This window comes from Dendrobates tinctorius, unplaced genomic scaffold, assembly GCF_039654945.1.
Source record: "Dendrobates tinctorius isolate UK_male_01 unplaced genomic scaffold, ASM3965494v1 ptg000070l, whole genome shotgun sequence".
In the NCBI taxonomy this organism is placed as follows: domain Eukaryota; kingdom Metazoa; phylum Chordata; class Amphibia; order Anura; family Dendrobatidae; genus Dendrobates; species Dendrobates tinctorius.
Window position 1 is genome coordinate 41,156,764 of NW_027361738.1, and position 269,361 is coordinate 41,426,124.

The 269,361-nt window shown below is 44.3% G+C and overlaps 2 protein-coding genes across 4 annotated transcripts; one reads left to right on the forward strand and one right to left on the reverse strand.

The window, feature by feature from the left end:
• The first annotated feature begins 2,287 nt into the window (after window positions 1-2,287).
• On the forward strand, window positions 2,288-72,198 carry RNF32 (ring finger protein 32). Its single transcript, XM_073581595.1, has 9 exons — window positions 2,288-2,405; window positions 11,943-12,041; window positions 18,995-19,265; window positions 26,501-26,643; window positions 29,519-29,551; window positions 33,879-34,003; window positions 37,471-37,579; window positions 66,465-66,632; window positions 71,856-72,198. The coding sequence occupies exons 2-9, from the start codon at window positions 11,970-11,972 to the stop codon at window positions 72,075-72,077; spliced, it is 1,143 nt and encodes a 380-aa protein (XP_073437696.1). The 5' UTR covers window positions 2,288-2,405; window positions 11,943-11,969; the 3' UTR covers window positions 72,078-72,198.
• Window positions 72,199-79,779: 7,581 nt separating this feature from the next.
• On the reverse strand, window positions 79,780-240,844 carry LMBR1 (limb development membrane protein 1). 3 transcript variants are annotated; one of them, XM_073581597.1, is made up of 17 exons: window positions 240,559-240,842; window positions 216,526-216,598; window positions 199,092-199,131; window positions 198,517-198,656; window positions 174,975-175,078; window positions 139,187-139,313; window positions 133,356-133,424; window positions 133,115-133,179; window positions 129,205-129,277; window positions 107,851-107,931; window positions 107,104-107,180; window positions 106,819-106,896; window positions 102,443-102,516; window positions 97,269-97,359; window positions 95,824-95,890; window positions 87,745-87,906; window positions 79,780-86,363 (listed from the first exon to the last, which is right to left on the reverse strand). In XM_073581597.1, exons 1-17 carry the CDS (start codon window positions 240,619-240,621, stop codon window positions 86,290-86,292), a joined length of 1,458 nt encoding a protein of 485 aa, XP_073437698.1. In that variant the 5' UTR covers window positions 240,622-240,842; the 3' UTR covers window positions 79,780-86,289. The 3 variants fall into 3 exon arrangements, with proteins under 3 accessions (XP_073437698.1, XP_073437699.1, XP_073437700.1); XM_073581598.1 differs by lacking the exon at window positions 240,559-240,842 and adding an exon at window positions 236,169-236,285; XM_073581599.1 differs by lacking the exon at window positions 79,780-86,363 and having other exon boundaries at window positions 87,764-87,906; window positions 97,269-97,363; window positions 240,559-240,844.
• Window positions 240,845-269,361: the final 28,517 nt, after the last annotated feature.

The window sequence follows — 269,361 nt, forward strand, 5'->3', positions numbered from 1 at the left end:
TTCACTGAACAACTCATTTAAAGACTGGTTGAGAAGAAGCAGAGAAGCAGGGCAACCCGGCCAAATTTCACTTGCGTGTATGCTGCTTAACGCATGTTTCGTATTTCCCACCTGCCGTGTGTCAGCATAAGGCTGGAGTCACACACAACGTAGAAAAATACGGACCGTACGCATAAATGGTCTCTAAATAGTGCTCCATATGTCATCCGTTGTCAGGGTGTAGCCGCGTATTTTTCTCATGTAAGCATCCGTATGTAATCCGTATGGCATCCGTATACGGTTTTTTTTCTCGCAGGCTTGCGAAACGGACATATAATGGAGCCCAATGACAGGTTTTCAAATCCAAACGAAAGAATAGATCTAGACACATAGAATACATATATATATACACATGTCATTGAGACACATATATATCTATATTTCATAGAGTTCTTCATAGTAGAATAGCCGCTAATTCAATTGCCGGCTTCTGTCAAATCATTCCCCAACCCGACATGAAATGACACATGGTTTACATACAGTAAACCATTTCATTTCATGTTTTTTTTTAATATGTCCCTGACTAATAATTAGATGAGGGTTTGTGTGCAAAATTTGGGAGGTGTAGGTGTTAATTTAAGGGGTTAATTCGTTGTAAAAAAAACCGCGTGGTGGGCACCCGCTGTAATTTGTTAACCAGAGAGGTAAAGCAGGTGAGTGAGGGCAGATTTTAATAGCCATGAGCGGGACCATTGTTTTTGCCCCCCCGGCTGCCCCAGACACCCAAGAAATGGCGCATCTATAAGATGTCCCATGTGCCAATTCTGGCACTTATCCTCTCTATTCCCATTGCCCTGTAGCGGTGGCGAATGGGTTAATATAACAAAGGGTTAATGGATGAGGTGTAAAACTGCAGCGTTTCTGCACCAAACAATTGACATGCTGTGTTTGCAAAACCGCGCAGAAAAAAACGCAGCATGTGCACAGCTTTTTTTTTATTTCCATAGGAAATAAAGGTACTGTACAACGCAGCAAAATCTGCAAAGTGTGCACATACCCTTAGGGCAGAGACACACTGCCGTGTATCTCCTGCAAGAATCGCATGTAAGGCCGGGGTCACACTGGCGAGGAATACGGACGAGTGCGAGGCGCTAAAAGCACGCATTACACACGGACCAATGATTCTCTATGGGGTCCCTCGCACCAGCCGTATATTTCTCCTCAGTATCCTACGCTCCGTGCCAATCGCAGCATGCTGGGACTGTCAGCGTACTACGCCCGTAATACGCCAATGCAAGTCTATGGGTGCGCAAAAAATACGGATTACACACGGAACACACGTGTGACCTGCGAGAAATACGCACCAGGTGTCTTTTAGAAAAGCCGGCAATTCAGTGCGAGATACAGTAAACTCACACTGACAGGTTTAATAAAGAAACGAAAGAATAGATATAGACACATAGAATACATACATATATATATATATATATATATATATATATATATATATATGCATTCTAAGTGTCTATATCTATTCTTTGGTTTCTGTTAGAAACCCTGTCATAGGGCTCCATTATATGTCCATTTTGCAAGCCTGCGAGAAAATCTCGCCATACGGATTACATACGGATTACATACGGATGCTTACATGCGCAAAATACGCGACCACACCTTGCTTACGGATGACATACGGAGCACTGTTTAGGGGTCATTCATCCGTATTACGCATGTAAAATACTGACCGTACTGTGCGTCAGTTAGTGTGACCCCGGCCTAAACCTCGTACTGGCTAACGGCTCTCCTGACCGGAGCTTGACAGCTGCACAGTTTAATCCATCACGGTCAGATGTGCCGGCCAGTCCGTGCAGTGCGATGCGATTATCGCACGAGTTATACGGCCGTCAAACTCTGCCCTTACTCCACACTCCCATCGCAACCAATCACAGCGCGGCTTTCATTTCTTATAGGGCTCTTGATTAAAGAAAGCTGTGCTGCGATTGGTTGCTACAGATAAGAGAGCTGTAATCTGCCCTAAAGTCTAATCATTAGTGAAAAGAATCAATTTTCATTAACCCCATCCCTCCCACAACGTTAAATATCAGTGGAAGAATAACTAAGACCTCCAAATTATTACTACAAGAATGAAAAGCGCTGATTTATTAATGCTTTTAACAGTATTTATAAATGTGGCTTAAGGTCCCAACTCCAGATTTATGGAGAGCAAGCGCCATTTTATCCGACATGTACGAGTGTCCATACAATGCAGCAGCGCGGACTCAGACGCGGTGTGCCATGCCACACGGCACGACTGTGCCCGCCCGGCTATAATGAGCCCGGCGGCCGGGACACGTGACTGATCGGGCCGCCTCTTCCTGCGGACCTCGGTTGCCTGGCAACGTAGACGCTGCGCGTCCTCCCGCACACAGGTGGGTTCCGCGTCCCTGTAGTTGTCAGCAGCGGCGGTCTCCGTGCACCGTGCGGTCTCAGCCTGATCTCCCCGGTGTATGCCGGCCGCTCAGGAAGTATACAAGGCGCATGTCCGGCAAACAGCTAGAACGGCGCCTGCTGACACACAAATGTGCATGTAGCCAGCGGGGCTGCGGCCGGCCCGGCGGGTCAGAGGCCGCTAACCACAGCACAGACTTGCTGGCGTCCAAGTCTTAAGGCCCCGTTACACATAGCGATATCGCTAGCAATATCGCTGTAACGTCACTGGTTTTGTGACGTAGCAGCGATATTGCTAGCGATATCGCTGCATGTGATACTTACCTCCGACCGGCTCCCCCGCTGTCTGTCGCTGATCGCGCGGGAACGGCCTGGACCATTTCTCGTCGGCCGATTCCTGCTGGGCTTCTTGTGACGCGGGCGTGAGGACGTCAGGATCGCCTCGTCTGACAGGTAAGTAGCGACCCCCGACCCCTGCGATGTCGATGGAGAGATCTGCCTGTGTGGCAGCTCACTAGCGACCACTTAGCGATGTACCAGCGATCCTGACAGCGTCATATCGTTGGCAGGATCGCTGGTGCATCGCTACGTGTAACGGTAGCCTTAATCCGGGTCTCATCAGACTAGTTACACCCCTACAAGGAGCCGCAACCTAAAGGTACTGTCACATTTAGTGATGCACCAGCGATCCCGACAACGATATGACGCGGTCAGGATCGCTGGTGCATCGCTAAGTGGTCGCTAGTGAGCTGCCACACAGGCAGATCTCACCAGCGACATCGCAGCGGTCGGCGGTTGTTACTTACCTGTCAGACGCGGCAATGAAGACGTCCTCCCGCCCGCGTCCACGCGTCGTATCACACATAGCGATATCGCTAGCATATATCGCTGCTACGTCACAAAATCGGTGACGCTTTAGCAAGATCGCTAGCGATCTCGCTTAGTGTGACGGGGCCTTTGAAGGGCATGTCCATGTGTGAACGTCGATTGCCAATCGACGATTGGGATAGAATGAATCTATGTAAAAAGGTTACAAGTGGTATAATCCAATATTCATAATCCCGCCGCCCTCACAGCTGTGTTCATAATCCCGCCGCCCTCACAGCTGTGTTCATAATCCCGCCGTCCTCACAGCTGTGTTCATAATCCCGCCGCCCTCACAGCTGTGTTCATAATCCCGCCGCCCTCACAGCTGTGTTCATAATCCCGCCGCCCTCACAGCTGTGTTCATAATCCCGCCGTCCTCACAGCTGTGTTCATAATCCCGCCGCCCTCACAGCTGTGTTCATAATCCCGCCGACCTCACAGCTGTGTTCATAATCCCGCCGACCTCACAGCTGTGTTCATAATCCCGCCGCCCTCACAGCTGTGTTCATAATCCCGCCGCCCTCACAGCTGTGTTCATAATCCCGCCGCCCTCACAGCTGTGTTCATAATCCCGCCGCCCTCACAGCTGTGTTCATAATCCCGCCGCCCTCACAGCTGTGTTCATAATCCTGCCGGCCTCACAGCTGACCACTTTCTTTAGCTTGACTGACAGATTATTGACTACGTTACAAATATTGGCTCCGGCAAGAAATAGACACAATGAGGCCGGAGTCACACTAGAGAAAAATACGGTCAAGTGCTATTATTATTATTATTATTTATTTATTGTTATAGCGCCATTTATTCCATGGCGCTTTACATGTGAGGGGGGTATACATAAAAACAAGTACAATAATCTTAAACAATACAAGTCATAACTGGTACAGGAGGAGAGAGGACCCTGCCCGCGAGGGCTCACAATCTTCAAGGGATGGGTGATAATACAGTAGGCGAGGGTAGAGCTGGTCGTGCAGCGGTTTGGTCGATCGGTGGTTACTGCAGGTTATAGGCTTGTCGGAAGAGGTGGGTCTTCAGGCTCTTTTTGAAGGTTTCGATGGTAGGTGAGAGTCTGATATGTTGTGGTAGAGAGTTCCAGAGTAGGGGTGATGCGCGAGAGAAATCTTGTATGCGATTGTGGGAAGAGGAGATAAGAGGGGAGTAGAGAAGGAGATCTTGTGAGGATCGGAGGTTGCGTGCAGGAAAGTACCGGGAGACGAGGTCACAGATGTATGGAGGAGACAAGTTGTGGATGGCTTTGTATGTCATGGTTAGGGTTTTGTAATGGAGTCTCTGGGCAATTGGGAGCCAGTGAAGGGATTGACAGAGGGGAGAAGCTGGGGAATAGCGGGGGGACAGGTGGATTAGTCGGGCAGCAGAGTTTAGAATAGATTGGAGGGGTGCGAGAGTGTTTGAGGGGAGGCCGCAGAGCATGAGGTTGCAGTAGTCAAGGCGAGAGATGATGAGGGCATGGACTAGGGTTTTTGCAGATTCTTGGGTGAGGAATGAACGGATGCGTGAAATATTTTTGAGTTGAAGTCGGCAGGAAGTGGAAAGGGTTTGGATATGTGGTTTGAAGGAGAGATCAGCATCAAGGATTACTCCGAGGCAGCGAGCTTGTGGGACTGGGGAGAGTGGGCAGTCATTTACTGTAATTGATAGGTTCGTAGGGGGGGTCACGTGAGATGGGGGAAAGATGATGAATTCTGTTTTCTCCATGTTGAGTTTCAGATATCTAGTGGAGAAGAAGGATGAAATAGTGGACAGACATTGAGGGATTCTGGTTAGTAGGGAGGTGATATCTGGTCCAGAGATGTAGATCTGTGTGTCATCAGCATAAAGATGATACTGAAAGCCATGAGATTCTATGAGCTGTCCCAGGCCAAAGGTGTAAATAGAGAACAGCAGGGGCCCTAGGACTGAACCTTGTGGGACTCCGACAGATAGGGGGCGAGGTGAGGAGGTGGTGTGTGAGTGGGAGACGCTGAATGTCCGGTCTGTTAGGTATGATGAGATCCAGGAGAGGGCCAAGTCTGTGATGCCGAGGGATGAGAGGGTCTGTAATAATAGGGAATGGTCCACTGTGTCAAAGGCAGCCGACAGGTCCAGGAGGAGGAGGACAGAGTAGTGTCGCTTGCTCTTGGCAGTTAAGAGGTCATTGGTGACCTTAGTAAGGGCAGTTTCAGTGGAGTGGTGTGACCGGAAGCCAGATTGTAAGCGGTCGAAGAGGGAGCAAGAAGAGAGATGGGAGGACAGTTCAAGGTAGACGTGTTGTTCCAGTAGCTTGGAGGCGTATGGGAGAAGTGATATAGGGCGATAGCTAGATACAGAGGATGGGTCAAGAGAGGGCTTTTTGAGGATAGGTGTGATGGAGGCATGTTTAAAGCTTGAGGGGAAAACACCAGTTGTTAGTGATAGGTTGAAGAGATGGGTTAGGGTTGGGATGAAGACTGTGGTGAGGTTTGGGATGAAGTGGGATGGGATCGGGTCGAGTGCACAGGTGGTGAGATGTGATCTTGAGAGTAGAGTGGAGAGTCGATCTTCTGTAATGGTGGAGAAGTTGGTTTTGAAGGTGGAGGGCTGGGAAGTCGGGAGGAAGGGCTCTGGGGGTTGTTGACCAAAACTGTCCCTGATGTTATCAATTTTCTGCTTGAAAAATGAAATGAAAAATGCTATGCGAGAAAAAAATCGAATAGCACTCGGACCAATGTTAATCTATGGGGTAGCTCCCATCATCCGTTTTTTTTCTCATCTGTTTTATACATGCAGGTGAAATCGAAGCATGCTGCAATTTGCACCATGTTATGCCCGAGACTCGCCAATGCAAGTCTACGGGTGCGAGAAAAAAAAAGGAATACACACGGACCATGCGTGTGACTTGTGAGAAATACGCATAGGTGTTCTTTAGAAAAGCCGGCAATTCAGTGCGCGATACAGTAAAGTCACACTGACATGTTAAAATAGAATACATGTATACACATAGTATAGGTATGTATATATATATATATATTTATTTATATTTCAGAGATATAGATAGCAGAATAGGTAAATTCAATTGTCGGCATCTGTAAAATTATTACAGAACACGACAGGATATGAGACATGGTTTACACACAGTAAACCATTGCATATCCGTGTTATTTTTATACTAGATGGAGGCCCGATGCTTCGTGACATTACTGCCCTCCCGATGGGGGCAGGCTTTGCACCAATGTGCTCGTCCACCTATCCACTCTCTTTCCCCATGTGCTGACTTCTCCCGTCTGTGCTCTCTTCTTTGACCTGTCCACCCCATGTGCTATCCCCCTTGTCTGCTGTCTCTCTCCTTCCTGTGCTGTGTTCTACCCTCATGTGCTGTCCCGTTTGAGTTGTCTCCCCCCTGTGCTCTGTCTCTCTCACCGTTCTGACCGTGTACAGCACATACCACAACTCCTGGGCAGGGGAGGAAGCAAAAGACAGTACTGACATTACAGCAGGAGATCGCAGAGGATGCGTTTTGTGAGGTAAAATATTGTTTAAAAACAGTCAGTGGTGTCCCAATATGGCGGTCTGTGAACTTTCTCCGCTTGGAATTCTGGGATACGGTGACATCTGGACAGAACTGAAAATGAAAACATTACAAGGCAATTATATAAATATACTAGCTGAAGAGCCCAGCGCTGCCCGGTCATAGTAACTAACTGTGGTTAGTTACAACAAATTATAATTATCCTCCATCCCATAGTCCCGTGCCCATATACCCATCATACATATCTGCATCCCATAGGCCCGTGCCCATATACCCATCATACATATCCTCCATCCCATAGTCCAGTTCCCATATACCCATCACACATCCTCCATCCCATAGGCCCGTGCCCATATACCCATCATACATATCCACCATCCCATAGTCGAGTGCCCATATACCCATCATACATATCCTCCATCCCATAGTCCCGTGCCCAAATACCCATCATACATATCTTCCATCCCATAGTCCCGTGCCCATATACCCATCACACATCCTCCATCCCATAGTCAACCATTATGACATCATAATGAGCGGCGGGGCTTGCAACCTATGATGAATCAGCGTCGCCATGGAAACCATTAAGACATCATAATGAGGGGTGGGGCTTGACGCGCACACACTTTTTCCCCATTATGTAGATAGGGGCAACTTTTTTTGATGAATTGGAATGCGCGGGGTTAAAATTTCGCCTCACAACATAGCCTATGACGCTCTTTGGGTCCAGACGTGTGACTGTGCCAAATTTTGTGGCTGTAGCTGCAAATATATGTCCCTCGCCTGACCGGAGAGGAAAAGTGTTTTTTTTTAACCCTTTCAGACTAGTGGATTAATAATGGATAGGTGTTTTATTGACACCTCTCTATTATTAACCAGGCTTAATGTCGGACGACTCTTGCATCTTAATACTCGGCACTGCCGCCGGCACTCGGGAGTGGAGCGTGCGGCTGCATAGAAATACATGGAGCCGCACGCTCCGCTCCTGAGTGCCGGCGGCTGTGCTGGGTATTAAGATGCGAGACTTGTCTGAGTTTCTCGCATGTGTGATTCCGGCCTAACCATGAGATGCGCGGTATATCAGGTGAGACACAGGAAAAAAGCCATGACGGCGAGTAAATAAAGACCATGGTCTCTGAAGGTTATATAAAGAAAACAGCTTCTGTGTCCTAGAATCGGAGCAAAGGGGCTGCAGAGAGTCCCTGCCTAATAATAAAGCAGTGGAGGCAATATTCGGAACCAATAAATGCAAGGTTCTACAGATATCCCACCAAGAGAGTGCCTGACTACATGGTTACCAGACCAGGGGAAGGGAACACATCCCTCGCGTATCGCTGCTCACGCAGCTTCGTCAGGGAAAAGAATGAGATGTGTGGAGTCAGAAGGTGCAACAAAAATTCCTTTTTTTCCCCAACACCATTTACCACAGCTCTATGGTGAGTCTTTATGTACTTGAACCATCATGGGTAAGACTTGGAGTCCAGGTTTTCATACATGGATATGCTCCTTCCTATACCTTATCCAACAATGTTTTTGTATAACCGGGGGGGACTAGCATGCGTCTCAACATATCCAGTCTTGTTTGACATTCCACCTGAGTCTCTCTTCCTCTATGTTCTATCAATAAACCTAATAATTCAGGCCTCTTCCGAGACCATGGTCTTTATTTCCTCCCTATCATACAGTTAGGTCCATATATATTTGGACAGACAACATTTTTCTAATTTTGGTTCTAGACATTACCACAATGAATTTTAAACAAAATCATTCAGATGCAGTTGAAGTTCAGACTTTCAGCTTTCATCTGAGGGTATCCACATTAAAATTGGATGAAGGGTTAGGAGTTTCAGCTCCTTAACATGTGCCACCCTGTTTTTAAAGGGACCAAAAGTAATCGGACAGATTAAATAATTGTAAATAAAATGTTCATTTCTAGTACTTGGTTGAAAACCCTTTGTTGGCAATGACTGCCTGAAGTCTTGAACTCATGGACATCACCAGACGCTGTGTTTCCTCCTTTTTGATGCTCTGCCAGGCCTTCACTGCGGTGGTTTTCAGTTGTTGTTTGTTTGTGGGCCTTTGAAGTTTAGTCTTTAACAAGTGAAATGCATGCTCAATTGGGTTGAGAAAGGGGTGACTGAGTTGGCCATTCAATAAAATTCCACTTCTTTGCTTTAATAAACTCCTGGGTTGCTTTGGCTTTATGTTTTGGGTCATTGGTCGTCGTTTCATACTACAGATGGACAATCAGTTTGTCTGGATCTGAGCACATAGTATGGCTCTGAATACCTCAGAATTCATTCGGCTGCTTCTGTCCTGTGTCACATCATCAATAAACACTAGTGACCCAGTGCCACTGGCAGCCATGCATGCCGCATGCCCAAGCCATCACACTGCCTCCGCCGTGTGTTACAGATGATGTGGTATGCTTTGGATCATGAGCTGTACCACGCCTTCACCATACTTTTCTCTTTCCATCATTCTGGCAGAGGTTGATCTTGGTTTAATCTGTTCAAAGAATGTTCTTCCAGAACTGTGCTGGCTTTTTTTAGAATTTTTTTTTTTTTTTTTTTAGCAAAGTCCAGTCTAGCCTTTTTATTCTTGATGCTTATGAGTGGCTTGCACCGTGCAGTGAACCCTCTGTATTTACTTTCATGCAGTCTTCTCTTTATGGTAGATTTGGATATTGATACGCCTACCTCCTGGAGAGTGTTGTTCACTTGGTTGGCTGTTGTGAAGGGGTTTCTCTTCACCATGGAGATTATTCTGCGATCATCCACCACTGTTGTCTTCCGTGGGCGCCCAGGTCTTTTTGCATTGATGAGTTCACCAGTGCTTTCTTTCTTTCTCAGGATGTACCAAACTGTAGATTTTGCTACTCCTAATGTAGCAATTTCTCGTATGGGTTTTTCTGTTTTTGCAGCTTAAGGATGGCTTGTTTCACCTGCATGGAGAGCTCCTTTGACGGCATGTTTCCTTCACAGCAAAACCTTCCAAATGCAAGCACCACACCTCAAATCAACTCCAGGCCTTTTATCTGCTTCATTGAGAATGACATAACGAAGGGATTGCCCTCACCTGTCCATGAAATAGCCTTGGAGTCAATTGTCCAATTACTTTTGGTCCCTTTAAAAACAGGGTAGCACATGTTAAGGAGCTGAAACTCCTAAACCCTTCATCCAATTTTAATGTGGATACCCTCAGATGAAAGCTGAAAGTCTGAACTTCAACTGCATCTGAATTGTTTTGTTTAAAATTCATTGTGGTAATGTCTAGAAACAAAATTAGAAAAATGTTGTCTCTGTCCAAATATATATGGACCTAACTGTAGCTGTGTTCATGATATAGTCATTTAGATTTTATTTCAATGGTTACAGGGGTGATTTTTGTGGTACCGCTCCATTCTTGATGTGGGGACGCCCACTACTGTATTTTATGTATTTGTACACTTTTTGAAGTTTATTCATATGTTCACTACCATTTATACTCGCCCACATTAGCGTTCAAAGCTCTTGTGATCTCTTGCAGCTAGCCACGTGCCAGTGGTTTCCGTTCATTGTAATTGCACCAGGGGAATACATGTACGGTATATCACTCTCCTTTTGTGATATCATTTTTATGTGGTTTTAATTGTCTGTTTTTTGGTGTAATAAAGTTGTTCATTTTTTATATACGTCATACTCCAGGTGTGCACATCATACTGCATGGTTTTTCTCCTCCTTTGATTTATTTGCTTCATGCAGGACACAGCACCCTCTCTTCAACTTCTTGTCTGAATAGTGGTGCACCCAGTACTCTTTATATGGTCCGTCAGACATGTCAATAGTCCTTTGCAGCCAGACTGGATGGCTCCTATCTGCTGGAATCCCTGCTGTCTAATCGGATTTGTATGCCCAATGTAATCTTTATAGCAAGGCATCGCGTCTGGCCTAATAATTTAGAAGAAGCTCCAGGAGATTCACGTTGCTCTGTTCTGGCAGCCACGAACTATTGTCATGGATGCCAGTCCAGGGTCCTGCAAATTGATTTGCCCATCTCTAATACCCATTAGACCTCTCCCACCCCACCGCCGTCTACCATATGTCACCTTTCCAATCAGTGCAACTATCCTGAGAGTCAGAGCCTCACCGACTGCTGGCCACTTACTTCCTCTTGACTACTTATACATCCGAAAGCGGGAACAGTGACGCCATCGCTGATTGGGAGCAGGACTCGCACGATCTAACAAACTCATGTGAGCCCCAGGAACATAAGTGCTGGCACCGTTGGTGAGTATATGTGTTTTTATTTTAATGAGGGCAGGCATTCAGAATGAAAAAGAGTTGTCCAAGTAGTGGACAACCCCTTTAAAGGGCTACTCTGGTGAGATAAAAAGTTATCCTAATGCTCATACCTTCATAAACTATTAGGATAACATGAACAGTGCTGTTTTCCATCCTCTCAGTAGTTGTAATTCTGTGACATTGGAGCTGCTCCTTAGTGCTCCCCCTCCCTTATGGGATAGGGGATGTGGCCTTCTCCTGGCTGTTGGCAGCAGCCAGCCCCCTGATAATATCTCCTTCCCTGCAGTCCTAGATCATGGAGCAGGCCTCTAGTACTGAATTTAAGCAGATATTATCAGGGAACTGGCAGCTGCTAGCAGGCACCACCTCCAACATGCCCCCTGAAATTGGACTAAAGAGCAGGAAATGGTATCGGGGGGCTGGCAGCCGCTAGGAGCAGGCCATGCCCCCTTGGTGACATAACGTCCCATATGGTAGGGACTGTGAGGATGGAAAGCAGTGCTATTCATGTTATCCTAAAAGCTAATGAAAGTATGAGTATTAGGATAATTTTTATTTCCCCGGAGTACCCCTTTAAGTTCAGTACTACCTGTATAAATCCATATGTAGCTAGCTCCCTCTAGTGGTGCTTGCGTGCAGCTGGAATTCTGTGATTTATATTAGCAGAACTCTGAGAAGAGAGTGGAATCTGTTTTGATTTCTGGAGACCCTGTGATTTTTGCATCAGCCTCCTGTTATCTTGTATCATGTATTTTCGCGCTATACTTATCACTCAGGTAACAGGTTTATAGCATGTGAGCATATTGTTAATCATTGACTGTAGTACAAAGTAAGTTTGCATTGTGCCATGTTTTCTTTTGCAGGTCCTCTCTCTCTCATTTGGACACGGCATGGCTCATCCTTTAAGTTCAAGGCCGAGCAGAGCATCTGTTTCAGGTTCTAATGTAACAAAAGCTTCAAAGGTATATTTCACAATAAAATCACTCCCACACATGTCAATATTCCTTTACAATGATGACACTTTGTGCCTCTTTATGTCTGCTGTTTTTTTTTTTTTTTTTTTTTTTACAAGAGTTGAAGAGTTTCTTACTTTTCTCTGCCCTTGCTCCTTTAGAGATAATAACCAGGATAGTGATGTTTGCCTCCTTGTCTATAGTCTGGTGGAACGCTCCAGATCTCTGCGCCCCTGAACTCGTCATCTCTTAAAGGAATGATTCGCCTATAGTTTGTTTTTCTTTTGTTAGACATTTTGTATCAGCATATGAAATGGAAACAAATTAAACAATTGAGATTTAGAGAACTCTCTACACTATGGGTGTAAAGTGCCGGAGGGCGGTACCAATGGACAAGCTGCCGCTCCATAACGGCATGGCACTTTACAGAAAAATCGTGTCCCAGTCCCAATGTGCTGTCAGGTGTGATGTGCATCACACTTATAGGCCGCAGGCCTCTTCTGCCTCAAGGCCTCCATACCACAGCTTCTGGGCAGGGGAGGACACGGGAGAATATACAGACATTACAGCATTAGATCACAAATAATTGTTTCTTTGAAGATAAACATTTTTTAAAACCATGCAGGGAAATCCTTTATCTCACAAAAAGAATCAGCAGCGATCTCATGCTGTCCTGTCTGTATACTCTTTTCCTTCCTCCCCTGCCAAGGAGATGTGGTATGATCAGACCATATTCCTGTACAGTCAGACACGGCCATTACACAGTACACAGCAGGGGCACATGTATAAGATTATGTCATGCACAGGAAAATTATTTTTAAACACATCCAATTGTGGAAATTATTATTCTAAGACCTATTGATTAAAATCAACTTTAAAATTAACTTTGTTCGAGGAAAAATCCATTTAATATATAACAATTTGGGTACTGATTTATTATTTGCAGGTTTTTTTAAGCTAGTTTTTTTGTGGTATTCATTGCTGTTTTTTGCTCCAAATTCTTCAAAATGGTGCATAGAAATGATGAACTTTGCAGCTTCTTCAAAAATGGCGCACACATACTGATGCATTTTTTTGCAAAGTAAAGATGCTTTTTAGCCTTATCTTTTACCATTTTTGCAGGGGTTTTTTAAACAAAAAGTTGTACATTTCCTTAAAATGTCAGACATTAGTCTTCACCTGCGCAAAAATAAAATTAGACTGAAATGATTCCTCCTTCACTGGAGTATAATTGCACAAAAAAATAAATTAATGAATTCTTGAAAAGTTGGAAATGATTTAGGCTAAAACATCCTGTTAAGGAAAACCTGAGCCATGTTGTTGAGGAGAGAAAACAAAACAGACAAAACTAAGCGAAGTAATTGAAAAAAGCAAAGGCACAAAAAATGCATAAGGTGCAAACAAAAAAGTCGCTAGCAAAACCATTTCAAACAAAAGGGCATAAAGACTAATGAGCCTTTGCAAAGTCTATAAACACGAAGGCCCCGATTCATTAAGACTGGTGTTTTATATTCCAGTCTTAATGAAGGAAGCGCTGGAGAAAGATGCGTCAATTTTATTTTGAGGCGTGCTCCTCTTTAACTCCTTCCCTCAGCAGTCAATTTTCATTTAGTAATTTTGAATGATTCAATATACTGAAGAACTGAAAAAAAAATCAAAATGTGGTGAAATTGTGAAGAAAAAAAAAAAAAAATGCAATTCTATCAAAAATTTGATTTGTGTGGCCATATTCCGAGACCCAAAAAATTTGTTTTTCGATCGATTGAGTTTGGTGACGGCTTTTTTTTGCATGACTAGCAAACGGTTTTAATGTTGCTATTTTTGGCTATATATACACTACCGTTCAAAAGTTTAGGGTCACATTTTTTAAACAAAAGCACAGTTTTTTTTCTAGTGAAGCTAACATTAAATGATTCTGAAATACACTCTATACATTGTTAATGTGGTAAATGACTATTCTAGCTGCAAACGTCTGGTTTGTAATGCAATATCTTCATAGGTGTATAGATGCCCATTTCCAACAACAATCACTTCAGTGTCCTTATGGTACTTTGTGTTTGCTGTGTAAGAAGCCTGATGGATGGTTAGAATACCCTTGAAAACCCTTGTGCAAGTATGTTAGCACAGCTGAAAAGTTTGGCTGATTAGAGAAGCTATAAACCTGACCTTCCTTGAGTCTGTAGTTTGAGAAATCGACGCCTCACAGGTCCTCAACTGGCAGCTTCATTAAATAGTACACACAAAACGCCAGTGTCAACGTCTACAGTGAGGAGGCGACTCCGGGATGCTGGCCTTCAGGGCAGAGTGGCAAAGAAAAAGCCATATCTGAGACTGGCTAATAAAAGGGAAAGATTAATATGGGCAAAAGAACACAGAGTTGCCCAGCGGAAGATTGGAAAAAAGTGTTATGGACAGACGAATCCAAGTTTGAGGTGTTTGGATCACACAGAAGAGCATTTGTGAGATGCAGAACAACTGAAAAGATGCTGGAAACGTGCCTGACGCAATCTGTTAAGCATGGTGGAGGTAATGTGATGATCTGGGGTTGCTTTGGTGCTGGTAAAGTGGGAGATTTGTACAAGGTAAAAGGGATTTTGAATAAGGAAGGCTATCACTGCATTTTGCAGTGCCATGCCATACCCTGTGGACAGCGACTGATTGGAGCCTACAACAGGACAATCACCCAAAGCACACCTCCAAATTATGCAAGAACTATTTAGAATACCAGCTTCCTGCTTCTTCCCTATCTGTAATGGAGTGGCCAGCGCAGTCACCAGATCTCAATCCCATTGAGCTGTTGTGGGAGCAGCTTGACCGTATGGTACGCAAAAAGTGCCCATCAAGCCAAACCAACTTGTGGGAGGGGCTTCTGGAAGCATGGAGTGAAATTTCTCCAGATTACCTTAGCAAATTAACTGCTAGAATGCCAAAGGTCTGCCATGCTGAAATTGCTGCAAAGGCAGCATTCTTTGACGAAGCAAAGTTTGAAGGAGAAAATTATTTCAAATAAAAATATTTTTTTTCGAACCTTGTCAATGTCTGGACTAGATTTTTTATTACTTTGGCAACTCATTTGATTAATAAAAGTTTTCGTGGAAAACACAATTGCCTGGGTGACCCCAAACTTTTGAACGGTAGTGTAGAACATTTTGATTTGCTTTTTTTTACATTTTTTTTTTTTTGGGAGGAGTAGTGACAAAAAAAATATACATTCCTGCCGGTTAGGTTGGTTTTTTTTTTTTCATTACAGCGTTTACCGATCGGGATAATAAATTTTATATTTAATAGATTAGACTTTTATGAATGTGGCAATGCCAAATACATTTTTATTTTATATTTTTAAAACTTTTTTATTTTTTCTACTATTTTTTTTAGTCCCCAAGAGGGACTTGAACCAGTTTTACTCCAGAATTCTGTAAAAAAAAAAAAAAAACTGCTTGATTAATCACCACCATGTTCACAGCTACCCCAATATCCGGGTTTCTACTCACATGTTCATAAAAAAGAAAAAAAAATCTGGTGGTTTGACAACTTCTTTCTTTAATAAAATCGTGTTATCACTTATAATCAGTGGCGTAACTAGAGTCCCATGGACCTGTGTGCAAAATTTGGATTTGGCCCAAACCAGTACGTTGGTCAGATATATGGGCCCTTTAAATAGTGTGTTCTGTCCGGGCCCCTATCCTGTAATAATTATTCCTATGCTGTAGTAATGTCCCCTGTAGTAATGGATTTAATTTTGATATTCTATCTCTCGACGTTAAAATTAAACTACTCTTAAAATTATAGACTGTTCATGTCTTTGTCAGTGGGCAAACTTACAAACTCAGCAAGGGATCAAATTTCCTTCACTGTATATCAGAGGACACACATTCAGCTGAAAACTGGGCTGGTGTCAGCAGGCCCCCTCCTGCCCAGGCCAGCTTGTCACGACCCTGCTTGTAATGTCATTTTCTTCTATTTGCTTCTGTGTATTTCTTACAGGCCACATTTTTTCCCTTAATAGATATTAATGCTTTCTACTGCATTTTTGGGTGGTGGTGGTGCAGCGTCCATAACAAATTCTGGTGTTTTTTACGTTTACCATATGGGTCCATTAAGTTAATATTTTCATAGATGGGAAATTTATGAATTTGGTGATGCCAAATGTGTTTTTGTTTTATTTATGCTTAAACTTGTTGTTAGATGTTAGCGATGGGGGGGCCTTCAGTTGGCCCAGTGAAGCCATGGCAAGTCATTGGCACCACATGATTAAGGGGTTGCCTGGGCAAAATGAAGATTTTTCTGGTTGTTTTGTATGTTAAAAATCAATAAAGAAAGCTCTCCTCGTCTTCCAGTGCTGACAAGGATCCATAACAGGCCACTTTATGGTTTGCGTTTACACCGGCATGAAGTTGTCGTTATTCAAAGCTGCGATTGACTTCCTTGAATGACGTGCTGCAGAAATCCCCTGACAGTAGTGGTAATCATGGGTCCCAGAAGTCCCCTGACAGTATCATAGAATCATAGAATCGTAGAGTTGGAAGGGACCTCCTGGGCCATCTGGTCCAACCCCCTGCTCAAAGCAGGATTCGCTAAATCATCCCAGACAGATGTCTGTCCAGCCTCTGCTTGAAGACTTCCATTGAAGGAGAACTCACCACTTCTCGTGGCAGCCTGTTCCACTCATTGATCACTCTAACTGTCAAAAAGTTTTTTCTAATATCTAATCTGTGTCTCCTCCCATTCAGTTTCATCCCATTGCTTCTAGTCTTTCCTTGTGCAAATGAGAATAAAGTTGATGCTTCTACAATGTGACAGCCCTTTAGATATTTGTAGACAGCTATTAAGTCTCCTCTCAGTCTTCTCTTTTGCAAACTAAACATTCCCAAATCCTGCAACCTTTCCTCATAAGACAGGGTTTGCAGACCGGTCACCATTCTGGTCGCTCTTTTCTGAACTTGCTCCAGTTTGTTGATGTCTTCTTTAAAATGCGGTGCCCAAAACGACACAATATTCCAGATGAGGTCTGACCAAAGAGGAGTAGAATGAAATAATGACTTCACGTGATCTAGACTGTATGCTTCTGTTAATACATCCTAGAATTGCATTTGCCTTTTTTGCTGCTGCATCACACTGTTGACTCATATTCAGTCTGTGATCTATTAGTATACCCAAGTCTTTTTCACATGTGCTGTCACTTAGCCCTATTCCTCCCATTATGTATATGCTTTTTTCATTTTTATTGCCCAGATGTAGTACTTTGCATTTCTCCCTGTTAAAAACAATTCTGTTAGTTGCTGCCCACTTCTCCAGTTTATTTAGATCTTTTTGAATCCTCTCTCTTCTCTAGTATTAGCTATCCCTCCTAGCTTTGTGTCATCAGCAAATTTAATCAGTTTACCCTCAATTCCTTCATCTAAAGCGTTGATAAAGATGTTGAACAATACAGGGCCCAGGACAGTAGTGGTAATCACGGGTCCCAGAAGTCCTTTTGCCACTCTGAATGGTGATGAATTCTTGCCGGTGTAAACAGTGCAACCTGCACTAGCTAATGGTAAGTGCCGGGAAGTGAGTATCGCTTTTTTTTTTTTGTTATTTTTTTTAACATATTAAGCCACCTGGGGTAATTTTAATTTTTCCTGAACAACCACTTTAAATACTGCTGGCAGAAATTGACAGAAGCAATCAGAGCTAACTCAGATGTCGGCTGTTTAACACAACTGGCACCTGCAGTATATAGGGTGGGCTCAGGGACTGCTCCCTTTATATACACCAGCACTCGACATGTGATGTAATTGTACGGTATTAACACTTGTTATCATGGAACTACTGGGCCATGATGGACTACAGAAACACTACTGATTTACTCCAGAGACATTGCCACACGTGGCTGTTTTTGGTACTGAATTCATTGAACTGAATGGTGCTGCAACTCCATACAGAACTCATGTTGTGTGTGTGATTGTCACTGTTTTTGGAAGATATCATTTATGGGTTTTTTTTTTTTAAGGTTTTTACAACTTCTTTAAAGGACAGCCATCATCTGAAAATGACCTAGTGTTTAAATAAGGTTTTTCTTTTAAATGCATTTTTTACAATTTTGGCGAAATGGTTGTTTTTTTTTTTAACATCTCACAATCTGTATTAAAGATTAAAATCATATAGAAATCTTGCAATTTTCAGACTCTCAACTTCCTGTTGTTTCAGGAAATAACACATGTACATAGTCACAATGAACTGGACAGACTCTGTCCCTCTCTATTGAAGTGTTTAACAGGTGTCATTGGAAAGGGGAGCAGGGTCAGCTTTGACATTGCCTATTGTGATTGGTGGATCTGATGCTAATTGCTATGTTTAGAGATGTTACCTGTCATTGTAATCCTGCCTCTGATGTTAATGATATTGTTGAAAAAACCCTACCTGAAAAGACACGAAATGTATGAATCTAAAAAAATCCCTAGTGGCCAGAATGAGAATTGTAAGATTACTAATTTTTATTTTTTTAATAAAGAATGTGGTATGAAGAAAAAATTGCAATTAAAATAAATAAATTAAACTATGTAATTTTCTTCTGATAACCCAGCAGTGGCCTAGATTAGGGCAGCCAAAGGAAAAATTTACCATGACTAAGTCACCAAATGTGACCACAGACCACCATTCACTCAGCAGGGACCAAATCTGTGTACTTTGGGCCTCCACCCAAGGTATTTGGAGGAAGGTATGTCTTTTTTCTGTTATATAGAATAGTACAATCTGCAAAAATCTTAACATCTTGAGGAAAAAAAACTAATCGTATATTTTGTCCACCTGGGAGCCGATGAGTGACGTGCATGGCACAAATGGAAAGTAAACGTCATAAAACGCCTTAATGTACTTTATATCTCCAATGTAAACTGCAGTGTGAACAAACCACAAGAAAATTAAGGTGGTCATTTTTCATGTTTTATATATTTATCATTAACTCAACTTTTATGTTTTAGAATCAAGACAGAAGTCGACAACCAGACATTTTGACCGCCGTAGCTTTACAGGATCATATATCACAAAATCTCCAACTTCAGCATCTCTCATTAGCTGATCCTTGTAAAGGAATCAGGAGTGTGAAGAAGTCTGCAGGCCGAGGTGTGGACAGAAAAATCGTGAAACCTGTTGTTGATACTGGGATAAGGAGAAAATGTACAGAAAAAGCTTCTATCGATCCTACAGACGAGGAATACGTTCTTGATGCATGTGGTCCAAAACTAACATTGGGTAAGTCACTGTAAACTTTACTATATGTATGGAATATTACACTAGGTCATTGCAAAATTGTACCTCTCCCAAAGGACTCCATAAAACCTAAAGGTTTTTTTCTCTGACATTTATGGCACTTTACAAAAAACTGCAATAATTATCTGAAATACACATTCAGAAGAATGGGGGTCCCATGCTGCCTCCATCAGCACTCCAAAGAGGAGAAGAGATGGCCACGCATACATGTGACTTTCTTCCTTGTAGTTTAAAGAGAATTTGTACGGTCAACCATCCTAAGTCATGTAGGTCATAGAAAAATTGAATAAAATAGTCCCTTGGTATCTATCATCTGACATTCCTGAGAAATTTGGATTTTTCTTAATACTTAAATGAGCTGCTAATTTCTGTGGTCCGGATATAGATCTCCCTGAGATTCTGCCTCCAGTGCTCATTATAAAAGAAATGGGGCGTTACCAGTGTTAGACATGTAATATCACTGACAGTTTGCTCTCCTGATCTACATGTCTCACACTGGTAATGCCCCCCTTCATTTCATTTAAAATAAGCTCTGGAGTCAGATTCTCAGTGAGATCTATGTACAGCTCATAGATCTTAACAGCTCATTTACATATTAAGAAAAACACGGTTATCTCTGGAATTAGGCTTCGGATCACAGATATTAAGATATTATTTTATTGTTCCTATCACCTGCGTGCCATGTAGACGGCTTAGGAGGGTTTATCCTACTGACCGATTCCTTTAAGGGAGTTGCATAAACTACAGTGTGATGGGCATGTATGGTGTGTTAGGTCACCTAAACTCCTACTCTCTGGAGTGTTAAACAGGAGATCGTGGACCCTCTTCCCTTAATGTATTGGGGTCTCAGAGATGAAATCCCCATCTTTTAAACTTCTTTTAGTCTCTTATAGAAATACCTATTTAAAGAGAACTCTGGCTAAAACTTTGATGTTGTGTTATTCTTAGGGCTCCCCCATAACTGTGCATGGAACAAAGTGTTGGCCACATAGTGCTCCCTTATATCTGTGCCGTCCCATTATAGCTGACCCTGCTCCCAGTTTGCGTGCCATTCCTTTTCTCTCTGCCATAGACGAAGCCAGTGAGCAGCTAACAAATGGAAGAGATAGAGAGAGAGATATGTGATAGATAAATAGATACTATAGATATTGTAGATACAGTTGTGGCCAAAAGTATTGACACCCCAGCAATTCTGTCAGATAATACTCAGTTTCTTCCTGAAAATGATTGCAAACACAAATTCTTTGGTATTATTATCTTCATTTAATTTGTCTTAAATGAAAAAGCACAAAAAGAATTGTCCTAAAGCCAAACTGGATATAATTCCACACCAAACATAAAAAAGAGGGTGGACAAAAGTATTGGCACTGTTCGAAAAATCATGTGATGCTTCTCTAATTTGTGTAATTAACAGCACCTGTAACTTACCTGTGGCACCTAACAGGTGTTGGCAATAACTAAATCACACTTGCAGCCAGTTGACATGCATTAAAGTTGACTCAACCTCTGTCCTGTGTCCTTGTGTGTACCACATTGAGCATGGAGAAAAGAAAGAAGACCAAAGAACTGTCTGAGGACTTGAGGAAGCATGAGCAATCTCAAGGCTACAAGTCCATCTCCAAAGACCTGAATGTTCCTGTGTCTACCGTGCGCAGTGTCATCAAGAAGTTTAAAGCCCATGGCACTGTGGCTAACCTCCCTAGATGTGGATGGAAAAGAAAAATTGACAAGAGATTTCAACGTAAGATTGTGCGGATGTTGGATTAAGAACCTCGACTAACATCCAAACAAGTTCAAGCTGCCCTGCAGTCCGAGGATACAACAGTGTCAACCCGTACTATCCGTCGGCGTCTGAATGAAAAGGGACTGTATGGTAGGAGACCCAGGAAGACCCCACTTCTTACCCCGAGACCTAAAAAAGCCAGGCTGGAGTTTGCCAAAACTTACCTGAAAAAGCCTAAAATGTTTTGGAAGAATGTTCTCTGGTCAGATGAGACAAAAGTAGAGCTTTTTGGGCAAAGGCATCAACATAGAGTTTACAGGAGAAAAAAAGAGGCATTCAAAGAAAAGAACACGGTCCCTACAGTCAAACATGGCGGAGCTTCCCTGATGTTTTGGAGTTGCTTTGCTGCCTCTGGCACTGGACTGCTTGACCGTGTGCATGGCATATGAAGTCAGAAGACTACCAACAAATTTTGCAGCATAATGTAGGGCCCAGTGTGAGAAAGCTGGGTCTCCTTCAGAGGTCATGGGTCTTCCAGCAGGACAATGACCAAAAACACACTTCAAAAAGCACTAGAAAATGGTTTGAGAGAAAGCACTGGAGACTATTAAGGTGGCCAGCAATGAGTCCAGACCTGAATCCCATAGAACACCTGTGGAAAGATCTAAAAATTGCAGTTTGGAGAGGGCACCCTTCAAATATCAGGGAGCTGGAGCAGTTTGCCAAAGAAGAATGGTCTAAAATTCCAGCAGAGCATTGTAAGACACTCATTGATGGTTACCGGAAGCGGTTGGTCGCAGTTATTTTGGCTAAAGGTTGTGCAACCAAGTATTAGGCTGAGGGTGCCAATCCTTTTGTCTGGCCCATTTTTGGAGTTTTGTGTGAAATGATCAATTTTTTACTTCATTCTCTTTTGTGTTTTTTTCATTTAAGACAAATTAAATGAAGATAATACCAAAGAATGTGTTTCCAATCATTTTCAGGAAGAAACTGAGTATTATCTGACAGAATTGCAGGGGTGTCAATACTTTTAGCCACTACTATAGATCTGTCACCTACTAGTTAATATCATGTATGCACGGTATGTGACATACGTTCCATAGTCGGCTCATCTTTCACCACAATAGACAAGCTTCTACGGCTGCCAATTATATCTGTATTATTATTGCTATTACCACCGGTAAATCCCCATAGAGAACAAGGAAAACTGTTCCTTAATAACGTGTTAATGTCACCAAATTACTTAGCGAGATCTAATCAACCTGAACATAAACGTTTCACTTCTTCCTCATTGAAATACTTTTGTTAGTAAAGTTCCAGTGTTTCAGATTTTTCTTGTAACTTTCTGAATAATACTGACAACATAATTACTTTTGACAAAATGACAAAAGGAAATCAAGCATTAAAGCCGAACCTGCCAGGGCAAATGTGTGCGGGGCATAACAGAAGCTGCAGATGTTTCTATCTATTGTAAACTACATAAGCCCAGCAGATCCTTGAAGGTAGAAACATTTAAAGGGTCTTTATTTTTTTTTATTTTTTTTTACATACAGTTAGTATAAAGGATCCAGAAGTCGCATAAAGGTCATATGTATGGTTAAAGTTGCACTTTCTTCCCAGAGGAATGTCCTGGTATGACTAGTGCCAGCTGCTCTTCTATTCTCGCTGGCCCGTCTGGGACCTGAGTAGAGACGAGCAAACCTGAACTGTAAAGTTTGGGGTTCGTAACGGACACCTAGTGTCCAGTGCTGAACTCTGAACACAAACTTCTCCCCAATCTAAGTTTTATTATTCAGAGTTCCGGGAAGAGAGAGAGCTTATGGCAAAATTGGCAATTGAAGGGGAACTTGAAGGAGTTCTCCACCACTTTTTCAAAATTGACTAGATGGAAGGGATGAAATAAGTGTTACTTACCACTACAGTCCTCTGCTAGTACACCACCGCCACACAATAAAAATTACGGACATCTCCATTCTTTGTAGGTGGGAAAACTATCAAAATCGTCAGTGTATCAAATACTTATTTTCCCCACTGTACATTATATAGAGAATATGATGACATTCGAGTGGCGTTGTAAGAAAACACACCTGCCAGACGACTTCACTGCTCTCAAACAAGCTACACTTGTCTTCAAATCAGCCCTCACCTCTGCTAAATGGGCCTATTTCACAAACCTTGTATCTTCATTATCCCACAACCCAAAACAACTGTTCAGCACATTTAACGCTGTCCTCCGCCCACCACTGCCACCTCCAACTCCCCTCATCTCTACCGAGGACTTTGCCACCTACTTCAAAAACAAGATCGACCAAGCAAGGCAAACCTTTACTGTTCCACCACCCCAACCATTCCACATACCAGACCTCTGCCCTTACCCTAATAACCTCCCTCTCCCAACATTACTAAAGGTCCTCACCTTTCCAAATCACACCTCACTACCTGTGCACTTGACCCCATCCCCCACCTGCTCCCCAACCTCACTAACACGCTCATCCCACCCCTAACCCATCTCTTCAACCTATCACTATCTTCTGGTACCTTCCCATCTGCCTTCAAGCATGCCACCATCACACCCATCCTCAAAAAACAAACCTTGACCCAACTGCTATGCCCAGCTATCGCCCCATATCACTGCTCCCGTTTGCTTCCAAACTCCTTGAACAGCATGTCCATGCTCAACTTTCCTCCCACCTCTCATCTAACTCACTCCTTGACATCCTGCTTCCGCCCCCCACCACTCCACTGAAACTGCTCTGACCAAAATTACTAATGACTTACAGCCAAAGCTAAGACAGTTCTCCATCCTCCTCCTTCTCGACCTGTCCTCTGCCTTCGTCACAGTTGACCACTGCCTACTGCTACAGATTCTTTCTTCCCTTGGCATCAAAGACCTTGCCCTGTCCTGGATTGCCTCATAACTTTCTACCCGCACATTTAGCGTTTCCCACTCCCACACTACCTCCTCATCCTGCCGTCTCTCTGTTGGGGTCCCCCAATGCTTTATCCTGGGGCCCCTACTTTTTTCCATCTATACCCTTGGCCTAGGACAACTCAAAGTCCCATGGCTTCCAGTACCACCTGTATGCAGACGACACTCAGATCTACATCTCTGGCCCAGATGTCACCTCTCTGCTGCTGTCCAGAATCCAGGAGTGTCTATCAGCCATATGCTCATATGCTCCTTTTTCACCTCTCGCTTTCTAAAACTTAATGTAGACAAAACTGAACTCATTATCTTTCCTCCATCTCACATATCTTCCCTACCCGATCTATCTATTATGGTAATTGGCATCACGCTCTCTCTCTCTCTTGTCTCTTCCCCACTATCCCGTAGAATGTAAGTCCGCAAGGACAGGCTCCTTTACCCTCTGTACCAGTCTGTCATTGAAAATTTGTTTACTGTTAACGATATCTCTAATTTTGTATGTAACCCCCTTCTCATGTACAGCACCATGGAATTAATGGTGCTGTATAAATAAATAATAATAATTCTATAAAGTCAAGTGCCAGAAGGACTATGATGGCAGCCATGGGATTGCATTGCTGGGAGACCTATAGGAGCCTGTTCATCAGTACATTTAAATCCTGCTGTCACAGATTGACAGCGAATTTAAAAGGTTAAACGGCTGCAATCAGAGCTAGCTCCAGTAACTGTTGTTACAGGCAGATGCCGACTGTATAACACAGCTGGAATATCCCAGGTTTGGTGCAGGCTTGGCTCCTGAGACCCATTCTTACATGGGAACCCAAAGTAGGACGTATTGTTACAACCTTCATCGTGAAGGGGGTTAAAGGTTTATAGCCTATTCACAAGATAGTCACCTCTGGAATAAGACTTGTTCCACGCTTCCATCAATTACGGTTTCCTGTGGTCTGCAGTGTCTTGCCACCCAAACCAGTGTCCGTAGTGTCCAGAGGTTTGGGTTGGAAGACCTGTGGTCAGTTTGGACATCACTGTCTGTACTTAGCCCATGATTGTCAGACTTGTGAAACTGGTGCTTACTTGAATGGATGTTCCCAGCTTATAAAGTTATTACACATGGCTAAGATATGTCCTCACGTTGAGATTAGTGGTGGTCCAACCCCTGGAACCTCCACTGATCCTGGTTTTCCCTGTACTGTGGCCCATACAGCTCCACAGGGAACTGCAGCTGGCTCCAGCAACTTTCCAGGAAGTGAACAGTAAAGGAGGCACAACACTAAATCACTGTTGTCACACTTTATTTTCATGATCAGGGGGGTTCCAGAGACTACATCCCCCACTAATCATCATGTGATGGCATATTCTAGAATATGCTATGACTTTACAAGATGGGAATATTTACTTTTATCTAATCTATGTTTGCACCTTTAGACTAAGTTCAGATGTCCAGTAATCATTTATCTGAAATGGGTTCATAACATTGACAAGGATGTGTTACTATAAAAGAGTGTTACTTTGTTTTTGAAAGTAAATTTAGATGGTAAGAGATTTTCCACTAATTGATGATAAAACCACTACTATGTGGCTGTAGAATGTCTGATATTATGGATGTTCTCCATATTAGATCCTTCTAATCCTTTAACATGGCAGTCACTTGTCAAGGAGTAAAATAGAGTCTGCCGGTCTTCATGTATCTCCAGTTCTGCATCACTTTCATGGGCAGCACGGTGGCTCAGTGGTTAGCGCTGCAGCCTTGCAGCGCTGGAGTCCTGGGTTCGAATCCCACCAAGGACAACATCTGCATGGAGTTTGTATGTTCTCCCCGTGTTTGCATGGGTTTCCTCCGGGCACTCCGGTTTCCTCCCACACTCCAAAGACAATAGGGAATTTAGATTGTGAGCCCCATGAGGCACAGTGACGAAAATATGTGCAAAAACTGTAAAGCGCTGCGTAATATGTTAGCGCTATATAAAAATAAAGATTATTATTATTATGTATATCATTCGGCACAGCCTTTGACATTGATTAATGTCATACAGTGGCTTAAGTTAGTCCTCAGATTTGTTCTGAGCTCAAGGAGAAATGGTTTCTTTCCCTGAATGACTCAATTCATAGTGCTCTCCATGTGACTGATTGATTACAGGTATGATGTCTTCCCCTATTGTAATGACTGACAGGACAAAAGAAGACTCCGGAGAATTGCCCTCCAGACGTATTCTCTACACCATGTAGCTGTCATTACTAGTCAGTCACTACAGGTGTCAGTGGTAAAGGCATAAAAATAATTAGTGCAGCGACGGCTCCACACACAAGGTTAGCCAAGACAAACAACATACAGTTGGCAATCCAATCATCAATTAGGCGTCATGGCAGGGATCCACCATATCTGAACATATTAGGAGTAATGTAAGGCAGAGGAACAAACAGCCAATTGCTCTTCACACTTATTACAGGTCTTATGTTATGCAGATGGTATTAACAAGAACATATATTTTAGTAATGATAAATATGACCCCCGAAAAGTATCCTTTTTATACCAGTGACTATGAGAACTTGTATGTTTGGTTGCAGCTCAGAAACTTGGAATTGTTGAGGCTCCTGCGAGGCCATTAACCAGCGAAGAGTGGTTTACAGTGAAACAGCGGTCTGTGGAGCAAGGCGACTCTGTACAGCCATGTGTTATATGTAAGGAGGAGTTCAAACTCCACCCCCAGGTACAGTAGTGACACTATGCCCTATCCTCCCCAGGTACAGTAGTGACTATGTCCTATCCTCCCCAGGTACAGTAGTGACACTATGTTCTATCCTCCCCAGGTACAGTAGTGACACTATGCCCTATTCAAATTCCAAGAAGCTTTATTGGCAGGACTAAATACACATTAGTTTTGCCAAAGCAAGTGTACAAAAGGGAATAGGGATAGGGACTGTAGGGATGTTGTGTAGGGGCTGTAGGAAAGGTGGATGGGGGCAGATCCAGGATGGGGCTATAGAAGTCCATGGCATAGGGAAGGTGGATGGGGGGGGATGGTGGCAGATCCAGGGTGGGGACTATAGAAGTTCATGGCATAGGGAAGGTGGATGGGGGGATGGTGGCAGATCCAGGGTGGGGCTATAGAAGTCCATGGCATAGGGAGGGGGGATGGGGGAAGATCTAGGGTGGGGGCTATAGAAGTCTATGGCATAGGGAAGGTGGATGGGGGCAGATCCAGGGTGGGGGCTATAGAAGTCCATGGCATATCACAGTTCTCTTTTTCGCAGTCTATGACATTCGCTCACATACCGCACCGCTATCTCCACTGCTCTCTCTTCTTCCCCCAGCAGGATATATGTTTTCTCTTCCTCCTTCATGGTGATGAAATTTTGGGAAGAGATGTGAGGGTCTCCTGAAGTGAGTGTCCCTCACTGCTGAGTATTTGGAGCAATGTAGCAGGAAGTGGGTTTTGTCCTCCACGGCCTCCTGGTCACAGTGTTGGCACAGTCTTTCCTCCCTGGGCTTGTAGCTCTGCCGGATTCGATGGCCAGACTGTGGGCACTGAGTCTATATCGGCTCAGGATCTTGCGGTCTCTGGGGTCTGGGAGTTTCTCCAGGTATGGGGCCAGTCTGTAGTCTCTCTGTAGACTCCGGTACATGGTCAGTTTCTGTGAGTTAATGATGTTGTTCTTCCAGTCACTGACATACCTCTCCTGGCCTTCGTCTACCATCTTCCTGATTCCAGCTTTTGTCAGGTTGTGATTGGTGTTCTGGTCAGGTTGGGTTTGGGTGGGCTGTTCCGAGGGTCCTGGTTTTTCTGTTTCACCTACATGTGCTTTATGGTGATGGGAGCTTGGATTGCTCCTATGTAGGTGAGCCTGGAATGACAGTGCCCTCTTTAGAACCATTAGGTGTAGAGGGAATCTGCCCAGCTCGACCCGGCAAGCACTGTTGGAGGTGCTCCGATGGACTTGGAGAAGGTTCTTGCAGAATTCCAGGTGGAATATTTCTGTTGGGCTGGAATCCCACCTTGACCAGTCTGGGTAGGTGTGAGGACCCTAGACTTCGCTGCCATACAGGAGGATTGGGGCGATAATGGAGTCGAAGATTTTTAACCAGACCCTAACTGGCGGCTTCAGATAGTAGAGTTTTCTTTCGGATGGCATAGAAGGTTTTGCAGGCCTTGTCTTTCAGGGTCTCCATAGCTTGTTTGAAGCTCCCTGACCGGTGAATCTCTAGGCCCAGATGGGTATATTTGTCCATTCCTGTAAGGGCGCAGTTGTTGAGGACAAATGAAGGGTGCTGGTCTGATTTTCTTTCTCCTCTGGAACACCATGATGTTGGTTTTCTTTAGGTTGACCAGTAGTACCCAGGTGGAGCTGAATTTCTCTAAGATTTTCAAGTTGTCTTGGAGGCCTTTCTCGGTTGGTGACAGAAGCAACAGGTCATCTGCAGGTATCCTCCCCAGGTACAGTAGTGACACTATGCCCTATCCTCCCCCAGGTACAGTAGTGACACTATGCCCTATCCTCCCCCAGGTACAGTAGTGACACTATGCCCTATCCTCCCCCAGGTACAGTAGTGACACTATGCCCTATCCTCCCTCAGGTACAGTAGTGACACTATGCCCTATCCTCCCCCAGGTACAGTAGTGACACTATGCCCTATCCTCCCCCAGGTACAGTAGTGACACTATGCCCTATCCTCCCCCAGGTACAGTAGTGACACTACAGTATGTCCTATCCTCCCCTAGTTACTGTGTCCTTTCCTCCCCAGGTACAGTACTGTATTTTGCATCCTCTGAGATACAGTTGGTGTTTTAAAGTTTGTTAACCCTTCAGAATATTCTGCCTACTTCTTCATGCGTCCTGCGTACCTATCTTTAACATTGGGTACGCAGGAAAAGAAGTCATTTTTTCTCAAATTAATCAAATCAAATTAAGGTTTTTGTATACATGTAGATGAGGTGGAAGTGTTCTATTGGACATCTGAAGATCTTCTTGTAGAGGTGTGAACTGGAAGTGGTCTGTCAGACATCAGGAGACCTTCTTGTGGAGGTGTGAACTGTGTCATATGTATGAATTTGAACTCCCATATCTTTCTCTGTCACTATTGAAATTTCAATAGTGACAGAGAAAGAAAATATGGGAGTTCAAATTCATACATATGTTTCAATCTCTAACAATAGGACTGAATTTGACACCTGGATTCATGACTCATTACATGGACACATTTCACACCTCCACAAGAAGGTCTCCTGATGTCTGACAGACCATTTCCAGTTCACACCTCTACAAGAAGATCTTCAGATGCCTAATAGAACACTTCTACCTCATCTACATGTATACGAAAACCTTAACTTGATTTCCTTGGCCTATCTTTCAAGCATCTCTCATGTCCTTGTATAATTCCTATATAAATGTTGCCATCTCTTCTCAGTAAAGGTCTGATGAAGGGGCCTTCTGAGCCTTGAAAGCTTGCAAATATAATTTCTCTGGTTAGCCAATAAAGGTATCACTCCTTGAAAACTTTTCTCAATTTTTGGGGGGACATAAGTATTTACATCTATTTTCCATGTCATGTTACATTGATTTGTGTCTGCGCTGCTTGTTTTACAGGTTCTGCTTTCATGTTCTCACGTATTTCACAGGGTAAGTGGAATATTTTATATTTATGATATTTCTGACTGTACGGCTTAAAGGACAAACAAAGGTTTATACGTTACATAAATATTTTATGAAATGTGAAAACGCATCGTATGAAGACTGCTGTCCCCACACAAGGGGCTGTTATCACATATACATAAAAAAAGAATGATAAATGACCACTCTTAGGAGCCAGAAAACTAGCGTAAAAGCTTCAAAAAGTTGCAAAAATTTTGTACAGCAGGGAGTGGTGCAATTTTTTTTGCGACTTCAGATCATTTTTATCTGGATCCACCAAAATGGGCAGGACTGGGGCATGGCCATGCCCGTATGTCAGATTTATAAAAATTGCAGACGCGTTGTGGATTAGCATTTCTGGTGCAGCGCGCAGATGAATGCTGGTTTCATTACGTGGCTCGCGCCTCTTAATGAATTTGGCGCCTTCTTTTTAAGCTACGCCAGACTTGATGAATTGGCTCCTTAGTGTTCTGTCATTTTTTAAATCTGTATTTTACCCATAAATAGGAACACAAGAGTGATGACTTATCTGGTGAGGTAGATTTGCTAAGCCATAGGTCAGAATGAACAGCGGAGGCGTTGATGTGTGAAGGGGTGAGATATAATGTCTTTCATGCTCCCTTCCCTCTGATTGACTTTCAGTACTTAATGTTTACAGATGTGTTTTATGATTACTGCCTGCGGTACTGCTACATGTATACAGTAACTATGTATTACTGCGCATTGCTTATGGTATTGCCACTTGAATGTGTTACCATTATATAGGAGGCTGTATATATTACCTTGTATTGCTGTATTATAATATTGCATCTATATTATGTGTTCTTTGTGTATGTACAGTCAGGGAAAGTTAGTGCATCCTTCTTGGGACAGGAGAGGAGGGCACTCTTGGGCTGGTTTCACATTAGCGTTTTTTTGCACAGCTCATCATGCGCGTCCATGCGCATGCGTCATGCGCACCTATGTTTAACATGGGGGGCGCATGGTCTTGCGTTTGCACGCATTCATATGCGTTTTCATGCGCATGCATTTTTTTAAGGTGTGCGCCTAGGCGCACCAGACGCAACCTGTTGCATTTTTGGGTCAGACCAACAGCTTCAAAAAAACGCTTGCGCACGGAATGCGACAAAACGCATTACAGTCTATGGGAACGCAGGCGTGTGCATGGACATGCGCACGCCTGCGTTAAAAAACATGCGTTTTAAGAGTTAACTTGGCTAGAAACTGTTTAAAATGCATGCGCCTAAAAAAACGCAAACGCATGATGCATTTTTTGCATGAGTTTCAATTGCGCATGAAGCGCTGCGCTAAAAAACGCTAATGTGAAAGTAGCCTTAGTGCATAGTTCCCCCATAGACTGGGTAACTGTAATTATGTTGTAGGCCACTAGATGGGGGTACACTAGAGGGACCGGATAGGAGGTTCATAGAGGGTTAAATGTAGGAGGGGCTGCTGAGAGTAAGGTTAGTGATGAAGAGTGGTTTAGACAGATGGGGGCCAGGGCACCCAAGTGTCCACATGGGCTATAGGCCCGGACAGCTTGGCAGTCACATAACGTTAAGTCGTTATTGCCCACGTTACCCACGGCCACTGCAGATCTTAGCAGTGGGTTAAAACAGGAAAAGGAAGATGTGGCGTCTTATCACCTGGGCCAATGCTTTTAGGGCAGAAGTTGGCAGGACTAAGGAGATGAAAGGAGTTGGATGCTTCACCGGGGGTCACCAAACCTAATGATTCATGTCTGGGGTGAAACAGGCTGAAGGAAATGTCATTATAGTGAGGTCAGGCCTGGAAGGAACTGGGAAGCAGTCTAGTACAGTCCAGTCCGGGCGTGTACTGCACGGAAGTGACAACAAGCAAGTACAGTAAATGTTATGATGTAATAACTGTGGATGTAACATGCAAAATCCTAAGTAAAGAAAGTGTTAAAGTTGTCTCGGAATGTGTCTCCATTGATGGAGGTCGCCTAGAAGAGGGACTGTTATGGCCTGGGAAGTCCCGGGTGAAGATGAATCTGGAGATGCATGTATGCCGAGGAGCATAGTATTGGTTCATGAAGGGGAAGGACTGTACACAGCTGCCACCGGAATAGATGTCACGACTACAGTCCTGTCCCTCCCTTACAGATGCAGCGGGGTTGGATAAACCTGACAGTATGTGGAACAGCGAGGAATAGTAAAAGTGTATATCTTGTATGATACATGGATCAGAAAAGATATGTATGCTCGACAAAACATGGATCAGCAGAACTGTGTATGCTATGGCACGTGGTCCGATGGAACAGGAGATATGGACAGATATCCTGGAATAGCTGAGCCGAGTGTGCTGACGTCAGCTTTGAGTGACCGGGCAATGTACGTAGTTGGGCACCTTGATGTAGCATAGCCTCCAGCACCTTGAAGTAGTATATCTGAGTTTGAAGTTAGGCACATTGATACCTGAACCAAGTGTGTGGACAACACCTGGCAACACCAGGGTTTAGGGGAGCAGATAGACACCTTGATGCAGCACAGAACCAAGAGTGCAAACAGCACCTTAAAACCACAGAGATGAGTCGGTTGTCAGGAACCTTGATGCATCAGAGATGTGTGCAGAAAGCATCTTGGAATAGAAGAGTTGCGTCAGCAGTCAGGTACATTGATGTAGTAAAGCCGAGTGAGCAGACAGCACCTTAAAACATCAGAGAAGTGTTTGTCAGGAGGCACACTATGTGTAGTTGCAATACATCCCAGCAATGTTAGTTCTGGACTAGTGAAGTGGTTACCTCATAGAACGTGCGTAGTATCAGCGTACACTATTACCTGAATATTTATAGAAAATCTGTCATCAGGTTTTGATACCCCATCTGAGAGCAGCTTAAGGCAGAGACCCTGATTCCAGCAATGAGTCACTTATTGGGCTGCTTGGTACAGTTTTATTAACATTTATTCATATATTTATTTCACTTATCTAACTTCATACATTTCCACAGCACCTTACAGACATTGTCATCACTGTCCCCATTGGGGCTCAAAATCTAAATTCCCTATCAATATGTCCTTGGAGTGTGGGAGGAAACCAGATTAGCTGGATGAAACCCACGCAAACTTCTTACAGATGTTGTTCTTGGTGGCATTGGAATCCGGGACCCCAGTGCTGCAAGGCTGCAGTGCTAGCCACTGAGCCACTGTTTTATCTGCTGCAGATGAATACTGAGCTCTGTATTTCCCCGCCTACACTACTGATTGGCAGCTTTCTATGTACACTGTGCAGAGGCAGAAAGCTGCCAATCACTGGTGGGAGGCGGGGTTATACAGACCCTTTGAACATGGAGGGCTAAATTGCTGCATATTTACTCGTCCACTATAGATAATCTCCTGCTGATAAAATAGTGATTTTATTACAACTACACCGAGTAGCTCAGTACACATAGCTGGAATCAGAGTCTCTGTTTCGACATTATGTTGCTCTCTGATTAGGTGGGAAAGATCAGGTGACGGATTCCATTTAAGGGGTAAAAAGGAGATATCAGAAGTTCACGCCAGGTTATCACGATAAGCCAACATGCATGAGAGCAGAGAAAGCCGGGTAGAGGGGGATTCGGGGACCGGCGCTAAAGCAAGGACAGGTGAGGAACAACAAGTTGGTGTAGTAAGATGTTTCCTTATTGCGAAATCCAGTTATAATGATCTTGATGGGTATTTTGGTTTAGCTATAACAAGTATAGGGAAAGGCGTAATCAAGCGGGAAGGGATCTTTAGACTTCATGTGATTCTAAGTAACCCGCCAAGGTGACAATTATTTTGTAGTCCGTCAGCTGATGCCTATTATTTGTAACTGAGTTTGCGATGACCCAGCTACATTTATTGGCTATGAGATCCTTGTGTAGTATCTAGTGGTAATGAGAGTAAAGCCAGCAATAGACATTACACAACTGTCGGCCACACTATTGTTTGGCTGACCTCTACAGTGTCTCACCTGACTCCCCCATACACCGGAATGCTCAGGTCAGGCCGAGTGTTCCTGTGTTCTCTAAGAGATCTGTTGCCAGAATCTTGTGGCAGCGACTTACTTCCACACCAAAATAAAAGGATCAGGTGATTACATTCCAACCTCCCGATCCTTATGTCCCCCAATGTTATCTATTGGGGGCAGTCAAGAGGTCCCCATACAAATTAGATGGTAGGCTGACTTTTATCAAACGTGTGAAATGGGGCTTTCAGTTGTATTTTGAAGCCTCCTTAGATAGTGCGTGATGAAGTAACTCTCTGTAGGAATTCATTGTAGTAATAATAAATGTGAAAAAAGTAATAAAAAAATGAATATTTCTCTACAGTTATGTTTGGAAGCATATGAGAAACTCACCGGAAGGAAAACCTGCCCGATGTGTAGAAGGAACCAGTATCAGACCAGAGTAATACATGATGCGGCTCGGCTGTTCACAGCGAAATGTGCCACCCGGTAATGCTGCATAGTCTCTTTTATTTTGTATAAATGCAGTCATCAGATCACTCACTGGATCCCTTCATTTCTTTGGGCTGAAGATTGATCTTTAATTATCAAATTTTTGAATATACATCAAAGGGATCTGTTTTTCATCATATCCATCAGGCTGTAGCAGGCTGTGTTAATAAACTCACCTTGCTAAAGAAAGGTTTCCAATTTGGACAACTCCTTCTCAAATTAAGAACCTGCTGACCAACTGATTGCCTGAGATCCAACCAAGAAAATCTGCCGGTGGCCACAGCAGCCTCTATAGGAGACAGGCGGTATTACATGGTGCCCATTCAGATTAATAGATGTTGCTTTTCCCTATTCTTTCCACTGTGAGGTCCTAAGTAGAGGAGCCCCCTCTATGACCTGCAGTTGTAGTAATAGGCATTATGGACAGGGATTGTCCTAATGGGAGCCCATTCTTCTTTCTTTTTTAATTCCTTTAAATTGGCATGAATTGTATAGCAGAAGAAAAAGTTTGTGATGGCTCCATTTTTTTCCCCACATTTATTGGATTTTTTCCCTTTGGTTTGGTTGGATCTCAGTACCTACAGAGAGGTTTTTATAGGTTCTCTTTTATCAAGGTATGACATAGACATATTATAGCTATCTCAATTTTGTGCAAGAATAACACAGTAAGGCCGGTTTCACACTAGCGCATTTTCAGCGCGCGCACGGCCGGGGGTAGCTCCGCCCCCGATCCGGCTCTCTGCCCGGCGTGCCCGCCCCTTCCTTGTAGCGCCGCCTCCTAGCGGACAGTGGCGCCTGCGATCGGCGCACCCTATCTTTAGCATAGGGTGCGCCGATCGTGCGCAGGCCGTGCGCTAGTTGCGCTTTGACCTGCGCTGCGCACTTTTGACGGTGCGCCGTGCGCGCCAAAATCAAACTTTTCGGATTTTGGCGCGCACGGCGCACTGTCAAAAGTGCGCAGCGCAGGTCAAAGCGCAACTAGCGCACGGCCTGCGCACGATCGGCGCACCCTATGCTAAAGATAGGGTGCGCCGATCGCAGGCGCCGCTGTCCGCTAGGAGGCGGCGCTACAAGGAAGGGGCGGGCACGCCGGGCAGAGAGCCGGCTCGGGGGCGGAGCTACCCCCGGCCGTGCGCGCGCTGAAAAAGCGCTAGTGTGAAACCGGCCTAACATTCCTATAATCCAGCATTAACGAGGCTAGCTGCATGGCTGATATTAGAAATTCTCACTTTACTATAGAGAAGTCTTATTTTCTAAATCTCTGTGTAGAACAAGTATCCTAGAATGTTCTATATTTCTGTTCTGGGCGGCGCTCACAGCAATCCGGCACTGACAAGTAAAAGTCAGGGTTGGGTTCTAAAAAAAAAAAAAAAAAAGAAAATATCCCAATCTCTGATGATTTTCTGAGCACCATCAAATCCATTATCATAAGATGGAAAGAACATGGTACCACAACAAACCTGCTAAGAGAGGGCCGCCCACCAAAACTCTCAGCCCATGCAAGGAGGGCATTAATCAGGGAAGCAGCACAGAGACCAACAGTAACCATGAAGGAGTTGCAGAGTTCCCAAGCAGAGACTGGAGTATCTGTACATACGATCACAATAAGCCATTCAATCCATAGAGGTGGCATTTACGGAAGAGTTGGCAGAAAAAAGCCTTTGGTTACACACACAAATTGTAAGGCTCGTTTTCAGTTTGCCAAAAGGCCTTGTGGGGACTCTCCAAATATATGGACGAAGGTGCTATGGTCAGATGAGACCAAAATTTTACTTTTTGGCAATCAAGGTAAACGTTATGTCTGGCGCCAAACCAACACAGCTCATCACCCCCAAGAACACCATCCCCACAGTTAAACATGGTGGTGGCATCACCGTGCTTTGGGAATGTTTTTCAGCAGCAGGGACAGGGAAAATGACTCGAGTCGAGGGGAAGGTGGATGGTGCAAAATGCAGGGATATTCTTGAGCAAAACTTGTTTGTCTGTCAGTGATTTGAGATTATTGCAAAAAAAAGGGGGGAGACAAAAGCGCAATAGGGTCTTATCCACGTTACAAGGGACAGTATATCTTGAAATATGCTCACCTGGTTAGGATGAGATAAGAGCATGTAGTTAGCGGCTGCAGCAGATCCACAGGTCTTCAGTGACCAGAAGAAATTATAAATCCAAAGGGAGTTCGTAGCTATATTCCGCGCTGCCGCTTTAGACAAATTCCAGGAGAATGCTGTATGATTGCAGTGGTGGTATTTCCTGATGAAGGGGGCATGAGACCCCTGAAACGCGTAGAATAAAACCACTGCAATCATACAGCATTCTCCTGGAATTTGTCTAAAGCGGCAGCGCGGAATATAGCTACGAACTCCCTTTGGATTTAGTGATTTGAGATTGGTACAGAGGTTCACCTTCCAACAAGACAATGACCCAAAGCATACTGCTATAACAACACTTTAGTGGTTTAAGAGGAAACGTAAATGTTTTGGAGTGGCCTAGTCAAAGCCCAGACCTTAATCCAATTGAGAATCTGTGGTCAGACTTGAAGATTGCTTTTCACCAAAGGAAACTGTCTAACTTGAAGAAACAGAAACACTTTTGCCTTAAGCAATGGGCAAAAATCTAAGTGGCAATATGTGGAAAGCTCATAAAGACTTATCCAAAGTGACTTGCAGTTGAGCTAGCCACAAGAGGAGGCTCTACAAAGTACTGACTTTAGGGGGTGAATAGTTATGCACATTGAAGTTTTCAGTTATTTTGTCCTATTTGTTGTTTGCTTCACAATAAAGAGAAAAACAAATTTTTACAGTTATTCTGTACATCAGGGGTGGGGAACCTCAGGCCCCAGGGCCATTTACGGCCCTCGATGACCTTTTATCCGGCCCCCGGGCAGATTCTCAGGGGCTGCAGTGCTTTGGCAGGTATTTTGATTGCCACCAGCTCATTAATTTCTCCTTGCTCTGTGAGCACACACACGCAGTATTCACTACAGAACACTGAAGGGCATGCAATAAAAGATTACATCCTGACACCAGAGTCAGGATGTACTTTGTGAGCGGAGTTTGTATGGCCCCCGAAGGATGGTACAAAAATCCAAATGGCCCTTGGCAGAAAAAAGATTCCCCCCCCCCCCCCTGCTGTACATGAAGTGGTGATACAAACCCTGGAAAAAAATCATTGAAATTCCAGGTTGTGAGGGAGCAAAACACGAAAAATTCCAAAGGGATGAATACTTTTGCAAACAACTGTATAATGCTGTTATTGTGAGTCATAAGACCAGTCGGGTTGAGAATTGCAAGCACAATACCGCAATGTGTTTCTGTAAACATTTCCTAAAGGAGCAGGGTAGGAGCTTTTTTGGGATTATCCTTGTTTTTCAGAATCTCAGGATACAAAGATGCACATAAAATGATAGAAATATAAATGTAAAGTTTCATCTTATCACAACAACTTTTTTTTATTGTATTTCTCAGGATCCAGGCTTGTTGGAGGGGATACATAGTGCGGAAATGGTACAAACACTTGCAACAAACAAAGCCACCCAAAGACCCCAAGTTGCGGAAAAAGTTCTTTGAAGAGAAGGTATGTAAGAAAGTATTACACCGTAGGGTCGCATCAGTAATTCTGGAGCAGTGGATTATAAGAGTTAATTTAATTGCTTTTCAGTAAATCAACAGCAAATCTTCAGTCTCCCGATTTTCCTCATAAAATGTCTGTCAGGCTAATAGGGAGATTATGTTCCAAGAGGGAAGGAATGAATCCTCCGACTTTACGCTGGATATTCTCTTGTGTCCATGTGTTGTATGTAGTACATTGAACAATGATGCTAATTAGACATTATTATAGCACTTTTGTGTTTTCTACTGACAAGTATTTTGATAATCCAGATAGACCTCTGTCACGGATCCTAATTTATGTCACAGATCCCTGATGGGACATTTGCAGATCATTTCTAAAAACAAAATTTCAAATATATATCGGGAGGAGGGGGATATAATTCTCAGTTGAAAGCTATGTACCATTGTTCATTTACTTCCTAAATGCAAAGATAAGCAAATTTCTAAATTGACTTCATTAAAAATTTGATAGTATTTTGCTTCTACAGAGTGTCTGTAAGTCTTATCGAGCTGAGTGGCCTGCAAAAAAAAACATATAAATCAATCAAATTTCTGGTCTCTCCCTCTTTTCACTCAGTAATAAAAAATAGCAACAGGGAGTGGGTTGTAAAGAGATCTCAAAACAGGAGAGAGGGGAAAGTATCTAATGTCTCTGGGAGGGCAGAGCAGAAGGTTGCAGATTAGGAGGAAAGCACTTGTAGAGCAAATAAGTAAGGTTTTGGAGCTGTGCTGATATAAGAGCAGTGAAGACAGCGGTAGTCTTGATATACACAGAGCGCACTTTCCAGCCTATATTACTGTACACTCCTACAAAAGAACAATCTGAATTTTGGATCACACAAACTGCACCACTGGACTGAAAATGACTGACTGATTATAAGAATATAATTTTCTGACTGAAATTTACGTGGAATTTTATAAACTAAAGGTAACCACTAATGTGTAAAAATAATTTTTGCGATAGCCCTACCATGTACCATATGCTTTATATTTTGGGAACATGCCAACACACATTTTTAAGTGTAAAGCTATTTGGTTATTGAGGGAGCTCTGCTGCCGTTGGGGCAATTTTATGGCAGCCTGTGTTATCTGAATGGGCTACTCTGAGAGGCTGCCACAATGTGATCTTCAATACGAGCCAAAATAACCAGTGATTGTGATCTGCTGACAGTACTAGAGAGTTAGGGGTGGGGAATTACAATTTTCTGTTATTTATTTATTTTTTTTACAACTGTTCATGTTCAAAATTATTTTTTCCTATGAAGCTCAGAGGCTTGGCTTCACAGGAAGCTGTGATGGTAGCCAGGAGCTTGCTGAAACGATCATCTTAGTCATCCTGTGAAGCCTAGTCTCTGGCTGGGCTTCATGGGAGAATATAGTTTTGACTATACACTGCAAGTCAGTGGTAGTAGTATCAAATGAGTGCAGGTTCAAGTTCGTCTAAAGAGTCTAAAAAAATATACAAATTGCAATCACTCGTCTGTACCCTTTTAAAAAATAAAGAAATACTGTAGTTAAAAAAAACGTATTTAGTTTTGCCATGTCTGTAAAAGTTTGACCTTTCAAAATATAACAGTACGGTAAATGCTGTAAAGAGAAAAAAAAAATCGGTCTCCACACCTCCCTCGGAAATATGTAATAAAATGCGATCAAAACATTGCATTTGCCCCCAAAGTGATATCAATAAAAACATCAGCTTGTCATACAAAAATCCATCCTTCACACAGCTCCATTGACTGAAAAATAAAAAAAGTGACAAGTCTCAGAAAGCGATGACACACAGCTCCTTTTTTCCCGTCTCCCATGACCGCACACATGAGAGAGGGGATCCGCCCAGTCAGGACAGGAACCCTACTGAAGATAAAAGGGCGGTACCTCTCCCTCGCTTCAGTTGTGTTTCCTGTACTGACAGGGACCCATGCACTGAAGATCACGTACCTGCCCCTCTCTCGTGCCGGTGTGGAAGATCAGGCTGGTTCCTGAGCGCTGTGTCGGGAGGGGGAAGCGCCGTCCGCGGGTCCCCCGGGGGCTCAGCGGGCGCAGAATCAGCACGGCCTAGGGTCCTCGGGCTCTGCCGTGGCTGCCATGCCGCCTTCTCCCCCTCTGCCGCATCCAGGAAGCACAGCGCAGCGTCAGGGAGCGGCCGCTTCCGGGTCGCGCCCCTCTGACGTCACACGCAGGGCACGCTGGGAAGGGGCGTGCCCGCATGAAGTCGGGAGGCGGCGCCAGGATCCGAGATGGCGGCGCCCATAGGAAAAAACGCCGGCAAGAGAAGATCCCGGCGGCGTGGCGGGGGGGAGGGGCTATGGGGGTAACTGGAGGAGGCGGAGAGTGCAGTGGATCTCCCTTACATAAGGGAGATGACCACATAAGACGCACTCATGCCAAAGCTTCATGATGGAAGTGGGGCAAGACGAGCAGCAGCAGCGTAAGCAGCAGCGACAACAGCGTCAGCAGCAGCAAGAGCTCTCGCCAGATGCCGAGCCGCCAGCATACCAGGAGCAGCCGCTCGAGTGGTGGGAGCGACAGTCATAAACGCGACCGGCATGACTCTGAGATGTCCAGAAGAAACGTCACGAGTGCATCTGAGGAACATCTGAGATCGGTACCCCCGATTGACAGCGGTGGTGAGAGATCTACGTGAATGTCACCCTTATGGTAACGGGGTTCCATTTTTCTCTGTTTGATCACTAGGGGTCGAGGAAGGCCAGCAGCAAAACCAAAAATAGAGAATGCGCCCTATGTAAACACCCGCTGGCAGATCAGTGGCGGAAAGACCTCTGCGCTGACTGTATAAATAAAACTATACAGGAGGAAACCCCTGATTTGGTAACTACCCTTAAGGTGCTAATACAACATGAGGTGAAAGGTTCCTTAAAAGCAGCCCTTAAAAAGAAAGATAAAAGAGGTCATAGAAGTTATTCTGATTCAGAGGCCTCGCCAGGGCAGAAGGGACGGGAAAGATCCTTGTCCCCATCCACCTCCTCTTCCTCTACTCAGTCCTCAGAATCCTCCTCGGACAGCGATATAGGTGGCCGTCCATGTTTCCCAGCAGAGGATGTGGAAAAGCTGGTCAAAGCTATTAGGGCTACGATGGGCCTGAAGGAGGAAAAGACTCCTAAATCGTTAGAGGATATGATGTTTGGAGGACTGGAGGAAAGGATAAAACACACCTTCCCTGTAAATGAGAAAATAAAGGCCCTAATTGACAGGGAATGGAAAAAAACGGAGCAGTCAGGGAGCTTGCCTTCTACATCAAAAAGGAGGTACCCTTTTGAACAAAAGGATCCAGAGACCTGGGAAAGTCCCAAAAATTGATGGGGTTGTAGCCAAATCCTCAAAAAAGGTATCTCTACCATTAGAGGACTCTGGCATGTTGAAAGACCCGTTTGATAAAAAAAAGCAGATGGTTTCCTAAAGCACATCTGGGAAGCTTCGGCAGGTGGATTAAAGCCAGCGATAGCTGGTACCTGTACCGCTCGTGCCCTCATGGTCTGGCTACAATAGAAGACCAGATCAGGGATAGAGTTCCTAGGGATGAAATTCTGTCTAATCTCACACTGGTACACGGAGCAGCGGCTTTCCTAGCGGATTCCACTGCAGACTCCGCAAGATTGACAGCTAGAGCAGCAAGCCTGTCAAATGCGGCAAGACGAGCCCTGTGGCTTAAAGGGTGCCCCGGAGATTTACCATCAAAACATAGGTTATGTTCCATTCCATGTGATGGCCAATTCCTCTTCGGAAAAAAACTAGAAGAGATTTTGGAACATGCAGGAGATAGGAAGAAAATCTTTCCCCGATTTTCGGGAGAACCTAAAAAGCAGCCCTTTCGGAGGAGATTTAACAGGGTTCGTCCCACGGGAGATAGAAAAAAAAAAACGGGACTCTAAAGAAAGAAGAGGATCGGGCTATATGTTTAAAGGGCCCTCCACTTTCTCCAAAAAATCTCCCCAATGACATCAGGCCGGAGGTAGGGGGAAGGCTTTCTCTCTTCCTTTCCGCCTGGGCGACTATCTCCCCCAGTACATGGGTCCTAAACATAATAAAGAACGGGTTAAAAATAAAATTCATCCATCCGCCCAGGGGTACCTTCATAATGACACCCCGAAGGAAAGCCCAAGAGCAACAGCTGGCCCTGGAGATGGAAGTCTTGGGACTAGTGGAAAAACAAGTCCTACAGGAAGTCCCAGTACAAGAAGAAGGAAGGGGGTTCTACTCCCCCCTCTTCTTAATACAAAAACCAGACGGCTCTTGGAGAACCATAGTCAACCTGAGGAGTCTCAATCAGTGGGTAGACAATTGCTCCTTCAAAATGGAGTCAATCAACACGGCCACAAAGATCCTGTTCCAGCATTGCCTCATGGCAGTGATAGACTTAAAAGATGCCTACTATCACATCCCAATTCATCGGGAGTATCAAAAATATTTAAGAGTAGCGCTCTATGTCCAGGGGCAGGTGAAACACTACCAATATGCAGCCCTTCCATTTGGCCTGTCTACAGCCCCCAGAGTATTGACCAAAGTGATGGCGGAAGTAATGTCTTTTCTTCGTTCCAGGGACATAGTGATCGTCCCATACCTAGACGACTTTCTTGTAATAGGGAGATCGGAGTCCCACTGCGCATATCAAGTGAAAGAAGTAATAGCAACTCTAGTAGGACTAGGATGGATAGTAAACATCCCCAAGTCAAGGTTAACCCCAGTAAAAGAGCAATCCTTCCTAGGGTTGATATTGGACTCCGAGCGACAACGCTGCCTCCTGCCAGAGAACAAACTGACCAAGATAAGGGGCCTAGCTCGCACAGCAATACAAAAATAGAATTAGACTTACCGGTAATTCGGTTTCTAGGAACCTTCCACGACGGCTACATCGGAGGATGTCTACCCCCGCCCTAATAGGGGACAGGAAGAGATTAAATATCCCTCCCCTTCCTGCAACCACCAGTGTTTTCCTGGACACCAGAATGAATAGTTATCACCAAAGTGCAGGAATCATCCAATAAGAATATCAGATAGGGAGGGAAATTAGTGCTGTCGTGGAAGGTTCCTAGAAACCGAATTACCGGTAAGTCTAATTCTATTTTTTCTCTAGTCACCTTCCACGACAGCTACATCGGAGTAATACCAACAGCCAATTTCTTTAGGGGGAGAATCACGGCCTGCAGCACTCGTCTGCCAAATGTTAAATCCTCATTGAAATTTAGCCTGTAACGCCTGGTGAACGTGTGGATGGACGACCAGGGGCGGCTCTGCATATCCATTCTGACAAATCATTCCCCTTTTTTTCTTTTTTTTTTTCTCATGACGTTGCTATCGCATGGGTAGAATGTGCCTCAGTGAGGCGGGTGGAGCCAGCTTCTGTGATGCGTAAGTCAGGCAGATAGATTGTGTGATCCAGTTCACGATCGTGTTCTTTGACTCCTTCTTGCCTTATTTCGTCCTGAGAACTGGATGAATAGATTCTGGTGAATCCGCTAGGCTTCACTCTCTATTGTTGGTAGACAGGACCACTCTGCAAATGTCGAGAGTGTGGAAGGTCTCTTCCTTAGGGTTGGAAGAGCTTGGGCCGAATGAGGACAGTACAATGTCCTGATTCCTATGAAATTTTGAGAGGACAGACATGATCTAATCTCAAGATAATATCTGTAATGATTGCAAGGTAAGCTTCTTGAATTGACAGGGCCTGCAATTCTCCCATACGTCTAGCCTCAGTAATTGCAACTAAGAGGACGGTTAAAGGGTTAGGTTTCCATGGTCAAGGAATCTAGAGGCTCAAATGGATCTTATGTTTGAGCACGGTGTTGAGATCCCAAGGAGGCCCCTGACTGCAGAGTATAGGACGAATCCCGGCTGCCGAAGCCATAAACGTAGGATCCAGCGGTGGCTGGCCAGGTCAAGATCAAAAAAGGTGCTAAGAGCTGATATTTATACCTTTTAGTGCTGGGGATAAGGCTCTGTTCCAGACCTTTTGTAAACATCTAGGGTCTGTGCTGCACTGAGATGGAAGGGATCAGGGGTGCCTGGAGAGCACCAGGGCGTAAACCTTTCCCAGACCTTGGCATAGATGGCCTTGGTTATTGGTTTTTGGCTTTCCTCAAGGGTTTGGATTACCCTATCCGAGAGCTATTTGGCTCTTAGGAATTTGGCCTCAATAACCATGCTGCCAGGTTCCCTTTGCCTACGTCTGGGTGTAGCAGAGGACCTTGGTGAAGGAGGTCGCCCTTTTTTGGGGCAGAAGCCAGGACCTTCCTGGGCCATGGCAGGTAGGGCACTGTACCACTTCTTCCGGGTCACCGCGGGGCGATTAGTTTTGTGGGAACTCGGTCCGTCTGGATTTCCTGAGATGTTTCTTGCCCGCATCGGTGTGGGTGGGCAGGTATATGCGCGGTTGGAATCCCACCATTGGGTGAAGGACACCTATTCCTTGCACTCCGTCCATGTGGTTGAGGGAGACGAATAACCCTGTCTTCGCATTTTGCCTGTTGGCGACTAGGTCCACCTCTACCCATCTGGAGGCTAGGAACACGAATACCGCATGGTCCAGGCGCCACTCCTCCGGATGAACGTCGTCTCGACTGAGGAAATCTGCCTGGGTGTTGTCTGATCCTTTCAGACGCACTGACCAGGAGAAGATCCTTGTTGCAATTGCTTTCAGGCCGGCGTACTTCGTACCCCCTTGGCTGGAGATAGGCCACTGTGGTCATGTTGTCCGAGTAGGTGCAGACGTGGTGATTTTGGATTAGCGATGATGTCTTTTAGCGCTTTTCCTACCGCCTTCAGTTCTCTCAGATTTGAGGAACTGGTGCTGATGCTCGGCAGCCATCACCCCTGAAATTAGGATCTCTCTACTACTGCGCCCCCGCCTCGTTGGCTGGCATCTGAGTGGAGTGTTTTCAGGGGAAGCTGAATCCGGCTGACTCCCTTCTGAAGATTTCGGTAGTTCAACCACCACCCCAGGGCCGGTTTAACCTAACCAGGGAGGGGGAATCCTTCAGGACAATGGAATTTGTAGCCGCGTAGGCCAGGCGGATCCTGGAATGTAAAAGCACGTGGCTTTGTGGGCCTGAGCCCAAGAAACCGCCTGGGTGCATGTGGTCTGAGATCCTAGAGCATACATTGACTCTGAGGGTCAGTGCCCGCTAGTCCTGAACCAGGTCGACCTGACAAACCATAGGTAGGAAGGATGTCTTTCCCCTTGAGTCAGAGAGAACTCCCAGAAGCTTCCCTCTCGTGGAGGGATAGACCAGGTTCGGTATCCAACCCAGGGATCTTAATATCCCCGGGTCTTTCCTACGTCCATCTTCTGACACGAGATAGATGGTATAAAGAAGAGGAAGTCGTCCAGATATGGGATAATGCCTATCCCCTGGCGCTGGATGAAAATCACTGCTTCCGCCATGATCTTGGAGAGATACGTGGTCGGATGGATTGGTACATGGTAATATGCACCCTTTAGCTCTACCGTTGCCATTACCGAGCTCAGTCTGATGAGCGGGACTGCCCCTGATTGACTCCATTTTGAATTGCCTGTACCGGACCGATTCGTTTAATGGCTTCAGGTTTATGATGATTCGGTTCTTCTCTGATGGCTTCCTCACCAGGAAGAGACGTGCATAATGGCCGTGTCCTTCTCCCGCTTTGGCACCCTCGCGTTCTACCGGAGCAGATCTTTGGTAAGGAGCCCTGAAGGATTGGACGCTGTAGGGAGGTTACCCCTAAGCATTACGGGGAAGGACTCTCGAACCCAATTTTTTCTTTTAGTCCATCTCATATGGTACGATGGACCCACTGATTTGTGGAGATGGACTGCCAGCGGGTAAAAAAAAGAGCGAGAGATGACCCCCCCAACCGGGCGTCCTTGCTTATCTGGGGTCTGTTGGTGGTTAGGGACAAGGATGTTCCTGCCCTTGTCTCCCTATACTCTTCCTGAGTATGTCAACAGGACCAGGGAATCTCCGCCAGTCTCTCATGCCGGTACTGGCCCAGCCTCAAGCTGCTTAGCGGCTGTGATCTGATGAGGGCATGCAAATTCAGCTTAGATTAGCTGTTGACAGAGGTTTGGTCACGGGAGGGACGAAAAATCCGTCTCCTAGGATTTCTATGTTTCGGAAGAGATGCTTTTGTCCGAAGCTGTGTCCAGGACAGGCTTGAACCCATAGTGGCCCTGGAAGGGGATGGCGCACCATTTGGAGATAAGTCGCCTCCCTTAGGATTTTAACCAGGGCACTCCTCTAGAGGAGTTAGAAAGGACAGCCGCTTTTACGGCTACCTGGACCTGGTGAGAGCAGTCATGCTCAGCCTAGAAGAGCCGGTGCATTAAAGAATTACCCGAGACCTGCGACTTACAGGCTGGTCTTCCTGGTCCCGGCCTGGTCCCAAGTTGTTAGCGACTGCCAGCGGAAGCATCGGCTAGGAACCTCGTTGCTTTCTGCAGTACGGGTAGGGCGTCGGGTATCTTTCCCCCTAAGGTGTCCTGAGCCAGTGCGTAATCACAGAGACATGGCATGTGAAAGCCATATTAGCTTTCTAGCAGATTTGTAGAGGTGTCCCAGGACTTCCTTGATAAGCTCTCAAATAAATATATATATTTTTCCCCCGATCCATTGGATCTTTGAGCTGGGCGGAGCCCTCATTTTTATATATAGAGGCCTCCTTTTATGGAGGATCAGATTCTGTACGTTCTCGTGTACAGGACACCTCCTTTTGGGCTTCAGCCCAACATCTCGTCCTGTACCGTGTATTTAACTTCTTCCTCCTCCACCCCTATGGTGCTCTTAACCATACTGATTAGCTCACCCACATTCCCAGAACCAAGTGATATTTCTTGTTCTCTGGTTTTAGGGGTGGACGTGGATGAGGAACCCTCAATCTCCCGAGCGTCCTCTGAATCCGAGGACTGAATTTCGTCTGATTCTATCAGAGCTTTCTTCCTCCTCTTAGAGGGATGCGGTCTGGGAGAAGGGAGCCATAGAGGAGTGAACCTCCTTTATTATGAGGGATTTGATGCTATCCAGGAGAGAGGGCTGCTCAGCGCGAAGGACCTCTCTGTACAGGACGGGCAGAGTTTCCCCCATATGTCGAGGGAGTCTGGCAGCACACATTTTACACTTGTGGCTGGTCCTCATAGGGTCAGAGACCTTTTCTCCCCATATTAGAAAGAGAGAGGTATGCTACGCCATTTTAGTAAATAATGCTGGATAGCCAGGGCCGACGCCTGCTACATACAGTAGGAGGGGGTATGCTGGGCTCTGCAGACGCAGAGAGAGAGGGCTTGTCACCGTCCATGCCGTCTACAGTCAGTGTCAGACAGGTCTTACCTGGTGATCTCCTCACCCGGACCTTGAAAGATCGAGGGTCCAGTGTTGTTTGTGCACCTCCTCCTCCCTTTGGCCCAATGGGGGGAACCACATGGACGCCCCAGAATGTGACCGCCGGTCCCAGGAGTAACGCGCCCCCCGGCGCGCACGTGCGCTCCACCGTGGAACACATAGGGACAGACCGGAAGTGACGCGCGCCCCAGTGGAAAGCCCAGTTACGCCCGAAGTGGAGGAACGCCACCCCCGGCCAGTGTGAACCCCCGGGAACTGGCAGCATGGAGGAGGAAGCCGGGGAGCTATCTGGAGGACCCCCGGCGTGCACATCACCGCCTCGCTTTACCCCCAAAGGAGGCGCAGGAGAGGCGGGAGAGTCCCGAGTCCCACCATGCAGGCGGAGACGGGAGCAGCCATCGAAGGAGGAGAGCAAGGCCCCTGACCTCGGCTGCCCGGCATCTGATAGGTATCCCAGCTGATGCTGGGCGTGGGGTGCTCCCGATCGCCGGCAACGGCAGCACCATCGTAGACCTCTTCATGCCCCATAGGGGACAGGAAAACACTGGTGGTTGCAGGAAAGGGAGGGATATTTAACCTCTTCCTGTTCCTGTCCCCTATTGGGGCGGGGTAGACATCTCCGATATAGCTGTCGTGGACGGTGACTAGAGAAAACCAAATATGACACTGAGTAACGCAATGTCCCTTTTAGGCTCGTTGACATCATGCATACCCGCGTAGCATGGGCGCAGTACCACTTAAGACAACTACAGTGGGAAGTTCTGTCAGCACAGAAACAATTAAAAGGGCATTTAGAAGGCAAACTATGTCTCTCAGTGGCTGTAAGAGATTCCCTGCTCTGGTGGACTGTAGAAAAGAATCTAACAGCCGGTGTCCCATAGCAAAAACTAGTCGAGGACATCATTACAACAGACGCGAGTGCCACAGGATGGGGAGCACACCTGAGATCCCACTCAATACAGGGGACCTGGTCCTCACTGGAAAACGATCAGAGTTCAAATGTAAAAGAACTATGGGCAGTGGAAAAAGCCGTGAAACCTTTCCTTCCCTTACTTCGGGGCCGCCACACCCGAGTCATGACGGACAATCAGACAGTAGTAGCCTACATCAATCACCAAGGGGGAACGAGATCTCGGGGCCTCATGCAAATATCGGATCTACTCTTCCAGCTAGCAGAACAACATCTGTTATCCATCACAGCACTGCATATAAAGGGGGTAGAAAATATACAGGCAGACTTCCTGCGTCGCAGGCACCTAAGACAAGGGGAATGGTCCCTAAACCCCCAAGTCTTCCAACAAATAGTTCAGGCCTGGGGCAAACCAGATAGACTTGTTCGCTACCGCACACAACCGGAAGGTCAGGAAGTTCTGCTCATTAAATCCAAGGGAAAACCCCTTCGCAGTAGATGCCTTACAAATACCCTGGAAGTTCATCCTGGCCTATGCATTTCCCCCGATAACAATGATCCCAGTAGTGGTCAGGAAAATCAGGGAGGATCGAGCGAGAATAATTCTTATAGCTCCCTTCTGGTTCTCCCTTCTGAGACTCATGTCGGTGACAGATCCATGGATATTACCGGAGATTCCAGACCTGCTTTCCCAGGGACCAGTGGTCCACTCTCAGGTGAAGGGCTTCCATCTAGCAGCCTGGAATTTGAGAGGGTGCTACTGAGTCGCCAGGGATTCTCTCCAGGGTTAATCTCCACCCTGTTGAAAAGTAGGAAACCTATAACATCCCAAATCTACGGTAGAACGTGGAAAAAGTTCCTACACTTCCTGGGGGAACCTTTTAGGGGATGTAGCGCCAGTGGGACCTATCCTAGAATTCTTACAGGTAGGGCTGCAACTGGGGTTAGCCACTAACACACTCAAAGTCCAAGTCTCAGCTTTGGGGGCCCTATATAACTGCAACTTAGCAGCCAATAGGTGGGTGTCCCGATTTCATAAAATCCTGTGGCAGGTCAAGGCCGGTAATTATTCCAAAGATACCACCCTGGGACCTCAACCTAGTCTTAGAGGCCTTAACCAAAGATCCCTTTGAACCACTACTAGAGCTGTCACTAAAGCTACTTACACTTAAAACTGTCTTACTGGTAGCCTTAACATCAGCCCAAAGAGTGAGCGACCTACAAGTTCTATCTATGTCCTCCATATACGCAGATCTTGGATGACCGAGTGGTTCTAAGACTGGACCCGGCCTATCTCCCCAAGGTAGTCCAAAAGTTTCATAGGACTCAGGAGATCTCCTTGCCATCTTTCTGTAACAATCCTAGAAACCCGGGGGAGAAAAAATTCCATACATTAGATGTAAGAAGAGCTATAGTACAATATATCTCAATGACTAGTCAGTGGAGGAAAGATCAGTCCCTTTTTGTAGCCTTTCAGGGTAGTAGAAAAGGGCACGGGGTAGCTAAGAGTACCATTGCCAGATGGATCAGGGAGGCCATTATGTTATCCTACTCCGCAAGTGGCGCTCCAGTTCCAGAAGGCATCAAGGCTCACTCCACCAGAGCCGTGGCTACCTCCTGGGCAGAGAAGGCTGAGGTATCGATTGAGCAGATTTGTAAAGCCGCTACCTGGTCCTCACCTTCAACCTTTTTTAAGCAATACCGACTTGATCTATCTTCCTCTACTGACCTAACCTTTGGTAGAAGGGTGCTGCAAGCGGTGGTCCCTCCCTAAGGTGTCTTATTCTACAAAAGTCTCTCATGGGAGACGGGAAAACACCAAGGTTACTAACCGGTAGCCTTTTTCCGGAGCCCATGACGGCACCTGTATATTCCCCCCCCCTTTTCACTCCTTTTGGTGTGCACTATAGCTTGGGTGTTTTTTTAGTTAGATATAATGTGGTGATAGTTTTACCATGTGTACTAACCCGAGGGGGCCTCTCATGCTCTGTAAACCAACTGAAGCGAGGGAGACGTACCGCCCCTTTTATCTTCAGTAGGGTTCCTGTCCTGACTGGGCGGATCCCCTCTCTCATGTGTGCCGTCATGGGCTCCGGAAAAACCGGCTACCGGTAAGTAACCTTGGTGTTTCATCACAATAATAATAATGAGCTATACCGGTGTGGTATCTCCATAATCGTACTAACCTGAAGAACTCTGTTGCAAACCCATTTTTACATTCTTACAGCACAATGAACATAGTGAAAACAAAACCCAAAAAAACAATTGCATGATGGTGGCTTTTTTTCCCACCATTTCATTGTACTTAGATTTTGTTTCCTTTTCCCAGTACGTTATACGGTAGAATAGATGGTGTCATCCAAAACTACCACATGTCCTGCGAAAAAATAAGTAATTTTATAGCTATGTGCATGGGAAAAAAAAAAAAAAGTAGTTACTCTTGGAAGGAGGAAGAGGAAAAATACCAAAGAGCAAAAACAACAGTTGGAACATAGTAAAATGCGTTTTTCCTGCATCAACAAACACATACTGTACAACCACAACAAAACACAAAAAAACAGTGTAAAACTGCAGTCTATGGCCTTGATTTGATACTAGAACCCCTATAATTAAGTAAGAGGTAAGAATTAGACAGGAGAGAGGGGAAAAGTATCTACAGTCTCAGGGAGGGCAGAGAAGAAGGTGGTAGATAAGGAGGAAATCACTTGTAGAGTATATAAGTAAGGTTTTGGTGCTGTGAAGATATCAGTAAGTCTGGATATAGAGCGCACTTTCCAGCCTATACTACTATATAAAAAAAAAAAATCTTGTTCTTGAATTTTACTTCCAATTTGTCAAACCCTGTAACATTTAGATAAGCTTCTTGTTCTTGAGTCAGGAATACGGGAGGTGAATCATAGTCCTACTAGTTTCTTGGTTCCCGTGATTGTGTCCAGGACATGAACTGAGAATGATGTGTTTATTACACGTCTGACAGAGCCACAGTAGTTTTACTAAGATCTAAGAGTCCCTAAAAGGTCGCAGCAACTATCTCATTTATGTCAATATCCACATTCTGTGTGTACAGAAAGCAAACTGTTCCCCAGAATGTAGCCGGTGCAGTTGCTCGCCGCTTTGATCCTTACCTATAAACCGAGCTTGCATAAGCCATTTAATTGAAGCGGCTCATTTTACGGGGGCTCGTAAATCTTTTACATATGCATTACATTATCTGGAGCAGGATTTAATGCCAGCCCTGCTCTTTATAAGGAGCTAGTTTGGCTGTGAAATAAGGTGGAAGGCTGTAGGATTTGTCTCTCCTGCTATGAGATTTCCCCCAAATGTTTTAATTTTACTCTCACCAAACATTGGGCCGCTTACTTATTAGTTTGACCAGGACAGGGCAAACATTTCTGCTGTCCTGTAGCCCCGGCTCCCAGCAGGGCGATATTAACCCCGTATGTGCAGTAAATTCCAGGCCTTTTCATTTTCCTTTCCCCCCCCCAAGATTGCAATAAGTCAACACATTAGTAAGCAATTTGCTGACATTAAGATGGATTACTTGAAAAAAAAAAATTAAAAAAAATGACTCCTCCGGAGTGCAGAAAGTTCACCTGGGCATTCTCCCGAGCCTTTTTTTTTTTTTTTTTTTTTTTTTTTTTTTTTTATCTTTGTATATACTTTTTCCAGACAGTTGTATTCTGCTCGCTCTACATTAGCTAATTTCGGCATTGTGGATCTGTTAACACGTCTTTGTTACCTTGTAGGCTGCATGGAGAATAAAAACCAGTTACAGGTGATTACTTCTTTGTTGCATTTTTGTGTATTTTGTGCTTTTTAATGGTGGAGATTTAAGCATTGGCACGGGAGCATTTAACCTTTCTTGTGCCTTATGCACTTTTAATCACTTCAAATGGAAGGGTCAAGTGTAAAAATTACTTTTAAGCTTATTTTCCCATTACAGTGTATAGAGCTATGTTACACATTAAAGGGTTGTCCAAGCTTGGAGCTCAAGTCTGCAGTCACTCTATGTGACTGCAGACTTGTGAATCCTCACAGGACGCACAGTGCGCATTTTCAGAATTCTCCGACGCCTGGAGTGGGCAGTCATATGACCACTAGTTTTCGATTTTCATACTTCTGGCCACATTCCAACTAGCAGTGTCCAGCTTCACTCAATTCACTTGTTTGGGCAAGGTCAGGCACGTCTAGTCGGAACGAGACTGCATGTATGGAAATCACCTGGAAGAAATAGTGGAAAATACATAAGAAAAAGTCATTCCTATTACACCCGCAGAAATAATTTACCAACATGCCGGTCAAGAATCGTTGGATTCTTTCACGGTCATTTATCTGTCAGCAAATATTATATCATCAGACCAGTTTGATGTACTTTCCCAAAGACTTAAAGGGAATCTGTCACCTAATTTTTCATATATAAGATGCAGCCACCACCATCAGGGGCTTATCTACAGTATTCTGTAATGCTGTAGATAAGCCCCCGATGTAACCTGAAAGATAAGAAAAACGAGTTAGATTATACTCACCCAGGGGTGGTCCTGGTCCGGTCCGGGTCCGATGGGTGTCGCAGTCAGGTCCGGCACCTCCCATCTTCTAGCGATGACGTCCCCTTTCTTTGCTTCCCATCACTGCTCCAGCGCAGGCGCACTGCTCTCTGCCATGTTGAGGGCAGAGCAGAGTAATGCAGTGCGCGGGGGCTGGACCTCTCTGACCTTTCCCGGCGCCTGTGCACTACAGTACTCTGCTCTGCCCTCAACAGGACAGAGCAGTACGCCTGCGCCGGAGCCACGACAGGAAGCAAAGAAGAGGACGTCACTGATAGAAGATGGGAGGTGCCGGACCGGACTGCGACACCCATCGAACCAAAACTGGACCCGGACCGACCCCTGGATGAGTATAATATAACTTGTTTTTCTTCTCTTTCAGGTTCCATCGGGGGCTTATCTACAGCATTCTGTAATGCTATAGATAAGCCCCTGATGGCGGTGGCAGCATCTTATAGGGCAAAAAATAGGTGAGAGATTCCCTTTAATTTTGTTCCTTCAACTGATGCTAATCTTTTTAACACTTTGATGGATTTAAATAAATTTGTGAGGTTGTTGACCGTAAGACGACACTTTTTTTGTGATCATACATCTAATAACGATATTATTTTCAATCAATCCAATAGTGAATCTGTTTCTGCAGTGCATTCTAATGTTCAGGAACAATGCTCGCTCAGCCTTGTGACTGATCTGAATGGAGGCACTGATGTTAATATCCAGAATAAACCGCCTTCCTTTAATATTCCTAACCCTAGTTTCTATCCTATTCATACAAGGTTACCTTCTATGGATAATGTCCATCATATAATGGAAAGAAATCTTAAGGAATATTTTTCTTTCTGGAATCAGTCTGAATCATATATCAGCGATAAGCAGAAAATAGCTATTAAACAACTACGAGATAATCCCAATATAATAGTGCGACCTGCTGATAAAGGAGACTTGATTGTCATTGTCGATAAATTTTTATCATAAATTGGTCACAGATTTACGGTTGGATTTGTCAGCACATCGCAAATTAACCTGCGACCCCGCCAAACGTATTATAGTCAATATGACCAAATTAGTTGATAGAGGTTTTGCTCAGGGACTTTTTAAGAAAAAAGAACAAGAACATTTTTTTTGAATGAACATCCATTATGCCCGATTTTTCATGAAGGTACACAAGATATTTTCCCTCCACCACCCTATTGTAGCGGGTATAAAGTCCCTCACTGAAAACTTATTTACATGGTTGGACAATCTTTTACAACCCTTTGTTCTGCAAACTATCAGTCATATCAGAGACACTAAGCAGCTATGCCAATTATGGACAATATAACTTGGTAAGAACATTACAGCTGGGTTACTAGAGATGTCTCCTCACTATATTCATGCATTCCTCATGATCTAGCTCTACGAGCTCTGTCATTTCATGTGCATAAATACGGTAGTTATTTTTCTGATGGTTTAATTGCATATACTCTGTTAATTTCTACTAAATAACCTTTTTTTTTTTTTTAAATTTAATAACTATTATTTACAGATTAAAGTTTGTCCTATGGGCTCTAGGCTTTCACCATCTCTTTCAAACCTCTACATGGCGTCTTGGAAGAAAATTGTTTTATTTTTACCAACCAATCATTTTTACAATAATATTATCTGGTATGGTAGATATATTGACGACTTGTTTATTTTTTTTCTACTGACCATATTTCTTGTTTGCAGTCTGGTTTTGTCCAATTTTTTGAATGACAATAATATCAATTTAAAATTTATTGCTGCGAGTCATACACACTCCACACCCTTTTTGAATGTTATTCTCAGGGGGATCATCTCACTAAGGGCTGAGTCAGACGGCTGTATAACTCGTGAGAAAATCGCATGGCACTGCGCGGACTGGCCCGGCACCTCTACTGACCTGAGCAAGACAGCGTGATGGATTACTATGCAGCTGTCAAGCTCAGGTCAGGAGAGCCGACAGCCAGGATGAGTTTTACCATGCGATTCTCTCACGAGAAATATGGCAGTCTGTCTCTGCCCTAAGAAAGTTGAAACTGAAAGATATAGAAAACCTATTAGTGGCAATTCCATTTTACATGCCACTAGTCACCATCCTTTGCATGTTAGCAACACTCTCCCAGTCGGTGAATTTGAAGGGCTTGTCGAACATATTCTAGTGACAATAGTTTTAATAAGGAATTTAACATCATCCAAAATAGACTAACTGCGCAGGATTACAAAAAACCATTGACGAGAGCACGAGCTATTGCCACGTCTAAAACTAGACAGTTATCATAGTAACAACAGTAATTATAAACCTGAGTGTTCTAATTCAGCCACTTTTACAACTACCTACAGTTCTTGTTGTTATAACATACAAAGAATTATACAAAAAAAAATTACCTGTCATGTATCAGGATGAGACCCATTCACGGATCTTGTCTTCAGGGGTTAATTTTTCTGCTCGTCACACAGTTTTCATGGGAAATATTCTTTCATCAAGCCTTTTCAATAGTGACAATAACAAAATAAAAGATACTTGGTTATCCGGTAAAGGAAATTTTTGTTGTGGATACCCAAAAGGTGGTTTATGAAAATATATGACCAAGACTTCGGTTTTTACGTCACAAAGACTTAAACTCACATATGTTGTCAAAAGATGTTATTAACTGCAACACTACAAAAGCAGTATATCTGGCAATATGCAGCGTTTGCCGGATCAGACATTCAGAACCTATGCACGATGCGGTTCCCGACCCCACTAAGTTGCGCCATCTTATGTCAAGTTTGTCTGTACACTTTCACAATGTACATCAGGGAGATTGCTGTTCTTTATCAGTTATAGGCATTGAGATTGCCCTATCAGGGGAGGAAATTGAGCTTACTTCCTTCACAAACGAGAGGGTTTCTGGACTTTGAATAATATGTGTTTATATATGAAATGTGAATAATTAGAATGGGTTTGCATTTGTATATACTGTACATCTATGCCATCACTCACACACTCAGTGTGATCCATATGTTTTTTTACAAGAGAATATATATATATATATGTGTGTATATATGTGTGTGTGTGTGTGTGTGTGTGTGTGTATATATATATATATATATATGTGTGTATATAGAGCTCACTGTGTTGGGGGACACTCACTTGACTGCAATATTGAGGCACACAGGAATACTTTCCACTTAAACAGTCCAGTGCAGTTTATTATGCCATCATAAACTGCACCGTAGGTCATGTTGCACATCACAGACCTAACTCATGGTCCAGAGCATTTACAGGGTATGGCTTTAATTCGCAGTCCCTAAACACACTGGACCTCTCTGTCCAATGACTGTGGGTGATCGTCCGCCAAACAGTTCATTAACGTTCATAGAACTATACAAGCACCAACAGTCTGTGGAGGTACCTTACAGGAGCTCCTGCTCCAGATGCCAACTTTTGTTAGTCCTCTCTCCCGGTTAAGCTGCCTTGCTGGGATCACCGTCCTTGTGATCAGGGCACTCCAGATAGTCCAGACCCGCAGAAGGGCGGTAGCTCCCCCAATGCAGGCTGTCACAGACTCTGCTCACACATGGCTACTCCAGGTGCTATTCAGGACATCGTCCCCTCCTGGGACCATCCAACACACAGGTCCCACCGGGTGCTATTCAGGAATCCAATCCTACTCCCAGGATCTCCCAACACATAGGCCTCGCCGGGTGCTATTCAGGGATCCGATCCTACTCCCAGGATCTCCCAACACACCGGCCTCCAGGTCCACAGCCTACCACGTGCACTTCAGGAAGGTAGCACACCTTCCAACACCTAGGCCTTCCAGGACCTTCCACAAGAACCAATCAGGTCCATGCACTCTTCCCCCCCCCCCCCAATGTGACCAGACCTCAGTCACAATATATGGTATGTGACCACACCCACAAGTGAGGTATGGATCACATGGTCATGACCTCACTGCAGGTCCTTTTACACAGCCGCACACATACAGGCTTTATCTTGGGCGTTCAGACACATCCATCTCTCCAAGTCACCTGGAAGCCTCCCCAATGTAAAACAAAAAACCATCAACAGGAGATCTGCTGATCACAACACGTTCTGGCTTCCATCACAGGGCACCCACCCCTGTGATACATATCGGCCATTTACAACCCTGCCGCTCACCATTTCCCCATCACAATAAAGGAAACGCCTGTATCCATGTCCTGGGAAGCCCATACAGCGCCCCCTAGCTGTAGCAGGGGTCACTGCATCACATTATTATATATACTATACACACACAAACCTAGTGTTTCCCTACAGGGTTTAAGGGAATCTTTCACCCCTTGGATGTTTTTTTTTCTCTATTACTATTGGCACATGTGCATACAAGTAATAGAATGGTTAAACCAGTCTTACCTGTATGCCTCATAGCTGCTATGTAGATCTTGAGAACGTCATTTATAATGTTATATGCTAATGATTTCATCCAGGCTCTGGGGCGTGTAGTGCCTGGAAGAAATACTGCCTCCTGATTTCATTATAATGGGACCTCCCCTCCCATCAGCGTCACACTGACCTGTTTGGCTCTGTAATTTCACGCACGCACTATATGCGAGTGCGATTATGCGAACCGGGTCCTCCCTCCTATGGCCAGTGTCTGCAGTGATCTTCACATTACACAGCTGACATCAACCCTGCACCAGGGCAGTTGGGAAGCGATGAGGCTAAGCGCCGAAATTGGTGTACCTAATGGATGTGCATTTCTGGGGCAGCTGAGGGCTGGCCTTATTAGACCTATTAATACCAGCCCCCATGTGTCTACTTTGCCTTAGCTGGTTATTAAAATTATGGGGGGCCCAACATAATTTTCTTTGTGTCACCCCATTTTTAATAACCAGCAAAGGCAAAGTAGACAACTGGGGGCTGATATTAATTGGCAGTTTTGTAGAATTGCGTTGTCATTCCTCTGTGGTTCTTCCCGGAAATGGACTACTGTATTTTACCATTCTGCTTTTAGTAGGGTGCATCACGACAAAATCAAACACTGATCAGTGTGAACAGCATCAGACTCCATAAAGACACATTGTATTGATAAAGAAGATGGTCACCCACAGTTGTCAAGCTGTTCATACATTTCCAGGAGAAATAACAGAGGAACAGCGCAATGCAGAATTCTGAGAAAAGGTTATTTCATAAGGGCTCTGAGTATTTATTAAAACAGAAATGTCAGGAAAATGACAGGTCCACTATTGTTAATGATTTATATTATTACACCTACCCACACTGATACACTGTAACATACTCTGAATGAAAACCATGAACGTTTCTATTTGCTGGCAGCAAGCACAGCTTGGGAAAATGGCAGCAGATTAAAAAAATAGTATTTGATCCGGATATTGCAGCCTGTGTGAAAGCAGCCTAAATGAGCTGTTAAGATCTATGGGCCGGACATAGATCTCCCTGACAATCTGCCTCCAGAGCTTATTATAAATGAAATGGGGCATTACCAGTGTGAGACATGTGATGGCTGACAATATGCTCTCGATCTACATGTCTGACACTGATAACGCCACCTTTCATATAAAATAAGCTCTGGAGGCAGATGCTCAGGGAGATCTATATCCTGGCCATAGATCTTAACAGCTAATTTACATGTTAAGAAAAACATGGATTTCTCTGTAATCCCGTCATCAGATCGCAGATATTAAAGTATTTTATTCAGCTTCCCATGACCTACATGCCCATAGAGACAGCTTACGAGGGTTGATCCTACTGACGGATTCCCTTTAAAAATCCTCGCACCCCTCAAATGAGCTTTTTACGCATTTTTTGTAGGATTGTTTAGATAGGGCTGCTGGTCAGGAGCGTGCGTTCTTCCTATGAAAGTGGTTTATTGAACTATTTATAGGGACCATCATGTTCCCTATTTTTATATGACCCATTAATTGACCGGCTCTGTTCTGCATTGATATCTTTATGATTGACAATGGCATAAAACTGAATCTTGCATGTAAATGTTTCATCACCAGCTATATTTCTAGCCCGATAGAAAGAGCCCCGCGTTGCCCCCGTACTTGTGTGTTGTGGTTAATCAGTGAGCAGACACACCTTTCTCCCCATTCTTCTGGATGACATACACGACAAGTGTAGGGTTGTGGATATGTTTAGCTTCAGTCACAAAGGGACTTTTAGCAGAGATAAATTAGAGGCTGGATATGAAAGGCGTACGTGACCGCTTTGCTTTACCTTACTACGTCAATTTATAAAAGCTGTCCAGATCTGTCTCCTTTCTTCATAGGGAGACAATACTAGAGTTCTGGGCAGCTAGCCGTAATGAGCGCTGCAATTCTCTGCTAAGCAAACACTCCTCTGAGCGCTATGACTGCTCGTTGCAGCTAATGGAAAGTTTCTATCATTCCTATCTTGACTTAGCTGAAGTTTCGCCTCTTTTTAAGCTGAAATATTTTGTGAAGTTCCTACCAGGATGTCAGGTTAATTAATTTCTTATAAGGAAATGTTTTCTAAGTGATGAAAAATGCATATTCAGAAAAAGTAATAATTGACGTTGCTTTCAAAGGATGTGGGAATGATTTATGTGATGTCTGCTCGGATTATATTGTCCGCCCTTTGTAGTAGAAGGAGTCTGAAGAGCAGTTAGGCCTTTGTGTTGATCAGAAGACATAATGTATGGTGGTCTGTAGAGTTGAGCGACTTTGGTCGGATCGGGTTTCGTTAAACCCGAATGAAACAAAATAAGTTTCAGATGAAACTCGTCCGACTAGAGCAAAACAAAGTCCGACTTTTATTTCCCATTGACTTGCATTGGGGTCGGGTTTCGGACGAAACTCCGACTTTGTTTTGCTCTAGTCGGACGAGTTTCATCTGAAACTTATTTTGTTTCATTCGGGTTTCACGAAACCCGATCCGACCAAAGTCGCTCAACTCTAGTGGTCGGCATGTCAATGCTTTCTGCGCGTCACTTTCACTTTTGCACAAGTTCAGACCCTTTCTTTGAAAGCTTATTCCCTAATGGAAAACTAAAGCCACAGTGTGTGCCATGTGGGCACATGGACTCTCGAAGATCCTGGCATCCTACGGAGCCGTGCTCCTAGAGTGCCAGCCACAGTGATGCTCCCATACAGTGCCATACATGGCCACATTCGAGCCACAGTTGTGACCCATTGCCCAGCCTGTACCTCATTCATGCAGCAGCCGGCCATGGTGTAAAGAGTTTGGAATCGAAGAAAATGAGGGTTCCATATGGCGCTAACCTCAACATCATCTATCACTCTTGGAATGAATGATAAAGATGATTACAAGCCAGATCTTGCTGTCCAACATCAGTTCCTGTTGCCACAAATGCTATTATTGCTTAAAGCATCACTCCAGCCGCAGTCTTCTTCTGTTCTCGGCACCGCTCAGGTCGCCATCTGCTGGTTGTCACCTGCCGGATCGCTTCACTTTCTTGGTGGGCGAAACGGAAGTCACTTCTCAATGTAAGTCTGAGAGCCAGAACGATGAGCTCAAAAACTCACTGTCATGATCCAGGACGGGGTTTCGCTTTGGCCCATCCTGGTCAGACTGGGGGTTAATTGTTCTGTCTCTATTTGGCAGAGGGCGGCTATTTAATGCTCACTGGACCTAGGTCCGGTGTCAGTTATACTCCTGCCCTCGGCTGAGTTAGTTGACCTCTTGTATACATGTGCCTGATTACTTGCTGTTTGGTTGTGATCCGGTTCTGTCCCTGTTTCCAGTTCTGCCTGCCCTTCTTGTACCGCACCGCTCTCTCGTGTATGACTCTCTGCTTGTGACTCGACTGCTCTCTGCTCGTCCCTTTGGTACCGCACCACCCTCTTGTGTATGACCTTTGGCTTTGTCTGACCTCCCGTCTGTTTATCCCTCCTGTACCTCGTTTGCCTGTACTGTGTATGACCTCCGTTTTGCCCGACTGAGTTTTTTACCTTCTCTGAAAGCAGGACGTTAAGCCCCACCCCTTGCAGTCACATGACCATAGGTCCTGTGCCGGCTTGCTAAACTTCATTGTTCAGGTCCTGTGCATCTGTGCTTTCTGGCTGTTCTTGTCCTCAGAGGTCCCTAAAGTGCGGGTGAGTCCCTGCTTAGCGGAGGCTGTACGCCGGCACTGTCAGGATCCTGATATTATAACTGACCGTTACCATTTTTTTTTATCTCTGCTCCCTTTCTCCTGTGTGTGTGATGGATCCTATGCACGCTCTTTCTGAGCAGGTAAAGCACCTGACTCAGATGTCTCAGAAACTCCTTTGAGAACGAGTTCTGGCTCAGTCTCAGCAGCTGATCGCTGACACTGTGCAGGGGGTTTTTTCATCAGGGGCTCGGGAGATTACATTAATTTCCCCTGAGTCTCAGCTTAAGTTACCAGATACCTTTTCTGGAGACAAAAAAGAATTCAGAGTTTTTAAGGAGCACTGTAAGCTTTTTTTTTTTTTTCCTTAAGACCACACTCTTCTGGGGATGAAAGTCAGAGAGTGGGGGTCATTATGTCTCTGTTAAGGGGAGCCCCCCCAAGCTTGGGCTTTCTCCCTTCCGACCACGGCCCCTGAGCGTAGGACTGTGGATGCATTTTTTTGAGGCCCTGGGGCATATTTATGATGAGCCTGATCGGATGCGTATGGCTGAGGACATGGTGATGAGTGTGTGCCAGGGGAAGCACTCAGACGAGTGGTTTTGCTCAGAGTTCAAACGATGGGCTGCTGAGGTCTGCTGGAATGATGCCGCCCTCTGGGGTTTGTTCCATAGAGGTCTGTCTGAACATCTGAAAGATGCCTTGGCTCTCCACCCGCCGCCTGATTCCCTGGAGGAGGCTATGACACAGGCCGTCCAAATGGATCGCAGACTACGGGCGAGGGGAGTGATGCAAATTGAGACACAGTTATTCTCCCAAGGAAGGGGGAGCCAATCCTACATTGGAAATCACGGAGATGGGGACCATCGACCTCAAAGAGAATGAAAGGAGACAACGGCGCGTGGGTAAAGGCTGTTTTCACTGTAGCGATTCTGGACATTGGAAAAAGGATTGCCCCTCCCGTCCACTAATCAACAAGCGACTGAGCCCGGGTGATTGTCGTGGAGGTCACCCAGGCTCTCAGGTACCCTTTTCTGCCTTCTCTAAAATTTTGTTGCAAGTGGAACTTGGGAATGTCTCCACATCCACTTCTGCCTTCGTGGATTGCGGATCATCTTTGAACTTTATTGACTTTGACTTGGTGTCCAGGTGTAAGTTAGGGACAGTTAGGTTGGAGACTCCTATTCACATTATTGCCATTGACAAAACACCACTGGTTAAGAATGACGTTATGTTTCGTACTGAAGAGTTTCTCCTTAAAGTGAGTTCCTTGCACCAGGAACATATTTCATGTTTTGTGATGGACAACCTGCCTGCGGGACTGGTGTTGGGGTTCCCCTGGTTACAATTGCATAATCCTGTAATTAATTGGGAATATCGGGACATTGTTAAATGGGGTCCCTATTGTTCTGAAAAATGTCTGGTTACTGTGTCTGTGTCGTCCGTGGGTCTGTAAGGTATTCCGGAGTGCCTGAAAGACTATACAGATGTTTTCTCCGAAAAGGAGGCTGAGGTTTTACCACCACACTGCCCATTTAATTGTGCCATTGACCTAGTTCCCGATGCTAAATTGCCCAAAGCCTGCTTGTATAACCTTTCGGGTCCAGAACGGGCTGCGATGAAGGAATATATTTCCGAGAGTCTCCGTAAGGGACACATTCGTCCTTCTGTTTTGACCGTGGCGGCGGGGTTCTTTTTTGTAAAGAAAAAAGACGGTGGTTTACGCCCATGCCTCGATTTTCGTGAGTTAAATAAGATAACTGTGAGGAATACGTATCCCCTTCCACTTATTCCTGATTTATACAACCAGTTATCCGGGGCTAAGTGGTATTCGAAATTAGATCTACGGGGAGCGTATAACCTTATCCGAGTCCGGGACGGAGATGAGTGGAAAACCGCTTTTCTCACTACTGAAGGGTTGTTTGAAAATTTGGTCATGCCTTTCGGCCTGACCAATGCTCCAGCGGTCTTCCAAAATTTCATAAATCACGTGTTTTCTGATTTTATTGGACGTTTTATGGTGGTATATTTGGATGACATCTACTCTCCTGATAAACAAGCTCACATTGGTCATGCTCGGGCAGTTCTCCAAAGACTCCGGGAGAACTGTCTCTTTGCCAAACAAGAAAAATGTTTATTTTTTGTTCAGGAACTGTCTTTCCTGGGGTTCATCGTGTCTGCTGAAGGGTATCACATGGATCCTAATAAGGTGCAGGCCATTGTCGAGTGGGTTCACCCTTGTGATTTAAAGGCTCTGCAGCGTTTCCTAGGATTCGCCAATTATTATCGTAAATTTATAAGGGGGTTCTCGCAGGTGGTTAAACCCCTCACAGACATAACTCAAAATGGGGCCGATATCAAGAATTGGTCAACCGCAGCGGTAGCGGCATTTCAGTTTTTGAAAAAATGTTTCATGTCTGCCCCGGTTCTTATTCAACCGGACCCGTCTGAACCATTTATTGTTGAGGTAGACGCCTCAGAGGTGGGGGTGGGGGCGGTATTGTCCCAGGGATCCGCCACTTTGACCAACTTGAGACCCTGCGCCTTTTTCTCAAAGAAATTCTCACCTGCGGAGAGAAACTATGATGTGAGGAATCGAGAACTTCTGGCTGTAAAGTTGGCCTTTGAAGGATGGAGGCATTTTTTGGAGGGGGCTGTCCATCCTATAACCGTAATTACGGACCACAAAAACCTAGCTTACATTGAGTCAGCTAAAAGGTTGACTCCCAGGCAGGCTAGATGGTCACTTTTTTCTTTTCCCGATTCAACTTCTCGATCACTTTTTGGCCAAGATCCAAAAATGTCAGAGCTGATGCCTTGTCACGCAGTCTAGATCCGGTCCCCCCCGGAACCTCCATCCTTCAGCCTGGGGTGGTGGTGGCAGGTATTTCTAATATGTTGGAACGGGAGATTCGGGAAGCCCAGTCTCTTGCACCTCCGGCTAAGCCGGTGGATAAACTTTTTGTGCCAGCTCGGTTTCGTCTCAAGGTCCTCCGGGAGTTCCATGACTCAGTTCTGGGTGGACATCCAGGGATCTCGGCTACCCGGAAGGCCATTGCTAGAGTATTCTGGTGGTCTTCTTTAGCCTCTGATGTTGGGGAATGTGTCTGCATGTGATGTTTGTGCCCGTGCAAAAACCCCCCCATAACCGGCCGGGGAATTGGTACCACTGCCAATTCCTGAGAGACCATGGACTCATCTGTCCATGGATTTCATCACCAACCTTCCCCCCTCCAAGGGTAATACCGTCGTCTGGGTGGTGGTGGACAGGTTTAGTAAGCAGGCTTATTTTGTACCTTTGCCAGCTCTACCTAATGCGGAAACATTGTCCAGATTGTTTGTTGAGCATGTGGTGCGGTTGCATGGGGTACCCTTGAATATGGCGTCTGATAGGGGAGTGCAATTAGTTTCCAGATTTTGGAGAGCTTTTTGTAAAAGGTTAGGTATTGGTCTGTCCTTTTCATCCGCTTATCATCCAGAGACTAATGGGCAGACCGAGCAGACCAATCAGTCTCTGGAACAAATTCTGCGTTGCTTGACCTCAGCCCGACAAGATGATTGGTGTTCTGTGTTACCGTTGGCCGATTTTGCATTTAACAACCGCATTAACCAGTCTACGGGTACATCTCCCTTTTTCTGCAATTATGGGTTTCATCCTCATTTTGGAGAATTTTCCCGTTTGAATTCTGGGTGTCCTGGAGCGGATGAGACTATCCAGCGGTTGGGGGAGGCATGGCGGGAGGTCCAGAGTAACATTACGAAGGCCCAGGACAAATTTTAAGTTTTTTGCGGACAAAAAAACGATACGCGGGACCGGTGTTTCAGATTGGGGATAAGGTATGGTTGTACACCAAGAATATGAGGCTCAAGGTCCCCTCTGCGAAGCTTGGACCCAAGTTTATAGGTCCCTATGAAACTACCGAAGCAGTTAACCCGGTGGCTTTTCGGTTGCGTCTCCTGCCATCTCTGCGGATCCCAAATGTTTTCCATAAGGCCCTTTTGAAACCGGTGAGGTCCGGTGGGGAGGGATCATCAGCTTCCCCGCCACCGGTTTTGGTAGACTGGCAGTCTGAGTACGAGGTGGAATGAATCGTCGACTCCAGGTTGGTCCGTCGTACCCTTCAATATCTGGTACATTGGAAAGGCTACGGTCCTGAAGAACGCTCAATCTGTTCATGCGGATCGGTTGGTCCGGGCCTTTCACGCCAAGTATCCTGGGAGACCTGGGGGTCTGCTGGCCCCCATTGAGAGGAGGGTACTGTCATGATCCAGGACGGGGTTTCGCTTTGGCCCGTCCTGGTCAGACTGCGGGTTAATTGTTCTGCCTCTATCTGGCAGAGGGCGGCTATTTAATGCTCACTGGACCTAGGTCCGGTGTCAGTTCTAGTCCTGCCCTCGGCTGAGTTAGTTGACCTCTTGTATACGTGTGCCTTATGCCTGATTACTTGTTGTTTGGTTGTGATCAGGTTCTGTCCCTGTTTCGAGTTCTGCCTGCCCCTCTTATACCGCACCATTCTCTCGTGTATGACTCTGCTTGTGACTCGACTGCTCTCTGCTTGTCCCTTTGGACCACACCGCCCTCTTGTGTATGACCTTTGGCTTTGTCTGACCTCCCGTCTGTTTATCCCTCCTGTACCTCGTTTGCCTGTACTGTGTATGACCTCCGTTTTGCCTGACTGAGTTTTCTACCTTCTCTGAAAGCAGGACGTTAAGCCCCGCCCCCTTGCAGTCACATGACCATAGGTCCCGTGCCGGCTTGCTAAACTTCAGCATTCAGGTCCGGTGCATCTGTGCTTTCCGGCTGTTCTTGTCCTCAGGGGTCCCTACAGTGCGGGTGAGTCCCTGCTTAGTGGAGGCTGTACGCCGGCGCTGTCAGGATCCTGATACTCACATAGAGAATTTGTGATCATTAGCTGTGACTTTTGGTCAGTTAGGAGCTGCGGTCACAAGATAGTTGAACGCGAACGGATCGATGCCGGGAAGAGCAGAAGATGGCGGCTGGTTAGTATTTTACTAAGGCAGGGAACGTGGATTAGTGATATCACTCCAGTGCTGAAATAAAGTAAATACACGCTGTAGTGGTGCTTTAAGGGATCATTCAGATGTCAGTTTTTCTTATGAGTTCTATCAAGGTTTTTGACTGGTGGAACTCGTGCTACTACAGTCTATGGAGCTGCTAACATGTCCATGTATATTTGAAGCCCGAATGGTCTGTAAAAAATCAGTCTTATCTGATTTTAAATCCATGTCTCAGATCAAACTCACCAATACAAAACTATGGATCCGTGAAAAAAAAAAAAACGGACTTCAATCAATTTTTCACAATCTGTTTGATATGAGAAACTTCTATATCAGTTCATTTTTTAACCCTAGAAAAACTGATAAAATTGTGACCAAACTCGGATGATAAAAACTGATAAACTGACCAAACTGAGAAAAATTACTGACATCTGAAAGAGCCTTAAAGTCGCATTCCAAGATTTTATGAAAAGATTATCTTCTTACTATCCCTTACGCCTTACCACATACAAAATGGCCAAGCTTCGTTAAGACAGGCCCTTTGTATGCCAGCCTTAATGAAGGAAACACTAGTGTAAGATGCCCCAAATTCGTTAAGAGGCGTGCATCTCTTAATATAGTTGTCACATCTTACAACTGTTGTGCACCTCCGCCAAAAAGGTTACTCCAGCCGTGTGCTGGCGACCACTGCTGGCAGGATTTATGCAACTATTGCGTTAAGTATGAATTTATTGGGTGGTCTTGGACAAGCCCAACGTATTTTTTTCAAAAGGCTGGTGGAAATGGCCAGGACTGGTGTAAAGACGACATTTCAAAAAGTTTTACATCAAGTTTCTGTTGAATCGGGGCCAGTGTTTTCAAAAGAACTGTAGACCCAAAACAGGACAAAATTTATAATTAGTGGTTTTTAAGTATCTTGTGTTTTATTTTAGGTGTTTAATAAAATATTATTTTAGTTTTAGAACTATTTCTTTTTACATCTTAGTTCTCAGAAATTTCGGATCGACTAATAAGATGCTGCAACCCAGATATTGAGGGACTCTTCCGTGAGATCGATCAGGCTGTTGCCTTCAGTCACAATATTTTTCAGCAGTTAGAACAAAAGTGTCAACCAGAAATCGATGAAGCATACTGGGAAAAAATACAGCTACAGGTGATGAGACCTATATACTTGTGTGTGTGTGTGTGTGTGTGTGTGTGTGTATATAAAATTATATATATATATATATATATATAATATATCCTGCTTTGCTTCACACTCACAGTTATGACTTAAGTCATGTACAATGTAACATACAAGAATGATATAGAATAACCAACTCCCCCTTAATGAAGTTACTGCACTCTTTGGCACAGAGTAAGCCAGTCCTGCTCGATGTGGCCCAGCAAACATCAAGAAAAAAAGTCCTCCAGCCGTGTTCCGGATGAAATACAGTTGTGGCCAAAAGTATTGACACTCCTGCAATTCTGTCAGATAATACTCAGTTTCTTCCTGAAAATTATTGCAAACACATTCTTTGGTATTATTATCTTCATTTAATTTGTCTTAAATGAAAAAACACAAAAAGAATTGTCCTAAAGCCAAATTGGATATAATTCCACACCAAACATAAAAAAGAGGCTGGACAAAAGTATTGGCACTGTTCGAAAAATCATGTAATGCTTCTCTAATTTGTGTAACTAACAGCACCTGTAACACCTAACAGGTGTTGGCAATAACTAAATCACACTTGCAGCCAGTTGACATGGATTAAAGTTGACTCAACCTCTGTCCTGTGTCCTTGTGTGTACCACATTGAGCATGGAGAAAAGAAAGAAGACCAAAGAACTGTCTGAGGACTTGAGAAACCAAATTGTGAGGAAGCATGAGCAATCTCAAGGCTACAAGTCCATCTCCAAAGACCTAAATGTTCCTGTGTCTACCGTGCGTAGTGTCATCAAGAAGTTTAAAGCCCATGGCACTGTGGCTAACCTCCCTAGATGTGGACGGAAAAGAAAAATTGACAAGAGATTTCAACGCAAGATTGTGTGGATGTTGGATAAAGAACCTCGACTAACATCCAAACAAGTTCAAGCTGCCCTGCAGTCTGAGGGTACAACAGTGTCAACCCGTACTATCCGTCGGCGTCTGAATGAAAAGGGATTGTATGGTAGGAGACCCAGGAAGACCCCACTTCTTACCCCGAGACATAAAAAAAGCCAGGCTGGAGTTTGCCAAAACTTACCTGAAAAAGCCTAAAGCGTTTTGGAAGAATGTTCTCTGGTCAGATGAGACAAAAGTAGATCTTTTTGGGCAAAGGCATCAACATAGAGTTTACAGAAGAAAAAAATAGGCATTAAAAGAAAAGAGCACGGTCCCTACAGTCAAACATGGCGGAGGTTCCCTGATGTTTTGGAGTTGCTTTGCTGCCTCTGGCACTGGACTGCTTGACCGTTTGCATAGCATTATGAAGTCTGAAGACTACCAACAAATTTTGCAGCATAATGTAGGGCCCAGTGTGAGAAAGCTGGGTCTCCCTCAGAGGTCATGGGTCAGCAGGACAATGACCCAAAACACACTTCAAAAAGCACTAGAAAATGGTTTGAGAGAAAGCACTGGAGACTTCTAATGTGGCCAGCAATGAGTCTAGACCTGAATCCCATAGCACACCTGTGGAGAGATCTAAAAATGGCAGTTTGGAGAAGGCACCCTTCAAATATCAGGGACCTGGAGCAGTTTGCCAAATAAGAAAGGTCTAAAATTCCAGCAGAGCATTGTAAGAAACTCATTGATGGTTACCGGAAACGGTTGGAAGCAGTTATTTTGGCTAAAGGTTGTGCAACCAAGTATTAGGCTGAGGGTGGCAATACTTTTTGTCTGGCCCATTTTTGGCGTTTTGTGTGAAATGATCAATGTTTTGCTTCATTCTCTTTTGTGTTTTTTCATTTAAGACAAATTAAATGAAGATCATAATACCAAAGAATTTGTGATTGCAATCATTTTCAGGAAGAAACTGAGTATTATCTGACAGAATTGCAGGGGTGTCAATACTTTTGGCCACAACTGTAGCTATCTTTATTCCAACAATTTGAAAAGGTAGACCTATATCCAAAATTGTATATTCTTTTTCTATGCATTTCAGACTGCAGCTCAGTTCTTATTCACAGATAGTGATGAGCGGGCATGCTCAGGTGCTAACCAAGTGTCTCCGGCGTGCTTGAATAATGCGTCCGAGTCCCCGCAGCTGCATGTCTCACAGCTGTTTGACAAAAGCAACACATAGTAGGAATGACTAACAAACAGGAAATCTCTGCATGTGTTGCTGCTGTCGAACAGCCATGAGACATGCAGCCACGGTGTTGGCAGCGGATTATTCAGGATACTCTCCAAGCATGTGACAACAGAGCTTCTTTATTCAGGAACAATATATGATATGCTTAATAGATCAGGAATAAATCATTTATGTGTCTCTATCTGTGCAGAATCTAGAGCAGGCTGCTTCTATCATACACAGGAAAACAGTCACATGCTCTCCCTGTGTGAGCATTGTAAGGTAGCGCCTATTGTTTGTGTTGGGGGACACTCACTTGGCAGCCAATTAATAGGGTCCAGCACGGGGTTTTCCATATATATATATATATATATATATATATATATATATATATATATATATATATATATATATATAGTCCATACGGTTAATTGTTACACAGCATAAATCACAGAAGCATGAAGAAAAGGTCACAGTCTTACATCAGACCAAACGAATGTTCATAACAGAGCTCCGCTCTCTTAGCCCTGTGGTCACACAGGCTGTGCTTTGTCCAGCAAACAGGCTCTACAGCCTCAGTTATTTCCCCCTGTCCGGGGTTACCTCTTAGTTGCTTCTCATTCAGGACGTCCGTTCCCTCCTGGGGACTGTCCAACACACACAGGCCAATATACACAGGCCTCACCAGGTCCGCGGCCTCAGCATGTGCTCTTCAGGGAGGCAGCAGACCTTCCAGCACCTAGTTCTTCCGGGACCTTCCACATGGCCCAATCAGATCCATTCACTTTCTCATGTGACCTACCCTGGTCACCTTATATGGTCCGTAGCCACACCCACAGGTGAGATATGGATCACATGGCTATGACCTCATTGCAGGTCCTTTCCAGACACCCAGCCATACACACACATATACAGGTTTTACTATGGGCGTTCAGACACACGTCCCTGGGTGGGATTGTAGGTGACTGTTTCCACCCATCTCACCAAGGCACCTGGAAGCTTCCTATTGTAAGCAGAAACCATCAGCAGAATATCTGCTGATTAATACCGGATCCAGCTTCCATCCCAGGGCCACCCACCCTGAGATACATATCGGTCAATTAACATCCTGCCGTTCATCCTTTCTCCATTACAATAATGGAGATGCCTGTATGCATGTCCTTGGACGCCCACACAGCGCCCCCTAACTGTCACAGGGGTCACTGCACCACAGCCTCTAGGAATTTTTTTTTTTTTGTTCTAACTTTATAAACCGCATACAAATCTAGCAACTAAACACTCATAGACAGGAATGGAGTTGTTGCACCAAACATATTCCAACACGCAGAAAATCAAACATATTATTCAAGCACGTCGAAGACTCGATTAGCACCCGACCATGCCCAGATAACTCCTTGTCCGAGCACGTTCGCTCATCTCTAATAATGAACTATTATGTTATCTGTGAATAAGGACTGAGCTGCAGTCTGAAACGCATAGGAAAGAATATGCAATTTGGATATGCATGAGCAGGTCTACCTTTTAAACTTGTTGGAATAGAGTCCTATTTTATCCGGAGCACTGCTGGAGGACTCTTTTTTTTTTTTTTTTTTTTTTTTTTAACAATGTGACATACACTTTAAAAGTAATAAGGACACTTGGACATGTGCTCACTCATTACAGGGGTTGAATGAGGTTAGAAAAGGTTAAGCTTTTTTTTTTTCCTTCAGATATGCGCCACCCTTGTTTATTGGCTGTGTCTGGTATTGCAGCTCAGCCCTATTTAAGTTAGAGGGCGTGGGCTGCATTACCAGACATTGTCCTTTGGAAGAGTGCCACTTTTTAAAGACACATTTTTCTAATATAAGGCTAAGTGCACACGTACTTTTTTGCCCTGCGGATTTTTCCACGCAGAATTAAAAAAATCCATAGGTCAAATAACCTGCATTTTTCCTGCGGATTTCTTCCTTTTTTCTTGCGGTTTTCCCCTGCGGATTTGGAGAATGGAGCAGGTGGAAAACCGCACAAAAGAAGTGACATGCTGCATATTTTGAACCACAAGAAAACCGTGCGGAAAAATCTGCAGCGTCTGCACAGCGTTTTTTTTTTTTCTATAGATTAACATGCTACTGTAAATCACAACGCGGATATGCAGCGTTTCTGCGCGGTAAAATCCGCTGCGGATCCGCTGGAAATCTGCATCGTGTGCACACGGTGCAGATTCTGTGCAGTTCTGCAGCAGATTTGGCCCTGCAGAACTGCAAGTGATGTACAGTACCATTTAAAGCTATGTAAAACAAAAAACGCTGTGCACATGCTGCAGATTTTTCCGCCCAGATTTGGTGCAGATTTAAAACTGCAGCATGTCACTTCTTTTGTGCAGTTCTGCAGCAGTTTTTCATCTGCTCCATTATAGAAATCTGCAGGTGAAAACTGCAGGGGAAATCCAAACAAAAACTGCACTAAACCTGCAGGTAAAACGCAGGTCATTTTACCTGCAGATTTAGCAAAATCTGCACGGAAAATTCCACAGCAGAATCCGCACCGTGTGCACATAGCCTAATACTGTTAAATGCCACCTTGTTTGAACTGTACTTTTTTTTTTTTTTTTTTTTTTTTTTTTCCATAAACGGAGGTCTTATGTTAAAGGTAACTTTTCACCAAGAAAACACAGTCCATTCTGCAGGCAGCATCTTATAGAGCAGGGAGGAGCTGAGTGGATTGATATATAATTTTGTGAGAAAAAGACTCACTCATTTCATCATTTAATCCTCATCTTTCTGGGATTTTCAGTCCCGTGTGCTGCCCTGTCAGTGATTGATAGCTATTTTTGTCAACATACATAGGAAGCTGTCATTCTCTAATAGGACCGCACACTGGACTGAAAATCCCAGAAAGAGCAGAGGATTAAATGATAAAATACCATGTTACACTGAATCTATTCTCACAAAATTATATATTAGCCTGCTCCGCTCTCCCTGCTCTATAACATTGTGCCTGCAGAATGGACTGCCGTTTCATGGTGATAGGTTCCCTTTAAGGCATGCTGACATTTAGGACCCAAAGTAAGAAAAGAAAAAGGACATTATTGCTGTACAATGATTGGGGAAGAGAGTATGTTATACCCTGTGTATGTTTTCATCTAGGCTGTTCGGCAGGAAATATTGGACTGTCCCATATGTATTATGCCGCTGTCTCCAAATAACGAAGAGTACCGAAGCCTGTCTAACCGCCCGACTGTCCTTCTGTCTTGCTCCCATGTGTTTCATAATACTTGTCTTCAGGCATTTGAAGAGTTTTCCTTGGGGGAACGTCTTGTTTGCCCTTTGTGTCGTTCTCCATACCAAAAGAAAATTTTCTCCTGTTGATACTTTGCATGACAGTGACACAACGATGTTTTATATGTTGGTGAAATGAAGACTGACAGTTTTGTTGATCAATTTAAAATTGGGAAAAACCCATGTAGCAGAAACTAGAGAATCTGTTTTACACTTTTTACCAGTGAATAGGAACATCGGAACGCCCCACATACGCCTTAAAAGGGTTGTTCAGGATGAGACATTTCCCCCCTTCATGAAGATACTATCAAATACTGCTGCTGGATAGCGGTAACTCATCTCTGATCCCCCTTTTCTTACCCTGGACAGGCCCGGTAAGATCTCATTCAGACATCCGTGTGCACAAACGTCTTTGTGTTTTTCTCGGCTAGAACCCATTACACTCTATGGGGCTGTTCATGTAAGGTTTTTTTATTGCTGACATTGTGTCGTGAAAAACATCTTGGAGACATTTGAATTTTTTACCAGCAGCATACGGTAAATGAAAACTACCACCTCAAGCCTATAGGTCCGCAATTAACATTGCAATGGATTGGAGAAGCTCTGTAATATATTTATCCTTATGTGGAAAACTGCACCGATTGTGAAAACTGACCAAACACTGATGACGCGTACTACTATTTTGCATACATGGAAAAATACAAACATCTGATTGAGGCCTAATGGACACTTCTTAAAGGGAATCTGTCACCCCTTTTTTGAGATAACATATAATGATATCATTCAACTGTGTGTCACATAAGGATTCTCTTAGCATTTTTGCTTCCCCCTGACCCCGCACCTTTCGTGCATAAATGCCTTTTTTTTTTATATCGGTTCAGATGTATGTAACTGCCCCTGTCCGGTCTGCTGGGCGGGGCTTATTCACCTGCTCCCCCCCCCGTCTTGCTCTACGCATTTCTTCTTGTGTAGAGCAAAAAAGGGAGGGGGGAGCAGGTGAATAAGCCCCGCCCATTGGACCGGACAGCGGCAGTTTACATACGTCTGAACCGATATAAAAAAGGTATTTATGCATGAAAGGTGCTTCTTTATTTTCCACACTTTTTTCCTGACCATAATAACTCTGGAACGCTTCAACATATCCCACAGAGACTGTTTTTCATGACATATTGTACTTCATGATAGTGGTAAAATTTCTTTGGTATGGCTTGTGTTTATTTGTAAAAAAAAATTTGCTAAATTTTCACCAAGCTTTTAATTGGTATGCCCTTAAATCAGAGTTATATTACACAAAATAGTTAATAAAGAACATTTCCCACATGTCTACTTTACATCTGCACAATTTTTGGAAAGATTTTTTTTTTTGTTGGGAAGTTACAAGGGGGCAATTTTTCCTGATCATTGAGATACCCCATACAGTATGTGGGGGAAAACCACTGTTTTGGCGCACGGCAGGGCTTGGAAGGGAAGGAGCACCATTTGACTTTCTGAATATAACATTTGCTGGAATAATTAGCGGAAGCCATGTCGCGTTTGGAGAGCCCCTGTATGCCCTAAACAGTGGAAACTCCCCACAAGTGACACCATTTTGGAAACTAGACCACTCAGGGAACTTATCTAGATGTGTGGTGAGCACCTTGAAGCCCCACGTGCTTAACAGAAACGTACAACATTGGAGCCATAAAAATAAAAATTTTCCCCACTGTTTTTTTTTTTTTTTTAGCTCCAAATTTTGCATTTTAAGAAGGGTAACAGGAGAAATTTCACCAACTTGTTCAATTTCTTCCAAGAATATATGGGGGGGAACAACTGTTCAACCACATGGCAGGGCTTGGAAAGGAAGGAGCGCCATTTGACTTTTTGTAAGCAAAATTTGCTGAAATTAGCAAAAGTCATGTTGCGTTTGGAGAGGCCCTGATGTGCGTAAACAGTGGAAACTCCACAAAAGTGACACCATTTTGGATGCTAAATCACACTGAGGCTCAGAAGGGAGGGAGGTATTTAGATTTGGGAGGGCAGAATTCGCTGGATTTCTTTTGGGGGTGAGGAGCCATTTTGCTTTTTCAGAGCCTTTGTACTACCAGTAACGTGGAAGCCCCCTATATATCCATTGACAGGTGATCTGATTGGAGACTTGTTTTTGTGGATTGATTTGAAGCTTTTGTTAGGAATATTTTACCTAGCGTGTTTGATCACATTTATCCAGCGCTCTATGCTGAGCACTTACTTTGGGGTTTCCATCTAAATCTCCGAGTGACGTGATTCAGATGAAATTGAGGGATCCACTCGCTATAACGAGGCAGCAGAGTTACTCTGGACTCCGCCTGGCATCTTTTCAGCATTATATTTCTTTTCAGAGGTGCACAAAACTGTGGGCCGACAGCACTTTTATGCACGCCTAAAAAGACAGACACCGCCGGATCACAGGTCAGATGGCATCCTCCTCCATCTGCCTCATTATAGTGAATTTTCCGCCAGAGGTTCCATCTGAATCACGTATGTGTTCAGCACAGGATAAGTGTGAGGCGAGCCATACTGGGATCTTTGGGAGGCAGATTGGACAAATCAACAGTAAGTGAAGAATTGGTTTTATTTATTTTTTGATGTCGTTCTTCGTGCAGTATACATGATTAGACTACTTTATGCTTCGGACAAGTGCGATTACAGCGATACCAGATTAACCCCTTCCTGACATCAGACGTACTATCTCGTCCATGGGACCCAGGCCCCTATGCCCATGGACGGGATAGTACGTCTTGCGCGATCAGCGGCACCCACGTGGTGAGCACCGCTGATCGCGGCCGGGTGTCAGTTATCACAGCTGACACCCGGCACAATGTGTCAGGGGCGGTCACGGACAGCCCCCGACACGTTAACCCCTTGCACACCGCGATCAAACATGATCGCGGTGTACCAGGGGTTAAAGGGAAGCATCGGCAGGGAGGGGGCTCCCTCCATGCTTCCCTGAGCCCCCCACGGCAGCGCAATGTGCAGCGCTGCTGCGGAGGGCTCCTTTCCTGCAGGCCCCCGAATCCAAGATGGCTACGGGGGCCTGCAGGGAGCTGGCTTCCTCAGTGCCTGCAAAGCGCAGGCATGAGGAAGTCTGCAGTAGTGCCTGTGACAGATCGCTGATCTGTCACAGTGATCTGTGATGTGACAGATCAGCAATCTGTCACAGGACAGTGATGTCCCACCTGGGACTATGTAATAAAGTTAAAAAAATAATAAAAGTGTTAAAATAATTTTAAATAAATCGCCAAATAAATTAGAAAAAAAAAATATTCCCCCAATAAATCCATTTTTTGGAAATAAAAAAAAAATACACATATTGGGTATCGCCGCGTCCGTAACGACCCGCCCTATAAAACTGTCCCATTAGTTAACCCCTTTAGCGAACCCCTTAAATAAAAATAAAAAACGAAGCAAAAAATGATTTATCATACCGCCAAACAAAAAGTGTAATAATGCGCGATCAAAAAGACGCATATAAATATCCATGGTACCGCTGAAAACGTCATCTTGTCCCGCAAAAAAGAGGCGCCATACAGCATCATGAGCGAAAAAATAAAAAAGTTATAGCTCGCAGAATAAAGCGATGCAAAAATAATTATTTTTTATATAAAATAGTTTTCATTGCATAAAAGCGCCAAAACATAAAAAAGACCTAAATGAGGTATCGCTGTAACCGTACTGACCTGAAGAATAAAACCGCTTTATCAATTTTACCGCACGCGGAACGGTGTAAACGCACCCCCCCCAAAAGAAATTCATGAAACGCTGGTTTTTGTTCATTCTGCGTCCCAAAAATCGGAATAAAAAGCGATCAAAAAATGTCACGTGCCCGAAAATGGTACCAATAAAAATGTCAACTCGTCCCGCAAAAAATAAGACCTCACATGACACGGTGGGTCAAAATACAGAAAAATTATAGCTCTCAATATGTGGTGATGCAAAAACTATTTTTACAATAAAAAGCGTCTTTTAGCGTGCGACAGCTGCCAAAAATAAAAACCCACTATAAATAGTAAATCAAACCCCCCGTTATCACCCCCTTAGTTAGGGAAAAATAATAAAATAAAAAAAATGTATTTCCATTTTCCCATTAGGGCTAGGGCTGACATTAGGGTTAGGGGTGTGTTGGGGTTTGGGTTGGAGTTAGAATTGGGGGTTTCCACTGTTTGGGCACATCAGGGGCTCTCCAAATGCAACATGGCGTCTGATCTCAATTCCAGCCAATTCTGAGTTGAAAAAGTCAAATGGTGCTCCTTCCCTTCCAACCAAGCTCTGCCATGTGCCCAAACAGTGTTTTGCCCCCGCATGTAGGGTATCGGCCTACTCAGGACAAATTGCAAAACAATTTTTGTGGTCCAATTTCTCCTGTTACCCTTAGGAAAATAAAAAATTGGGGGCAAAAATATCATTTTTGTGGAAAAAAATGATTTTTATTTTCACGTCCGAGCGTTATAAACTTCTGTGAAGCACTTGGGGGTTCAAAGTGCTCACCACACATCTAGATAAGTTCCGTGGGGGGTCTAGTGTCCAAAATGGGGTCATTTGTGGGGGGTTTCAATAGTTTAGGTACATCAGGGGATCTCCAAACGCACATGACACCCGCAGACCATTCCATCAAAGTCTGCATTCCAAAACGTCACTACTTCCCATCCGAGCCCCGACGTGTGTCCATACAGTAGTTTTCTCCCACATATGGGGTATCAACATACTCAGGACAAATTGGACAACTTTTGGGGTCCAATTTCTCCTGGTACCCTTGGGAAAATAAAAAAAAATGGTGACTAAAAGATCATGTTTGTGGAAAAAATAAAAAATTTTTATTTTCACGCCCGGGCGTTATAAACTTCTGTGAAGCACTGGGGGGTTCAAAGTGCTCACCACACATCTAGATAAGTTCCTTGGGGGGTCTAGTTTACAAAATGGTGTCATTTGTGGGGGGTTTCCACTGTTTTGGTACATCAGGGGTTTTCCAATCGCGACATGGTGTCCGATGTCAATTCCAGCCAAAAACGTCAAATGGCGCTGCTTCCCTTCCGAGCTCTGCCATGCGCCCAAATAGTGGTTTACCCTCACATGTGGGGTATCAGCGTACTCAGGTCAAATTTCACTAACTTTTAGGGTCCTGTTACCCTTGGAAAAATAAGAATTGATGGTGAAAAGATCATTTTTGTGGAAAAAATATTTTTTAATTGTACGGCTGTATGTTATAAACTTCTGTGAAGCCCTTGTGGGTTCAAAGTTCTCACCACACATCTAGATAAGTTCCTTAGGGGGTCTAGTTTCCAAAATGGTGTCATTTGTGGGGGGTTTCCACTGTTTTGGTACATCAGGGGTTTTCCAATCGCGACATGGTGTCCGATCTCAATTCCAGCCAAAAACGTCAAATGGCGCTGCTTCCCTTCCGAGCTCTGCCATGCGCCCAAATAGTGGCGTATTCAGGACAAATTGCACATTAACTTTTAGCGTCCTGTTACCCTTGGGAAAATTTATATTGGGGTGAAAAGCTCATTTTTGTGGAAAAAATGATTTTTTAATTGTACCGCTGTACATTATAAACTTCTGTGAAGCTCTTGTGGGTTCAAAGTTCTCACCACATATCTAGATAAGTTCCTTGGGGGGTCTAGTTTCCAAAATGGGGTCACTTGTAGGGGGTTTCCACTGTTTAGGTACATCAGGGACTCTCCAAACGTGACATGGCGTCCGATCTGAATTCCAGCCAATTTTGCATTGAAAAAGTCAAACGGCGCTCCTTCCATTCTGAACTCTGCCATGCGCCGAAACAGTCGTTCCCCCCCCCCCCCCCACATATCAGGTATCAGCGTACTCAGGACAAATTGCACAATAACTTTTGCAGTCCAATTTCTCCTGTTACCCTTGGTAAAATAAAAAAAATTGAACGTGAAGTATTTTTTTTGTGAAAATAAGTTAGATATTCATTTTTTTTTAAATATTCAAAAAAATTCCTGTGATGCACCTAAAGGGTTAATAAACTTCTTGAATGTGGTTTTGAGCACCTTAAGGGGTGCAGTTTTTAGAGTGGTGTCACTTTTGGGTATTTTCTATCATATAGACCCCTCAAAGTGGCTTCAAATGTGATGTGGTCCGTAAAAATATAATGGTGTTGCAAAAATGAGAAATCGCTGGTCAATTTTTAACCCTTAACTTCCTAACAAAAAAAAATTTTGGTTCCAAAATTGTACTGATGTAAAGTAAACATGTGGGAAATGTTAGTTATCAAGTTTTTTGTGTGCCATATCTCTGTGATTTAAGGGCATAAAAATTCAAAGTTGGAAAATTGCGACATTTTTGCCAAATTTCCGTTTTTCTCACAAATAAATGCAAGTTATTTGAATGAAATTTTACCACTAACATGAAGTACAATATATCACGAGAAAACAATGTCAGAATAACCGGGATCCATGGAAGAGTTTGAGTTATGACCTCATAAATGGACAGTGGTCAGAATTGAAAAATTGGCCCGGTCATGAACGTGCAAACCACCCTTGGGGGTGAAGGGGTTAATGTTTTTATGTGTGACTGCTGTTACACAGTAAGGCCTCTTTCACACTTCAGTTTTTTGCATCAGTCACAATCCGCCAAAAGGACAGATGGCGGATCCGTTTTAGTACTGATGACAACGGATGGCACCCGTCCGTTTTTTTGACGGATCCGACAAAAGAAGAATTTTAAAGGAATTGCAGACTAGAGAGATTATTTTTGTCTGGCACCCAGAAAGAATTTCGGGTTAAATGAGTGTCTGGAGGATCCGCCACAGAAAAAAAAAACCTTGCAAGCTCCGTTTTCAAATCTTTGAGGATGGTAACGGGCAGGAACTTTTGGCGGATCCGCAAAAAAAACGGATGCAACGGACGGCAATCCGCCAATAATGGAAGTCAATGGGGAAAAAAACGGATCTCAAAAGAAAATTGCGGATCCGTTTTTTTCAAAACCTGGCGGATTGTGACTGATTGTAAAAAAAAAAAAAAGTGTGAAAGAGGCCTAAGACTTTTATTTTTTCTTCAAAAACAAGTTTTTGCATCGCCAGATTTTGACAGCTATAATTTTTCCACATTTCAGCCAAGAGTCATGTGAGAGTCTGTTTTTTTGAAGGATGAGTCCATGTTTTTATTGGTACCTTTTTTTGGGCACGACATTTTTTGATCGCTTTCTATTCCAATTTTTGGTAGGCAGAATGAACAAAAAATGATTCAGGAATTGTTTTTTTTGGATTTTTTTATGCCGTTTCACGTGTGGTATAATTGATAAGGTACCTTTATTTTTTTGGATCAGTACAATTACAGCGATAGCACATTTATATAGTTTTGTATTTTGGTGCTTTTACACAATAAAAACTTAAAGAAAATTTTTTTTTGCATCGCTTTATTGTGAGAGCTATAACTTTATTTTTCTGGTGATGGATGTGTATGGTGGCTTGGTTTTTGTGGGTCAAGATGACGTTTTCAGCGGTACTTTTTTTTTATATATATTAGTCTTTAATGCATTTTATTCCACTTTTTGTTGGGAGGTATGATGAAAATACATAATTTTTTGTGGTGTTCACTAAACGGGTTAACTGGTGGGACAGTCTTATAAGTCGGATCATTCCGGATATACCAAATGTGTACTTTTGTTTAGCTTTTTTTTCATATACATATGTGTGTGTAATCATAATCTTCCGTCATAATTAGAAAATCCTAACTTCTCTTTAAGCCAGAGATCGTTCAGATTTAACCTTCCTTTTGGAGGGACAGAAAGAAAAAAACCCTCATAAACCAGAGAATTAGGAAACACAGAAAAGTTTATTGAACATATAAACACTTACAAAAAATCCAGTAAAATACATACAGAACGCAAATAAGAAAAAGCACAGACCACAACTAAAAAACGTTCTGAAGTGATCCTGTTCACATTTCATACTTCGTGTATTCTCCATTAACTATAAAGGAGAAGAGAAGTTGGGTAAACACGAGATTTGGACTTGAAACTTATAAGGTAAAACATAAGTGAGGTGGTGAAGGCGGATGTTAGGCGCATGTAAACATACAGGACATTAGGTGCAAGCTTCTACATAAAGGGAGGGGAAACATTCTAAAATCAACATGAAATGACGCTAGGGTGGAAAATCTGCTATAAAAAAATCTTAAAATGTAACAGGCGGATAGGGAACGGCTGATTGACTTTAAATGGATTTATATAGTTGACCACGTTATGAAGATGTGCTGCTTCCACTATAGATTGAACTGATCCATCGGGATTAGTAGCAGTATACGGCATCACCATTTATGGCTCACGTACTAGTCTATGTGCACGGACCTGTGTATCTGCACAAAGGACATAGACTAGTTGTCCACAAGATGTGGCTCTTCAGCTTTTGTGAAATTGTAATGCCTTTGGTTCCGGTGGCCGGAAAGTTGTTTCACAACAGCTGGAACGCCGCAGGCGAGAGTACAGAGGTATGATCACAAGAGGCTGCATCATTATACATTGGTATATCTCTGTAGTAATGGATCGGAGTATTTCTGACACTATAATTACCAACAATGCTCCATCTTGGATCTACAGCAGGATGGTACCACGGACCACTGGTTACTCTTAAGCTGCCACAGTAGCCCACTGTCGCCAACCTACAGTACCTTGTAGATAGAAGCCTACTGACGATTGTCTTGTAGTGGAAGGGTGACGGTCAATGCAGAAAATCTAAAATGGAGGTCAGCATTGGGATTCTGCCATGGAGTGAAAAATGGAAACGCTACAGTCTTGGTTTATACAAGGCAGAAAACTTTTCGATGAATTCAGCTAGAATGATTACTGATGCTCATGGTAGCGAATTCACATACTGTATATCAGATTCTTCGGCCCCTATTATGGCCGATGTTTTGGACGCCAATCTATGTGATGAACAGCAAAATGCATCAAATTCATTAAGCATTTTTCGCCTCTCTCAGCTTCCGTGTGCCGCCACAAGAAATGTACGACGTTCCCGGTCTTCATCATTTATGCCACTCTGCTGCCTGTGCTAGGCTACACTGCCATGAAGCGCCGCCAACTTTCAAAAAAACCTAGCTGGCTTAAAAACCATCAAAAGTTACAGGACTGTCGCACAATTAGGAGTGACACACATAGAGACACGTCAACTACTTGTGCACAAGAAATCTGGTGAAAATTGATGATTTGGAGCCCTAGTTTTTTGCCAGCGTTTATAGAGAGACCATTATAATGGAGTGTACTTTAAATTAGAGAGGACATTTTTCAAGTTGACAAATGCGGACATGATGAGGGCTCTTTCAGACGTCCGCCATCACTGGTCTGCTATTGGATCGCAATGCACGGACTGACGGCACATCTCCCGGAGTGAGTGTGACAGCCTCAGAGATATATGAAGCTGTCAAGCTCCAATCAGGAGACACTGCCAGTCCGTGCATTGTGATCAGAGATCAGACTGACCATTGTACAGGAGATGTGAGCGTTTCAATTACCACCAAGGTGGATCTTGACCGTGCGCACAGACTCTCCACATTTCGCAATAACTCCCTTTGCATTAATAAATGCACGCATGCACTAGGAAGTTCCTAGAGAGAATCCAGCAGCAAGTTTACACTTTCAGATCTGTGGTCAGCGTAAAATGGAACTGGGACAATGACTTCTTGCTGTAGTTTTCATACCAATACTGTTTTATCTGCTGCAGGTGTTCTAGTCTTCTCAATGATGAGTGCTAACCCGTACACTAGTGACTTACAGCGTTAGGCTTGCACAGTATATATACAGAAAAATGCCAATCAGTACTGCAGGGTGGAGATAGCCGGAGCCCCTGGATACTGAGGACTGTCAATCAGAAAAACAGCAAATCTGCAACAGACAAAAAGGTCATAACATTAAAAATAAATGCTACTCAGAAAAAAAAAAAAAAAAGTGGTGACAGATTCTCTGTAACAGAACTGACGGTAACAGGATGACTGAAGAGAGCGCTGTATACATCTAGCAATTCAGTCCCTGAAGGGTTCAGATAAGACAGTACGCTTTACATCTATGAATGAGGAATGTGTACAGAGCAGATTGGTGTGCGCAATCCGCATCCAGGATGGGCTCTTTAGCTGTGCACCTTTTTCAATGGCCAACATACGCTACAGTACAGCGTGAGATGAATACTCCCACAATATACCTGCATGGGTGTAAAGACGTGATGTGACCGGAGCATTATCAGCTATTCAAATTAAACTTGCATGTATAAAGCTGGTGGCCGAGGCCTCTCTGCTCATGAAATACATATCTGCCCCGGTGGGACACATCTAGGGGCGCTAAGATACTTGGGTGCGGTCTGAGAAGTGACATGTATATAGTATGTACAAAGAATGAGAGATTCACATATGAGGAAGCCTAGAACAACAGAATTCTTGAATGTTACTGTGACATATATATATATATATATATATATACATACACACATCTAACAGTGCAGCAGTCACTGTGGGCGCCAAGAGTTATGCAAACATTGAATATATGAACTGCATTACTGCTATATACGGAAGATTATACTTGGCACACAAGTTGTCCTACCCGTGTGTACCCCACAAGCCACACTAGGGTGCCCCATTTGACGGGACCCTGACCTTTTCTATCAGACATACTCTCTCCCCCCCCCCCTCCCTAGAAATTTAAAGTGTAGGTAGGAATGCTGAGCCGACTATGGTGGTAGTCACCACCTTCAATGGTATATTGCAAGAAAAAAAAAAACAGCTCTGCCTCCATAATCCATGAAGCACTCCCCCTCAATCAATCTGCGGCCTCATTCAGATGTACATGTGCTGTCCAGTTTTTGCACAGATAGAACACGTGACCATTATAGTCTATGGTGCATTTCATATGTAGGTGGTTTTTTGGACCATGTGTATGGGGGGAGCAGAAGAATATCGAGGAGACATTTTTTTTTTTTAACTTTGTCACGGATCAAAATTACCCCCACAATGGAGCCATGAAATAATTTGTGAGAGTTTGGCCTGGGAGAGGCATTTCTGATAGAAATGGTCAGAGAAAAGTGTGCCTTGTAGTGGCTGGTGGGCACACACCAATTGGCCAATTTGTACGCTAAGCACCTCATTATTATAAGTATAGTCTACATGGCAGTAATGCAGTTTACATTTGATTCCTTCAATGTTTGTACAACTCTCGGTGCACACAGCGGCTGCCGTTACACGCTATGTGTTGATGAGAATGAGGGTAAAAGAAACAAAACTGCATCTGCCACGCCGTGGATTGTGATCTGACCCCCTGTAACCTCAGTATTATTCTGTATGTAGCTCAGGACGACCTGAGAAGTTTACAGTTCTGTCCCCTTTAAGACACGGGGACTCCAGAAAGTGAGCCATTCTTTGTGCTTACAAACCTACTACACTTAGTGAGGTCAGCATTGTGCTTTCCGAGAAACGGAAGTGCAGTACTTTATTAATTGGTGGAAGGCCTCTGCATACACGGAGGAAGCTTTATGTTGCTGTATGTCTTCGGTGCTAGCTGCATGTTCATTATTAACACTACACATCCTTGTCATTTAACTGCCCGCCATCACAGCACTACCCCAAAATGTAGCCATAAGGCACCGCATTGTGTTTGTATTAACAGGTTATATATGACCTGCAGTTGCTACTGATCAATTTCTTAGCTTTTCTATAGTGCTCCATTTTTCTGATAGAAAGCACAAAACCCCCTTGGACAAACATAAAATACTGCCAGCAATGTTGTCCTCAATGTTCAAACAGTATGCAGTGAGCTCCCCCTAGTGGCTGTTGTGGGTATCCAGCTTCTAAAGCTACGTCTACGGGAGCTCTGTATAATACAGAGCCACGACCACTAAACATAACATGAAGTTTTAATGGGTACAGAATTATTTACCCATTTAGATAGTGAATGCTCTCCCTTGGATAAGGTTCTATCAACTCAACATGTTGAAGTGCCAAAAAAGTTAAATCTGTATTTACAGAAACTGTATTATTGCATCAAAGGCCTCAAATCCATATTTACTGCAGATTCAGCGCTCTTTCGACGTATACACAGATGCGGCTGTGAACAAACACCTCTGCTGTAGGAGCCAAAAATCTGGTCTCGGGGACAGAGCCCAAAATACACACGTTACAGTGAGTGCACCAAGGCTGCAGTCTGACCTATAAAGGCGCATTTCCCTTATGGCAATGTAACCAGATGGAGGAATATCGCACTCAGACGTACATGTATGTAGCACCAATAGGAACACTACATATAGGAACATTAATATCTCGTATGGGATTGTGAGAATTGCTTTTCTGATCACTTACATAAGTGCAGGCCTTCTGGCTTATAATCCAGGGACTCCGATGTGAGACATCCCGTATCCAATCTTCAAGTCATTGTCTGCTCTTAATGTGGAGGCCTAAAACTACTACTAATGGTAACGCTGAAGGCTGACACTTCCAATATTATTCTACATAAATGGTTATCTGGTCTGGGAATAGAAAACCTAGCATCTTATACTAACAGTTTTTGATAAGGGGAAAATGCTGGAAGATGTTAGACCCCGGGTACACAGACATTTTATGGATCAGTGTTGCACTATATAGGATAAAGATAGGGATTAGGGCGTGCCACAATAAACAAAAAAAAAAAATGAATGAACACAATACCTATGTAAGGGAGGTGCTACATCTTTTGTTTTTATTATTCTTGTGCTTGTTTCTGTCTTGTGTCCAATAAAACTGCATATTTTTTATCTACTTTTGTGAGTGTGCACACGATTACAGGTAGCCTTTTTCTTTTTCTTCTCTCATTACCCTATATGGTATATACAGCACCTAGGCCCACAGAAGCCCCACAGGATGAAGGCCGTACTGCACCTAGGCTCATAGAAGCCCCAAAGGACGAGGGCCGTACTGCACCTAGGCTCACAGAAGCCCCATGTGACTCGGGCCATGAGGCACATAGGCCCACAGAAACTTCACAGGACGAGGATCGTACAGCACCTAGGTTCACAGAAACCCCATGGTATGAGGGCCGTACTGCACCTAGGCTCACAGAAGCCCCATGTGACTCGGGCCATGAGGCACATAGGCCCACAGAAACTTCACAGGACGAGGATCGTACAGCACCTATGTTCACGGAAACCCTAATGGGATGAGGGCCGTAGGCCCACAGAAGCCCCATGGGACAAAGGCCGTACTACACCTAGGTTCACAAAAACCCCATAGGACAACACATGCAGTTCCTTCTGGTGATGTAATGCTGTGTGCACAAACCCCAAATGCCCTTTTTACACAGATGACTGGCAAGTCCTAGCCAAGTACGCAGTTTCATCAAACAATCTATGTGAGGAGGGCTCCAGACTCTCCCCCCAACAGAAGAGGATGGTCCTGCATTCTGAATTACAACACCAAATCCTTTTTTTCCCCGCTTTATATATTTTTCTTGAAGGAAGGGATCAGCACCAAATTCCTCAACTCCCACTATTACAACAAATGTACTGAGCGTGCATGTGTCTAGGGGGGAGGGAGAGGTAGTGGTCGTCCGAGCTATACGCTATATGAGCACTATGTGGTGAAACGTAAGTAGCATTAGAAGAAAAGGAGATTGAAAGGGACACGTTACAGCTTGATTAGGCCTGGCCCAGTCAATCCCTGTGTAAACCCATAGGCGGTTCAGCTACTGTGGGTCACATAATATCAGTGCTATTCAGGGGTCACAGTATGTAGCGGTTGTAGTATCAGCCTCCATCACACACTGACTCTACTGACATGATTCCCCTGCAACCTCCTTGAGGCTTTTAAGCCAATGCCTTTATATCATTTCTATAAGTTGGGCCTGTGGTTTTTTGGATGTTACACATTTCTCAAAAGTAGTATTTAATGACAACCTGAGGAGCGGGTGAACAAATAATCCAGTAAGACAGAAATACTGAAACCAGCAAGGTTGACCCCAATTTCTACTATACGATGGCCACGTGGCACAATGAACTTCATACATGGCAAGTCTCAGAAGATGCAGCCGAGTTGTCTCAGGAAACCAGAGTCGGCACACACCGTTTCTTTGAAGGACATTTAATGCATGAGGCTCAATCTGCCAAGTTGGGTGTTCTTTCTAGGTAGAAGTTCAGAAAGTTACATTCTGCAAAAAAAAAAAAGGAAAGATTATCAAAGTCCCCTTCACAAAAGTAAAGAAAGTGGCCACAACGACCTCTACTTCTAGATTTGGGTGAACAAGAACAGTGATGTATTGAGCCACCGGCCATGTCCTGAGCTCTGAGGAGTGTCACTCGCAGCAGGATTGGGGGAATTCACAGTGTTTTCTGATGCCCATTTGGGGACGGTGGATTGCTGGAATCATTGGACAGCTGAAGTTTATCTAAACCTGAAAAAAAAAAAAAATAGAATGTTAGTAGAAGACATAAGAGATCACCATTTTATCAGCAATTTTATAGGCAAAACCTGACCACACAAAAGGAAAAGAAAAAAAAAAAAAAGGGACACTGCACAAAAAAGGAGGTCAACCAAGTACGGTCTGATTTCTCCCATGGACCCATACACTTGATTTGCCGAGCGCGATCTGATAATTGGATGCGGCTCGTGCATGCTGAGAATTTTTCCTCGGATCAATTAGGTCCGAAGAAAAATATCGGATATGTGCAGGTCCACATAGAATAATATGGAGATGAGTGCTACCCATCACAACGACCGTCCCCGATCCAGCATTGTCGGGACTCGCGGTCCTGGGGCTCTCGTGCAGTTACAAGACACGTCCGGCGGCCTATCAGCGTTGGAGTAGCTGTCTCTGCCTTCGTACAAATTGAACATGAATGGGATGTCAGGACTGTAGCTGATCCCTGACTTCCACTTCATGTTCAATTCGCATGTAGACTGAGACAGTTTCATATAACCACACAAGAGCCCCGGGAATGAGAGTGCCGATGACGCTGAAACGGCGCCGGCACGTGAGGGGAGTATAGGCTTTTTTATTTCATTGGAGCTAAACGTTTAGATCGAGAAAGGGTTGCTCTAGTAGTGGACAACACCTTTAACGTTGTGTGCACGTCCCCAAATACTCATTCATCTCGTCAGGACATGACCTCATCGCCCTCTGCCAACAGAATCAACTGCCAAGAACAGACTTTATGAGAAGAAAACTATATTATTAGCAATCATTCTGATCCAATAGTTTATTGTTGGCCCATGTAAACAGTCCGGTGAATGACTTGCTACACAGTCGGTCTGGGCTCAATAAGATGCACTGACGGACCCAAAATTGTAATGTCCATCCATATGCACCTACAATAGGACTTCTACGCTGTAATCCGATAGTCAAGGAGGTTTAGGACATGGGACCATTTTGCCCACAACAGAAAATTCTAGCTCTTCGATCATTTATAAAGTTCCAAAGACCATTTTGCTGCACAGTATCCTACATCTACTACATTGGATTGAGCATGCATCTGTTCAGTGCAAATACTGACCAAGCAAAAGGCAGCAGGAACATGGGCAGCCTGAGAGCTAACAGGAAGGCAGCAGAACTGGATGCGAGCCGTGAGGGACACATGAAGCAGCCTAGAATCAGTGCAATTAAAAGCAGGTATTTGTAGACAGCCCTTTTACCTGCAGTGGTATGGTTTGGACTCTCGAGCTATGACTTTACTGGTTCTGGTCTTTATTAGGATCTACTGTACATATGTGGCTCTAGAGCTACTGTTTGGAGAACACCGCCATAATCTATTAATGAAATGAAAATTATACATTACCTATTGCTTTTAACAGCTCTTCCCGGACAGCGGAGGTGAATTTGCGCACTAAGCACAGCGTCGTCACAATGGCAAATATGAAATTGTATGTAAGAACAATGTAGAGGTTGCCCAGCCAGTTAAATCTCCCGAAGTCACCCAATAGATCGAATCTAGTGATTCCTGCATGCACAGAACAGAAAATAAGAGGTTATAGCACTAGTCTGGTCTATTTTCTTACAAGGCTCCAGTGCTGGCGTATGCAGTCGGGCATCTCCTGCATCTCCATCATGTTCTATACTGTGCTCCTGCCTGTCCATCATATTCTATTCTGTGCTCCTGCCTCTCCATAATGTTCTACACTGTGCTCCTATATGTCCATCATGTTCTATTCTGTGCTCCTGCCTCGCCATCATGTTCTATACTGTGCTCCTGCCTCTCCATAATGTTCTACACTGTGCTCCTACATGTCCATCATGTTCTATACTGTGCTCCTGCCTGTCCATCATGTTCTATACTGTGCTCCTGCCTGTCCACCATATTCTATTCTGTGCTCCTGCCTCTCCATCATGTTCTATACTGTGCTCCTGCCTGTACATCATATTCTATTCTGTGTTCCTGCCTCTCCATCATGTTCTACACTGTGCTCCTGCCTATCCATCATGTTCTATACTGTGCTCCTGCCTCTCCATCATGCTCTATACTGTGCTCCTGCCTCTCCATCATGCTCTATACTGGGCTTCTGCCTGTCCATCATGTTCTACACTGTGCTCCTACATGTCCCATCATGTTCTATACTGTGCTCCTGCCTGTCCATCATGTTCTATTCTGTGCTCCTGCCTGTCCATCATGTTCTACACTGTGCTCCTACATGTCCCATCATGTTCTATACTGTGCTCCTGCCTGTCCATCATGTTCTATTCTGTGCTCCTGCCTGTCCATCATGTTCTATACTGTGCTCCTGCCTGTCCATCATGTTATATTCTGTGCTCCTGCCTCTCCATCATATTCTATTCTGTGCTCCTGCCTGTCCATCATATTCTATTCTGTGCTCCTGCCTGTCCATCATGTTCTATTCTGTGCTCCTGCCTGTCCATCATGTTCTATTCTGTGCTCCTGCCTGTCCATCATATTCTACATTGTGCTCCTGCCTGTCCATCATATTCTATTCTGTGCTCCTGCCTCTCCATCATGTTCTACACTGTGCTCCTGCCTCTCCATCATGTTCTACACTGTGCTCCTGCCTCTCCATCATGTTCTACACTGTGCTCCTGCCTCTCCATCATGTTCTACACTGTGCTCCTGCCTCTCCATCATGTTCTACACTGTGCTCCTGCCTCTCCATCATGTTCTACACTGTGCTCCTGCCTCTCCATCATGTTCTATACTGTGCTCCTGCCTCGCCATCATGTTCTACACTGTGCTCCTGCCTCGCCATCATGTTCTACACTGTGCTCCTTCCTGTCCATGTTCTATACTGTGCTCCTGCCACTAGACATTCACACATCTCCTGCCTCTCCATTGTATTTTATACTACCGCTGAGAATCCTACGTTGACATAGGTATATATATAAAATAAATTAAAACCGCTCCAAAACAAAAAGTTAATTTCTGGAGACCTTGTTAAAAGCCACAGCTTATTCACTTTCCAAACAAACCTATTGCTGATCCCAAAAAAGGGATAATTTTTAAATGTCTTGTTAAAAGCCATTATTTCTTCATAGGTCACACAGTCTGTGCGCCATAGGCAAGACATTTTACCAGTTATGTGAACTTGCAAAATAAGAATTGTTCTCTTACAGAATTTTTAAAACAAAAGTGGATTTTTTTTCTTGTGCAAAAAGAACTATGCAAAAATAAGCACTCATAAAAGTTATAGATCTTGGAAAGAGACAAAATAAAAAATCCCTAGTCCTTAAGTCCTAAACAGGCATGATTGTTAAGAGGCTAATGAGATTTTGGTCCTCAAGAGGTGATAAGAAGAAAACAACACTGACACCGGCGGCGTAACTATGGCTGTCACAGAGGTCGTGACTGGATCCGTATGTGTGAGGGCCCAACTGACGCAATCTTCAACTGGACGTGCATCCCCTGACGCATATTCAGCTGAAGTGTATTGCTTATAGCGTTGCAATACATCCTGGTGGCCAATCACAGGCCACCAGCTAATGTCGGGGTGCATGGCAGTGATGTTATTAGCTTCCGCCGCTTGTACGCTAAAGTCAGCTGCCTCCCACAGGAGAGGACGCCGAGTGGTGAGGGAGTGGAGGGAAGGTGAGTAGGATCATTTTTTTCCTATGCATTAAAAGAACAGTGGCAGAATGGGGAATATATACCAGGATGGGATCCAAGATAAGGGACATATATACCAGAATGGGGGATATGCATACCAGGATGGGGGATATATACCAGGATGGGAACCAAGAGAAGGGACATACAGTGGCTTGTGATGTTTTTTAGGATTTAGAACACTGCAAGAGCCCAAATATCTGACCAACAAGGAGCAGAAGGAGGGATGACGTCTAAACCTTGCACTGGGGCCCGTCGGACTCTTTTTACGCCAATGACTGACACATTGGTGCATTTTCTGATACTATGGTTTATTATTATGCTTCTTTAACACAGAAGTTGTAAGGATATGAGAGTCATAAAAGGAAATTAAAAAGATAACCACCTGCAATTGAACGCTCTTAAAAATGCTCTTCATTTATTTATTTTTTTTTTTAAGAAAGCCTATGTATGTACAGGCGAGCTGCAGAGGATTCACCACTGACTGTACAGACGTTACTCACTAAAGTGTCTTTATTTAATGCTGAATTACTTTATGACCTGTCCTTCTTTCAGTTTGCCTTTCCCATCATGGTCAGTCCTGTTACTTCTTTAAATTGAAAAAGAAAAAAAAAAAAAAAAAGGTATCCATATATAGCACTGTGAGAAGGCCGTGAATCTGTGCAGCGTATTCCTTCCCTTTCATCTATAGGGAAGCAGCAGGCAGAACATGTAGCGCAATGCAGGTTGATATTTTGCAAAGCACCACATGACTCACTGTACCCTAATGCAGTCTATTAATCCTGTTTGGACAGCTGTGTCTGTGCATTTGTTAGCCGTCTTCTAATTGTACCATCCTTCTATCTTATTCTTTTATTTATCTCTATGGCAAACTCTTCAGGAATGTGGTTTGTGAGGCAGGAAAAAAAAAAAAAAGTGGCTTTCGCTATTAATTTGTTTTCTTTGTAACAACAATTGTGCCCAGCAAGCGCCCTTCCTCTCAATGACCGGTGTACATTACTACCGACTGTTACCGACAATCTTGGATTACTCTGCACGCAAAATCAGCTTTAGAATCACGCAAAGAAGGAACGGCCACACAAAGGCCATTTGTTAGTTCCCACAGTATTTTTATATCTGTTTACTCACACAGATTAATACTTTTTTTTCCCTCTAGTTTAAGACAGAAGAATTAATCCTATCTGGTCAAAGAAAACAAAAAGGAAATGGCACGTCAAAAAAGTGACAAGGGTAAAAACGCAACCTTCTCCTTCAGTGCTGCCCCAATATTTCTGTAATAAATACTACATATATGCAGTCACGAGAAAAACTACACCCTCTTTGAACTGTATTGTTTTATGCAGAAACGACATGATAGTAAAAGACAAAACATGGTCCTTAGACGGTTTTAAAATTAGTTAAGTGAAACCTTAGATTAACAAAAAACACAAATAAAATGGCACAGTAATTTTCTGTTTACAAAAACTTGGTCAAAAAGCAGAGTGTGAAAAACTAACTTGTAGAACGGCCTTCGGCAGCAATAACAAGAATGAATCATCTTATGTAGGACCATCAGTGTCTCACATCGCTGTGGAGGAATTTTGGCCCATTTCTTTAGGACGTTGCCGACGTTCATTGAGGTCTGGGGGCATTCATCTATTCACAGCTCTATTAAAGTCTCGCCACAACAGTTCACTTGGGTTGAGGGCTGGAGAAGTTTTTTGGACTTCTTTTCTTTTTATACCATTCTGATGTAGATTTATTGGTGCACTTGGGATCTTTGTCTTTTGCATAAATCCGTTTCGGTCAAGCTTTAGCTTTTTGGACACATGGCCTCACATTTGACTCTAAAATACCGTATATTACGGACCATAAGACGCACCCCAAAATTTGGGTGGAAAATAGGAAAAACAATTTTGGAATAAAATGGGGATGCGTCTTATAGTCCGCTATTATGGAAGCTTATGGGGGAGGGGGTTGACCGCAGTGGAGCAGGGTCCCAAGAGGCAGGGTCGCTGCTGCAGGAAGCTCACGGTGGCAGGTGTGTGGCGATGCAGCGGGTCCCAGGCTGGGAGGAGGGCGTGTTAGGCGGTGAAAGGCTACGATGATCCCCAGCCTTTCAAATGTCTGTGGAATCCGCCGCACTTCCCATCCTCTTCACTGCGATGGACTTCAAGAAAATGACTCCCGGAGGCAGCACATACAGTGGGGAAAAAAATTATTTAGTCAGTCAGCAATAGTGCAAGTTCCACCACTTAAAAAGATGAGAGGCGTCTATAATTTACATCATAGGTAGACCTCAACTATGGGAGACAAACTGAGAAAAAAAAATCCAGAAAATCACATTGTCTGTTTTTTTTTTCATTTTATTTGCATATTATGGTGGAAAATAAGTATTTGGTCAGAAACAAAATTTCATCTCAATACTTTGTGATATATCCTTTTTTGTTGGCAATGACAGAGGTCAAACGTTTTCTGTAAGTCTTCACAAGGTTGCCACACACTGTTGTTGGTATGTTAGCCCATTCCTCCATGCAGATCTCCTCTAGAGCAGTGATGTTTTTGGCTTTTCGCTTGGCAACACGGACTTTCAACTCCATCCAAAGGTTTTCTATAGGGTTGAGATCTGGAGACTGGCTAGGCCACTCCAGGACCTTGAAATGCTTCTTACGAAGCCACTCCTTCGTTGCCCTGGCGGTGTGCTTTGGATCATTGTCATGTTGAAAGACCCAGCCACGTTTCATCTTCAATGCCCTTGCTGATGGAAGGAGGTTTGCACTCAAAATCTCACGATACATGGCCCCATTCATTCTTTCATGTACCCGGATCAGTCGTCCTGGCCCCTTTGCAGAGAAACAGCCCCAAAGCATGATGTTTCCACCACCATGCTTTACAGTAGGTATGGTGTTTGATGGATGCAACTCAGTATTCTTTTTCCTCCAAACACGACAAGTTATGTTTCTACCAAACAGTTCCAGTTTGGTTTCATCAGACCATAGGACATTCTCCCAAAACTCCTCTGGATCATCCAAATGCTCTCTAGCAAACTTCAGACGGGCCCGGACATGTACAGGCTTAAGCAGTGGGACACGTCTGGCACTGCAGGATCTGAGTCCATGGTGGCGTAGTGTGTTACTTATGGTAGGCCTTGTTACATTGGTCCCAGCTCTCTGCAGTTCATTCACTAGGTCCCCCCGCGTGGTTCTGGGATTTTTGCTCACCGTTCTTGTGATCATTCTGACCCCACGGGGTGGGATTTTGCGTGGAGCACCAGATCGAGGGAGATTATCAGTGGTCTTGTATGTCTTCCATTTTCTAATTATTGCTCCCACAGTTGATTTCTTCACTCCAAGCTGGTTGGCTATTGCAGATTCAGTCTTCCCAGCCTGGTGCAGGGCTACAATTTTGTTTCTGGTGTCCTTTGACAGCTCTTTGGTCTTCACCATAGTGGAGTTTGGAGTCAGACTGTTTGAGGGTGTGCACAGGTGTCTTTTTATACTGATAACAAGTTTAAACAGGTGCCATTACTACAGGTAATGAGTGGAGGAAAGAGGAGACTCTTAAAGAAGAAGTTACATGTCTGTGAGAGCCAGAAATCTTGATTGCTTGTTTCTGACCAAATACTTATTTTCCACCATAATATGCAAAAAAAATGAAAAAAAACAGACAATGTGATTTTCTGGATTTTTTTTTCTCAGTTTGTCTCCCATAGTTGAGGTCTACCTATGATGTAAATTACAGACGCCTCTCATCTTTTTAAGTGGTGGAACTTGCACTATTGCTGACTGACTAAATACTTTTTTTCCCCACTGTACCCACATTGGGATCTCAGGAGCCAAAACCTCAACCTACACATGCGCCACCTCCTCCGGCAGCCATTTTACCCGAAGCTGACCGCAGTGAAAAGGATGGGAAGTGCGGGGGACTCCACAGACATTTTGTGGAAGCCTGTGGCCCGCCACAGCCTTGCACCACCAAACACACAGCTAATATTTATGAGTGATCCTGTGGATAGGTCAATATGTTGTGATCAGACAAGCCGTTTAAACATGCTAACTTTAGAGTCTGAGCTATACCTATTGGTGAGTTTTTTTTTGCAATTTCTGTGAGCATTGCACAGTCTATCCATGGGATTAATTTTTAAGGACGTCCCTGAGTGGAAAAATTATTTACAATTGGAAAACATTCAAGAATGTTGAAAATGTTTATCACCGTAGAATGAATGACTAGCAGTAAGGGTGGACTTAATTTTTCACACACAGCTTCTGCATTTTGGCAAAAAAAAAAATGACACTGTAATTTGTCATGTGTTGTGGCTTATCAGAGATCGTATTTACCTAATAACAAAGGCAATCTGTTGTTCCAGCCACGCTGCCTATTTTAGAGTGCTTTTTTTCTTCTGGTGACTTACCTGGAGGTCTCCCCCAGCCACAAGGCAGCCGATGGACCATTTAAACCAGGGGTTACCATGCTATCCCCCTGGGTGAGCCTTATCGTAATTTTTCCTTTTTAGCCTTCTCTAATAGGATCACCCTATTTTGTGCGCTCTTTCGCTGCACAACTTTTATCACAAATGTAGATCAGGAAAGCAGACTGTCAGTCATTACATGTCTCTCACTGGCAATGTCCCCTTTCATTTATAATAGATCTCACTGAGAATCTGCGCCAGAGTTCATTTCTGGCCCATAGATCTTAACAACTCATTTACATATTAAGAAAACCATTGGATTTTTCTGTAATAAAATATTGGATCGCAGATGTCGAGGTATCATTTTTGTTCAGCTTCCTATGACCTACATGCCCATATACACTGTTTAGATGGGTTGAACCTAGTAACAGATTCCCTTTAAGAGCTCCTAAGGATCAGATGTTTTTTATGCCATGATACGTAAACAGAATTCTAGCTTAGTTTCTCACATAACTGTATATAGCGAGACTACTGGAAAATATCAATAAAAGGGGTTATCCAATTAAAAAATTCATAGGATAAGTGATCATTGTATATTTGCTGGAGGCTACACTGATCATTACAACGGTCCTAAGCCCTCATCTTGGAGAAGTTTCACTGGCGCAGTGATCACACATTTGCGTTAACTCTCCATTCAATGTTTATGAGACTGACTTAGATAGCCACGTGCTGTACTTGGCCATCTCCACCAGTCCATCATGTGCATGTGTGTCCATCATGCCATTCAAATTCATCCAAAACAAAGGCTTGGAGCTCTGAACTAGTTGTTGTGGGGCACCACTGATCACAATCTATCACCAATTGTGTTGATAGACGACTAATATTTTTAAATGGGGTAACCAATTTTGGCAATCCTTGATCATTTATAACAGGCTCAAGCATCTCTAATCAGAAAAACTGTAAATGGATTTGCAAATATCTTCATTTATAGGAACTAAAATTCAATAGACAATTACTGAAATATAGTTAAAACGCAAAACATTAATTTGTCTTTTGTTGTTTGGCCAGATGCAAAATTTTCTTACATATTGGTATAAAGTAATTTTATTGTAATAATCATCAGCTAGATAAAGTGATTGAGCCAAAAGACCCACCACTTCTGTAAGTTCACCTGTCAATAAGGCAATATGGATGGCCATTATAGGGACATCCCTCCATGTCTCTGGCAAGACAAGTCTTTTGAATTGTTGGTTTTTACATTATGCGTTAGTACAGGTCTGAAAGCTCGAACAAGCAGGTAGCGGGCCATAATCAACAGCCGGAGCAGAAGAATTAAAATATGTAATGTTTCAGACCACAATTCACAGAAATCTACCAAAACTGATAACAGAATTAAAATAATAAAAAAAAAAACCCAGACCTACCTAATGTTCTGGACATGACAGGTAGAGCTGAACTTAGCACCAGGATAGAAACACAGTTGCCAATAATCTGCGACGGAAGAAACACACATTACAATTTCCTACTGAGTGGACTTGATGGTATCCAATCAATCATATTACAAACAGGCCATGGCTAACATTATTAGGATTTTAAGACCCAATTATGGTAACGCCTCTCCTTGTGAAGAATGAGATGCCTGACATGTCAGTGTAAGGAGACTTATTGGCCATGCAGTGCTCTTCTGGGAAATTAAATATGCAAGTAAGTGAGTTAGAGGAATTAAACTCTAGCGCCACCTATTGAAATAGGCAGTCTTAAAAGTCCATTTAACGAGCCTTGCCACATGACTTGGGATAAAAGCCAAACCAGAATATCAATTTGCAGACATGTGTTTTGGAGTGTTGCCCCTCCTCAGTGAAAAGCATGAGACCTGATTCGGCTATACGGGAGACCTCTGGGGTCTACAGGGTAACATCTCTTCTTGTGGACATGCCAGTTTAAGGAGACTTATTGGCCAAACAATGCTTCAATGGGAAATATATATATTTGGTTAGGAATAGGTCTTGAAATCACATCTGGATCAGAACTCAATCTCTATTCTGTAAATTTGATAAATTTTGAATCAGAATCTGAACTTTTTTAAGCAAGTCCATGTATCAGTTTAAAGGGGTACTACTTCATATAAAATGGACTCTCCAAATCATTAACTTTCAAGGAGTAAATTGGAGTACTGTAACTATAGTGCAGCCGAGAGCAGAAGCGACACCAGAAAAAGGAAAAGCGAGAAGGGAGGGGGAAATAAAAAAAAAAAAGTCATATGGGCAATTAAACAGGACAATGCTTGCTCCTTAGTTACTGACCTCCTCTGCCAGCTTGTGGGAATATCCAACAAAAATAAATGTATACATCTGTGTCAAAGCGTTACTTAACAGTTTCATTCTTCTCAGCCTGGTGTCAGATTGTCCTGTCAAATTAGCCTTAACTTGGAAGACGTAATTGAATGGGCCCCTCCAGTCTTATTTTAATGATTTAAATGTGAATGGCGGCCTGTATTCCTCGCAGTAGCCGAGGTTCTTCAGACTTCAAGCCGGCTGAGAAGTACAGCTCGCACAAAGTTACTCATTAGCAATACGGTCCCTTTGGGAAGAAAGAAAACTCCCTTTCACCGTTTCTATGGCTAGTTAACAAGCCCAGTAATTGCAGTCTCTCTCCTTTTTATCGAATGAATGGATGGCGTCCAAATTAAACAGAGCGCACATCCCCTTTTCCCACTCACTCCGCATTTTGAAAATCTTTCATTTTGTTCTGTTTACGGAGGTAACAAACAAATGACGATCGCTGCCAGGAGCTTGGCCGGTGGATTTTGAATAGGTGCGAAAAGTATGATGGGGATGACCATTATCTATCACACAGCTTCTTCTCTTACCTTGGTCATTGTTGTGTCGTCTTTCCTTGGTGTAAAACTTCCAAAAAAACGCAGGCTGTAGAAGCCGACCACAGAGGAAACCATCAGATAGCTGCGTGACAGTTAAGAATAATGGAAGAGCCACTCGGGAAGAATACAGCACATTTGCTCAAGCACTCTAACGCCTGATGGATGCACAAAAAAACCTTAAGTGCCTGTAGTGGGGCAAACCTGATGGATTCACGCCCTCCCATTAGTCCAGGAGACGAATGTGAATCAGACAGAAGATATCGCCTCTTCAAATTGCAAATAACATAAGAAGAGTGCAGCTGTAATCTGTCAGCAAGACAGTATCATCTGTCATGGAGACTTCTGTACACCTAAATTTAAAAAGAAAAAAAAAATCCCAAAATGTCTGAAAAAAAGGCGCCCTACCTACCTAGCTGTGGAGGCAGCCGGAAATATCATAGACATTGGCGTCCCCACTCCTTCATGGTCTACCATAAACCGTTTCTAACCATAGATGCACTTAATCCAGCTGTCTATCTCCAACAGGAGCCCACCACAAACAACCATGAAAAAAGGCCAGACAAATCATCCATTGGCCGGGAGATCAATCCCTCAAAAATAGTGAGGCGTAAAGAAGAAAGTTAAAAATGGAAATGGACGACTTACAATGTATGAAATGTCTGGTCCCTTGCAAAGTATGTAATAGAAAAGTTATACTTATCTTCCCGACGCGTTTTACCCCCTATAGTCCAAGATTCTTTCCCCATTAAAATTGCATCAAATTTGTTCTTACTTGCCAAAGTGACTTCTGATTTAGGTTTTCCTTCTTATTTTTCTTGAGCAAGACAAACGTTAATTTTATTTCTTTCTTATGAGTTACAAAAAAATTTAAAAGGAAATGCATACCGTATATACTTGAGTATAAGCCGAGATTTTCACCACATTTTTTTGTGCCAAAAACGACCCCCTCAGCTTTTACTCAAGTCATTGTCCCAGAAGATGGAGAGGGAGCGGCGGAGCAGCGGGTCACATGAGGCAAGAGCCGGCTGTTGTGGCTAACTCCTGTGCCTGCTAAAGAGAAATGAATATTCACTGCACTGGCAGTGAATATTCATTTCTCTGTAATAACAGCGCACAGTGTCAGCCTCAGCCGCTGGCTTCCTGCAGCTGCCGGCGGTCACATGTGCCCACTACTTAAGAGAAATGAATATTCATTCATGGGAGTGGAGAGAGGTGAATATTGGCTGAGACTTACACTGTGCTTGCTACTAAGAGCAATGAATACTCACGGCTCTCCACGCACAAAGTCCTGATGTGGAGCGCAGCGAGTATTCCGGCATCCGTGCTCTGCTTGTAAGCAGCGCATGATGTCCCTGCCATGCACTGTTTACAAGTATAAAGCAGCTGTTGGCACTGGAACAGGACACTGCAAGGGAGCGAAGTGAAGGTAAGTAGGATGGTTTATTTTTTAAAGTTTTTTGATGGGGAGCCTTGCATACAAGGATGGGGATGAGGAGCTATGCATACAAGGATGGGGATGAGGACCCATGCATACAAGGATGGGGATGAGGAGCCATGCATACAGGGACAGAGATGAGGAGCCATGCATACAGGGACAGAGATGAGGGGACAATGCATACACAGCTTATACTCGAGTCAATACGTTTTCCCAGTTTTTTGTAGTAAAATTAGGGGCCTAGGCTTATACACGGGTCAGCTTTTACTCGAGTATATACAGTAAATATATTTTTTTTTAACCAGGCTAATTTTATTGCACAGTAAACTATAACTTGCAATTTAACAGTGTCAATGGATGGTGACATTACAGGATTTGATCAATGGTGTATCTCCCTATGAAATAATGTATTCCATTGTCCAATAGTGCTTAAAAGGGTTTGCAGATTCTAAGAATGAAGGCGATCCATCCCATTCACTTTTTTCACTGGGCCAGGGTGCCGCCAGTGGGGGTCTAGCAATATCCTAACACTGCAGAGCTTCTACTAATCTCCCCTGTTACAATGGTTGGGTATATATAAAATGTACGCCCCATTACAGTACTTAAACACAAAATCGGACCCATATACACATTTATATACGTATAAAACACAAACATTGATGATTAGCAGAGGGGTTGTCGTCCCAAAAAATGTAAAAGATTTAAACTTCCTAATATACTTTCTAAACATTTAGTTAATTAAACTGTGTTCCAAATTATTATGCAAAAGAGTTTAGGAGTGATAAGGTTAGAATTTTTTTGTTTGTCATTTAAACTCATTGATGGTGACGTGTCAGGGCTCTTTATATCACTGAAAGCAATTGCAGATACCTGTGCACATTAGTTTGGCAGGTGTGTCCAAATAAAGGCAAGACTACTTAAGAAGGCTGTTCACATTATTAAGCAGCCTACATTTTTTGCCAAAATGGGAAAGAACAAGGATGTGTCGGCTGCTGAGAAGCAACAAATTGTGGAGTATTTAGGTCAAGGCATGACTACAATCAACATTGCCAAGACACTTCATCGTGATCATCGCACAATCAAGAAGTATGTAGCTGATTCCCAGCACACACGTGTGCATGCTGATAAGGAAGAATTGAGGACTCTTTCCAACAGGCAATTGCGTCAGGTTAAAAGAGCAGCTGCAAAAATGCCTTGTCATAGCAGCAGACAAGTTTTTGAAGCTGCTGGTGCCTCCAACGTCCCCCGAACAACAAGATGCAGGGACCTTCAGAGGTTTGCAGCTGTGCGTAAGCCATCCTGTCGACCACCTCGATCCACTGCACACAAGCAGAAACGGCTCCAGTGGGCCAAACGATACATGAAGACTGACTTCCAAACTGTTCTGTTCCCCGATGAGTGCCGTGCAATGCTCGATGGTCCAGATGGATGGAGTGGAGGAAGGCTGGTTGATGGACACCCCATGAAAACACGGCTAAGGCGCCAACAAGGAGGAGGTGGAGTAATGTTTTGGGCTGGAATCATGGGGAGAGAGATTGTCGGCCCCTTTAGGATCCCTGAAGGGGTAAAGATGAACTCCATAATCTATGTGGAGTTTCTAAAACAGCACTTCCTGCCATGGTTCAAGAGGAAGAACCGTGCTTTCCGCAGCAAGATCATTTTCTTGCATGATAATGCACCGTCTCATGCTGCAAATAACACATCTGCATCTCTGGCTGCTATGGGCATAAAAGAGGAAAAACTTATGGTGTGGCCACCATCTTCCCCTGACCTCAACCCCATTGAGAACCTCTAAAGCATCATCAAAAGGAGTGTCTATGATGGCGGGAGGCAGTTCACATCTAAGCAACAGCTCTGGGAGGGTATTCTGTCCACATGCCAAACAATTGAAGCACAAACCATCCAAAAACTGACAAACTCATCGGACGAGAGAGTTCAGAAGCTTCTTTCGAACAAGGGGTCCTATGTGCAAATGTAACATCACCTAGAATAAAGTTTTGACTTGAAAACTGTTTGATTTCATTTTGTAATAAGCTGATAATGCTTATAATTTCACAATTGACCATTTTTTTGTTCAAAATAAAAAGGTTGAAAACTCTGCTGTGCATAATAATTTGGAGTGCATTTTGAGTGTTTCTTATTTTAAAAAAATATACTGTTTTCATAGGCAGTTTGTTCAAAAACATTGCAATTATACTAGAATATTAGATGACTGGAAAATAACAATGACTGCTATTCATATAGGTAATTTAGAGAAAATATGAGGAAATATTTTTTGCATAATAATTTGGAACCCAGTGTAAGGCAGCCCCCTTCATCATGGCTGATGCCGAACCAGAAACAGAGCTGGTTTACCTAGTGAACGTTGCCAACAGACAGCCCCCTCCTAGTTCCATACTCGTGTGAGAACGACGTGGAGGACGATAAATGCGGATTTCAAATACAAAAGTATATTAGAAAGTTTATTTATTTTACCTTTCGCACACAGAATTTTCTGCCCTTTTGTTGGGCTTGTAGAAGAAGCTGTATTTAGTGATGCACTGAAGGCAGAGACACCTGCAGGGTTACATACGGTACTTAGGCTTTATAACCCAACTTGTCCTCCAAACTAGCACATTGGACAAGTAGTTTTTTTCCCCCTTAGAAAAGATCACTTGGTGCAGAGGTAATACGTACAAAAGAGGAATAGAACTAATTTACAATATTCAAGTATCTTGGGGTTTTTTTTTTTACAAACAAAAAAAGATGGAAGCTGCAATGTACAGCCAATGTGAACCAGGCCATACTCTACTACTTTCTGCCTAAAGAATGATACTGCCAAACGGATTCCAGAAGGAATATAAATCGATTTGCTCTGCCTCATTATTCAGCGTTTCAGACAGAACCTCAGGCATAGCCGCAAGTGTGTGCCAGAAAGGGAATGTGAACAGCGTCTAACTGTGATGGTTGTACATTAGATCTCTAGTCTAAGATTAGAGTGAATCATTCAAGCCCATGTACAAGCTAGGCCACACATTTTTAACTTGTCCAACCCTAAGAGACTTGCAAAATAACCATCTGCGCATTTGGAAAAGACTTTCATTGACCACGCACATAGGGATGTAAACCGTTATAGTGATGCTTTCCTTGACCGGATGTAAACCGCTATAATGATTCCTTTCCTTAACTGGAGCAAGTTCAGATATGAGCTACCAGGATGGTGATAGAACTGTAAAGTATGTCCTATGAGAAACGGTTAAAGGATCTGGGAATGTTTAGCTTGCAAAAAAGGCTAAGAGGTGACTTAACAGCTGTCTACAAATATCGGAAGGGATGTCACCATGTAGAGGGATTATCATTATTCTCCTCATTTCCACATGGAAACACGAGAAACAATGGAATGAAACTGAAATGGAGAAGATACAGTTTAGATTAAAAAAAAAAAAAAAAGTATTTTTTTAATAACAGTGAGGGTGATCAATGAGTGGAACAGGCTGCCACGAGAGGTGGTGAGTTCTCTTTCAAAGGAAGTCTTCAAACAGAGGCTGGACAGACATCTGTCTGGGATGGTTTAGTGACTCCTGCATTGAGCAGGGGGGGGGGGGGTTGGACACGAAGACTCTGGGGCTGCCTTCCAACTCTACCACTCTACGATTCTATGACAGCATGAGGTTACAATTTATTGATATGATTGAATACAACAGACTAAAAAAAGCTACACATGTATAAGTGATCAGTATAGAAAGGATATAAAATTAAAATGATTTCCAAAGTAGCGCCAGCAAATCCAAATCTGAATAGCGATGCATTTCCAATACCTGGGCCCTAGGGAAAAAATATACAAAATGTCATCACAAGATATATTACAATATATCAACTTCTTTTCTATAGGAAACTACGCCAACAAAAATGCAACAGATGAGTCAAATACGCAACACATTTTCAGGTCAAATTCCCCTCAATATCGTAGTACCAGTGTTGCAAAAAAAAAAGAAAGATCTGCAGCAAAGTTATGTGAATTTTACACCTGCAGCATGTCAATTTACGCAGCAGATTTCCTTTTTTGCAAAGCAATGCTCCTTGAAGACACCGGTGGATGGAGTACAATGCTTACTGTGCAATTACTGAGTTCAATGTATAATAGCATGTGAGAGCAGGACTTAAGGTTAATTTTACATTTACACAGAAATTGCTAAACGGCAAGAAATAGGTCTTTGTTAGAATGCAAGAAAAGGGTGAAAGCACAGACATGCTGGTGATTTCGGGGGGTTGGGGTAGATGACTGGTTACTCAGAATTTTCCTGCTCCACCTCTTCTGTCCGCAGTATTGTAGGAACATACTCCTACACTAAAGAAGAAATGCTCAAAAAGACAGTGCGCATGCAACATCAAGAAGTACGAGTCGTAAGTTTATGTAGATGGCAGAAGTGGCAAGTATCCCTAAGATCTGCAAATTATCAAATTTTCAAGCTCCTGGTGCTAATCCTCCTGTGGCATGTTAGAGGGGCATAAGCGCCAGATTGAAAACAAATTTCTTTAGCCTACGGAATTCTCAAATTGGATCAAGTATTGTGTGATGCTTCCTGTTCTTCAACGTGCTACTGATCACCAATGGAGAGGAATGGAATTCTTGAACTGAGATACAATTCGTTTGTCACTCCGGCATAGGCTGAAATGTCAGCATGGTCAACGTTGTTTATCCCAGTAGTTGGAAAACAGCGATAAACTGGAATGACAGCAAAAGGTGTACAGAAGTGAACGTCTGCAAAGACGGATCATCAGAAGAACGGCTCATAGTGACCCATTGTGGTTGTGAAATTAGTCCTCAATTACTATGCCTGAGGCATCAATCATACTGTGGCTAAGGCATCAAACAATGTCTACACAAACTATCATCAATCGTTTTCCCGACAATGGGCTATGAGCTAGATGTCCGGCTACAGGTGTTCCAATGACCTCATGCCACCATTCTAAAAAAGGGATCACGGTGCAGAGCAAGTCGGCAATGGAGGCTGGAATGGAGGTAGCAATGATAGCTGGAGATTGGACTGCACATCACTTGTACAACGCCAAGAAGACGCCTTCATGAGGGAACACCACACTAGTCCTACACAAGGTAGGGGAGACATACTGTGCAGTAGCTGTACCCATCGGGTGGAACTTGTGATAGAGACATTTTTCTAAAGTGTCCCAGAAGCTATTTTTCAATATGACAACACTAAGCCACATGTTGCTTGTGTTACTGTGAGCAGCCTGCATGGCCTAAATCTGCTACCATGGCCTGCAACGTCTCTGGACTCGTCTCCTGTCGAGCATATCAGGGACGTCATTGGTCAGCAATTGCAAAGGGAGCTGCAAGCAGCGGATCTTGATGATTTGCAAGTGCATTCAGTGCTGCAGAATATTCCACAGACAACCATTAATATCCTTAATGACAGCAGCCAAGACATGCAAGCGCAGGAATGTGTGTGTGCGGCACTCATACTCAATACTGAATAAATCGAGATCTTTCGAGAATTTTCTTTCCAATAGTCCGCCGTTTGAATTCCATCAACATGTCTATCCATCCAATGATTTCCATAATCCCACAACTTTTTCTTCTTGGTGTTGAAATTCCAGTGTTGACGAGTGAGTATGTGCATATCTACGTAGATGGATACACACACCCCCAATAGTAGAACCAATTAAACATTATCTGAAAGTATGAAGTGTAACTACTAAAGGAAGATAATTTCTTTAAGAATGTCTTAATGATTCTTGCAGAACATGAATTAATTCCTCCATACGATGAGATCAGAGAACTGGCCGGAATCCAGCTTTCTGCGACTCGCAGACATCCACCAAAGCTGTCTTGCAGGTATCATGAGAAAATCTAGGGCAGGTACTAAAGGAGAATGTGCCACCGATGCCAAAAATGTAAAACACAGACAGCTTGTTTCATGAAATTGTTCTTACACCTGTGCAGGTTTCTACACAAATACAAAGCCGACAAGCAAAAGCTCACTGCTAAATGTAGGTAGACACAAAAAAGCTTACAGATTAATTTACAAAGGGAAGAAATCTAATTCCTTCCGTGTGGGAAGTGTAGAAAAAGAAAAAGAAAAAAAAAACAAAAAAACATACGGTGTCTCTAAGGTTAAAAGAAATATAACATATATTATTAAAAGCCAGATCAGTATATTTATAATAGCTCTTCCTTAAAAAGGAGTAACCCTCGTTTTAATTTTTATTTCATAAATCTATAATAGTGCACATGAAAATAAGCAACTTTGTCTACAACGCTGTAAAAAAAAAAAAAAAATTATATACTGTATATTTTTATTTATTTATTTTTTTACAGTGTTGTAGAAGACAAAGTTGCTTGTTTTCATGTGCACTATTGTCCAGAAGTTTACTGATGCTTTAATCCAGGTCTGGTAGAGAATCTCTCAGGAGACCATTGACGGCCTCATCAGGATCATGCCCAGACACTGTAGGTAGGTCATACAGGCACGTGGAGGCCACACACACCACTGAGCATCATTTCCTTGCTGTATATCTATCTCAAGTCTTAGGCCATGTACCCACGTATGCAGAAAAAATAACTGACTCCTTCCCAGGAAAAACGTGTTTTTTTATGCATTTTTTACAGGAGCATCCTCCTGCTCATAGAATATAGTTAGAAATGTGGGTTTTTCCGTGTAATTAATGAGCATGCTGCATTTTTTACCGAGATGCGTTTTTTTTGCGGAAAAAACGCATCAATGTGCACAAAAAGTGCGGAATTCATTAAAATGAATGGGATGCTTCTTGTAAGCGTTTTTTTAAGCGTTTTTGCTGGTAAAAACTATTAAAAAAACACGAAAAAACGCTTACGTGGGTACACAGCCTTAAAATTTGATGTTTTTTTTGCGCAATTTACACCGGAATTTTGACACCTTTCGCTTTAGAAATATACCCGATTGAGTCCTGTAGTTAAAATATGATAGACTGACATTTTTGAGTAAGTTGTATTTAGGCCATATTTTAAAACCACTGTAAAAAAAAACAAAACAAACACAACATGAATTGGGAAACGCATTGTGTGAGCATGATCTTATGAAAAAAAAGTTACAGTTTTCCTTTAGCAAATTGTCAAAAGTCAGTTTGTAAATTCTCCCTGTGCTAAGTGAAGAGCAGGATGACAGTCATCTCTGCACAATAAAGAGGTTGTCCACTATTTTCTCATTGATGACCTATCACCTATCCTTAGGATAGGACATCAATATCTAAGGGGCCCCGCCAATCAGCTGTTATCAGTGGTGGCGACCAGAAGTACAGAGTTGCGAACCTGGCTGTCTACTTGTAGTGGCCGGGGCTTGTTACTCCATACCTGCCTACTATTGGCTTGTATAGGAGGCGGATGTGCAGCACTCTGCCGCGGTCACTTCAAATAATCAGGGGTGCTGGACCCCTGCCGATTAGACATTGATTACCTATCCTAAAGGGGGTTTTACACATAGCGATATCGCTAGAAATATCGCTAAAGCATCACCGATTTGGTGACGCAGCAGCAATATCGCTATGTGTGATACTTACCTCCGACCGGCTCCCCCGCTGTCTGTCGCTGATCGCACGAGATCGCGCAGCTCCATTTCTCGTCAGGCGCTTCCTGCTGGCGCCGACGAGCGACGCGTGGACGCGGACGGGAGGACGCCAGGATCGCTGCATGTGAAAGGTAAGTAACGACCGCTGTATCGCTGCTGCATCGCTGTGAGATCTGCCTGTGTGGCAGCTCACTAGAGACCATTTAGCGATGCACCAGCGATCCTGACCGGGTCGTATCGTGGTCGGGATCACTGGTACATCGCTAAATGTAAAGGGGCCTTAAGGAATAGCCAGCAATGTATGAGCATTGGACAACCTCTAAGTCGACACTCTTAGGCATGAAGATTCACATAATGCCACTGTATTTCACCTATCAGCAGTAAAAAACTCACTAACAAGAGTGCTTCACTCAACCACTACAGCTCCCTGATGAGTATATGGGGGCAAAATAGGTCGTGTTTACTTTAAAGGAGAACTTACATGGTTCTTCACATACATAAGAATAAAAAAAAAAAAAAGTGATAGAGTTAGCCCATAGACACACACACAAATTCTCTGTACCTTTGAACCCTTTGGCATTGCAGTCTCATCAACCAGTAGGCGAAGTATGTTCAAGGACACCAAAATCACAGAGAAAGACTAAAAAGTAAAATACAAAAGCAGTGAATACACATTACAAATTGTTAAACTGACCGCTGACCCTTTAATGGTCAAGGGAGTATGTAATATGCCATAACTTTAAACCATTGCTGGAAACAGAAGCCAAAGCCTAGACCCTGGAATTATTTGTGTTTGGGCAGTGATGAGGTTAATGCGCCGAAGTACTTATCGATGAAGTATAATTACCGTTGCAATGAGGAGCAGAATCATTACAGCCGGATAGACCAAATTCCTCTCCCAGGCTGAAGCTTTCTTACGTCTTTCTACATAAAAACAGAACAAGCAAAAACTAAACTGTATAAATCCTAGTAATAATGAATAGACGTGAACCAATATCTCAGGGGCCCCAAACTCACAAACATCATTCATAATTATAGAGAGAAATTATCTCTAGGATAAATTGACTTTTGTGTTAAAAATTTGTGAAAACTAAATAATGGAAATTGAAATCTACATCAGGCCACCATTTCAGCCTTCATTCTGTTAGATTCTCTAGATCTGAAGTTCCACACGTTCACTCATCCCTAGTAGGGTTACTCCTTCAGGAAAGTTGTTGTTACTGTGAACTCACTGTAAAGCCATGAAAGCTGCGAAGCACACCATAGACACAAGATGGACCCCGGTACGGAAAGGTTGTGTGGTCAACTGGGTCCACTCATGATTTGATGGCATATCGATATAACAGGGGTGCGACCGCCGCAACTTCCACCGATCCTGAGAGTAAAGGGGGGATGCAGTACTGGTGTAGCGCTGCACTGGTTCTGCACAGCTGCATCCACCACCACCAAGTTCCCGGCACAGCTGGGTGGTCAAGAACCTCAGGGGACATTCACTTTATTCTCAGGATGGATAAAGTCATCACTCTATAAAATGAAAAATCGCCAAAAGTCATTACCAAGCGCACAAGCAGCTATCAATCCTATAGTTACTAACCAAGCTTGGATTTCATAGCCTTGGCATTGATTAGGTCATGCTCTATCCTCTTTGTATTGTTGTCTACTGCAGAATTTCCTCCTAAAAAATAAAAATTAATAAAGACAACATTAAAAACCTATAGTTTCAAGTGCATGTACCTACAATAACTAATGAGAACATGAATCATTTATACATGTGTGGTCACTTGCCCTACAGGACAAGACTCCAGTCATCCATGCCAGAAAACCTCTGTGGGAATTTTCGAGCACGATGTAGCCTTACAGATCAGCAGCGTTGGCATCAGAATTTGCAGCGGATTTCATTCAATTCAACTTCAAGATTAGATTGATGGGGAGTTTAAGATCTCTTATTCAGTATTTTTAATAGCTGTAATATCACTAAAGGGTATGCTATACTCCTCATGATATATTTTGAAACCCCCGACAAAAAGCAAATAACCGCCGTCACTGCTGGCCGATAATTCCTTTAAGAACCAAATTCAACATGGCCGCAGGAACTGGCTGCTCTTTACTGAAAATGGCCACCATACAAAAAAAAAAAAAAAATAGAAAATTCTTCAAGAAAAAAAAAAAAAAAAAAAAAAAGACCAACTTCTGGCTACATTGCTTGCTAATATGAGAAAAAATGTAAATTTTGGAAGGAAATCCTTTTCAAAAAGGGGTTTTACTTTATAAAGAGTTCTCAGCATATGCAAAAGATATGTCAAAATTGTTGGCTACTTGTTGGATCCGCAACGTAACTATACAAGTTTATGGGCGTTTTGGTAAGTGAGTTGGGCTTGGCTCTTTCTACAAACATCATAAACAATACATGATAGATATACAAAATTCTTGCGGTGTAACAGCTGGTATCCCCATAAAAAAAATAAAAATCAGAGCTCCCAAAATCCCTTATGTGTTACGAGCGGTAGTAAGCATGCGAGACTCTCTCAATGGCCAACTTCCAATTACATAGAAATCAATGCAAGGTCTTACATACGCACCACTTTCCCTTTCACAAAGGGAAGTATGGGATCACTTTCTTGGGATCGTGCAATTCGGATCCTCGGGGACCAAACATTCATCACCTATATAAACGTTGTTCATGGGACAACCCCTTTAAGTCAAATGCATAAATCAAGGCACCAGAACGTTTCAGAGAGGTGCCCATTATATTGTGTCATAACAGTCTAGCCAATAGATCAAATTAGTAGACGCGGCTTGCATGGACTAGTTCATAAATATGATGGATTCTCCATACAAAACCACAAAGCAGCTCATTTAAGGTCAATTTAACTGTATTATTTTATTTTTCTTCCAGCCCCAACATCGGGTTTTCGCACCTCAAAGGAAGCCGTAAGAGTATCTATTTGCGTTCCCTTCGGGTGATTGGCATCTCTACACCAATTAGTTTGAAATTACACTGTTACTAGCGTGCAATAAAAACAGCGCCTTTCATCTTTCTTAACTTAGCAAAGATACCGTCTAACCCAATAACTTTGATCAAATACAGATTTTTGATCCTGCCACACCCGTCTCTGTGGATTTTGGAAAACCAATAGCCGCAGGCATTTTTTTTTTTTTTTAATTTAATATACAAGAAAAAAAAAAATCTTTTCTTGCTTTATTCTTCTCAATAAAAACCTGATGCTATATGTGTAACTTAAGATGTTGGAAAGTCACCTTCCCCAATCTTGTTTTTTTGGGGGAGAAGTTGCATTAACAAATCACAACTCTCGATTGTGTTAGCAAATTGAAAGCCAAGCCCTGGGTGCGGAGCGAGATGGCACATAATTATACATTTTGCTACAGCGCTCTTCTGAAACTTCCTATGTATAATTTGAGTGTAATTAGATATTAAGGAATTCGCTGGGGTTAATCGAAAGGCAAAGTGTCAGGGATTTGTTTGTGTACAGGATGAGCGCCGACATTCCTGATGTTTTACAGCATTGCGTTCTAATGGTTCTCAGAACACGGAGTCAGTGTAATGTTCTATTCAAGACTTCGGCGTTCACCTTCACTTTGTCCATCCCAGATTTGCCATAGTTTAAGGTTTACACAAAGACATTTCCCATAAAATAAAAAAAAAAATTATGCATTTTTGTATCATTTATTCATATAGTCGCTTCTCTATATCCAATATTCAATAATGGATTCACATAGAATTGTGCTGGACACAGAATTCCCCTGCTTAGAAACCGATACTCATAACTTGTATTCTGAGAACTGCATTATCTGACATTTTTAGGCAGTGTGCACACGTTGCCTTTTTTTTTTTTTTTTTTGCATTTTCCCGCTGCGGAATTGCCGCGAAAACGCAAAGAAAACGCATCCCATGCAATCCTATGGGATTCCGCAATGCTGTGCTAATCCGCAGCATGCTCATTCTTTTTGCGGAATCGCAGCGATTCTGCACCCATAGGATTACATTGATCCGCTCACTTTCCGCATGTGGCTATGACCACCATGCGCAAAGTAAGCAGATCATGTGCGGATGGTACCCAGGGTCCGGAGGAGAGGAGATTCTCCCCCCAGGCCCTGGGTACCATAATCCTGTAAAAAATAGAATTAAAATAAAAAATAGTGATATACTCACTCTCCGGCAGCCCCCGGAGTCCTTCCTGCCTCTCACCACGCTCCCAGCATCTTCCAGGCCCAGTAATGCTTTGCGCGAATGACGTCGCACTATCTTGAGCATGACGTCATCTCAGGTCCTTCATGCAAAGCATTACTGGGACTGGAAGATGCTGGGAGCGCAGCAGAGTAGATCGGGGGCCGTCGGAAAGTGAGAATAACAATATTTATTTTTTTAATTCTTTTAACATCCTATTTCCAAGCGATCCTAATCGCTTGGAATGGGCAAGCATTCCGCAAGCGAAAAACGCTTGCAAAATTTCCGCAGCATTTTAACAACGTAGGTACATGGCCTAAGGCTATGTGCCCACATTGCAGAAATGCTGCGGAACTGTCTGCAGCATTTCCGCAACTCCCCGCCGTGGGTAAAACGCATGAGAATTCACATGCATTTTCACCGCAAAACACAAGCGTTTTTAGCTTGCAGAATGCTTGCGCTTTTCCAAGAGATTTGAAGCATCGCTTGGAAAAGTGATTGACAGGTTGGTCACACTTGTCAAGCATAGTGCTTGACAAGTGTGACCAACTTTTACTATTGATGCTGCCTATGCAGCATCAATAGTAAAAGATAGAATGTTAAAAATAATTAAAAAAATAAAAAAATAGAGATATACTTACCCTCTGTCGGCTCCCGGAGTCCTCCCGGTCCTGCCGGCAACTTCTGTTCCTAGTGATGCATTGCGCGAATGACCTCTGATGACGTAGCAGTCACGTGAGACCACTATGTCATTAGAGGTCATTCGCGCAATGAATCCCTGGGCACGGAAGTTGCTGGCAGCGCCGCTAAGGACCGGGAGGACTCCGGGGGCCGACAGAGGGTAAGTATATCTCTACTTTTTATTATATTTATATTTTTTACAGGAATATGGTACCCAGGGCTTGAAGGGGAGTCTCCTCTCCTCCAGACTCTGGGTACCATCCGCACATGAAGCACTCACTTTACGCATGGTGGGCATAGCCACAAGCGTAAAGTGAGCGTTTCAATGCAATCCTATGGCGGCGGAATTGCCATGATTCCGCAGAATTAATAGACATGCTGCAGATTTTACAGCTATGCGATTTTGCAGCTGAAAAATCCGCAGCATTGGCACAGCTACTACGGAATTCCATATGATTGCATGGGAATGCGTTTTGTTAGCGTTTTTTAAATGTTTCCGCAGCGGCAAAAACGCATCGGAGATGCTTAACAAACGCAACGTGGGCACACAGCCTAAGGCTGTGTGTACACATTGCTTTTTTGCTGCGCTTTTTTTTTTCCAGTACAGATTTGTTACAAAACCTGTAGGATTTCCTCCTACCAGCAAAGTGAATGAGAATTCTCAAGTCTCATGAACACGTTTGTTAGTTGTGACTTGCAGATTTAAACCTGCTGCATGTCAATGCTTTTAGACTGTGTGCACACATTGCGGAGTTTGATGCGTTTCCGCAGCGTTTTTGAACGCGCGGAATTGCATCAAATCCACAGTGTAGTACAGTACCAATGATAGTCAATGGGAATTTGAGAATTGCTGTGCACATGCTGCGGAAAAATCCGCACGGATTCGCAACATTTTATTTTCTGCAGCATATCAATTCTGCACCTATTGAAAATTCCCCAGACAGATCCGCAACGTGAGCACATAGCTTAGTGTTTTTGCTGCAGATTTCACCCATACTAATGAGTTGGAAAAAATATGCACCAAAAAACGAAAGTTTAAAAAAAATAAATGCATTTTTGCCGCTGCATTTTTCCTGCCAAAAGATGCAGAAATTTCTGAGCGAAATTCTGAACTTGTGCACATACTCTAATACTGTTCCAGTTGCATTCAATTCCCCAGTGTATGTTGGGGCAGCCCGGTTTGCTTTGGTTAAAAAATTTTCAATATAGGGATTGGAGGGGTTGTCCAGGTATATAATATTGATGATCTATGCTTAACTGTGTGGCCCGAAAGGAAGACATTTTAGGATTAAAATAAACGGCTTAATGTCAAACTAATCTAATCTGTTTCTAATATACTTTAATTAAAAAGTCCCATAAACCCCTTACTACTCCAATTGCTTTATTTTTTGACTTCCTGTTTGATGATGCTTCATTTGAGAGCCCCCAGTGCATGCTGGGATATTCCATCGCATCATCAGGAGACAGAGGCTGCGGTCACTGCCACAGCCTCTACCCCATCTTGAAATGAAGAGTCATCAGTAATGTCCGTTTTAGAGGCTGGGATAGAGCCAAATCTACTGAGCATGCGTCAGTTGTCAATTCAGACGTATGCTCATTAGAATCTTGTCACTCTGCAATATTTTGTTAAATGCCGAGTGACAGTGCACTCGCCAGAAGTGACGAGCTGGTAAAGCGCACTGTCACTGAGCATTAAAAAGAAAATCGTACAGTGACAAGATCCTACTGAGCATACGTCAGAATTGATAACCAATGCATGTTCAGTAGAGCAGGGACTGCCTCAGCCCCTGAAATGGACGTCACTAATGATGCTTCGATTCAGTGTGGGAGCAGAAGCTGTGGCAGCGAACACAGCCTCTGCCCTCTTGATGACGGCTTGTTCGAGTAGCCCAACTTGCACTGAGGCTCTCACATGAAGCAAACAAAGTAGGTTAACAAAATAAAAGTAGATTAGTGAGGGAAAGATAGGTATTTTTAATTAAAGTATATTAGAAAAGAGATTACATTATGACATTAAATATCAGATATTTAAGATTAAAGGGGTTGTCCACTACTTTAAATTAACCCCCCAATGTATCCCCCCGGGGCCCCTAATAAATTTTGTAAATACCTCATGTTGCCTATACTGCCCGTGAGCGGCACTATCGCTGGCTGCTCACTGGCAGCACGTGACCCCCAGCTGCAGACGGCTCTTGCTTTCGCTGATGTCCCGTCAAGTGCTGGCAGCAGCCGGGGGTCCCTCTTCCTCCTTCCGCGCTGGCTGCCAGGCTGTGGGCGTAGTTATCCCCCCGCGTCACACCAGGCATCCAACGCGCGCCCATTCATTGAAAAAGCGTGCGGTGGATGCTGGGTGTGATGCAGGGGGTAACCCCACCCACAACCTAGCCGCCACCGTGGGGACCCAGCGCTGAGTCAGCCTCACTTGTCGTGACGTCAGTGCTGGGTCATGTGCTGCCTGTGAGTGGCCACAAATAGCGTCGCTCACAGGCAGTATAGGCAACATAAGGTATTCACAAAATTCATTAGGGGCCCCGGGGCGATACATTGGGGGGTGGTTAATTTAAAGTAGTGGACAACCTCTTTAAAACAAATGTTAGTGTCGGACCAACCCTTCAAGCTGCACGTACATTGAAAGACAATCATGAACAAGCATTTTTAAATAATGTTTGTTTCACAATTATCTTTCAGTGTAAGCAGGCTACTGATCACCCGGTGAACGAGCAAAACACTCATTTATGGGGTGAAATTTGCACAGTGCAAAAGATCATTTTCGGCGATGCATCACTGTGTAAACAGGACTCACACTGCCAAGAACTATCCCAGCCTACTAATACTAAGCAATTACATGCACTCAGCGCGCATCACTTTAGACTGCCTGTGTAAAGGTTATTAAATATTTGTTTTAGTGTTGCTGGTCATGGCTATGCCATTAATATCAAATTAGTAGGAGTCCAAATCCATTCATTTTTACACACCAAAGATGAAAACAGAGACCTCTAGGGACGAGGTAACACCTAAAAAGGAGCATCTTTTCATGAGAAAGGTTGAAAAACAATCGACAAAAGTTCACTGCAGTTATCAAAAGAAGTAGAAAGCCAAATCAGTATGAGTGTTTCCCGTGAAGACATACGGTGTACACTGCAGAGGAATGGCATTCATGGGTGATGTACATGACGGAAGCCTCTCCTAAAGCCCATGCACAAAAAAGCCTGTCAATTTGCTAGTGCCTATGCTGAAAAATATGAAGACTACTGGGACTCTATCTTTGTCTCATCACTCCGGAGAATAAAGGTTTTTGGAACAGATGGCTTCAAAAGAACATGGCATGGCAAAGGTGAGGAGTACAAACATGGTGGATGCAGTCCTTATGTGGGGCTGCATGAGAACTGTTGGCATCGGGGATCTACATTTCATCGATGGCATCATGAAGTCACAGATGTGCTGCTCTACACTGACAGAAGACACTACCATTACTCCTTGCACTTGATAGACGTGCACTTTTTCAACTTGACAATGATCCAAAACACACATCTAAGGCCTCTAATACATCTCTGAAGAAGAGGGTGAAAAAGATTCAGTGGCCAAGCATGTCTCCTGATCTGAACCCAACCAAACACCTATGGGGACCTCTGAAGAGACAAGCTGAGTATCAGTCTTCATCCGGCATAAAGGCTCTAAAAAGAGGTCATTCATGAAGAATGGAAAAATATAAGATATTGCAATATGTTTCCAACTTGTTCATTCCATGCCTATAAGGTTTGGTGCTGTTCTTAAAAAAAAAAAAAAAAAAAAAAAAAAAAGAAAAACTATGGAAGCACAAAATGCTGGATGTAGTCAATTTTCACGTGGTGTATTCATTTTCCCATCAACCAATTTGAGTAAAACTGAAGATTTTGTAATTATAGTTATATTATAAAGCTTTATTTTATGCTAAGGGTTAAAAACATGTTTTATGAAACTCAAGTCTTGTAAAAAAATTTGAAATTTTTCTTGCATTCAGTGAGTTATTGATTAAAATCTTACTTTCAAAATGGGGGGTACTTATCTATGCTGAACACTGTATGAACCTCAACTTTATCCTTAACTAAGGGTCCTTATAGACCCTAAGTAACGAGTGCCGACTGACTATACGAGATGTTCGATGTGCGTTTAATGGATCCTTACAAAGACCCTTCAAGTGTCTAAGGGGACGAACAATCGTTAATACGAACACGCAGACCCCATAAGGCTGCACATCCAGTAGCACATCCTCGGTTTACATGGTGGTACATGCATCCGACCCTTGGGCTGCAGGATGCTTGTGCGTAAATTGATCACTGACCTTATTATATAGGTTGATGACCTAACAAAGCTCATGTAATGCAATCAGCCCATGCAAACAGGGGCTTAACTTGCCATCATTCCTTCCTTGGCGTTTACCTTACTTTTGCCTTAATTACTCTAGGAACAAGCCATGTTACCAATTGTACTTCTGTGTAGATGTTCTTAAAAAGATTAACACCCAAAAAATATATGAGGACTTTTAGCATGTCATACAAATTTGTAAACCTGCTATTAACATTAATGTTGAGATTTGATTACTTGAAGTTTCATTTCTAAAGCCTGAGGCTGCACTACTGAAAGCCTCCGATATCACATCCCCTTTGTCAAATACAAGTTCTGCAGGAATAAAAATGTTACTGTACATTAGCCAGATGAATGACCCAAGATATGTAATCCTATAGTAGATGACATTTAGCATTGTGTACTGGTCTCTCTTCAATACTCGCATTATCACAAGCACAACGCAAAGTGTAAAAGCTTCTTCACATTAGCATGCAAGTGCCAGAGTCATATCAGAATGTTCCGCTGATTAATACGTCTGCTGATAAAGACACTTTGGGCTTTGCTGAGCGCTAAGTAAGAGAAAAACACTAATCCTTCAGTGAATTCAGAACAAAGTACCACTGTGCAGACGTTCACAACTTACAGCTTTGCCGTGACACCATCAGATTAGCAGTTTCTTGTCCTACTGGAATAGTAGAAGCGGATTTCTTCTAACGTTAACATTCAGACGTGGTACAAGGAGGAACATCTGAAGCTCTACTGCTCCTCAAAGTGTCACGTGTAAGCATGACCTGAGAAGACCGGCACACCACAGGTCACTTTTACATTGAGTGATAAGTGGTGCGGAGGACATCCTGTCGACAGGTATCTGGCAGGACATTTGCATGGCCAGCAGGTATCATACACCTATCGGAAACAGTAAGCCCTGCTACCTGGGAGGCACCTTTTTTAGTTTCCAAAAACCCTTGTCCCCCGAGCTGCAGGTTGTTTTAAAAAAGCAACTTTGCTTTACTCACTCTCACTGGATCCAGCGCCGAGTCAGCACCACTGCTCTTGCTGTTATTGTCTGCAGCACCGACGTCACATTGACAGCACTGTAGTTGGTAACAGAGGTCAGCAGATCTGGCTTTGCTGAAGACACAAACCACTCAACACCACAGATCCAGTGCTTTCCTTGTGACCATCAGCGCTGCAGACAATCACATATACCAGGAGCATCGGCAGAGACTCAGTGCTGGACCCCAGAAAGGTGAGTAAAGCAGAATTTGATTGTTTTTTCCCCTCTCCCCCAAACAGTTCTCCATATTAATGGATCATGTGTCACTTATTGGGTGTGGTTCTTCAAATTCATGAGCTCAGTATAACCACACCCCACCATGGATTGGTCCAGTAAGTGATATATCGGAACAAGCGATACATCAGGCTGCTCTTAAGTACCAAAAATCTTGTGAAAGATTCCCTTTCACAACGGGAATTATTTCCTGTTGTTTTGGATACTGTTTTGGAACAGTCTTGCTTTTAATTTATTTAGGAGGCCGTAATGGCACAGCGGATATTAAAATCGTAGAGTAGGACTGCCCCATATGGGAATGCCGTGATGTGGGGGGGTGGCTCAAATAACTGATCAATTATTTGCTAAGTGTCTCATTTTAAAGTACAGTTATAAATTAATATGTGCATATGCACTTTATGTATTGCGTTCTGACCACAAGCAGCGCTGGCTTCTCCCTCTTTTTTTATTTATTACTGACAAGACTCCATATTCAAATTGTTTTTTTTAACTCATTCACCCTAAAGCCTGTTGTTTTCATCTTCCTGACCAGGCCACTTTTTTTTTTCAATTCTGACCCCTGTCAATTTAGGAGTATAACTCTGGAATGCTTCAATGGATCCCAGTGATTGAGAATGTTTTTTGTGACATGTTGGGATTCATGTTAGTGGTAAATTTTCGTAGATAGGATTTGCATTTATTTATGAAAATATCAAAATTCACACAAAAATTGGAAATGTGAAACTTTTAGTATTTATGCCCTTAAAACCAGATCGTTCTATCCGCCAAAATAGTTAATAAATAATACAGTTGTGCTCAGAAGTTTACATACCCGGCAGAATTTTTGCTTTCTTGGCCTTTTCTCAGAGAATATGAATAATAACACCAAAACTTTTTCTCCACTCATGGTTAGTGGTTGGGTGAAGCCATTTAATGTCATACTACTGTGTTTTCTCCTTTTAAATCATAATGACAACCCAAATGAAAAGTTTACATACCCCATTTCTTAATACCGTGTATTGCCCCTCTAACATCAATGACAGCTTGAAGTCTTTTGTGGTAGTTGTGCATGACGTTCTTTATTTTCTCAGATGGTAAAGCTGCCCACTCTTCTTGGCAAAAAGCCTCCAGTTCCTGGAAATTCCTGGGCTGTCTAGCATGAACTGTGCGCTTGAGATCTCCCCAGAGTGGCTCAATGACATTGAGGTCAGGATACTGAGATGGTCACTCCAGAACCTTCACTTTGTTCTGCTGTATCCAATGACAGGTCAACTTGGCCTTGTGTTTTGTATCGTTGTCATGTTGGAACGACGAATGCGCAGCTTCCTGGCTGATGATTGTAAATTTGTCTCCAGTATTTGCTGATAATGTGCTGCATTCATCTTTCCTTCAACTTTGACCAATTTCCTGTGCCTTTGTAGCTCACACATCCCCAAAACATCAGCGATCCACCTCCGTGCTTTACAGTAGGAATTGTGTTCCTTTGTTAACCTCTCTCCAAATGTAATGTTTATGGTTGTGACCAAAAAGTTCAATTTTGGTCTCACCACTCCAAATTACCTTGTTCCAGAAGTTTTGAGGCTTGTCTCTGTGCTGTTTTCCATATTGTAGGTGAGATACTTTGTGGCATTTGCGCAGTAACGGCTTTCTTCTAGCGACTCGACCATGCAGCCCATTTTTCTTCAAGTGCCTCCTTATTGTGCATCTTGAAACAGCCACACCACTAGTTTTCAGAGTCCTGATTTCAGCTGTTGTTACTTTTGGGTTTTTCTTTGCATCCCGAACAATTTTCCTGGCCGTTGTGGACAACATTTTTGTTAGTCTACCTGACCGTGGTTTTGTTTTTACAGAGCCCCCGATTTTCCATTTGTTAATCACAGTGTTAACGCTGCTGACTGGCATTATCAATTCCTTGGATATCTTTTTGTATCACTTTCCTGGTTTATACAGTTCAACTCCCTTTTTTCGTAGATCCATTGACAATTCTTTTGCTTTCCCCATGAATCACAATTCAGAAACGTCAGTGACTGGATGAAAGATGCCAGAGTCTGTCTTGGTTTGTCATTATGATTTAAAAAAAAAAAAAAAAAGAAAAACATAGTAATTTGACAATAAATGGCTTCTCCCAACCACTAACCATGAGTGGAGAAAAAGTTTTGGTGTTATCATTCATATTCTCTGAAAAAAGGCCAAGAAAGCAAAAATTCTGCCGAGGTATGTAAACTTTTGAGCACAACTGTTTTGTGATAAAAATGATCATGCAATATGATTCTCCTTATCAATACAGTCACCAAACATGTCCGTTTTTTTTATATTATTTTAGTGGTGAAAAAAAATCTGAAGTTTGCAACAAAAAAAAAAAAATTGGGGGAGTTGTGTCACCATTTTCCGAGACCCATAACATTTTTACTGTATTTTTAGCTTTGTAAGACAAACTTTTTTCCCCCAAATTAGGGGGGAAAATGGGGGTGTGTCTTGCAAAGCGGACCTGACTTACCATATGCCGTGTTCAGAGGGTGTCCGGCGGTTGCTGGCCGGTGCTGCGGGTGCCTCCGGTGCCCAGCAGTGCTGCGTGTGTGCCCGGCGCTGCCCGAGGCTCTGCCGACATTGTGATATTGTGCGACAGGCCAGAGCCTCGGCATTTCCACAGTTCCCCTCTGTGTGCGGTGGTTCCGATAAGAAATGTAGGCCAGTGCTTGCGCAGATGGGATCTCGGGACCCAGCTCTCTGAAATCTCATCTCTCGAGAGCTGGGTCCCGAGATCTCATCTGCGCAAGAAACGGCGGCCATTTTTTACCGGAACCACCACACACACACAGGAGAACCGTGGAAATGCCAGGGCTCTGGCCTGTCGCACAATGTCGACAGAGCCTCGGGCAGCACCGGACACACGCAGCACCGCTGGGCACCCGCAGCAGCGGCCAGCAACTGCCGGGCACCGGAGAAACCCGGCAGCAGTACAAGACCCTTCAGCAGCACAAGACCCCCGCAGCAACGGCACACATCGGAGCCCCCCTCATCCCTAAATGCGGCCTACAGCATAACTCCACTCCTGCTTCCTCCAGCAGCGAGCCTGGGACCCAGCTACACCGCAGCCACCAACCCCGGTAAGCAATAAGATGCAAGGATTATAAGCACCACCATTTTATTAAAAAAAAATTTAGAATTTTTCTCCTCAAAATTTGTGGTGCGTCTTATAATCCGGAGTGTCTTATAAAGCGAAAAATACGGTACTTTTCATCCAATGGAGCTGTATGATAGCTTATTTTTTGCGGGGTGAGGCAACATTTTTATTAGTACCATTTACATTTTGGAATAGATGTGACTTTTCGATCGCTTTTTACAACATTTTTTGTGGAACTGTGGAGGTCAAAAAAAAATTTGGCATGCTTGACTTTTTTTTCAGTTTATTGTGTTTATTGATTGGGTTAATTGTATTTATATTTTGATAGATTAGACTTTTCTGAACGCGACAATACCAAATATATATTTTTTTATATCTATTTTCAAGGAGGGGTGGGGGGAGGAAGAGGTGTGATCTGAACATTTTTTAAATTATTTTTTCATATTTTTTTAACCCCTTTATGACGAGAGGTATTTTTGTTTTTGCGTTTTCGTTTTTTGCTCCCCTTCTTCCCAGAGCCATGACTTTTTTAATTTTAGGTCAAAATGGCCTTGTGAGGGCTTGATTTTTGCAGCACGAGTTGTACATTTGAACAACAGCATTGGTTTTAACATATCATGTACTGGAAAACGAGAAAAAAATTCCAAGTGCGGTGAAATTGCAAAAAAAAAGTGCAATTCCACAATTGTTTTTGTTTTGCTTTTTTACTATGTTCACTAAATGCTAAAAGTGACCGGCCATTATGATTCTCCAGGTCATTATGAGTTCATAGACACTAAAAATGTCTAGGTTCATTTTTATCTAAGTGGTGAAAAAAAAATTCCAAAGTTTAAAAAAAAAAAAAAAAAAAAAATTGTGCCATTTTCCGATACCCATAGTGTCTCCATTTTTGATGATCTCGGGGTTGGGTGAGGGCTTCTTTTTTGTGCGCTGAGCAGACTTTTTAAATATACCATTTTGGTGCAGATACGATCTTTTGATTGCCTGTTATTGCATTTTAATGCAATGTTGTGGCGACCAAAAAACGTAATTCTGAGGTTTTGACTTTTCTTTCTCGTTACGTCATTTAGCCATAAGTTTAATTCTATTGTCATATTGAACTGAACGCGGTGATACCAAATGTGTGTAAGTTTGATTTATTCTTGTTTTATTTTGAATGGGGCAAAAGGGGGGTGATTGGAACTTTTAATTTTTTATTTTTTTTTTATTTAAAAAAAAAAAAAAAATTTTTTTTTTTACTTTTGGCATGCTTCAATAGTCTCCATGGGAGACAAGAAGCTGCCATAACCCGATCGCCTCTGCTACATACAAGAGATAATCAGATCACCTATATGTAGCAGAATTGCTGACTTACTATTAGCGCCGACCACCGGGCTACCTGTTGTCTACCCGATGTATCTGATCTAAAGGTACCGTTGCATTGAGCGATGTACCAGCGGTCCCAACAACGATACAACCCGGTCAGGATCGCTGGTGCATCGCTAAATGGTCGCTAGTGAGCTGCCATACAGGCAGATCTCACCAGCGATGCAGCAGCGGTCGGGGGTCGTCACTTACCTGTCACACGCAGCGAGGGTGACGTCTTCCGTCCGCGTCCATGGAGTTGCTCGTCGGCGCCAGCAGGAAGCCGACGACGAGAAATGGACCAGGTCGATCTCGCGCGATCAGTGATATCCAGCGGGGAGCCAGGTCGGAGGTAAGTGTCACATGTTGCGATATCGCTACCGATATCGCTATTGATCTCACTATGTGTGAAGGGGGCTTAATACTGGCGATACAAGGATGCTGAGGTAAGAGGAGGTTCCTCACATGGCTCTCTACCCAGTGTATGTGATCCAATACTGGAGATATCAGGGTGCGGAGGTAAGACGAGGCTGCTCACACTGCTGACCACCAGGTCTACCTAATCTAATACTCGACATACCAGTGTTTTTTCTATAAATTGTCTCTCTATAAAGGACAATGAATGGCATAGAATATGTCCAGGTCACATCAGTGGTTCTTATTACATTCCAGGACAGCTTTCCATCAATGCAACAGGACGGTGCTGCCATTTTAATTCTTTATTGATCACCTCCCCAAAAGAAAACTATTGTAATTTGCCAATTAAGCATATTTAAGAATATACTCATGACATATTCTTCAGATATCTATTTTTCCTATTCCCGAAGAATCTTTTTAAGAAAGGAAAGAGCCAAACAGGCGCAGGGAGACTTCTGGGCCAAGCAATGCTCCCCTGGGAAACAAAATATACGAGTGCTACCTCCTATAGCTGATTCTGGAGACCATTCTACTATTAGGAGGATATTTCAAGCTCTACTGCACAACTTTCCAACTCCAGAAGGATTTACATCTTTTCATTTACTCGCTTCTTAATGTCGAATACCTTTATGACTTTGACACAATTTGGCATTCTGCAGGTCCATTATTACTGGCTGCACCGGGCATTGTTCTCTCGAGAGACAATCCATCGTGCATGTCTGCAGGATACGAAAACAAGTGTGTGATGACAACAGGTGCTCTGCTCAGATCGTCTAAGTAACTTGTCCTTTCACCAACTAAAAATATTTAGTGCGTAAGGTTAAAGTCAAGGAACTAATGGTGATCTACTCGGAAGAGCTTTCATCACCGGGAAACAGGTGAACTGAAGTAGAAAGTGGAAGCCGCAAATCTGTTCATTCATACAATAATCAGGGCCAAACTAGTTTCTGCCTCCGTCCTGTGCAGTTTCACAGTCGCAGGCTCGGCAGGATTCATTTCTGCTGAGCAATCCTCTATTGACAGAGTATTAAATCCTGCCTGTGCGCTGATGTAATTGATGTTTTAGCTTCTTGTTAATTAGTTAGATGGTGTAAGTCATAATTTGTTATCCTCATTAACCACAAATTCCACTTTGGACTTCTTTTTTCCCCACTTATTAGATTTAATTCACGTATTGAAACTCAACCAAGGTTTTTTGTTTTTTTTCCTCCTATAATTATTAACTTACACTGTGATGGAGGTTTTAGTCCTAAAATAGTCCAACACCATTAACCCTTTTATCCCACCTTTGTTATTTTCCGATCGCTTTAACTAGGCACAATTTTGGGCTACACAATGTATTTAGAATATATTAGTTTTTTTGTGTTTTTTTTTTTTCATTTTTCTTAATGGAGAAACAAAATGCTTTTATTTTTTCATGGCTAAAAAATAATAGGCTCACTTGATACTATGGGCTGATAGGATTACAGAGAATTTAAAGGGTGTTTTTTCCTTTCAACGTTTCACCACCTTTGGACAATGAAAGAACATTTTAGTAAAAAAAAAGAATTTTTGCGTCACCTTATATTGAGTGACATGCTTTTTTTATTCTTTGATGGACAACCAACAAAACAAGCTGTGGGTTTTTGGCTACGTTTGCATGGATTTCTTTCCCCTATACAATCCTTCTCAAAGTCTGCTGGAAAAAAAAACCTCTTTCCATACTTTTCTATGGGAAATCCACTTTGCTGTCCACATAAGGAGGTTTTTTCAGCATGTTTTTTTCCTGAAGAGGTTTTGAAAAACACATGGTGGAATGAATTAGAAATCATCATATCAAAATGCTGAGATCTCGACCAGAATCCGTCTGAAAAAGTAAAATGTACATGATCACAACAACATTGCTGTGCACATGCTCCATCTTCCAAATCTTGAAGAAGTGACATAAGGGCTATGCTCATACTTTGGGGGGGCTTCTGCTCAGGAGCTGCCCGCCATTTATACTTAACAGTGTAAAGTCAGAGATACCAGAGAATAATGGCAAAGTTGCCTCAGGACAGCGATGCCCCAAGGATTTTTCCGGAAAACTCAAACAACGGGAAAAACAAACAAAAAAAAAGATAAAACAACCTCGAGAAAAAAAAAACTCTTTTAAAACTGCTTCAGGAAAAAGAAAAACTCAAAAGTTACTAAAAAAAAAAAATTAGTGACTGAATTGCTTGAAAAACTTATCTTTTTTTGTGACATTCAAAAAAATATGTGAACATAGGCTTTACGGGTAGAAAAGCCAATCTGATCACTATTCTGGGAAGAGGGATTTCTGGAATCTTTCAAATAGGTTATCAAGATCAGATCAGATGGGATCTGATAACAGTCGCTCCCCCATCAGCCTTCATCACATGTACACAGTGTATTAGGGGAACAGCCCAGCGCCGTACATTACGTGATCATTCTCAGGTACTAAAGCTTAGATCCCCTTCACTTCAATGGAAGCAGAGATGCAGATCCTGGGCACAGCTACTTCATAGTGTAAGTATGCTGGCCACATACCTGGTGTTGCAGCATCTTGATGTACACCGTGTACCAGCTAATTAGTGGGGGTGGCAGACCACCAGTGATATGATATTGATGTCCCATTGTATTACTAGATCCTGACAACCCCTTGAGGGGGGGGGGCGGTGTCTTCTATTCTGGAGGCACGATTTTTTTCTGGATTTTTGGGATAGTGGGTTTTTTTTTTACAATAGGTTTACAAGCTTGAAGTATGCTTACAAATTTTTATATCATGAAAAGTATATAAATAAATGCTGTAAAAATGCAGTGAAGTAGGCAAGGAAAACAAAACGGTGGTGAACGGTGGCCATGATCGCGGCTGTTGAATAATAATAGTAAATAATATTAGCAAATACCTCCAATTAGAAATATAGTATCATTTTTCTGATTCGCCATGTCGCTTACCCCATGTGCAGGGCACTGCAGTAGCTTAGGTATCCATGGTTACGACCACTAGCAACTAGCCAACTGTCAGTATATGAGTGGTCGTAACCATGGATACCTAAGCTACTGCAATGCCTGCACATGGGGTAAGTGACATACTTTATCTGAAGTACTACACTACATTTGTAATTGGAGCCATTTGCTAATATTATTATTACACCTACTACATACTGGGATAGGATCTTGGAGACGGGAACACAACTTTACTGAACTATGATGGTTGCCATCTCCAGTAGCAGAATTTAATCTCTGATCAGTGTGAGGTGATGACTAAGGGTCATAATACTAAGGACTGTTTTTTTTAAATGCAGCCCAAAAAACGATTATCTATTGCACAAGTTAATTCAAAAGCTAAGAAAGCATACACGCCCACACACAATGCTTGACAGAACGCTCCACTGTGCGCCGCGTGGTCCGAGCATGGTCTTTTTCATAGACTTAGGGTCCCGTTACATTTAGCGATGCACCAGCGATCCCGACAACGATATGACGCGGTCAGGATCGCTGGTGCATCGCTACATGGTCGCTAGTGAGCTGCCACACAGGCAGATCTCACCAGCGACATAGCAGCTATAAACGATCCGTCAGCGGTCGCTCTTACCTGTCACACCGCAGCGACGATGACGACTTTCGCCTGTGTCCATGCGTCGCTAGTCGGCGCCAGCGGGATGCCAACGAGGAAAAAATGGCCCAGGACATTCGAGCACGATCAGCGATATCCAGCTGTGGGGCCGGTCACAGGTACGTGTCACACAAAGCGAGATCGCTAGCGATAACGCTGTTGCGTCAAAAAATTGGTGTCGCTTTAGCGATCTCGCTATGTGTAAAGGGCGCTTTAGTGAATAGACTACCATGTACTCATGATTATCGTACAGAGAAATGGGATCTTGTGAAATTGAGCTTGCAGTGCAGTGCCAAAAACAAAACGGTCATTGGAAAAAAATACATATTCCAGATGACAAAACACAAGGTAATCCCTTACATTTTTTTTCCCCATTTTTCCAGTGCATTTTATGATAAAATTAATGGCATTCTCCTAAAATGAAACTCGTGCTGCAAAAGAAAAAAAAAAACAAGTGTTCCTATGGGTATATAAATGGAAAAAGAAAAACTTATGATTCTTGATAGAAGAGGAAAGAGCAAAACGAGTTTTAGTGTAGAGGATCGAGCACACTGAATGGAGAGGCGGGGCGGATACTCGCTCCTATCAAAGTTCTCCCCAATTACACCAGGCAAAATGGAGGAATGGGATACTGGACACCCCCAGAGGAGTGATTGCTTGGGTCCGTGCCATGGGTCCTGATGGAGGATAAATGTCCATTGAATCTACCCACCTTTGAGAGCTGCCCTCCATGTCTGGGAAACCCCTCAACACAGGAGGTCCTTTGGCTGTTTTGAGGCTATTTGAACTGCAGTCTTCTCAGCGTTAGTGTTATTAACATACTGAAGACATATTGATGAAAATGTAGTTTATTCCTTCACCTTGGCTTCATCCACATGTTCAAAGAATAGTTTAATCCGTAAAAAGCCGTCTGTATTATGAATCTGACAGGTGCACTTCAATCACTAATGAGCTGTTCCGGTGAAGGCTAGAGGTGACCTTAGCGCAAGAGCCATGAAAAAGACAACTTAATGGTGTATATAGAGGCACTGGAAATTGGAGAACAAGTGTGTATAATAATGCTCATTCCCGATTATCAGACTGTGCAGTAGACGTGATAGTAGTCACGCTCTACTCATTCGTGGGATGATTAGATCACTTTTGACCGGCATAAAAATCATTATCGGTAGCACATCACCCTGTGAAAACAGGACATGAGCTGCCGAGAACAAGATACTGTATGGGGGCAGAACAAATGTGCTGTTTACATCAGTATTCGCTGGCTAAATTTGGAAATTTGCTAGTTTCTGCTACCAGAAAATGGTTCCTAGTAGCTGCCTGCACCTTGGTTCTGCACCTGACTACATAGTGAAGATGTGAAGATGATGGAAAAGTGATGTGGCCTAAAACTGTGTTAGAGACTGAATGTAGTTTTCACATAAGCCAACATACTTTGACAGTGTATTTTTTGACTGAATGTTATTCATGGGATTCCTTCTTTATAAAATTGGACTATTAAAATTGTGTTCGACCAGTCAAAAAGGCTCTGTCAAACCAGTAATCCGCACACAATTTTTGGCTATGTCATGACTGAGCTATCTGAACTAAAGCTTACACCGAATTATTTCTAGTTGTAAAGATTACGATGTAGTATTGCTGACATCTCTTCTGATCGGCGGAACAAAGTGATATCACCGTATGGAGGAGTCTGGCTGTGTCTGGTTCTGCACTGCCACCCATTCAGGTGAAAAGGCTGAGCAGTACCGGATACAGACATGTAAGGATCAGTTACTGCAATGAGGGGCTCACCACCTCTTTCTGCTGATGAACCAGTCCCAATGGTCACCCCCTCGACCAATTATACAACTAGAACAGGAAATTATTCTAAAGCCCAGAATACCAGTTTAAGTTTCTCAGAAGACATCACAGGAAGCTCATTATTGAAGACTATGGTTGAGACAAATTTTGAGAAGTACATAAAGGTGGTATTTAACCATACATACCCAAATGCTTTTTAATCCTGGCCACATAAAACTTTTGCTTACACTATTCTTACACATGTCATCATTTTTCACTCTCGGGTATCTTCTGTGAATTAGGGATCACACTAGACAGCTCTGGACACTTTGCATCACACAATGTGAGTGTGCACAGTAATATGGGACCCTATCTCACCAGGGCTGCCAACCATCCAGAAATTCCAGGACAGTCTGTAAAAATAAGGCACTTTTTTTGCCCAGTCACTAAAAAACAGTTTAACAGTCCGTGATTTTTTTTAATTTATTTTTTTAAGCTGAAGAAAATTATACAGATTATTTTGACTGCAATTTTCCTTTTAGACTTTCCAGTGAATGCAGTGCATGTCTTCATATCTGACTTATGGGCTGCAGACATACATCACATGATTTCTTATGGTTTTCCAATGTGTCTGTAAAAAAAAAAATTGTCTGTCCGTGAATTTCAGATAAGTAATCCAAAAAAAAATAAAAGTTGAAGTTGGCAACCCTGCATCTCACATGCACCACCCTTTTATATCATGCTCTGTTCTAGCAAGGTATATATACATACAGACAAGGCTTAGACGGACTACGCAGTCACAGCCGGCCATTGTCCATCAATCATCATTAGTCCATTCCTAAATGTAGCACTTTCAGCTACACAAATGGAGTCAAAATATGTGAACTATGTGCCCAAAAACATCAGCGACACACACTACAACAACAGAGATTAGTGGATGGGAGCGTGCCTTTCCACGTCATTCAATCACTAGTCTCCAAGATGCCAGCAAACAATCCCGATGATCGCTCAGCAGATAGGGTTATGAACTTGGGGACTACCATTACATGTGAAATGATTCTACCTGCAGAAAAACATTACACAACATTGAGTATCCCAAGATTGTAAAGTTACCATGAACCTGACAGTGGATACAAGTTGCCCGTCCCTCAGACAGCATGCATCAGACACTGGCTGCATGATATAAGCCATGTCGGTTGGACTCTGAAACGCTGAGAAAAACATACTTTAAAGGCCGCCAGTGACAGTGAAGGTCACCAGTCAGAAAGGCAGGTCCCTGGCGGCTTCTCTCCACCCACTCCCCTGGAGTGACAAGTCTCTCCCTGCGTGCTTGTGTAGGAAGAGACCTACGAGTCACTGGCAGCTGGTGGGGAGAAGCTTTTCAATTGGTCACCCTGTGCGGCTTGGTCCCCGGCGGCTTTTAGAGCAGGTTTTTCACTGAAATGTGGCAGCGTTTCAGAGTCAAACATACATGGCTGAGATCATAGAGCAGAGGCTGATACATGCGGTGCGTGGATTTTATCAAGTGTCATGTTCCCTTTAAAAGGGAACCTGTCACCAGAAAAGACACCTAACATGCAGGTATGTGTTAAACTGCAGGTTAATACAGAGCAGTGGCAGTAACAGTGTCCCCGGCAGTGACCGACAGCCGGCCCCAATGCAGAGCGAGTGTCAGTCAGGGCCGGGGGCGCAATTACAGTAGCCGGCTGCTCTGTATTCTCAGAGCAATGACAGAACCAGCACCGGCGCCGCCCCCATGACTGCAACCAGAATGCTGTGGGAGGGGGGGAAGGAATAAACTTCCATTTTCTCCCTGCAGCTTTCGGCTACCTATTGCTGAGGGCTAACACCTTTAGGACCCCCATCTGTCCAGAGAATGGAGGTCTACATAGGTCCAACTTTATAGAGTAGTGGCCAATCCCGCACACCACCTCTATGGGATTGCTGGAAGTAATCAACAATAGTGTTTGATTATTTGTGGTACTGTCAGAAATAACCAATGCTCCTGCTCTTGCCAACCTTGCTCATGGTCCTTGAAAACTGTTTTGGGGACAACAGGACTAAAAAGAACATAGATCCTAAAACTCTGAACACAACTAGTAATTATTCCTATAAACGTTATTTGTACGACCCCAGAAAAGTAAACCCCACTAATTGCAAAAAAAAAGCTATTTAGAAATTAAAAGAATCCATACAAAGAAAAAGGTAAGTGACGTAGAGGAATACCATTGAGTTTCCTTTGTAGAGTCTCTTCCTGTAGACTTATGATGTACATCTGCTCATCGAGGTCTTCAAGGATCTAAAACAGGCAGATAAATCCATTATTAAGGCACAGCTTTCTCTGAATGGAATATCCAAGAATTTACAAACTTAAATTACTGTAGGTCTTTGTGCACATCAGTGACTTCGTAGGCTAGAGTAAAGGCCCATCTAGACAGGTCTACAAAGACTGGTAAATCTGGCAGGAACAGAGACAATATGATCATTCTGTTCCCATACATGTAGTCGGCAGAAAATTCGCCATTTACATGGAGTGGACGAGAATGACGATTTTTATACCGGCATAAAATTCACTGGGTAATTGCCGGGCATTCATATGTTAACCAATTATCTACTTGTCTATGTGGGCTTGAAGAGGCTGAAACTTGGCATCATGGAGACACCAGAGTTGTGCTGGTATACATGGCTTCCATAGAGTGAATTCACATGTGGTGGATCCGTGTCCGATTTGCACGTTTAAAATTCATAGCAAATTACATTGTCAAATTTTACAAATCTCGTCCACAAGCTTCGGATATTTTCTGTATAGGAAAAAAGAAAAATGCTTCCTTCATCCTGTTGTGAAAATGTTGCAGATGTTTGGTGCGGTTTTCACCATTTTTAATAAAAGCGAAGCTAAAATGTGAATCCACAGAAAAATCCACAGCAAAATGTGGACCCTTACTGCTTTCACTTCTGACATTTGCCGATGGTCACTGATCTTTTGAGGTGTTCTCCAACCCTATAATTTGCAAAGAAAGTTAAAATCGGCCTCCTGGAGAACACACACTGTCCATTACTGAGCCATAACTTAATTCATTGAAACAGTTTATATACAAGTTATATGAAGCCATTTACTGGAGATGGCTCGTGGATTCAAAAATGTATTCAAATCACCATTTTTTTTTTATTTTTTTTAAAATCATACATAAATTTTCCTACAATGAAGAGAACTGGCAGCAGTAGAGGAAAAGCACAACAATATATCAACAGCATGAATAGGAATTAAACAGTACGAGTAATGTAAAATATATAAAGCCTATCATGATTACCAATTAGCAATAGATCTGGAAAATCTTAGCTATGACTGTCAGTTTTTGTAGGAGTTTTTTTACGCAAATTTTCAGATCCATTTTACAGTACTAGCAAAGTCTGAGATTTCAGAAATCTCATGCACACAGCTTGGTTTTTTTGCCATCAGTATTTTGTGCTTTGCATGAGTTTTTGCACAACAGATCATGTCACTTCTTTCAGCGTTTTTCACCCACTGAAAGTAATGGGTGGTGGAAAAACGCTGAAAATCCACATTGAAAAAAATTGAAGCATTAGGTTTTGCAGTGGTTTTTTGTGTCAAAACCTGATTAAATAGAATCAGATTTTTATTTTTCATTTTTGCGCCAAACTTTATCAGCATGCACAAGAGAAATGTAGAATGACAAAATGAGCAGCAAAAAAGCACCAAAAACACAGCAAAACCTGCATTTTTGTTGCAGCTTCTTTCCTGCCAAGAGATCAGGTTCTGCCGCAGAAAAAAAAAGCGCAGCAAAAAATGCCCAGTGTGAACATAGCCTAATATTACAATAAAAAAAATAATTATATATATATATATTATATCCACATGGCATAGAAACGTACACACATAAAAACGCTTTTCAATGCATGGGTATAAAGGAGAAAGTAAAAAAAAGCAAAAGTCAAGAAACATGTCTGGAGAGTCAGGAAAATAAGTTAGAAAGTCTTCAACAGTTGAATGCCAGGAAAGGAATGACTGTGACAAATAAAAGTAAAGTTGTGGACTGGGGTCACAGGTTCATGGGACTAAGGGCTTGGGATTGAGGCAAGAGAGGTATAAAGAGCTCAGGAGGAATGTCGGAGGAATTCGGTGTCTGTCCACCAGAACAAGGGAAGCCTCAGAGTGAGGAGTGAATTAGGAGAACGGTGCGCTCCTACTTGACTTAAGAGTGTTGAAAAATGACAAGCAAAAACTTTTTTGGGCAGCTTAGGAAAACAAAGCAAAAAAAAAAAATTTTTACTTTTGTCAATTAATTGAACGTGTCATTCTCAGTGTTTTAGCCTTCATGACAGTAATTAACTCAAAAGGAGTACGGCACCCATAGTTTAAAAAATACCCCAAATTAAAAAGGATTTAATTACAGCAAAAAAATAATTTAAATAAAGATATGTATAAAGTAGTCTAAATGCCAGAGCTTGTAATCATCAAGAACAAGAAATGGTTAGAACGGAACACGTATCAATAGAAATAACAGACCGGTCACTGCCAAGAGCACCATAAACCAGGGCTATGGAGTCGGTCAGCCAAACCTCCGACTCCTCAATTTCCATGACTCCAACACCACCAAAATGGGCTCCAACTCTACAGCCCTGCCTTAAACCCATCACCTCCCACCATTCCCTCTCCCTTTATTTCTTATTTCCAGTAAAACCTCTTTGCTTGTCATCAAGCAACTAAAATATTCGCTAACTAGTCCTTTCTATATTCATTTATTTACTTTTTAAGGATATTCTTGCAAGGAATGGAAAGTAAACTCTTTGAGGAATGGTGCGGGCGTAGTTTGCGGGTCGTCTCCCAGCGGTTCCTTAGCACTAAACCGAGAAGGTTAAGAAGAGACGAAAAGACTTTGTTGTATCGCCCAACCACAAGTCAGTTTATCCAATATGAACAGGTGAAACACCATACTGGAGCAGCTGGAGGATATTTTATAGGAGCCTTCCCAAAATGCTTTTGATTTAGTTACTGGATTGTCCTCAGCTGCAATCTTGTGTCTAGGTGATCGAATGAAAGATTATCTGATGAAAATACCAGACACCTACTGTAAAAACCACAGAAAAGGTTGAATCATCCAGATAAGCTTGGGCTAAGGTCCCTAAATGTTACACCGAACTAAACAAGTAAGGAGACATGACTCAAACCTTAAATGCGTAGAATGCCGGGTGTGCGCTCCCCACCTTTATCGGTGCATTGCCCATTCCCAGGAAGGCAGCGGTGATGTAAGACACAGCCAGACGTGAGATTTTCAGAGCCAAACGTAATGACTTGCTGAGTTGTGTGTCACCCCTGGGCATTCGCAGGGCGCCGATAAAGCCTGGGTGAGTACCGCATTTACAACAAGTTAATAAAAATAGTCCCTGTGCTGGAGTATCTGCCAGAGCAGAAAGTTATAAAAAGTTCCTCTTGAATACTTGCCATACAATGCTTCATTTTCCCTCCTGTAAAGCGAAGGTTATTCAGCAGTTTGTAACAATTTAGATGAACATGAGAGGCGAGGGGCCACATGACCAAGTTTCCATTACAGGCTCCAAAAGAGATTAGGAAATATTCTACAAAAGTGTAATCAGTAAGTAATGGGTTAATGGAAACCTGTCAGCAGGTTTTTGCAATTTAATCTGAGAGTAGCATGATCTCGGGACAGAGACCCTGATTCCCGTGATGTGTCACTTACTGGGCTGCTTATTGTACTTCAATAAAATCACTTTTATCAGCAGGAGATTATCACTAGAGGACTACTTGGCATGCTGCCATGTAGTCCATCACTGCCCCCCACTAATGACATGCATAGGCAGAAAGCTACCAATCAGTGGTGTGGACGGGGTTATACAGAGTTCAGAATTCTGACCACTTTTATATCTGCAGCAGAGAAAACGGATTTTATCAAAACTAAAACAAGCAGCTCAGTAAGTGACACAGCGCTGGAATCCGGGTCTGTGACCCTACATTATGTTACGCTCGGATTACATAGCGAAAACCTGCTGACAGATTCCCTTTAATAGGTATTAAAAGACAGGTGTCCTACGTAATAAGCTATTAATCCATTTACAAGAATGAAACAAATAACACTTGTAAATTCACAACACTTACTGTCGGTCTCACCAAAAGTTGACCCATTACTGCAAACATTCGAGAAAGGCCAACGGGCGTACACACTGTGAAGCGAAATAACCGAGCAATAGTTAGAAAGTAAGACAAATATTACATTTATATTGATAACATCAGAAATCATCAGGTTTTAAGAAAGTTACACATATCTTCCAAGAAACACACTTGTTAAAAATTGCAGATGTTATTTAGAAATATTTAAAAAATCAAGAGCATTACTTACAGAGCAAGAGGAGGCATCCCATGAGTGAGATACAGGAATATAAGTAGGGGAGATAAAATTCCCAGAGATCTAAATGGATTAAAAATAATAGTTCTAGTAAATGGAGTTGGAACTTACTTTTCAATAATTATCGATCATCAGGACATTAGTACCCGCCTAGTCTAAACTGGTAGAAGAATGGATAGTTCCCCTGCCAATCTGGTACTGAGAACAGCAGATCTGTATCTGGTTCAGAATATATTCCAGATATACAGGTAATAGGAAATAAATCACTCCGACATGATTGACTGTAAGGCTAAGTGCCCACGTCGCAAAAATGCTGCGGAAATGTCGGCAGCATTTCCGCAACTCCCCGCCGCGGGTAAAACGCATGTGGAATTTTTAGCTTGCAGAATGCTAGCGCTTTTCCAAGCGATTTGTAGCATCGCTTGGAAAAGTGATTGACAGGTTGGTCTATGCAGCATCAATAGTAAATGATAGAATGTTAAAAATAATTTTAAAAAAATTAAAAATATGGTTATTCTCACCTTCTGACGGCCCCCGATCTCCTCCGCGACGCCTCCGGTACATTCCGTTCCCAGGGATGCATTGCGCGAATGACCTCTGATGACGTAGCGGAGACCGCTACGTCATCAGAGGTCATTCGCGCAATGCATCCCTGGGAGCGGGAGTTGCCGCCAGCGCCAATGAGGACCCGGAGGACTCCGGGGGCCGCCAGAAGGTGAGCATCTCTCTATTTTTTATTTTAATTCTATTTTTTTTTTTTACAGGAATATGGTACCCAGGGCATGGAGGACAGTCTCCTCTCCTCCAGACCCTGGGTACCATCCGCACATGAGACGCTCACTTTACGCATGGTGGACATAGCCACACGCGTAAAGTGAGTGTTTCAATGCAATCCTATGGCGGTGGAATCACCACGATTCCACAGAAATAATGAAAATGCTGCGGATTTTACCGCTATGCGATACCGCAGCATTGGCACAGCAACTGCGGAATCCCATAGGATTGCATGGGGGTACGTTTTTTAAAGCTTTTTTTTAGCGTTCCCGCGGCCACAAAAAACACAGCGGAAACGCTAAACAAATGCAACGTAGGCACATAGCCTAAATCCCTCAGAATCTAGACTGTGCAGTGAAATCAAACACTGGGGAGGAGGCTTATGGCATTATACCATCTGCCACCTCAAAGTGCTAGCAAATAACCGACTGACCTGAGAAAAATGCAGCATTTGGGCCACATCCAGCCCCTTCACCGTCCCCTTAGCTGCAGGTAACACCACACAGCTGTCCACCCATCACACCACCTCAATTTCACCGGTATTCACTCCTATGCGACCGACTACGCGCAGCAGGTGCAACGATTGCACCAAATCACGCCTGATGCACAGAGCTTCAGTCTGCACACAGGAAAGACTGGAATAGCAAGCCGGGGAAAACAGGGCCAAGCAACATTTTTTGTTTTTAGGTCATACACTTCTGGAGGATGAGGGGAAATGTGGGGCAATCCTACTGTGTTGTGGCATTACATTATCTCTAAAAGAATTGTGGGTATCATCATAATGCGTGTGGGAGGGTTGTGGGGCTTCCTACTGCGTGTGTGGGAGGATTGAAGGGGCATCCTACTGCGTGTGTGGGAGGATTGAAGGGGCATCCTACTGCGTGTGTGGGAGGATTGAAGGGGCATCCTACTGCGTGTGTGGGAGGATTGAAGGGGCATCCTACTGCGCGTGTGGGAGGATTGAAGGGGCATCCTACTGCGCGTGTGGGAGGATTGAAGGGGCATCCTACTGCGCGTGTGGGAGGATTGAAGGGGCATCCTACTGCGCGTGTGGGAGGATTGAAGGGGCATCCTACTGCGTGTGTGGGAGGATTGTAGAAGCATCCCACTGCGTGTGTGGGAGGATTGTAGGGGCAACCTACTGCGTGTGGGAGGATTCTAGGGGCCTGGTACTGTATTTGTGGGAGGACTGTCGGGGCATCCTACTGCGTGTGTGGGAGGACTGTCGGGGCATCCTACTGCGTGTGTGGGAGGATTGTCGGGGCATCCTACTGCGTGTGTGGGAGGATTGTCGGGGCATCCTACTGCGTGTGTGGGAGGATTGAAGGGGCATCCTACTGCGTGTGTGGGAGGATTGAAGGGGCATCCTACTGCGTGTGTGGGAGGATTGAAGGGGCATCCTACTGCGTGTGTGGGAGGATTGAAGGGGCATCCTACTGCGTGTGTGGGAGGATTGAAGGGGCATCCTACTGCGTGTGTGGGAGGATTGAAGGGGCATCCTACTGCGTGTGTGGGAGGATTGAAGGGGCATCCTACTGCGTGTGTGGGAGGATTGAAGGGGCATCCTACTGCGTGTGTGGGAGGATTGAAGGGGCATCCTACTGCGTGTGTGGGAGGATTGAAGGGGCATCCTACTGCATGTGTGGTAGGATTGTAGGGGCATCCCACTGAGGGTGTGGGAGGATTGTAGGGGCAACCTACTGCGTGTGGGAGGATTCTAGGGGCCTGGTACTGTGTTTGTGGGAGGACTGTCGGGGCATCCTACTGCGTGTGTGGGAGGATTGTAGGGGCATCCCGCTGAGTGTGTGGGAGGATTGTAGGGGCATCCCGCTGCGTGTGTGGGAGGATTGTAGGGGCATCCCACTGCATGTGTGGTAGGATTGTAGGGGCATCCCACTGAGGGTGTGGGAGGATTGTAGGGGCAACCTACTGCGTGTGGGAGGATTCTAGGGGCCTGGTACTGTGTTTGTGGGAGGACTGTCGGGGCATCCTACTGCGTGTGTGGGAGGATTGTAGGGGCATCCCGCTGAGTGTGTGGGAGGATTGTAGGGGCATCCCGCTGCGTGTGTGGTAGGATTGTAGGGGCATCCCACTGCATGTGTGGTAGGATTGTAGGGGCATCCCACTGCGTGTGTGGGAGGATTGTAGGGGCAACCTACTGCGTGTGGGAGGATTCTAGGGGCCTGGTACTGCGTTTGTGGGAGGACTGTCGGGGCATCCTACTGCGTGTGTGGGAGGACTGTCGGGGCATCCTACTGCGTGTGTGGGAGGACTGTCGGGGCATCCTACTGCGTGTGTGGGAGGACTGTCGGGGCATCCTACTGCGTGTGTGGGAGGACTGTCGGGGCATCCTACTGCGTGTGTGGGAGGACTGTCGGGGCATCCTACTGCGTGTGTGGGAGGACTGTCGGGGCATCCTACTGCGTGTGTGGGAGGACTGTCGGGGCATCCTACTGCGTGTGTGGGAGGACTGTCGGGGCATCCTACTGCGTGTGTGGGAGGACTGTCGGGGCATCCTACTGCGTGTGTGGGAGGATTCTAGGGGCCTGGTACTGTGTTTGTGGGAGGACTGTTGGGGCATCCTACTGCGTGTGTGGGAGGACTGTCGGGACATCCTACTGCGTGTGTGGGAGGACTGTCGGGGCATCCTACTGCGTGTGTGGGAGGACTGTCGGGGCATCCTACTGCGTGTGTGGGAGGACTGTCGGGGCATCCTACTGCGTGTGTGGGAGGACTGTCGGGGCATCCTACTGCGTGTGTGGGAGGATTGTAGGGGCATCCTACTGCGTGTGGGAGGATTCTAGGGGCCTGGTACTGTGTTTGTGGGAGGACTGTCGGGGCATCCTACTGCGTGTGTGGGAGGACTGTCGGGGCATCCTACTGCGTGTGTGGGAGGACTGTCGGGGCATCCTACTGCGTGTGTGGGAGGACTGTCGGGGCATCCTACTGCGTGTGTGGGAGGACTGTCGGGGCATCCTACTGCGTGTGTGGGAGGACTGTCGGGGCATCCTACTGCGTGTGTGGGAGGACTGTCGGGGCATCCTACTGCGTGTGGGAGGATTGTAGGGGCAACCTACTGCGTGTGGGAGGATTCTAGGGGCCTGGTACTGTGTTTGTGGGAGGACTGTCGGGGCATCCTACTGCGTGTGTGGGAGGATTGTTGGGGCATCCTACTGCGTGTGTGGGAGGATTGTCGGGGCATCCTACTGCGTGTGTGGGAGGATTGTCGGGGCATCCTACTGCGTGTGTGGGAGGATTGTCGGGGCATCCTACTGCGTGTGTGGGAGGATTGTCGGGGCATCCTACTGCGTGTGTGGGAGGATTGTCGGGGCATCCTACTGCGTGTGTGGGAGGATTGTCGGGGCATCCTACTGCGTGTGTGGGAGGATTGTCGGGGCATCCTGCTGCGTGTGGGAGGATTGTCGGGGCATCCTGCTGCGTGTGTGGGAGGATTCTAGGGGCCTGGTACTGTGTTTGTGGGAGGATTGTCGGAGCATCCTACTGCGTGCGTGGGAGGATTGTCAGGGCATCCTACTGCGTGTGTGAGAGGATTCTAGGGGCCTGGTACTGTGTTTGTGGGAGGATTGTCGGAGCATCCTACTGCATGTGTGGGAGGATTGTCGGGGCATCCTGCTGCGTGTGTGGGAGGATTGTCGGGGCATCCTACTGCGTGTGTGGGAGGATTTTAGGGGCATCCTGCTGCGTGTGTGGGAGGATTTTCGGGGCAAACTGCTGCGTGTGTGGGAGGATTGTCGGGGCATCCTGCTGCGTGTGTGGGAGGATTGTCGGGGCATCCTGCTGCGTGTGTGGGAGGATTGTCGGGGCATCCTGCTGCGTGTGTGGGAGGATTCTAGGGGCCTGGTACTGTGTTTGTGGGAGGATTGTCGGGGCATCCTACTGCATGTGTGGGAGGATTGTCGGGGCATCCTGCTGCGTGTGTGGGAGGATTGTCGGGGCATCCTGCTGCGTGTGTGGGAGGATTGTCGGGGCATCCTGCTGCGTGTGTGGGAGGATTGTCGGGGCATCCTACTGTGTGTGTGGGAGGATTTTAGGGGCATCCTGCTGCGTGTGTGGGAGGATTTTCGGGGCATCCTGCTGCGTGTGGGGGAGGATTTTCGGGGCATCCTGCTGCGTGTGTGGGAGGATTGTAGTAGCATCACGCTCTTTGGGGAGCTCTGGGGACATCATACTGTATATGGGGAGCGGTTGATCAAGCTACAAGGTCTGAATAGCAGGAGCAGTAGGAGTTATTGCTTTTTTTACAAACAGCAGTAAATTATATGGTTTTGATTAACTACTACTGATAAGAATACAAATTACCGTATAATAAGGTTTAGTGTAACACGTACTAGCATTAGCAGCTAATCAATATTTAATTCTGATCAATATTAAGAAATTAAATTATTTAGATAACTTTTGTACTTTAATATTTATATGGAGCAGGATTGGCCTATTGGTTTGTCCCGCCACATCAGTCATGGTCTCTCGTGTCCCCTTGGCAACATTAATTGCACACCCCTGATCTAGAAGGTGTCAGGATATGCCATCACTTTATTATTAGTAGCAATTCGTCCTCTTGTGCTGCCTGATCCAACCATTCACTCCCCCCAAAAAAGCCACTTCACTCTCCATCTTCTGTTAAAATCACATACGGCTTTAGTGGGGACCAAACTTGAATGTCAGGGATGCCGGCTGAGTGAAAGGCATCTACTGTATGAAGCCGCAATAAAGGGGATGTCAGCTTTCCTGACATGGTTGTTTAGAAACTAACTGCATCCCTAAAGAACAATTCTAGAGAACTGAGCATGGTAACGTTTCTCCATCATTCTTCCCGGAAACCCAAAAAGATAGAATTAACAACATGGCATTGCAACTCCTCCGCCAGTAATGTGCGCCCATTTGAAAAAGTGACTTAACAGCTGTCAACATATTCGTACGCTTCCAGGAGGATTGACAGAGGAACGGCACAACACAGAGTTCTAAGAAAAGAAGAGAATGTGTTAGAAGATCCAACAGGTCCTGCTTCATATATACACTGGGAAGAAACTTACCATATAATGACTCCATGCTTGCAGAGCTATTATCAATCAGGGCAGATGCCACCCATACAATGCCAAAAATAAGGAGGGCCAGAAGAATGAGCATGACGACTGTCTCCAGTATCCGAGCTTTGATGCCCTTTGGGGAAAAAAACAAAATTGACACTGAGTAATAGGCGTAGCTATTAGGCTTAAAGGGGAACTTGTCAGTAACATTTACTACTGAAACCAATGGTATAGGTCCTAGAGCAAAACTAAAAAGGACTCCAGATTCCTACAAGACATATGTGCCAAGGTTGAGAAATCAAGTTTTGAAGTTAAAGACAAATAAGCCTGGAAGTGCATTGGGGGAGTGCTGGCGAACTTTGAGTGCACTGACACCCCCCAATGCACTTTGAAGCTAATTTGCATTTGGCTTCAAAGCACGATTTCTCAGCTCTGGCACCTCAGACTACTACAAGAAAGGAGTCATTTTTTGTTATTGCATTAGCAGCTGAACATCCATAAGATTCAGTAAAAACATGGATTTTTGTGAGTACTCACCGTAAAATCCTTTTCTCCGAGACGCTCATTGGGGGACACAGAGACTGTGGGTGTGTGCTTCTGCCGTCTGTAGGCCGACACTAAGTATACAAAAAAAGAGTTAGCTCCTCCTCCGCCGCATACACCCTCGCCCCCAGACCGGGCGTAACTCAGTTTAGTGCATAAGCAGTAGGAGAACGCGCCTTAAACTCAGGCAAGAAACTATATGTCTGAAAAAGGGGGCCACCCTAAACCTTGTACAAGGATTTGTATAACTCAAAATAAGTAAATGCCAACTGGCTGATAGGGTGGGTGCTGTGTCCCCCAATGAGCGTCTCGGAGAAAAGGATTTTACGGTGAGTACTCACAAAAATCCATGTTTCTCCTTCGTCTCATTGGGGGACACAGAGACTGTGGGACGTTCTAAAGCAGTCCTCTGGGCGGGAACTTAGCTCACCCAATCCATGCTAATTTGCGCCCCTGATTAGAGGTGCGCAACTGCTGCCTGGAGAATCTTTCTTCCCAGGCTTGCATCCGAGGATGCCTGGGTATGTACGTTATAATGTTTGACAAACGTATGCAAACTGGACCAGGTAGCTGCTTTGCACACCTGCTCCGCTGAAGCCTGGTGTCGCAGTGCCCATGAGGCACCCACTGCTCGTGCCGAGTGAGCCTTGATCCCTGCCGGAACCGGCGTGCCACTGATTTGATAAGATTCTTGGACCATCAGGCGAACCCATCTGGCCAAAGTCGCTCTGGACGCAGCGAGCCCCTTCCGCCGCCCTTCTGGAACCACGAATAGAGAGTCTGTCTGGCGGAATGGCGCTGTCCTTGTCACATACCTCCTAAGAGCTCTTACCAGATCCAGGGTGTGCAAAGCCTTTTCTACCCTGTGCACCGGTGCCGGGCAAAACGAGGGTAAGACAATGTCTTCGTTGATATGGAATGCAGACACAACCTTCGGCAAGAAGGGAGGAGCTGGCCTTAAAACTACCTTATCTTTATAAAAGGTCAGGAACGGCGGTTTACAAGATAAGGCCGCCAATTCCGAAATCCGCCTAATAGACGTTATAGCTACTAGAAAAACGACCTTTCTGGACAGGTAAGGTAAGGAGACCTCTTGCAATGGTTCGAAAGGAGCCTCCTGAAGGGCCCTGAGCACCAAGTTCAGGTCCCATGATTCCGTCGGCGCCTTATAGGGGGGTACTAAATGTGCGACCCCCTGCATAAACGTCCTAACCTGCCAGACGGAAGCGACTTTTCGTTGGAAAAGCACCGACAGGGCCGAGATTTGCGTTCTGAGCGAACTCGGAGCCAATCCCGCGTCCAGCCCTGCCTGTAGAAAAGCCAGTACGTTGGGGATCGAAAAAGCCAGAGGAGCCACTTCACGATCCCTACACCAACGGAAAAAAACTTCCCAAGTTCGATGATATACTCTCGCCGAGGAAGGCTTTCGGGCACTCACCATCGTGGCCGCCACATCGCGCCTGAATCCTGCCTGTGTTAACAGCCAAGATTCAATGGCCACGCCGTCAAACACAGGGCCCCTAAGTTCGGATGGCAGATCGGCCCCTGGGACAGTAAGTCCGGCCGATCTGGGAGACGCCAGGGTACGTCCACCACTAGTTGAACCAGATCTGCATACCAGGCCCGCCGGGGCCAGTCTGGGGCCAGCAGAATTGCTGGAACCTTCTCTCTTCTTATTTTCCTGATAACTCTTGGAAGCAGCGGCAGCGGGGGGAACAAGTACGGGAGACGAAACTGGCTCCACGGGAGCACCAGAGCGTCTGCTGCGATTGCCTGCGGATCGAGGGATCGAGCGACAAACCTTTGTACTTTGGCATTCTCTCTGGATGCCATAAGGTCCACGTCTGGTGTACCCCACCGTTGGCAGATCTGCTGAAAGATCTCGGGGTGCAGGGACCATTCCCCTGCCGCGACCCCGTCGGCTGAGAAAATCTGCCGCCCAGTTTTCGACTCCCGGAATGTGCACCGCTGAAATTACCACGCGGTTCTTCTCTGCCCAACGCAGTACCAGCCCGACCTCGCGCATGGCTGCCTGGCTGCGCGTGCCCCCTTGATGGTTGACATATGCTACTGCTGTAGCATTGTCCGACTGAATGCGCACCGGCCGGTGTCTCAGGAAACACTGAAAATGTTGCAGGGCCAATCGTATTGCCCGTATCTCCAGAATGTTGATCGGGAGAATTATCTCCTGAATGGACCACCGCCCCTGTGCTGTGTGACTCTGGAAAACTGCTCCCCAACCATGCAGGCTTGCATCGGTCGTCACCACCAACCACTGCTCCGGGGGAAAAGGTTTCCCCTGGACCAGAGACGAGTCGCGAGTCCACCACCGGAGTGAACGTCGGACCAGCGGAGACAACTTGCACCGATGACTGAGAGACAGCAGCCTCCGGTCCCATGCTGACAAGAGCGCATGCTGAAGCGGACGGAGATGGAACTGGGCAAACGGGATTGCCTCCATCGCCGCCACCATTCTGCCCAACACACTCATGCCGTACCGGATGGATCTGGTGCCCGGCTGTAGAAGGTTCCGTACCCCTTGCTTGATTTTTCGCGCCTTGTCCTGAGGGAGGATCACCAGCCCCCGGGAGGTGTCGAAAATCATGCCTAGGAACACGATTCTTTGGGCTGGAACCAAGGACGACTTGCTCCGATTGATCAACCAGCCTAGACGGGCCAGGGTATCCAGAGTGATACTGACATTGTCCTGGCACTCCTGAAACGACGGCCCCTTTACCAAAAGGTCGTCCAGGTAAGGTAACACCGTTATGCCCCGTGCATGCAGGATGGCCATAACCACCGCCATTATCTTTGTAAAGACTCTGGGGGCAGTGGCTAAACCGAAGGGCAGAGCCACAAATTGGAAATGTCGTCCTCCGATCGCAAATCGCAGGAACCTCTGGTGTGGGGGAAATATCGGAATATGTAGATATGCATCCTGCACATCGATCGAGGCCAGGAATTCCCCTGGATCCATGGCTGCAATGACCGAGCAGAGGGACTCCATCCGGAATCGCCTGACCCTGATGAATCTGTTCAGGATCTTTAGATCCAGTACTGGCCTCACAGTCCCGTCTTTTTTGGGGACCGAAAACAGGTTGGAGTAAAACCCCTGCGACTCTTCGCCCTGCGGCACTGGGGCGATGACCCCTTTGCGCTGTAGCGTCATTATAGCCTGTAACAAACTTTCCGCCTGCGAATCTGTCTTGGAAAGTCGGGAACGGAAGAATCGCTGTGGCGGGCGTCCGACAAACTCTATCTTGTACCCGGACGATATTAGTTCTGCCACCCAAGTGTCGCGTGCCACTGCGACCCAAACGTGCCTGAACCCTAGTAGGCGTCCGCCCACTCTGTCGTCCGTAGGTACGGAGCGCCTCCAGTCATTTAGCTGGAGGCTTTTGGGATCTGGCCCCCCTCGCTCTGGGCAAACGGCCTCGGCCTCTACCCAGCGGATTGGCCCTGTAAGAGGTTTGCTTTTCCCTACTCTGGCCATCGTTTGCGGAGGAGTATGCCCTGGCCGAAGTCCCCCCCAGGGGCTACGAAAGGGCCGAAAACGCCTCTGCGTTTGCCTGAATGCCGGGCAACTTCTCTGCTGCGGGAGGAAACTACTTCTCCCCCCTGTGGCCTCTGAGATAAGCCTATCAAGCTTCTCACCGAACAGCCGATTGCCCTGAAAAGGCAATGAGGTTAAGGATTTCTTAGAGATAGAATCCGCTTTCCACAACCTCAGCCATAATGCACGCCTAATGGCGATCGCATTTGCTGCCGCCACAGCCGAACACTCGGCCGCGTCCAGTGAGGCGCTGACAAGATAATCACTCGCTCCTGATATCTGATTTGCCACCTCCAAGACCTCCGCGGGCAGATCCCTGTCTTGGAGGGCCTTATACAGAGCGTCCCCCCATGAAACCATGGCTTTAGCCACCCAAGTTGCCGCAAAGGAGGGGGCCAGAGCCGACCCTGCTGCCTCATATACCGAGCGGGCAAGCCCGTCCATGAGGCGATCAGTTGGGTCCTTTATAGAAGAAACACTGGGTATCGACAATAGCGATCTTGATGCTAAACGTGATACCGGTGGGTCCACTACTGGCGACTCTACCCATCCCTTATGGAGCTCAGGAGGAAACGGATACTTTGCTTGCAGCGCTTTTTGCATTGCAAAACGCTTATCCGGGTGTTCTCTATGTTTCTGGACTAGCTCCTCAAACTCCGGATGCGTGGCAAACCTTCTATGTGGTCGCCTGGATTTCTTGAAAGAGACCTTGTGACCTGAGGCTGTGGGCACATCGTCCTCGATCTCTAATGTCTGGTTGACTGCCTCAATGAGACTGTCCACCGAGTCCTGGTACCCCAGGCTTTCTAGATTCCAGGCCTCCTCCTCCTCGCCCTCATCCTGATTGCTCCCTGAGCTCAGCGACGGGGAACGAGATGCCCTAATACCCGCCGCCGAAGCCCCGGAGGGCCCGGCCGACGGGGAACGAGCCCTTTTGATATGAGCTTGCCTGGTACTGGAGCGGCCTCTAACGTTTGGAGGGTCCTGAGACGAGGACGAGCTATCTTCCGCTGGCAGACCACCATCCTTGTCCCTGCCCGGGCCTCGAAGGGATTCAATTGCCCTTGTAAGGGACAGCATAGAATGCGATAAAGACACCGCCCATTCCGGGGGGTCCTGACCCCTGGGTTCTGAAACAGTGGGGGGCTCCTGGGCGCGCTCCGACTCGCAGGCTTCACAAAATTTACCCGCCTGTGCCTTTGGCAGCCTGACCCCACAAGACACGCAAACCGCGTATAGGAAAGAGTGAGCTTTCCCTTTGGCAGACATATTTGCACAAGCTGAAGGCAGGGTAGAAGGAGGAGGAGGGTAACCCCTTCCCTGACAACCAGTGCGGTTCTCCAAACGGAGTTGCACTCACCCACCGGCAGCGTCCCACTCCTGTTTGAAGTACCCCGGGAAACTCCGGATGCGTGGACGCGAGGTGGTAGGGCGGAAGCCTCCGCTCCGGGACTTGTGCGCCCGCCGCTCTCCACCCCCTGACCTGCCAGACGTCAGTGGGCGGGACTTCCGGCTACCACCGGAAGTCGGCGGGCGGGGCCTCGCGCGATACTCACGGGCCTCCTCCTGCAGCGAGGGCCGCGGCCGCCGGCGGGCTTCCGGCCGCACTCCGGTACACACGGCGTGCGGCGTCCGGGTGCAGCGCCACTCTGGGCAAACGGCCTCGGCCTCTACCATTACTCACCGGGGGCAAACTTGCGGTGCGCTCCGGGAGAGAGGCGACGGGCGAGCGAGAGAGACGGATCTCCCTAATATTAAAGGTGAGCAGGGCCCTCCGCCGTGGGCTCCATCCCCGGCAGGGAGGGGGAGGCTTCTGGTACCGGCTTCTTCCCCCTGTACTCGGCCACGTCAAGTGACTAGATTCCTTGGCTCACCTGCGCCTCCAACTCAACCCCTGGACTCACTACCTAGGGGTGGAAGGGGCCTCTATAAATTGTGTTGTAGGAGAGGAACAACGTGGAGGCTGACCCCTGGGTTCTGCTCACACGTGCTCGCCTGTTGAAGTTATGGGGAAACCGAATCCTCTTATCAGGATGCGTTGCCCCTCTTTACAAAATAAAAAAGAAAAATGGTTGTCTGGGAAAAAGTCCCAGATGTGTCCCTCGGTGCGGGAGAGGACACGTGGAGGGTTACTCACACTTGGTCGCCCGTTGATGATTTGGGGAGATCGGACCCTCTCTATAGGATCCGTCGCCCCTGTCTTATCTTCATAGAAAAGGGAGAAAAAAAAAAAAAAATCTAGTCTGGAGCTCCAGACTGCGTGTGCCTCCATCAGACACTAAGCAAAAAACTGAGTTACGCCCGGTCTGGGGGCGAGGGTGTATGCGGCGGAGGAGGAGCTAACTCTTTTTTTGTATACTTAGTGTCGGCCTCCAGACGGCAGAAGCACACACCCACAGTCTCTGTGTCCCCCAATGAGACGAAGGAGAAAGATCACACACAGGATCAGCCATAGGGGCTTGTCAATAAGACTGAAATATATGAGCAAACGTGAATACAGATAATGGAAGGAATGAACAATATAAATGATGATCATTCCCGAGCCGGGGTCCCAAAGTCAATGAACACGTGACCTTCCTGCTCTCGGGTCACATGTAGATACTGTTACTTGGAAGTCCCATGGATAATAATAAACTTGGCGTTCTATAAAAGCAAACTCGTGCATCCGATACAACGTCTTCACTTTCGCAGTCTTCACACCTTTAGGTGACGAATATGAAAATAAGATACCAGACTTTACTGACCAATATTCTCAAACATGGGAAAAAAATGAAGTTCTCCCGATAACGTCATCATTGTGCAAAGCCATTTTTAAAAAGATGGATTGTACTTCTGATTCTCGTACCCGAGAAAGTAGATTAGCAAATTGTATCTGTGATTCCAATCAAGCGAATGGACGACACTGGCAAAGTGCCAACCAAGCAGTGGCATCGGGCCAGAAATCAGGCACGGCGCAGGTACGGTGAGGTAATGCCTGAAAAACGCCGCTATAAGCAAATGGACTGGTGCATCAGGCCCTGAAGACCGCAGGGCCCTCATGTGGACAGAAACAACACTGCAAGTCCTCTGCAAATTTTCCTTTTTTATGTAGAATGTGCAATATGTCGTTGAGATGAATGGTCTGGCTCAGCTGTCACAATCCATGTGGGGTTACACTCCGCAGCCGGACCCCTACTGATCAGAAAATGATCACTCATGGATAGGTGGTAACTTTAAAATATGTGAATGGCCCTTATCCCTTTTAGTCTATGTGCACACGGTGCGGATTCTGCGACAGATCTGCAGCGTTTCAGGCTCTGCGGGTCCGCAGCAGATTTAGGTGCATTGTACAGTACCATTGTTTTCAATGGTAAACTGAAAACCGCTGTGCACATGCTGCAGATTTTTCCGCGCGGATTTGCTGCAGGTTCAAATCCGCAGCATGTCAATTTTTTGTGCAGATTCCGCTGCGGTTTCACTCCTTCTCCACTGTAGAGGTGTGAAACCGCAGGGCTAAACTGCAGGCTAATCCGCAGGTCTTATGACCTGAGATTTTACCTGCGGATTTTTACAAATCTGCGCCGAAAAATCCGCAGGATCAAAATCTACGTGTGCACATAGCCTAAAAGCTAGGCGTTACTGTATCACTGCCGCATCAGTATGTTTGTTAGTCTGGTTGTTATTTTTCTAATTAATTGTAGGAATTTCTGTATTTTTCCTTAGATGAGATCTGTGAATAGTAACTTGCTGGTGGGTCTGTAATGATTTTTTTTTTCTATTATGAAATTACATAAGTGAATACCATGTTTTACTTCTATTCCAAAGACATACTGATAGGGAATCTAGATTGTGAGCCCCAATGGGGACAGGGATGATGATGTCTGTAAAAGCGCTGTGGAATTAATGGCACTATATAAAAGACTAAAATAAAAAAATAAATATATGAAAATAAACGTATCTGCACCCCCTCAAAGTAAGAATTGTTTCCCCATCAGATATTTAACCACCTCCCACCCCCCAGTGGAAATTGTTGATGAAATGAGGTGGAGGATAAGTCACCTGTTTTGCCATTTCCGCTCAGTGGGAACGTACCCTTAAAAGGGAATCAGTCACCAGATTTTAGCTACCCCATCTGAGAGCAGCTTGATGGGGCAGAGACCCCAATTACAGCAATTTATTACTCACACTGCAGTTTGCTAATATTCTCATTAAAACTGTTTTATTAGCAACGGATTTAGCAGATCTCTGAATGCTGAGCTCTGTATAACCCCGCCCACACCACTGATTGGCCAGTTTCTGTGGACGCTGCATAGGCAGAAAGTGGTCAATCAGTGATGGGGCGGAGTTATGCAGACCTCATGAATATGGAGAACTCCATGGTGGCATGTTTAAAGGTACTGTCACACTTAGCGATGTACCAGCGATCCCGACCAGCGATATGACGCGGTCAGGATCGCTTGGTACATCGCTAAGTGGTCGCTAGTGAGCTGCCACACAGGCAGATCTCATTAGCGACATCGCTGGGGACGGGGGTCGCTACTTACCTGTCACACCAGGTGATCCTGCGTCCTCCCGCCTGGCTCCACGCGTCGCTCGTCGTCACAGCAGGAAGCGCCGCAGGAAGCTGACGACGAGAAACAGTCCAGCCTGTTCTCTCGTGATCAGCGATAACCAGTGGGGGAGCCGGTTGTAGGTAAGTATCACACACAGCGATATCGCTAGCAATATCGCTATAACGTCACAAGTTATAGCGATATTGCTAGCGATATCGCTTAGTGTGACAGGCCCTTAAGAGTCATCCAGTGATAATTTGCTGATAAAACAGTGATGTTATCAAAACAACAACAAACAGCCCAGTAAGTGATACATTGCTGGAATCAGGGTCTATGCCCCTACATTATGCTGCTCTTGGATTAGGCAGCGAAAACCTGGTGACAGATTTTCTATAAGAATGCATCAAACGTTACAAGCCTAATCATTTGTAGAATCTTGGATACATATGGAAAAGACATGGATCCTATTCTTACAACCAAAGACGAGACAAATTTTGGAAAGACTAGCCCCGAAGGTGCCCACCTCTGCCCATCATAAAAGACGCCTGCAGAAAACCATACGTAAAAGACTGGAAACTCGTTGAATTTGGTGTCATAACAAATCCTTAACAAAGCCTGTGTGTGTGACATCGCTCATCTCCAAACAGGAATATGGTAGAAGCAGAACTGAGTGAGGAATAGAATAAAGCCTTCCGTCTCAGCCGTACAGAGGTGTGCAGACAAAAGGTGGCCATCACGTGGACGCAGGTCTGAGTGGCATCAGAAGCAAAAGAGTAAGAGCAAATTAAACCCGGACAGGCTTCCATAAATTAGACTGTTAGCACGCTCTTCAGTTACATATTGAAGCGCTCGACCTTCAGACGGGAAGTTTTGAAGTCAGCGGAAATCCTTGATGAGGTTAACAACCCTATTATAGACACCTGCCTGCAATTGATTTTACTTACTGCGGCTTCAAGATGTATGTGGTATGTAAGTACACATGCCGGGATGATCACACAACACTGCTAAACATCGCCTGCATCACACAGCAAAAAGAAAGGCAACCCTACAAGAGGGACTCGAATGTGTGTCAGAAGATATTAGTGTAAAACGCACAGTATGCTAGAATGAATATAAATAAGGCAAAATACAAAATAAATAGAAACAAAGATGGCGGTACACTCACAAGGGGTAACGTCTCTGGCATTATGCTGCAAGTCTACTATTCTACCACCTCGCAGTGGGGCTGGATTACAGAGAAGGCTCACTCCTGTGCTAGGAGGACGCGGAGCTGAATGATGCTGGCCAGGACGGACAGGTGTCACACACCTGTCCTAGTCAGAATAGGATGTATGCCCGATACCTTACAAGTATCCTGGAAGGCACCCATTGATGGAAAATGCCAGTAGGAGTAAGACATCAAGGAAACCAACAATTCAAAGAAATTCAATGTCATGTTCAAAACCAAGTTTGAGATCACATGCTTTGCAGAAGAAGCTTAGATTGTAAGCATATAGCCAGCAACAGTAATGTCATTTTATTCTAGTATTGTGAAGAGACCCACACCATATACCCCTCTGACATCAACAGACTTGAATGGTTTGTGCCAAGCTTTAAAGTAATCTGCTATCCACTCATTCTCTATAGGACTGTTGGAAACAGAGGAGCGCTGCACTCTGCTTTTTCCGGCAGTCCCATAGAGAAGGATTTTTCGGTGGCGCACATGATCGATCTCTGCTCCATTCATACAGGGCACTTCATAGCCCTGATCTCATGATTGGTGGGATTCCCAGTGGTTGAACCTTTAGAGATTGTGACGATACCCCGATCCACTTAAAAAGGTATTCTATCAACATAGAGCGACTGTTCAAACCACGGACTGGCGCTCGGTGCATTACGGTGGGGCCAATCCTTTACATACACGTCCCACCTGCTTGTTTTCCCTCAATCTCCACATCCTTCATCTTTGATTAACAGCTCTGGCTTCATAGAGCCAGAAAAGCGCATAGGTAGGTGGAAACCAAGCAGGTGGGAAGGTGTAGTTAAAGGATTGGCCTCGCCATGATGAAACGAGCGCCTATGCTTGGTTTGAACAGTCCTCCTGTGATGACAAGTCACTTTGACCACAACACGTTCAATGTTCGCATAGGTAGAGTGGTGCGTCCATGTTGCCCCTTACGCCATCAGGACATGGTAGCAGGTACAGGTGCCTGTATGGACAACCAACTGTGCAACCAATAAAAAGGAACATGGCTCCTTCGTTGTGTTGATCAGTGGAGCGGGTCCAGACATCAGACCCCACTGAGCAAACGATTATCCTATAGAAAAGTCAATGCTCAGATTCCTGCAGCATGAACTACTGTGACAGGTTCCTTTTACGTTTTAGGCTGAGTGCAGACGGAGTTTTTTAGACCTGCGGATTTTTACGTGCAGAACGGAAGAAATCCGCAGGTCAAATGACCTGCATTTTTCCTGCGGATTTCTTCCATTTTTCCTGCGGTTTTCTTGCGGTTTTTGTGCGGTTTTCCACTGCGGACTCCCACCTGCGGATTTGGAGACAGGGGAGGTGGAAAACCGCACAAAACAAGTGACATGCTGCGGATTTAGTACCGCAGGAAAACCGTGCGGAAAAATCTGCAGCGTCTGCACAGCGGGTTTTTTTTTCATTGATTTTAAGGCTACTGTACATCACAATGCGGATATGCAACGTTTCTGCGCGGTAGGATCCGCTGCAAATCTGCATCGTGTGCACACAGCCTTAAGCTTTGGGTGCAGATCGGCTCTAAAACGGTGCACAGTAAAGACCATCATGCATTACCCAAGTTCTGGCACTATAGTCTGCGGATAAGCGTGAACCAAAAAAGTGCGAATGAAAAAGTGCACACACCAAAAAAAAAAAAAAAAAAAAAGCTTTTAAAATAGCATCACAGAGCCGAATCCAAGTGTAACAAAACTTCAAATCATGAAAAATACCAATTTCTCTCCATTAACGCCATGTGTTTCCATGGTGATAAAGCAAAGGGATACTACAAAGCTGAAACATCTTGACCCATTGTAAGGTAAGTAAACAGCACTTTATACATGATACCTCCGGCCATATAGAAAGCCTGGGAAAAAGCTCGGAATTCATAGCGCACTGAAGAATAAATATCTCGGCCATTGTTCCCTTCCTACAAAAAAAAAAAAAAAAAATAAAGAGGAGGTCTCTTAGTAACATTAGGGTAAGGTTTGCTCAGCGAGCCATTTGGACTGTTAGACATTTTCCGTCATCCAGAGAAGATAAATGCAAGCCTTGAATGGGAATATGAAAATAAAGGGCAGGTGCTGGTTATTCTAAGGCAAGAACTGAGAGCAAACAGACATGTTCATCACCTGTCTCTGTTGCTTTAGCTGGCGATTAAATGATCGCTCCGAGGACGGGGCAATATTAGTCTGCATGTTCAGCTGTCAGGTCAAAAGGACTCGCGTCACATTGATGCCATCGTCCTGCCACGTAGGATTACTCTCCACAAAGAGACACGACGTTAGAGAGTTGTCGCTGCCTTTTTAACCAGCGGATCTACATTCGTGCGTTCTTCAGAATTCTTATCAATCCGAACTAACACAATGATGGGAAATAATTGAACAAGCGACAGAAGAGAGTTTAACAGTCAATACACAGCTTGGAATGAATATATATATATATATATATATATATATATATATATATATATATATATATATATATATATATATATATATATATATATATATATACACACATACACACCATTGAAATTGGTCCAGAAAATAGCATATTCCTCCCAGAAAATTATTTTAATTGATTAAACACGTTTTGTCATTCACATTTAATTTCCTTTACGTGTATTGGAACAACACAAAAAAAAAAAAAAAGCAAATTGGGCATCAGTTCACACAAACTCCAAAAGTGGATCCCAAAAAATTGTTGGCACCCTCGCACACACTTTGGAATTTAAAACTGCGATCAATCGCTTCCTATAACCATTAACAAGCTTCTTACACCACTCAACTGGAATTTTGGACCATTCGTCTTCTGCAAACTGCTCCAGGTCTCATATCTGAGAGCACCTTCTCCAAAAGCAATTTTAAGATCTCTCCACTGGTGGTGGTCAACGGGATTTCGATCCGGACTCACTACTGCCACTTCAGACCTCTCCAGCGCTTTGTTTCTATCCATTTCAGGGTGCTTCTTGAAGTATGTTTGAGGTCATTGTCCTGCTGGAAGACCCACGACCTAGGACGCAAACTCAGCTTTCTAACACTCGGCACTACAGTGCAGCTCAAAATCCGCTGGTAATCTTCAGATTTCATGATGCCTTGCACATAGTCAAGGCACCCCGTGCCAAAGGAAGCAAAACAACCCGGCCAAGACATCTTTGAACCTCCACCATATTTGACTGTAGGTATGGTGGTCTTTTCTTGTAGAACGATGTGCTTTACCAAAAAGCTCTATCTAGGTCTCATCTATCCACAAGATGCTTTCCCAGCAGGATTTGGCTTACATACGTGGCTTATCAACATGGCTTAAGCACATTTTGGCAAACTGCAGTCTAGCTTTTGTCAGTCTAATTTTTGTATGTCTCTGTGTCAAAAGTAAGGTCATCCTGGGTATTCTGCCATTGCATTTAATTTCTTTCAAATGTTGTCAGCTTGTGCTGACATTGATGCACCCTGAGCCTGCAGGACACCTTGAATTTCTTTGGAACTTGATTGGGGTTGCTTATCCACCATTTGAATTTGGACTATCCTGTGTTGCAACCTTTCATCAATTTTTCTCTTTGCTACAGTGACATGGGTTATAAAGTACTTGATTATATTGCGCACCATGAACAAAGAAACATCAAGATCTCTGGAGAAGGACTTGAGAACCAAAATTGTTGAACAATATCAACAATCTCAATGTTGCAAGAGCTCAGACAGTTCTCTTCTCTTTCTGACCTCCATGCTTAGTGTGGCACACACAAACACAAGATGCAAAGATTGAGTCCACCTCTCCACTATATATCAGGTATCAGGTGTGATCATATTGCCCACACCTGTTACTTGCCACATGGGTGAGTTTGAAATAGCATCACATGCTTGAAACAAAGTTATTTACTCACAATTTTGGAAAGGGGCCATCAATATTGTCAGAACCATTTTTGAGGTTCTGTCCAATGTCTAGTTGGGGTTTTGTTCAATGTGCCTTTTTTTCTCAGATTTGTTTTTTTTCCTTTTGTTCCAATACACACAAAAGAAATAAAACGTGTATAACAAAACGTGAGTAATTGCATTAATTTTCTGGGAGAAATACTGTATTTTCTGTAACAATTTCAAGGGGGTTTGGATAACATTTGTGACAAGTTTTGACACTTTTCAAAAAGTCAAATTATTAAATCAGGTGAAAACATTTGGAAACCCTGAACTCAAGCACCAGTTGCAACCCAAAAGGCACAAATAAAAAAAGGTCAGTTTGATGGAAAAACAAAAAAAAAAGGTGCTAAACATCAAAAACATAAAACCAGAGCAAATTAGAAAATTAAAATTGTGCTTTTTGTACTCAATTTTGAGAAACCGCTTACCGTATTTTAGTGGTGTTGAGAAAGATAAAATTGTTCATTTTTTATTATACAATAAAACAAAGCTTGTAAATTTGGATAGTAAGGCTAAGTGCACACGTACCGGAACTCTCGCGGAAATTACCGCGAGAATTCCGGAATTCCAGTCCGCGGGAAAATCGCATTTTAGATTCCCGCGATTTTCCCGCGGAAAAACTAGCATTTTGCAAGCGTAATTAGCTTGCAGAATGCTAGCGTTTTCCAAGCGATCTGTAGCATCGCTTGGAGAACTGATTGACAGGTTGGTCACACTCGTCAAACATAGTGTTTGACAAGTGTGACCAACTTTTTACTACTGAGGCCGCCTATGCACTATGTTTGACACTATGTTTAACACTATGTTTGACGAGTGTGACCAACCTGTCAATCAGTTCTCCAAGCGATGCTACAGATCGCTTGGAAAACGCTAGCATTTTGCAAGCTAAATACGCTTGCAAAATGCTAGTTTTTCCGCGGGAAAATCGCGGGAATTTAAAATGCGATTTTCCTGCGGACTGGAATTCCGGAATTCTCGCGGTAATTTCCGCGAGAGTTCCGGTACGTGTGCACTTAGGCTTGTCCACGCTTTTTTCCTGCAGGCAGAATGCAAAAAAGCATTTTTTGTCACGCTGCAGCACTGCAGGTACAGTAGTTGCAGAGTAGTGCAAACTAAATAGCAGCAGAGTAGAGAATGAACAAAAGTCCTGCACAGAGCAGAAATACAGAACTGCAGCGAGGCTACCACCAGGTGGCAGCAGAATAGTCAGCAAGCCGGGTCGATACCAGAGAGCAGCGAAGTACAAAGGGGAATGACAAACGCAGAGTCAGAGGAGTGCAAATAGGTCAGTAGCACAGGTATCAGATGGAAGAGACAGAATCAGGTCAGAGACAAAGCCGAGTCGAGTACCGGGGAATCCAAACACACAAGAACACACAGAGATGAGACGGGCAGGGACAGAGAACACAGACACAAAGTCAGCTAAACGCAGCAGGACAAACCAGGAGTTCTCCGGAGTCAGCTACACACGCCGTAGGCAGGAAATATAACTCTCACTGCGTGCAGGAAGCAGTGCAGAAAAATAGCCGACCTGACACCAGAAAGAGGCAGAGAAAAGTTATCACCTGAATGACCAGACCGGGAAAAGGAGAGACAGGAAAAACCGGGTCTGAATCATGACAATTTTACAACACCTTCAAAGCATTTTCTATTTTTTTTTTAATCTGTAGTATAGTATATCAGTTCTTTCAGCAATTTTGCAGTGTTTAAAAATGAAAAAAAAAAAAAAAGTAGGAGAACATCTTGGCTATAAAAGGACTCCATACCAAGACGAACTATAAATCCACCGTGCTCATTATAAGTTGGTTCGCAAATAAATAAGACAAAATCTGCAATGTGGTCATGTTACCTTCGTTGGGCAGCTAGTAACCAGCACATATGAATATCAAATGAGAACACTGGTTTTATGTTCTGGGACTCTAGACACCAGAGGTCACAAGATGCTGCCTGTGATATAGACCATAAAAACCATAGGAAATATCTTTTCTGCAGACAAACTCCAATTCCTAAATATACAGCACAGACCCCATGTGCCCTCTAGTGGTTAGCATACTGCATAACAGGTTGTTACAGTGGTTGTATGAGAGGTTAAACATTGCTGGATTATCTGTACAATAGACCATAGAGAGACCTGAACATGGATAACTTAGCTAGTTATAGGAAAGTTATTCCGGGGGATTCTTGAACTTTTCTGGGTAAATCTTTGCTGGGTTAGAGGGCCTTTGATAGAGCTCTATGGGGTACTGTTTTTTTGGAGACAGAGACCACCGCAGGTAAGACTTCGTTAGGAAAAAGGTAAATTTGCTCTACTCTAGGAGAAAGAGGACTTCAGTCAGGGCAAGCAAAAAAGTTTCAATGCCATCATATGGACAACATTAATGGCAACGGGACCAGTATATCAGAAGATTAGTTTAGGAGTGCAAAAAGATCGGAGCTCAATAAAGAACGCACCATGTGTGATTTACACAGGAAGGCTCGCTGGTTACAAAAAATGAGGTCATAGCTTGAAAAATTGGATTCTCCCAGCTTGACTTGATTTTCAGGCGTCTGCCTAAACGTAAAAATTGGATTCTCCCAGCTTGACTTGATTTTCAGGCGTCTGCCTAAACGTAAAAAAGGGAGAAAATAATCGATTAAGACTAAGAGCATAGGGCGAAGGTGGAGGGAACCACACAGTGGACTTGTCACTGTCCTTGTCTTGTTCTCTGCAGCGTTTCAGAGTAAAACCCAGATATTTATAACTAGGGAACCCGTTTATATTTCTTGTGTGGCTCAGGCAGCATGACTTTCAAGAGCTTCCCTTCAAACCTTTTTTCAAGCTTAGGAGTCCAGTGGGCGGTCCTAATCATGACCGACCGATATCTGCATGCATACTGATACAGGGAAGACTGTCAATCATCTAGTGAGACTGCAACCTGGACTCCAAAGCATGGAAAGAGTCAAGTTAACAAAAACTATACATTAACCCGGCAAGCTCTTGCTCTGTAAGGCTAAGTGCACACGGACTTTTTTGCCCTGCGGATTTTTCCGCGCAGAATTGAAGATATCCGCAGGTCAAATGACCTGCATTTTTCCTGCGGATTTCTTCCGTTTTTTTTCTGTTTTCTTGCAGTTTTTGTGCGGTTTTCTCCCTGCTGACATGCTGCATATTTTGAACCACAAGAAAACCGCGCGGAAAAATCCGCAGCGTCTGCACAGCGGTTTTTTTTTTCTATAGATTAACATGCTACTGTACATCACAATGCGGATATGCAGCATTTCTGTGCGGTAAAATCCGCTGCGGATCCGCTGGAAATCTGCATCGTGTGCACATAGCCTAACAGCGATTTAAAAAAAAAAAAAAAAGTGATTATATAGATCCCTTCTTTTATTTTTAAGTCCTAGAAAATTCCTGGGATTAAGTGAGACCATGATAAATTAACCTGTTTTTTTTTTTAGTCCGTATGTTTTTGTGTGCGTTTACTTGTATGGCCAGGGCTGTGGAGTCGGAGTCGGAGTCGTGGAGTCGGTGCTCATTTTGGTGGAGTCTGAGTCGGAGTTGGAGTCGGTATAAAATGGACCGACTCCGACTCCTAAAATATATAATAAATTGGGTACAGTAATTCAATGCAGGATGTGCTGAATATTTTTTCATAGGAGTTTGGGAAAGTTATGAAATGTCCTATAAATGGCTGTTATATTCCTGATCTAAGGCTACATTCACACACAGCGTTTTTCCTGTGTTTTTTGAGGATACGTTTTTCAGCTGCAAAAGCTGATCATCTTTTTAAAAAACTGCATCACCTGAAAGGTTTTTGAGCTCATAGATAATGTTTTCAATAGCAAAAGCAGATTAGAAATCTGCTCTATCTATCCATTTATCCATATCTGTCTATCCATATCGTATCTGTACCAAAAAGAATGAAAACCGGGTAGTACACCAATATATATTCTGTTCTATCTAAATATCTTGATTATTGGATCATAAAAATGATTAAATGTCTGAGATTCACATTGTACTACAATAAATTTTTCACTTAAATATAAGCAATATGTGTGGGAGTCGGAGTCGGAGTCGGTGTAAGGGAAATTGAGGAGTCGGAGTCGGAGTCGCAGGTTTGGCTTACCGACTCCACAGCAGTATGGCAACTGTTTCTTTACATCAACAACTTAAAATACATTAATGGACCTAATACAAATCTCCTATGTTGCTGTCTACAATGGATCGGTGAAAAACGTATGACTCGTATGTGATCTGCTTTTTTGAGCCCCCATGGGTCAGAAATGGGGGAAAAAACAAAAAACAAAAGTAGTGCGTGCTGTGATTTTTTTTTTTTTTTTTTTTTTAAACGTGTATCAACAAGCAGTTTGTAAAAACAATAATGTGAACTGCCATGTTGGCTTGTATTGGAATGGGTGCTGTCCAAATGCTACAGTAACTGTTCAGTAAATGGACATTATACAGTCATATGTTAAAGTTTGGGCACCCCTATTAATGTTAACCTTTTTTCTTTATAACAATTTTGGTTTTTGCAACAGCTATTTCAGTTTCATATATCTAATAACTGATGGACTCAGTTATATTTCTGGATTCAAATGAGGTTTATTGTACTAACAGAAAATATGCAATCTGCATTTAAACAAATGCAGATTGCACATTTTCTGGGGATGGATATTTCAGCAAGACAATGATCCAAAACACCGCTCCAAATCTACTCAGGCATTCATGCAGAGGAACAATTACAATGTTCTGGAATGGCCATCCCAGTCCCCAGACCTGAATATCATTGAACATCTGTGGGATGATTTGAAGCGGGCTGTCCATGCTCGGCGACCATCAAACTTAACTGAACTGGAATTGTTTTGTAAACAGGAATGGTCACAAATACCTTCATCCAGGATCCAGGAACTCATTAATAGCTACAGGAAGCGACTAGAGGCTGTTATTTTTGCAAAAGGAGGATCTACGAAATATTAATGTCACTTTTATGTTGAGGTGCCCATACTTTTGCACCGGTCAAATTTTGTTTAAATGCAGATTGCACATTTTCTGTTAGTACAATAAACCTCATTTGAATCCAGAAATATAACTGAGTCCATCAGTTATTAGATATATGAAACTGAAATAGCTGTTGCAAAAACCAAAATTGTTATAAAGAAAAAAGGTTAACATTAATAGGGGTGCACAAACTTTAACATATGACTGTATATATTTGTCTGAACGAGCCTGGAGAAGACCTATAAGAAATACAACATGTCTTAGGCCTCGTTCAGACGTCAGTGTGTGTGACCGTACAGAAAAAAAAAAGTACAGCACAGATGTCTGAATGAGCCCTAAGAACGCTGCAGCCCGGAAAGTCCAAAGTCTAGGAATGAAATGTTCATTAACAGCTGGGGTTAAAAGTATTGTCTGAAATTGGCCTCATGTTAAAAAATTCCAATAAAAATTGTCTATAGTAACTGCTGCCTGTGATGGCTTTTAACTATTAAAAAAAAAATAAATAAATAAATAATTGCTGTATGACCTGACTCACTGTAGATGGCCCCCTGAATGCTCAGAAGCTCAATGTGAAAACTAATAAAAATGTTTAAGTGATGGTGATTGTTTAATGATGGAAGTTCTGGAGGAGAAAAAAAAAAATGACCTTACTCCTGAAATGTTAGTTCATGTCAAAAATACGAAGGAACAAAAACTATCGCCTTTGAGGTCACTGATTAAACATCTTTTGTCAGTAAAAGAAAAAAAAAAAATAGTAATACTTGCTAGAACGAGTACCGGGGCTGCAATATAATGTAAAAGAAATCAAAACAGACCTGGCAAATAGGTCTCTAAACCCCCAGAATGAAGGACGTTTCACAATGAATTCCCAGAAGGTATTACGGATGACGCCTACAGGTAAGAAACATTTACCTAGGAGCGTCACCCGCTGTAAGATCACCTGGACGAGTCTCCACGTGAGCTTATCCACCTTTTCAGATCGGAATAGCAAACTTACAGCAAAGGCAGATAAGCTCCCTATACAAATGAGGATGATTAGGCTGAACCCGCCATTATCGACAGGGACAGCCAACTATCTATCGTGTATGGAAATCCGGCCGTCTGATCATTGAGATGTCAATTGGACATGTGTTATGATTGAGTCACCGTAGGAGGCAAAAATAGAAATGCTAGCTAAGTCCAGAAAACCAGAGAAGTTGGCAGCTATCGGATTGCAGACCCCTGAACCTATCAACACAACTAGCAGTAGCCGTGGGGGGCTCCTACGATGCCCTAGGCCCCTCGATCACAGCCGGAGGACTACATAGCCTAAAGACAGAAAGGGAAATCTAAACTGCCCCAGAGCAGACCCCAAAGCAAAAGGCAGCCCCCCACATATAATGACGGTGAAGCAAGAAGAAAGAACAAAACACAGACAGAAGGATAGACTGAGCAAAGATGGGGCCAACGCTAGCTTAGATAGCAGCCTTCCTGTCCTTTCCTGTCTGCAATCCGTGAAAAACCCTATGAAAATAAGAGCCAACAAACTGACAGTAAAAAAGGCCCTGAAGATGCTAGGCTTCAAAAAAGCTATGTCAGTACTCAGGAATATTCTGAAGACAGAGCAACAGGCAAAAGGAGATTCAGCTCACCCCAGCAGGGAATGGCAGAATCCAGAAAAGCAAGGAAAACAAAACACTAATGCAAAAAGGCAAAGCAGAAATCTTAGCTTTAGATGAGCAGGAATCAGACTGGTTTCCTAGAAGTCCACAGAGAAATCACCCGCAGGCCAGAAGGGCGTCGGCAGCCTTATATCCAGTCATTAACTCCACTCAGCCAGTCATCATCATCAGCCCCAGGTGTTTGACAATCAGGCTCACTACCTTTCTTCACCAGAAGAGGGAGTTCCTCGGGCCTCAGTAGTGAAGGGGAAAATGAACTCACAACAGAGAGACATGTCCCAATTGGAGCTGCCGATAACATGGTTCTCCTGGAGATCAGCCGCTGACTGATGTGTGTAGGCAGCTGTGAGGACATGGCCACTTACTGAAGACTATAGGACGAATGGACGCAGAGCGGAGTCCATAGCTCTAAGAGATAGAGACTTTTAACAGCATGCAGCACCGGCTACATCAATATTATTGTAATGTAATAGATATTTGCTTGCTGTGCTTTATTAGTGATTTGCTTGCTCGTCTGTTCATCCTCAGGAATCAATGTTTCTATTCAGTGACAGCAAGCAGAGGAGGACGCACTGGATGGAACTTCTGTATACCCAAGGCCAAACTCTATCAATCTAATTTATACCAGGGGAGTCGTCACCACAGGGGGTCTCATGTGCAGTCCCAGGTGAGGGAATAGGCTTCATTCCATTCTGTGAGCTAAAGGAACATGTTTAAAGGGGGAGGAAGAGAACGACACAATAGGTGACATCAGGCAGTTGTTGGAGTGACTTCGTAGGGAGAGGATCCAAGCTTGGGTGGATGGATGGTCTATGGAGTTTTGGAGATCGGTTGCCGGCTGGGTTGGATCCTCCTGCTAAGGTTGAGGGATCTAACATCTGGATTTAACAAATTTTAACGATTGGACTAAGATAACCAAATTTTTTTTCATGCCTTTATTATGGGGGCATTATTTCTTTCCCATCACAGAATCTTGTACATACACACAATACAATTTTTGATGTATGGGCTTTTTTTTTTAAAAAAAAAAAAGAAAAAAAAAACAGCTGCCTACAAAAATGTTTCTACCAAGTCACAACCCCCCCACGGAGTATAACATCCAGTACCTAACAATGTCGTCAGTCTTAAGTAACGTGTCAGAGAATGGCTCACAGTAAAGAGCTCAGTGATGCCGGCATAGTTGTGTAATAGGACGTCACAGGTATAAGAAGTGACCACATAAAGTTACAGAGAGGGGTCTGTTGACCTTCGGCACTGCAAATTCTAAACCCCTGGTGCCATTAACACCAGCACATACACTGGGCCTCTGCCGGGGCTTTACACCACCAAGCACAATGCCATGCATAGGATGGAGTGATGTAAAGCAGTCACTACTGGATTCTGGAGCAGTGAAAACATTTTTTGAAGAGACAAATCCTCCACAGATCCTCAACTGAACAGCTTTGGAATGACCCAAAACAAGGAATCGCAAACAGGCCCTCTTATCCAACATCAGCAGCTGATCTCACAAATGCTCTTCTGCGTAAATGGGCAAAAGTTCCCACATGCCAATATCTTGGATAAAGCGTTCATAGAGAAGAAAGGATTCTGTTGGCAATGAGGAACCAACTCCATAGTAAGGTCTATCAATATAAAATTGGAGGTCATTAAAGTTCCAACATTACAGAACGACCTGTACCGCACTTCCAAAAACTGATAGATTGATCAACTGTGGATAAGCAAAAAAAAAAAAAAAACTTCTAAAACGGAACAGACTGTATAAAGCCCACTGCCACATCACAGCGAACCTCTCAGAGTTGTAAAGTGTAGATGTCGCTATACTTTTGTTCAAAGAGCGCACCTTGAAGGCCTTTTCATATAGTGTTGACCATACACAGTAATCATCCCATTAGGACATATACAGCTCTGGCAAAAATTAAGAGATCACTGCAAAATATTCAGTTTGTCTGATTTTTGTCTTTATAGGTATATTTGAGTAAAATGTAAATTGTTCTTTTATTCTATAAACTACTGACAACAATATTTTGTGGAAAATCCATGATTTTTATTCATAGCTTTCATGCATCTTGGCTGCTTTCCACCAGTCTTTCACACTGCTTTTGGGTGACCTTATACCACTCCTGGTATAAAAATGTAAGCAGTTCTTCTTTGTTTGATGGCTTGTGACTATCCATCTTCCTCTTGATTACATTCCAGAGGTTTTCAATGAGGTTCAATTCTGGAGATTGGGCTGCCCATGACAGGGATTTGATGTGGTTTTCCTTCATCCACACAATGACTGACCTAGCTGTGTGGCATGGCGCATTGTCCTGCTGGAAATACCAGTCCTCAGAGTTGGGGAACATTGCCTGAGCAGAAGGAAACAACTGTTTTTCCAGGATAACCTTGAATGCGGCTTGATTCATACGTCCTTCGCAAAGATTAACCGGCCCAATTCCAGCCTTGGAGAAGCATACCGAGATCATCCTCGATCCTCCACCAAATTTAACAGTGAGTGCAAGACACTGTGGCTTGTACACCTCTCCAGGACTACATGGCTGAAAATTAGACTCAGAGAAGATTACTTTACTCCAGTCCTCTATGGTCCATTCCTTATGGTCTTTGGCAAACTTCAGCCTGGCTCTCCTCTGCTTCTCATTGATGAAAGGCTTTTTTCTTGCTTTACATGACTTGAGCCTTGCCTCTAGGAGCCTGTTAAGAACTGTTCTTGCCGTGCACTTCACTCCAGCTGCCATTAGCCATTTCTTTTGCAGGTGACTTGATGTCATCCTGTGGTTGCTGAGTGACATTTAAATAAGATGATGGTCATCCCGGTCAGTGGAGAGTCATTTTCACCCTCTGCCAGTCTGCAGCTTTGTTGTCCCCAATGTCTGCTGCTTGACCTTGTTGTAATGGACTGCCGTCTTAGAAATTTTAAGAATGGAGGCAAAATGACGCTCACTGTAGCCCTCTGCTATATGTAAATTAGTTGTGTCCGGTCCGATGGGCGGTGTTTTTGCTCCTTCCCTCCACCCCTCCTTGGCCGCTGTACGCAATAGTTCAGGTAATTTCCGTAGTGCTCGTCCATATTTCGTGCGTGCGCATTGCAATCTCCACTCGCGCGTGCGCAGTATGCTTTGCCCAACTGCAGGCAAAGCCGAAAAGCACCGGTGTCACCATTGTTTTCAGTGTGCCGTCCATGTGCTATCCGTGTTTTTCCAGTATGGATACTGGAAATGAAATTACAAAGCCTCTCATATACTTTCCATGTTAAACACAGACTGCACACAGACGACTCACGGATGACATGTTTACACGGGCCCATAGACTTGTATTGGCCCTTGTCATCTGTGCTGTTGGGAAAACATGGACATGAGTGCAGCACCGTAGGTTAAATAGGGGACACGTGGCATCCGTGGAAAACATGATACACGGTTGTGTGAAGGGGGCTGTACATTCACATAATAGAAAACATTAGCAGAATTGCCGTCTTTTTCTACATCCTACCTCACAAACAGCAGTATAAAAAGAAATTAAAAAAAAAAAAAAGTCCTACATATCCCCCAATCTACTCTGCTAAATCCCCTTTGGCTCCATGGCTGATGATTCGAGGTCCCTGATGGTTATTAGTCACTTTGCCGCTATAAGGTGCAGCCACAAGATGACTGCAGCCCAGTGCTATGACTGACGGAGACCCCCGGAGCCACAAGACCATTGCAGCTCAGTGCCGAGACTGGCATAGACCCCCAGAGCCACAAAATGACTGCAGCCCAGTGAGGAGACTGGTAGAGACCCCCAGAGCCACAAGAGCCCTACAGCCCAGTGCTGAGACTGGCAGAAACCCCCAGAACCACAAAACCACTGCAGCCCAGTGCGGAGACTGGTAGAGACCCCCGGAGCCACAAGACCCCTACTGCCCAGTGCAGAGACTGGCAGAAACCCCCGGAGCCACAAGACCACTGCAGCCCAGTGCTTAGACTGGCAGAGATCCCCGGGGCATAAGTGCTGGAGCCGCAGGGGCTTTATCATTTCATGCTAATTATTTTTACATTCTCAGAAAACCCCTGTAGGGTCTGTTCAGACGCACCATTTTTGCTGGGGACGGATGTACAGTGTTAGCAGGAAATATTCTACTTTTTTTTTGCAGTCTTTTCACTTGCATTTTTGTGTCCCATTCATTTGGATAGGAAAAAAAAACGCTGCAGAAATGTTGAAAGACGACAGCAACAGATTTATAGAAAAAAAGGGTCTTCTGGCCGCTGTCTGGCTGCTGCACTGGGACAGCGCGGAATAGTATAGATTGCACTATTCCACACAATAGTATATTAAGCCCTGTTCACACTGCGCTTCTGCAGTGCCTCCATGGGCTCTGCCCGAATATCCCCTAAAATAGGATTCACATAAATCCCGGACGGGGCCACAGACTGCACTGACACAAGCAGAGGTCAAATTAATTGGTGTGGTTTTTTTCTGAAATTGACTGATTTATTTTCTTAGGTTATGTGCACACGGTCAAGAAATGGCAGCGCTTTGGATGCAGCACCTGTGACCTGTTTGCTTGTAATCAGTGTGCATAAAAGTGGAGTAAGTTTCTGGGATCCAGACAGACGCTTGCATGTTTCATCCAGCCACTGACGTTTCTGGATTGTGAGTCATAGGGAAAGCAGAAGAATTGTCAACGGATCTACAAGAAAAGAAAAATGGGCTGCATGGTCGAGTCGCCAGAAGAAGGCCATTACTGCGCAAGTGCCACAAAAGTATCTTGCCTACAATAAGCAAAACAGCACAGAACCAAGCCTCAAAACATCTGGAACAATGTAATTTGGAGTGATGAGACCAAAATTGAACTTTTTGGCCACAACCATAAACGTTATATTTGGAGAGAGGTCAACAAGGCCGATGATGAAAGGAACACAATTCCTACTGTAAAGCACAGGGGTGGATCACTGATGTTTTGGGGATCCATGAGCTACAAAAGGCACAAGAAACTTGGTCAAAGTTGAAGGAAAGATGAATGCAGCACGTTATCAGCAAATACTGGAGGCAAATTTGCACTCATCAGCCCGGAAGCTGGGACGTACTTGGGCGTTCCAACATGACAACTTTCCAAAACACAAGGCCAAGTTGACCAGTCATAGTGAAGGTTCTGGAGTGGCCATCTCAGTCTCCTGACCTCAATATCATTGAGCCACTCCGGGGAGATCTCAAGCATGCAGTTTAAGCTAGACAGCACAGGAATTGTCTGCAACTGGAGGCTTTTTGCCAAGAAGAGTGGGCAGCTTTACCATCTGAGAAAATAAAGAACCTCATCCACCACTACCACAAAAGACTTCAAGCTGTCATTGATGTTAGAGGAGTAATACATCGTATTAAAAAATGGGGTATGTGAACTTTTGATCAGGGTCATTTGGATGTTTTGGGTTGTCATTATGAAAAAGAGAAAACACAGTAATTTAACAATAAATGGCTACACCAACCACTAAACATGAGAGTGGAGAAAAAGTTTTGGTGTTATCATTCATCTTCTCTGAAAAAAGGCAAAGAAAGCACATTTTTGAACAAAACTGTACTCTTTATTTCTATTCCTAGATAACCTCTTTAAAATCGATGGCTATCCGCAAACATGTGTAACAGCAGGATAGAGCACATCATTCTGTTTATCTCTCCAGTGTAAACACTGTGGCTACTAATTCCAGTGACCAAGTCATTTTGAAATTTGGGAGCAAAAAAAAAATTTAAATTAAGAGATGATTCCAATAAAGGTTACTTTTCCAGTTGTGGTGTAGTAACCACTATGTCCACTAGGGGGCACTGTGTGGAGGTTCCAAGAGAAAGCATGAGTGGCAGAATCCTGAAGGATGGTTGTGCATCTCAAAGGGGGTGGCTTTGAGATGGAGACTTAGTTATGCGTATTGATCAGCAATGGTATTGCTGAGGTGTTATTTCAAGGTATAAGGGAGAAGTCTCTAGGTAACTTGGGAGTTGGGCGGGCCAGTTACCTTCAAACCCACCCAGGGGTGTGTCTGAAAACGCCTGTATTAAAAAGCTATGTGAGTGTGTGAAGGACCTGTGATGAGGTCATAGTCACGTGACCCGGTGGGCGGGGCTATAGACCATATAATGTGGCCAGGGTAGGCCACATGTGAGGAATGCTGGGACCTGGTTGGTCCAGTGTGGAAGGTCCTACAGAGATGGAGCTTCCTCCCAGACAGCACGTGTGAAGTAGCTGGGAGCAATGGCAATGTGTGCCTGAGAGTTCCCTGGGGGGAACGAACGTGTGCGGAATGCTGCAGCCGCATGAGGAACCCTGACGTGGGTGAGATAATTGTGAGGCTAAGTGAGCCTGCGTACTGGACATTGATAATAAGAGTGAAGCATTATAATGGACGCTATGCTGGTAATGCTATTAAGTGAACTTTCTTTTGCTGCTGTGGTTTATGAGGTGTGAATAAACCGCAGGGACTGTATGATTTGATGGAAAATCCGTGCCGGAACTGGTTTTTGTTCGCTGCAAGCGAGAATCCCCTAAGTAAATGACAGCGCTACCTCACACAGTACAGATTTGACCACAGCAAATACGAGGCAAAATCTCAAAATGTAGATGGGGATTTTTTTTGTGGACTTGTTGTAGATTTAACTTAAAGGGTGAATTCCTATCCTGGGCATTTATGGCACATCTGTCATATTTGTAAAACCATGTGGCCTCCGGCCGGCATCTATTAGGAGATCGGGGCCCCACTGGATGTTGCAGTGGAGACGTTGTCAGAATCCCCTTACAAATGAATGTTGAGCTCCAATCTCATAAGAGATACAGGTCGCATTGGTAGATTTGCATCGGCTATACATTTATGGCATGGTCGCAGAAAATCCACAAGGTGATGAAGGTGCCCGATGAAAACATGCACTATCTACATTGTTGGACACATTCAGAAAAATTAAAAATTGTGCAACATCGAAAGCTAGGTATAATTTTTGACTAAATCATCGTGAAAAATATAGAATGTCACAAAAAAAAAAAATATTAAAGGATTAAAAGGTAAACCATTAAAGGGAATTTGTCACCACATTTTCGGCCTATAAGATGGGGCCACAGCCATCAGGGACTTATCTACAGCATTCTGACAGGCGCAAAGAAAATACGCCTGTGAAGCCACGACAGAAGTAAGAAGGAGGACGTCATCGCTAGAAGATGGGAGGCACCGGACCAGACCACAACACCCACCACACCCGACCCCTGGTGAGTATAACCTAGGGGTACCGTTACACTTAAAGATGCACCAGCATTCCCGACAATGATAAGACCTTGTCAGGATCGCTGGTGCATCGCTATATGATCGCTGGTGAGCTGCCAAACAGGCAGCTTCACCAGCGATCAGCACCAGCGAGAATGCTGGTATCTAAAGTAAATATTGGGTTACTAAGCGGCGCATCACTTAGTTACCCGATGTGTACCTTAGAAACCTGCGTGCTCGCGCCAGGAGCTGCGAACACGCAGGTTTCTAAGGTACACATCGGGTAACTAAGTGACGCGCGCCGCTTAGTAACCTGATATTTACCTTAGATACCAGCTCCCAGCGCCTTCTTAGAGCGCAGGGAGCCTCGCTGATCGTTGGCTCCCGCTGCCACACGCAGTGATGCGCGCTGGCCAGTGGGAGAGCAAAGATCAAAAAATGGCCCAGGACTATAGTGCACGATCAGCGATACCCGGCAGGGGGGGCCGGTCACTGATCCCAGTCACACACAGCGATCTTGCTGGCGAGATCGCTGTGGCGTCACAAAATCAGCGATCTCGCTAGCGAGATCGCTGTGTGTGACGGGGCCTTATTTTTCTTATCTTTCAGGTTACATCGGGGGCTTATCTACAGCATTACAGAATGCTGCAGATAAGCCCCTGATGGCGGTGGCCTCATCTCATAGGCCAAAAATGGGGTGACAGATTCCCTTTAATCTTCTTGAATTCCTGTGCTGATAAGGCGGCAGCTACTATCCTGAATCAAAACAAAATTCTCCTGGGAAATTGCAATAATTTAATATTTCATATTCAATGCGAATTATTAGTAAATAAATAGAAAAAAAATATTTCCAAATATGAGGAATTACACTTTGAAAGGTGACTGGTTTATATCAGCAGCCGTGAAAAAAAACAAAACACCCAATTCTGTATAATAAGAAAACACAATGATCAAAACAGTATGCAAGACAAATTTTCCTGAAAGGTCCCCAGCGGGGGTCTTCCTTATTGTTAGGGCAATGTACGATTTCCTCTCACCCACAAAAAGTCATAGAGGGAACCTGCATGGTGTTGGTAACATTTAGCAGCACTTCCTTAATCACTCATTTCCAACAATTTATGGATGATCAGCGGCAAAAAAAAAAAAAAAATAATGAAAGAATTCAGTGCAAATCAGTTGAGAGAAACAGGCTTTGCTTCGAAACCCAAAGCTGCGACTCTTTAAAGCGGAGGCCTGACACGAATTAAAGCGCTGGAAAATAAAGGCTCGTCTGGCCATAAAATACAGTACCGGGTCACTTTTATGTAAGTTTGCCAAAAGGGACAAAAACCAGGACAATTTCAAACTGTGACACAGGATAGAAGCATATTAAAAAAAATCTTGCTTTCTTCTCCATTGCGCTGTCATGTTACTTAGCTTTATAGACCTTGCAAACTGGAGACCCGACCTCTTCGATTTCCACCTGGCCCACCTAATTAATTAAGCAAGGAAGTTACCTTACATTTTTTTTTAATCCTATTTGCTTTTTATTATCAGTCCGTTTGTTTGATGTTTTAGACGTTAACCTCTTAATCCCGCTGAACATTTTGGGAATGTCTGGATCATTTAGGTAATTGGTCAGGATGTTTCTGTCGCTCATGTTCAATTTTATATAACAAGTTGTGGTATGATGTGCAGCATTAAAGGGAGAAAAAAAAAATAATAATAATAAATGACACAAGACTGAGGCACCTTACCGGATCGGTAGGGTATAGAGACCATGTAATGTATAAATCATACAAGACGAGGTGGAATCTTTATTGGAAGCACATGAATCTGAGCTCTCCGCAATCAGCAATCATTTTTCAGTAAGGAAACAAAACATGCAAAATAAAGAACATATTTTTTTTAAAATAAAACTATAGTTAAAAATACATACGGTAAGTAAACATTTTCATCTGGCATTAATAGGATCCGATGTCAAATTGTTAAGTATTCTGAATCATTGAATGATCACATTTGACAAAAATGTAAATATTGGCGCATTTCTAAGCCGTATTAAGGCCGCAAAATGAACCTGAACAAACAACATCATGGGTCCTTAAAATACTTTTAGTTTGGGGGCTAAGACTCATGGTCCGACTGGTATTTGAGGCTGTAGTTTGGGCCGGATGATGCATGTAGCATTGTTAATATGAGGGTTGCCCGGTCACAAGATACTGATGACTTATAAAGTTAGGTCATCAATATCAGTTTATAGGGGTCCGATACCTGGTACCCCCCACCGATCAACTGTTATGATCAGCCAGATGTTAACACATTGGAAGAAACTTAACAATAAGCAACTCCATTCATTGCCGCCCGGTACTGCTGAACATTGGTCAGATCTAATTACAGCTAATTGGGAAGGTATCGGACCCCTATTAATCTGATACAGATTACCCATCGTCTACCTAGGCCATTAATATCTTATGATTGGAATAACCCTTTGAAATTCACTTAAACGGATAGAAGAGATACAGGAAAACTGCTAAAGTTAAAACTCTCACAATATGCAACCATCCCTTAACTGTCTAAATAAAGTCTCCTGTAGATCTAAAGAAAATGGTCTTGCAAGTACCTAAGTGACAAAAAAAATGTATAGGGTATCTTGGCAAGATCATTTTCTTTTGTTCTGTTAGAAGAAAATTATACAAATTAACTTTTTTTTTATCAAATTGCCAATAAGACTCCATAAATTCTTCTGACCGCTACGTTTATTCAAAATCATCCCTTTCATTAATAGATAACATTTCGGAGATCAAGTTTTTACTTACAGAAAATATTTATCCTCATACTAACATGGATAGATCACGATCTGCTCATATCTATGCACAGAAAACCTAAGATAAAAACAAAATGAAAAAATACCCTGCAGTAAAAAAAAATTGCAATAGTGCATGAAACAACATATGGTACTTAGATAACATAATTTTGATTTAAAAAAATAAATAAATAAATAAATGCCGTCCCACCACATCACGGTGACTATATTCAGGACAATCCTAACCTTTAGTTTTAAAACCTTTCCATTTGTCAAATTAAGTAAATGTGAATAAGAGCCGAGCAGAGATGAACTGAAATATAACTTGGCCATTATTCACATTTATGTCATTTGACGCATAGAAGGGTTTTAATACTAGAGGCAATGACAAGCGCGAATTAGGGTCACCGTGACATGGTGAGATGGCTTTTACGCTTTTTTTTTTTTTTTTAAACAAAATTATGTTAACTAAAAGTACCCCATGTTATTTTCCTGCACTATTATTATTTATTTACTGCAGGGTATCCGTTCATTTTTTTTTTTTTGCTTAGGTTTTGTCTCTTTAGCAGCCAGTGTGAACATGCACCTACACGTGGCACTTATATTCGGGTTCATCTCTTTAGGTTTTCATATCTATGCATGTAGAGAGAGTGGCGTGAATGCCTCTTGGAAATCGTTATCTAAACATATTCTCATCTCCTTGGCTAAATCAAGGTAAACTTACTAACTAGGTCTCTTTTGAAGGTACATATATAGTCAAGGTACAGAAGTCAGTGGCATTCCCATCCTGCTCTTTTTCTACTTTTCCTTTCCTTCTTTTCTCTGTATTTGCTATTTATGATTTATTATTACTAAAAGGTCTTATGCAATAAAGGTAATCAAATTTTCAATATTACACTAGACATACCATTACTTTGAATCTGTATTAGGATTGGAGGTTTTCCCTCCAGGCTATAGCTTATTTCAATGACTAAGGTATGTTTGTTTGTATGTTATACTCGATCAATATTTATAATAAAAATATAATGAACATAAAAACATTCCCATGTCAATCATACATGGCGGGCGATGGCCAAAGGAAGTGAGGACTATGGAAACGAGGTTCGGTTTTTCATCAACTTCCATTCGTTTCTAGGAAAGTTACCGAGCTTGTCAGTTTCTCGAGCCTTAATTCCTAGATCTGAGGAATGTAGAGCACCCAGCAGTGCAGCAACTGCCCTTAAAGTAACAGCAGTGCAGCACCTACCCCTAGACTATGTAAAGAAGGGGGACATGAGGGGAAAGCAGCAACAGTTCCAAAACAGAGAAAGCCCGACACCATGGCCTTGAGTGCCTGCCACCAGCAGTGCAGGTTAAAGCAAAGATGGGACAGTTGAAAAGAAAATAGAGAGACAAGTGCACATTGGATAATAGTGTTATAAATGGTTGGAGGGTGTCAGTGATGTTTACCCGAGTATGTCTCAACACCAATAAAGGACTGCAATAAGTTCAGCTGCTGCAGTCACGTCTGCGAAAAGAAGCTTCTGCATAAAAATTGAGGGATAGCTGAGAGTGCTCCTGTATAGAAAGTAGTTCCACACTTAAGGTACTGTCACACTTAGCGATGCACCAGCGATCCCGACCAGCGATATGACGCGGTCAGGATCGCTGGTGCATCGCCAAGTGGTCGCTAGTGAGCTGCCACACAAGCAGATCTCACCAGTGACATAGCAGCGGTGGGGGGGTCGTTACTTACCTGTCAGATGAGGCGATGAAGACGTCCTCCCGCACGCGTCGCTCGTCGGCACAACAGGAAGCCCAACTGGGAGCTGACAACGAGAAACGGTCCAGGACGTTCTCACGCGATCAGCGATAATCAGCGGGGGAGCTGGTCGGAGGTAAGTATCAGACAGCTGCTACGTCACAAAAACCAGTGACGTTATAACGATATTGCTAGCGATATCGCTTAGTGTGACAGGCCCTTTAGTTGTGCTCCAAGTAGTCTTTATTATGCGTTTCAGGTTCATACTAAACACTTTCTCAAATAAAACTACAGTAGTAGTTGCCTTAGCATTATTTGAGAAAGTTCAGGATGCACCCGAAACACGTAATAAAGACTACTTGGAGCACAACTACAAGTGTGGAACTACTCTTTCTATACAGCAGTGCGGTCAGCCACACATCAACCTCTCAACTAGATATGGAAAGTGACATTGTCACCAAGGTGTTTGGGCGCTAACCAGGTCCCCAGAACTAGGGGCTATCTGGTCTATCCTTGTATCCGGATTAATCCTGAAGGTGGAGAAGCTGGGTTCTCGTACTTTGCTATGCTCCTATATCTACCCTAATCTGTCCCCTCCCCCAAGGATAGTGGGAAGCTGAAGTGTATAGGAACACAATAATCAGACATAGGGAATGCAGACAGGGATAAATGGAAATACCAAAAAGGTACAAAAAACACACACACACATACCAGACAATAGAGTGAGACAAAGGAAAGTTAAAGGAAGGAGAAACCAAACAGGAGAGGATGAGGATGTGCACACAGACAAACCTTCAAGCAACAATCTCCTGAACAATCTTCAAACACTAACTCCAACCACAAACTACACCTTCAACTCCACAACCAAGCAGTAAGAACTAACACTGACAATCCCCAAGTACCAGAGGAAAGCATATATAAGCATATATAGCAGACGGGAGTGAACAGATGAGACAATCCAAGTAGGGATTATCAATGGAGGTCTGCTGCATCCTGCTAGTGCATTAGTCAGGGTTTTGGTGAGTCAACCTTTCAAATGTGTTTTTTTGGATTTCCTTGTGACCTCTTTCACCCTGCACCAGTGATGTGTCGACACGCCATGTTACCCGCACAACCAATCACTATCCGCAACGGTGACCTCACATCACTGCTGTAACCAGTGATTGGCTACAGTGGTCACATGTTGTGACATCACTGGAGCCAGATAAAAAGACCGTCAGGGGACCCGTAAGCAGGAGGGGGCTGACAAGGGAAGTATTAGATATTGTGTTATTTTATAGTAATGCAAATTTATGGGGGGGGGGAAATAAGGAAAATTACTTTAAGCCAATAGGGGTTCATATTATATGTTAGAGAGTGAAAATACACTGCTTATAAGAGAAAAATACGACCCAGAGGTACCATACGGATTATGCACAGGTCTTTCTTTTATTGTGCAGGAACTCTGTGCATTCATTACTACTGAACAGAAGGGGTTCATAATACTACCAATCTGAAGCCGAAAACCTAAAAACGAGCACAATATAGACTTAAATACGTAGATAGAGACTTAACTACGTAGACCTAACAAAGCGTTACTTGGCCAGACAGCACCGCACCACGTCTGAAGGGCCCCTGATATTTACCACATCTCCTAATAGAATTTCTCGATTTTACAACCACTTCCTATGGTTCATAGTTACTGTAAAGGCAAAGTGGATAAAAAGGTGGTAGAGGCTATAAAAAGCAGCCACTGCGAGCTTACAAAAATCCACTTCAGAAAAATAAAGCCCACAGACAACCCCTCCAGGCCTAAATGTCCATTTACATTAATGCCCGCGATTAATTAGAAACTAAGCAGAGAATTTTGCTGGGTCTGTTTTGCTATGTACAGTCGTATGGCACAAATCCAATACTCATAATCAAGGCCATTAGTCAAGAGGTTATTAGAAGAGCACATTAGCAAGAAATTAAATGCTCAGGTCAGGGAAGGATGACTCAATGAAATATTGTACAGAAAACCACTAATTTACTGGTTTAATAAACTGGGAGCACAATAAAGTCATATTTTTCACAGCGATTGAATCGCTTATCTTGAAGGTCTAAGCGTGACAGAAAAATCAAAGGAGGCCGCGATTTCTGCTATATACAGTGATGCTGTAGCACAAGCGATCAGACGATCGCAGCTTCAAAATATAAGAACCGAGAATAGTAAAAAAAAAAAAAAAAAAAAAAAAAAAAGGTCAAATTACGCCACTTTTCACCCATTAAAATACAGATATTAAAGATATTAAAAGAATACACATTTGGTATCGCCTTCAGAAAAGTTTGATTAACATAGAAAAATTAATCCGATTAATAAACAGCGTAAAAGGAAAAAAATTAAGAACGACAAAATAATGTTTTTATGTCTGCTGCAATTTCATAAAAAGGTCTATTAAAAAAAAAAACAATCAAAACGTCACATCTATCCTAAAAGTCGTTTTGCCCTGCGAAAAATAAGCCGTCAAGACAGATGCAGTGGTAAAATGAGAATACAAAACACAATGCAATCAAATACAACAGAATTCAAAAAACATTCTTTGTTTTACAGTTATTTAAACAGAATTAAAAAGTAAAAAGGGGGGAGAGATGCAAGACACAGAGACTCCACCAATCCAGGTATGCAGGAGTTAATAAGCTAAAACACAGTCCTAATAAAATATACAGGACTCAAAACTGCATGACATTCTAAAAAAGGAAAAAAATAAAAGCACAAAAAAAAAAAAAAAATCACAGCCCATAGTGGGTAATTCTCAGTGTATGCCATGAGACGTATACAGAAAAGAAAAAAAGTCACAGTCAAATAGCTTCAATTTGAAAATGAAACCTGGAGGAGGTGATGAGCAGTACCACAACACGTGTTTCGAGTTAGCTTTTCCGGTATACCCCTGGAAGATAATGGTCATCGTGAATCAGGGCCATAGGGCAAGAATGTCTGAGCGAAACGAGAAATTGTTTCACAGGACAGTCTGCTCTCCTGATCTACAAGTCTCTCTCTGGTAACGCCCCTTCATTTAAAATAAGCTCTGGAGGCAGATTCTCAGGAGACCTTTGTCCAGCCTAAAGATCTTAAAGGGCCTGTCACACTAAGCGATATCGTTTTTGTGACGTTATAGCGATATTGATAGCGATATCGCCATGTCTGATACTTACCTCCGACCGCTCCACCGCTGGTTATCGCTGATCGCGCGAGAACGTCCTGGACCGTTTCTCGTCATCGGCTTCCTGCTGGCGCCGACGAGCGACGTGTGGAAGCGGGCGGGAGGACGTCAGGATCGCCTCGTCTGACAGGTAAGTAGCGACCCCCGACCCCTGCTATGTCACTGGTGAGATCTGCCTGTGTGGCAGCTCACTAGCGACCACTTAGCGATGCACCAGCGCTCCTGACCGGGTCAGATCGCTGGTCGGGATCGCTGGTGCATCGCTAAGTGTGACAGTACCTTTACAGTACTTTACACATTAAGAAAAACGTGGATCACCGATATCATGGTCTCGTTGTGTTCAACTTTCTAAGACCTAGTTTCCCATTTAGAGAACTTCAGAGGGTTGATCCTACTGACAGATCCCCTTTTGAGTGTTTAGGGCTTTACCCGTAACATAGGACATTCATTTTAGAACTGGTGCTAAAATTAAAGTTACCTTTTTGAGTCCGGCAAAGCCTTCAGATTCCAGAAAGAAGAACGCAAATGGCATGAACACGAAAAGACACAGATTGGAGAAAAGTGAAACAAGATTCCAAAGTCCTGAAATTGGAAAACAAAAATTAACTTTGCTTAATTTAGCGAGAGGATTTTCCCAAGCTTCATTTATTTACACACTAGTGTTTGTCATTCTCATGGTGTCAATTTTATCTCACTGTTGGCTGAAACACATTTTCCCCTTCAAATTTTTTATTTATTTTTTTTTTTTTTAATCAATATAACCAAATTAGTAATCTAGCAAACCACAGTGATTTACACAAATTCTGTTAAAGGGAATACAGAGAAAACCATGACATCTAACAACACAGGAGTATTGGAACAGGAACAAGACAAACTATAAGGGGAGCGCCCATGGAAAAAGAACCAAAAGGTAGATGGCTTCATGATGCAGTATGTCACACAATTAGCCAAATTCACAATTAATGAATAAAAAGCTTTTTCTTCATCATCTTTTCTGACGAATTGATTCACTCCAGCAGCGCAAACTACCCACGTGTATATCCAACTGGATCCAACACAATTAGCCAAAAGACAGTCGAGCACGTGACAATTGTGGATCTGCGTGTGTTATACATGAGCCCCATACCTTCGCATCATTCAAGCATTAAGGACACTTGTAAGTTGCTCACATATCTACACAAGCTAAAAATTCCAGGAATGGGATGAGTTTTATTTTTTCTTTCCTAGTCCGGGGCTATTGTTTGCTTTGCAGCTGAACATTGGAAAAATGAGGAGTCGGCATTGAGACAAAATGAGTGTGGATGATGCCACAAGGCTTGCCAGGGGTCTATAGTAAGGGGAACGTGGAAATTAGTATAAGTCAAGCTAAACACAGAAGGCCAGAAGAGAAAACTTCACGGGCAGGTCCATCATAGCATAGGTACCAGGTCGCCTTTGGAGGCACACATCCGAAAGTGTAGGTAGACTTTAAAGGCAGATAGGTCAGGCATGGGCATGGAGACAATGAGGACGGTGTGACTTAGAATTATTAATGGTCAAGCCCAAGACTTCGCCAAAAGCTGTTAAAATAGAAAGAAGATGAGGGAGCATGACAAGGGGATGCTTATGCTGCCCCTTGTCATACTCCATCACCTTCTATTACTGTACATAGCAAAATGTTGTCAAACCGACATACAGTAATTATGGCAAAGACCGGGTAGCTCGAAACACGCAACGTCCGAACAATCCCCGATGGCTGCTCTAAGCGACATCATGGAAAAAGAGCAAATAGGAGGGGGAGAAAAAGGAAGCAACCCTGCCATATTGTGTTCCTACCTCTATCGAGAACCTAGTAGTTATAGTACGAAGGGCAAAAAGTTTGCTTCCAAAGCCCGTCTTTGAGGGCTAAAATACATCTAAAATCACAGGATAATGAATCAAAAGCTTTAGAAATATCGAGAGTAAAGAGGGCAATATGCGTATAGAGGCCACGTGATCAGCTCTGCAGATATTATCGCTGGCTTGGAGTTGCAGAATGATGTCTGTTTGATCTCTACGAGTTTAGGCACAATGACGGTTTGAGCCACTGCAGAAAATGAGTGCAGAGTGGAGCCAGACTTAAAGAAAGACAAAAGGGCCAGATCCATAGTTTGCCATTTATTGAAAACACTTTAATTTTTTTTGCCTTGTGGTATTTGAGGATTTTGAATTTGACGCCAAAATAAATAAAAAAATGCTTTATTTTTTTTACGTTAATCATTTTATTACTTTTCAAACTAATAAAAATAAAAAAACAAAATGCCATGAAAAGCTGCAAAAATGTGCCAAAAACTGAAAACTCCAGAACCCTACTCAAGGCAGGGACTGAAGTGAGATGTGACAAAAAAAGTGACATTTAATAAGTCTCATTTCATAAACTCATCAAAAACACCTGGATGAGCAAACTCAGGGGGGGGGGGGAACGGAGGGGGGGCTCAAAATGTATAGATAGTAATGTGCAAACACTAAATGCACTAAAAGAAGCAATTTACTCCAAAAAACTGGAGGAGCAACAATGATGAATCGGAACTAGTTGCAGAACCAGAAGGTTGGCAAATTATTTATAATTTTATCTATTGTAAGTTACGGTAATATACGGTAAGCTTATTTTCAACCTTGTCCTAGGTTTGTACAAACTATTACAGCACAACTTTTAAAAGCCCCCAAAGTTTTTACCTTTTCTACATGTAGTTTAATTTTTTTTAATGCAAATTGACACCATATCCTGTGAACATAATAAAAAAAAAAAACATATCCCTACTTTAGTTTAATTTATGGACCAGACTCACATTTTGGATGTTGCATATAAAAAAAACAAATTTGCAAAAAAAAATTAATATTGTGAGTTTGGCTTAAATCCAATTAACCACCTGTAAATAAATATATTAAATAGGAATAAAGTCTGACAACAGATCCCAACCAAATATATCTTTACAATTTCATACATACACATAAAATGAATTAAAATCCACAAAAATAAAAAGTCTTGAATTAGCAGGTACAACAGTAATACAGTAATAGGGACAGTCCTATACCCAGAAATAAAATATTAAATGTCTGTCATATTCCATATGTAATACCTCAGGGTATGTGATAGTACGAATAACACTGCATACATTATGTGCATTTTTTTTTCAGCTTTTTTTAAAAAATTAAAGGAAAAAAAAAGCAGCTAAGCTGAAGAATTGACATACTGCAGTTTAAAAATTAAAAAAAAAAAAAAAAAACCCGCGCAGTGTGAATCAGATTTTAGAAATGCATCATTTAATTTGCAGCTACAGTAAAACATTGCATGCACGCAACCCAAGACCACACTTGCATGAATGTAACCCAGACAGTGCTTGAATGTAAGACGGATCGCTGACTATAGACCCTGCTAAAAGACAACTATGCTGCCTACCTACCCTGCAAAACTCATTCCTGCTGCTTCATCGCCATCTTGTGGCTACTATTGGAATACGGACACTCAAAAGCCAAAATATTCAGAAAAAGCTTTCTATTGGAAACCAATGATATAATCTTGGGACAGAGAGAGAAGCTGTAATCACATGCAGTGATTTGATAAATAGTCTCACAGTATCCACTGCTGTGAAAAAATTGCATCAGTCTTTGCTTATCCTCCACAATCTCCCCTTATATTTAGCTAGAAAGCATTCAGCGCAAGTGCGAATCTAACAGCTGCATTAGGATATTAATTATCTGGGAAATGGAAGCAGAAAAAAAATGGCTAACTACAGAGATATTCCTGTTGTGAAGACTCTTTAGGAAAAACTCAAGAAATGGCAGACTAGATAAGTTCACATTGCATTTAGATGAAGGCAAAGCCACCAAATTTTCCCAGGTGAAGGCGCTTCAGGAAAACTCTGGAGGATATTTTCCTGAGGTGGCTTGGCTGCCATTCTTGTGGCGACACAGCGAGCGGATTCCAGACTTAGGCTGGGTTCACACGTAGTGTTTTTTTTGCGTTTTCGCGGCGATTTTAAACGCGCGATTTTGCCACGAAAACGCGAAAAAACAGCATCCCATGCAATCTTATGGGATTCCGCAATGCTGTGCTAATGCTGCGGATTTTCACGTGGCAGAATCGCATCGCGGAAAAAAACGCAGCATGCTCATTAATTTTGCGCAATCGCGGCGATTCCGCCCACATAGGAATGCATTGTTCTGCTTACTTTCCGCATGTGGCTGTGCCCACCATGCGAAAAGTAAGCAGAACATTTGCGGATGGTACCCACGGTCTGGAGGAGAGGAGACTGTCCTCCGGGCTCTGGGTACCATATCCCTGTAAAAAATAGAATTAAAATAAAAAATATTGTTATTCTTACCTTCTGGCGTCCCGCGCAGCCATCCCGCTTCTCTCCACGCTCCCGGCATCTTCCGGTCCCAGTAATCCTTTGCGAGAATGACCGCGATGACGTTGCGGTCTCGCGGGAGCGCGACGTCTCGCAGTCATTGGCGATGACTTCGCGGGTGTGCAACGTCTTGCGGTCATTTGCGCAAAGGATTACCGGGACTGGAAGATGCCGGGAGCGTGGAGAGAAGCGGGATCCTCCTGAAAAATATGCCCTTAGGATATTTGCACACACTGTTTTTGGAGGAGTCTTTTGGAGGAGTCTTTTGGAGTGAGACTTAGGCTGAGTGCAGACGGACTTTTTAGCCCTGCAGATTTTTCCACGCAGAATGGAAGAAATCCGCAGGTCAAATGACCTGCATTTTTCCTACGGATTTCTTCCATTTTTCCTGCGGTTTTATTGCGGTTTTTCTGCAGCTTTCCCCCTGCGGATTTGGTGACAGGTGAGATGGAAAACCGCACAAAAGAAGTAACATGCTGCGGATTTTGTACCGCAGGAAAAATCCGCAGCGCCTGCACAGCGGTTTTTTTTTTTTTCATTGATTTTAAGGCTACTGTACATCACAATGCGGATATGCAACGTTTCTGTGCGGTAAAATCCGCTGCAAATCTGCATCGTGTGCACACAGCCTTAAGGAAAGAAAATAAATGGGGATTACATATACCAGTAAAGTTTCCAGGAGTCCATCCTGACAACATCATGGACGTTGTCCTTCATATCTTTATAGGGACAGGAAACATACAAGAGTTTAAAAAGCCCCTCCCACCCACCTCTTTCAGTGCTTTTTCCAAGTACCACACCAGGATGGATGCAACTTATATTTTATTAAATTTCCATACAACGATAACTCACATTAGTAATAGGAAATCATAAGGGAGGGAACCTAACCGTGCTGTCAGGATGGACTCCTGGAAACAGCATTACCGGTAGGTCTAATCCCCATTTTCCAGGACATCCCTCCTGACAGCGCCATGGAGAATACCAAAGAATTAGGGTCCCGTCACACTAAACCATGCAGCAGCGATCCCGACAACGATACAACCTTGTCAGGATCGCTGTTGCCTCGCTACATGATTGCTGGCGAGCTGTCAAACAGGCAGATCTCACCAGCGATCAGGACCAGCGAGGACGCTGGTATCCAAGGTAAATATTGGGTAACTAAGCGCGCGTCACTTAGTTACCCGCTGTGTACCTTGGATACCAGCTCCCAGCGCGAGCACGCAGGTATCGAAGGTACACAGCGGGTAATTAAGCGACGCGCGTGCTTAGTTACCCGATATTTACCTTAGATACCAGCTCCCAGCGTCTGCTTACAGCGCTGGGAGCTCGCTGATCCCGCTTCCACTGTCGCTGATGCATGTCACACACAGCGAGATCGCTGGCGAGAACACTGTTGCGTCACAAAATCAGCGATCTCGCTAGCGATCTCGCTGTGTGTGACGGGGCGTTTACATTCTAGGGTGGGACAACTGCCTGGAGAACCTTTGTACCAAAAGCAGTCTGTTGGCCTGACAATACATCTAATGTATAATGTTTGCAGAAAGTATTTATGCTAGCCCAATTTGCTGACTCACAGAAAAAACTAATACCTTTTAAAATCAACTTTTATACTGATTTATTAAAATGTAAACACAGCAAACAAACTGTTATTCGCCTTTACAGGTCAAACAACTAGGTCAGAGCTCAATGTATTGGTATACTATAACCAGAATACCACAAAATACCCTAATTCACCCTATAATTACCTTATGGAGCCCCTACCTGTCTGCAGAGGTTCGCACCCTAGCTTGTACGCAATATGGCGCCCCAGCTCGACGACGGCTCACCCTCACCCCCTAAATACTCTCCCTTAAACTATCTATTTGAGCAGGGTAGGGAATAGGGAAAGAGGATGAAACTGAGGGGGATAGAGCACGGTTAATCAAGATACTTTCAAGGTGCTAAAGTGCATTTTATAAGCAAAAGCAGCATCCTTCATGACGACTGAACAATATTGCACTGTGCCCCATAAGGCCCATGCCTAATATCATAATAAGCCTAGATGCATATTTAGCACGTGGCACTCATCATGTCACTAACTGGTTTAGAGGTTGTGCAGGACGATTGAGAGTTCAGGTATTTACACAATGCCCATAGCACATTACCCAGATGTAACACCGTGTACAAAGAAAAGTGGTCCATACACCAGAAAACAAAACTTATCAGCTATCCATAAGTGATACTGCAGCAGCCCCCCCAAGACAGAGGTAATGCTTTTTATATTACCTTCTCTTCTTGGGTTCCCTGCGTCCCACTGTAGAATGTACGCTCTGGCCGGAAGTAAGCCGTCAGCGTGCATCAATGAAGTCACTGGAAGTGCACCTCTTCATCGTGCCAAGCGGTCTGCCCAGAGCAGGCAGCACGCCATCAGCGGACGCTGGAGCTGAGAGACCACCATCTGTTGAGGGCAAAGCAGAGTGCGCCTCTGTAGGAACCACGACAGGAAGCAAAGAAGAGGACGTCACCGTTAGAAGATAGGAGGCGCCGGACCGCGACACCCTTTGGACCAAGACCGGACCGCCCCCGGTGAGTATATTCTAACTCGTTTTTCTTATCTTTCAGGTTACATTGGGGGCTTAACTACAGCATTAAAGTCGAAAAATGGGGTGACAGATTCCCTATAAAGAGGCTCGTGTACCAAGAACTCTTGCTGCTCCACTGGCTTGTGGCTGCAGAACCCCCCTTTGGGGGGGGGGTCACGACATGCTGACCTCTTGACAGGGCGAAGGAGATGATGGACCCCGCTCGATACACCCGAGAAGTTGAATTTGATACCAGAGAACAGGAAAATTTTCCTGGGGGTGATGCTGGATCAGGTCAGAGAGGTCCGGTGCCTGCACACTGCAGTACTTTTCTCTGCCCTCAACAGGGCAGGTAAAGTACGCCTGAGCTGGAGCCACGACGTCACCGCTACAAGATGGGAGGCGCAGGACCGTGACACCCATCGGACCAAGACCGGACCGCCCCCCGGTGAGTATAATCTAACTCGTTTTTCTTATCTTTCAGGTTACATCGGGGGCTTAACTACAGCATTATAGAATGCTGTAGATAAGCCCCTGATGGCGGTGCCGGCAGCTGATAGTCGAAAAATGGGGTGACAGATTCCCTTTAAAGTCTAGTGTCCCCAAAATATAATTGCTGTTCCACTCTAAAGACTCCAGGATTTGAAGGGTGTGAGTGAAGTCCCTTAAGTAGGCTGGTAACAGCGTCAAGCACTTTTGTAGATGTGTATCTACATATCTCGATAAGTTAGTGGTTAGGCAGTTAATGCCAGACATAAATCGGCCTGCCAGGGTTTTTTTTTTTGTATCTTATTCCAATGAACACTAACTGCCTCCTAGAATGTTAACATAGTTTTATTAACCCTACCCCCCCTTTTTTTTTTTTTTTTTTTTAAAGACGATTATTTATTCATGTATTTCTATTATTTGTATACAATACATGACTCATTTATTTATACACACATCAACTAACACACACATCAACTAACAACAAATTTTTTATTACAATTATTACCAAGCTTACATTTTTTAAGCATGGTTCAATAAAGAGTATTTTTACTTACAGTTCTACCAGGAGATACACTAGTTTTAATATTTTTATGATTAAAAGTTATATTTTAAATCCCACATACACAGATAGTTACACCTTTTTAATAAATCTAATTTTATCCCTAAGGCTGGAGTCACACAACGAATAAAAAACCGGTCCCATTTTAACGGTCCGAAATCGCACAAAAGTATCTCAACCAGTGATCCTTTTTTGATGCGATTTTTCTTCATTGATGCAATTTTAATCACATGTACGGATCCTTTTGACATCCTTCTTGCGAGATTTTCTCGTAGGATAGCTAAATGGACATATAATGGAGCCCAATGACAGGTTTCCGCACACAAACGAATTAACAGATCTAGACACATTATATATATTTTATACATGTCATAGAGATACACACACACACACACACACACACACACACACACACACACACACACACACACACACATATATATTTCTAATTCATACAGTTCTTAATTGCAGATTAGCCGCTGAAACATTAGCCGGCTTTTGTATAACATTCTCCTGCCCGACATGAAATGACACATGGTTTACATATAGTTAACCATTTCATGGTTTTTTTTTATGTCTATCACTATTAATTTTATGAGGGCTTGTGGGTAAAATTTTGGAGTTGTAGGGGTTCATTTAAGGGGTTAATTTGTTGTATTAAATTGCGGGGACTCCCTGCAGCCTCAGTGACGTCAGCGGGAGTCCCCGCAATTTAATACAACGAATTAACCCCTTAAATGAACCCCTACAACTCCAAAATTTTACCTACAAGCCCTCATATAATTAATAGTGATAGACATAAAAAAAAAAAACCATGAAATGAAATGGTTAACTATATGTAAACCATGTGTCATTTCATGTCGGGCAGGAGAATGTTATACAAAAGCCGACAAATGTTTCAGCGGCTATTCTGCAATTAAGAACTGTATGAATTAGAAAAATATATATATAAATTTGTCTCTATGACATGTATGAAATATATATTATTTTTTATTTATTTAATGTGTCAAGATCTATTAATTCGTTTCTTTATTGAACTGGACACTGTAGTTTTACTGTATTTTGGAAAAAAAATGCCGTCTTTTGGTGCGATTTTATCGCATCTCACATATCTGGTCCGTTTGCAATCCAATTTTTTCACGCCCCCATAGACTTGCATTGTCGAATCCGATCCGAAAATCGGTGACAATCGCAGCATGCTGCGATTGTCTCGGTCCGAGGATCGGATCCGATCAAAAATCGCATGATGGGAGCTGCCCCATAGAATAACATTGGGACGAATGCAATGCGATTTTTTATCGCATTGCATTTGTCCGTTTTAATCGCCAGTGTGACCCCGGCCTAACAGTCATTTACTCTCCTCTAATGACCAAGGCATTTGCAGCGCTTTAATATTAGGTAGAAGCAGTAGCAGAGGTGTATTTAAATCAACCAACATCACCAAGAAGGAGGGATTTAAATAAATGAAGCCCCCAATACAATGACTATGGACTAACATGGGCTCATTAATTGCCACTAATTAAGGGCACCAATTACTGCTATGAGAGCCGATATTTAAGGCTAGGTTCACATTATGTTAAGCAGCCCGTTCAACGCATAGCATTAACGGGCTGCGTTAACGGTATAGCATAACGCGATCGCGTTATGCTATACCCGCTAGCGCAGATGAATCATCTCTGCTAGCACAGATGATTCATCTGCGCTAGCGGTGACTGAGCCTCAGACACTGCAGCCCACGTCCGAGGCTCCGTTAGTGAATGACGGCACATCGAACGCATGCCGCTTTAATGCATGCGTTGCGATGCGCCAGACAATGGGGCTCAATGGCAGCGTTAACGGACTGTGTTACACCGTGTTATACCGCGGTGTAACGCAGTCCGTCTAACGGACTGCCTAAACGCAGTGTGACCCCGGCCTAAGGATGGGCTGGCAAGCATGTAGCACAGCCCTGACGAAGAGGGGAGACACCCTCGAAACGCGTCAGTTTGTGCCTCTCGCGCACCCGTCCTTGCTTCCGTTGTGACGTCACAGAAGCTCCACCCCTCGATTCCGCCACGTCCTCAGCACCGCTTCCGGCCAGAGCGCGCGAGGTACTGGCGTCCACCCGCTCTCCTCTTCACACGCTGTACTGCCCGACACCTTCATTGGTAAACAACACACCCATCCTCCTGAAATCAGCAAGAAGCTGCACAAGTAAATGCACAATACCTAAATAAGGATTGTCTGCCAAGTACTATTACTATTGCTTCTAATACGGTGGACACACTTATACATCTAGTGTTTCAGCATATTGCCTACATTGGTCTACCGGACAGTGACTGCCTTATCCCATATACTCACTGCTGACACAGTATTAAGTGTCAGTTAAACAACAGTGTAGTACATTAAGGCTATGTGCACATGTTGCAGATTTTGCTGTGGATCCGCAGCGTTTCTGGCCCTGAGGGTCCGCAGCAGAATCTGCTGCGTTGTACAGTACAGTACCATTTTACTCTATGTAAAATGGAAACCGCTGTGCACATGCTGCGGAATTTTCCGCGCGGTTTTGCTGCTGTTTCAAATCCGCAGAAAGAAATGACATGTCACTTCTTTTCTGCGGATTCCGCTGCCGTTTCCCATCTCCTCCATTGTAGAGGTGATAAACCGCAGGGCTAAACCGCTGAAATTTACCTGCGGATGTTACAAAATCCACGGGGAGAAATCCGCAGCACCTAAAAACTACGTGGGCACATAGCCTAACCTTATTTAGGCTATTCGCACACGGTGCGTATCTGCTGCATATACGCAGCAGATTTGGCCCTGCGTATACGCAGCAGAACTGCATGTGATAGGCTACAGTGGTGCTGTATATGTGAAACAAAATCCGCTGTGCACATGCTGCTTTTTTATCCGCGCGGATTTGGTGCAGAATGAAAAAAGCAGCATGTCACTTCTTTTGTGCGCTTTTGGTGCAGTTTTCCACCTGCTCCATTCTAGAAATCCGCAGGTGGAAAACCGCAGTGGAAACCTGCACAAAACATGCAGTGAAACCGCACAAAAAAAAGCACTAAATATGCAGGAAATATGCAGGTCATTTGACCTGCAGATTTAGTGAAATCTGGGAAGAAAATTCCAAAGCAGAATACGCACCGTGTGCACATACCCTTTGGTACATTTTTAACTATCATTTTGCCATCCCCATTAGCCACTTCGGCACAAAACCCATCTGGATATATGTCTTACTAGCTGAAGAGCACGGCGTTGCCTGGGCATAGTAACCAACTGTGGTTAGTTATAACAAATAATGATTATATTGCACATAAAAACCATGCATCTAATCCTATCCTGTGTGATACTGACTGCTGAGCCGTGTATCTAATCCTATTCTGTGTGATACTGAATGCTGAGCCGTGTATCTAATCCTATTCTGTGTGATACTGTGTGCTGAGCTGCGTATCAAATCCTATCCTGTGTGATACTGACTGCTGAGCCGTGTAGCTAATCCTATTCTGTGTGATACTGACTGCTGAGCCATGTAGCTAATCCTATTCTGTGTGATACTGACTGCTGAGCCGTGTATCTAATCCTATTCTGTGTGATACTGACTGCTGAGCCGTGTATCTAATCCTATTCTGTGTGATACTGACTGCTGAGCCGTGTATCTAATCCTATCCTGTGTGATACTGACTGCTGAGCCATATATCTAATCCTATCCTGTGTGATACTGACTGCTGAGCCGTGTATCTAGTCCTATCCTGTGTTATACTGCCTGCTGAGCCATGTGTCTAATCCTCTCCAGTGTGATACTGACTGCTGAGCCGTGTATCTAGTCCTATCCTGTGTTATACTGCCTGCTGAGCCATGTGTCTAATCCTCTCCAGTGTGATACTAACTGCAGAGCTGTGTATCTAATCCTATCCTGTGTGATACTGACTGCTGAGCCGTGTGTCTAATCCTATCCTGTGTGATACTGACTGCTGAGCTGTGTATCTAATCCTATCCAGTGTGATACTGTCTGCTGAGCTGTGTATCTAATCCTATCCTGTGTGATACTGGGCTCCCCCTGCAGTCTGTGTCAGAGGGTGGTCTGTGTTGGCACGGTAATAAATTGTGTTATTTCCAGCTTTACAGAAGGACGATAACACCATAGAAATGATAAGAATAATCGGCCTCAGTTACCACAACTGTCTACAAAGAAAACTGTTGCTGATAGCAACCTATCACAGCTCATTTTTCATCTCTTAAACAGCTCTGGGACAGCGTGGCGAGTTTTGAGTGGCGACTTTTGTGTTTCGACTTTTATGTGGCGAGGTTGGTGTATGTGTGGTGAAATGTGTGCTGACGGCTGGTATATGTGTTGAAGCACGTGGTAGTGTGTGGCGCATTTTGTGTGTGTTCGCGCATTTTGTGTGTGTTCATATCCCCGTGTGTGGTGAGTATCTCATGTCAGAGCCCCACCTTAGCAACTGTACGGTATATACTCTTTGGCGCCATCACTCTCATTCTTTAGGTCCCCCTTGTTCACATCTGGCAGCTGTCAATTTGCCTCCAAAACTTTTCCTTTCACTTTTTCCCCCATTATGTAGATAGGGGCAAAATTGTTTGGTGAATTGGAACACGCGGGGTTAAAATTTTGCCTCACAACATAGCCTATGACGCTCTCGGGGTCCAGAAGTGTGACTGTGCCAAATTTTCTGGCTGTAGCTGCGACGATGCAGATGCCAATCCCGGACATACATACCCACATTGAGCTTTATATATTAGATTGCTGCTAAGTACACATAATATCTACGTAAAGGGAATCATAAGCCGCCTCATGGGATCAGTAAGTACCGCAATTATAGTATTCTTACAGTGTGGAATACATACACTGTTTCACTACTAACGTTAATATTATTACTCCACCAGCACCATTCGTTAGCTGATGAGTATAATCTTCACAGAACATTCTGCAGTTGTGGCCAAAAGTATTGACACCCCTGCATTTCTGTCAGATAATACTCCACTTCTTCCTGAAAATGATTGCAAACACATTCTTTGGTATTATTATCTTCATTTAATTTGTCTTAAATGAAAAAAACAAAAAGAATTGTCCTAAAGCCAAATTGAATATAATTCCACACCAAACATAAAAAAAAAAGAGGGTGGACAAAAGTATTGACACTGTTCGAAAAATCATGTGATGCTTCTCTAATTTGTGCAATTAACAGCACCTGTAACTTACCTGTGGCACCTAACAGGTGTTGGCAATAACTAAATCACACTTGCAGCCAGTTGACATGGATTAAAGTTGACTCAACCTCTGTCCTGTGTCCTTGTGTGTACCACATTGAGCATGGAGAAAAGAAAGACCAAAGAACTGTCTGAGGACTTGAGAAACCAAATTGTGAGGAAGCATGAGCAATCTCAAGGCTACAAGTCCATCTCCAAAGACCAGAATGTTCCTGTGTCTACCATGCGCAGTATCATCAAGAAATTTAAAGCCCATGGCACTGTGGCTAACCTCCCTAGATGTGGACGGAAAAGAAAAATTGACAAGACATTTCAACGCAAGATTGTGCGGATGTTGGATAAAGAACCTCGACTAACATCCAAACAAGTTCAAGCTGCCCTGCAGTCCGAGGGTACAACAGTGTCAACCCGTACTATCCGTCGGCGTCTGAATGAAAAGGGACTGTATGGTAGGAGACCCAGAAAGACCCCACTTCTTACCCCGAGACATAAAAAAGCCAGGCTGGAGTTTGCCAAAACTTACCTGAAAAAAGCCTAAAACGTTTTGAAAGAATGTTCTCTGGTCAGATGAGACAAAAGTAGAGCTTTTTAGGCAAAGGCATCAACATAGAGTTTACAGGAGAAAAAAAAGAGGCATTCAAAGAAAAGAACACGGTCCCTACAGTCAAACATGGCGGAGGTTCCCTGATGTTTTGGGGTTGCTTTGCTGCCTCTGGCACTGGACTGCTTGACCGTGTGCATGGCATTATGAAGTCAGAAGACTACCAACAAATTTTGCAGCATAATGTAGGGCCCAGTGTGAGAAAGCTGGGTCTCCCTCAGAGGTCATGGGTCTTCCAGCAGGACAATGACTCAAAACACACTTCAAAAAGCACTAGAAAATGGTTTGAGAGAAAGCACTGGAGACTTCTAAGATGGCCAGCAATGAGTCCAGACCTGAATCCCATAGAACACCTTTGGAGAGATCTAAAAATGGCAGTTTGGAGAAGGCACCCTTCAAATATCAGGGACCTGGAGCAGTTTGCCAAAGAAGAATGGTCTAAAATTCCAGCAGAGCATTGTAAGAAACTCATTGATGGTTACCGGAAGCGGTTGGTCGCAGTTATTTTGGCTAATGGTTGTGCAACCAAGTATTAGGCTGAGGGTGCCAATACTTTTGTCTGGCCCATTTTTGGAGTTTTGTGTGAAATGATCAATGTTTTGCTTTTTGCTTCATTCTCTTTTGTGTTTTTTCATTTAAGACAAATTAAATGAAGATAATAATACCAAAGAATGTGTGTTTGCAATCATTTTCAGGAAGAAACTGAGTATTATCTGACAGAATTGCAGGGGTGTCAATACTTTTGGCCACAACTGTACATCTACTCTAGTATCAAGTGAGCATTAAAACTACTAATAATTTGTACCTAGTATCATCACATCTCAGTATAGCGCGGTGATTTGTACAATTATAAATAGAAGTTGGTTTCTACTGCTGGGAACCATGGCACTAGAGGACCAGGTTCTGCTCCCTCAGAGGGAAGACATCATCTATGGGGGTCAAGTCTTCCATTAAAACTCGGAAAGGCTTCATCTTTCAGCTTGGATCCTATATGGGACATCCTGAAAGCTCAGGGGTTATCGGACCAGGTCATAACCACAATCCAGGCTAGCAGGAAACCAGTTACTTCCGCAATACACTACAAGATCTGGAAGAGGCTCTGTTTGGAAGGTAGCAGGTCCAACTTTGTGGCAGACAGACCCGATATCCCAGGTGTCTTAGACTTCCTTCAGGCGGGTTTTAATAAGGGACTTAGACCCAGCACTCTAAAGTTCCAGATATCAGCATTAAGCATCTTCTTTGACTACTCTTGGCCACTCACCCATGGATAATATGGTTTGTCAGAGCAATACAGAGATTGCGCCCTACAATTAGGCGGTCGGTTCCCCCCTGGGATCTAAATTTAGTTCTTAGGTCCCTCTGTAAGAAGCCTTATGTGCCAGGGAAAGAAATGCCCATCTCAGTCCGGACCTTAAAAACAGTGTTTTTAGTGGCCATTACTACAGCAAAACGGGTAGGGGAGATTCAGGCTCTGTCTACTCGGGACCCATATCTTCGGATTTGGGAGGATCGTATAATCCTAAAATTAGACCCCACTTTTGTACCAAAGGTAGCGTCCTGTCAGAATTTAAACGAGGAAATCATTTTGCCTTCCTTTTGCGAGAATCCTTCAAATGAGAAGGAGCGGGCACTTCACGTGTTGGATGTCAGAAAAGCAGTCATTGAATATCAAGAGGCCACTTGTAGTTGGAAACAGGATCATAACTTGATCATGTTTGGGTGTAAAAATAAAGGAAAGAAAGCCTCTAAAGCCACTATCGCAAGATGGATTACATCGGTAATTTCCTTAGCCTATCAGTCAGAAAGCATCAGCCCCCCTAAAGGTTTAAAAGCTCACTCGACTAGAGCAGTGTCAACTTCCTGGGCTGAGAGGGCGGGGCTTCAGTCGACCAAATTTATAAGGTCGCAACTTGGGCCAGGCTTGATAAGTTTTGCAGGCTTTAAAAGTTAGACGCGTTATTTGGCCAACAGACTGCTTTTAGGAGAAAGGTTCTCCAGGCAGTGATCCCACCCTGAGGAGGTACTTTGGCATTCTCCATGGTGCTGTCAGGAGGGATGTCCTGGAAAATGGGTATTAGACCTACCGGTAATTATGTTTCCAGGAGTCCATCCTGACAGCACGGTTAGTTCCCTCCCTGATTATGTTCATATGTTTGAATATGATATTGTTTAATAAATTTGTGGAGTTGCATTAGCCATGGTGAGGTACTTGTTAAAACACAGAGAGTGGGGCGGGGTGGGACCTTTTAACCTCTCGTGTGCTTTTCCCTGTCCCTGTAAGGAGGAGGAGGACGACCTCCATGGTGCTGTCAGGATGGACTCCAGGAAACATAATTACCGGTAGGTCTAATACCTATTTTTGCGTTGCTTTATTCTGAGAGCTATAACTTTTTATTTTTCCACTGATTGAGCTGTATTGGGCTTAGGCTTGTTTTTTTGAGGAACAAGATAACGGTTTTCAGCAGTACCATTTTTATTGACATTCAATCTTTTTGATTGTGTTTTATTCCATTTTTTGTTCAACGGTATACTAAATGATTGTTTTTTACCTCATTTACTTTATTTTTTTTTTTACAGTGTTAACTAAAGGGGTTAACTAGTGGGACTGTTCTATAGGTCAAGTCGTTGCAGATGCGGCGGATAACACGTGTACATTTATTTTAGTTTTTTTTCGTAATACTTATTTATGGGCGAAATATATATTTTTATTTTGTGATTTAAAAAAAAAAAAAAAAAAACATGGATTTTTGTGAGTACTCACCGTAAAATCCTTTTCTCCGAGACGCTCATTGGGGGACACAGGTACTGCGGGTGTATGCTACCACCATGTGGAGGCTGACACTAGGCAAACATCACAAGGTTAGCTCCTCCCCCGCCGTATACACCCTAGCCCTGAATGCGGGCGGAAACCAGTTTAGTGCAAAAGCACTAGGAGACTGCCTTAATGCAGAAAAACAATATGTCTGGCAAAGGACCACCCTGACATTCACAAAAGAACATACATTAAATAAAAGAGAGCCAACTTGGCCAACAGGGTGGGTGCTGTGTCCCCCAATGAGCGTCTCGGAGAAAAGGATTTTACGGTGAGTACTCACAAAAGTCCATGTTTCTCCTTCGCCTCATTGGGGGACACAGGTACTGTGGGACATCCCAAAGCAGTCCCTGGGTGCGAGAGTGACTCACCGATCCAAGCTACATGCACCTCCTGTTTAAAGGTGCGCCACCGCTGCTTGGAGAATCTTTCTACCCAGGCTCGCATCCGCCGAAGCCTGAGTATGGATACTATAATGTTTAGTAAATGTGTGCAGGCTGGACCAGGTCGCTGCCTTGCATACCTGTTCCGCCGAAGCCTGGTGCCGAAGCGCCCAAGAGGCGCCCATTGCCCGAGTAGAGTGCGCTTTGATCCTTGATGGAACTGGCGCACCTCTGATGCGTTAGGCCTCCTGAATAGTTAAACGGATCCATCTGGCTATGGTCGCTTTTGAGGCCGCGAGTCCCCCCCTGCGCCCCTCAGGGAGCATGGACAGCGTATCTGTCTGGCGAAAAGGTGCCGTCCGCGACACGCACCTCCTGAGTGCTCTCACCAGGTCTAAGGTGTGAAGAGCTTTCGTCACGCGATGCACCGGTGCCGGACAGAACGAGGGCAAGACAATATCCTCATTGATGTGGAAAGAGGACACCACCTTCGGAAGAAAGGGGGGAGCCAGTCTAAGCACCACCTTATCCTTGTGGAAAGCGAGAAAAGGTGTTCGGCAAGACAGACCCGCCAACTCAGACACTCACCTCACGGAGGTAATGGCCACCAAAAACACCACCTTCCAAGAGAGGAATGATAAAGATATATCCTGTAGCGGCTCAAAAGGAGCTTCTTGCAGGACACTCAGGACCAGGTTAAGGTCCCAGGTGTCCACTGGCGCTTTATAGGGAGGTACTTAATGAGAGACTCCCTGGATGAAAGTCTTCACCTGCATATTAGTAGCAATCTTCCGCTGGAAAAGAACGGACAACGCCGAAATCTGTCTCCTAAGGGAGCTCGGGGCCAGTCTCGCATCTAGGCCTGATTGGAGAAAGGCCAAGATGTTGGGAATAGAGAATGTTAGGGGCGAAATCCCCCGCTCTCGGCACCAAGAGAAGAAAATTTTCCAGGTGTGATGGTAGATTCTTGCCGAGGTAGACTTCCTGGCGCTAACCATTGTAGCGACCACTCCACGCTCGAACCCAGCCTGGATCAGAATCCAAGATTAAACGGTCATGCCGTCAAACACAGGGCCCCTGAGTTTGGGTGGAAGATTGGGCCCTGGGACAGTAGATCTGGACGCTCTGGCAGTCGCCATGGGACGTCGGTGAGCAGCTGCACCAGATCTGCGTACCACGCCCGCCGGGGCAGTCTGGGGCTAGCATAATCGCTGGAACCCCTTCTGTTTTGATCTTCCTGATGACCCTCGGAAGTAATGGCAACGGGGGAAACAAGTATGGAAGGCGAGACTGGTTCCATGGTAGAACCAACGCATCCACCTCGAACGCTCGCGGGTCCCGTGACCGAGCGACGTACACGGGTACCTTGGTGTTCATTCTGGACGCCATCAGATCCACATCCGGAGTTCCCCATCATTGGCAAATCTGCTGGAAGACCTCGGGGTGCAGGGCCCATTCCCAAGCCACGACCTCCTGCCGCTGAGGAAGTCTGCTGCCCAATTTTCTACTCCAGGGATGTGGACTGCCGACAATACCGACTGGCTCTTCTCGGCCCACTGAAGGACGAATCCTATCTCGCGCATGGTTGCCCTGCTGCGCGTGCCCCCTTAATGATTTACATAAGCCACCGCCGTGGCGTTGTCTGACCGAATCCGAATGGGCCATCCTGCTAGAAGGTGCTGAAAATGCTGCAGCGCCCGCCAGACCGCTCGTATTTCCAACAGGTTGATCGGGAGGCGTGCCTCCTGTTGGGACCATTGGCCCTGAGCCGTGTGATGGTGAAAAACTGCTCCCCAGCCCAGGAGGCTGGCATCGGTCGTGACCACTAGCCAGTGCTCTGGGGGAAAAGGTTTCCCTTGAAGAAGGGAGGATCTGATCGTCCACCACTCCAGTGACTGCCTGACTTGAAGGGACAGCCGGCACTGCTGCCCGAGTGTAAACGGGTTCCTGTCCCAAGCTGCCAAGAGGGCGTGCTGTAGTGGGCAAAGATGAAACTGGGCAAACGGAATTGCTTCCATTGCTGCCACCATCTTCCCCAGTATCCTCATTCCAAAACGAATGGTGTGAGGGACAGGCTGCCGGAGCTTCTGGACTCCTTGCTGGAGCGCTAGGGCTTTGTCTTGCGGGAGAATCACCGACCCTTGGGAGGTATCGAAGATCATTCCTAGAAAGGAGGGATGACTTTTTCCTGTTGACCAACCACCCTAAGCGGGAGAGTGTATCCAGCGTAATGCTGACATTCTCCTGGCATGCCCGAAATGAGGGGCCCTTCACCAAGAGGTCGTCAAAGTAGGGCAAGACGACTATGCCCCGAGAGTGTAAGACGGCCATCACGACTGCCATTACCTTTGTGAACACTCTGGGGGCGGTGGCTAGCCCGAAGGGCAGCGCTGCAAACTGGAAGTGACGGCCATTGATGACGAATCGAAGGAACCTTTGATGCGGTGGAAAAATGGGGACGTACAGATAAGCGTCCTGGATGTCGACAGAGGCTAAGTACCCTCCCTAACACCATGACCGAAATAACTGAACGGAGAGATTCCATCCTGAAATGTTTGACCCTGATGAATTTGTTCAGGAGCTTCAGGTCCAAAACAGGCCTGACCGTCCCTTCCTTTTTGGGGACTGCGAACAGATTGGAATAAAAACCCTGAGCTCTCTCGTGCTCTGGTACGGGAACTATGACCCTGTTGTACTGGAGTGAATCGATGGCTCCCAGCAACGCCTTCGCCTGGGACCTCACCCTGGGAAGTCGGGACAGAAAAAAATGTCTTGGGGGGTACCTGATAAACTCTATCTTGTACCCCGAAGACCCCAGTTCCGCCACCCATGATTCGTGTGCTACGTCGACCCAGACATGGCGAAAGAAAAGCAGGCGGCCACCTACCCTGCTGATGTCGCCTACAACGTGCTGCGAGTCATTTGGCTGAGGACTTCTGCGGCCTGGTTCCTCTCGACCTGGGCTGGCGCGCGCATCCTCCCCAATGGATTGGGTCTATATGAGACCTGTCGCTCCCTATCTTGGTTGGAGCGATTTGGGCCGGCCCAACTGGTGGCCGTCGTCCACCCGGTATTGCAAAAGGCCCCAAACCGTGCCGGGACCTAGCGAAAAGGCTGCTTAAATTTCTGCTGCGGGAGGAAGCTGCTTTTTCCCCCCCTGTCGCGTCCGAGATGAGCTGATCCAACTTCTCCCCGAACAGGCGGCCTCCCTGATAGGGCAAGGAAGTCAAAGACTTCTTGGAGACAGAATCAGCTCGCCAAGTTCTTAACCTAAGGGCTCTCCTAATGGCTACTGCGTTAGCGGCTGCAGATACCGCACAATTGGCCGCATCTAAGGAAGCATTGATCAAGTAGTCTCCAGCCATCGCAATCTGACTTGCGACCTCTGACACCTCCACAGACAGGTCTCTATCCTGCAAGGCCCTATTCAATGATTCTGACCATGACATCATGGCCTTGGCTACCCACGTTGCCGCAAACGAGGGAGCAAGCGCTGACCCTGATGCCTCAAAAACTGATCGAGCCAGGTTATGAGTCTATCAGTGGGGTCCTTAATGGATGAGCCACTCGGTACCGACAACAGAGACTTCGAGGTCAGGCGTGACACTGGCGGATCCACCACTGATGATTCCACCCATCCTTTACGGAGTTCCGGGGCAAATGGATATCTATCTTGCCTCTATGGTCTTTTGGCCAGAAAAACGCCTATCTGGGCGTTTTCTGTGCCGCTGCACTATATCCTCAGTTTCCGGGTGAGTACCAAACACTCTGTGGGGTCGCCTGGCCCGTTTAAAGGCTACTTTATGGCTCGAAGCCAAAGTAACCTCATGTTCTACCCCCTGGGTCTGATTGACAGCTTCAATGAAGCTGTCCACTGTCTCTCGACTCCTTGGGGTATCAAGGTCCAGTGGCCCATCTGAGTCACCATCCGAACTCTGCCTACTCCCGACCATTGGTGAGGGAGAGCGAGATGCTGGACTGCCAGATTCCGAAGGACCGGATAGACGGGAGACCTCGTGTGGGCCGGCTTCCTTTGCACCTGCCTGGTATGAGAGCGGCCCCTGAAGGCCGAAGGCTCTTGTGAGGTGGAGGACCCCTCCCAGATAAGCGAGGCACTATCCTTGCCTCCATTCGGGGCGCGAAGAGACTCAATCGCCCTTCTAAGCGATGCCATAGGTTGGGATAATGATAGGGCCCATTCCGGAGGATTTTGTTCCATGGACTCAGCTGCCGGGGGGGGCCCCACGCACGGCCTAGCCGGACCCAAGCCCACCCATGCCCTGTACCTTCATCGCCAACAGGTATGCAAACCATCGGGGAGGCGGGGGTGGTGGGGGGATCCCAGATGGTGCAGGCACCCTCAATCCATCCAGCTTCCGAGGCCGCGAAGCACCATCCGCCACCTTGCAGCACCTCCGTCTAGCGTTGGTGGAGCAGTGGGGGCCGCTCGGACCGTCTTGTGCCTCTGTACAGCCACATGGTTTCCATACCTAGGGGTGGTCAGGGCTAGGTCCGGCATCATGTCCCACGTCGTGGGAGAGGATACGTGGAGGGATACTCGCACGTGCTCGCCCGTTGGTTTGGGGAAATCGGACCCTTTCAATAGGATTCGTTGCCCCTGTCTAATCTTCTTAGAAAAAATAAAGGAAAGAAAAAAACAAACTAAAATAAAAAATTCTGGGGAAACTGCCCAGATTTGTCCCACGGTGCGGGAAAGGATACGTGGTGACGATACTCGACACGTGCTCGCCCGTTGATGGTTTGGGGAAATCGGACCCTTTCAATAGGATCCGTTGCCCCTGTCTAATCTTCATGGAAAAAAAGTCTGGAGAAAAAAGACCAGACGTGTGCCTCCAAAGACAGTAAGCAAAAAACTGGTTTCCACCCGCATTCAGGGCGAGGGTGTATACGGCGGGGGAGGAGCTAACCTTGTGTTGTTTGCCTAGAGTCAGCCTCCAGATGGCGGTAGCATACACCCACAGTACCTGCGTCCCCCAATGAGGAGAATGAGAAATAAAAAACTGTACAATTTATGTTTTTAACACACTTAGTCCCACTATGGGACTTTCACTTTCCGGAGTCTGATGGCAGTAATAAGGCACAGCAATTCAGGAGCATTGCTTATAGCCTGTCAGCCCTGCAGATACAAGTTAGTTAGATCATACACGGTGTATTATCTAACTAACTTGCTAGTGCCTGGTGATCATGACGACATCAGGTCACCAAGGCAACAATCGGTCCCCCGCGATGATGTAGATCCAAGGGCAGAAGGGCTTTCTTCCCTATGCCTGCTCGCAGCATTTAGGAGGTAAAGTGGTGCAGGCATGGCCCCTGGCACTGAGAGCCGGGTATCCGCTGTCAGAATCAGCTGACATCTGGCAGCGATCGCGCACATCCCCTGTGCATGCAAAATTGCCATGACGTACCCATAAATCAAGGGTTGGCAAGTACCAGGCAACCTGGAAGCATGGATATGTCTAAAGTCGTTAAGCAAGAGGCAGCACTAACCAAATAACACCATGAAGACCACTGAGATGTTTAAACAAGTCAGGGACAAAGTTGTTGAGAAGTACAAGTCAGGATTGGGTTATAAAAACAATAAACCAATCTCTGATGATCCCCCGCAGCACCATCAAATCCATTAGCATCAAATGGAAAAAACATGGTCATGGTACTACAACAAACCTGCCAAGAGAGGGCCAAAAATGAAAACTCTCAGCCCGGGCAAGGAGGGAATCAAAGAGACAACACGAAGAAAAGGTATCCCTGAAGGAGCTACAGAGTTCTCAAGCAAAGACTGGAGCATCTGTCCATACGACCACATTAAGCCATACACTCCCTAGATGTGATCTTTATGGAATAGTAGGTAAACAAAAAAGCCTTTACTTACACACAAAAATTGTAAGACTTGTTTTGGGTTTGCCAAAAGACATGGGGGAGACCCCCCAAAATGTTCAGAGGAAGGTGCTGCGGTCAAAGGAGACCAAAATTAAAACTTTTTGGTAAAACATGTTGGTGGCAACATCATGCTGGGGATGCAGGGAGAGGGAAAATAGTCTTAATCGAGGAGTAGATGGCGTGAAATACAGGGATATTCTTGAGCAAAACCTGTTTCAGTCTGTCAGTGATATGGGACTGGGAAGGAGGATCAACTTCCAATAAGACAATGACAAAGTATACTGCTAAAGAAATACGACTGATTTAAGGGGAACAGTGTAAGGGTATGTTCCCACGGTCAGTAAACGTTGCGGGTTGGGCGCTGCATACATCCGCAGTGTCCAGATGTTAGAGCACAGTGGATGGGATTTCAAGAAATCCCATCTCCACTATGCGTGCACAGACACCCGTGGCTTCCCTGTGGATACGGACATGCGGTGCGTCTTTCCAGTCCGCAGCACGTCTATTTATCTTGTGGAGACGCTCAGTCTCCACAAGATAAAAGTCATTCGTACAATGTACTGGATGCGGTGATTCCACACGGTTCAATGAACACATGCGGCATCACCTGCATTCAAAAGCCGGCAGCGCTTTGGCCTTAGCGGTCATGTTCTGTGTCCAAAGCGCTGCCTAATACTGAGTGTGGGAACGTACCCTAAATGTTTTGTAGTGGCCTAGTCAAAGCCCAGACCTTAATCCAGTGGCAAAATGCAGGAACCTCAGAGACTTCTCCAAAGCGACTTGCAGCTGTAACTTCCGCAAAAGGAGGCTCTACAAAATATTGACTTCAGGGGGAGTGAATAGTTATGCACATTGAAGTTTTTAGTTATTTTGTTCTATTTGATGCTTGCTTCACAATAAAAAGAAAACCAAATGTTCACAGTTGTAGGCATGCTCTTTACATGAACTGATGCAAACCCTCAAAAAAAAACAAAAAAAACAGTGAAATTCCAGGTTGTGAGGCGGCAAAGCACAAAAAATGTCAAAGATGGAAGGGGTTAATACTTTCACAAGCCACTGTATTCTCTGAGTGCAGCAAGAAAATCATTTATTACAAGTGTGGAAGCTAGAAATACAAATTTCTGCCCAGTACTGACCATGGATAAGAGAGCCATTCAGCCACTGGATATAGTAGCTTTTAGGGAATGATAGAAGGATCTCATTGCTGATTATAGAAAAAGGAAGGAGCAGCACAGCGCCAGCTGAAACTGCCAGGGTGAATGTACTCAGGAACAGCCTGGAAAAGAAATAAATGGTTAACACTGGCTACAATGTGGTGGCTATAGCCAACAGAAATCTGTACTGAAAAATCAGTAGAAGTTAATGGTAACCACTCCATCAAGAGGCAATACTCCCGATAAAATATGATAAAAATGTAGAGACCAAAACTCAATATTCTTATGGAAAATAAATAAAGGTATTTTACTGTTCTTTCAACATTCATAAATGACAGAACATGTGGGTATAAGTAATAATACACCCAATTACAGTGTCCAATTAATCGTAGCGTCCAAACGTGCACAGGTTCAGACAAACCAAAACCCCAGTAAATGCTTGGTATTGTTATCTCAAAGCATTGCCAGGAACATTTCTACAATAATAAAAATAAGGAAAAAAAAAGTAAAAAAGGTTAACCAAAAATGGTCGCCAACAAAAGATAAACACTACTTACGAAACTCGATTGACAGTGACATCTTCATCCTCTTGTTCATCTGTAAGATAAAATGTTGAACCTCTATTTAATTGCAAGTCCATATTATGGGTTACACATTTTCTTGAAAGGAGTTTTACTTTTAGTGTTAGAAATTACTTAAAATTTTAAACTAAAGAGCATATACCACTTAATTGTTCCAAAACATCTCTCGCTTATGGAAAACGCTACCAAACTTTATGTAAGAAATAAAAAAATAAAAAAAATACGTAAGCGAGAGATGTTACCAACAATTACGGTAAGTGGTATTGTTCTTCAGTTAAAATTTTAAATACATTTCTTACACAAGAAGGACAAAACTCAGATACCTAATAATTTATCTATTTCTATATTTGTGCTCAAAAGTTTACATACCCTGGCAGAATTTTTGTTTTCTTGGCCTTTTTTTCAGAGAATATGAATGATAACACCAAAACTTTTTCTCTACTCATGGTTAGTGGTTGGGTGAAGCCATTTATTGTCAAACTACTGTGTTTTCGCTTTTTAAATCGTAATGACAACCCAAAACATCCAAACGACCCTGATCAAAAGTTTACGTACCCTGGTGATTTTGGCCTGAAAATATGCACAGAAGTTGACACACATTAGTTTGAATGGCTACTAAAGGTAACATCCTCATCTGTGACAACTGCCAGGAAAATTGTTTGGGATGCAGAGAAAAACCAACAAATAACATCAGCTGAAATACCAAACTCTCTGAAAACTGGCGGTGTGGCTGTTTCAAGATGCACAATAAGGAGGCACTTGAAGAAAAATGGGCTGCATGGTCGAGTCGCCAGAAGAAAGACATTATTGCGCAAATGCCACAAAGTATCCTGCCTATAGTACGGAAAACAGCACAGAGACAAGCCTCAAAACTTCTGGAACAACATGGAGTGGAGTGATGAGACCAAAAATTGAACGTTTTGGCCACAACCATAAATGTTACATTTAGAGAGAGGTCAACAAGGCCTATGATAGTAACATAGTTATTAAGGTTGAAGGAAGACTTTAAGTCCATCTACTTCAACCCATATCCTATCCTAACATGTTGATCCAGAGGAAGGCAAAAAAAACCCATGTGGCAAACAGTAAGCTTCACATTGGGGAAAAAAATTCCTTCCCGACTCCACATACGGCAATCAGACTAGCTCCCTGGATCAACGCAATATCAAGGAAACTAGTGTATATACCCTGTAATATTATACTTTTCAAGAAAGGCATCCAGTCACTTCTTAAATTTTAGTAGGGAATCACTCATTACAACATCATATGGCAGAGAGTTCCATAGTCTCACTGCTCTTACAGTAAAGAATCCGCGTCTGTGAGTATGCTTAAACCTTCTTTCCTCCAGACGTAGAAGATGCCCCCTTGTCCCCGTCTCAGGTCTATGAGTAAAAAGATCATTAGAAAGGTCTTTGTACTGTCCCCGCATATATTTATATATTGTAATAAGATCACCCCTAAGCCTTCGTTTTTGCAAGCTAAATAACCCCAAGTGTAATAACCTGTCTTGGTATTGCAGACCCCCTAGTTCCCTAATAACCTTGGTCGCTCTTCTCTGCACCCGCTCCAGTTCAGCTATGTCTTTCTTATACACCGGAGACCAGAACTGTACGCAGTATTCTTAGTGTGGTCGAACTGGTGACTTATATAGAGGTAAAATTATGTTCTCCTCATGAGCATCTATGCCTCTTTTAATGTATCCCATTATTTTATTTGCCTTTACAGCAGCTGCCTGACACTGGCCACTAAATGTGAGTTTGTCGTCCACCCATACACCCAGGTCTTTTTCAGTGACAGTTTTGCCCAGTGTTTTACAATTAAGCACATATTTATACATCTTGTTTGTTCTACCCAAGTGCATGGCCTTACATTTATCCCCATTAAAGCTCATTTGCCATTTATCAGCCCAAGCTTCTAGTTTACATAAATCCTCCTGCAATATAAAATTGTCCTCCTCTGTACTGATTACCCTGCAGAGTTTAGTGTCATCTGCAAATATTGAAATTCTACTCTCTATGCCCCCTACAAGGTCATTAACAAATATGTTAAAAAGAAGCGGGCCCAAAACTGACCCCTGTGGTACCCCACTGCTAACCGTGACCCAGTCCGAGTGTGCTCCATTAATAACCAACCTTTGTTTCCTATCCCTGAGCCAGCTCTTAACCCACCTACACATATTTTCCCCTATCCCCATTGTTCTCATTTTATGTATCAACCTTTTGTGTGGCATCGTATCAAAAGCTTTTGAAAAGTCCATGTACACCACGTCCACTGCATTCCCTTGGTCCAGTTCGGAACTTTCCTCTTCATAAAAGCTTATCAGATTAGTCTGACATGAACAGTCCCTCACAAACCCATGGTGATACTGGGTCATGAGGTTATTCTTCTCCAGATACTCCAGTACAGTATCTCTTAGAAAACCCTCCAGGGTTTTACCCACAGTTGAGGTTAACTTCACTGGCCTATAATTTCCAAGTTCAGTTTTTGTCCCCTTTTTGAATATTGGCACCACATTTGCCATACGCCAGGCCTGTGGTACAGATCCTGTTATTATGGAATCTTTAAAGATTAAAAATAATGGTCTATATATGACTGTACTTAATTCCTGCAGTACTCGGGGGTGTATCCCATCCGGGTCCAGGGATTTGTCAATTTTAGTGATTTTTAGATGCCGCCGTACTTCCTGCTGGGTTAAGCAGGTGACATTTAATGGAGAATTTTTGTTATCACTGACCATGTTATCCGTCATGGGATTTTTCCTGTGTAAATACTGTTGAAAAAAAGTCATTTTGCATATTTGATTTTTCCTCATCCACCATTTCACCCAGACTATTTTTAAGGGGACTAACACTATCATTTTTTAGTTTCTTACTATTTATGCAGTTAAAGAATATTTTGGGATTATTTTTACTATCTCTGGCAATGAGTCTGTCTGTCTCAGTCTTTGCTGTCTTGATTTGCTTTTTACAGAATTTATTTAATCTTCTGTATTTATTTAATGCCTCATCACTACCTACTTGCTTTAATTCACTAAGTGCTTAATTTTTGTCACTTATTGCGCCACTTACAGCTCTATTTAGCCATAGTGGTTTCCTCCTATTTCTAGCATGTTTATTTCCATACGGTATATATTGTGCACCGGTCCTATTTAGGATGCTGTGGTGCAGTGACCGCTGTGACAGCTAGGGGGCGCTGTGTGGGCATCTCAGGACATGCATACAGGCATGTCCATTATTGTAATGGAGAAAGGATGAACGGCAGGATGGTAAAGGACCGATATGTATCTCAAGGTGGGTGGCCTTGTGATGGAAGCTGGAACCGGTATTAAATCAGCAGATATTCTGCTGAGGGTTTGTTACACTGTATTAGAGAAAGCTTCCAGGTGGCTTGGTGAGATGGGTGGGACCAGTCACCTTCAAACCCACCCAGGGGCATGTGTCTGAACGCCCATAGTAAAACCTGTATATGTGTGTGTATGGCTGGGTGTCTGGAAAGGACCTGCAATGAGGTCATAGCCATGTGATCCACACCTCACCTGTGGGTGTGGCTACGGACCATATAAGGTGACCAGGGTAGGTCACATGAGAGAGTGCATGGATCTGATTGGGCCATGTGGAAGGTCCCGGAAGGCCTAGGTGCTGGAAGGTGTGCCGCCTCACTGAAGAGCACATGCTGAGGCCGCGGACCTGGTGAAGCCTGTGTATATTGGCCTGTGTTTGTGGGACAGTCCCCAGGAGGGAATGGACATCCTGAATGAGAAGCAACTAAGAGGTAACCCCGGACAGGGGGAAATAACTGAGGCTATAGAGCCTGATTGCTGGACAGACCACAAGTGTTGTGAGTTCATTTTCCCCTTCAACGTCGATGTCTGATGAACTCCCTCTTCTGGTGAAGGAAGGTAGTGAGGCTGATTACCAAACACCTGATCTGGTAGATGATGACTGGGTAACAGGAAATTCTGACTGGATATAAGGCAACCGACGCCCTTCTGAGTCGCTGGTGTTTTATCTGCTGGATTCTTGGAGACCAGTCTGATTCCTGCTTCCCAAAGATAAGTTTTTGCTCTGCTATTGAACTTATTAGTTTTGTTTACCTTGTTTTTTGGAGTTCAGCCATCCCCGGTCGGGGGTGTGCCGAGTTCCATTTTTGTCTCTGATCAGTTTGTCTCTTTGCTCTGTCTTCAGAATTTACCTGAATGCTGATATAGTCTTTTTGAAGTCCTAGCGACTTCAGGGCCTGTTTTTCCTATCAGACGGTTGGGACATTTTTTGGTAGGGTTTTTTACGGATTGCAGACAGCAGCTTTTCTATCTTGTCCTTTTTTAGTTAGCTTGGGCCCCATCGTTTTCTCAACCTATCTTTCTATCTGTGTTAGTGTTTTCATCTTGCTTCACCGTCATTATATGTTGGGGGCTGCCTATTGCTTTGGGGTCTGCTCTGGGGCAGTTTAGATTTTCCCTTTCTTTCTTTATACCCATTTAGTTCTCCGGCTGTGTTCGAGGGGTCTAGGGCATCGTAGGAACCCCCCCTCGGCTACTGTTAGTAGTTGTGGATAGGATCAGGGGTCTGCAATCCGATAGCTACCAACCTCTCCGGTTTTCTGGACTTAGCTTGTATTTTTGTTTTTTCCTCCTTCGGTGACTCATTCATAACACACAGGGCTAAGAGAGCAGAGCTCTATTATGAACATTCGTTTGGTATGATGTAAGACTGTTACCCTTTCTCCATGCTTCTATGGTTTAGGCTGTGTAACAATAAACCGTATGGACTAGTTATGCTGAAAAACCCCGTGCCGTATCCTATTAATCAGCTGCCAAGTGAGTGTCCCCCAACCCGAACAATAGGCGCTACCTTAAAATGCTAATAAACGTCTCCCATTTTCTTTGTGTATTTTTATGTCTCATGATATCTTCCCAGTTAATTGCACCAAAATCATCTCTCATCTGTTGGAAATTTGCCTTCCAGAAGTTCAGTGTCCTTGTAACCCCTCTACTACACATCTTATTAAATGTCACGTGGACCCATCCTATGTGACACGACCCGCAGGCCGGTAACTGAAACAAGACACGGGGAAAGGGGAAACAGTTACAACGGTGGGCCCTGCGATAGGGAACGGGGACGTGGAGACCTCCTGCACTCCCCTGAGTCAGTGTCCCTCACACTCCTAAAGTTCCCTAGGACGGTTCCGCACCGGGCGCCAATCAGGATACCTGTCACCCTAGCACGCCCTACACCTATCCCTTGCTAGGGAGCTGGGTGGTGCAGGCACTGGCCCCACCGCTGTACTAATACACACCAGGGAAAAATACAAACAGGGAAACACCACTTAGCTTTGCTCTGTTGCTCTTGCTCCCAGCAACAGAGTCCACCACCAGAATGCAGCTTTCCTCCTGAATAGCTGCCACCAAGCTCTGTCAGAGCTGCAAGGAAATCCCCTCTGACTCCTTCCACACCAGGGATCTGCTGCCAGGACCTCTCTAGATCCTTCCTCCACCAAGGATGGTTGAAATGAACACTATCACCAACAGTGATGGCAACACCTGACACTCTTTTATAGCAGAGCCAGAGCAATCACACCTGCGTTATAATCACATGCACTAAAGAAACCAGAGTGCAATGATGCTCACCACCACCGGGGGCAAACTAGAACAAAAGACACCACTGTGTAATAATCCTAATGGCCACCGGGGGCAAAACCAAACTTAAGCACATAGCTTAAGGAAAAAAAAAGGTTACATGTGCTTTTATCTGTCATGATCCAGCATGGATCATGACATTAAAGGACACATGAAAACTTACTATTTTGTGATCACTATTACCCAAGTGACCCCCAACCCTAATATTTGATATGCGGTCTGGTCTGTTGGTTAATATTAGGTCTAGCAGCGCCCCCTCTCTTGTTGGGTCCTGAACCAGTTGTGAAAGGTAATTGTCTCTCATAGTTGTCAAAAACCTACCACCTTTGCTGGAATTGCAGGTTTCGGTTCCCCAATTTATTTCAGGGTAGTTGAAGTCCCCCATAATAATCACTTCTCCTTGAGTCGCAGCTTCATCATTTGCTTTACTATTATTCTCTGTTGCTTCCATTATTTTTGGAGACTTATAACAAACCCCTATCTATAATTTACTATTTTTTCCACCTCCCCTTATCTCCACCCACAGGGACTCTACATTTTCATTATATTCACATATATTTTGTCACGTGCCCCGTCCTGAGTGACACGGCCAGCAGGCCGCTAACTGATACAACAGGACACGGCACGTGTAATTGTCCTATGTGACGCGGCCCACAGGCCGGTAACTAATACAATAAGACAAGGAAATAAGGAAAACCTGGCTAACAATATCAATGGTGGCCCTGCGATAGGGAACGGGGAAGTAGAGACCTTCTGCACTCCTCTGAGTCAGTGTCTCTACACTCCTAACGTTCCCTAGGCCGGTTCCACACAGGGCGCAGATCAGGAACCTAAAAACCCTGACTCGGCCTGCACCTAAACCCTCACTAGGGAATTGGTCGGTGCGGAAACTAATCCCACCACTGCACTAAACACACATAAGGAAAAGTGACAAAACAGGGGAGCACCACTTAGCTTTGCTCTGTTGCTTACGCTCCCAGCAACAGAGCCCACCACATGCGTGCATCTTTTCCTCCACCGTGTCCAACATCTGGGTGCACTGTCCAGCAACGGAGTCCAGCACCTGAGTGCAGCTGTCCAGCAACGGGGTTCAGCACCTGAGAGCAGCTTCAGCCAAAGAGTCCAGCAACTGAGTGCAGCTCTACACCATAGCTGCCACTCCACCAAGCTTTGCAAGAATTCTTCACTGACACCATAGCTACCACTCTACCATGCTTTCCAAGAACTCCTCGCTGACACCATAGCTGCCACTCAAGGACTCTGACTGAGTTGTCCTGGACTCTTCTCAGCACCATAGTGCAGCCTTGGAGCAAACAGAGTCCACACTTGCGTGCAGCTGTCCAGAAACAGAGTCCAGCAAATGAGTCCAGCTTTTCTGCCAAAGAGTTCAACATTTTGAGTCCAGCTTTCCGCAACCGAGTCCAGCATCCTGAGTGCAGCTCTACACCATAGCTGCCACTCCACCAAGCAATGCCAGCCCTCCTTGCAGACACCTTAGCAGCTAATCCAGCACTCTGACTGGGCTGCCCGTGACTCTCCTTCAGTTCCATTCTTTACCCAGACTTGCTTGCAAATGAGAAACTATCACCAACAGTGATTAACACACCTGATACTCTTTTATAGAGCAATCACACCTGATACATAATCACGTGCACAAACTAATGTAACCATAGTGCAATGACCCTAATGGCCACCGGGGGGGAAAACTACCTGAAATCACCACAGTGCAATGACCCTAATGGCCACCGGGGGCAAAACCACCTATGGCACACAGCCAAGGGAAAAAAACGGTTACTTTGTGCATTTAATCTGTCAGATCCGATCTGGAGCATGACATATCACGCAGGATGGGTTTTAAGGATAATTTTACATATAAACACACACCTCCCCCTCGCTTACTTGTTCGGTCATTTCTGAACAGACTATAGCCCTGTAAATTAACCGCCCATTCCTTGCTCTCGTCCAGCCATGTCTCAGATATCCCCACCATGTCATAATTATGTTCCAACAAAATTAATTCTAATTCCTCCATTTTGTTGGTGAGGCTTCTGGCATTAGTATATATGCACTTTATGTATCTCTCTGTACCTCTATTCTTTCTGAAATTATTAACTGTTCAATCCCCACCCCCAGGGCCTGCTCGAGGTTTTAGAGGGCCCCGGGCAAAAGAGTCTCAGTGGGCCCCCCCCCTTAACACATACCACGATTCATACCGTGTGACATCCGTGGTTACGGCCAAAAACAGACTTGTCTTTCTTTCTCTGTTCTTTCTCTTTCTGTTCTCTCTCTGTTCTTTCATGCGTACACTACTAACCAGTAGCCTCCTTCACATGAACGTGTTTTGCCACAGAGCGAGTGTCCGTGTGGATCACATGCGTGTCCGTGTGATCCACACGGACACTCGCTCTGTGGCAAAACACGTTCATGTGAAGGAGGCTACAGATTAGTATTGTATGCATGAAAGAAAGAAGAGACAGAAAGAACAGAGAGAGAGAACAGAAAGAGAAAGAAAGAACAGAAAGAAAGAGGGGAAATAAAGAACAGAGAGAGAAAAACAGAGAGAAATAAAGAACAGAGAGAAAGAAAGAAAGAGGGGAAATAAAGAACAGAGAGAAAGAGAAAGAAAGAGGGTAAAGAAAAAAAGAACAGAGAGAAAGAAAGAACAGAGAGAAAGAAAGAACAGAGAGAAAGAAAGAACAGAGAGAAAGAAAGAACAGAGAGAAAGAAAGAACAGAGAGAAAGAAAGAACAGAGAGAAAGAAAGAACAGAGAGAAAGAAAGAACAGAGAGAAAGAAAGAACAGAGAGAAAGAAAGAACAGAGAGAAAGAAAGAACAGAGAGAAAGAAAGAACAGAGAGAAAGAAAGAACAGAGAGAAAGAAACAACGGAGAAAGAAAGAACAGAGAGCGAAAAAGAGTGGACAGAAAAAAGAACAGGGAGAGAGAGAAAAAGGAGGGGAAAGAAAGAACAGAGAGGTAGAGAGAAAAAAAGAGGGGAAAGAACAGAGAAAAAGAAAGAGGGGAAAGAAAGGAGAAAGAAAGAGTGGAAAGAAAGAACAGAGCGAGAGAAAGAGGAAAGAGAGGAGAGAGAGAGAGAAAGAACAGAGACAAAGAAAGAAAGAAAAAGAAAGAGGGGAAAGAAAGAACAGAGAGAGAGAAAGAAACAGAGAAAGAAAAATTCTATAAAGATACCATAGCAGCCCAGCTCCCATTGTAGTGCCCACCTGAGCCTCCTGGTGCAGGACATATCATGATCCGCTCACATGGCCGACATCCCCGATTCCAAGGCGATCCCGCTGTCCGCTCTGTCAGAGGAGGACACAGTGATGGATCTGAAGCATTCCCTGAAGTGCCTCCATGGTTCCGTCACAATCTCCTCCCAAAATTACCTCATTTCTGGTCAGCTTACAGCACGTCCCTTCCGGTAGAACGTTACGTGCGAGTTTTAAATTGCTCCTTGGGGCTCCGCCGTATACTCCTGTGTCCACGGGAAAAGTAAGCTCCCGGCTGGGGCAGTCTCTCTCTCAAAATCGGGACTGTCTCGCTGGATCCGGGACGGTTGGGACACCTCGTACACGCACAGCTCCGCTTTGTATGCCTCGTACACACACACACACACACGGCTTCACTCCGTACACCCCCAACTCTGCTCCTCTCACCTCGTACACACGCGGCTCTGCTACATCCACCTTGTAAACCACTGCTGACCCCACACATAAGTACACACACGGCTCTGCTACATCCACCTTGTAAACCCCTCCTGACCCCACGCAAGTACACACACGACTCTGCTACATCCACCTTGTAAACCCCTCCTGACCCCACGCAAATACACACACGGCTCTGCTACATCCACCTTGTAAACCCCTCCTGACCCCACGCAAGTACACACACGGCTCTGCTACATCCACCTTGTAAACCCCTCCTGACCCCACGCAAGTACACACACGGCTCTGCTACATCCACCTTGTAAACCCCTCCTGACCCCACACAAGTACACACACGGCTCTATTACATCCACCTTGTAAACCCCTCCTGACCCCACTGTCCCACACATAAACTTTACCTCATCCAGACTGGCAGCACCATAATGACGAGCGACCAGCACAGCAGAGTCCTGCAGCCACCCAGATCATGTGACCCCTGACTCCTTCCCTCCTGTGACCTCATCACAGGTTCTGTGTCAGCGCTGCACACAAGATTACAGCCGAAGGAAGCGATGATCATTGCTGGCTCAGCTGTAAGGGGCTGTGTTGGTCCCTCGCGGAGGGCGCAGGATGGGGTCAGTACATGGGGGGCGTGGCGGCGGCTGGCGGGTATCCCAGACCGCGTGAGTGGGCCCTCCTGTCTCGTCAGGGCCCCGGCACTTGCCCGGGTGCGCCAGGTGCTGACGCCGGCCCTGCCCACCCCCAAATTCATTATTTGTGCCCAGGTCTCTATCTGCACTGTCTTCCCCTCCTATAAAATTAATACCCTCCCCCCAGTCCCTAGTTTAAACACTCCTCCAACCTTCTAGCCATTTTCTCCCCCAGCACAGCTGCATCCTCCCCATTGAGGTGCAGCCCATCCCTAGCGTAGAACCTGTAGCCAACTGAGATGTCGGCCCAGTTCTCCAGGAACCCAAACCCCTCCTTCCTACACCAAATCTTGATTCATTTATTAACCTCCCTAATCTCCCATTGCCTCTCTGGCGTGACACGTGATACAGGCAGTATTTCAGAAAATACCACCTTGGAGGTCCTTGCTTTAAGCTTGCAGCCTAATTCCCTGAAATCATCTTTAAGGACCTTCCACCTACCTCTCTGTCATTTGTGCCAATGTGTACCATCACCGCTGGATCCTCACCAGCACCTCCCAGTATTCTGTTAACCCGATCAGCGATGTGTCGGACTCGAGCGCCAGGTGGGCAGCACACAGTTCGACGATCCCTGTCTTTGTGACAGATTGCCTTGTTTCCCTAATAATTGAGTCCTCCACTACGCACCTGTCTGGCCTGCCCTGCTCTCCTATTTCCCCCCTTACTGGAGCTGACACTCCTCCGGCTTTCAGAGGTCATGCCTTGCTGCAGCAATGCTACCCCTGTACTGACACACCCCTCATCTATGATGAAAGGAACACCATTCCTACTGTAAAGCAAGGAGGTGGATCGCTCATGTTTTGGGGATGTGTGAGCCACAAAGGCACAGGAAACGTGGTCAAAGTTGAAGGAAAGATGAATGCAGCATGTTATCCGCAAATACTGGAGTCAAATTTGCAATCATCAGCCGGAAACCAGCGCATGAGATGTACTTGGACGTTCCAACATGACACCGATCCAAAACACAAGGCCAAGTTGACCTGTCATTGGCTACAGCAGAACAAAGTGAAGGTTTTGGAGTGGCCATCTCAGTCTCCTGACCTCAATATCATTGAGCCACTCTGGGGAGATCTCAAGCACGCAGTTCATGCTAGAAAGCCCAGGAATTTACAGGAACTGAAGGTTTTTTGCCAAGAAGAGTGGGCAGCTTTACCATCTGAGAAAATAAAGAACCTCATCCACAACTACCACAAAAGACTTCAAGCTGTCATTGATGTTAGAGGGGGCAATACACGGTATTAAGAAATGGGGTATGTAAACTTTTGATCAGGGTCATTTGGATGTTTGGGTTGTCATTAGAGATGAGTGACTTTGCCTCCGGGAGGGTCGAGTTGGGTTTCGGACCACCCGACTTTACCAAAAGTTGGAGTTCCAACCGAAACGCGACCCCAATGCAAGTCAATGGGGAATAAAACTCGGCAGTGAGTGGAGGACAGTAAAGACACCTACAGTGCCCATTTCAATGGCAATGACATCAATTCTTATTACTTAAGTTTGTCAACCTTAATTTACTTTATAATAATAGTAGCGCATTGAGAACTGGGGTTTATTTGGCTAAAGTTGTGGGAGGGGGGGTACAGCCCAGTTAGGGAGGTGGAAAAACTGGCATATGTTGAGGTGTAGGCTGGACGTTCAGCAGCTGCAAATGGAGGAATTGAAGAAGTCGGAGGAAGAGGAGGACAAAGCGAGCCATTTTGCTGGCAACCTATGTCATCAGGGGAAGGTGGTACAAAATCCTTTGAAACCCAGGCATGGTTCATTTTAATGAAGGTGAAATCACCTACATTTTGGGTCGACAGCCGGGTCCTTTCTGTCAGGATTGATCCAGCAGCACTGAAGACTCTTTCTGATAGCACACTACCAGCAGGGCAAGAGAGCTCCTGTAAGGCATATTGTGTCAATTCAGGCCAGGTGTCCAGTTTACAGGCCCAGTAGTCAAAGGGGAATGAACTGTGAGGGAGAACATCGATAGGGGAGGAGAGGTAATTTTGAACCATAGTTGACAACTGCTGTCTCCTGTCTGTTGCAATCGATTCAGTATTACCAGTCGTGTGAGCAGTACTCGAGAAAATCAGTCCACAACATGGTCATGAAACCCGTCTCCAACGCCACTTCGGCTGTGTGCACCACGAACACCTCTTCCATGTTGCCCAGTACGGCTCGTGGAAGATCCTGCACCGCTGCTGTGTGCTGGGAATGCCTCTAACAAACGGTTTACTAGAGTTGCTAGTTTGTTCGCCAATATTAGCTCTAGGTTCTCCTGTGGCATGATGTTCTGTAATTTGCCTTTATAGCGTGGATCGAGGATGCTGGCCAACCAGTAGTTGTCATCCTTCATAATGTTGGCAATGCGGGGGTCCCTTTTTAGGATCCGCAAGAGATAATCACACATGTGGGCCAATGTTCCAGGTGTCAGTGATGCACTGCCAGTGGTGGGTGGAGGAGCACTTTCTGCCAAATTCACATCCTTCCAGTCACGCACAAACCCTGTACCTGACCTTGGCACGCCAACATTTTCTCTTGCCCCGAGAAGCATCCTCCTCCCCAAAATAATCATCCCCCTCATCCTCATCTTCCTCCACCTCGTCCAGGACAGTTCCCTGAGCAGACAACGCCTGGCTGTCATCAAGGCTTCCCTCCTCCTCCACTGCAGACGCCTGATCCTTAGGCTGTGTGCACACGCTGCGGATTCTGCTGCAGTTCCGCAGCGGATTTGGCCGCTGCGGACCCGCAGCAGTTTTAGCTGCGGTGTACAGTACCATTCAAATGAATGGAAAAAAAAAAAAACACTGTGTAGACGGTGCGGATTTTTCCGCACGGTTTTGAAACCGCAGAAAGAATTGACATGTCAATTCTTTCTGCGGAATCCGCAGCGGTTTCCTATCTCCACCATTGTGGAGATGGTGAAACCGCAGGACAAAACCGCAGGCTAATCCGCAGATAAACCGCAGGTCTTCTGACCTGCGGATTTATCTGTGGATTTTGCAGATTCCGCAGCGTGTGCACATACCCTTAATGTGCGCCAAAGTTTGCATGAGCAGACGCATAAGTGGGATGCTCATGCTTATGATAACATAGTAACATAGTTTTGAAGGCTGAAGGAAGACCTTATGTCCATCTCGTTCAGCCTATTTTTAGTGCAGCTGTTCTGCATTGTTGATCATGGGGAAGGCAAAAAACCCACAGAGTAGAAGCCAATTTTCTCCATAGGGAAAAAAATTCCTTACACTAAGCTGGGTCAACCATCTACCTATAATATTATGTTATTCGTAACCTTCTATACTGTTACTCACAAGAAAAGCATCCATTCCTTTCTTAAATTCATTCAGTGAGTTGGCCATTACCAGTTCCTCAGGAAGAGAATTCCAGAGCCTCACTGCCCTTACCGTGAAGAACCCTCTTCTATGCTGGTGCAGAAATTGTCTTTCCTCCAAACGAAGAGAATGCCCCCTTGTTCTTGTCACAGTCCTTGGTACAAACAGTTCATTGGAGAGATCTCTGTATTGCCCTCTGATATACTTGTACATATATATTAGGTCTCCCCTAAGTCTTCTCTTTTCTAAAGTAAATAGACCTAATTTTGATAACCTTTCTGGGTATTGTAGTGAACCAACTCCATTTATCATTTTACTAGCCCGCCTTTGAACCCTTTCAAGTTCAGTAATGTCTTTCTTGAGCACCGGCGTCCAAAATTGCACACAATACTCCAAGTGTGGTCTGACGAGTGATTTGTACAGAGGGAGAATTATGTTTTCATCTCGTGTCCCCAGACCTCTTCTAATGCATCCCATGACCCTATTTGCTTTGGTGGCAGCTGCCTGATGGCGTTGTCTGCGCTTACCAGCCATGTACATTCCTCAAAACAGTGAAGGAGTTTACAGAGGTCTTTCAGCTTTGACCAGTGCACACCCGACAACTCGATGTCTGCCCTCAAACTGCCTGCCCGTGTATCCTCCAACAAATGCATTACAGCCTGCCTCTGTTCACACAGCCTCTCAACCATGTGCATGGTGGAGTTCCACCTTGTTGAAACGTCTATGATTAGGTGGTGCTTGGGGAGGTGGAGTGATCGCTGCAGCCTCTGCATACGACTGGAGTCTACGGGCGAGCGACGGATGTGCGAGTACAGTCTTTGCACCTTATGAAGCAGTGCTGGTAACTCCAGATAATTATTTATGAAGCACTGCACCACCAGGTTCAAGGTGTGAGCCAGGCAAGGTATGTGTCTGAGTTTTGCCAGGGCTTTGGCCGCCACAAAATTACATCCGTTATCACTGACTACCTTGCCTGGCTCAAGATGTAGACTGCCCAGCCATGACTCAGTTTCTCGCTGCAAGTACTCGGCCAGTACCTCCACTGTGTGTCTGTTGTCGCCCAAAGACATCATCTTTAAAACAGCCTGCTGATGCTTACCACTAGCTGTTCGACGGTGGAACACCTCGTGTGCAACACTGGCAACTGCAGATGGAGTGCTCGTGCGACTGCGCTCTGTCGACAAGCTTTTGCTTCTGGAGGAGGAGGTGGCGGAGGGTCGAATGCCTACAGCCAACTGCTGCCTATACCGTGGGCTAGGCAGCACTGTCCCACCACCGCTGTCCCCTGTGGACCCTGCATCCACCACATTCACCCAGTGCGCAGTGATGGACACGTAATGGCCCTGGCCATGCCTACTGGCCCATGCATCTGTTGTGAGGTGCACCTTTCCACTCACTGATTGCTTGAGTGCATGGACAATGCGGTCTTTCACATGCAGGTGGAGGGCAGGGATGACTTTTCTAGAAAAGAAGTGCCAACTGGGTAGGTCATAGCATGGAACAGCGTAGGCCATGAGTTCTCAGAACGCTGGGCTTTCAACCAAACGGAAGGGCATCATCTCTAATGAGATCAGTTTGGCATTGTAGGCGTTCAAAGCCAGTGTACGCGGATGAGAGGATGAGTACTTTTTTGTCCTACTCAGAGTCTCTGCTAAGAGTCTCTGCTAGGGTGAGTTGGACTTGAGAGCTGCATATGGTGGAACTAGCGGTGGACATAGCAAACTGAGAGGGGGTTGGTGATGGCCTAGATGCAGTCTTTCGTTGGAAAAACATTGTGATTCCCTGACTGCTTTGGCTTGCACGCTGTGCTAATTTGACCGTCTGGCCTAGCTGTCCTGCAACTTTTTGTTTTTTAACACGTTTTTGGACTGCTACGAGCCTGCCAGATAACCGCAGCTGCAATGCCGATGCCTGCTGCGGATCCTCCTACTCTTCTGAGCTATTGCCAGCGGCACCCTTTTCCCCCAATGGATGCCAATCCGGGTCATCCATCACCTCCTCTTCAATTTCATCTGCACCTTCCTCTGTGTCACCGTGTAAGATGGTATAGTATGCGGGAAGGGGCACTTGAGTTTCATCAGGGTCAGAATCTGGCTCAGTAGACTGCGAGGGCATTGCAGTGCTCTGGGTGAATGTACCAGCAGAATCATATAGCAGTGGCTGTGCATCAGTGCACTCCATGTCATATTCATCTTGGACTGGGGAATTCAGGAGTTCACTTGATAACTTAGGCATGGTATGTGAAAAGAGCTCCAGGGAGTAATCTGAAGTGTGGCCTGCCGCATCCTTCACTTTTGGTGGGGGTGAAGGACACAAGGAAAGGTGTTATTCCTGACCAGGAGCCTGCACTGACGACTCAGTGCTTGCAGTTTTTGTAACTCCAGAAGTGGAGGAGATAGAGCTGGAGGCTGTTTCGGCAATGTAAGCCAAAACCTGTTCCTGATGCTCCGGCTTTAAAAGCGGTTTACCTACTCCCAGAAAAGGGAGCCTTCTAGAGCCAGACGATGATGCAAGCTCAACACCTCCTGCCTTAGGTGCTTTTGGCACTACCAGCAGATGCACCACCACCATCATCAGTACCAGCTGCCCCCCCAGCCCGCTTCCACCATACTTCCTCATGTTTGGGAAAATGTACCAAAAATACCAGCAGATATATGGTACTGTATGAGGAGCGTACAGCTGTATACGGTATAGGGAAAAATTTAAATCTCCATATATATTTCCAGAGTCACACACAGACGCTCACTCAGAATTGATTTCACCGTAATACAAACATCAGATATATGGTACTGTATGAGGAGCGTAACGCTGTATACGGTGTAGGGGAAAATTTAAATCTGTTTATTTATTTACGGAGTCAGAAACAGATGCTCTCTCAGTATGGATTTCACTGTAATACAAACAGCAGATATACGGTACTGTTTCAGAAGCGTACAGCTGTATACGGTGTAGGGAAAAATTTAAATCTCTGTATATATTTCCAGAGTCACACACAGATAGTCAGCATGTATTTGTCCGTGATACCAGCCAGTACACGGTAGTGTGTGAGGAGCGTACAGCTCTATATGGTGTGGGAAAAAATGAACGGTCGGTAACTGTGCAGAAAAAAAATAAAAGTATTGGTGCTGTGTAAAAAGCAGTCTGCACAGCAGTGTACACACAGCAATACAGCTATTAGGCAGCCTAATAACCAGCACTGCTGCACACAAGAAAATCCTCCCCTGTCACTGCACACTAACTGTACAGCACAATTGCTATCAGCACAAGCACATAAGAACTTCTTATATCTTTACAGCCCTAACTCCCTACTGATAAACAGCAACCTCTCCCTACTGTTAAGATCGGCAGAAGTAAAATGGAGGTCGGCGGTCAGGGCTTTTATAGACACTATGACACCCCCCAAAGCAAGCCAATCACTGCAATGCCCTTCTCTACGATGGTGGTGGACGCGTCACATGTCATCTCGTTGCCCAGTGTACGTCCTTGCTCATTGGCTTAAAAAATAGGCACCTGCAAGCATTCTGGGAAATCCGACTTTGGCGCTCGTTTTGACGACCGCATGGCCGACTTCACGCTATGGTCGGGTTTCGGTCGGCGAAACCCGACTTGGGCATAAGTCAGCGACTTATGAATCCGGCCGACCTGTTTTGCTCATCTCTAATTGTCATTATGATTTAAAAAGAGAAAACACGGTAGTTTGACAATAAACGGCTTCACTCAACCACTAACCAAGAGTGGAGAAACTATTACACCTATTAGATACAGGGATAGAATCTTGGAGTTGTGAATACCCTTTTATGCTTACTGAAAAGGACAATTTATCGGTCATGTGACTTTAATTTTAACAAATAACGCCAAATTTTTACAACATTACATTTTTAAAAGAAATAAAATATAGCTTTTTTGAAGGACTTATGCACAGTTCCATTCTGTATGCCTCCATGATACGGCTGCTATAGGCGTATAGTAATGTTGCCCATGCTGACAACTACAGAAGAATTCTGCACGCACATCTGTGTACAAGTACATGGAACATTGACTTCAGGGCACTGTACAAAATACAAGATATTAATACGCCTACAATATTAAACTTCTAAAATTCTTACCTGCTTTCCTTTTGTATCTCTTGATGATGAAATAAGACACGATATATAAAATGGCGAACAAAAGAAAGCAAATCTATAAGAAAAAAAAATTATGACATTATGAACTCACAAAAAATACCAATGAAATTCAAGTTTGTAGATTTAACGTGAAAAAAAAGTGGAAAGTTCACAGGGTATGAATACTTTTTCGAGACACTGTACACATGGTGAAAAATATTACTGTATTTTTCGCTTTATAAGACGCTCCGGATTATAAGACGCACCACAAATTTTGAGGAGAAAAATAGGAAAAAACTTTTTTTAATAAAATGGTGGTGCCTCTTATAATCCAGGTGTCTTATTGCTTACCCGGGGAGGTGGCTGCGGTGAAGTGGGGTCCCAGGGTCGCTGCTGGAGGAGGCAGGAGTGGGGTGATACTGCAGGCCGCAGGAAGGGATGAGAGGGTGCTCCGATGTGCAGCGCGCGGCCAGGGGGCTCGTGCTGCTACCAGGGGGATCATGCTGCTACCAGGGGGGTCTGTGCTGCTGCCGGGGGGGGGGATCATGCTGCTACCAGGGGAGCTCGTGCTGCTGCCAGGGGGGTTGTACTGCTGCCAGGGGGGTGCTCTTGCTGCCGCCAGGGGGGCTTGCACTGCTGCCAGGGGGGTCTGTGCAGCAGCCCGGGGCTCTGCCCACATTTACCGGGTGTCCGTCGGCGCTGTGGGTGTCTCCGGGTGCCCAGCCGTGTCTCCACGTGCCCAGCGGTGTCTCCAGTTCCAATCCCGGGGCTCCGGCGACATTTTGCGACAGGCCAGAGCCCCGGGGCTCCTTCTAGGTTCCCTCTGTTTTGGGCTCCGGCAATATGGCGGCCACTGCCGGGGGCGGCGCATGCGCTGAAGGTGATCTCGGGACTGAGATCTCGAGAGATGAGATTTCAGCGAGATCTGTCTCGAGATCACCATCAGCGCATGCACCGCCCCCGGTGGCGGCCGCCATATTGCCGGAGCCCAAAACAGAGGGAACCGATTTATTACAAGATTAGTGTAATGCTGTAATCTAAATGACGGCAAGTTCAGTGAAAGCAATCAAAAGCTTAGACCAAGTATTGATCTTATTAACCCTCATGTGAAAAGCACACACACAAAGTTAAGGCAGTCGCACATCCTACTACTACAACCACCGCAATCCCATAGTGTTCCACTAGAGGGCGCTATAATAGAGGCCATTGTGAGGCCCCGATCAGCACTACACAAGAGGTGATGACAGATTGATGCCTGGAGTTATTAGCAGCAAATCATGAGGTACCAGCTGCCTACTTACACTATTCTTTTTACACATTTATATGTACAGTATGTGCCCTCGGGATATTATTATACTTTCAAATTCTTTGACATTTCAAATACTGAAATACCTTCTGTTGCCATTTTTTTATATATTTTATTAACCAATATTGATTAAAAAAAAAAATAATAAATTGGTAAAGAGTGCTTAGAGAGTTCATGAGATTTTTTTTTTCTCAAAGTGACAAGAATTTAGGACATAGGAGCTCATATTAGGGCTATCATTAATTTGTCTAAGGATGCTAAAATGAAAACTGAGAAGTATTGTACTGCTAAGGCTATGTGCACACGCCTGCGTTTTTAAACGCTCAGGAAAAGGATCCCCTTCCCAGAAATCGCGCGTCTTTTTCCGCGATTTTTGACGCGATTTTGACGCGTTTGACGCGTTTGTTGACACGCGATTTCTGGGATCATTGGGGATGGCTAAAAACGCTCAGCTATGCGGAAATTAATGAGCATGCTGCGTTTTTAGCCGCTAAGCGATTCCTGAGCGGTTAAAAACGCATGCATTGGCACAGAAAGCCAAAAACGCATGCTAATTAATTTGATGCATCTTTTAAGCGTTTCTGCAGCGTCTGAGCCGGCTCAAACGCTGCGGAAATGCTTAAAAAAAACGCATCGTGTGCACACAGCCTAAAGAATAAAGAAAAAGACAACAATGTGCAAAGGTGACATTTCCTGCTCTAGACAGAACAAATACAGGAGCTTTTCACAAAATTAGAATATCAAAAAGTTCATTTCTGTTCTTCAATATAAAAAGTAGAAATTCAAATATTACCGTATTTTTCAGACTATAATACATTTTTTTCCCAAAAAAATTTGGGAGGAAACTAGGGGGGGGGTGCGTCTTATAGTCTGAACGCAGGCTTAACGGGGGGCTGCGGCAGTGGTATAGCAGCGGAACTGGCAGCAGCAGAGGTGTGTCGATGCGGAGGCTCTGTGTCGGCGGAGTGCATCGTTGGTTTCCCTGCACAATACCCAGCATGGCTACCACAGCATTCTATAATGACATGTCATCACCTCTGCTTTGTGGGACGGGACAACCATTTGTGTTGCAACAGGACAATGATCCAAAACACACCTCCTCCCTGTGTGACCAAGAAGAAGGTGGAAGGAGTGCTATGTTAGATTTCATGGCCTCCACAATTAACCAAGCACTACTCAATTTAGATGATTTGGGACGAGTTGGGACACAGAGTGAAGGCAAAAAAAGGCAACAAGTGCTTAGCACCTTAGGAAAATATTCAGGATTGAGAGTCCTCAGTAGTTGATACCTTTTAATGGCTAACTGAAAAGATGGTAACACATTGCAAGCTTTCAAGACTACTCAGGTCTCTTCATCAGGCTAGACTAATACAAAATCTGAAGTCACATATTTATGCACAATACAGCCTAGAAAAAATGCAATAGATAAGACAAGTGACGTGAAGCAGAACTATCAATATGGGAGAGGGAGAAACATAAATATAAACATTGGACCAGTTCATAGCTAAGGAGTCTGGATGTTTTATGGTCCTCTGATTGGGGTCTAGCTCTGTGTTGCCCCGCAAGGTTTTAAAAGGAAATTCCTTAATTGATGTAAAAAGACATAAATCCATGCGACACATTCATTCCAGCACTGAGAGTGTCAAAGTTCGTCATAAATTTGTACTCCCAAACTCGTCTCTCTCTCTGAGATGTGAAGTTACCTTTCAATACCAGTAATTTCATATCCATGCTGCTGTGATCAGGGATACAGAAATGTTTTGCCACAGGTAGATCCATTCTTTTTTCTCTTATTGTGTGACGATGAGCATTCATCCTTGTTCTAAGCTTTTGCCCTGTCTCCCCCACATACAGACCCCCAGTTGGACATTTAGTACAAATAATTAAGTACACCACATTAGATGTAATGCAGGTGAAAGTACCTGGGATCTTGTAGTCCTGATGTGAGTTGGGGATCTTTATCTTGTCCGTGGTCATTATAAATGGACAGGTTTTACATTTTTTCTGGTTGCAAGGAAAGGTTCCTGCAGCTGTTGGAGAGGACAGGGAGCTTCTGACAATGATGCTTCTTAAATGTGGGGGCTGCCTAAAACACAGCAGTGGGGGGTCTGGAAAAATGGATTTTAATCGGGCATCTTTTTGTAGTAAAGGTTGTAATTTCTGTGCAGCTCCCCTTAGCACCTCCAGATTTGGGTTGTAGGTGACTACCAGAGGCACTCGGTTATTTTCTTCTTTAGCTTTGTAATGTAGCAGGTGATTCCTTGACAATCTGGTGGCTCTTGTAATTTGGTTTTCAATTGTTCTTGGATGGTAACCCTGATTCAAAAAGGTCTTTTTGAGGCGTCCAAGGTGTTTGTCTCTATCCATGGGGTTGGAACATATACGATTGTATCTGATGGCTTGGCTATAGATAATAGAGTTCTTTATGTGTTTTGGATGGAAACTGTCCCATTTAAGGTATGTTGGACGGTCGATTGGCTTCTGATACAGGGATGTCTCTATTTCATTGTTTTTTAGCTTAATGATGGTGTCCAAAAAATTAATCTCGGTACTGGAGTAGTTGAGTGTTAAATTGATGGTGGGATGAAATTGATTAAACTTTTCGTGGAACGTCTTTAGCTGTTGCTCAGACTCCGTCCAGATGATTAAAATATCATCAATGAAGCGGTAGTAGGCCAGGGGCCTGATGGGGCATGAGGACAAAAAATCGCTTTCAAGCTTGGCCATGAAAAGATTTGCATACTGTGGAGCCATTTTACTTCCCATAGCTGTGCCAGTCTCCTGTAGATAGATCCTGTTGTCAAATTCAAAGTAATTGTGGGTGAGGATGAATTTTATAAGTTTCACCACAGCATCAGCATCAGTCCCTGTGTTTTCCATGAAGAATTTGCAGGCATGTAAACCATCTTGGTGTGGGATATTAGAGTACAAAGATTCCACATCCATGGTGGCCAGGATGGTTCCTTCTGGTAGAGGACCTATTGCTGCTAGTTTATTCAATAGGTCAGTTGTGTCCTGAATGTAGCTGGATGTATCCTTCACCAGTGGTTTAAGAATACCCTCTACCCATCCAGATACCTGCTCAGTGAGGGTGCCCACACATGAAATAATTGGTCTTCCTGGATTTCCAGATTTGTGGATTTTGGGAAGCATGTAGAATGTCCCTATTCTTGGAGTCTCTGGTATCAGGTCATCGCCAGCTCTTATGGACTGGTCAGGCAGACAAGAAACCAACTTGTTTAGTTCCTTGTAATAGTCCTGTGTAGGATCCGACTCCAATTTTCTATAGTAGCATGTGTCCATAAGTTGCCTGTTTGCTTCCTTCATGTAGTCTGACGTATTCATCATGACTATTGCACCTCCCTTGTCAGCAGGTTTAATGATGATTTCTTTGTTGGTTTTTAAAGACTGTATGGCCTTTCTCTCCTGGGCACTGATGTTGGATGCTTGTCTCCTGTTAGTGTCTATGATTGTGGATTTTATCAAATGTCTGAAGGAGTCTATATATTTATCCAAATGAGGGTTGCGTCCAGGTGGAGGTGTCCAGTCTGACCTTTTCCTAGTTGTTACGATCCCTTTTCCTTCGGTCTGAGTGTTTTCTGAATCTTCTGTATCATTGAAATATTCCCTCAGGCGCAGTCTCCTGAAATACTGTTCCATATCACTGCAGAGTTCAGTTTTATCTAGGGCCTTAGTGGGACAAAATGAGAGTCCTCTAGAAAGCACGGCCAGTTCCACTTTGTTGGGTTTATAATCTGAGAGATTGAAGACACATCAATCATCATTAAACCTGCTGACAAGGGAGGTGCAATAGTCATGATGAATACGTCAGACTACATGAAGGAAGCAAACAGGCAACTTATGGACACATGCTACTATAGAAAATTGGAGTCGGATCCTACACAGGACTATTACAAGGAACTAAACAAGTTGGTTTCTTGTCTGCCTGACCAGTCCATAAGAGCTGGCGATGACCTGATACCAGAGACTCCAAGAATGGACATTCTACATGCTTCCCAAAATCCACAAATCTGGAAATCCAGGAAGACCAATTATTTCATGTGTGGGCACCCTCACTGAGCAGGTATCTGGATGGGTAGAGGGTATTCTTAAACCACTGGTGAAGGATACATCCAGCTACATTCAGGACACAACTGACCTATTGAATAAACTAGCAGCAATAGGTCCTCTACCAGAAGGAACCATCCTGGCCACCATGGATGTGGAATCTTTGTACTCTAATATCCCACACCAAGATGGTTTACATGCCTGCAAATTCTTCATGGAAAACACAGGGACTGATGCTGATGCTGTGGTGAAACTTATAAAATTCATCCTCACCCACAATTACTTTGAATTTGACAACAGGATCTATCTACAGGAGACTGGCACAGCTATGGGAAGTAAAATGGCTCCACAGTATGCAAATCTTTTCATGGCCAAGCTTGAAAGCGATTTTTTGTCCTCATGCCCCATCAGGCCCCTGGCCTACTACCGCTTCATTGATGATATTTTAATCATCTGGACGGAGTCTGAGCAACAGCTAAAGACGTTCCACGAAAAGTTTAATCAATTTCATCCCACCATCAATTTAACACTCAACTACTCCAGTACCGAGATTAATTTTTTGGACACCATCATTAAGCTAAAAAACAATGAAATAGAGACATCCCTGTATCAGAAGCCAATCGACCGTCCAACATACCTTAAATGGGACAGTTTCCATCCAAAACACATAAAGAACTCTATTATCTATAGCCAAGCCATCAGATACAATCGTATATGTTCCAACCCCATGGATAGAGACAAACACCTTGGTCGCCTCAAAAAGACCTTTTTGAATCAGGGTTACCATCCAAGAACAATTGAAAACCAAATTACAAGAGCCACCAGATTGTCAAGGAATCACCTGCTACATTACAAAGCTAAAGAAGAAAATAACCGAGTGCCTCTAGTAGTCACCTACAACCCAAATCTGGAGGTGCTAAGGGGAGCTGCACGGAAATTACAACCTTTACTACAAAAAGATGCCCGATTAAAATCCATTTTTCCAGACCCCCCACTGCTGTGTTTTAGGCAGCCCCCAAATTTAAGAAGCATCATTGTCAGAAGCTCCCTGTCCTCTCCAACAGCTGCAGGAACCTTTCCTTGCAACCAGAAAAAATGTAAAACCTGTCCATTTATAATGACCACGGACAAGATAAAGATCCCCCAACTCACATCAGGACTACAAGATCCCAGGTACTTTCACCTGCATTACATCTAATGTGGTGTACTTAATTATTTGTACTAAATGTCCAACTGGGGGTCTGTATGTGGGGGAGACAGGGCAAAAGCTTAGAACAAGGATGAATGCTCATCGTCACACAATAAGAGAAAAAAGAATGGATCTACCTGTGGCAAAACATTTCTGTATCCCTGATCACAGCAGCATGGATATGAAATTACTGGTATTGAAAGGTAACTTCACATCTCAGAGAGAGAGACGAGTTTGGGAGTACAAATTTATGACGAACTTTGACACTCTCAGTGCTGGAATGAATGTGTCGCATGGATTTATGTCTTTTTACATCAATTAAGGAATTTCCTTTTAAAACCTTGCGGGGCAACACAGAGCTAGACCCCAATCAGAGGACCATAAAACATCCAGACTCCTTAGCTATGAACTGGTCCAATGTTTATATTTATGTTTCTCCCTCTCCCATATTGATAGTTCTGCTTCACGTCACTTGTCTTATCTATTGCATTTTTTCTAGGCTGTATTGTGCATAAATATGTGACTTCAGATTTTGTATTAGTCTAGCCTGATGAAGAGACCTGAGTAGTCTCGAAAGCTTGCAATGTATTACCATCTTTTCAGTTAGCCATTAAAAGGTATCAACTACTGAGGACTCTCAATCCTGAATATTTTTCTATCCACTGGCTAACACGGTACAAAGATATACCGTACATCTTTCCTGTAGCACCTTAGGGAACTCCTTCAAGACTTTTGGAAACCATTCCAGATGATGCCCTGATGAAGCAGCTTCAGAGAACGGCAAAGATGTGCAACGCTGTCAGAGTAAAAGAGGGGTACTTTGAGGAATCTAAGGTTTAAAGCGAATGTCACCTCATTTTTGCCCTATGAGCTGCGGCCACTACCATCAGGGGCTTATCTACAGGCGCCGGGAAAGGTCAGAGAGGTCCGGCGCCTGCGCACTGCAGTACTTTACGCTGCCCCCAACAGGGCCGATCAAGTACGCCTGCACAGGAGCTGCGGCAGAAATAAGGAGGACGTCATCGCTAGAAGACGGGAGGCGCGGGACCCGGACCGCGACACCCACCGCACCGCGCCCCCCAGTGAGTATAATCTAACTCTTTTTTTATCTTTCAGATTACATTGGGGGCTTATCTATGGCATTACAGAATGCTGTAGATAAGCCCCTGATGGCTGTGGCCGTAGCTCATAGGGCAAAAATGAGGTGACATATTCCCTTTAATACACATTCCGGTTTGTTTCACATGCGTTCCTTTACCCGTTCTTTCCATATGTGATCCTTCTTGGTTTTGCAGCCTTCAGTCTGAATCTATAATGAACACATTCCAATAAGAACCACAGATGTGTCCAAACTTTTGAAAGATACTGCATGACAATTTATGCTGTGGATTTTCACTGATTGTAATCAAAAGCAAGGCTCATTAACCCCTTCATCCCCAAGGGTGGTTTGCACGTTCATGACCGGGCCAATTTTTACAATTCTGACCACTGTACCTTTATGAGGTCATAACTCTGGAACGCTTCCATGGATCTTGGCGATTCTGACATTGTTTTCTCGTGACATATTGTACTTCATGTTAGTGGTAAAATTTCATTCAAATAACTTGCGTTTATTTGTGAGAAAAATGGAAATTTGGCGAAAATTTTGAAAATTTCGCAATTTTCCAACTTTGAATTTTTATGCCCTTAAATCACAGAGATATGGCACACAAAAAACTTAATAAATAACATTTCACACATGTTTACTTTACATCAGCACAATTTTGGAACCAACATTTTTTTTTTGTTAGGAAGTTATAAGGGTTAAAAGTTGACCAGCGATTTCTCATTTTTACAACACCATTTTATTTTTACGGACCACATCACATTTGAAGCCACTTTGAGGGGTCTATATGATAGAAAATACCCAAAAGGGACACCATTCTAAAAACTGCACCCCTTAAGGTGCTCAAAACCACATTCAAGAAGTTTATTAACCCTTTAGGTGCGTCACCGGAATTTTTTTGAATATTTTAAAAAAAATTAACATCTAACTTTTTTTCACAAAAAAAATACTTCAGGTTCAATTTTTTTTATTTTACCAAGGGTAACAGGAGAAATTGGACTGCAAAAGTTATTGAGCAATTTGTCCTGAGTATGCTGATACCTGATATGTGGGGGGGGAACGACTGTTTCGGCGCATGGCAAAGCTCAGAATGGAAGGAGCGCCGTTTGACTTTTTCAATGCAAAATTGTCTGGAATTCAGATCGGACGCCATGTCACGTTTGGAGAGTCCCTGATGTACCTAAACAGTGGAAACCCCATACAAGTGACCCCATTTTGGAAACTAGACCCCCTAAGGAACTTATCTAGATATGTGGTGAGAACTTTGAACCCACAAGGGCTTTACAGAAGTTTATAACGTAAAGCGGTACAATTAAAAAAATCATTTTTTCCACAAAAATGATCGTTTCACCCTCAATTCTTATTTTTCCAAGGGTAACAGGACCCTAAAAGTTATTGTGCAATTTGTCCTGAGTACGCTGATACCCCACATGTGGGGGTAAACCACTATTTGGGCGCATGGCAGAGCTCGGAAGGGAAGCAGCGCCATTTGACGTTTTTGGCTGGAATTGAGATCGGACACCATGTCGCGATTGGAAAACCCCTGATGTACCAAAACAGTGGAAACCCCCCACAAATGACACCATTTTGTAAACTAGACCCCCCAAGGAACTTATCTAGATGTGTGGTGAGCACTTTGAACCCCCCAGTGCTTCACAGAAGTTTATAACGCCCGGCGTGAAAATAAAAAATTTGTATTTTTTCCACAAACATGATCTTTTTTTTAGTCACCATTTTTTTTATTTTCCCAAGGGTACCAGGAGAAATTGGACCCCAAAAGTTGTTGTCCAATTTGTCCTGAGTATGCTGATACCCCATATGTGGGAGAAAACTACTGTATGGGCACACGTCGGGGCTCGGAAGGGAAGTAGTGACGTTTTGGAATGCAGACTTTGAGGGAATGTTCTGCGGGTGTCATGTTGCCTTTGGGGAGCCCCTAATGTACATAAACAGTGGAAACCCCCCACAAATGACCCCATTTTGGATACTAGACCCCCCACAGAACTTATCTAGATGTGTGGTGAGCACTTTGAACCCCCAAGTGCTTCACAGAAGTTTATAACGCTCGGACGTGAAAATAAAAATCATTTTTTTCCACAAAAATGATATTTTTGCCCCCAATTTTTTGTTTTCCTAAGGGTAACAGGAGAAATTGGACCCCAAAAATTGTTTTGCAATTTGTCCTGAGTAGGCCAATACCCTACATGTGGGGGTAAAACACTGTTTGGGCACATGGCAGAGCTTGGAAGGGAAGGAGCACCATTTGACTTTTTCAACTCAGAATTGGCTGGAATTGAAATCAGACGCCATGTTGCATTTGGAGAGCCCCTGATGTGCCCAAACAGTGGAAACCCCCAATTCTAACTCCAACCCGAACCCCAACACACCCCTAACCCTAATCTCAGCCCTAACCCTAGCCCTAACCCTAACCCTAATGGAAAAATGGAATACATTTTTTTTTATTTTATTATTTTTCCCTAACTAAGGGGGTGATAACGGGGGGTTTGATTTACCATTTATGGCGGTTTTTATGTTTGGCGGCTGTCACACGCTAAAAGACGCTTTTTATTATAAAAATAGTTTTTGCATCACCACATATTGAGAGCTATAATTTTTCCGTATTTTGACCCACCGAGTCATGTGAGGTCTTATTTTTTGCGGGACGAGTTGACGTTTTTATTGGTTCCATTTTCGGGTACGTGACATTTTTTGATCGCTTTTTATTCCGATTTTTGGGACACAGAATGAACAAAAAACAGAGTTTCATGGATTTCTTTTGGGGGGTGCGTTTACACCGTTCCGCGTGCGGTAAAATTGATAAAGCGGTTTTATTCTTCGGGTCAGTACGGTTACAGCGATCCCTCATTTAGGTCGGTTTTTTATGTTTTGTCGGTTTTATGCAATGAAAACTATTTTATATAAAAAATTATTTTTTCATCGCTTTATTCTGCGAGCTATAACTTTTTTATTTTTTCGCTGATGATGCTGTGTGGCGGCTTGTTTTTTGCGGGACAAGATGACGTTTTCAGCGGTACAATGGATATTCATATGCGTCTTTTTGATCGCGCGTTATTACACTTTTTGTTTGGCGGTATGATAAATCATTTTTTGCTTTGTTTATTTTTATTTTTTAATGGGTTCGCTAAAGGGGTTAACTAATGGGACAGTTTTATAGGGCGGGTCGTTACGGACATGGCGATACCTAATATGTGTACTTTTATTTTTTTTTATTTATTTTTTTTTTTCAAAAAATGGATTTATTTGGGGGAATATTTTTTTTTTTTTTTTTTTGTAATTTATTTGGCGATTTTTTTTAAATTATTTAATCACTTTTTTTTTATTTTTTTTTTACTTTATTAAATAGTCCCAGGTGGGACATCACTGCTCTGTGACAGATCGCTGATCTGTCACATCACTGTGAGCGAGCAGCGATCTGTCACAGGCAGTGCACAAGGCTTCCTCATGCCTGCGCTTTGCAGGCACTGAGGAAGCCAGCTTCCTGCAGGCCCCTGAAGGCCCCCGTCGCCATCTTGGATTCGGGGGCCTGCAGGAAAGGAGCCCCCGGCAGCAGCGCTGCACATTGCGCTGCTGTGGGGGGCTCAGGGAAGCACGGAGGGAGCCCCCACCCTGCCGATGCTTCCCTTTAACCCCTGGTACACCGCGATCATGTTTGATCGCTGTGTGCAAGGGGTTAACGTGTCGGGGGCGGTCCGTGACCGCCCCTGACACATTGTGCCGGGTGTCAGCTGTGATAATCAGCTGACACCCGGCCGCGATCAGCAGCGCTCACCACGTGGGCGCCGCTGATCGCGGTAGACGTACTATCCCGTCCGTGGGCATAGGGGCCCGGGACCCATGGACGGGATAGTACGTCTGATGTCAGGAAGGGGTTAAAAAAGGCTCGATAGTGACTTGTAGGATTGCTGCTTCCAACAGGTGGCGCTATAGGGCCTGTCACACTAAGCAATATCGCTATAACGTCACTGGTTTTTGTGACGTTATAGCGATATCGCTATGTCTGATACATACCTCCGACCGCTCCCCCGCTGGTTATCGCTAATCGCGCGAGAACGTCCTGGACCGTTTCTCGTCGTCAGATTCCTGCTTGGCTTCCTGCTGTGCAGACGAGCGACGCATGGACGCGGGCGGGCGGATGTCGGGATCGCCTCGTCTGACAGGTAAGTAGCGACCCCCGACCCCTGCGATGTCGCTGGTGAGATCTGCCTGTGTGGCAGCTCACTAGCGACCACTTAGCGATGCACCAGCGATCCTGACCGCATCATATCGCTGGTCGGGATCGCTGGTGCATCGCTAAGTGTGACAGTACCTTATAAAGTTTTAGTTCTTTTCCTCTCTGAAGAGGCAATCTGTAAATTAAATTTCCCAAAAGGAGCATTGCATGGCGAATAAGCCTCCTTACATTGGCATGCCAGGGCCGGTATATCACTCTCCACAAGGAGAAACGTTACTCCTTAAAACTCAGTCCAGAGCCTCTCACCTAGCCAAATCAGGGTATGTGCACACATTGCGGATCTGCAGCAAATTTTCCATGGGGAATCGCTGCAGATCAGCAAGTGTTTGACCATACAATGTTAACCAATGGAAAAAATAAAACTGTTGTGCACGTGCTGCGGAAAATTCAGCATGGAATCCGCAGCGGTTTATTTTCCACAGCATGTCAATTCTTTGTGCGGATTCCGCTGCGTTTCTACACCTATTTCATTGTAGAAAACCGCAGGCCAAAAAAAAAACGCATGACAATCCGCTTAAAATCCACATTAAATCTGCACAAAATCCGCGTAAAAAAAACGCACAGATTTTGACCTGTGGATTCTGCCAAGAGATGCAGAACCTGCTCAGGAAATTCCTGAGCCCAATCTGCAACATGAGCACATATCCTCAGATCTCATACTTTGCACTGATGAGGGGCAATACCCTGAAACACTGTTTGCAAATTGAGATCCTAGTTTGGCTTTTACCTTAAATTATATTTTAAGGCCCGTTAAAGGGTTGATAGTGACTTGTAGGATCGCTGCAACTAACAGGTGGCGCTATACAGTGCTAGTCCTGTTCCTCTCTGAAGAATCATTTTGCATATTAAAAAATCCAAAGAGTGAAATCTGTGGCAAATCTGCAGAATACCCTCAGAGACATCTGAGGTAAGGACTACAAGACTTGACACTGTTTTCCCCCCTGATTATTTGGCTCCAGATTTTCTGTAGAAGACACAGCGGCATAATACAGTTCCCTCTTAACAGATTAGGAAAAAAAAATTTAAAAAAAATGATTTATACTTTGTGAAACATTTCTGTATGAACGTTAACCTACAACGTGGATTTTAAAATCTGTAGGGTGTGAACTTTTTATGCAGAGATTGGTGCGGATTGAGGCTGCGTGGTAAAAGTTACTGATCTGGTAACCATCTATATAGAAGGAGGCGATTTATCCACCTGCCATTATTAATAAGAAATTATTAATATTCTAGGCCATCAGGTTAAGAAGTAAAACGGCGATCAGACTGCCACCACTGTCCTTTATAATAATAGAATATTAAAAGGCAGAACGGAGAAGGTGGTGCTCGTAACACTAATGAGATGATCAAGCTATAAATTCAGAAGCCGGGCATCCATTCAGGTTATCAATTAACACATGAAATATCCGCAGAAGAGAGGAGTGAAGATCCACTTTAAAAGCCAATTAAAGCATTTACAGATCAAACAATTATTTTCTGCTGCTAAGAACAAGTGGAGATTAATTTGACGGGAAGCAAGTGAGGGATTGCTACATTTACATAATAATGTGGTTTTACTCGCCAGCGTGACAGCACTTTGCTGGAGACAGCTGTCAGGGTATTACCCCCCATTATGGAGCTACGAAGACAAGCGACATGAATCCCTAAAGATAAAGTTTCTGACAGGCCTTACAAGCTCCATCAATTTCCAATCGTAGAACAAGCTGGCCAGTTATAATTAAATTGAAAAAAATAAGATAAAATAAAGTGGAATAAAGCGAGGACGACTGAGAAAAAAAAAAATTACACATGAAAACCAAATTATGTCAGCTGAAACATATGGTCATCCAGAATCAATGGGCTGCCAACAAAATATCAGGCATAAAGTTTGATAGCACACACACAAAGGGTGTATTTACACGCTGCGGATTCTGCTGCGGAATTATCTTGCGGTTTGAAACCTGGACAATGGAGCAGGTGTAAAACCGCTGCGGATTCCGCACAGAGAAGTGATATGCTGCAGTTTTGAAACCGCAGCAAATCCATGCGGAAAATTCTGCCCCGTGTGCACTGCGGTTTTTGTTTGCATTGATTATAATGATACTGTACACGCAGGACCAAAACCGATGAGGATCCGCAGCAGAATCCGAAGCGTGTGCACACACCCTAAGGCTTCTTTTACACTTGCCGTGGTTTTTGTGGCCCGTTTTTGTGGGCCGTTTTTGTGGGCCGTATTGCCGTAATTTTCACGGTCTTCTGCAAAAACAGGCCGCAAAAATCTTCTCGGATCGCCGTTTTTCTGGTTGGGAATAGCTGTTGAAGAGTAGGAAAAAAAAAATACAGAGTTCTGCAAATACGGTCTTCACTGTGTACCGCAAAATCAACACACTGGGCAAGCTTCCATTGTTTTTGCGGCTCCATTGATTTTCAATGGGGGCCGTATCTGTAAGCTGTGAAAAATATCGAGCAGGCTCGATATTTTTTCATGGCCGTAAATACGGCCGTACAGCGCTCAAATTTTTGCGGCCCGTTTTTGCGGCCCCATAGAAATCTATCGGGGCCGCAAAAACGGGCCGCAAAAACACGGCAAGTGTAAAAGAAGCCTAAAGGGTTTTTCCAATGGATCATTTGGGGCTCCACCAATTAATAACAGAGGGGTCTTCAAGTCCCCATTACTCCTCACACACCCCGGGACTGCGGAGTCGGCCATACAAAGTTCTGTCTCCTGCTGCAAGTCCTTAATAAATGGCTCAAGTATAATAGAAATTACATACGAAAAATAAAACACATGGTAGTACAATGGTAGGTAGCACATTAAAAATGGTATTCATAAGGTAATGTAAATTAATCTAAAGTCCCATACTAGTAAACATTATAAAGGGAACCTGTCAAACTTCTACACCTCCGAACCATTTATATGTATGTGCCGGACTTTAAAAGTTAAGCAAGTTGATCCCTTTATGACCACAAAGTGATGTTCCAGCAGTGAGAAATCACATTTTGAAGATTTGCATGTGTGTGTGTCTAGAAATGCATTGGGGCACGACGATGCACTTACAACTCCACAGCCTCAGGCGGTGCTCCCTTCTTGGCGCCACTCTCCTCTACTGGATGAATAAGTCATTGACTACAAATACAGCGCGAGGGTGAGAAGCAGTAAGTGCGTCATTATGCCCCAATACGAGAGGTAGAGAGGGTAGAGGAGATTTACACAAAAAAAAAAGAAAAGAAACACTTAACACAATGTAACTTCAAGTCAATCACACCTCTGTGAAAGCAACCTGTCCAGTTATGAAGCAACACTGATTATGAATTACCGTAATTTCTCCTGCTGTTGTACAAATGGATCAGACAACAGGTAGAAATGATAGGCAATTAGCAAGACAACTTCTATAGAAGGAGTGTTTCTGCAGGTGGTGACCACAGACCATTTCTCTGTTCCCATCTTTTTTGTTGTTGTTTTTATCACTTTTGCCTTTTTTTCATTGCTCTCACCCTTAGAGGTACTGTAAAGTAGCCCGATGTGGTGTCTACAACCCACAGAAGTTGCTCAGGTAGTGCAGCTCCTCCAGGATGGCACATCAATGTGAGCTGTGGCAAGAAGGGTAGCTGCGTTTCTCAGTACAGAGTCCAAAGCATGGAGCATATCCCAGGAGACAGGCAAGGGGCCGTAGGAGGGCAACAACCCAGCAACAGGACCATTACCTCCTCCTTTGTGCAAGGAGGAACAGGAGCAGCAGTGCCAGAGATCTGCAAAATAACCTCCAGCAGACCACTAGAATCCATATGTCTGCTCAAATTGTCAAAAACAGACTTCATGAGGGTGGTATGAGGGCAAACGTCAACAAGCGGGTGTGGTGCTTACAGCCCAACACCGTGCAGGGCGATTGGCAGATCCGACATTGGTGCCCTGTGCTCTTCACGGATGAGAGCAGGCTCACGCTGAGCACATGACAGAGTCTAGAGACGCCATGATGAATGTTCTGCTGCCTGCAACATCCTTCAGCATGACCAGTTTGACAGTGGGTCAGTAATAGTGTAGGGAGGCATTTCATGTTCTAGCCAGAGGTACCCTGACTGCCATTAGGATTAGGTACCGGGATGAAATCCTCAGACTCATTGTGAGACCACATGCAGATGCAGTGAGCCCTGGGTTCCTTCTGATGAATGACAATGCCAGGCCTCATGTGGCTGAAGCGAGTCAGCAGTTCCTGCATGATGAAGGCATTGATGCTATGGATCGGCATGCCCATTCACCAGACCTGAATCCAAACGAGCACATCAGGGACATGACGTCTATTTCCATCCACCAACGCCATGTTGCATCACAGACTGTCAAGGAGTTGACTGATGCTTTAACCCAAGTCTGGGAGGAGAGACTTCAGGATAACATCCGCCGCCTCATCAGGACCAGGTCATACAGGCACGTGGAGGCCACACAAACTACGGTACTGAGCATTATTTCCTCGTCTTGAGGCATTTCCACTGAAGTTGGATCAGCCTGTAATTTAAATTTTTCACTTTCATTTTGAGTATCATTCCAAATCCAGACCTCCATGGGATATTAAAAATGATCAATGCAAATCAAAATTATGTTTTATTGTTCTCAACGCATTCCACTATGTAACAATTAAAGATATGCAACTGGAATATTTCATTCAGTGATATCTAGGATTTGGTATTTTTGTGTTCCCTTTATTTTTTTTTTGAGAAGTGTGTACCCAGAACTTCTAAATGCGATTTCTCGCTGCTGGTCCATCACTCTGGGGTCATTAAGGGATCAACTCGCTTATCTTTTAAAAGGACTATACACAAGCATGGGTTGAGGCTGGACTCACTTCATTTCTACCAGCTCTGACTAACAAAACCAGAGTGACAAATGTTTATGCAGGGGCAGCACAGATATTTCACCCCTTGTCTCCACATACAGACAACTTCTTACCAAAGTCATGTAACTGAAGGGGTACTTGGAGGCTCATCACCCCCATACTAATTTTGCAGAGGCCACTTGGCTAACCAGAACTAGTATCTGTCCATCACAAGAGCGCTATCCAAACTCCGCTCAACATTCAAAATCAGATTATTTTAGAGCAGTATTAGACTACCTCTCATATTTACAGATAATACCCCATATACCACGTTCTCTCCATCGATCAATTAACTTCCCATCACGTTCACATAAGGCCTCTCTCATCTCTTTCCCTCTCTCATTCCATCCAACAGTCTAAAATATCGCAAACTCTGAGGAAATCTCTTCTGACAAGTGTACTGACACACAGAGAAAGAATGGCGCTGTAATGGGAATGCGCAACCACATCTACAACCGGACGACGCATTTCAGAGCCCCGCTCAGTGCATAATGCAACACACACAGTGCCATGTCACAGGAGGGAGACAAACTAACTCCTATCCAAATTGGCCAAGAAATTAGGATCTCAACAAAGGATCGGCTATTAACTCAAATTCTCTAATTGGGTATATAAACATCTATTTTCTACACTGGACAATGCCTTGACAGCAGGGATGTCCAACAACTATCCTGTGACAGCTATACCTGCAGTAGGTACGGTATATCTATCCTTTCGCTCAGACTATTTTCACCATGATCTTTATATCCCATTACGGGTTGATTCTCGTGGCCTTTCCTATCCTGCATCCTTTGCTCTGCCTGTAATCAGATTACTGGTCGGGTGACACTAGACAGATCTACTTTGGCCAATTCCTTACAGTAGCTCTTTGCTATGACTTCATATGCAGTTATGGGCTTTGTCTGAAGTTTTGAATGGAGTTGCTTTAATTTCATGTACACTCATATTATACCCACATATTGCACAGTTGTATATCATGGCATTATTCACTTTAATGTTTATGTCCATCTCTGATCATGCTTGGGCTTAGCACTCTTTATATTGAGTGCATTTACTGAATATACATTTCAGTAGGCCGACATTTCAGATTTTAAAATAATTTTTCAAGATGGTGTTATAGAGTATTCTAATTTACTGAGATAATGACTTTTGGGTTTTCATTGGCTGTAAGCCATAATCATCAACATTCACAGGAATAAACACATGAAATAGATCCCTCTGTGTGTAATGACTCTATATAATATAGGAGTTTCACTTTTTGTATTGAAGAACTGAAATAAATTAACTTTTTGATGATATTCTAATTTTGTGAGAAGCGCCTGTATGTACAACAGACGATTTCTTTTCACAGACGAACATTGTAAAATTGTGTGAAGAACCTGTGGGTTTAAATTTACTTAATGGGCTCACAGAATCACGCCCAGATAGTCCAAGAGAGGTCATCGTAAATCCTGAAGGCTAGTGATTAAAAGGAATTTGTCAGCAGGTTTTTGCCAAGTAATCTGAGGACAGCATGAGGTCGAGGTTAAAACACTGAATTCAGTGATGTGTCATTTATTAAGCTGTGTTCCGTTTACTTACAATGAAGGTTTTATCACTAAGAGATTATCGCTACCACAGACCATGTACATAAAGTGCAGCACAGATTCATCTCATCTACGACCCCACAGCACTGGTCACTACTGAGCATGTACATAAAGTGCAGCACAGATTAATCTCATCTACGACCCCACAGCACTGGTCACTACTGAGCATGTGCATAAAGCACAGCACAGATTCATCTCATCTATGACTCCACAGCACTGGTCACTACTGAGCATGTACACAAAGTGCAGCACAGATTCATCTCCACTACTACTCCACAGCACTGGTCACTACTGAGCATGTGCATAAAGTACAGCACAGATTCATCTCATCTATGACCCCACAGCACTGGTCACTACTGAGCATGTACATAAAGTGCAGCACAGATTCATCTCATCTATGACCCCACAGCACTGGTCACTACTGAGCATGTACATAAAGTGCAGCACAGATTCATTTCATCTATGACCCCACAGCACTGGTCACTACTGAGCATGTGCATAAAGCACAGCACAGATTCATCTCATCTATGACCCCACAGCACTGGTCACTACTGAGCGTGTGCATAAAGTGCAGCACAGATTCATCTCAACTAAAAGCCCAGATCCTTACATCAGGAACAGAACAGACATTTATAGGACATTTCATAACTTTCCCAAATTCTTATGAAAACATTTACAGCACATCCTGCATTGTACTACTTCAGTCCATTTTATACCGACTGCACCAAAATGGACAACGACTGACTTCACAGCCTTGGTCCAGGCTGCTGCTACTTGTTTTGGCAACTGAAAACCCGCAAGGTGAAGCGGTCTGTGAATTCACTAAAAATAAATATGCAATTTAATTTGCAGCGAGATGGAAAATGTTGCATCAGACCACAGACGAGAACTGGGTGTTACATGTAAGGCATCACGCTTTCCCATGAAAGCTACTGATCTAGGCACTAAACTTGTCCATAGGGCTCGGACCCATGAAAAAAAAAATAATAAATAAACCATTTCCTCCATTAGGCCGGTATAGGTCTCGTGGAGTTAGGTTAAAAATATACATATGCCGTACATATATACACACACACTTGCACTCTGCTCCATCGTATATGATGACAGAAGAGCGGAATTGGCCACTGCAGGTGTGAGAGCACCTAAGAATATTCCTCACCTGAGACAGATGCTCAGAAGTATTTCACCTGGTGATAGAGATTTCTGCTTGCAGTCTATAACAGCCTGCCAGGCACATCTTTAATTGCCGTACTGCAAGCACTCAGCTACCAGACCCCACAGTTTCTGCATTACCTCTCCTGTGCCAATGTACATCACATGACCGCTGCAGGCAATCAGTGACCATTGGTCAATTACAGCCTGGATGTTCTGTCCAAGCCAAAAGATATAGGTCCTAATCAGTTAAACAGTCTGCCAGAATATTCCGGACAGCTCTGCTAACTTTTGAAAACTGGGAGCAGCTTAGCAGGAAGCAATCGGCTAATTTATGCCACAGGAGTGGAGTATTTTACAGCAGAAATAAAGGATCATTTATTTGTTACTCTAGTGCATACCACGTACAAGACGTGCCAAATTCATTAAGAAGCACATAGCCGATCAGTGGTCCCACTATCCTCATTAGGCCTGTTTCACACTTCCGTTTTTGTGTCCGCCAAACGGATCCGTTTCCGTTTTTTTGACGGAAACTGATGCAAACGGATCCGTTTTTTTAAAAACGGATCCGTTTTTTTGACGGATCCGCGGTAACCGTAATGGAAGTCTATGGGACAAAAAAACGGATCCTGCAAAAATGGCGGATCCGTTTTTTTACGGAAAACAACGGATTTTGACGGATTTGAAAAAACGGAAGTGTGAAACAGGCCTTAGGTAGTAAAGCTCTGATCATGGGGCCCAAACAATGACCCCTCCTCACAATCGCTAGAACAGGCGTCCCCATTCTAGTAATCTAGAGGGAGAAGGGTCCCAGGATAAAGTTTCAAAAATCAAACATTTATGACCGAACCAGTGAACAGTTGAGAAATCTCAGTTGTGAGTGAACCCCTGCAACCAATGCATATCATCGGAACCCTCTTTTAGGCCATATGTACATTTTAACCCTTGCTTTGCAAAGGGTGAAATCTGAAATGAACTACAGAAGTAGTGCAACCAACAGATCACAGAGTACAATGTATCCATAAGAAAGTGAGTAACTTGCTGATCGATGGGAATCCGACGGCTGGAACCCTCCATGATTTAGAGATCGACGCTCTGCAGGCCCATCCTGAACGCAGCAGAGGTGCGCACATCCTCCGCCTCTGCGCCATTCATTCTCTATCGCACAGCAAGGCTCTGCTGTTTCTGGTAGACAATGAATGGATGGACTGGAGACGGACATGTGCGCAGCATTCAGGATGGACCTGTTCGGGGTCCCCCCTAAATCACAGGGGGACCCCGAATAATTAGCAAGTTATCCCCTATTCTATGGAAGAGAATAAGATGATTTTTTTTTTTTTTTTTTTTTCGGGGGGGGGGGGGGGAAATAACGCTTTATAAGGGTTTTCTAGCTCCGATTTGTTGTAGCGGTGGTGTTAAAAAAAAAAAAAAGAAAATAATAAAAATGACACTTACAAAGCGACCCCCCCTCGTTACCTACTGCCCGGCCAGAACAGGATCTACAAAGCTCAAAATACCTAGTCATACGGACATGTGACCACTACGGACGGTGAATGGTCACCAAATGGGTCTCGTGCAGCTGGGACTGGCATGTAACACTACAGCCAATCACTGACCGCAGTAGTCACGTCAGTCCCAGCTGGAACAGAAACCAAAGAGACCTGCAGGGCTGTCGCAGATGACGGAGAGGCAGGGGACTGATAGGGAGAGACTTCTTATTTTTTACCATATTGATTTGGTTTTAGGTGTGGAAATCCCCTTTAAAAAAAATTCTCATTCACTTAATGTCTGTAAGAAACATGCAATGACCCCATCCGGTGCGCGCAGCCCGGTGACAGCTGTGGTGACGTCCTGAGGATGCCGGTCAGGGGTCTTAGGGCACACCGGTGACAGCAGTGGTGACGTCCTGAGGATGCCGGTCAGGGGTCTTAGGGCACACCGGTGACAGCTGTGGTGACCTGAGGGTGCAGGTCAGGGGTCTTAGGGCACACCGGTGACAGCTGTGGTGACCTAAGGGAGCCGGTCAGGGGTCTTGGGGCACACACACCGGTGACAGCTGTGGTAACGTCCTGAGGATGCAGGTAAGGGGTCTTAGGGCACACCGGTGACAGCTGTGGTGACGTCCTGAGGATGCCGGTAAGGGTCTTAGGGCACACCGGTGACAGCTGTGGTGACCTGAGGATGCCGGTAAGAGGTCTTAGGGAACACCGGTAACAGCTGTGGTGACCTGAGGGTGCAGGTCAGGGGTCTTAGGGCACACCGATGACAGCTGTGGTGACGTCCTGAGGATGCCGGTCAGGGGTCTTAGGGCACATCGGTGACAACTGTGGTGACCTGAGGATGCCGGTCAGGGGTCTTGGGGCACACCGTAGACAGCTGTGGTGACGTCCTGAGGATGCCAGTCAGGGGTCTTGGGGCACACCGTAGACAACTGTGGTGACGTCCTGAGGGTGCCGGTCAGGGGTCTTAGGGCACACCGGTGACAGCTGTGGTGACGTCCTGAGGGTGCCGGTCAGGGGTCTTAGGGCACACCGGTGTCAGCTGTGGTGACGTCCTGAGGGTGCCGGTCAGGGGTCTTAGGGCACACCGGTGACAGCTGTGGTGACGTCCTGAGGGTGCCGGTCAGGGGTCTTAGGGCACACCGGTGTCAGCTGTGGTGACGTCCTGAGGGTGCCGGTCAGGGGACTTAGGGCACACCGGTGACAGCTGTGGTGACGTCCTGAGGGTGCCGGTCAGGGGACTTAGGGCACACCGGTGACAGCTGTGGTGACGTCCTGAGGGTGCCGGTCAGGGGTCTTAGGGCACACCGGTGACAGATGTGGTGACGTCCTGAGGGTGCCGGTCAGGGGTCTTAGGGCACACCGGTGACAGATGTGGTGACGTCCTGAGGGTGCCGGTCAGGGGTCTTAGGGCACACCGGTGACAGCTGTGGTGACGTCCTGAGGGTGCCGGTCAGGGGTCTTAGGGCACACCGGTGACAGCTGTGGTGACGTCCTGAGGGTGCCGGTCAGGGGTCTTAGGGCACACCGGTGTCAGCTGTGGTGACGTCCTGAGGGTGCCGGTCAGGGGTGTTAGGGCACACCGGTGTCAGCTGTGGTGACGTCCTGAGGGTGCCGGTCAGGGGTCTTAGGGCACACCGGTGACAGCTGTGGTGACGTCCTGAGGGTGCCGGTCAGGGGTCTTATGGCACACCGGTGTCAGCTGTGGTGACGTCCTGAGGGTGCCGGTCAGGGGTCTTAGGGCACACCGGTGACAGCTGTGGTGACGTCCTGAGGGTGCCGGTCAGGGGTCTTAGGGCACACCGGTGACAGCTGTGGTGACGTCCTGAGGGTGCCGGTCAGGGGTCTTAGGGCACACCGGTGACAGCTGTGGTGACGTCCTGAGGGTGCCGGTCAGGGGTCTTAGGGCACACCGGTGACAGCTGTGGTGACGTCCTGAGGGTGCCGGTCAGGGGTCTTAGGGCACACCGGTGACAGCTGTGGTGACGTCCTGAGGGTGCCGGTCAGGGGTCTTAGGGCACACCGGTGACAGCTGTGGTGACGTCCTGAGGGTGCCGGTCAGGGGACTTAGGGCACACCGGTGACAGCTGTGGTGACGTCCTGAGGGTGCCGGTCAGGGGACTTAGGGCACACCGGTGACAGCTGTGGTGACGTCCTGAGGGTGCCGGTCAGGGGTCTTAGGGCACACCGGTGACAGCTGTGGTGACGTCCTGAGGGTGCCGGTCAGGGGTCTTAGGGCACACCGGTGACAGCTGTGGTGACGTCCTGAGGGTGCCGGTCAGGGGTCTTAGGGCACACCGGTGTCAGCTGTGGTGACGTCCTGAGGGTGCCGGTCAGGGGTGTTAGGGCACACCGGTGTCAGCTGTGGTGACGTCCTGAGGGTGCCGGTCAGGGGTCTTAGGGCACACCGGTGACAGCTGTGGTGACGTCCTGAGGGTGCCGGTCAGGGGTCTTATGGCACACCGGTGTCAGCTGTGGTGACGTCCTGAGGGTGCCGGTCAGGGGTCTTAGGGCACACCGGTGACAGCTGTGGTGACGTCCTGAGGGTGCCGGTCAGGGGTCTTAGGGCACACCGGTGACAGCTGTGGTGACGTCCTGAGGGTGCCGGTCAGGGGTCTTAGGGCACACCGGTGACAGCTGTGGTGACGTCCTGAGGGTGCCGGTCAGGGGTCTTAGGGCACACCGGTGACAGCTGTGGTGACGTCCTGAGGGTGCCGGTCAGGGGTCTTAGGGCACACCGGTGACAGCTGTGGTGACGTCCTGAGGGTGCCGGTCAGGGGTCTTAGGGCACACCGGTGACAGCTGTGGTGACGTCCTGATGGTGCCGGTCAGGGGTTTTAGGGTCACTCGTGTGGGCGACCCCACTGCACTGACACCTGCAGCCCTTGTGCACCTGACACCCAGAAGGGAAACTGCACCGGAATCAATGGGAACAGCGCAGCCTTTACCACAAAACCGGCGCCGCAACGGGCAGAGCAGGACCAGTGTGACAGCGACCACCACACCGCACGAGTGCCCGGGAGACAACTTACTATACATTCTCTAACTTGGCTGTGAAAGTTCTGCTCTCTGATGGTCACGTCGTCTTCTTCCATCCTTCATACTGCTGGAGCCCAGGACGGAGCAACGCGGAGCAAGAAAATCATCCCCCCAGAACAACAATAACAAAGCCCGTGGCCTCCCCCTCTGCTCTGGATGTGGTACAGCCCACTCCTGCTCCTCACAACCGCCGCTCTGCCCCCAAAACACTGGAGCACGCACAGCTCACAAGTAACACGGCCTGTGATTGGTGCACAGCCCGAGTAGCCTCTGATCACCTCCTGTATCGCCTCCTCTGATTGGTGGAGCCGCGTGTTTATATTCCCGCCTCTTGTCTTCCTGTCAGAGTGTGCTGTGCGCGGCAGTGTTATTAGTTGTGGCAGGTGGTTGTCAGAGGCAGGAGGCGAGCTCAGTGCACGGCTATGCCCTCCTTTTTCTACATGTGTAGCTCTACTAAATTAATATACTTTATTATACAAAGGATGATAAAACTGTTACTCAACCAAAAATAAATACCACAACTAATTCCCCCTGCCCTATGGAGAGGCAGCCATTTTGGCTTTGACAAAGTAGAATGTTTTTTCCATCTCTTTGGTTTATTTTTTGCCAATGTCCAGAGAATACGTGATGACTATCGACGAGCGACCTCCCTACATTTCATCTGATAAGACTCGCTCGCGCCGGTCGGCCGTTTCCATTCTGTTTAAATCAAATTTGAAGAAAAAAATAACATTTGTTTTGAGATCCTCTCCAGGCCCTAAAATAACAGACTAATGGGAGTTAAGAAAGTAGATAAAAGTGTCTGACAAAGCGATCTGACGCCTTGTCCCTCACCCGTCCTTCCGCCATATTGCTTTGAGGCATGACGTGGCACCCACAAATAAATCCAGCATAATGGGTGGCCAGCTGGCTGCCGTTTGCTGGGTTCATGAAAAATCCAATCTCAGGATGGGAATTGTGGACATAACAAAGCCACAAAAAATGGCTACATTATGGATGACAGCCCTTAACAGAGTTGTTCGGGTTAAATAAAATATTGTCTGGCAGCTTCGATTCTCCAAAATTAGCACTCAATGATACCTGCTGTGCCCCACTTCGCCTGGATCCAGCAAAGGCCAATTTGTGGGGTGCACTGGCACCAGAAGTGATATTGCCAGTGTGCTCACCAGCCAGTAATCCAAAGAAATCCAGTGCTACCTACACTCTCACTGCGGCTGGCACCCAGGCAGAAAAAGAGGCAGAGCACAAATCCGCAGTGCACTCCTGACTTCAGACGCCAGAATGGAGCAAAAAATTACATTTAGCAGGAGAGTTAGAAATGAGCAGATAAGCACATTTCTACCTCTTCTCCTGCAGTACCCCTGCCTGAACAGCGCACTGCCCAGAGTCATTTGTATTTTCATTGCAACAGCCGATGGAGTCAAAAGACCTGCTGTTTACCTGGGGATTACCCTGCGGTTTTGCCCTGCGGTTTCTCACCTCCACAATGGAGGAGATGGGTGCACTGGGGAGATGGCTGCACTGGGGAGATGGCTGCACTGGGGAGATGGCTGAACTGGGGAGATGGCTGAACTGGGGAGATGGGTGCACTGAGGAGATGGGTGCACTGAGGAGATGGGTGCACTGAGGAGATGGCTGAACTGGGGAGATGGGTGCACTGAGGAGATGGGTGCACTGAGGAGATGGGTGCACTGAGGAGATGGCTGCACTGGGGAGATGGGTGCACTGGGGATATGGGTGCACTGGGGAGATGGCTGCACTGGGGAGATGGGTGCACTGAGAAGATGGGTGCACTGGGGAGATGGATGCACTGAGGAGATGGATGCACTGAGGAGATGGCTGCACTGGGGAGATGGCTGCACTGGGGAGATGGCTGCACTGGGGAGATGGGTGCATTGAGGAGAAAGCGGCACTGGGGAGATGGCTGCACTGGGGAGATGGGTGCACTGGGGAGATGGGTGCACTGGGGAGATGGGTGCACTGAGGAGATGGGTGCACTGGGGAGATGGCTGCACTGGGGAGATGGGTGCACTGAGAAGATGGCTGCACTGGGGCGATGGCTGCACTGGGGAGATGGCTGCACTGAGGAGATGGCTGCACTGGGGAGATGGCTGCACTGGGGAGATGGCTGCACTGGGGAGATGGGTGCACTGGGGAGATGGCTGCACTGGGGAGACGGCTGCACTGAGGAGACGGGTGCACTGAGGAGACGGCTGCACTGGGGAGACGGCTGCACTGGGGAGATGGCTGCACTGGGGAGATGGGTGCACTGAGGAGATGGGTGCACTGAGGAGATGGCTGCACTGGGGAGACGGCTGCACTGGGGAGACGGCTGCACTGAGGAGACGGCTGCACTGGGGAGACGGCTGCACTGGGGAGACGGCTGCACTGGGGAGACGGCTGCACTGGGGAGACGGCTGCACTGGGGAGATGGGTGCACTGAGGAGATGGGTGCACTGAGGAGATGGCTGCACTGGGGAGATGGCTGCACTGGGGAGATGGCTGCACTGGGGAGATGGCTGCACTGAGGAGATGGCTGCACTGAGGAGATGGCTGCACTGGGGAGATGGCTGCACTGGGGAGACGGCTGCACTGGGGAGACGGCTGCACTGAGGAGATGGGTGCACTGAGGAGACGGCTTCACTGGGGAGACGGCTGCACTGGGGAGATGGCTGCACTGGGGAGATGGCTGCACTGGGGAGATGGCTGCACTGGGGAGATGGCTGCACTGGGGAGATGGCTGCACTGGGGAGATGGGGGCACTGGGGTGATGGCTGCACTGGGGAGATGGCTGCACTGGGGAGATGGCTGCACTGGGGAGATGGCTGCACTGGGGAGATGGGTGCACTGAGGAGATGGCTGCACTGGGGAGATGGCTGCACTGGGGAGATGGCTGCACTGGGGAGATGGCTGCACTGAGGAGATGGCTGCACTGAGGAGATGGCTGCACTGGGGAGATGGCTGCACTGGGGAGATGGCTGCACTGGGGAGATGGCTGCACTGAGGAGATGGCTGCACTGGGGAGATGGGTGCACTGAGGAGATGGCTGCACTGGGGAGATGGCTGCACTGGGGAGATGGCCGCACTGAGGAGATGGCCGCACTGAGGAGATGGGTGCACTGAGGAGATGGCTGCACTGGGGAGATGGCTGCACTGGGGAGATGGCTGCACTGAGGAGATGGCTGCACTGGGGAGATGGGTGCACTGAGGAGATGGGTGCACTGGGGAGATGGGTGCACTGGGGAGATGGCCGCACTGGGGAGATGGCTGCACTGGGGAGATGGCTGCACTGAGGAGATGGCTGCACTGGGGAGATGGGTGCACTGAGGAGATGGGTGCACTGGGGAGATGGGTGCACTGGGGAGATGGGTGCACTGAGGAGATGGCTGCACTGGGGAGATGGCTGCACTGGGGAGATGGCTGCACTGGGGAGATGGCTGCCCTGGGGAGAAAGGCTACTTTCACATCAGCGATTTTTGCCAAAGTATCTGCATTAATCATATTCACCAATGGGGGAGGCAGCACTAAAAGTGCCTAGGGCAGCATAAACTCTAAATACAGCCCTGCGTGAATTAAAACATGTCACACAAGAGATAATTCATCCTTAATAAACACGTTCTGTTACATTATCTTACCTTATACAGGGCACAATAGCAAAAATATGGTGACAAAATAATAGAAAACAATGGGATCACAGTTTTTGTTCTGCCGTCAAATTCTTGCTGTCGTGATATTGCCGCGAAATGTGATACCTGGAATATTAAAATTTGAAGTTATAACAATTTTTATTTTATTGAGCAAAAGACCAAAAATAAAAACAACCATAATACTGACAGCAGAGTGTAACCTCTTCATACCGTACATTACTAGTACTGGTGTTGTGAAGGAGCAAGGCTTTATTCACATTGGCTTCAATCTATGGGGAGTTTTAGTTCCATTATTCTTTTTACAGAAAATGACATAATCAAGAAAAAGTATAATAAATTGGAGATCTAAAGAGGCGAGAGTTTGGAAATAGTCAAGTGCAGGACGGATATTCAATAATTAAAAGTTGACATGTTCTATGTATTTTGATACCGTTTTTTGTGTGTTGCCTTTATTGCAATGGGAAAACCTGAGTGTGGAGATCTGCAAAAATGTAAGTTATAGATATGAATTAGTAAATTTGAATGGAATTGAATTCTACTTGAATTTTACAAATAAAATCTGCACTCGCCAGCATTATTTTACTCATAAAGGGCCATTAAAAGGTTAAAAAACTTATACTCACCTTACCAGTCACCTCTTCTGCCCATCCGCTACTCATTGCCACTGGTTCTTGTAGCGCATTCTCTTCCTCGTCACGCAATCTGAAATCCACCATCTTCTGATCCACACCGTACACACGGAAATCCCAACCCAGTGTGAGAGACAGGAATCAGAAGATGTGACGAGGACCCGACGGGTGACGGTGAGGAGTGGAGTGGCCAGAGAGGTGACCAGTAAGCTGAGTATATGTATCATATTTTTTCCATATTACGTTTATTATGTTTTGGGGTTTGGAGAGACCCCAGAGTATGATAAAGGAAATTAAATTTGCAGAGAATAATTTCTAAAATTGACTTTTCCATGAAAAAGTGAGCAAAAAGATGAAAATGAATTCTGCCTGCTGTGCTAATCTCTAGTAAGTTACATATTTTAATTAAATCTTATAAATGTATATTTTTCCCCTAAATCACATTGTCTCATTTGTCGCTTTTTTGTTACAAATTTTGTCTTAAAATAAAAAAAATGCAGAATTTTTTTTTTTTCATCTAAAAGTATGACAAAAATGTAACAAAACTTTTGTTTTCACCACAATTTATGGTGCAGATTTATGTTACACCATAGCAAAAGTAAAATTGATTTTACCATTAAAAATTAATGACAAAAAATGTGGATGATTACAAAACAGCACAAAGGAAATGATTAATAATTAAATAAATACAGTTTATAGATTCTAATACCCAGCATATTTTACCATGTGTATTAAAACATTAAGAGCTCATGCTGCTTGTATTGGATTTATGATTTATGAATCAATATTATGGCATCTACAGGGTAGGCCATTTAAAAGGATACACCTAAATAAAATGTGAATGGTTGGTGATATCAACTTCCTGTTTGTGACACATTAGTATATGGGAGGGGGGAACTTTTCAAGATGGGTGGTGACCATGGCGGCCATTTTGAAGTCAGCCATTTTGGATCCAACTTTATTTATTTCAATGGGAAGAGGGCCATGTGACACATCAAACTTATTGAGAATTTCACAAGAAAAACAATGGTCTGCTTGGTTTTAACGTAACTTTATTCTTTCATGAGTTATTTACAAGTTTATGACCACTTATAAAATGTGTTCAAAGTGCTGCCCATTGTGTTGGATTGTCAATGCAACCCTCTTCTCCCACTCTTGATACAGTGATAGCAACACTGCAGAAGACAGCATTGTATTCTTCTTTAAATATGCCTCCCTTTTTCCATTTAATAAACATTTCTTTCTTCCTTTTTAGCATGTGTTTAAGCTCTTATTTGTTGTTGTTGTTATTTGCAGGAGGAATGTTGGAGCACTGACACAATGTATAGTAAACACCTTTAATGATTTTTCTTTCTTTGCATGTGATAATTAACATTGACATTGTGTCACTCATTCTTTCAGATATTGAAATCTGCAACATCCTTGAGAAAGAGGGACGGGATTGGCCCTTGCACACGTCCGTCAACACGGACAGGTGACGTTACCGCTAAGCCATGTCCCCCGCTCACCACGCTACTACACGGCGGCGCCATTTGCAGAGGTTGACCACTGTACTTTTTAGCAAACTTCACACTGGTTTAATTCTTAAAAGGGAGGACGCTCCCTGTTTTGGATACAGTTTTAGAAGCCATCGTCATCTACTATCAATGGAGGGACTGGACATTGGCACTTTACAGCATGCACAAGTGCCACAATTTGGATCATTCAGGGACTGAGCATCTGTCCCATAGCAGTAACGCTGCAATTTGGTACTAGCGCGGCAACCTAATATATTAACTGTTTTTGATTTATTGAGGCAGATTAGCACACTGTATCTTCCAGTTTGCCAGCTGCTTTTAGCATAGGTGTATTTACTGTAGGTCAGCGCCGGTGTGATTTCAACTCTTTTGAAACTCATATATTATATATCGTCATTACAAACAGAGTGATCTACTTCAAGTGTTTATTTCTGTTAATGTTGATGATTGTGGCTTACAGCCAATGAAAACCTGAGTGTCATCTCATTAAATTAGAATACTTTATAACACCAGTTTGAAAAATGATTTGAAATGTTGGCCTACTGAAATGTATGTTCAGTAAATGCACTCAATACTTGGTCGGGGTTCCTTTTGCATCAATTACTGCATCAATGCGGCATGGTATGGAGGTGATCAGCCTGTGGCACTGCTGAGGTGTTATGGAAGGCCAGGTTGCTTTGATAGCAGCCTTCAGCTTGTCTGCATTGTTGGGTCTGGTGTCTCTCATCTTCCTCTTGACAATACCCCATAGAGAAGGTCAGGCGTGTTTGCAGGCCAATCAAGCACAATGATACTGTTGTTTTTACACCAGGTATTGGTACCTTTGGCAGTGTGGACATGTGCCAAGTCCTGCTGGAGAATGAAATTTCCATCTCCAAAAAGCTTTTCGGCAGAGGGAAGCATGAAGTGCTCTAAATTTTCCTGGTAGACGGCTTCTCTGACTTTGGTCTTGATAAAACACAATAGACCTACACCAGTAGATGACATGGCTCCTCAAACCATCACTGATTGTGGAAACTTCACACTAGACCTCAAGCAGCTTGGATTGTGGCCTATCCACTCTTCCTCCAGTCTCTGGGACCTTGATTTCCAAATGAAATGCAAAATTTACTTTCATCTGAAAACAACACCTTGGACCACTGAGCAACCAGTTTTTTTTCTCCTTGGCCCAGGTAAGACGCTTCTGGCGTTGTCTATTGGTCATGAGTGGCTTGACACAAGGAATGTGACACTTGTAGCCCATGTCCTGGATACCTCTGTGTGTGGTGGCTCTTGAAGCAATGACTCCAGCAGCCATCCACTCCTTGTAAATCTCCCCCAAATTTTTGAATGGCCTTTTCTTAACAATCTTGGTGGTCAGCGCTCATAGCAAGTGAGTAATTATACTATATAGAGGCGATCTGATCGTCGTCTCTATGTAGCAGAGCCGACTGAGTTGTGCCAGCTTCTAGTCTCCCATGGAGACTATTGAAGCATGCCAAAAGTAAAGAAAAATGTTTTTAAAAATATAAAAGTTCAAATCACCCCCCTTTCACCCCATTCAAATTAAACAATAAAAAAATCAAACATACACATATGTGGTATTGCTAAAAAAAAATGGATTAACCTGATCGGTAAACGGCGTAGGGAGAAAAAAAAGTCAAAACGCCACAATTACCTTTTTTGGTCTCCGCGACTTTGATTTAAAATGCATTAACGGGCAATCAAAAGATCATATCTGCACCAAAATGATATAATTAAAAACGTTAGCTTGGCACACAAAAAATAAGCCATCAACCAACCCAAGATCACGAAAAATAGGGATGTTACGGGTATCGGAAAATGGCGCATTTTTTTAACAAAGTTTGGAAAAAAAAATTTCACCACTTAGATAAAAAAGAACGTAGACATGTTTGGTGTCTATGAACTCGTAATGACCTAGAGAATCATAATGGCCGGTCAGTTTTAGCATTTAGTGAACCTAGTAAAATGGCCAAACAAAAAACAAATGTGGAATTGCATTTGTTTTGCAAGTTCACCCCACTTGGAATTTTTTTCTCGTGTTCGAGTACATGACATGGTAGAACCAATGGTGTTGTTCAAAACGTACAACTCGTCCTGTGAAAAACAAGCCCTCACATGGCCATATAGACTGAAAAGTAAAAAATTATGGCTCTGTGAAGAAGGGGAGCAAAAAACGAAAACGCAAAACCGAAATTACCTCCGTTATGAAGGGGTTAAATTGGTCATCTGCACTGCACCATTGAATACCTGTTTATGGACAGCACTCTGACCAAAAATATGGTCCTGTGAGCAAGCTCTATGGCTGTGTAACAGGTAGGTGATGATCGTCAGAGAAAGAGCCCATAGCGTATACTAAAGCTATATTAAAGCTGGGCGAGGTTGGTCCATCATACACAGTGGGCCCCAACACTTGCCTGGATTGTGGTCTGCTGTGCATATACAAGTAATGTATCTGTCTTGCTGGGTGCATGCATGTCTCATTTACCTCCCAAACATAGAAATCTGTGAAGGTCTTCTCACCAGAATCGTGAGAAATACCAAATGACATAAATCAATGTAATATTAAAAAAAAAAAACAAGGGCCAAGATTTATTCTTAAATTATGGATGTTCCGTTCTAATTAAATTTAAATGTATTTTATACCTCACCAGAGTCTTAAAATAATAAGTGATCTTCTTTGGAGCTTAATATCCTTGATCCCTGTCAATAATTATAGTGGGTGACTAATAAAGCCTGATGACCAGCATTTTTTAATCTATGCATTCTTATGCTGTCTCATTAACTATAATGAATGGATTGGCTCCCTGTGCAGAATCAGCTGAAAGGCTCAATGGTAATCAAGGACACGCAAAATAAAGTTTTTGATCTTTTTTCGACATTGCCTGTCGCTTTTTTAACATTCTCACTGTCAGATCCGCATTGCATGGCTTATTTATGATACCATACAGCTAAACGGTTAACTTCCTCAGTTTTCACCTTCAAGAATTATTCATTGCTATATTGTATTTTTCGTGAAATGTTCTTCATTTAAGTTCAGGGAAACTACAAATTTCAGCCTCTCAATGTTGGATTGAAACAAGAATGCGCTAATTCCCAAGAAACAATTTGGAGGAGTCATGGAAGGTGCATATTTCAATATCTGAAAGAATAAGTGACACAATGTCAATGTTAAGTATCATATGCAATGAAAGAAAAATCATTAAAGGTGTTTACTATACATTGTGTCAGTGCTCCAACATTCCTCAAGGAAATGACAACAGCAACATCAAATAAGACCTTAAACACATGCTAAAAAGGAAGAAAGAAATGTTTATCAAATGGGAAGAGGGAGGCATATCTAAAGAAGAATATAATGTTGTCTACAGAATCTGCAGGGCACAATTCAGATTAATTAAAGCTGACAATGAAGTAAGGCTTGCAAAAGACGTCAAAAGCAATATAAAATGATTTGGGGGATATGTCAAAAGTAAAAGAAAAGTAAAAAATGTTAAAGGATTTTTACAGGATGAAAATGATGAAATGTTAAGAAAGGATGTTGGGAAGGCCGAACTTTTAAATTCCTATTTTGCATCTGTTTTCTCTCAGAAAGGAAATGTAACATCAACGGTTCTTCACTGTCCTATTAAAGGAATAGAAGAATCCAGGATATCTATAAACAGAAAGATAGTGAGGAAACACTTAGCTAACATAAATGAATTCAAGTCTCCAGGTCCAGATGAATTACACCCCAGAGTACTGAAGGAGATAGCAAAATAACATTTTGAACCCCTCTCCATAATCTTTGAAAATTCTTGGAGAACAGTAGAAGTCCCAGAAGACTAGAGAAGAGTAAATGGTGTTCCTATCTTCAAAAAGGGATACCTTTCATTAATAAATGGTCCACTTAGATTATCTTTTATAAAAGATTCATTGATGACCTCTTTTTTATTTGGAACAATGTCAATAATGATATTGACTCCTTTATCGCAGAGGTAAATAGCAATAATTGGGGTCTGTCCTTCTCCCCTGTCTATAGCTCAAATAGTATTAATTTTTTAGACATTACGATTTTTTTTAAAAGAAAATGTTATTTTAACCAAAACTTTTTTTAAAGTGGTTGATAAAAATACCTATATCCATTATAAAAGTGGACATTATGCAAAATGGCTTAATAATATACCTGAGAATCAATTTCAGAGGATAAGGAAAAATTGTAGCCTTGATGATGACTTCAAACAACAGGCTAATATTTTGAAGGATAGGTTTTTGAAGCAGGAATATCCTATTGAACTTGTAAAAAGGGCTTTTAATAATTCACTAGCCAAAAAACAGGATGCATTGTTTAACAATATAAAATCTAAAGAACCCTCTAATAATAATATTTCAATGAATTTCATAACACAGTACAGCTATCAACACAAGGAAATCAGAAAAGTCCTTGAAAAAAACTGGCCCATCTTACTAAATGATCAAATTATTGGACAACATCTACCCAGAAATCCAGGTGTAACCTTCAGGAGAGCCCGCACAATAAAAAACATTGTAGCTCCCAGTCGGTTAAAACCCTCTGACAGAGTAATGCATGTGAATAGTGGTATTAATGGTGTCTTCAAATGTGGTTCTAAGAATTGCCTGTGTTGTCACGCTATCAAACATCGTGCGGTTAATTTTGCATCCTCTGTAACAAATGAAACCTTTCATATTAAGCAACACATGAATTATATGACAGATTTTGTCATTTATCTGATAACTTGTAAATGTGGGAAACAGTATGAAGGGAGAACCACGCAGGCTCTACACCTCAGATTGAATTCACACCGCTATAACATTAAGGCTATGTGCCCACGTAGCGTTTTAAAACGCACAGTGAAAACCGGACTCCTTCCCAGAAATCTCGCGTTTTTTTCCGCGTGATTTCACCGCGATTTTACCGTGATTACTGTTCTCGATTTTGCCGTGATTTTCTCAAGCACTTTCCAAGCGATTTGAAGCATCGCTTGGAAAGTGATTGACAGGTTGGTCACACTCGTCAAACATAGTGTTTGAAAAGTGTGACCAGGTTTTTACTATTGAGGCTGCCTATGCCGCATCAATAGTAAAAGATAGAATGTTAAAAATGATAAAAAAATAAAAAATCGGGGTATATTTACCTTCCGACGTCCCGCGCTGCCATCCCGGGCCTCAGCGTTCCCAGTAATGCCTTGCGAGACCTGTGATGACGTTGGTCTCGCGTTACTATAGCGATCTCGCGAGACCGCTAGAGTCACGCGAGACTACGTCATCACAGGACCGTGCCGCAAGGCATTACTGGGAACGCTTAGGCCGGGAATGCAGCGCGGGACGTCGGAAGGTAAATATACCCCGATTTTTTATTTTTTATTCTTTTTTTTTACAGGGGTATGGTACCCAGGGCCTGGAGGACAGTCTCCTCTCCTCCACACCGTGGGTACCAACCGCACATGAGACGCTTAACTTCCCGCATGGTGGGCATAGTCACATGCGGGAAGTAAGCGGTTCTCATGCATTCCTATGGGTGCGGAATCGTGGCAATTCCGCACAAAAGAATGATCATAATGCGATTTTTTCCGTGATGAGATTCCGCCGCGGAAAAAAGCGCAGCATTAGCACAGCATGTGCGGAATGCCATAGGAATGCATGGGGGGCGTTCTGTACACGACTTTTAAACATTTTCGCAGCGTTTTCGCGCCAAAAATCGCTGCAAAAACGCTTAAAAATCGCATCGTGGGCACACAGCCTAAAAGGGTTTTTTTACTTCAATGTTTAACAAAACATTTTTTGTTAGCGCACAATAAAGATTATAATGAATTCAACATATGTCCTATAGAGCATATACTGAGTAATGTCACAAATAGGACTCAAAAGCTCAACCGCAAAGAAATATATCGGATCTACCGGCTGAGTACACTAAAACCGCATGGTTTAAATGAAGTCACTAAGGTGTTTCTTGAAAGCTCTGTTCTATAATATTTTTATTTATTTAATATTTCACTTTTTCTTTAAAAAAAAAGTTTGTTTTTTTGGTCACAATTAACCCTTTTCGGCCATAAGACGTACTATCTCATCCATGTGCCCTGGGACTTAATTCCCAGGGATGGGATAGTACGTCATGAGCGCCGCTGATAGCGGCCGGGTGTCAGAGAATTATCACAGCTAACACCCGGCACTATGTGTCAGGTCGCCCCCGACACGTTAACCCCAGGCACACCGCAATCAAACACGATCGCAGTCTACGGGGGTTTAGGGAAGCATCGGCAGGGAGCCTTGCTTCCTTGAGACCCCCAGAGCAGCGCGATGTGCAGCGCTGCTCCAAGGGCCTCCTTCCCTGCAGGTCCCCGGATCCAAAATGGCGGCGAGGACCTTCGGGGGCCTGCAGGGAGCCGGCTTCCTCATGCCTGCAAAGCCTTCTGGACTGCCTGTGACAGATCGCTGATCTGTCACAGCGATCTGTGATATGACAGATCAGCAATCTGTCACATGACAGTGATGTTCCCCCTGGGACAATGTAATACAGTTAAAAAACAAAAGTGTAAAAATAATTTATAAAAAAATCGCTAAATAAATAAAAAACAAAAATATTCCCTAATAAATTCATTTTTTGGAAATAAAGAAAAAAAGCAATAAAAGTACACATATTTGGTATCGCCGCATCCATAATGACCCGCCCTATAAAACTGTCCCATTAGTTAACCCCTTTAGCAAACCCCTTAAAAAATAAAAATAAAAAACAAAGCAAAAAATAATGCTTTATTATCATGCCGCTGAACAAAAAGTGCAATAACGCGCGATCAGAAAGACAGATATAAATAACCATGGTACCGCTAAAAACGTCATCTTGTCCCGCAAAAAAAGCCGCCATACAGCGTCATCAATGAAAAAATAAAAAAGTTATAGCTCGCAGAATAAAGCGATGCAAAAATAATTATTTTTTATATAAAATTGTTTTCATTGCATAAAAGCACCAAAACATAAAAAAGACATAAATGAGGTATCGCTGTAATCGTACTGACCCGAAGAATAAAACCGCTTTATCAATTTTACCGCTCGCGGAACGGTGTAAACGCACCCCCCAAAAAGAAATTCTTGAAATGCTGGTTCTTGGTCATTCTGCGTCCCAAAAACTGGAATAAAAAGCGATCAAAAAATGTCACGTGCTCGAAAATGGTACCAATAAAAACATCAACTCATCCCACAAAAAATAAGACCTCATATGACTCGGTGGGTCAAAATACGGAAAAATTATAGGTCTCAAAATGTGGTGATGCAAAAACTATTTTTACAATAAAAAGCGTCTTTTAGCATGTGACAGCTGCCAAAAATAAAAACCCGCTATAAATAGTAAATCAACCCCCCCGTTATCACCCCCTTAGTTATGGAAAAATAATAAAATTTAAAAAATGTAGTTATTTCCATTTTCCCATTAGGGGTAGGGCTAGGGTTAGGGCTAGGGTTACGGCTAGGGTTAGAGTTAGGGTAAGGGTTAGGGTTAGGGCTGAGATTAGGGTTAGGGGTGTGTTGGGGTTAGGGTTGGAGTTAGAATTGGGGGTTTCCACTGTTTGGGCACATCAGCTGCTTTCAAAGCGCAACATGGCGTTTGATCTCAATTCCAGCCAATTCTGCGTTGAAAAAGTCAAATGGTGCTCCTTTCCTTCCAAGCTCTGCCATGTGCCCAAACAGTGTTTTACCCCCACATATGGGGTATCAGCGTACTCAGGACAAATTGCAAAACAACTTTTGGGGTCCAATTTCTCATGTTACCCTTAGGAAAATAAAAAATTGGGGGCATCATTTTTGTGGAAAAAAATATGATTTTTTTATTTTCATGCCGGGGCATTATAAACTTCTGTGAAGCACTGGGGGGTTCAAAGTGCTCACCACACATCTAGATAAGTTCCTTAGGGGGTCTAGTTTCCAAAATGGTGTCATTTGTGGGGGGTTTCCACTGTTTAGGCACATCAGGGGCTTTCCAAAATCGGCATGGCGTCCAATCCCAATTCCAGCCAAAAAAGTCAAATGGCGCTGCTTCCCTTCCGAGCTCTGCCATGCGCCCAAATGGTGGTTTACCCCCACATATGGGGTATCAGCGTACTCAGGACAAATTGCACAATAACTTTTGTGGTCCTGTTACCCTTGGAAAAATAAAAATTGAGGGTGAAAAGATCATTTTTGTGGAAAAAATATGATTTTTTAATTGTACGGCTGTACGTTATAAACTTCTGTGAAGCCCTTGGAAGTTCAAAATTCCCACCACACATCTAGATAAGTTCCTTGGGGGGTCTAGTTTCCAAAATGGTGTCATTTGTGGTGGGTTTCCACTGTTTTGGTACATCAGGGGCTTTCCAAACGCAACATGGTGTCCGATCTCAATTCCAGCCAAAAAAGTCAAATGGCGCTGCTTCCCTTCCGAGCTCTGCCATGCGCCCAAATAGTCGTTTACCCCCACATATGGGGTATCAGCGTACTCAGGACAAATTGCACAATCACTTCTATGGTCCTGTTACCCTTGGGAAAATAAAAATTGGGGGTGAAAAGATCATTTTTGTGAAAAAAAATATGATTTTTTAATTGTACGGCTGTACGTTATAAACTTCTGTGAAGCCCTTGTGGGTTCAAAGTTCTCACCACATATCTATATAAGTTCCTTGGGGATCTCGTTTCCAAAACGGGGTTACTTGTGGGGGGTTTCCACTGTTTAGGTACATCAGGGGCTCTCCAAAGGCAACATGACACCCGCAGACCATTCCATCAAAGTCTGCATTCCAAAAAGTCACTACTTCCCTTCCAAGCCCTGACGTTTGCCCATACAGTAGTTTTCTCCCACATATGGGGTATCAGCGTACTCAGGACAAATTGGAAAACAACTTTTGGCATACAATTTCTCCTGTTACCATTGGGAAAATAAAAACTTGGGGACTAAAAGATCATGTGTGTGTAAAAAATATGATTTTTTTATTTTCATGCCTGGACATTATAAACTTCTGTGAAGCCCTTGGGGGTTCAAAGTGCTCACTACACATCTAGATAAGTTCCCTGGTGGTCTAGTTTCCAAAATGGTGTCATTTGTGGGGGGTTTCCACTGTTTAGGCACATCAGGGGCTTTCCAAAATCGGCATGGCGTCCAATCCCAATTCCAGCCAAAAAAGTCAAATGGCGCTGCTTCCCTTCCGAGCTCTGCCATGCGCCCAAATAGTGGTTTACCCCCACATATGGGGTATCAGCGTACTCAGGACAAATTGCACAATAACCTTTGTGGTCCTGTTACCCTTGGAAAAATAAAAATTGAGGGTGAAAAGATCATTTTTGTGGAAAAAATATGATTTTTTAATTGTACGGCTGTACGTTATAAACTTCTGTGAAGCCCTTGGAAGTTCAAAATTCCCACCACACATCTAGATAAGTTCCTTGGGGGGTCTAGTTTCCAAAATGGTGTCATTTGTGGTGGGTTTCCACTGTTTTGGTACATCAGGGGCTTTCCAAACGCAACATGGTGTCCGATCTCAATTCCAGCCAAAAAAGTCAAATGGCGCTGCTTCCCTTCCGAGCTCTGCCATGCGCCCAAATAGTCGTTTACCCCCACATATGGGGTATCAGCGTACTCAGGACAAATTGCACAATCACTTCTATGGTCCTGTTACCCTTGGGAAAATAAAAATTGGGGGTGAAAAGATCATTTTTGTGAAAAAAAATATGATTTTTTAATTGTACGGCTGTACGTTATAAACTTCTGTGAAGCCCTTGTGGGTTCAAAGTTCTCACCACATATCTAGATAAGTTCCTTGGGGATCTCGTTTCCAAAACGGGGTTACTTGTGGGGGGTTTCCACTGTTTAGGTACATCAGGGGCTCTCCAAAGGCAACATGACACCCGCAGACCATTCCATCAAAGTCTGCATTCCAAAAAGTCACTACTTCCCTTCCAAGCCCTGACGTTTGCCCATACAGTAGTTTTCTCCCACATATGGGGTATCAGCGTACTCAGGACAAATTGGAAAACAACTTTTGGCATACAATTTCTCCTGTTACCATTGGGAAAATAAAAACTTGGGGACTAAAAGATCATGTGTGTGTAAAAAATATGATTTTTTTATTTTCATGCCTGGACATTATAAACTTCTGTGAAGCCCTTGGGGGTTCAAAGTGCTCACTACACATCTAGATAAGTTCCCTGGTGGTCTAGTTTCCAAAATGGTGTCATTTGTGGGGGGTTTCCACTGTTTAGGCACATCAGGGGCTTTCCAAAATCGGCATGGCGTCCAATCCCAATTCCAGCCAAAAAAGTCAAATGGCGCTGCTTCCCTTCCGAGCTCTGCCATGCGCCCAAATAGTGGTTTACCCCCACATATGGGGTATCAGCGTACTCAGGACAAATTGCACAATAACTTTTGTGGTCCTGTTACCCTTGGAAAAATAAAAATTGAGGGTGAAAAGATCATTTTTTGTGGAAAAAATATGATTTTTTAATTGTACGGCTGTACGTTATAAACTTCTGTGAAGCCCTTGGAAGTTCAAAATTCCCACCACACATCTAGATAAGTTCCTTGGGGGGTCTAGTTTCCAAAATGGTGTCATTTGTGGTGGGTTTCCACTGTTTTGGTACATCAGGGGCTTTCCAAACGCAACATGGTGTCCGATCTCAATTCCAGCCAAAAAAGTCAAATGGCGCTGCTTCCCTTCCGAGCTCTGCCATGCGCCCAAATAGTCGTTTACCCCCACATATGGGGTATCAGCGTACTCAGGACAAATTGCACAATCACTTCTATGGTCCTGTTACCCTTGGAAAAATAAAAATTGGGGGTGAAAAGATCATTTTTGTGAAAAAAATATGATTTTTTAATTGTACGGCTGTACGTTATAAACTTCTGTGAAGCCCTTGTGGGTTCAAAGTTCTCACCACATATCTAGATAAGTTCCTTGGGGATCTAGTTTCCAAAACGGGGTTACTTGTGGGGGGTTTCCACTGTTTAGGTACATCAGGGGCTCTCCAAACGTAACATGGCGTCCGATCTGAATTCCAGTCAATTTTGAATTGAAAAAGTCAAATGGCGCTCCTTCCCTTCTGAGCTCTGCCATGCGCCGAAACAGTGGTTCCCCCCACATATCAGGTATCAGCGTACTCAGGACAAATTGCACAATAACCTTTGCAGTTCAATTTCTCCTGTTACCCTTGGTGAAATAAAAAAAATTGGACCTGAATTTATTTTTTTGTGAAAAAAAGTTAAATGTTCTTTTTTTTAAACATTAAAAAAACTCCTGTGAAGCACCTGAAGGGTTAATAAACTTCTTGAATCTGGTTTTGAGCACCTTGAGGGGTGCAGTTTTTAGAATGCTGTCACTTTTGGGTATTTTCTATCATATAAACCCCTCAAAGTGACTTCAAATGTGATGTGGTCCGTAAAAATAAAATGGTGTTGCAAAAATGAGAAATCGCTGGTCAACTTTTAACCCTTATAACTTCCTAACAAAAAAAAATTTTGCTTCCAAAATTGTGCTAATGTAAAGTAAACATGTGGGAAATGTTACTTATTAATTTTTTTGTGTGCCATTCTCTGTGATTTAAGGGCATAAAAATTCAAACTTGGAAGATTGCAAAATTTTCTAAATTTTTGACAAATTTCCATTTTTTTCACAAATAAACGCAAGTTATTTGAATGAAATTTTACCGCTATCATGAAGTACAATATGTCATGAGAAGACAAAGTCAGAATCACCGGGATCCATGGAAGCATTTCAGAGTTATTACCTCATAAAGGGACAGTGGTCAGAATTGTAAAAATTGGCCCGGTCATGAACGTGCAAACCACCCTTGGGGGTTAAGGGGTTAACAGCGGTATTTCAATCCAGTGCTTCTTTGGATTTTTTTCTGCCTCCTCTTGTTTTTTCTTGGTGTGGCTCCACTTGACTATACGCTATTACCCTCTAATAATTTATTGATATAATCAACACATCACAATAAGTTGTACAACATCACGAATAACACTATTTTTATATACCACACTTTTTGTTGCTTAATTAGGGAAAGGATTTAAAAAATAAAAAATATATATATTTTTGTATATATTTATTTTCACATAATTTTTATCAGTACTGGAAAGGAAATTATGTACTTTCCTGTTATAATTAAGAGCAGTGTCTCATTCTGGTGTTTCCCTGGAGTCGTTTTTCCTCTGTCTCCTCTTGTTTTTTTGTCTTGATTTTTAATGTGGCTTTTTTTGGGCACATGCAATACCCCGCCACTAATTAATCGATAATTATATTCTAATATGTTGTTTAATATCGTGAACATCACTATTCCTATATACAGCAAATTTTACTGCACAACCAATTTAATAAAGAAAGGATAATATAAGTAATTTTAAAAATATATTTTTAATAATTTTTATATGGATATTTATTTTTTTATATAAATAATATTTTTATATGAATAATTTTTATGCAATTTTTATCTTCCAGCAAGAACTGTGCAATAATATATATAGAAATAAGACCAAAAAATGTCTTTTGAAAGAATATTTTATTCAGAAATTTCATGGTATAAGTTTATTTTTCTATACATGTTGTTGGATTTGGCATTGTTTGTGTGGTTTCATGGTGGCTCTCTTGAAAGGATGTTCTCCTTGTAAGGCATTTCTCTTTTTTTTTTCCCCCCGTTTTTAGAGGTTCTTGTCCCTTTCTTTTTAAATTTTCTTTTAATATTTTTTTACATTGATTACTGTTAATAAAGAAATTAATATATATTAGCCATTTTATAATGCAAGTATAATAATAATTTTATAACAGAAATGTATATATATTTTGTCTATTAAGTGTATATCATGTGTTCAAGCAATGAACTTTGACATCCTTTTGAATCAGGTGACCTGTTAGACACCGAGCACCTGAATGACAAGTGTACTGTTTTTTCTATTTAACTCCTTAATGACCAGGGGTATTTTTGGTTTTACATTTTCATTTTTCCCTCCCCTTCTTTCCAGAGCCATAACTTTTTTTATTTTTCCGTTTATATGGCCATGTGAGGGCTTATTTTTTGCGGGACGAGTTGTACTTTTAAATGACATCATTGGTTTTACCATATCGTGTACTCGAAAACGGGAAAAAAATTCCAAGTGCGGTGAAATTGCAAAAAAAGTGCAATCCCACACTTGTTTTTTGCTTGGCTTTTTTGTTAGGTTCACTAGATGCTAAATCTCACCTGCCATTATGATTCTCCAGGTCATTACGAGTTCATAGACACCAAACATGTCTATGTCCTCTTTTATCTAAGTGGTGAAAAAAAATTCCAAAGTTTGCTAAAAAAAAAAAAAAAAAAAAAAAAAAAAATTGCGCAATTTTCCGAGACCCGTAGCGTCTCCATTTTTCATGATCTGGGGTCGGATGAGGGCTTATTTTTTCCGTGCTGGACTGACGTTTTTAATGATACCACTTTTGTGCAGATACGTTCTTTTGATCACCCGTTATTGCATTTTAATGCAATGTCTTGGTGACCAAAAAAACGTAATTCTGGGGTTTTTAATTTTTTTCTCGCTACGCCGTTTAGCAATCGGGTTAATGCTTTTTTTTTATTGATAGATCGGGCGATTCTGAACGCGACGATACCTAATATGTGTATGTGGGATTTTTTTTTTTACTGTTTTATTTTGATTGGGGCGAAAGGGGGGTGATTTTAACTTTTAGGTTTTTTTAATTTTTTTTTATTTTTAAACATTTTTTTTTTTTACTTTTGGCATGCTTCAATAGCCTCCATAGGAGGCTAGAAGCTTGCGCAACCCGATCGGCTCTGCTACATATGGGCGATGAGCAGATCGCACATATGTGGCAGATTTACTGCTGTGCTTTCAGCGCCGACCACCGGGTGGCGCTGAAAGCCATATGCCTGGAACAACCATAGAGGTCTCATAGAGACCTCTGGTTGTCCAGGCAACATGACGCCGACCCCCGATCACGTGACGGGGTCGGCGGTGACGTCATTTCCGGCCCGGCGGCCGGAAATGCTATTTAAATGCACGCTGTCAGCTTTGACAGCGGCATTTAACTAGTTAATAGGCGCGGGCGGACGGCGATTCCGCTCGCGCCTATTGCGGGCACATGTCAGCTGTTCATAACAGCTGACATGTCCCGGCTTTGATGCGGGCTCAGCGCCGGAGCCCTCATCAAAGCAGGGGAAATGTCTGATGACGGACTGTGTCCGTCATTGGACATTAAGGGGTTAAGAACATTTTCATGATACTTGCATGTGGTTTTGAGGAAGGAATTTTGTGAAACTTCGAAACGCGTCGAATAAAGACCACTGTAATAATAATTGTTCATAGTGATTCGCAGCGCGGATTGTCTGACCACTTTTTTTCCTATCCTGTATCTTCAAAAAGGGGAAGAAGGTGGATCCTTGAGAACTATAGGTCAGTAAGTCTGACTTCTATACCAGGAAAGATCTTTGAACAAATTATTAAATATCATGTATGTACGTACCTGGATAAGAATGACTTGATTAACCAGAGTCAGCATGGGTTTGTAACTAATAAGCCATGTCAGACTAACTTAATTTCCTTCTATGACAGAATCACTAACTGGGTGGATCAGGGAAATGCTGTAGATATAGTATATCTTGACTTCAGCAAAGCAGTTGATAAAGTATCTCACACCATCCTTATTGAAAAAATGACTAAGTATGGAATGGACAAGGCAACGGTTAGGTGGATTCATAACTGGCTTAGTGATTGGACCAAAAGAGTGGTCGTAAGTAGCTACACATCCAATTGGAAGAATGTCTCAAGTGGGGTACCATAGGGCTCTGGGCCTGAGGGTAAACTGGTTAAATTTGCTGATGACACAAAGCTAGGAGGGATAGCTAATACTAGAGAAGAGAGAGAGAGATGATTCAAAAAGATATAAATAAACTGGAGCAGTGGACAGCAACTAACAGAATGGTTTTTAACAGGGAAAAATGCAAAGTACTACATCTGGGCAATAAAAATGAAAAAATCATATACAGAATGGGAGGAATAGGGCTAAGCAACAGCACATGTGAAAAAAGACTTGGGTATACTAATAGGTCACAGACTGGACATGAGTCAACAGTGTGATGCAGCAGCAAAAAAGGCAAATACAATTCTGGGATGTGTTCAGGATTGCAGAGTGGCGTTGGAAGAAAACAAATTTGCAAGACGACTTCACTGCATTCAAACAGGTAACATTCACTTTCAAATCTGCCCTCACCTCTGCTAAAAAGGCCCACTTGACAACCCTTGTATCTTCCCTATCTTACAACCCCAAACAGTTATTCAAAACTTTTAACTCCCTCCTCCGCCCACCACTGCCCCCTCCAACCTCCCTCATCTCTGCTGAGGACTTTGCCAAACAAGGCAAGTCTTCATTGTTCAACCACCACAACCCCTTTGTATACCAGACCAATGCCCAAACCCCATAACCTCCTTCTCCAACATCACTGAAGGGGAGCTTAATTGTCTCCTCTCCAAATCGCACCTCACAACCTGTGCACTCGACCCCATCCCATCCCACCTCCTCCCCAACCTCACCACCACACTTTTCCCATCCCTAACAGACCTCTTCAACCTATCACTAACTTCCGGTACCTTCCCTTCTGCTTTCAGACATGCCACAATCACACCTATCCTTAAAAAGCCAACCCTCGACCCAACCACTATGTCCAGCTATCGCCCAATATCGCTGCTCCCTTTCGCTTCCAAACTCCTGGAGCTGCACGTCAACGCTGAACTTTCCTCCCACCTCTCATCTAACTTGCTCTTTGACAATCTACAATCTGGTTTCCACGCCCATCACTCCATTGAGACAGCCCTGACCAAAATTACTCACGACCTACTTACAGCCAAAGCAAACAGACAATACTTCATACTCCTGCTTCTAGACCTGTCCTCTGCTTTTGACACAGTTGACCACTGCCTCCTACTACAGATCCTCTCCTCCTTTGGTATCAAAGACGATCTCATCATACCTTTCCAACCGCACATTCAGCGTCTCCCACTCCACACTACCTCCTCATCCCACCCTCTCTCTATTGGAGTCCCCCAAGGCTCTGTTCTAGTACCCTTACTCTTCTCAATCTATACACTTGGCCTGGGGCAACTCATAAAGTCACACAGATTCCAGTACCACCTTTATGCTGATGACACTCAGATCTACCTCTCTGGCCCAGACGTCACTTCTCTGCTGTCCAGAATCCCGGAGAGTCTATCAGCCATATCCTCCTTGTCATGATCCATTTTTGGATCTGTCAGTTTGGGCTGCACACATTTGAAATTTTTTCCTTTCTGGCCATCGGGGGTTAATGTCAGTTTTCCCCCCGGTGGCCGCTGGTGTTGCTACAATTTTAGTTAGTCTGCTTGTGGGTTTCCCCCCCCCCCCCCGGTGGCTGCTGGAGTTACTGTATTGTGATTATCTTTGCAGGTGGGTGCCACTCCCACCTCCCTTTACTAGGCCACCTGGTGCTGCAACTCACTATTGGTGATACTCTTTCCTCTTTGGAGATCAACCAAGCTCGAGTCTAGAGCTGGCTGTGTGCAGTGAACTTCAGCTATAACCTCCATCTGGTGCCTTACTCTGCTGCTCGGAGCACTGGCTGCAGAGAAAGCTAAGTTTTGCTTTTTAGTTTATTTAACCCATAGTTGTCTGTCGTATATTTCCTTGTGTGTTATTGGTGCAGTGCACTTTTTCCCTGTCTCACCTCCTGGGGAGGGGGTTGGGGGTTTAGCTCAGGGCTAAACAGGAGATAGGGACAGGTCGGAGACTTGGGCCTAATTACTATTAAGTGTACCCCCAAGTTAAGGAAAGTCAGGGCACCCGCTTTAGCCTGAGGGGCAGTTCAGGGGCCCTGGTTCCTCGTCCCCTGTCCTCCCACTACTGCCTCGTGACACTCCTTCTCCTCTCGCTTCCTCAAGCTCAATGTGTACAAATCTGAGCTCATCATCTTTCCCCCATCTCACAGATCTTCCTTACCTGACCTATCTATCACAATTAAAGACATCACGCATTCCTCCGTATCGGAAGTCCGCTGCCTCGGAGTAACCTTTGACTCTGCCCTGTCCTTCAAACCGCACATCCAAGCTCGTTCTATCTCCTGTCGCCTCCAGCTCAAAAATATTTCCAGAATCCATCCTTTCCTAAACCCTCAATCTACTAAAATGCTTGTGAATGCCCTCATCATCTCCTGCCTCGACTACTGCAACATGGGACAGATGGTGTGGTGCAGCAGTGATGTTATAGCCCTCCACAGGCAGGGCTGTAGTCCCAGGGCAGTGTAGGTGAAGTGACACTTAGATAGTGTAGTGTCAGGCGCAAGGGATGTAGCAGTGCTGGGCAGGTTGGCGCAGGAATAAGTGGAGGACACCAGGGCATGTAGTTCCAAAGCTTTACTCACAGTCTGTTGCAGGTACAGGTGCCCGCATCCGTGCCGCGTCCTCCGGGTCAGGAGCTCAGCCAACTTCCAAACAAGATGAAGTACTCCTTTCCAACACTCCGCCAACATATGTGCCTTTTCTGAACGTCTCCTCTTATAGCGCCTTTGAATGAAGTACTCCTAGTACTGAGTTACACTGGAGTTCCTCCTGTCAGATGTTCCTATGAACTCTACTTGTACGGCAGACAGCTGTAGCCTGCTTCGGGGGCTCCTTGCTACTGAGTCCCGGCTCACTAATAGGTTGCTGTTGCGCCCCCAAGTCTTGTGTGGGAATAAAGTGGTCACTACTTCTATTCCTCCGGTGTCTGCTGCAGGACCATTAGTATCCGTACAACCTCGGGGACCGGACCCCGGCCTTGCGCTTAGAACTTGAAAAGGGTTCTCCTCTAACCCTGGTCCTTGTTCTCTTATTCTCCTCACATTCCGTGCTAATCCTTCTTTCCAATGGAGAATCAAGTTTCCTTTCTCTGTCTCTTTCCTGTGCCAGCAGACCCAGATCACTGTGGCCTGCTGCAGCACTTCCTTCTTCCATCCCTCTCCCGGGGATCTTCTGTGTCTCACGCTCTGTCCGTCTACATCCTCACTCACAAACTGAATGAAAGACTGACTGACTGACTCAACTCTTCCCGCTCTTTTGTGCAAACTAAACTCCACCCACCTCCCAGCACGTTTCGTGTTCCAAGCAGGGAGCCACCAAGGGGTGCTATGCTACACTCCAAGCAGGGAGACGATGAAGGTGCTTTGCTACACTACTTTGTGGTGTGAGGTGCAGGTGTTGGAGCGAGGTCAGGTGTCTCCACCTTACCTGGATAGTGGGATACCACAACTCAGAGGAGGTGCAGTACCTCTGTGGCGACTGAACCCTCAGGGGAGCCACAGAAGCATACAGTCTAGATCATGTGAAGTCATTATTGCCCTCTACTCCTCTTTGGTCAGACTTCAACTGGAATACTGTGTCCAGTTTTGGGCACCACATTTTAAAAAAGACAACAGCAAACTGGAGCAAGTTTAGAGAAGAGTGATCAAAATGGTGACCGGTCTGCAAACCATATCCTATGAGGAATGGTTACAGGATTTGGGAAAGTTTAGCTTGCAAAAGAGAAGACTGAGAAGAGACTTAATAGCTGTCTACAAATATCTCAAGGGCTGTCGCATTGTAGAATGATCATCTTTATTCTCATTTGCATAAGGAAAGACTAGAAGCAATGGGATGAAACTGAATGGGAGGAGACCCAGATTAGATATTAGAAAAAACATTTTGACAGGGTTATCAATGAGTGGAACAGGCTGCCACGAGAGGTGGTGAGTTTTCCTTACATGGAAGTCTTCAAACAGAGGCTAGACAGACATCTGTCTGGGATGATTTAGTGAATCCTGCTTTGAGTAGGGGGTTGGACCAGATGACCCAGGATGTCCCTTCCAACTCTACCATTCTATGATTCTAAGGTCCGAGTAAGGGTCATGCCATCTAAACTGGTTGTTGGTCTCCTGACGCACTCAACTTCCTCATAGTCATAGGTGAGGCCGCTGAGTTTATGTCAGGAAACCAACGGTCAGGCCAGAAGTTGCGTATACTGTATATCATACCCTGATATATGACATCTGAATTTGGTCTGCAAGTGGTAAGAAAGGATGCTCTAGAATCTTTATTTCTTGTGGAATACAACCATTTGCTAAAATAGGCATGTCAGTGGGTCGCCCTCCCAGGGCTGTGGGGTACTCGGTACCGGGCCGGTGTCAGGGGGATGTGTCACAGCATCGGTGACCCAGTCCGTGGCCCTGGGCGCCCAAGTAATGGGGGAATGTAGTTAATGGAATAGTTTGTGACGCCACCTATGGTGCTCGGCAAGGGAGGTGTTAAGCCGACGCTGCATGCAGATCCGCTGGGACTGATGGTAGGGTGCAGCAAGGGTGTAAAAGCTCCCCACAGGTGAAGCTATAGTCCCAGGGCAGTGTAGAGGTGGTTGGCACGGGGATGTAGCAGTGCCGTAAGGGTAGGAAGCAGACAAGACACAGCGGGGTGCAATTTCTGTACCTTTACTTGATAACTGCAGTCCAGGGTCCTGATTACAGATGGTAACGGAGCAGGCTAACCTGGAAGCAAATCAGGGATTCTCTCTCAGCAGACGGGCTGTGCAGTCTCCTTCCTAGCGCTTGTTTGAATGAAGTACTCCTAGTACTGAGTTACACTGAAGTTCCTCCTGTCAGATGTTCTCAAGAACCTTACTTGCACGGCAGACAGCTGTAGCCTATCTCGGGGGCTCCTTTCTCCTGAGTCCCGGATCTCTATCCAAGCTGCTGTTGTGCCTTCAAGTCTTAGATGGGAGTAGGGCATTTACAGCCTCCTACTCCTCTGGTGTCTGTTGCAGGACCGTTAGTATCCGTACAACCATGGAGACCAGGCTCCAGTCCATGCACTCACTGTGAGGGAGCTCTCCTTTCCCAGCTCAACCTCCAGCTTCTCTCTACACGTCTGCACACTTCACCCTCCGCAGACTAACTGACCACTCCTTCCTCTTGGCCCTCAGAGAGCACTCCTCCCCTTAAGCCCGGATCAGAGTTCCCCCTGCTGGCCTGGAGTGGAACTGTGTTGCATGCATAGATTGACAGCGAGAGAGACCCATCATTGCCTCCAAGCCTGGCATTACCCTCCCCTGGAGGAAGGCAAAGCCACTGTGGCGGCCATACTCCTGGGGGTGCCACATTAGGAGAGAGGATAGCTCCTCCTTAAAGGTGTATACCAGTCTTCACAAATTATCACCTGTCCAGTGCGCTCGGACGATTTGTTGGTGCCATAGACTGTGAATGGGCTCTCCTGGCCATACCCTTGTGGCTAGGGGTGAACAGAACTTCCCCCGTCCTGGTTATTGTTAAGGAGCTCAACAGTTGTGCCTAGCTCATTCTAAGAGCAATAATATGTATAGAATTGAAAACTCCTTTAAAGGGAATCTGTCACCTCATTTTCACGCTGTATGTAAATTAGTTGGGTCTCGTCCATATTTCGTGCGTGCACATTGCAATCTCCACTCGGGCGTGTGCAGTATGCTTTGCCCAACTGTGGGCAAAGCCGGAAAAAGTAGTTCGCATGCGCCGGAAGTAGTATATCCCGGAAGTATTTCACTGCCATTTCTGTGTTCCGGGACATAGTTCACCGGCGCATGCTCACTAATGCTTTTTGGCTTTGCCCGCAGTTGGGCAAAGCATACTGCGCACGGGCGAGAGAATGATTGCAATGTGCACGAGCGAAATATGGACGAGCGCTACGGAAATTACCTGAAATATTGTGTACAGCTGCCAAGGAGGGGTGGAGGGAATGAGCAAAAACACCGCTCATCGGACCGACCCAACTAATTTACATACAACGCGAAAATGAGGTGACAGGTTCCCTTTAAATGTATTTGCTTAGAAATTGTTTACAATGATGCCTGCAGTATAAATCAGAGGTGAAAGAAAACAACCTGGTAAGAAACCACAGCCAGCTCACCAATCAAGTCTGCAGGTGCACGGAACTTCGTCTTGTTAGGACGAGATGTCTAGAAAAAAATGGTAATGATGTCCCAGCTCCTTAAAAATCTTCCTACTTTATTGATCCAACATGGTAATACAGCAATAAAAACTTCTTAGAAGAGGTGAACCTCAGGGGTTAAAGGTATGCGTTTCGATCTGGATCAGATCTTTAGCAAAGCTTTGAAGATTTTTAAGGAGCTGAAACATCATTACCACTTTTTCTAATATAAATCAGAGTCCATCTTCGTCGATTCAACCAACAATGTTTCACTCTAAAATTCTACCGTGAATCAGAAGAAAACATATATTTAAAAGCCTTTCAGGGAGTATGCTTTTTGGCTGACTAGTCCTAGAGGTCGGTCTCCAGCAGTTTCTCTTTTACCTGCTCCCCTTGACTTACGGGTCTCTCTGGATAAACATACGTAGAGTGAGAACTGTCACTTCAAGGGGAGGAGGGCATGGAGAATCTGCAGAGGAGCAGCCTCATGGACTAGTCACCCAAGCCACATGGTCACGGAAGGCTTTTACGCTATGTACCCACATTCAGGAATTTCTGCGGTTTTGTGTCACGTGCCCCGTCCTGAGTGACACGGCCAGCAGGCCGGTAACTGATACAACAGGACGTGGCACGTGTAATTGTCCTATGTGACGCAGCCCGCAGGCCGGTAACTAATATAATAAGACATAGGGGAAAAGGGGAAACCCAGGTAACAATAACAATGGTGGCCCTGCGATAGGGAATAGGGGCGTGGAGACCTCCTGCACTCCCCTGAGTCAGTGTCTCTACACGCCTAATGTTCCCTAGGCCGATTCCGCATCAGGCGACGATCAGGAACCTCAAAACCCCGACTCGCCCTGCACCTAAACCCTCACTAGGGAATTGGTCAGTGTGGAAACTAATCCCATCACTGCACTAAACACACATAAGGAAACGAGACAAAACAGGGGAACACCACTTAGCTTTGCTCTGTTGCTTACGCTCCCAGCAACAGAGCCCACCACCTGCGCGCATCTTTTCCTCCGACCGGATCCAACACCATAGTGCAGCCTTGGAGCTAACAGAGTCCACCACTTGCGTGCAGCTGTCCAGAAACAGAGTCCCGCAAATGAGTCCAGCTTTTCTGCCAAAAAGTCCAGCATGCTTGAGTCCAGCTCTCAGCAACAACGTCCAGCATTTTGAGTGCAGCTCTACACCATAGCCGCCACTCCACCAATCCATGCACGAACTCCTTGCTGACACCATAGCTGCAACTCCACCACGCCATGCCAGCCCTCCTTGCAGACACCATAGCTGACACCCCGGGAATCTCAGTGAGCTGCCCGTGACTCTCCTTTAGCTCCATCCTTCAGCCAGGCTTGCTTGCAAATGAAGACCTTATCACAAACCGTGATTAACACACCTGATAGCTCTATAAAAGAGTATCACACCTGTTACATAATTACGTGCACAAACTAAGGTAACCAAAGTTCAATGACCCTAATGGCCACCAGGGGGAAAACTACAACTGAAATCACCACAGTGCAATGACCCTAATGGCCACTGGGGACAAAACCACCTTTAGCATACAGCCAAGGGAAAAAAAAGGTTACTTTGTGCATTTACTCTGTCAGATCCAACCTGGATCATGACATTTTGGCGCTATGTATTTATGCAGCATCAAAACTGCAGTTCCCAGATGTTACAGCATAGTGGATGGGATTTCTGGAAATCCCATGTCCACTATGCGACTATGTTTATCACTCACAGAAACTGACATGTGGCACTTCTTTGAGCACCGCAACATGTCAATTTCTCTTGCGGAGACGCTAGTCTCCACAACAGATCATCAATAGAAATGTATTGGATATGGTAAATTTGCATGGGTCAGTGAACACATGCGGATTTACCTGCGTTCAATAGAAGGCAGCATTTTGGACTCAGTGAACATGCGCTGCGTCCAAAGCGCTGCTACATCTGGAATGTGTGCACGTAGCCTTAAATGTATATTTTTTCTCTGAAACTTGGTAGCATTTTAAAGTAAAAAGCCTAAAGATAAGGCGTGGAATATCAGTTGGTGTGTGTGCAGCGC

Coding starts and splice junctions, on each gene's coding strand:
- RNF32 (XM_073581595.1), top strand. CDS start 11,970: ATGGCTCATCCTTTAAGTTCAAGGCCGAGCAGAGCATCTGTTTCAGGT. Junction 26,644..29,518: donor AGTTCAAACTCCACCCCCAG/GTACAGTAGTGA, acceptor CTTGTTTTACAG/GTTCTGCTTTCATGTTCTCA. Junction 34,004..37,470: donor ACAGCGAAATGTGCCACCCG/GTAATGCTGCAT, acceptor TGTATTTCTCAG/GATCCAGGCTTGTTGGAGGG.
- LMBR1 (XM_073581597.1), bottom strand. CDS start 240,621: ATGGAAGAAGACGACGTGACCATCAGAGAGCAGAACTTTCACAGCCAA. Junction 199,132..216,525: donor GAGATACAAAAGGAAAGCAG/GTAAGAATTTTA, acceptor TTTATCTTACAG/ATGAACAAGAGGATGAAGAT. Junction 107,932..129,204: donor TCTACAAAGGAAACTCAATG/GTATTCCTCTAC, acceptor TTTATTTTTTAG/GAGGAAATTCTGCAGTAGAC.